Source organism: Pogoniulus pusillus, chromosome 25 (assembly GCF_015220805.1).
Source record: "Pogoniulus pusillus isolate bPogPus1 chromosome 25, bPogPus1.pri, whole genome shotgun sequence".
NCBI lineage: Eukaryota > Metazoa > Chordata > Aves > Piciformes > Lybiidae > Pogoniulus > Pogoniulus pusillus.
This window is the reverse complement of record NC_087288.1, coordinates 20033718-20309233: the sequence shown is the minus strand read 5'-3', so window position 1 is coordinate 20309233 and position 275516 is coordinate 20033718. Positions and strand designations below refer to the sequence as shown.

Here is a 275516-nt window from a genome sequence, read left to right as displayed (position 1 = left end):
ATCCAGGCTTTTCTTGAACACCTCCAGGGATGGTGACTCCACCACCTCCCTGGGCAGCCCATTCCAATGCCAATCACTCTCTCTGCCAACAACTCCCTCCTAACATCCAGCCTAGACCTGCCCTGGCACAACTTGAGACTGTGTCCTCTTCTTCTCTTGCTGGGGCTTCCACCATGCAGGCTCTGGGGTTCAGCCAGAAATCTATGCTGGACTAGGAGCAAGTGGGTGGAGGTGAGTGGAAAAAAAATCAGTGCTTTGATCTGCTCCTGCCCAGCATCCCCCAATAAGCCCCCAGCCCTCCCACATGATAGTCAAAGCTTGAGAAGAGCCCAGTGTCTCCAAAAAAGAGCCCTCCAACCTTCAAATCACCCACCAAGCCCAGATACCAGCCCCACAGCTGCCTTCTGCTGGTCACCAGAAGTTAGCAGCTCCATGCCAGCGTTCTGTTCTGCAGACACACCAGCCCTACCGCTCTGCTCCCCCCTTCTTTCCCCCCCCTCCCCACACCCTTTACTGTTCCCTGAACTGCCAAGGAAGGATAAGCCACTTTTCAAGGGCAGACTGCATGGCCTGGGTGAGGATTCCAAATCTATCCCACTTCCACAAACACTCATCCAGGTCATGTCCTTCCTCAGTTGAGCATGTCCTGGTCTCCCTTCACACCCACGTTCCCCAGAGATGACACAGAGGCTTCTGCTAGAAGAAAACTGTTTTCTTAAACAGAACTATTTCTTTTTTAAACAGAAGCTTTTTCATCCCTTGCTCCTCAGGGTTTTCTTCTTCTCAAAGATAAAGGATTACCTGAACAACCTCTGCAGGTGCATAACTACAGATGCACCTCATAGATGTGTGTCTCTGTGGACAGTGATGCACTTTGAAAGAGTCCTGCTCATGGCAGCCCTTCCTGCTTCACAGCAGAGAGGACAACTCCAATAAAAACAGCAGAAGAAGCTGTCCCTGTCAACTAGAGTAATGCACTGGAACAACACCCATCTGTGGCACCTCACCAGCTCCAGATGGGAGGCTTTGACTTGAGAGTAAACACATCACTAGACACTGTCTAGATGGGAAGGTGCCACCTTTACTCGTGCCCAGTCCTTGGGGAGAACATGCCCAAGGACAGTGCCAGTTCTGTAAGCAGTGGTGAGAAGTGCTTACTTTGCAGCTGGACTGTGACCTTCTAGCTCCATCAGCTAGCTATGGGAAGCAATGGAGACAAGGGAGAAAGGCAAGGAGATGTCTCCCTGAGAGGCAGCCGCAGTAACGCAGCCCAGCAGTCCAGAGCAATGCTGCTGTATACTGAAGGGGTGCCCCCAGAGGGGATGGCTCCATGCTCTGCCTGAGAGCTCCTCACAGTCTTTGAGGAAAGATGCCAATACAAACTGGGCAAGACAGAGTAGAGGCAGAAGTCCAGGCTGGCAGGCTGGGTCACAGCCCAATTCTAGTCATAGGCATCTTCATCATCAAAGTAGGAGTCACAGTCGAGGTTCTCTGACTCAGCATCAAACAGAAAGTTGTCTTCATCAAGGTCGTCGTCATCATCATCGTCATCATCATCATAGTCCTCTTGCCACTGCAGCTCATACTCATCTTCAAGGTCTTTGTTGTCTTCATTTGTGTTGGGGGAGTCACACAGGATGCTACCTTCTGGCCTGTTGAGGAGAACATCCGAGTGGAGTCCTGGCTGTCAGCAGCAACCGCAACCGAGACCCACACCACCCTTGTCCTCCTTATTACCATCACCTCAGCAACCCCATCCAAAACCCTGCCTCAGAGACACAGCAGCCAAGAGAAGGAGACTAAATGGCCTTATCCATGCATGTAGCACAAGGCTGTGTGTGCTAGTTTGAAGCAAGCTGGAATGTTTTGGTAAAAGAACTAGATAACGGGCAGTGAAATGAAAAACAATTGTGTCTACTTCTCTCACAGTCACGCTGAGAACTCTGGGAAGAAGAAAGACTTATTCTCCATTTTGTTTCTCACTCTTGCTTTTGCCTTAGACCTGGTCACATCTCATTAACCCTGCTCCTACTAACCTTGCTCCCTAACCTCTTGGCTGCACCTCTCTTCTTCCTGAGAACTGGAGTAAGGTTGAGAGGGCCGGGGGGAGGTGTTGGGGTGGTTTGAGAGCCCCTCCTGGGGACTCAGGTTTCTGGGAGGGGAGTTGTGCTTTTGTATTGTTTATCCTTTGTATATTTCTGTATATAATTGTATATAACTGTATATATTGTAAATAGCTGCTTGTAAATTCTGCTAGCTGTAAATAAATTGCTTCATCTATATTCCCAGGGTCCGTCTGAGTTAGCTGGGGCAAATACAAAGTGTGGGGGGGGCGGGGTAACCCCCAAACCATCACATTTTTTATTGGCTTTCCCAACGTGGGGCTAGATATTTCAGTGAGTGGAAATTAGCTCTGGGAATTAAGATGAAGCTAATCAAGCAGCTATTGTATTTGGTTGGTGCATTGCTCTGGTCTGGTTTTGTTTACTTGGCATTTAATTGGATAAAAGCTCAAATTGTTGCTTATTTCATTGATCTGGCTTATAATAAGGCTAAAGCTAAGGTTTCAGATATGTTCTGGAGCTGGGGTGATTTTATTCTTGGTTATGCTGGTTTTAATATCTCTGAGAATATTACCAAGGATATTACAGGAGCTCTGGTCAATAATGTGACAATCAATGGAAATTCTGCTTTAAATATGGCTCTAATGAGAGTTATTCAGCCTAAGACAGGAATTCCAACTGTTTGTATAGGCACATGCTCTTGTAAAACTGTTTTTCTTCTCACAGTTTTTAATATTTGCCTCATGATTTTAATATTCATATTAATTTTGGCATTATTGGTAAAAAATTCAAAACCAGCTTCTGTAAGAGCTAGGAAAAATTCTGTGTCTCAGAAGCAGTCTCTTTCACAGCAAAACAAGGGAACACAGTCATCGGCTTCCCCCTTGCCAGCCTCTGCCCCTCCTTCTCCAAGTGCTGGGAACACAGCCAGTGTTCCTGCCACTAATGTAAACAATGATAACGGGCAGAGTTCGGCAGGAGCCCTAGGAGGACAGGCAGGTACCCAAAATCAGAATGTTCCTAGCAAAAATGAAAACAAGTCAGGGTTGGCAGGCATCCCAGGAGGACAGGCAAATAATCCCACTAATGTTAATAATACTACTAGTGCTAGTAACGCTAGCCCAGTCAGTCCAAATCCTAATGACACCAGCTCAGCCAATTCAAACCCCCAGCCAGCAGACCAGAACCAAAATCCTCCTGTTAAAAGCAAGGCAGATTTGAACTCACAAGCTCCAGGTCAGACCCCTAAGGATACAAATGCTCCAAGTCAGACCTCAAATAATTCAAATGCTCCAGGTCAGACTCCTAAGGATTCAAACCCTCCAAGTCAGACTCCTAAAGATTCAAATCCTCCAGCAGACACATCCAAGTCTGTTGCTGCTCAGGCCCTTCTGGCACCTGCTAAGGCAAAAGCTAAGACAAAGAGTGGTTCGCAGGAGGATGTAAGAGAGGGGACCTCTGGTGATCAGCAGCAAGAAGAGGAGGAGGAGGCAGTTAGTCTGCGAGACCTTGTAGATGTGCTGAGACAACAATACTCAAGTGAGAGGAGTGCTGTGAGGTTAGCTGCCAAGAGAGAGGATGGTTCCAATGAGTTTAGGAATGCTATGAGGAAGATTGTGTTAGGCCAGGCACCACCAGAACAACAGGAGGAAGAGGAGGAAGATGACATCCAGGGTTCCAAGGATCCACTTAGAGAGGTCAGGGAAGTTAGGAAGGAATACACAAGAGAATCAGGTGAGCCAATCCTAAGCTGGCTAGTGAGATGCCGTGGCATTGGTGCTAATGCTCTGCAGGTAGGAGACAAGTCTGCCAAGCAGCTGGGACCACTCACTAAGGAGAGTGGAGTGGACAAACACCTAGCAAGTCCTCTTGGTAGGGTTAGCTTGTGGACACGCCTTTTGTTGGCTGTGGCTATGAGATATCCTTCCCGAGATGATTTGCCATGGGCTGCCAAGAAGTGGAACACTGTTGAGCAGGGAATTAAGCTTCTGAAGGAGTTTGCTGTGAAGGAAGTGCTTTATGGAGATCATGGCACTCATGAGCCTGATGATGTTCCTTTGGGAACAGGTCTCATGAAGAAGCTGATTAAGCTTGCTCCTTCATCCTATGCTAACATCTTGGCCAGTAAGTTTCTATCAAGGAGTGATAATGGAAGATCTTTCACTGTTGGTGAATTCACTGATCAGCTCAGGCAGATAGAGGACAGCTTGTCACATTCTGGTATAATCTGTGACATAAAGACTATGACTACAGAGCTTAAAGATGGTATTAGAGATGGCATTAAGGAGAGCATGAAAGAACTGAAGGAGGATCTCAAAAACATTACTAATCTGGTAAAGGATACCATTCCTGCATCATCTGAATGGGTGAATGTTTCTGCAGTCAGGAACAGACTCCCACCTCCTGCAAGGCAATTCCAGCCCAGGAGGAGACAAATTCCACCCAGACAGCAGCAATCACGTGCGTCACTGTGGATACTTCTGCGTGACACATACGGGGAGAACATGAACAAATGGGATGGTAAACCTACTTCAGCTCTTTCAAAGAGAGTCAGGGATCTGCAGAGTGGCAGAAACAGAGGCAGTAATGCCCGAAAAGTAGCTGTCACTTCTTCAGCTCCCGAGAGCAACTGCAGTTGTTCCAACAGTTGCAATTTCTCTCACAACAACACCAATCACTGTGTACACCCCACATGCCATGTTCAGCATTAGGGGTGCCCTGCCTCCAGCCAGGAGGAGGAAAGGGATAGTGGAGAGAACCGAATCTATTGGAATGTATTCATTAGGTGGCCTGGCAGTTCAAGAGTTCAGAAATACAGGGCTTTAGTTGACACAGGTGCTCAATGTACTTTATTGCCATCTAATTGCAAAGGGACAGAGTCCATTTCTATCTTTGGAATCACTGGTGGATCTCAAGAGTTAACTAAGGTACAGGCTGAGATCAGTTTAACTGGTAAAGAGTGGAAGACACATACTATTGTAACTGGTCCTGATGCGCCTTGCATTCTGGGAATTGACTTTTTGAGACAAGGTTGTTTCAAAGATCCTAAGGGTCACAAATGGGCTTTTGGAATAGCATCTGTAGAGATTGAGGATGATAAATTGAAATTGTCCATTAGACCTGAACTTTCTGATGAAGCTGCAGTTGTGGGACATCATGACATAGAGGACCTGGAAGTGCCAATTGCAACTCAAACTGTTCATCATAGGCAGTACAGAACTAACCGTGACTCTTTGTTGCCCATTCATCAGCTGATTCGTCAATTGGAGAGTCAGGCTGTCATCGAGAAAGCTCATTCACCTTTCAACAGTCCCATCTGGCCTGTGCGTAAACCTACAGGCGACTGGAGACTGACAGTTGACTTTCGTGCCCTCAACGAGGTGACTCCACCCATGAGTGCAGCTGTGCCGGACATGCTGGAACTCCAGTACGAGCTGGAATCAAAGGAGGCTAAATGGTATGCAACCATAGACATTGCTAATGCTTTCTTCTCTATTCCCATAGCAAGGGAGTGCAGGCCTCAGTTTGCATTCACCTGGAGAGGAATCCAGTACCAGTTCAACCGTTTGCCTCAGGGGTGGAAACACAGCTCAACCATCTGTCACTCAGTCATCCACAATGCACTGGAGAAAGGTAAAGCTCCAGAGCACATCCAGTACATCGACGACATCATTGTGTGGGGCCAAACTGCTGAGGAAGTCTTCGAGAAAGGTAACAAAATCATTGACATTCTGTTGCAAGCAGGTTTTGCCATTAAGAGAGACAAGGTCAAAGGACCAGCCAAAGAAATTCAGTTTCTGGGAGTGCGGTGGCAGGATGGTCGCCGTTACATTCCTCAGGACGTGATCAACAAAGTCTCTACCATGGCAGTTCCCACCAGTAAGAAGGACACACTTTCTTTTCTTGGTGTGGTGGGATTTTGGAGACTACACATTCCTGGTTTCAGTCAGATTGTCAAACCTCTGCATGATGTGACTCGTAAGAGAAACGATTTTGTGTGGGGACCTGAACAACAAGCAGCCTTTGATCAGATCAAACGAGAAGTAGTCCATGCAGTGGGCTTGGGACCTGTGAGATCTGGTCCGGACATTAAGAACATTCTGTACACGGCTGCCAGTGACAATGTCCAACTTGGAGTCTTTGGCAGAGAGCTCCAAATGAGACACATGGTCGTCCTCTTGGTTTCTGGGGACGTTGTTACAGAGGTTCAGAGACAAATTACACTGCAACTGAGAAAGAGATTCTAGCAGCCTATGAGGGAGTGAAAGCAGCTTCTGAAGTGATTGGAACTGAGTCACAATTGCTTTTAGCTCCTAGACTGCCAGTTCTTAACTGGATGTTCAAGGGCAAAGGTTCATCACCGCATCAAGCCACAGATGCAACCTGGTCTAAATGGATGGCTTTGATAACCCAACGAGCACGAATGGGTAATCTTGACCGACCTGGTCTGGTGGAGGTGATCACCAACTGGCCGGAAGGCACAGACTGTTCCAAACCTCCAGAGGAGAAAATAACTCGTGCTGAGGAAGCTCCTCCCTATGGTGATCTCTCTGACCAGGAAAAGAATTATGCTTTGTTCACAGACGGTTCCTGTCGTCTTGTTGGGAACAAGCGAATATGGAAGTCAGCGGTTTGGAGTCCAACCAGGAGAGTTACCGAAACGAAAGATGGAGAAGGAGAATCCAGTCAGTTCGCTGAGGTAAAAGCTGTTCAACTTGCTCTTGATGTGGCTGAACGTGAGAGCTGGCCTATCCTTTACCTCTACACCGACTCGTGGATGGTAGCCAATGCTCTATGGGGTTGGCTAAAGGACTGGAAGAAGAATGGTTGGCAGAGGAAAGGAAAGCCTATTGGTGTGCTGATCTATGGCAGGACATTGATGCACGGCTGGAGAGAACTCCAGTGAAGGTGCGGCACGTAGATGCACACATGCCTAAGAGCAGAGCCACTGAGGAGCATCAACACAACCAGAAGGCAGATCAAGCTGCTAAGATTGCTCAAGTTGATACCAACTCTGAACTTGACATTGACCTTGATTGGAAACACCGAGGTGAGCTGTTCTTAGCTCGGTGGGCCCATGACTCATCTGGACATCAAGGCAGAGATGGAACATACCGATGGGCTCGTGATAGGTCAATTGACTTGTCCATGGACGCTATCACCCAAGTCATCTATGACTGTGACATTTGTGCTGCTATTAAGCAGGCTAAGCGAATCAAGCCCTTATGGTATGGTGAGAGATGGTCAAAGTACAAGTATGGTGAAGCCTGGCAGATTGACTACATCACTTTACCTAGATCTCGTTCTGGCAAGCAGTATGTGCTGACGATGGTAGAAGCCAGCACTGGATGGTTGGAAACTTATCCAGTTCCACATGCTACTGCACGTAACACCATTGTTGGTTTGGAGAGACAGATCTTGTGGAGACATGGAACTCCAGAGAGAATCGAGTCAGACAATGGTACTCATTTCAAGAACAATCTTGTGAAAAACTGGGCCAAAGAGCATGGTATTGAATGGATCTATCACATACCCTACTATGCACCAGCTTCAGGGAAGATTGAACGCTACAATGGTTTGCTGAAAACCACCCTAAAAGCCATGGGGGGTGGAACTCTGAAAAACTGGGACAAATATTTAGCAGAAGCTACCTGGTTGGTAAATAGTAGAGGTTCAGTAAACAGAGCAGGACCTGCACAATCGGATTTGGTCCAAACAGTAGACGGTGATAAAGTTCCTGTTGTACATGAGAAGAATCTGTTAGGGAAAACTGTTTGGGTATTTTCTCCTTCGGGCGAAGGGAAACCTGTCCGAGGGGTGGTTTCTGCTGAGGGTCCTGGTCATACATACTGGGTAATGCAGGAGAATGGTGAAATCCAGTGTATTCCACAGAGAAATTTAACTTTAGCTGAGAGAGCTTAAATTCAGAGTGTGTAGCATAAGTTGTTAGGAGTTTTCTGTTCTAGGTAACATCGGCGCCCAACACTGAGAGAAATCTACGATAGAATCTACAGTATGTGAGCACGAACCCAATGTCACCTGGGAGTCCCTGTTCTGAGCTTTTGAATCACCTACATCTGATTGAAGTGTGAACTGAACTTGTATATATTGGTTTAGTGTAAATATTGGTTTAGATTAGATTGGATAATTCTCAGCGATACTCTGAGCAAAGTAGACAAGGGGTGGATTGTGCTAGTTTGAAGCAAGCTGGAATGTTTTGGTAGAAGAACTAGATAACGGGCAGTGAAATGAAAAACAATTGTGTCTACTTCTCTCACAGTCACGCTGAGAACTCTGGGAAGAAGAAAGACTTATTCTCCATTTTGTTTCTCACTCTTGCTTTTGCCTTAGACCTGGTCACATCTCATTAACCCTGCTCCTACTAACCTTGCTCCCTAACCTCTTGGCTGCACCTCTCTTCTTCCTGAGAACTGGAGTAAGGTTGAGAGGGCCGGGGGGAGGTGTTGGGGTGGTTTGAGAGCCCCTCCTGGGGACTCAGGTTTCTGGGAGGGGAGTTGTGCTTTTATATTGTTTATCCTTTGTATATTTCTGTATATAACTGTATATAACTGTATATATTGTAAATAGCTGCTTGTAAATTCTGCTAGCTGTAAATAAATTGCTTCATCTATATTCCCAGGGTCCGTCTGAGTTAGCTGGGGCAAATTCAAAAGTGTGGGGGGGCGGGGTAACCCCCAAACCATCACACTGTGTCAGAGAGACACCTGTGACTAGGCCCACAAGCTGCAGTCTGCCACCAGCTGTGGTGTCTCTCAGCCATGTTCCAGAAACCCTGCTCCAAAACACTCTTGTGCAACACTCAGCACTCTGTCCAGCTCCTGGAAATGCAGCAGCTGTCAGACTGGGATAGCAGACACCACTTGTGGTTCTTGATTTAAACCAGCATCTCCTACAGGAATGGAGCTGGTTTGGAACTCACCACCTTCCCATCACATGAACACCTGCCAGCCCAGGACTGCCAGACAGGGATACAACAAATCATCCATTTCACCTCTCAGTGCAGCTTTTTACAGCTGCCACCACCTCTGCTCCATTTCCTTCTTCAGAGAAATGTCAGACCCTTCCCTCTCCCCACACGCTCCTCCCCTCTAGGCACCTCCTAGATCTCTGATAACCTCTGAAGAAAGAGTGTGGGTTTTCCACAGAAACCCAAGAGAGTGCAGGGAGAGGAACCTCCACAATGGGTCTGTAAGTGACAGAGCTTTCTTCACCATAGCTGCACATCAACTACGTCACTTACGCTGTTATGTCAAACCACAGCACAGCAGCAAATAATCAATCCCCGTGATTAACTCTTCCACATGGCAGTGAGCAAAGGGGAAAGCTCAGCTCACCACCTTTTTGTCTGCACTCCCTCATCTCTCCCTGTTACTCTGATAATAAAACTCACCCTGTACAGGCAGGGGCTGAAGTAGGCACATTTGAGAGTTCCACCTTTCTCTGGCTGGAATCTGCCAAAGTCTGGAGTCCAACGTGGAAATCCTGCCAGCATAGAAGAACGGTCAGAAGAGAGAGACAATATGCCCTCTGGAGCGTGCTTTGTGCCCTCTCCCCACATGCACAGGCCCTGGGTCTGTGCCTTCAGCCTTTCTACAGTCACAGATCCACAAATGGTTTGGGTTGGAAGGGACTTTAAAGGTCATCCAGTTCCAGCCCCCTTCCATGGGCAGGGACACCTTTCACTAGGCCAGATTTCTCAAGGCCTCATGCAACCTGGCCTTGAACACCTCCAGGGAGGGGCACCCCCAACGTCCCTGAGGAACACATTCCTTCCCTATGTCGCACCACACGCACAGTAAAGAATTTCTTCCTAATCTCCAGTCTAAATCTACTGTCCTCAAGCTTCAATTCATTACAGCAAGACAAGCCACTAACAGGCATGTAGGCTTCACCTGTGTGGAGTGCCAAAGAATGGCAAAGAGCCGCTCCTTGATCTGGCGTACCACCTCCAAACCAGCACTGAAGTGCTCTGCTTTCAGGAGGCGAAGAGAAGAGGTCAAGTCCTGGTACTGCAGCAGGGTTTCCTCTGCAAATCAAGGCCAACAAAGTCACACTACTGCCCACACTCTTCAAGAGAGAGCAAGTTATGGAATCATAGAAGGCCCCTGAGATCAAGTCGAACCACTGACTTTACTCTGCGAAGTTCACTCCTAAACCATATCCCCAGGCACAACATCTAAATGACCTTTAAACACAGCCAGGGTTGGTGACTCCCTGGGCAGCCTGTTTCAAGGTCTGACCACTCCTTCTGTGAAAAAAAAATCCCAGTCTAAACCTTGGCTCTGATTTTGAAGCCAGGCACAACTATTCAGGTCTCCTGTGAGCACATGTTTTTTGTTTTAGGAGGGACATGTTGAGCCTCACTGCATCAGTCTCCACCAGCAGTCAAACTGCTTCACTGGATTTCCCAGAAATGACAGCAAGAAAACAAAATTTGGCTTGAAAAAGTAAGAGGCAGCAGCTGGGTGCTGGTGTATGCTATCACCCCACTGCAGAGCTGCCACCCTTTGAACCAGACACCTGGGGATGTTGGTTTCTACTTTGGAGAGGCTGTGAGACTTACCCAGAAGGATTTGTAGAGCGTTAGTGTGCAGCTCTAGGATCTCAGTCTGCTGTTCCACAATATCTATGCTCTCAATGTCCTGGTTATAGTAGCTGTACACACAGGAGTAGGCCAGAACCTGCAGCAATAGAGATCATGCTGTAAGCATCCTGCTTCACCTTCAGAGTGGGCAAGAAGAGAGTAGCAGCAAACTCTTTCAGACTTCATTACGTATCAGCAGCTGAGAGAGAGCTGAGAGTGCCTCTGGTCTGTGTCAGCAGACCAGTGAACCATTATCATAGAGCCATAGAATTGTTTTAGTTGGAAAAGACCTCTAAGATCATGAAGTCCAACCACCAACCTAAGGCCACCATGGCCATTAAACCACGTTCCCAAGTGCCATGTCCACACATTTCTTGAGCACCTCCAGGGACAGTGACTCCATCGCCTCTCTGGGCAGCCTGTTCCAATGCCTGACCACACTTTCAGTAGTGAGGTGGGGGTTGGTCTGTTCAACCAAGTAACAAGTGATAGAACAAGTGGAAAGGGCCTCAAGCTGAGCCAAGAAAGGTTCAGGTTGGATATCAGGAAAAATTTCTCTACTGAAAGGGTTCTCAGGCATTGCAAAAGGCTGCCCAGGGAGGTGGTGGAGTCCTCATCCCCGGAGATATTTCATGGTTGTGTAGATGTGGTGCTGAGGAGCGTGGCTTAAGTCAAGGACTTGTCAGTGCTTGACTGGACTCTATGACCTTAAAGGTCTTTTCCAATCCAGGCAATGCTGTGAAATGAAGTTAATAAAAGGAAGTCATAACATGAGCATTAAGAGAGATTTCTTAACAGTAACTCAGCACCAGGAGAGTTTTCAAAAGGTAAGAGTGCCAGTACTGGGGCATTTCAAATTGGAATGGACCAAACCCAGGCTAGGAAAATCCTAACCAGAGATCCTTGCACTGATACCATGGTGTCAGCTTCAGCTAAGTTCTGAATCCTATGGCCTGACTGTGAGGAATACTGCAGACCGAGCCCGACTGAGAGTGAGAGAAGGGAATGGCAACAAGAGCTCTTACTCTGCCTTGATGCTAATCCTCACCCTCAAGCCTTTTCCATCTCCCCATGTTTGGATCAGAGAAAGGCTCACTTTAATAAAGGTATAAAAGACACCAACAGAATCAGGCCTAAACCTCAGCAAACCTCTTAGCCAGCCTCACCTTCCGTGCCTGTTCCAGTACTTTACAGGCATCAAGAACAAAGGTCAAAGAACTAATTTTGGGGCATCTCACAGATGGAAGAAACTCTCTCCTCAGGTTCACAGCAAACTCCTGCAATAAAAAAAGGAAAGAAAGTCAATGTCAAGCTCCACAAGACTAAATTAACAGCACTTTCCAAACAGAAACTGCTACGCATCCTGACAAGCCACCCCAGAAGATGCAGGTGGCGAAGGAGCATTTACTGCGTCCAGCTATGACATCTCCACTGTGCCATCACTTCAACCTCTTACAGCATCTCAGCCCTAGACAGATTTCGGCCTCCACTTGTCCTTGCTTCCACATAAGACATCAGTATGAGCACATCACCACCACAAGTGAGGTTTCCAACTCCCGCAAGACACTTCGCGGAAGAAAGCAGGCCAAGCATCCCTTATGTCACAGCAAGGGTGAATGACCAAGGATCCCCCTACCTGGATCCAAAACTACTTCTCAACTTGAGGTGAAATACATCAAGACACAACAGAAACAGCCCTGCTCACCAGGGCTGAGGCAACAGAAGTCAGCATCTGCAAAGGAAGGAGGTCTTACCCTTGCATGATGATGAAATGTGCATCTCTCATTGTAATCCTGAAAACGTTTCTTCTGCCAAGCTGCTTTACTCACCTGAAAGGAAGGGTAGAAGTAACCTGCAGCAATCTCCCTCTAGTGGCCACCACACGCACCCCCCTTTGGAAATGCTGTAAATTCTAGTGGCAAGTGCACGAAGTCCAGAGTAAAGGGCACAAGAGGAGATTTCCTCACCCTCTCTAATACAGGCTGGGTGCATCCCAACAGAAGCAGGAAGCACTGGGAGACAGCAAACTACTCACCATAGCAGAGCAGTTGTAGTAATCCTTGTGAGTTGGCCTCCAGGGCTTCAGGCAACGCCAGCAGAAGCCATGACTACACTTTGCACACGTCATGCTGCACGGCAGAAGACAAGCAGGTATCACTCAGTGCTGCTAACGCCAACCTGCAGACAGTTACCCCTAGCTCTCCCCTGCATCACAGCTGCTATGCCACTCAGCCACTCCCAGCCACTATGCATTTCACTGCATCTGCCTTAAAGCCTTTGCTGGAAGCAGATGATGCTTAAACCCAGTCATTGTGCTTCCAAAAATGAGCTGGGTAAACTAGTACCAACTTACCAAGTACCTGAAGGGTGAACCATGCACTCCACAGTGTGAAGCAAGATTCACCTCACCTCTAACCTCACTAATGCACTAATTCCTTAGTGAGGAAAGGCACTGCAAAGCTCCAGGGCCACATACAACGTGTGTGTACCAAGCTGGGCACTAAGTGCTGGGCCAGTGCAAGGAAGAAACAAATGGTGACCCCTTAGCCCTGGCTTTAAAGCTGCAGGTTAACTGCCCTATCATGTAAAAAGCTGACAGAGACCCAAGTCAAATCAAAGGAGGCAATTCAAAGAAACTGGTTTAAAGTTCTAGGAATAGGTGAGGATGAAAGAAAAAATGGTGCTGAGCTGCTCCTCTTCTGCAGTGGACAAGAGCAGAGAAGTGAACACTACAAAAAAGTACTGCAGAATGAGTTTTGATTCTACTGCAGAGCCATCAGTGGACTGAACTCTGAATGCTGGGGCACATTCTGCTTTTCCTGGGGACTAAGAGGATTAAAACCCACTCCTTCTAAAGCTGTAAATGAGACCTGCTGCAATTCCCACTGCAAACCAAGACCAAGCACAGCAGACCTAACTGTCATTGCCTTTTCCTGTCTTCAGGAGCAAACAGAAATGGATACTCACTGCAGGCACCCTTCATTTTTCTCTATCTGAGCCTGGCAGCTTGGACAGTGCTTTGAAATGAGCTTAGCCAGGTGTTTGCTTTGGGCTTCACTTGTCATGCCTTCATAGTACCCATCATCATCCACCCACTGAGACATGTGGCTACAGCTGGCAGGATAATGGGCCTGAAAGAGACAGCCAGTCAGACACAGGGGAGCGGAATGCTGCAAGACAGTACACCCAGGATTCAGCCCAGCCTCACCTCTGGGAAATTGCAGTTGATGCAGGATATCCAGGAGCACTTGGAACAGGCTGCTCCATAGCCAAGTCCATCCTTAAGAAGGATCTGATCACAGCCCTGAGGGTTGGTGCACCATGTCAGGTTGGAGCAACACTCAACGTAACCTCTGAGGAGAGCTTTTTCATACTGCAATGAGAAGACAGAAGACTTAAGGCAGAGAAGCTGCATGGTTAGGCCTCACAGCTGGGGTCTGGTGCCTCTGGGTTCTACACACGACACAACAAAACAGCACTAAGACTAAGGCAGTTTACTTCCTGCCTTCCCTTCATGTAAATTCCCCACCCCCAGTGCCCAACCCGGAGGCTGTTTCACATCATCACAGACTAGCTGAATATGGAAGGCTCTCCAGCTCAAAGCAGGGCTGCTCAGGACCACAGCCAGCTGAGTTCTGAGTGCATACAGGAACAGACTACAAACCTTTTGCCTTCCCTGTTCCAATGTCCCATTTCCCTTACTCTACAAAATAAATCTTTTCTGCTGTTTAAATGGAATTTCTTGTACTAAAATTTGTGTCCACTGCCTCTTTTCTTCCTGCTGGGTATCACCAAGAAGCAGCTGGCTCCTTAATCCCATTTGTGTGTTTGCACACATTGATAAGATTCATCTCTAAGCCTTCTCCAAGATACACAAACCCAGCTCTTTCAGCTTCTCCTGCAGATGCTCTGAAGCCTAAATCATCTTTATGGACTTTATGTTGCGTTCTTCTCAGTACATCCACATCTGTCTTGTACTGGGGAGCCCAGAAACAGACATAGCACTCCAGACGTGGTCTCATCAGCACTGGGTTTAGAAGGGAAAGGATCAGCTTCCTCAACCCATTGTCATTGCTCTTCCTAAACCAACCTAAGGTGCCAGTGGGCCACAAGGACACACTGCTGGGTTGTGTTCAACATGTTGTCCACAATGATCTTTGTCTTTTTCTTTTCCTGCAGAGCTGCCTTCCAAATGGTGGGCCCCAGCACACACTATTTCATTGGCCTACTCCGCCCCAGAAGCGGGACTTGGTATCTCATGCTGTTGAATGTAGACCATACTCCTGTTTCCTAAGTTCTCTAACCCACTGATGTCCTTCTGAATAGCAGCACAACCATCAACCAGTCATCACAGCTGTTTATCACCTATAAATCTGCTGAGGGTGTACTTGGTACCACCATCCAGGACATCAATGAAGATGCTGAACATTAATCTTCGTATGAAGCTCTGGGTTACACCACTAGTGATTGGCTTTCTGCCGTGGTGCTTGGCAGGCCATCTCACTCATCCTGCTTCTGCATCCTTTTCTTTTTTCCCACAAGGATGTTGTGGATGTTGGTGTGGAAAGCCTTACTAAAACTGAGATAGACAACATCCTTCCCTACCCACCAAGCCATTTATCACCCCACAGAAAATCACAAAATCATAGAATGGTCTGGGTTGGAAGGGATCTCCAAAGCTCACCCAGTCCAATCCCCTCTGCAGTCAGCAGGAGCATCCTCAACTAGATCAGGCTGCCCAGAGACCTGTCCAGCCTCACCTTGAATATCTCCAGGGATGGGGCCTCAACCACCTCCCACATAGCCTGTTCCAGTGTTCCACCACCCTCATAGTAAAGAACTTGTTCCTAACATCCAATCTAAATCTGCTCCTCTGTAGTTTAAAACCATTGCCTCTCCTCCTGTCATCACAGTACAAACAGTCTCTCTCCATCTTTCTTGTAGGTCCCCTTCAAGGGCTCTTGTAAACTGATTTCAAGTTCCTCAGCAGACTTTTGCTTAGCTACATGAAGTGCAAAGGAGACTCACTTTGTCCACTGCCTCTAGGCATTACTGCAGAGGATAAGACAAGTTGGTTATCAGTAAGGGACTGTCCAGGGATGCAACCATACTGCACACAGTAGCTTAGTTTTCTACACTACACTGCGAGGACTGCAAACGTGCACAAAGCTAAAGGAAATGCTGTAGTCTTCACAGGACTCCTGCAGAGACTTCTGCATACTTGGAGAGCTGCTCTAAAACCACCAGGCACAGACGGGACAACTCAGGTCACAACAAGCACTACATGGATAGGGTGCAAGCTCAGACAGGTCTCTCACTCATCTTTTCTCTCTATCCTTTAGGATGCCAGCTTGTGCCATGGCAAAACGCCTGGTAAAGGCAAAGCCACTTCAACAAAGCCACTTCATTCTTCTCCAGCAGCCAACATCTATGTCTGTTGTCACCCTGCTGATAGGTGATGTGACAATTTCTGCCCAGACACCAGTGCCCAGAGAGATACACAGGTACCTGAGTCAGCACAGTGCCAAATCACAGCCTTCACAGACATTGAATTTTACCAAGTCTGATGTCTGAGCTTTTGCTCCATCCTGTTTTCTGGTGAGGAAGAGACAGAGATGCAACTGCAGAAGCAGACCTATAATTCCTACTGGAATCATAAGAGAAAGAGCTGCTCCAAGGAAGCCAAAAAGGAGAGGGAATGAGTATCCAGCAAAGGGCTGGTGATCACAGTGACCAACAGGTCTTGGAGGAACCTTTGCACATGCTTGAGTTAATCCAGGTACTGAGCCTATGGCATAATTCCCAACAAAGAATCCCTGGGGGAGGAATGGAAGATCTCCTCTAAAGAACAGACTCTCAAGGAACTTGAGGGGTACAAGGCTGAGAATCTCTTTCAGAGCATGACAGGATTTGAGTTTTGCAGAAATAAAAGCTTACAGCTTAAACTCAAACACTCTTGTATTAGCAGAAGTGTGGCCAGCAGGCAAGTGAAGGAATTTTTCACAGCTATTTGGCATGGGTGACACAACTGTATATTGGAGCACTTAGATACTGGGGCACAACTGGACGCTGGGCTCCCAAGTACAAGGAAGATACAAAGAAACTAAAGAAAATATCCATAGGCCACCAAGACATCCAGGGGCTGGAACACAGAATGTGTGAGGTGAGGTTAAGAGAGCTGGGTTTGCTCAGCATGGGGAGGAGGCAGCAGGGGGGTACCATACCACTGCCAAGAGCTTCTGAAATGTAAGGTGCAAAGAAAACGGAGCCTGGAATAACATGTTTGAACTTCAGCCTTAGATCTTCACACAGCTGTCTGCTGATTTTGAGCACAGGTTTGGCTGAACCAGGGATCTCCACATACTCACAGAATGGTGCATTGGAAGAGACCTAAAAGACCATCTAGTTCCAAGCCCCTCTGTCCCCAACCTCAACATAAGGAGAGACCTTTTTACTGTGAGTGTGCTGGAGCACTGGAACAGGCTGCCCAGAGAGGCTGTGGGCTTCCCTTCTCCAGAGACTTTCAAAACCCACCTGGATGCATTCCTGTGTAAGCTGCCCTAGATGATCCTGCTTTGGCAGGGGAGTTGGATGACCTCCAGGGGTCCCTTCCACCTCCTGCCATTCTGTGACTCTATGATTCTACTGACCACAACACTAGGCAGAGCTCTAGTCTGCCTCAATTACCACACTGCCAGTCTCAGTAATAATGGGACAAGCATCAGCATCTTTATCTGCACTAGTGTTGACCAAAATGAAACAGAATTTGACCACTCTCCTACTCACCTTGGCTATAATCTCCTCAGAAGAAACAATGGAACAAATGAAGGCTGTAGTCGGCTGTGCACAGCACTCAGAGATGGGACAGGTGCAGTTGACAATCATGTTCTGTTCAATGCGAGTGGTGAGATACTCATTCCAACAGGGCTGTGAAGGCAGGACAGGAGAGACATCAGAGCTCAACAGCAGCTGCACCACCTGGACCGTGTGACCCTGGAAGCCCACCCACCAGAGGCTGCAGGAAACCACCAAAAACTGGGGATAATTACTCAAAAGCACACAAGTGGCAACAGATTAATCAAGAGCTGGTGGATCACAAAGGAGCTGAGAAAAGAGAACTCATGAGCTCTGTGTAACCACCTGGTGACAGCTCTGAAGAACAGCTGCTCCTACTAGACACCTGCCACTGCCTACCAAGCGAAGGAGCTAAAGACCAAAGACCTTCACCTTGCAGCAGTAGTGCATGCAGCAGAGAGTTGGTGGCTTCTCAGTGGGACACAGCTGGTTCACACAGACTGGGCAGTGGGTTCCTGGGCTTGGTGGAGGTTGGGAATCCCTCACTTGCAGCCCCGAGGAGATGAGCAGGGCCTCAGAGTTCTCAACATAGCACTGGATCAGGAAATCCACATTCCACCTGCAGTGCATGAGGAGGTGCCAAGCAACATCACCCGAAATGCTCAGAGTATCCTGGACCTGCTGTACTGTCTGGTTCATGAGCAGCTTGGCCTCCTCTGGACTAAGTGTCTGCCCCATTGGCACCTGCAGTGTTGCTACGAGAAACTCTTCCAGTCCACTGATGCCAGGGTTCAGCCTGGCAAGGAGAAACATGTCATGTCCACACAGGGTGGAGATGCACACCCCTCCACACCTGCTGACATGCAGCCCTACCAGCACGGGGACTCCATGCTGTCCTCTTTTGGCGATGCCGCTGGTGGTCCACCCTGGAAAACCACCTGCGCCTGCCCCCCAAAGGGCGTCGTAGGCTCAGCAGAGATGTACTCCAGGACGTGAGGCTTCTCCTCCTGGCGCCGGATGTAACCCTGGTGCAGCAGGTGCAGGATACAGGACAGCACATCCACACTGTGGCAGCAGAAGCTCAGGAACTGCAGCCCTGGCCCCAGCTCCCCCTTCCGACAGGCATCGGTCACCTGCAGCAGCCAAGGAGCACCACGTTGCAGGGCGGTGCAGAGCACTCGGGCAGCCCCTCGCTGCCAGCCTCTCTCTGCCCCTCAAGCCCTCCGTACCCTGAACACCAGGTTGTCAATGTGGAGCTGCTTCTCCACCTTGAGGATGCGGGTGATGAGGCAGCAGAGGACGTTCCTCTTCCTTTCCAGGACACTGGTATCTGCCCTCTCTGACTGTAGGTACCTCTGCTGGGGCAGCAGCCTCAGGTGGGGGCCAGAGGCATGGGCCAGAGCCTCCGGCTTCAGCCGCAGCACACCTGGAGCTAGCACCCAGCACAGGGTCAGCCAAGCCCTGAGCTGGGCCCTGAAGGAGCCCCAGGACTCTTGTGGCTCTCGGACCCAATCCTGGGCCTCCCAACTGCTGCCTTCACAGGCGGCAGCCCCATCCCTGTAGCCCCAGGCAACAGCCACACACAACCCTGGCCCCAGTCCTCAAGCCCACGCACACAGCCCAGACCTAACCCTGCCACGCTCACCCACCACAGCCTATGCATGACCCCAAGCCCCTCTGCCACCCTCACACCAACAGATGGCCTCAGGCCTCAACTTTCCCCACACATCTGCACCCTGACCACCCATGGACAGACCCACCCCAGCCCACTCACTTCTCCTACAAGCTCCTGGCCCCAGCGCCCACTCAAGGCTCAGCCCAGCACCTCCCCAGAGCTGCCCCAGCCCAACGCTTACCTCCTGGCGTGCAGCTCCCCACCAGGATGCCATCACTGTGGGTCAGTGGTGCCAGGGCATGGTGCACCAGGTCAGCAGGGAGCCCTGTGGCCTGCAGCAGGGTCTCCACAGCCACCTCCTGCCAGAGGTGGTGCGGGAAGGGAATGGGCAGCCAAGACCCACCAGCCACAGGCCCAGCCAGACAAGGATCTCGTGCCCCAGACGCTGCCAGGAGGGACCCCATGGCCCTGCTGCACTCCAGCACTGGCTGCCCCCCTCCCCACACCGTGCCCCAGCTCTCACCTGGGCACTGTTGAAGCACAGCAGGATGTACATCTGCAGCGTGGACACATGGAGGATGCAGTCTCCAAACTGCACTTCAGCGTGGCCCAGCCACGTCCACTGCAGCCGCCGGGGCTTGGTGCACTCCCAGCCCAGCCAGGCCTGGCCTGCCAGAATCAGCCTCGGTGCCAGGGCTGTGGGCAGCCTGGCCGGGCACCCCCAGCGCACCTGGCACTCTGCCCCTTCTCGCTCAGCTGCCGGGGAGGGCCTGCCCCACGCCAGACACACCCCCCCCCACGGCCACCAGACTCACTGTGCCTGCAGAAGGTGGCAAACTCGTCCAGGGGGGAGCTCAGCGCTGCCGAGAAGAACCTGCCAGGCTCGTCCATGTGGCAGAGCGGGGACACAGGCCAGCAGCGCGGGGACAAGGTCAGCACCTTCACCTCTGGCACGTCTGCCACCGAGCCTGTCCCCGCTGCCTGGGCACACAGACACAAGGGTGCCTCAAGCTGGGCCCCCAGCACTGCTGCGGGGCAGAGGAGTGGCCCCCAGCCTCCCTGCCCCACCGGCATGCTCACCCCATCCAGGCTCGGGGCCAGCTCCAGCAGCTGCTTGTCCTGCTCCTGCAGCCGGAAGAGGCGAAACTGCTGCTGGAGCTCCTCCGACTGGGCCAAGTTGCTCAGCATCTGCTGGGGGAAGCGGCTGGGGAAGCACAGCCCAAGCTGCTCCACGATGGCTCCTTCCAGCCAGGATGCTCCTTGCGCCAGCAGCCTGTCCCCCAGGTAGTGCCTGCCACAGTCCCGCCGCGCGTCAGGGGCTGCTGAGCCACCAGCCCCTCGCCGGCAGGCAGAGCTGCCCCCGGCCCTGGCGCATCCCGAGGGCCCAGCCGCAGCCATCTCCCCTCCCATCACCAGCAGACTGTGCCCCTGCTCCCTGGCAGCGCCCAGGGGCCCTGGCAGCCTTTCCCTCCACACACCACAGCTGGGAGAGGCCCAGTGGGAGCACTGCTGCCACAGCAGGTGGGCTCAGGCCAGCCCAAGCTCCTCGGGCCCGTGGACACAGAGTCCCTCACCGGTAGAAGTGCTCGAAGGTGTGGGCGAGCTCCAGGCCGCCGATGGCGACGAAGGGCTCCAGGATCTGCTGCAGTCGCTGTGGTGGCCCCAGGCTGCCTGCAGCCCCGCAGAGCTCCTGGACGAGCCCATCCAGGTAGCGGGCAAACTGCTCGCTGACCTGCAGGGGCACACGGCTGGCTGCAGCAGGGCCGCACCGGGGCTGGCCGGGGGCAGCATCCCCGAGGGAAGCAGCTGGAAGCCCCTCGGGGCTCGGGCACCGGCCCACAGCAGCAGCACACCGCGGCTGGGGCCGTGCCGTGCCAAGCGCCCTGTGGCCCCAGCTGGGCACCGCCGCGGGGCAGGGCTCGGTGCGGGGAGCCTGCAGCTCACCCGCGGGCCCTTGGCCACGACACCTTCCCCAGCCTGCACCGGTGCCACGCTCCCTCGACTCACGTGCAGGGCAGCGAGGAAGGGCAGCTGCACCAAAGCCCCCGCGAAGCCCTGGCCCAGGGCCAGCAGGAAGGAGGCCTGCTGCCCGAAGAGCTCCTCCGTGGCTCGGCGCAGGCGCTGGTACAGCTGGCAGTAGCGCTCCACCAGGTCTGGCGCCTGCCCTGCCAGCTCCAGGAACCGCTGCACCTGCGGGACACGGCACACGAGGGCTGAGCTCCACGGCAGGGCCTGCCTGTGGCCCCTCCACAGCCCCTGCCTCACCCTGCCAAAGCCAACGGCCTGGCTTCAGTGCTGCCCCGGGCTAAGGAGCTCACGACGGGCTGGGAGTGGAGACCCAAGGGCTGGACAGGGCACAGCAGCTGCCTGGCAGGAAGGCAGGAGCCCAACACCGCACCTGGCTCCGGGCCTGCAGCAACATGGCTGTAGCACCATGCCGACGCCAGAGCACTGCCAGGGTGGTGAGCACAGCAGAGCTGTCCCCACAGAGGCCAGATACAGCCTCGTGCCCTCCCCACACTCCCAGGGCACTGCCAGGCCCCGCTCGCCACTCCCAACTATGCCCACCCAGCGTGGGGTCCCACACAGCCTCCCTGCCCAGCTCCCCAAGCTCTACCTGCTGCTGCACCACCCCATGCCAACACTGTGAGATGCCCCACAGGCTGCCTGACTTCTCCACCGCTGCCCTGGCAGTGCTGGCAGGCACCTCCTTGTCCTTGCCCTCCTTCCCACCTGACAAGAGACAAACCTGGGCTCAGCAGGGCTGGGGGCAGCCCACACACACTGCCCAGCAGCAGCCTCCCCCTCTCGCTAGGCAGCAGACGAGATGCCAGGGGAGCTTGGCCACGGTGGCAGAACGGCCACGAGGCCTCCCCGCAGGGCTCAGGAGCCTCCTGTGCCACGGAGCCATCCCCACAGCTCCCAGCAGGTGCCCACAGCTGCAGCCTGGCACTCGGGCCCCCTGCCCTGCAGCCCCAGGGGGAAGCAGCCCCTCACTCACCAGCTGCTCTGGCCTCCCCCGGGTCCGGGCCGTCCGGGTCCACGTGCACCAGGAGCTGGGTCAGGCGCCGCACGCGGCACCCGAAGGCGGCACCGCGGCTGCTGGCAGGGCCAGGCCACTCCACGCTCTCCAGGTACTCAGTCAGCAGCCAGGCCAGGGGGCTGCTGCCGCTGGGGTCTGCGAGGCCAGACAGGCTCAGAGCACGGAGCCTCTGCCTGGCCCACGGCGCGGACGGGCCCCGGAGAGCGCAGGGTACCTGGGCTGGTGATGCTCTGCACCAAGGGCTTCACCAGGGCCTCCCAGCACGTCCTGCCCAAGGCCTGGGCCACCTCATCCTCAGGAAGGAAGCGCTCAGCGAAGCTCTGCTCGTGCTGCAGCACTCGGTTCAGCCTGCGACAGCCAGCGGGCAGCCAACGGGGCCACAGGCATCTGCTGCCCGCCCCGGAGCCCGACCCAGCGAAGCGGAGCCGGGCGGCGCTCCCTGCCCCGCCCCTGCCAGCTACCACGGCTCTGCAGCCCCACTCACGCCTGTGGCCCCGAGACTCTAACTGTGCCCCACTCACCTGTGCCCGGTCAGCACACGCCAGCCCCTGTGGGGCACCTCTGGTGGGTTAGCTGTGCCCACGTGCCCAGATTAAACCTGGGGGACTCCGCGGTGGCCCTGGCTCTCTGGGACTTCTGGTGGCCAGGCAGGCGCCAGAGCCCTCCCTGCCCAGGGGGACACCTGGCTGCTCCTCTCCTGACCCTGCAGTCCCCTCGCAGGCTGCCCGCACTGTCCCCCCATGCCCTGGGACACCGAGGACTCGGAGGGCACGGCCAGGACACAACTCACTTGCCAAAGAGCTGCAGCAGCTGCCCCCGGTCTCGGCTGATCTCCTGGCACCAGGCATGAGCCAGAGCAGTGCAGGAGAGGAACGTCCGCCGGCACAGCTGCTCCCTGAAGATGGGCCAGAGAGTGGGCTTGGGACCCAGCACCTCGATGCCACGCACACGAGTGTCGATGCCGCCCTGCGGGAGAGGCGACCCTCAGCTCCTCGGGCACGGCCCTCGTGCCCCACGTGCCAGCTCCCCGGCCCCGCCTCGGCTCCCACCTGCTGGCACCGCTTCACTCGGATCTGGATGACAGGCCAGAACTGGGACACGTTCTCCAGCAGGATCACTCTGCTGTCCGAGGGCAGAACTGTCACCTGCAGGCACACAGAGCCCTCAGCGCACCAGGCAGCAAGTGCCAGCCACCCTGCTCCGTGCCCAGGCATGCCATGGCCTCTTAAAGCCTCTGCAGCCCACAGCGGCCCACACAGCCACGGGGCACCCCCGCACAGCACCCCACTCCCAGCTCCACCGCCCCAGCACACCACTCTGCTGCAGACTGCGCTTGCAGGGCTGCCCCTTCCCCGATGCCAACTGACAGAAGGCTCCTGTAGCACAGCTGCTGCCATCCCACCTCCCCTGGGGGCACCTCCCAGGGCCCTGCGCCATCGGGGCCCATCCCACCACTCCCACAGGGCCCCAGGGCTGGAGAGCCCTGCGAGACTCACCGAGTTGAGCTCCGTCCGGACGCTGGCAGGGCTGTCTCCTCCCAGCACCACCACACGCGCCGGCATGTAGCTGGAGTCCTCGCTGGCCACCAGCATGCTCATCTCCCTGCAGCACAGCAGACGTGCTGCTGCCCACAGCCCCCACTCCTGTCCTGCTACAGCCCCGCGCTCTGCTGACCACCCCCAGCAGCCCCCAGGGCACAGCCTGCTGGGGCAGGGCTCACTCGAGTGCCCGGAGCCCTCTCCCCCCCGCACTGCCAGCGGCGCTCTCAGCCCCCAGACCTGCCGGCCCAGCCCCACCTGACCACCACCCCACGCTGCATGTGGACAGTGATGAAGTGGGAGCCTGTGCTGCCGTTGGACTCCCAGTACGTCTTGGGGTTCCTGTCCGTGAGCTTGCTGGCACGGTGAGGGTTGGAGGAGACCTCCACCTTCTCCCAGCACTTCTCCTCCTTCACCTCCACGCTGGAGCCTGTGGGCAGAGCACAGGAAGCCTCCAGCCGCCAGCCCAGCACCCGTCAGGCGCAGGGCTCCAGGGCCCGACACACAGCTCCCTGCTCCCGGCACTCACCTCGGCACAGGCTGCGCAGGAACACGTCGAAGAAGGGGATGCTGATGGGCTGCTGGCTCCGGCGGTGCTCCTCGATCTGCCCCAGGACCAGCTACGGGGCGGGGCCAGGCTCTTACCCGGGGCTCCGGGGCCCCCTCCCCTCAGCACCGCAGGGCTGCGGCAGGCAGGGAGCAGAGGCCGCCCCTGGCTGCCGGCACCGGCACGATGGCCCCAGGAGCCGCGGCCCCAGCGCAGCCCGCCCAGGCCCACCTGCATGCAGCCGGCCAGGATGCTGCTGCTCAGCCTCCTGCAGAGCCTGGCGAGCTTCTCGCAGTCGGTCAGCAGGGCCAGCAGGGCCGGCGCCAGCGGCGGCACCGTGCTGTGCTTGGCCAGGGCTTTGCTCAGGGCCAGGTGGGTGCCCGCACTGCACATCACCACCCGCGCAGTCCCTGCTGCGCTGGCCAGGCCGTGCAGGAAGCCAACCACCTCCTGCAGGACCTGGCCAGCAGGCAGCTGTGAGCGGCCAGGCCTCGGCAGCAGGGAGCTGCAGCTGCGTCCCCTCTGCCCCGACACCAGGGCAGCACCACGGCAGCCGCGCAGCCACCAGCACCGGGCACGCCTGCCACTGGGGCAGGCACACGCCTGGGACGGCTGCTCCCCACCTTCCCCTGCCCTGCCCACAATGGGACAGGGACCCCGGGCACCAGCGCCAGGCCTGCGAGACACACGGCACAGCCAGCAGAGCCTCCGCTGCCTGCCGGCTGTCCCCAGCCCCCCTCACCTCCTGGTCACTGCTGTGGGCACTCAGGGAGGACAAACAGGGCTCCACGCACTCGTGCCACGGCAGCACATCCTCCTGGTAACTGGCCAGCAGCTTGTTCAGGATCCTGAGCGACAGGGGAGCCCGCTCAGGCCAGGGCACGCAGAGCATGCTGCCTCCCTGCCCCGCCCCAAAGACTGGCACCCCGCACAGGACTAGGAGTCCTGGCTCCCCAGGCACCCCCAGCAGCACCTCAGCAGCACCCAGGCATGTGCTGCTCTGTCCCCACACGGCCCTGGGCCCCAGGACACCCCACACAGCACCTACACGAGTGCTGCTGAGGTGCCCCTGCCCCTGCTGAAGCACAGCCCCAGCAGGACCCACCAGCGCGCACCACACCCCCCAGCAGCACCACCGGCTCGGCTCTCACGCCCATGCTGGGGAGGCCCCAGAGCCTCCTCGGATGCCTCTGCACCCACCTGAGGACGCCCAGGCTCACAGCCTTCTCTGCTCCCAGCAGCTCCAGGCTGCGCAGCAGCAGCCTGAAGCTTCTGTGCTCCCGCAGCAGCTGCCACACCTGCCCGGAGGGGACGCTGCCGGCACCGCACAGCTGCCGCTCCAGGGCCACCACCACGTCCTTCGACCAGACACCGTCCCCCAGGCCACCCAGCAGCAGCTGCAGCTCCCCCAGCTCCAGAGGGGCCTCTCTGCCTGCCACGACAGGGACACGTGGGGCCAGCCCAGGCACTCGCTCGACAGGTGCCAGCGCTGTGCTCCGCCCTCAGCCGGGAGGCAGAGGCGCTGCACCCGAGGGCAGGCGGCACGGCGGTGGCCACGCTACCTGCCGTGCCCGGGGGCAGCTGCCGCTCCGCCAGGCGGTTCATCACGCCGAGGGCCAGCGCCGCGTCGGGGCAGTCGCTGCCCTGCCCGTCCCGCCAGCAGCTCTGCAGCACCCCGGGCAGGTCGCAGCCCCACAGCTGCTCCGCCAGGCCCCGGTGCTCCTCCAGCAGCATCTGCACCACCAGCAGCCCGTTCTGGACGCCAGACGAGCCCCTGCAGGAACACAGCCGTGGGGCCACCGCCCTCGCCCGCGCACCGAGCCTGCCCCCACCCCACACAGGGCTCCCCCACCTCCAGCTGCTGTTGGCGCCCAGCCCCTACCCTGGCACCCTCTGCATGGTGCTCATGGCAGCAGGGATGGCGCTCAGCAGGCTCGCCGAGCTCTCGCCGCAGGCAGAGCCGATGCTGGCAAAGATCTCCCGCATCATCTGCGCGTCGCCGTGGCTCAGGGACGAGGGCTTCCCACCAGCGCCTCCCGGGCTGCCGCCCTCGGCGCCAACCAGCACCTTCAGGGCCTGCCGGGGCAGCAGCAGTCCGGAGGGCAGCAGCGGTCAGGAGGGCAGCAGCAGTCAGGAGGGCAGCAGCAGTCAGGAGGGCAGCAGCAGTCCGGAGGGCAGCAGGCATCGCCCCCACGCTGGGCCGGCTGCGCCCTGCCCGCTCGGCTGCAGCCGCCCCCCTGCCACACTCACCGCCAGGCCTGCCTGCTGCACCAGGGCAGAGCAGCTGTGCCGCCGCATGCAGGCCAGCACGGCTCGCACGCCGCCCTCCGTGCCGAACGCCACCCGCCAGTCGTGCTTGGCCAGCAGCATGGCCAGCAGCCGCAGCGTCACCACCACCAGCGCCTTCTCTGCCTCCTCGCTGCTCAGCAGCTCCACTGCCACCTTCACCACCTTCTCCCTGCACGACACACGATGCCCTGGCACCAGCCTCTCGGCACTGCCACCGGCGCGGCACCACCGAGGCCCCTGCCACACACCTTCTCCTTGCCCGCAGCTCTACCGCAGCCGGGACAGCCCCGCCAAGGAGCCCGCCTGGGACAAAGCGGCACAAGAGCCACCGCTCTCCTTCCCGAGCATGCAGCCACCGTCGCCTCCCACGCTCACCGCCAGTCCTGCCCTCACAGCCCTCCACAGCCACCAGCAAGGGTCTGCAGCACCCCACGCCTCACCCAACGCTCCTGGTCACCAGCACATCCTGCACTTCGCCCGCTTGCTGCTCAGGCTCCTCCTCCAGCAACTTCAGCATGTCCTTCAGCCCATCTAAGCACAGCCCTACCTCCGAGCTCCTGCTCTGCACCATGTCCACCAGGGCTACCACCTGGGCCAGCGAGCTCCTCTCGCTCACGCCCTTGCAGCTGCCCAGCACTGGCGGGAGGGAGGCAAAGGCACAGGTGTCAGCGCAGCAGCGACACCTCCAGCATCTCCCGGGCTGCCACGCACCCACAGCCAGGCAGCCTCGGGGCACCTTCCCCTTCCCACCCGTGCCCTGCCCACGCTCTGCCTCCACCGAGGCTGCAGAGCCACCTCTGCCACCCTGCGCGTGCCCCAGCACCCGGCAGCTGATTACCTCTGCTTCGCTCCTCGGTCACCTCTGGCAAGAGCAGCCCTTCCCTCTCCAGGAGCTCGCTGAACAGCTGCGCATCCGACTTGGCCGCTGCAGCAGGGGCTCGGGGTGGCCCCGCGGCTGCAGAAAGGGTCTCCTTTGCTGCAGAGAGGTTCTCTGCTGCCTTGGCCACTGTGGCTTCAGGGACAAAGCTCCCAGAGACGGCACCTTCAGAGGACATTGCGGTGCTCCCTGCACCGTCCTGCTCAGCTCCCCTACCGAGCAAGTATTTGGTGTAGATGTGGGAGCCACGCAGGTCACACCGAGTGCTGCCCTGGCACCGCTTCTCCACCTCCTGCAGCACCTTCTGGGCCAGCTCTGCAGGGACTGACAGCTGGAGCAGACCTTCTTCATCTACCTCCAACAGCTGGACAGATGGGGGCAAGTTAACCCTCATGGACTCGCCATACACCCCTTGGCACAGCTGCTGCCACAACAAACACAAAGCCTGCACCACCAGAGGCCTCCAGGGCCACTCCCCAGTGGCACCCTCCCATCACTGTACCCAACCCAACCACTACCGGCCCGGACCTCCCACCTGCAATCACCAACCACCACAGCCAGCACGATATCCCCACGGGCTTGCATCACCTGCCCAGACCTCGTTGGACTCGCTCACTCTTCCAGGGTCACGGAAGACTCTTTCCCCTCCTCAACCCTTAGCTGTGCTCAGCTCCCCAGGCTTTCCCCATCCCTCCCTCAACCATGTCGGTCCCATTTCTGCCCCTTCAGGCTGGCCCTGCACGCCTCACGCTGACCATCAGCTCCCTCCTCTAGGGCCAGGCCCTCACACCTGCTCTCCCTGCTCCTGCTGGATGAGGCTGATGAGCTCCTTCTGCTCCTCTGCTTCCAGCTTCTTCACAAAGAAGAGCAGCTCCCACCACTCCGCACGGCTCAGCGCCTCTGCAGCCCTGCTGCGCTGCTCCCGCACGGCAGGCAGGGACTGCAGCCCCCCGGAGGCCTCGCACGACAACGGCCGCGCAGCTGAGGGGAGCAGAGCAAGGGCACTGACCGCTCTGCCCCTTCCCCCACCTGCCCAGGGACAGCTGCTGCACACCAGGCGGCCAGAGGAGTCCCCTCTGTCCCACAGCCTGCTCTGGGGCAGCCAGGTGGCAGCAGGGCAGCAAGAGAGCGGAACGTGCTGGCAGGAGACCCCAGAAGCCGCAGAGATGGCGATCGCCGCCTCCACTTGGGCCCCTCTGGGATGCGCCACGCAAAAAGCAGCTGCTCCAAACGGGCACCTCCAGCTCGCTGCTGCCCCAGCAGCTCCCGCTGCGCCTGCCCCGGCTGGGCCGCGGCACCCGGACGCGCAGTGCCAGCAGCACACACAGCCTGGCACAGCAGGGCCGGGGACAGATGCACGCCCAGCTGCCAGGCTGCTCACCTGCTGCCGGTCCGCGGTCGCACGGCACAGCAGACGTCTCCTCCCGCCGCTCGGCGCAGACCATCTCCAGCGTGGGCCAGTGAACACGGCAGGCGGAGCCCAGGCCGCGCCCGTACACCTGAGCAGAGAGCCCGGCGGACGCTCAGCCCGGGCAGCCTGCACCGGGACCGGACCAGCCCACGCCCTGCGGGCAGCCACCCCCCACGGACGCTACCTGCGCGTGCGCCGTGCCCTCGCGGCTCCGACAGAAGGGGCCCTCGTGGCCCGTGTGCGCCCGCACGTGCTCGGCACAGCCGCTGCGGCTCGAGGGGGCCGAGCGCGGCCTGCAGGCGCTGGGCGTCCGTGGTGGGGCGGTGGCGGCCCTGCGCTGGAAAATGCAGTGTGCGGCGACAGGCCGCGGCGGCGGCTCTGGCCGCTGCCCCTGCTCCCAGCCCACCGCATGCGCCAGCTCCAGGATGAGGCTGGCCATGGCCATGTTGAGCTCGAACTCCTGCTTCAGACGGCTCCTCTCCTCCGGGACCGGGCTGGCCACGGCGCCACCCTGCTGCTGCTGCTCCCCACCCTGCTCCGTGCCGCTGCCGAGCTCGTCCAAGAGAGACGTCACACACAGGTAGCGCTTCACCAGGACGAACAGCAGCTTCCCAGGGATCTGCAACCAGCAGGGCGCTCAGCTTCTGGCCTGCAGAGCGACTCCAGCCCTCACCGCTGCCCCGCACAGCACATCCACGCACAGGCTCCCAGCACAGCTCTGGAGCAGCAGGCAGCAGCAGAGATCTCTCAGCCCACCCTCGTCCCCATGCTCAGAGACAAGGGTCTCCGAGTGCCTCTTCACCAGACTCAAGCCAGGCCCCGCATCCTGTGCCAGCACCCAGTTCTGCTCAGCTGCCCACTGCTGACCCCCTCCTGCCCCACACAAGGACACCAGCTTAGCCCACTCCTGACTCTAGAAGCTGCAGGCTGGCAGGGCCAGCTGATACCTGGGGAAGGTGAATCCCCTCAAAGGACATGCAGTGCTCCTCAGAGGATGTTGTCTCCGCAAACAGCTCCAGCAAGGTGTAGCGACTCTCAAAGTCCATGTGCTGCTCAATGCCCTCCTGCTGGCTCAGGGAGAGCAGGACATAGGCCCAGCTCCCTGCAACAGAAACTCTTCAGGTCCCAGAAAGACAACCCTCATGCCACCCTCCTTGTGTGAGACAGACCTGCAGGTGAGGAGTAGCTTTGCTGCTCAGTGCCACCCAGAACCATCCTCTGCCTATCAGTTTGCTCTGCTGCACTTTTTCCACCCCTGAAGCTGTAAGATTCCCCCCCAGCAGCAAACCCAGAGAACTGACTCCAGAACAAGGTTCCAGAGAAGAAAAAAGTGGAGTCTGCCCCTGAACCGGCTGCATCTCTCAGCCTGAGGGACCTCAGATGGCCAGGCTGGGCTCCAGGGGTGGGGCAGGAGAGGTGCAGGGCCTTGCTGGAGGAGACACTCACCCCTAATGGCCCTTAGCACTCCTAATCCTTGCATCCCAGCTCAGGAACCCATCAGGGTGCTACAGCACCCCAGACAACTACAACCCAGAAGCCACTTGGAAGCTCCAGGCTGACTCTTCCCCTTTTGCCAGCAAGCCTCCAGACACGCTGCTTCCTAGGCACCCCACACCTACAAGCCTGGCACCCCCAGCTGCCCAGCAGCACCTTCGTGGCACTGAGCAGCAGCAGCTCCCACCTGCATCGTGTGAAGCCAGGGCCCTCAGCATCTTGCCGGCACTGTGGCGGATCTCCTTCTCCTGGTGGCACAGCATCTTCATCAGCAGGTCAAGGGCCCCTGCCTCCCTGAAGGCCTCTGCCAGCGAGCCGATGCTGGCGTAGGCGCTCAGCACGTGGACGGTGTTGAGGATGGAGGCCTCGGGGGCGCCGGTCTCGGCCATCTGCCGGCCAGCTCGCCGCACCAGGCTCCTGACATCAGCCTTCATCTCCAGCAGCCACTCCTGGTCCCCCGGCACATCTGCAGCCAGCGGGCAGGCCGCCGCCTCCTCCACCCACTGCCCTGCCAGCTTCCTCTTGCCCAGCAACGCCGGGCAGCTGGCACAGACCTCTTCTGCAGACATCCACAGCGAGATCTTCTCTGGCTTGCTCTCTGTGGAGGAGGTGCTGCTTCCTTCTGCTGCTCTCTCTTCCAAGCTGACTACGCTCCACTGGATCAGGTACTCGGGCTGGCCGTCGCGGCCCCGCCGCTGCCGCAGCAGCTCCTGCGGGCAGGCCTGCAGGCTGGGGCCCAGCTGCACAAGCAGGTTGCCATTGTGCCTCTCGTTCACCATGACAGAGGAGCCTGCAGACAGAGGGGAAGCAGAGGAAAGCTCTTATTTCTGAGTTGTGTGCCAGGGAAAATGTAAGCAAATACCTCCACATGAAGAAGAGGAGGTTCAGGAGAGAGCTTATTGCTGTCTACAACTACCTGAAAGCAGGTTGCAGACAGGTGGGGATTGATATCCTCTCCAGGCAACCAGTGACAGAACAAGAGGATATAGTCTCATACTGCTCAGGGCAGGTTTAAGCTGGATGTTAGGAAGTTCTTCACAGAAAGAGTGATGGGCATTAGAATGGGCTGCCCGGGGAGGTGGTGGAACTGGAGATGTTTAAAAGGAGACTGGATGAGGCACTTAGTGCCATAGTTTAGTTAATTAGAAGGGTTAGGTGATAGGTTGGACTCAATGATCCTGAAGGTAGTTTCCAGCCTGTTTAATTCTTTGATTCTGTGATAGCAGAAGTGCAAGAAAAGACCTCAAAAAATGAGCCAGTGTTTCATATACAAAGCCTGTTCCTAGCATTACTGGTACACACAGAGCAAGGATCTCCTCAAAAAGCGTAAGGCAAAACAGGCCCAATCAAATTCTCATAATGACAGAATCACAGAATTGTTTTGGTTGGAAAAGACCTCTAAGATCATCCAGTCCAACCACCAACCTAACACCACCATGGCCACTAAACTACGTCCCAAAGTGCCATGGCCACACATTCCTTGAACCCCTCCAGGGATGGTGACTCCATCACCTCCCTGGGCAGTCTGTTCCAATGCCTGACCACTCCTGCATGAATTTTTTCCTACTATCCAACCTAACCCCACCAGCACTATTTCAGGCCATTTCCTCTCACCTTATCACCTGATACTAGAGAGAAGAGACCTCACTACAACTCAAGCAATGAGGTCTCCCCTCAGCCTCCTCCTCTCCACACTAAACAACCCCAGTTCCCTCAGCTGCTCCTCACCAGACCTGTTCTCTAGACCCTTCACCAGCTTTGTTGCCCTTTTCTGGACACACTCCAGCACCCCAGGTTCTTCCATATAGTGAAGAGCTCATGCAAATTACAAACAACAGCAAATTCTCATAAGATAGCAAATAACAACAGGAGACATGGGTCCTTGTGCTAGTTTGAAGCAGGGTAGAATGTTTTGGTGAGATCATAGGCTGTGAAAGGAAAACAATGGTGATGTCTACTCCCTTCAGAGTCTTGCTGAAGAAGAAAGGAAAACATTTAGATAACCCTCTCGCCATTTTGTCACACACTCTGGCTGGGCTGCATCTGAGCTGCATCTCTCTAACACACTCTCCACTCACCTTTGCTTCTTAACCTCTTGGCTGAACCTCTGTTCTTCCTTGGGACTGGGGTAAGGTTGAGAGGGGCAGGGGGAAGGTGCAGGGGTGGTTGAGAGCCCCTCCTGGGACTCAGGTTTCTGGGAGGGCTGCTGTGTTTCTGTATTACTTTTAACTTGTCTATTTCTGTCTATAACTGTATATACTGTAAATAGCTGCTTGTATATTGTGCTAGCTGTAAATAAATAGCTTCATTTATGTTCCCAGAGCCAGCTGAGACTAGTCTGGGTGATTTCTAAAGTGTGGGGGGGCGGGGAACACCCAAACCATCACAGTCCTGTTCTCATCTTTGCCAGTTTCTATAATATGACTTTGGCTAAGTTGATCATTTTGCATTTCTGTCCTCCCTCTTATTATTTGCCATTTACAGCTGTTTAGACTTCAGGGCACTCTTACTGTGGAGCTTTGCCTAACTTCAGTCACAAGGCTGTGACAAAAATGACCATCTTCCAAATCAAGTTCACACCCATCAAATCAGGTCACTATCTAAAAGCCACTGAGTATTTCCTCCTTGGCCTTATCTCAGACACTCTCTACGTTTACAACATTTACTCTCTGGTGACTGATCGTTCTGCATATCTTGGGGCTGCAAAGAAGCAGTCATGGCACTGCTTTCATCTATGGAAAGAGAAGCATGAAATAATCCGCACTCTGAGTGCCAGCAACCAGATGGCCAGTGGCAGACAACACAACGGACTGACTTCATTGCTACAAAGCATGCCAGATCAGAGTCTGATAAGATTCTCAGAGAATTTGGGGCACATGAGCAGGCACTCTTACTGTCACTTAACAAATACCAGCTTGAGAAGCAGCGAAGCAACAGGCTGTACAGCTGATGGCAACACAAGTCCACCATGAGAGTTAACATGCATAATTGTGATGGTTTGAAGCTGGTACCCTAGCCTAGTTCTTAATGATATATAAGAACAGGAACTTTCTGGAGATCATTGAGTAAATGGTAAATAAAGTATGGGACTGGATACAGAAGAACAATGATAGGTCTCTATCATTCCACTGTATTGCTGATTAGGATAAAGTTTGCTACACAAACTATTCTTTTTCCCTTTTTCTTCTTCCCTCTGCCTGCTGCTGGCTGGTGCTTTTGCTTGGCTTCCCTCACCTTGGCTGAGACTCTTGTTATGGCTAAGGAGTAGCAGGGTTTTCTCTCTGCTTTTTTCTCTTCTCTCTTCTAAAGGGTGTGTGAATCAGTACGGAGGGATCCTTGTATTGTTTCTGCATTGTAAATGTAAGTAAATATACCTTGTATATGTTCAGTGCCTTTTATACCTTTTATATTTAGTTCACCTTTGTAAATATAACCTTCAAATTCTGAGTTTGCTTGGTAATTTACTCTAGGGGTAAATTCCTATTTGTTTGGCTCCAAATCTAACCCACAATAAATAATCAATCCACATACAAACATGTACAATCATGACAGACCAAGCTGGATATGGCTCTGAACAAGCTGGTCTAGTGGAAGGTGTCCTTGCTCATGTTAGGGGGGTTAAAACTAGGTATCTTTAAGGTCCTTTCCAAATCAAGCCATTCTCTGATAGACACATTAAAGATATTTCCCACATGCAGAGAGAAGCAGCCTTGAACTCTCAAGAAATTCGTACCTGCCTTCAGTTGTGCCTTCCTTGGGAGTTTGCAGCAAGGCAGCTGGGAATTTTCTTGCAGTCTGTCTGTAACAAAAAGACCAAGTTAATTTCCCATGCTTTGTAGCAGTGCTTAGATCTCACACCATAAGTCAAACAATTGTTTTCTTTAACTGTGCTTGTACAGTGAACAAAAAAATCCTACTTCAAGAGGCACACATAAAACAGAAATCATAGTAAACCAAAAACCTCTGGGATGCATGATTTTATTTTGGTAGCTTCACCCTATCCCCACATGATGGCACTTAGCACGGAAAAAAACGAGAGCAGAACCATCACAAGGGGGCTCCAAAGGATTTGCAGCTAGGTAGGGGAGAATTTTGCTTCAGGGCACCTGAAGAAGTAGCTGCAACACTACAGCCTACAGCAAACCACAACTAAACTGTTCAACTGCTTGAGCAGAATCAGAGAATGCAGCAGGTTGGAAAGGACCCTCAAAAGCCATCTTGTCCAACCCCTTTGCAGTAAGCAGGGCCACTTCCAAATAGATCAGGCTGCTCTGGACCCATCAAGTTTGACCCTGAATGTCTCCAGGAACAGGGCCTCAACCACGTCTCTGGGCAACCCGTTCCAGTATTTCACCACTGCCTCTGTGAAGAACTTCCTCCTTATGTCCAACCTAAATACACCCTGCTCTACTTTCAAACCATTGCTCCCTCATCCCATCACTACAGGCTTTTCCAAACAATCCTTCCCCAGACTTCCTGTAGGCACCCTTCAGGTACTAGAAAGTACTATTAGGTCTCCCTAGAGCCTTCTCTTCTCCAGACTGAATGGCCCAAACTCTCTCAGTCTGTCCCAATAGGAGAGGTGCTCCAGCCCTGTGATCATCTTTATGGCCCTGGAGGGCCATCTTTGTGGCTCCAGCAGGCCCACATACTTCTTGTGTTGGGGATCTCCAGGTGAGGCCTCACCAGAGCGGCGCAGAGGGGCAGCATCACCTATCTTGATCTGCTGGCCATGCCTCCTTTGGTGCAGCCCAGGATGCAATTTGCCTTCGGGCTGCAAGCACACACTGCTGGCTCATGTCCAGCTTCCTGTGCACCAGTGCCCCCCAAGGCCTTTACTGCAGGGATGCTCTCAATCTCATCATCACCCAACCTCTACTGATACTGAGGATTGCCCCAACCCTGATGCAGGACCTTGCACTTCACCTCACTGAACTTCATGGGGTTCCTCTGAGCTCCCTTCTCTGGCCTGTCCAGGTCCCTCTGGATGGCATCCCACCCTCCAGTCACATCAAGCACACAGCCTGAGCTTGCAAACTTGCTGAGGGTTACTCAGTCTTGTGGTCTGTGCCATTAAGACACTGAGCAGCACCTCTTCCAGGACAGACCCCTGAGGCACACCACTTGTCACCCAATTTCCATCTGGACATTGTGCTGTTGACCACTACTCTTCCCTATCCACCGAAGCGCCACCTGTTCACTGCCTGTCCCGCCAAGGAAAGGAGGGAAGGATGTCGCGGGGACTGTGTCAAAAGCTTTACGAAGTCCTGACAGATGACGCCCACTGATGTCGTGAGAGCGCTGTAGAAATCCACTCACTGCGGTGAGTTTCAGAGCTGTGGCAGCGGATCACGGCAGCTACGAAGCCGAGGCCATGCCGCAGCCGCCTGGGAAGCGCAGCCCGGCAGCGGCGGGGCCGGAGGCCAGGCCCGCACAAGGCAAGCAGCAGGGCCGCGAACGCCGCGACCTGCCTCGGCAATGGCCGCCGCGGGAACGGCGGCTGCTCCCCCGAGCCCCGTCCGACAGCTCCGCCGTGCCCTCCCGCTCCCCCTCCCGCAGCGGCGAGAGGGCCTGACCGCACCGCGCACGGCGGCGGCTCGCCCCCTCGTTCGCCTCGCCCCGCGGGCAGCAGGAGGCGGCCCCAGGGCCTCCCGTCCCACCGGCGAGGCCCGGAGGCGGCGCCGCGGCGCAGGTTCGCCACCTCTACGCCGAGAGCGGGCGAAGCGCAGCGGCCCACCCGCTCCCCCCGCCGCCGGGGGCCGCAGGGCCGGGGCCCGGAGCAGCGCTGCCGCCCGCAACCTACCGCTGCCGCTCCGCGCCGCCGGGCCTCAGCCGCGGGCACCACGCCCGCTGCGGGGCAGGCGGGAGGGGAAGGGGCGGGAGAAGCCGTTCGGTGCCTCACGGCCTGCCGCGGGCCTGAGCGCTCCGCTGCGGCGCGGCGGCACCGGGCGTCCCCCGTGGAGAGCCCACGGGCCGCGCCGGGTCCGGGAGCGGGGAGGGAGCCCGGCTGGAGGGGCACCGGGCAGCCGTGTGCCAGCCTCGCCTGCCGCTGCGTGCTGCCGGGGCGCTGGGCAGTGCCTGGGAGGGACAGGGTGAGGGGAAAGCCGAGTGCCTGCGATGCGCCTGGCCGCTGCTACGGAGAGATTGCGGCCGGGAGCTGCAGCGTCTGCAGGAGCTGGAGGTGCCTGTGTCACATCCTGTGGTGTCTCTGGTGACTGATGGACTTCAGAGAGTCATAGAACTGCTTTGATTGGAAAAAAAACTTCTAGTCCAACCGTTATCTAACCTAACGAGCCTGATCCTTGTGTCTCTGGAACACCTGCAGGGATGGGCATTCAGCCAGTTCCCTGAAGAACCTATTCCAGGCTTTGAGAAGCCTTTGGGTGATGCCATTTCTTCAAACTTCCAACCTAAAATCTCCCACTGTAGAAGCACTGAAGAAGCCTCTCCAGCAACAGTGAGAACAGGGCACTCTTACCACCCAAAGCCTGCTGGAAGTGAGTGCAGTTCTCACTTGAGCCAAACAAGCTGGATGAAGGATGGGTGCAAGGCTGAAATTACCCCAGAACCTCAGGTCTGAAGAAATTGTTGCACTGTAAGTTTGGTTAACATTGAGTTTGAGTAATATTAGTGCTGACAAGACACCACTTCAGCCTTTCTTTCACCCACCCTGTAGCAGTTAAGGGTTAAGTTGGTTAGATTTAGGGTTAGTTAAGATGGTTAGATAAGGTGGAAAAGTGGAACATTACCTGTTGAAGATTACAAGGGCATTGTCAGGGCATATGGAGATGCAGTTAGGAAAGCAAAAGCTCAACTTGAACTTAAATTGGCCAGAGAATCATAGAATCAGTCAGGGCTGGAAGAGACCCCAAGGAGCAGCCAGTTCCAACCTCCCTGCCATGCCCAGGGACACCCTACCCTAGAGCAGGCTGCACACAGCCTCAGCCAGCCTGGCCTCAAACACCTCCAGCCATGGGGCCTCAACCACCTCCCTGGGCAACCCATTCCAGCCTCTCACCACTCTCATGCTCAACAACTTCCTCCTCACCCCCAGCCCGAACCTACCCATCTCTGGCCATCAAAAAACTTCAAGAAAGGGTTCTTCAGCTATGTTAACAAGAAGCAGAAACAGAAGACTATTAGGCCACTATTAAACAGGAGAGGTGAACCAGTCACCAACAGCGCTCAAAAGGCAGAGGTCCTCAACACCTTCCTCACCTCTGTTTTTACAAGTGTTATTGGGCCACAGGCCATGGGACCAAAAATCCAGGTTGTTGCAGACACAGACCCACTGCCAGTGAAGGAAGAGTTGGTGTGTCACGAATTACAGGGGCTTGACTGGATGAGGCACTCAGTGACATGGTCTAGTTGACTGGCTAGGGCTGGGTGATAGGTTGGACTCGATGATCTTGGAGGTCTCTTCCAACCTGGTTGATTCTATGATTCTATGATTCTATGATTCTATGACCTGTACATGCCAACGGGCCTGGGTGCCATCCATCGGAGGGCACTGGGAGCTGGCTGTGTCGTTGTGAGGCTGCTCTCCACAGCCTTTGAGAAGTCATGGAGACTGGGACACAACCCTGAAGACTAGACAAAGGGATTCTAGGAACACCCACCATAGTGATAGCCAAATAATACACTAGCACCAGGATTTACTTATTTAAACCAGTAACTACTACCCTTACCAAATATCTTCCATACTTAGTAGACAGCTTGTGTTAAGTTAACCCCTCATAGACCACTACTCCACTCCTAGAGTAGACTAGAAGGACATACAGTTGTTTTTGTTTCCTTCATTGAAATACTTCAGTCAGTGCAAACATTCCAAAGGAAAAAAAAAACCAACCAAAAAAGAGAGATTTCCTGTTAGACATTTTGAGAGCTCTTAGCAAGTATTTTGGAAAGACTGCTACTGTCTAAACTATTCCTATAGAAGTCTAAGGGAGGATATGGGCTCAGATTGCACTACAGAGACAGGAGAACAGTGAGAAGGTGATTGGGTACAACCAGCATGGCTTCACCAAGGGCAAATCCTGCCTGACAAACCTGGTGGCCTTCTACAAACAGGTCACAACATTCATAGCTGAGGGGTGAGCAACCGATGTCATTTACCTGGCCCTGAGCAAGGCTTTTGACACTGTCCTGCACCACATCCTGGTCTCCAAGCTGGTGAAACATGGGCGTGATGGGTGCACCACTGGATGGATGAAGAACTGGCTTGATGGCTGCACCCAAAGAGTGGCTGTCAGCAGGTACATGTCCTGGGACCAGTCTTGTTCAACATCTTTGTGGGTGCCATGGACAGAGGCATTGAGCACAGCCTCAGCAAGTTTGCTGCCCACACCAAGCTGTGTGGTGCAGCAGCCAGGCTGGAGGGCAGGATCCATCCAGAGGGACCTGGACAGGCTGCAGAGGTGGGCACAAGCCAACCTCAGGAGGCTCAACAAGACCAAGTGCAGGGTCCTGTATCTGGGTCGAGGCAATGCCAAACACAAATCCAGATGGGCAGTGAGTGGCTGGAGAGCAGCCCTGAGGAGAGGGACTTGGGGGTGCTGCTGGAGGAGAAGCTCAACAGGAGCCAGCAGTGTGCACTTGCAGCCCAGAGAGCCAAGCAGAGCCTGGGCTGCAGCAGCAGCAGTGTGGCCAGCAGGGCCAGGGAGGTGATTCTCCCCCTCTGCTCTGCTCTCCTGAGACCCCACCTGGAGTCCTGCATCCAGCTCTGGAGCCCCCATTACAAGAGGGCTGTGGAGATGCTGGAGAGTGTCCAGAGCAGGGCCAGGAGGATGCTCAGAGGCTGCAGCAGCTCTGCTGTGAGCACAGCCTGAAAGAGTTGGGGCTGTGCAGGCTGGAGCAGAGGAGGCTCCCAGGGGACCTTCTTGTGGCCTTTCAGTATCTAAAGGGGACCTACAAAAAAGCTGGGGAGGGACTTCTGAGGCTGTCAGGGAGTGACAGGAGTGAGGGGAATGGAGCAAAGCTGGAGATGGGTAGGCTGAGGCTGCATGTGAGGAGGAAGTTGTTGAGCAGGAGAGTGGTGAGAGGCTGGCAGGGGTTGCCCAGGGAGGTGGTTGAGGCCCCATGGCTGGAGGTGTTTGAGGCCAGGCTGGCTGAGGCTGTGTGCAGCCTGCTCTAGGGTAGGGTGTCCCTGGGCATGGCAGGGAGGTTGGAACCAGCTGCTCCTTGGGGTCTCTTCCAGCCCTGACTGATTCTATGATTCTCTGGCCAATTTAAGTTCAAGTTGAGCTTTTGCTTTCCTAACTGCATCTCCATATGCCCTGACAATGCCCTTGTAATCTTCAACAGGTAATGTTCCACTTTTCCACCTTATCTAACCATCTTAACTAACCCTAAATCTAACCAACTTAACCCTTAACTGCTACAGGGTGGGTGAAAGAAAGGCTGAAGTGGTGTCTTGTCAGCACTAATATTACTCAAACTCAATGTTAACCAAACTTACAGTGCAACAATTTCTTCAGACCTGAGGTTCTGGGGTAATTTCAGCCTTGCACCCATCCTTCATCCAGCTTGTTTGGCTCAAGTGAGAACTGCACTCACTTCCAGCAGGCTTTGGGTGGTAAGAGTGCCCTGTTCTCACTGTTGCTGGAGAGGCAATTGCAGACAGTTGCATGCAAGTCTGGCCTGTTTCCAGTCCCCTTCCTGCTTTGGTGCTACACTGCCCTGTAATGCCCATAACCATAGAATCTAAACCCTTATTCTTTGTCCCTATTTCCTTTCTTTACAAGCTTCACAGCAGCTGCAGGTTTCTATTGATCTGTTAACAGTTTGGGGGTTGGGTTGTTGAGGTTTGTTTTATTATAAACAAGCATTAAAGGCTAAACCAGGTGAGAGTCTGTCCTACTTGATCCTGGAGCAACTTTCTATGTGCGTCCAATCTCATTTCTACCCTTAGCAGTAATGCAACTGATCAGACAATTCCCACGTTTTAAATCATCAATGAATACAAACAATATAAAGCAATTAACTATGGGCTGGACAAACCAGTGCAGTGCTGAATCAGTCTCTGGGGACTGTCCTCTAAAGCTGTGGCACCAACTGTGGACCATAAACATTTAAGTTTCTGAGCCAGCCTCTTGGTTTCTCCATTAGTACATGTAACCTCTGTTACACGCTTTCCTTCCAGCATCCCATGGATGCTTTTGACATCTGTGTTTCCATTAGCATGTCATTTTCCTTCCCCATTAACTCCCAAGTTAAAATTTGGAGGATCAAAACAGTGTTTAGTTATGCTGTGCTTTGCCTTTACGAGCCCTTCATCTCCCCCAGGGATAAGCACAGTGTATCTGCACTAATGAAGAAGAAAACTTCCCAAATGACACACAACTACATAAAAGCTGATATCACAATCAATAGTAGCTGTTTTCCTTTGCTCTTGGCAGCTGCTACTTGCTGCGTGTACTGCACCTGCAACACTGCTCTCACAAACGCGAGGTGGTGATAGCGCTCCGCAGTGGGAGATGCAGCCTGGCCGCTGCCATCATTCCTCTGGCAGTATCCCGCAGCCCAGCTTGTCACCCACAGTGAATGGCAGTGGTCAGATAGCACACAGGCATCTTTTTTTATGAGGCTGAAAGGCTTTTTTTGTGGTATTCATATGCCCTGCTACATCCTAGTTCTGTTGGTCTTGGTACCATACCTAGCCAGCCGTTTGCTGGGCAGGGAGAAATTGAGTGAAGCTCGACAAGGGCAAGTGCAACTTTCTATGCCCACAGCAGCATCACCGAGGGCAGGCCACACAAGAACACATTCAGGCAGGTTTTGAATGTCTGCAGGGAAGAGGCTCCACAACTGCTCTGGGCATCTGTTTTCAGTGCTCTGTCACCCTCTCAGTAAAGAGGTGACTCCTCATGCTGAGGTGGAATCTCCTGTGTTCTAGTTTTTACCCACTGTTCCTTTGTCCTGTGTGCCAGTCTGAAGCTAGCTAGAATGTTTTGGTGAGAAGAACTAGATTACAGGCTGTGAAAAGGGAACAGTGGTGATGTCTGCTGCACTCATAGGCTCGCTGAGATGGATAAGAACAAGAACACAAACATAGATAAGGCAGTTGCTGTCTGGGCTTTGGGCTGAACTTCTCTCTCTAACCTAACCTGCCATCTGTGTGACTAATCCATCTGCTTCCTAACTCCCCTGGCCGACCCTCCAAATTACCTTAAACATAAGGCAAGATCTGGGGTAAGGATGAGGAGGGGGAGAGGGTGGAAGGGTGGTTGGGAGCCCCTCCTGGGGACTCAGGTTTCTGGGAGGGCTGCTGTGTTTCTGTATTACCTTTTACCTTGTCCATCTATAGCTGTATAGATTGTAACTATCTGCTTGTCTGTTGTGCTAAGCTGTAAATACAAAGCTTCACTCCATTTCCAGAGCTGGCTGAGTCTAGTCTGGGTGATTTCCAAAGTGTGGGCCACCGGGGAACACTCAAACCATCACATCCTATCACTGGGCACCACTGAAAAGAGATTGGCACCTACAACTTGACACCCTCCTCCTCCCCCACCCCCCCCACCCCCCCCAGATATTTATATCACAGTATCACCAAGGCTGGAAGAGACCTCACAGCTCATCAAGTCCAACCCTTTACCACAGAACTCAAGGCCAGACCATGGCACCAAGTGCCACGTCCAATCCTGCCTTGAACAGCTCCAGGGACGGCGACTCCACCACCTCCCCGGGCAGCCCATTCCAGTGTCCAATGACTCTCTCAGTGAAGAACTTTCTCCTCACCTCCAGCCTAAATTTCCCCTGATGCAGCCTGAGGCTGTGTCCTCTTGTTCTGGTGCTGGCCACCTGAGAGAAGAGAGCAACCTCCTTCTGGCCACAACCTCCCCTCAGGTAGTTGTAGACAGCAATAAGGTCTCCCCTGAGCCTCCTCTTCTCCAGGCTAACCAATCCCAGCTCCCTCAGCCTCTCCTCGTAGGGCTGTGCTCAAGGCCTCTCCCCAGCCTCGTTGCCCTTCTCTGGACACACTCAAGCATCTCAATGTCCCTCCTAAACTGGGGGGCCCAGAACTGAACACAGCACTCAAGGTGTGGTCTAACCAGTGCAGAGTACAGGGGCAGAATGACCTCCCTGCTCCTGCTGACCACACCATTCCTGATGCAGGAATTAGATAGACGTTTACTAGATCCCCTCTCAGCCTTCTCTTCTCAAGGCTAAACAGTCCCAGCTCCCTCAGCCTTTCCTCATAACAGAGATGTTCCATTTCTTTGATCATCTTTATGGCTCTGCCCTGGACTCTTTCAAGAAGTTTCCTGTCCTTTTTAACTGTGGGGCCCAGAACTGGACACAATATTCCTGATGTGGTCTCACCAGGGCAGCATCTTCGTACAAAAGTTCTATCTATCCTGGAAACATCTCTGGCAACACATACACACAAAACCCCTTTTGTCCTCTTTTGGTCTGTGCTAGCTTATCAATATGGCAATAAGGACAGGGTGGCCTTTGGTTAACAGTTGGACTTGATGATCTTTTTTCAACCCAGTTTCAGATGGGAGAAGAGAAGGCTCTGGGGAGACTTACTAACGACCTTCCAGTACCTGAAGGGGGCCTTACAAGAGGGCTGGAGACAGACTGTTTACAAAAGCCTGCAGTGGTAGGACAAGAGGCAATGGCTTCAAACTAACCAAGAGCAGATTTAGACTGGATGCTTGGAACAAGTTCTTTACCATGGAAGACTGGAGCAGGTTGTCCAGGGAGGTGGTTAAGGCCCCATCCCTGGAGATACTCAAGATAAGGCTGGACAGGGCTCTGGGCAGCCTGATCTACTTGAGGATGCCCCTGCTGACTGCAGGGTGGGTTGGACTGGGTGACTTCTGGAGGTCGCTTCAAACTCAGCCCATTCTACGCTTCTATGAATCCTCTCATGTTGTGTAACCCACCTGAGTCCAGGCCTAGGGACCACATTTTCTTTGATGTTACAATGACAAATATTCTTAGACCTTAGTTATTGCCTAGCTACTCCATAAGCAACGTGGTTTGTTTGGCCTCCGTGTTTTACCTCTTGCTTGAAGTCCTCCTGCTCCTCTGTGCTAGCACTCACGGATCAGAACAACTCTTTTCTTTTGCAAAAGTCTCAGCTCCTCCTCATTCTTCATCCATTCTCTTGTCTCAACACCATGCTCTGATCACCAGCACCATTCTGAAGCTTTCAAAAAGGACGATCCTCACAGCCCTGATGTCTACCACAGGCTCTTTCTGGCCCATCCTCTGGCTCTGGAATTCCCAGAGTAGAAGTCTAGCTGGTCAGGTCTCACCTGTGCAGGAGGCAGAGGGCATGGAGACTTCAGCAAAGAGCTCCTCTTGGCCACATCATGCCAGAGAAAGCACTGCCCGCATGAACAGGCCCAAGAATGGTGGTTGGTGGAGCTGAATCCAGCTGGCAGCCAGGCACAAGTGGTGTTCCTCAGGGCTCACCATTGGGACCAATTCTGTTTAACATCTGTATTGATGACCTTGATGAAGACACAAAGTGCATTGTCGGTAAGCTCACAGATGACACCAAGCTAAGTGGCAAGTGTCGATTATCATGAGGGTAGAGAAGCTCTACAGAGGGACTTGGATGGATGGGCCAATGCTAATGGGATGAGCTTTGGCAAGGCCAAGTGCCAGGTCCTGCACTTGGGCCACAACAACCCCAAGCAACACTACAGGCTTGGGGCAGTGTGGCTGGAAAGCTGTCTGGCAGAAAGGGAGCTGCAGGTTCCAGTGGGCAAGCAGCTGAGTATGAGCCAGCAGTGTGCCCAGGTGGGCAAGAAAGCCAATGGCATCCTGGCTTGTATCAGAAATGCTGTGTCCAGCAGGAGCAGGGAGGTGACTGTGCCCTTGTACTCTGCTCTGGTGAGGCCACACCTCGAGTACTGCATCCAGTTTGGGCACCTCAGTACCAGAGGGACATGGAGGTGCTGGAGAGTGCAGAACAGGGCAAGGAATCCGGAGAAGGGCCTGGAGAATAAATCTTATGAGTGACTGAGGGAGCTGGGGCTGTTAGGTTTCACAAAAGAGGAGGCTGAGGGGAAACCTCATTGCTGCCTACAGCTACTTGAAAGGAGGTTGTGGAGAGGGTGGTGCTGGTCTCTTCTCACAGGTTAATTAGTGACAGAACAAGAGGGAATGGCCTGAAGCTGCAACTGGGTAGGTTTAGACTGGACATTAATTAGGAAGCATTTTTTCCCCAGGAAGAGTGGTCAGGCATTGGAATGGGCTGCTCAAGGAGGTGTCCAAGTCACCAACTCTGGATGTGCTTACAGGCTGTTTGGCTGTGGTGTCTGGGGATATGGTCCCATGCCTTGTGCTGCATAGTCAATGTTCTTCTAAGCCGTCCTAGTGGCCGTACAAAGGCCTGGTGAGGTGATGCCCAGTGCATGCTTGCAATTCTGCCCTTATCCTCTGCAAAGGATTGCTTGAGCTGTTTGCTGAGCACAGAGGGGGAAGGTTGTTGGGATGAGTGCCAGAATGTTACAGAGTAGGGCTCTCAGTTGGACTTGGTGATTCTGAGAGTCTTTTCCAACCCTAAGGCTACTGTGATGGTATCCAGGCAGCCCTCCATGCTCCACAGTACACAAACAGGTGCAGAAACCTACCTCTGATCCCCAACCCCTCAGCCCTAAGGTGTGTGTGTGCTAGTTTGAGCCTAGCTGGAATGTTTTGGTGAGAAGAACTAGATTACAGGCTGTGGAAGGAAAACAAGGCTGATGTCTACCTTGCTCATAGGCTTGCTGAGATGTCTAAGAACAAGAAGTGAAAAACACTTCTGCTGCTGGCGAGCTGGGAACTGCATCTCTTTTCTAACCTCACCCTCTGTTTCTTTAAGTAATCCACTTTGCTTCCTAACCCCCTGGCCCAATCTCCATTCTTCCTTGGGACTGGGGCAAGATTGAGAGGGGTAGGGGGAAGGTGGGAAGGGTGGTTGGGAGCCCCTCCTGGGGACTCAGGTTTCTGGGAGGGCTGCTGTGTGCCTGTATTACCTTTTGCCTTGTCTATGTCTGTCTATCACTGTATATCCTGTAACTATCTGCTTGTCTGTTGTGCCAAGCTGTAAATACAAAGCTTCATTCCATTTCCAGAGCCTCTGAGTCTAGTCTGGGTGATTTCCAAAGTGGGGGGGGGGGGGGGAGCACCCAAACCATCACACAGAGTAGGGCTCTGAGTCGGACTTGGTGATCCTGGGGGTCTTTTCCAACCCGAACACTTCTGTGATGGTATCCAGGCAGCCCTCCACGCTCCACAGTACACAAACAGGTGCAGAAACCTACCTCTGGCCCCCAACCCCTTGGCCCTAAGGTGTGTGCCATCCCCTGCAGCAAAGCACGGCCGAGACCCCAAATCTGTGCACAAAATGATAACATTTATTGAAAGAGTAAAATTTTTTTGTCGTTGTTCTTTTTTTTTTTAATACAAAAGAAAGCTCTGTACATAGTACTGTGATTACTTCCACATCCTTCCAGAAACACAACCCTGGAAACTCGGAGGGAAAAAAAAAATAATAATAATAATAAACTCATCCCCCACACACACACTTGTGCACGCCCAGGCGCGCCCACGCACACACCCCCCCCTCAAACCGCTAAAATGAACTGAAAAAACCAAAGTCACCACACAATAAATGCCATTTCATCCCTGATACACAAGTGTTCTTACAAGTCTGCACTTAAATAAAACAACACCATTAGCGTTTAACCAGCAAATTGCCTCTGGGGAGCCAGGGAAGGAACGCGGTCGAGACACCCGGTAGCAGCAGGGGCACTCCTGCCGGCCCGGCCCGGCAGCTCCGCTGGCGCACAGGCAAAGCGCAACGAAGCCAGGCCGGTGGCAAAGAACAACGCAGATCCCAACCCTGTCCTCCTTCTGCCTGGCTGAACTCCTAGGTATACCCACAGCGTCACTGAGCAGCTGTCATACACCTAGCGATGGGGCACGGCACAGCACTCCCGCATGCGCTGAGCGGCAGGGCACACATCACTCCGAGAGCAAGGATGCTAAAGGGAGGCAGCATGCAATGTCGCTCTCACCAGCTGGGCCACCCCACTCTCCGCAAGGGGGTAACAGGCTGAGGGCTGAAAGACCGTTCCGGGAGTTCTTTGCACAGGGAACGTGGAGGGGATATGTCTGCACCTGTGCTCTAAGGAAGCGCTGAAGAGAGGGAACTACAGCCCAGATCATCGGCTAGCTCGGATGCTACCTGCATGGTGAGCAGGGTTCGGCCAGGGCTGGCCACTCACAACCCAGGGAGGAGTGGGGATGCCCCCGTCCCTTGGGCCGTCACAGGTAACAGCGCTCCACACGGAGAGGGGTGAGGGAACAGCCAGAGGCCCAAGGACCAGAGGTAAACAGGGCAGCCATCAGAAAACGCAGCCCAGCTCTGGCTCCTGGGCACACTGCTCCCGAGGGATGATTTTCGCCACTTCTAGAGACTGCTTCACTTGCCTTCTGCCCACTAAGCCCCAAACAACGGGTATGGAGTTCTCAGTACAGGTAAGCAGGGAACAAGCATCCCACTGGAGTCAGCTTGATCCCTGGCACATGCTGGTGGGTGGAGAGCGCAGCTTAAACGCTAATGCTGAGGAGACATGTCCAAGGTTACAATACAAAGTCAAAAGCAAGGCCCCTTCCTGCCTCCATGCCCACCCACCCCTCTCCCCTCCCCCTGGTACAAAGCCCGTGAAAACTGTACAGGAGCCAAACTTTTATTCCTTAAAGAATTACATAAATACTGAGTTTAACATTTAGAAAAATAAAGTAATTTTCTTTTTTTTTTTTTCTTTTTTTTTTTTTCTCCTTTTTTTTTTTCTCCAAGGCTTCTTTTATCTTTAACTTAAAAAAAAAAAGAAAAAGTTACAGTAGCTGCTTCTTTCCCTAAGGACTCAGCAGCTTCTCTCACTTGCTCACTCTCCCTCCAGGGACAGACCAGGTAGCAGAGCCATTTACAGCAACTCCTATGCAGGACCAGGCACACTCCAGCCCTTCTGCCCTGGCCTCGCTGAGCCCGCACAGGAATTCCAGCTGCTCCTCTGCCCCCCAGGATGGCCTGCAAGCCACTCTGATGCTTAGAGGAAGAGCCTGCCACCTGTGCAGCAGCTCAGTGCTCCATGGGCTCTTCTTCCCTTTGACACTTGGTTACTCCTCACCTCGTGCCTGACAAGTTTAGAAAGCGTTGGCTGGAGCTGCAGGGGACATCAGAAAGACCTGGCCACATTCCCTTGAGCGTATGGAGTCCGCAAGCAGTGTGAGGGCTGAGAGGAGAGTGTGGGGCTGAGCTGGCCACAGAGCCCCCTGGGAGCTCTACAAGGCCATCGCTGTGCCCCTGGGCACCCACCAACCACCTCAGCTGTGCAAGGGCAGCCGCCAGGGCAGAACCAGTCAGGCTGCAAATCTGCCGGGCAGCCCAGCAAGGAGGCACTGAGGGCAGAGGGCTCACTGTAGTGCATACAAGGAGGACAGGGCCACGTGCTGCCAGGCACATGCCACGGGCTGTGCCCTGCCCTCTGGAGGGAGGGTGTGCAGGCCCAGACAGAGATGCACATGCAAGGCGGCCACTCTCCCCTGTCCAGAGCCCAGGGCGAGTTGCTGCAGCCAGGACGTGTCACCCCCCTACAAAGGCACATTGCTGAGGCCAGCAGCACAGCCTTGGCCTGCTCCACTCTGAGTTGCACCCACAGGACGGGCTCTAGGTCTGAGCTGAGCCCCACGCAGAGCAAACACTCATGGGCAAGGTGACTCAGAGAGCCCAGGAGGAGCCAGAGCCTCCAGCTGGGAATGGCCCACAGTATTTATTTACAGCGCAGAGCAATCCTCCCCTCAAGAGACAAGGTTCTTTGGCTGGCGTGAGACGAGCACAGCTATCGCAGCATCCAAACAGCCCCAGAGCCCTGCACGGCCCCAGCACAGTTCTGCTCCAGGTGGGTCCTGCAGCCCCACGCGCGTGCCTGTGTGTGTGTGGGTGCATGTCTGTGTGTGTGTGCATGTGTGGATGAAGGAAACGTGAAAAGGCAACAATAAATAATTGGTGCAGTCTGTACGAGAAGGAATTGCTGCCAGCCCTGGCACTGGCGTGGTAAGCCAGGGACAGCACAAGGCCGGCAGCAGAGGCCTCTCAGTCACTCTTGCCGCTGTGCGAGGTGTCCAAGTTGACCACCTGCAGCTCTGTCAGGCTGCTGCCACTGCTGCTCTGCTGCCCGATGACAGCCATCTAGAGGAAAAAAGGGAGGAGGAAGAACTGGAGGACAGCATTCCTTGAGACCATGCGTGCCAGCAGCCAGGGTGGCAATGTGCTCTCTGGGCACCTGCCCAAGGACCGTAAGATTGCTTCACCCAAGGGCGGGTGGCACCAACAGCTTTCCCAGACCTGGGGACTGACCCTACCCAAGGGCCCAAGTCTGCCCAGACCCACAAAGGATGTGCAGGCAGGGCCAGGGCAAGGACACCAGGAACACCTGAAAATACCACTCTGCACCTACCTGGTGAAGCTGGACAGCTGAGACTGGGATTTGAACTGTGCCTGATGGGGCTGTGAGGAACACTTGGGGAACGCCACCTGCCACAGAGAGAGCACAAATGATGCCTTCCCTTAAATGGTGTTCACCTGTGGGTCATCTTCTCTGAGCCCCATGGAGCTTCCCAAGGATGAAGGTACCTGTTTGCATGCATGGATGCATGGTAGGAGAAAGCCACATGCACTAGTTTTCCCAAATGCTGGAAAACAAGACCACAATCCAAGCCTTGCCTGCATGGCTTCATGCTGCTTTGCCCCCTCACGCAACCACGCAGCCTCTCCAGGGTTTCCTAAGTCACTCCACCGACTGCCCCCATCTACCACTCATCCCAGCAGCCTTCACTCTTTGTGCTCAGCAAACAGCACAGGAAATCCTTTGCACAGGGTAAGGGCAGAATTGAAAAGCATGCACCAAGCATCACCTCGCCAGGCCTTTCTGCAGCCACTAGGACTGCTCAGAAGAACATTCTTTGACTGTGCAGCACAAGTTCACATGAGACAAGAAAAATCAAGGTGTCAGAGTGCTTAAGGGAGCACTGACCCAGACAGCTATCTTACCCTGATCCTGGACCTGGCTGTGGGACACCTGCATCGCTGAGGGTGCCTGTGAGAAAGCGTTGAGGACTGCAAGTCCACTGTCTGCAAGGCCAGATGTGGGCGCGTACATCACCGCATGTGGGCTGGGGTACATCATGTGGCCACCCCCAGTGGTTGGCACAGACGACGTCATGATGGTCGCTGGGAGGGTCACTAGCAGCAGGACAGACTGTGTGTGAGCTACAGGAAAGGACTGTCTACACTCACACACCTGCCTAAGCACCCCTCCCTCAGCCACACTGGGCATGCTTGTCCTGAAGCAGCAGGTACTCAGAGATACCCATTCTGTCCTCCCAAGCAGCTGGGAAAAGTCTCCAGGAAGAGGCAAGAGAGCTCCAACCTCTAATTCACAAGTAAGAGAGGGCAGAATGGCATGGCAGACAAATACCCAGGACTGAATTCAGTCCAAGATACAAGTTTCCTGCTGAAGCTTTTGTAGAGCTGAGTTGCGTTCAGCCTGCATCCAGGCACCTAGGCTCAGACTTGACTGACAAAAGGTCTCAAGTAGATGCAAGTCAATGCCTTGTGTGAGAGGCAATGCTGGCTCACTAAGAGGCCACCTGAGAACTGGGCAACCTGTTCCCAGATCCATGCAGTTCTGCCTCAACACAAGGGAAAACTTCCTTACTGTAAGGGTGACAGTCCACTGTCACAGGCTGCCCACAGAGGTTGTGGAGTCTCCTTCTCTGAAGACTTTCAAGATCCATCTGGATGTGTTCCTGTGTGACCTGCACTAGGGGATCCTTGCTTTGGCAGGGGTGCTGGACTAGATGACCTTCAGAGGTGCCTTTCAACCCCTACCATTCTGTATTTCTATGCATGGGGAAAGGCTCTGAAATCCCTTGTAAGATGCCTTAAGCACAGCAGCATCTACCTAGACAGAGCACAGCACAGAGGCTGGGAATGGGGATAAATACACTCAAGGAACTGTCAGAAAGAATGGGATAGAGTCGATCTGGGGCAGGGAGCAGGCATGAGACCTACAGGTGTGGGTTGTCATCAGCAGTGGTTAGGAAGGCAGACAGAACATGGTTACCATGAAGTCCCAATTACCTGTTCCACTGGAAGAGGTCTGGGTAAGGTCAGTGCTGCTGTCACTAGAGGGAGATGCTTGCTGCGGTGCCTGGTGCACCTGGATAGCCTGGACGGGAACCTGCTGAGCCATGGTACCACCTGGGGAGAGAGAGGAGCCCATGAGCCTGTGGCTCAGCAGCCACCCAGGCCATGTAAAAGCCACCCAGTCCTCTGGCCACGTACAGCTCCACAACGGCTCCGCACTGTGCTGCAAGAAGCCCAGCCAAAAGCCCTGCCCCCAAGTCTACTCTTTCCTGGTACACATGGGCCAAAGAGGAGTAAGGTGGCCTAGAGGGGCTCCAGAGAGGAAGGGAAAGGCCACAGCAGCTTTTGTCCAGCTCCCAAGCATAGTTCAGGAGCGTCTGGGTTCCACCACTCCTGGCTGCACCAAGACTCAGCATGGATGGTGTCAGGAGGAGAACACTGCCCATGTTCAGGCTGGCTGGAGCCCAGCTCCATCCTCCACAGGGCACTTGAAGAAAAGCTCTCTCACCCATCTTGTGATCTCCAGGACACCACAGTGTCCTGCACAGGGTTTAGCAACCACTGGGCCACAGGATATGCATCCCAGACCTGCAGAGGCATGGTGACACAGCCTCTGGCACAGACCACGTGTTGCAAAGCTCTCTGGCTCTAGAGACAGAGCTCAGCAGAGAGAAGTCCTGTTCCTAGAAGGAAGAGCTACGAATGCTGCAGAGAGCAGCAGTCATCAGCCACCTAGCTCAGGCAAGCATCTCCCCTTGCACCACATGGCAGGGGCACACATCCATTGTTCTCTTAGCTCCTCCAGACCACAAGGGAAATCCAGGCCCCTTGCAAGCAATCACACTCTTTGGCAGGGCCCACAGGACCCACGAGGGCTTCGAGAAAGCATGCAGGCTAACAGACCCACCGACTTGAGCTCAGGCAGGCAGGACACAGGAGGTACTGTCTCACTCTCACTGCTGGTTCTCAGATGAGGACAGTCCCCAGAAAGGAGAGCCTAGCCCTGCTCTGAAATTCCAGCCAGGAGTACATCCAGCCCTAGTACAACACCTGGAGAACCTCAACTCAGCACAACAAGAAACTCCAACGAAGGACACTGCACACAAGGCAACACAGCAGCACCAACTTCTTACTCTGCTCTGGGTCTCTCCTAATCTGTCTTCCGCACTGTGGTTCAATGACTGCAGATCCAAACACAAACCCAAAAGGCTGCTAGTCAGAGCCCAGAGACAGCACTCAAAAAACGTTCACTGGGCATCTGAGCCCCTGTGGTCTCTTTCCATCAATCCTCCCAACACCACACTTGAGCCTCAGCACAGCTGCACCAGGGACCCGTCTCCTATGCCTTTGCTAGCCACAGGGCAAACCCTGGGGAAGGAGACTTACAACCTGCTGCTTCCCTTGGTCTGTATCATGCAGGAAGCTGCTCCTGCCTATGCCAAGCATCCTCTGCCCTTTCTTCCTATCTTTCCCTCACAGTCAGTCAGGGTGCCCTGCATTCTGTGCTCCCACCCAAGCTGGGGGTCAGCTCTCTGGCCAGGACACCAGAACCCTCACAGATGCCTCCATCTCTCCCACCTGAAACAAGAGGAGGAGAAGCGAGTGCTGACCTGTCAGAGACACGATCTGCCCTCCAGCTCTGGCAGGGAAGTGGCAGACTTGTCTGTTGTACCTGGTGCAACTGCCCAGCCGTACCCGTGACTGCCTGGCCCTGCTGGCTGGGCAGAGCCAGGGAGCGCAGCTGTAACCGAGGGAGAGGAAGGGTAGGGGTCCCCAGCCCAACCTTTTAGCACCTGCCAAAAGTTGGGAGAAAGGACAGCTTTTGTCCCCACCAGCTCCTTTTGCTCCCTCCAGGCTTCTAGGTGGTGCCCTGGGGTCCTGGCTCGGCTGCCTGCCACTCCAGCCTTCCCGGCAGCAGGGCCAGCTAGCAGCACTCGAAGGAAACTGTCACTACACAACCCTTGTCCAGCCACAGGCCTGGCTGGGCTCAAGCAAGGAACCCCGACCAGGTTCACCCTGCAGCAGCAAACACTCTGCTTTCTCCTGCCACTAGATCTCCTCTGCCCTTGAAAAGACAGCCACACAACGGTGCAGAGACAGATGGACACAGCCCTCAGGTAACGGCACTGACCTGACATGAGGGTGAAGCCTGTGGGTATCGGCATGAGGCCCCCCGACGTCACTGCACTGGCTCCAGTAGTCTTCAGCACGGTCCCGTTGGCACTGGTGACGGCATTGGGGCTGATGCTGGCAGACACTGGCGCCAGGTAATTAGTGATGGGGAATGATGGGCCACTGCTGACCTGCATGGAGGTCGAGGTGGTGGGGGCTGTCTGGATGGTGGACGTTGTCCCCGGCAGGTTGGTGACAGTGAACGCAGGTTTCAGCGTGTCCTGGGGAAGGAGAGATTGTGACAACTCAGACCAGCCCTTGGATGTGGTCAACCTCTGCCCATGAGACCAAAGCAGGCTCCATGGGTCATACCCTTGTGCTAAACCATTCCCCCATTGCCTGCTGCCAGCACACGGAGCAGAGCCAGAGCAGCAGAGAGGAGCTGCTTGTACAAGCACAAGGAGACTGTACCCAATAATGTAGCATGGGAAGAGCTGGAGAGCTCAGCATAAACCTTGGACACAAGCCCAGAGCCACACAGGTCCCTTGAGAGACTTCTCTGCAAGACACCAGGGAATGAGGCAACCCTTTCCCTCCCCAGGAGTCCCCACAGCCCCTAAGAGAGCAGCCTCTCTTTGGCACACAAGAAGCAAAAGCAGCCTTTGCAGGGACAGACACGAAGGTAAACACACTGTCTCCTGTCAGGAACACACACCACTTCCCTTATGGCACGAAACACATGGCCCAGAACAAGCCAGAACTGGCTCTTAAAGGCAGCTGTACACTGAAAGCACCGAGAGGGGAGTGAGACCAAACCCAGACACCAGGGAGGCCCAGACCCAGCTGTGACAGCTCCTTTGTCATCCCTGGGGAACGCCTCCACAAGTTTCCTGGAGCAAAGGGGAGAACCCAGCCAGGGAAAGCACCCATTTGCCAGTCTACCAGCTGGAGACAGGCAGGAGACAAATGCTCCCAAGGGATCCCACATGTTAGCTACAGCCAGCACAGATCAGTCTTGCAAAGAGCACTGGAGCTTTGTGCCTGTCTGAGGACAGCAAAGCATCAGAAGGGTCCTGTGCTGGGCCAAAGGTAGCTTCAGAGGCTGTCTCCTGGGTGTGGGAACAAAGGAGGAACATGGATGCTGGTCTAGAGGGTACCTAACACCCCAGTTTCTGCAGCCACAAAGCATGTAGTGGGACATGGCTTGGACCTGCAGGAACCATCCAAGCCCAGCATGATCCCTATTTCCCCCAGCAGCCATACCTCAACTAATGTGCCTCCTGCTCCCAAACCCCCTTTTAGACACCCACCATCTCCACAGCTCCTCGCCTGCCCTGCTCAGACTGCAAAGACACTGCTCCACAGGAGACCCAAGACGCCTGCTGCCGCACGCCCTGCCAGGGCTGTCAGCACGCCCCGGAAGAGTTAAGGCTGCCACACTCCCACCCCTCCCACTGCAGGCTGGTGGGCCCAGCTCTCCAGTGCTAAGCCTCCTTCCCAGCTTGTCAAGCTGCCAGGAGTGAGGAATTCACAGCTCAACGAACAGCTAAAAAAGGGAAGGCAGCCCATTTTGGACAGGGGTAGCCAATCCCCGGCACTCGGCTGTGCCCCAGGGCCTGGGGAAGGAGGAGAGCAACACCCCTCTGCTTGGCACCACTGTCCCTGAAGTCCAAATTAGAAGAGGCACGTGATGGCAGAGCAGAGCCCAGCAGAGGCACTTTCCATTAGCTCAACCACAAACCTCTGCCATCTCACATGGAGGCTGTGGGTGTCCTCCCCACATGCGTGACAGGGTAGAGCTCCCAACAGCCCACTGGGCTATGGAATCCACAGCAGAGCAGGGCAAGTCCTGCTCCCAGGTGGAAAAGCCAAGCACCCTCGTGCCCAGGTGTAGCCCTGAAACTGTGCACCCCTGAGATACAGACCCCAAGCAGCCAGGGCATTTAGCATCCTTTCACACTCTATACTCTCAGGGCTGAAGGAGGCATCCCAAAAAACTCAGAGCACCTTACTCAGGACACCCAGGAAGCACATGGGCAAACCTCAGGACAATCAGAGCAGAAAAGGTGCTTGGGAAAGATGTTGTGCCACCAGGCTCAGACTGTGCATGGCCTATCTCTTGCCCTCCCTCCTCAGATTCCCACTCTTCCCCCACCCCAAGAAGACAGACCAGATGTCCCATCTCTGCTGCGTTTGTCTCAAGCTGCAGCAACAGCTCCCAGTACAGACAGCTGGAGAGACCTTGGAATTGGACACCTGTTCCCTTCTCCCCATGCCTATCCGAGATGCCTGGGAGCCCCTGGCCACCTTAGCTCCTCCCAGCACCCAGGAGAACCCAGACTACATGCTGGAGGCCAGCTTCCAACAGGAGCTAAGTCACAGGTCACCTTCAGTACAGACTGCCCATGGGACTGTGGACAAGCCCTGAAGACTCTTCCCTTCCTGATCCAGCTGCACATCCATTCCCCATCAAACTTCCTAGATGCTGTAAACTTCTGCTGCTTGCAGGGCAGCATCTGGGCAATCAGTGTGGGGCAGAGAAGTGTAGCACAGCAGCAAGAGATGCTTGCACAGAGCCATACCACTATGCATGTTTGATAAACGCACGATGGGAGCACAGGATATGGCCCAGGTCACCTGATGCGCATCCTGGACCACAGCAGGGCCCTGAGCACAAAGCCAATCCCCCTCCACAGCTTCTCAATGCTGCCTGGGACAATACTGTTCAGTATGACCCAGATCCCTCAAATCAGCAATGCTACTTGGATGTTGCAGGTTACCTGGCCTCACAAAATGGGAAATCCCAACGTGGCCTCCAGCATCTGATCAGTATTCCACACGGGCCAGCAAGTCCCACCCCAAAAAGACATGACCGGATCAGGGCTAATCCCATGCTGTCACCCCAGTCTAGAGCCCTGAGTTCCCTCCAAAAATCCTCTCTCTTGCATAACCACACCCATGAGATTACATGAGGGCAGCGTGTCCTCTGGGGACCACAGAAGACCAGACAGGTCAGTACATGGCACCAAGAGGATACAGCTGCTGCCTTGGAAGTGCAGCTTGCTTCAGTGTTAGCTGCAGGCCAAGCTTAGGCTCCATAGCAGGGAGTTTGGGTTTGGCACAGCAGAAGCATCTCACAGCTGCTGTTGGCTGCTGACCACAGGTAACAGCCTACCTGCTCTGCTCCTCTCTCTGCTGCAGCAGCTCAACACAAACTGGTTTTATCCATACAGAGGCCCAGGAAGCAGAGCTGACAGGAAGGCCAGGCAGCAAATGCCCAGTTCTCTCAGAGCATCCTAGCTTAACTTCATAGAATGATAGAAGGGTTGGAAGAGACCTCTGGAGATCACCCAGTTCCTAATGAGGCACCCCTAACCCAGCCCCGTGTACCACCCACCCTTCAAGGACACCATCCACCTTTCATGGCCCACCCACAGGCTCCCTTCATCCTTGGAGTGCCTCTTTGTCTATCTGAATTTTTGTCAACAGCACCAAACCAAGTTTCCAGCACTGCAGAAAGCACAGCAAGAGTGGGAACAGTCAGGGTAGGACCATGTCCAGTCTCATGCCTTGCCATGACAAGAATCCTTAGGAGGCCAGAAGTGGGTATGGGGGTATGGCACAGCAAGGCAGCCTGCACTAAGTGTTGCCACTTCTCATGCTAGGAAGGAGCTTGCAAAGTTGTATCAGAAAGCAAGCAGAGAGAAGCTGTGTTATGAAGACCTCCTCTGCAGGGTAACTGCACTCCACGAGCACACTTCCTCTGGGGCTACCTAGCAAGGACATGACATAGACTAGCCCCAGGCCAGACACAGGTCAGCTGCCAGGCACAGTGCCTCCCACACCTCCAAGTTACTCCAGCACAGGTAATTTGTCTCATTAAAAATGCCCACAGGACTTGCCTTTTCATCAGGAGAAGCCCGAGAGCCACGTCCTTACAAACACAGGCTGCACGGACAGGAAGCTGCTGGTGACAATGGGCTCCTCTGCCTACTGGAAAGGGCTGGTGTAGCTCACACTAGGAACTGGAGTCACACCAGCCTGAGAGAGACAGGACTACTCTTGGACTTCCCTCAGTGGCAAACCTTCCCAGGAACTCTTCTGGGCTCCACCACAGAGCTCTCCAGCCAGCGACACCTTGGCCTACCAGCTCCTCTGCCTGCAAGGATCTCCGTGACTGATTGCTTCTCAGGGCTCAGCAGCAATAAGGTTCTGCTCAGTGCAGCACTGCACACAGGTGGAGAAGAGGGAATGGAGGAATCGTGGTTGTCACGCCCACAGCTGCACTGAGTTCAGAGCTGCTGGGCTGCCACCAGACACAACGTGCTGGGCATGTGTCTCGGGGCTGCACTCACTGCCTTTGGGATCACAGCAGAGACTTCCAACACCCTTCTCCAGGTCCTCTTTTCCACCAATGCTTAGTGGCTACTGTATAGCAAGGATGCTGCTGTGACCTGCATACAGTTGGCTGGAGCAAGGCCACAGCTCACCTGGAAGGCTGCTTTGGCAGCAAGGCCAGTACCCATGCCACCAGCACAGGTAAAGCAGAGCATGCACCTAATGGCACTCCACACAAGCGCAGGAAGCTGTGGCACAACTCCTAGTCCACCACATGTCCCACAGATTCCCCTGCTTCACATCCCCAAGTGCCCACAAACCTGAGCACCAGCCTGCAAAGGGACCAGCAGGAGTACAGAAGCCAGCTTTCCTGCAACAGCTCTAAGGAACCGTTGTCCCCTCCCTGGAGGTGTTCAAGGCCAGGTAGACCAGGGCCTAGAGCAACCTGGTCTAGTGGGCCTGGCCACAGCAGAGGGTTAGAACTAGATGATCTTTTAGGTCTCTTCCAACCCAAACCATTCTATGACTCTATGAAATGTTCTAGAGGATGCAGGGACAAGACAGAACCCTTCCAGCAGAAAGCAGCCACTGCCTGACTGCATCTGTGGGCAGACCTCCTGGAGCACTCTGGGCAAGTAACACAGGCAGGCAAGGGCTAGTGCCTGCAGGGACACTGGGCAGGGAGCAGAAACAGTCCGTCCAGCCAAGTGTTTCCATTCCCCATGTCCTCCCTGCCCCCCTCCAAAACAGCACCAAAGCAAGAGACAGCTGCAGCTTATAAGGAATGTGAGGGGCCCTGCCAGGGACTCTGGTGAGGGAAACCAGGCCTTATAAGGCCATGGAGGCAGAATCAAATTTTATCAATGAGTGCAAGAGCATGAAGACGCCCAGGGAGAGATAACAGTGCTGAGAGCTGGCTGGGGGGTGGGCTGGGCTGCCAGGGAGCCCCACTGCAAAGGACAGGGCCAGAACACCTGTCGCCCACTGTCCTCCCTCTCTGAATCACCACTACTGCAAGCCAAGTGGAGGAGCCAGCTCCGAGAGGCCACAACACGAGCTTGCTGGAGTCATAGCTAAAGGGGGCTCATTTTCAGCTTCCCAAGCTGCTCCTCAAGCAGGGCTGGGGATGATGGAGGCCCCCAGCACAGCTCCACTGGCACAGCCGTGCCCCGCAGGGTGCCCAGGCTGGTTACCTTGGTCTCCCCACTGCTGTCTGACTCAGACACCTGGTAGGTGAGGTCTGTCTCCTCAAAGCCCGTGGCGCTCATACGCTGGTCAGTGGTGGGATCTGAGCGCGGCGGCGAGTCTGGGGAGTTGAGGCACGTCTGGATCAGCGCCTTCCCCGTCTCACTGGTGATCATGGGCTGCAGCTTCCGCGTGGCAAAGGTGTACACGTGGCCCGTTTCGCTGGCCACCAGCAGCAGGACTTGAGTGCCGGTCAACGTGGAGAGCTCATAGGCCTGCCAGCAGCACAAAGGATGAACAGGGAGTCACGGACGGGAGCAACACACACAGTGCAGGTCAAAAATCCCTAGCGTGTCCTTGCTCTCACAGCACAGTCCTCCTTTTGCTTACACCAGCTCCAGCTCCCTGCCATCTCAGAGGAGCTGTGGCCTCCAAAAACACCTTGAGATTGGGTTCCTCCAGGTTGAAGTGTGCCATGTTGTGCTCCTAGCTCATTTAAACAGCTCTATGGGAAACTGCAAGCCAAGAGGCCACAGAAAAAAAGCAGTGCCCTCAAGAGAGCAGCCTGACTAGATAGGAACACTGGGCTGCCCCCATTCTGGAAATACCACCTGCTTCTCCAGACAGTTCTGGAGGACCTCCTCCCCCCACCCTGCTGAGCTGTGTGAGAGGATGCAACTTGGCCCACATGATTCTGTTACCTCTTTGCCTGAATGGACACCACAGCCAGGGTAGAACCCAGCTTCCCTTCTCGGTCTTCAAAGTCCTGAGCAGACCTACTCCCAAACATCCCTGCAGAGAGGTTACCACCCCTCCGGACTGAAGTGTGGGCTGGGAAGAACACTACTCATATGCCATTTTGGCACACTCAGTGGTCTCACTAAGCTACCACAAGACCAGATGTCCCGATTCTGCATCCCGCACTACTACGATTTTCCTAGTGGTACCCCACAACCATTCCCACCGTCCCAGAGTGCATGAAGTCCAACTCAGCTGGGATGCAGCATTGCCCAATCGCTCAGAGGATGCTGTGAGCACCAATAAGGATGGAGATGAGCCAGCAGCATCCAACGCACGTAACCCACTCCCGCCCAAAGTTTCTCATTTGTCTCTGCGGAGCGACTTCAGTGACCAGGAACCGCGGAGAGCACTCCGGCCCGGGCGCGGCACGGAGCGCTTCCGCGGCCGAGGGAGCCAGCCCTCCTGGGCTCTTGGCAGGGCAGTCCAGCCGTGTCACAGGACTGGCGTGGCACCCAGCGACGGCTCATAGGGAGGGGCCCGTGGGCTCCGGTTAGCTCCGGCCGGAGGCTAAACCAGAATGAGCCGCAACAGCCGACTGGGGCCCGCCGGGCGCACCCAGCATCCGCCGGCGCTGGGGCTGCGTGACCGCCACCGCTCATCCCGCTACCAGTTGCCCCGGTCCCTGTCGGGAGCTTCGTAAAAGCCAGAAGACAGATGTAGGCGACAACCGGCCCCGCCGGAGGCTCCCGCGCAGCCCCCCGGAAGGAGCTGTGGCCGGGCCACCCCCACCCGCCGCACGACCGGGAAGCCGCCACCGTTTCCGGGCACGGCCCTGCCGACCGGCTCCTTGCTCAACCCGGGCGCACACCGCCCAAGACCCAGGGCTCTCGCCGGCAATAGAAAGGTGGGTGCCAGCTGCCACCCGCGGCCGCCCCCCGCCTCCCGCGCCGGCCGGACCTCCGGGGCCCCACCTTCTTCATGATGCCGGTCTTTCTCTTGCTGAAGGTGGTGTAGCGCCGTAGCTTGTTGTCAATGAATTCCATCTTGATCTTCACCCGGCCCCGTGTCTTCTTCCCAGGCTTGGCTCCGCTCACGGCCCCGCTGCCCCCGCCGACGCCGCCGCTGTAGGCAGCCGCCGCCGCTCCTGCCGCGGGCCCCGCCGCCGCTGCCTCGGCAAGGCCCCGCTTCACGCCGCGCCGTTCGCCACCCAGCTCCTCCTCCTCCGCCGACTCCGAGTCGCCCTCGCTGCCGCTGTACAGTGCCTCCCGCTCCAGGCGGCCCCCGGGCGGCCCTGCAGCCGCCCCGCCGCCGTTTGCCCCACGCGGTACCGGCGACCGACCCAGCCCCGAGCCCCGGGCCAGCGCGGCGGCAGCAGCACCGCCGCCGTTCCCGGCCCCGGCCTGGCTCGGCAACATCGCGGCGGCGAGCGCGGGTCGGGTCGGGTCAGGCCGGCCCTGCCATGGCCCCGCCGCCCGCTCCGCGCTCACGGCCCCGCTCCGCCGCCGCCCCCGCCGCGCCGCGCCGCCCCCATATAAAGCGATACAATGTTGCCTTTTATGGCCAGGGAGCTCCTTATATGGGGCGAGCCGGCGCCCCGCCGCCAGCCGCCTCCCCATTGGCTGGCTGCCGCCGAGCGCCGGCGCCCATTGGCCGGTGCCGGCGCTTGTTTTGCATACGCCGGGACGGCGCTGGCGTCACGCCGCGGCTGGGGCGCGCGGGGAGGCCCTTAAAGGCGCCGCGCCCCCAGCTGCGCGGCTCGGTCCCAGCGGCTTCAGGGCGCTGGGGTCCTGTTACAGCGCCCGAGAAACGGGGCTGGGGGCTTTCAGCCGCCGCCTCTCCCGTTCCTGCCGCCGGCTTCGGACACGCTTGTCTTTCTAAGGGGCACACCGCCTGGCTGAGGCGTCCCGCCGTGTCCCCGGCGCCGGCCTCGGGATGCAGGCGGGAGGAGCTCGGCGCCAGCGCCGCCATCCTGCCCGCCCCTTCGCTGTGCCACCAGGTGTAGCTTCAGGCCCCCCTGCCCAGCTGTTCCCACTGCGGGGCCGACGTGCTGACCACTTGTCTCTGGTAGCCGTGGGGTCTGGCCAGGGTCAGGAGGAGGGGCCGCAGAGGGCTGGGGGCCAGAGGGCTGCTGAAGGGTGTGCAGGGCACAGGACGGCACAGATGCAACCAAATGCCCATTACCCGACTACGAGATGACCGCTGGCCAGAAGATAAAAGGTCTCTTTAACGGGCCTCGGCCGAGAAAAGGCTCTCCTACACGCTGTCTACAAACAGCAGCTCCAACTCAGGGCAGGACCTCGCCACTGCCAGCACCAGCCCTGCCACGGACCCATTGGGCCCCCCCGGAGCAGTCAGCAGCCTGCACAAGCCCGTTCCATATCTGCCTCATCACTCAGAGGACACGCACGCTTGCCACCAGCCCTCACAGCTGTCTCCCACTCTAGAGCCAGCCTCCTACACAGCAAGGGAGTAAGTGCAAAACCAAACACCCCCTTGGCCGCCACTGCCTCCCCCTCCTCCCTGCCAGCCATGCTCCTCCAATGAGCACACATGCCATTTATAGCTCCCAGCAGGGCTGCTGGGGCTCACATGCCTCCCATCACATGCCCTGACCACCCTGGCTTTCAGCAGAGTGCAAATGATACCTGGCACAGGTGAGATAAAGACCTTACTGTCTCAAGCCAGGCTGCGGAAGGGCCAGCAGAGCTCTCTGGCATGGCCGGAGGCACCAGTTAGGCTGAGAGCAGCTGGCACATAGATGAGACAGCCAGAGCCAGGCCAGCCTGCCTGCTCAGCACGAGCATGCCACCACTGTAAGCACCAGGCCTGGGCTATCTCTTGTCTATGGGGCTGCTACGTGCCCCTTCCTTCTCTCTGCCCCTGGGCCTTTTGGTGGCAGGGCATCAGAAAATCCTTTTGCTTCCTAGGCTGCAGGAGAGTCTGCACAGGCAAGAGATGAGCACTGGCTCTCTTAGGGCTGGTTCAACCTTTCTACTGTCATCCTCTCCCTCTCTAGCCTCTTCTTGAACATGTATTCCAAGATGTTTGTGCCATCTGTGCTCTGAATGGGACCAGAGTATCAGCCTGCCTCTGAGCTTAGTAGGTTGCTAAGGTCTCACACCAAGATGTGCACTGTAGAGCCATGTCCCCAAGGCACTGTCACCCACAGGACACAAGTTATCAGCAGCACTGGGCATTCCAAACAAACCCAGCACCCAGTAGCAGTTGAAAGAAGCTTAAGGCATGTTTTTGACAGTACCACATTTCACTTTCAAGGCTGTTCTCAATTACACCCCCCTCAAGTCTTAAAATTCATGCTTGTAACCCTCTTCTTACACAGGCCTGGGCACCATGTAGTAATAACTTTTGACATGCTTACTCCCGAGGACACTGGGTTCAGTTTGGGGCCCCTCACTACAGGACAGACACTGAGGAGCTGGAGCATGTCCAGAGAAGGGCAACAAAGCTGCTGAAGGGTCTGGAGAACAGGTGTGGTGAGGAGCAGCTGAGGGAACTGGGGTTGTTTAGCCTGGAGAAGACAAGGCTTAGAGGAGACCTTCCTGCTCTCCACAACTACCTGAATGAAGGTTGGGGTGAGGGATGGAGGTGATTTCTTCTCCCTAGTATCAGGTGGCAGAATGAGAGGAAATAGCCCAAAATCTTGCCAAGGGAGATTTAGTTTGAGTATTAGGAAGCATTTCTGTCCTGCAAGAGTGGTCAGGCACTGGAACAGGCTTCCCAGGCAGGTGGTGGAGTCACTGTCCCTGAAGGTGTTCAAGAAATGTGTGGATGTGGCTTAATGGCCACGTCTGGACTCGATGACTTCAGAGGTCTTTTCCAGCCCCAGCGACTGTGTGATTCCCACCAGACAATGCTCTGCCCGTGCCAGCTCCACTCCAACTCGTGCCCTGCTGCCAGCTGCCCCCAGCATCACCCTGGCCCTCCATGTTCCCCTGGCAGTCCTCCCGTAGGACACTGCAGCAAGCCCTTTCTCCAACTTTTCGGCTCTTCATCCACGTTTCCACTAGGGAAGCTCCTAAACACCCTCTGCATTCAGCGCTCCTCTTGTCGTGGTTTCCATCCCTTCACTCGTCTCACCACGAATACCTCAGCTGCTCTGTTGACTGCTGCTGACTGCAGGTAGCTCTGTTGTTTTAACATCCAGAGCAGCCTGTTCCAACGCTTGAACACTCTTGCAGGAAAGAATTTTTTACTAACCTCCACCCTAAACCTTCTCTGTCACAGCTTGAGGCCATTTGCTCCCATTCTATTGCCAGTTAGTTGGGAGGAGACCAGCATCCACTTCACTCCAGCCTCCTCTGAAGTGGTTGTAGAGAGCAATGAGCTCCCCCTTCAGCCTCCTCTTCTCCAGACCAAAGCACCGCAGTTCCCTCAGCTGCTCCTCACCAGACCTGTTCTCCAGACCCCTCACCAGCTTCTCTGCCCTTCACTGGAGATGCTTCAGCAACTCAGTATGTCCCAAGGGTGCTTTTGCCCTTCATACATGATAGTGTGGCTGCTGCATGAGGGATGATTAGGCAGTATCTAAGGATGAGCCATGCCCTGAGTAACAAGTATGGTCCCACAGTACCTGAGCAGAGCAGAGGTGGGCATTGGTAACAAGGTCCATCCACAGAGCAAGCGATGAGCCAAGTCCAGTATCCACCCAGCCAGGAGATGTGGCCAGAGTAAGGATTGGATAATAAGTCTACAACAAGTGCCTAGAAGACAGAGCTGGAGATAAGAAGAAAAGCACCTACAAGATTGGTCAAATCAAAACTGAAGACCCAGCTTTGAGGCTAAATGCAGCTCAAGTGGATAGGAGGTGCCAAGTGAGGTTGCTTCTGACAACTAAGACCCATTAGTTCCCCCACAGGTGTTTGACACTGTTGCATATGAGCTCCAGGGTGACAGATTAAACCAGAGCAACCCAAAAAGTGCTTCCTCAAGCTGAGCAGTGGCATTTGTGCACTGATTGCCTTGAGTTGCTCAACGCATGCATAGCTTTAAAGGGAGCTCAGATAACTTTCAGACAGAAGAAACCATCAAGAGCTGCTGGAAACACCTATTTTAGGTGTCCTTGTGCTTTGTTACCTGGGACTGTGCTTACCTGACTGCTGTCTTCTTGTGCTGTTCAGTAACTGGTTCTGGTCCAGGTGGTGGCCTTTGCCCTGATGGAGCCATGCTCTTCTTTCTGACCCTAGATATCTCCTTTCCCAAGCTGGTTTTTAGGTTTGTTGGGGGGAGGTAATTTGTTTTGTTTGGGTTTGTTTTGTTTGTTGGTTGCTTTTATTTTGGTTGGTTGATTGGTTTGGGTTTTTTTAATGTTCTTTGGATTTGGGCTTAAGCAATTGGATCCTACCTCTGTCAGACCACCCAAGTGCTCTCATTCTCCTGCAAGGGCTCTGATTTCCTGCTCCCCTCCATTGCATTTACCTAGGACTATACTTACTCAGCTTGCTGTTTCCAATTAGTTTGGCCAACATCTGTCCCATCCCCAAAGATACAGAACTTTTTCATGACATCACTCCTAAAAATACACAATCCCAACCCCCATCTTGCTGCACCCTTTGGGTCTGGAGTTTGTCTTCGCTTTAGTGCATTTCCATTTGGGTTCTTCTCTTAGTCACCAAGTCTCAACTGCGTGGTAAAGATGCACAAGAGCCCCCACGATGTATTGCAATAAAACTGACACTTCTGACAGAACCAGCTCATGATCATAGAATCATAGAAGCAACCAGGTTGGAAGAGACCTCCAAGCTCATCCAGTCCAACCTAGCACCCAGCCCTAGCCAGTCAACCAGACCATGGCACTAAGTGCCTCAGCCAGGCTTGGCTTCAACACCTCCAGGGACAGTGACTCCACCACCTCCCTGGGCAGCCCATTCCAATGCCAATCACTCTCTCTGACAACAACTTCCTCCTCACATCCAGCCTAGACCTGCCCTGGCACAACTTGAGGCTGTGTCCCCTTCTTCTGTTGCTGCTTGCCTGGCAGCAGAGACCAATCCCACCTGGCTACAGCCTCCCTTCAGGGAGTTGTAGACAGCAGTGAGCTCTGCCCTGAGCCTCCTCTTCTGCAGGCTGCACACCCCCAGCTCCCTCAGCCTCTCCTCACAGGGCTGTGCTCCAGGCCCCTTACCAGCCTTGCTGCCCTTCTCTGGACACCTTCCAGCACCTCAACATCTCTCTTGAACTGAGTAGCCCAGAACTGGACTCAGCACTCAAGGTGTGGCCTGAGCAGTGCTGAGCACAGGTTCAGAATCACCTCCCTTGTCCTACTGGCCACACTGCTCCTGAGCCAGCCCAGGATGCCATTGGCTCTCTTGACCACCTGGGCACACTGCTGCCTCAGCTTCAGCTACTCTCTACCAGTATCTCCAGGTCCCTTTCTTGCTGGCTGCTCTCAGCCACTCTGCCCCAGCCTGTAGTGCTGCTTGGGGTTGTTGTGGCCAAAGTGCAGAACCCTGCACTTGGCCTTGTTAAATCTCATCCCATTGTCAAGAGCCCTCCTTGATGGTCTCTCCCAATACACAGATACATGCACGAAGATGGCAGAGCAACATTGCCCCTCCAGAAATCCTTGGCATCTCTGTTCTCTAGCTGTGACACCACAAAGATCCTGCTTGGCTAGGCCACCACAAGTGATGGTGCCTGGCTCCAACTCCAGCTCATCCAGGAGCATTTGGAGTGAGCACAGCAGTAGCCCTGCTACTCTGCTTATCATGTCCAACATGGGGCAGCCAGGTGGGAGCAGAAGGGATCATTCACTGTGCCAAATATGCAAATGGCCTTCACCTGGGAGCAGAGACCCAAAGTCATTCACTGGCCTATCAACTGATGCTGCACAGCTGCCCTTACCGGCCTCTCAGCTCCATGACAGCCTCAAATGAAAAGCACCAATAACCAGCATAGAGGAGGTGAGATGCTGCAGTGTAAGATGCTAGTCTGGCTAGGAGGAGTCAGTGACAGGCTCTGATATCATCTATCCACAGAAGTGCTGGAGTCACTGCACCTGGAGCTGCTCAAAAAACCATGTAGAGATGGCAGTCTGGGACGTGGTTTAATGGCCATGGTGGTCTTAGGTTGATGGTTGGACTTCATGAACTTAAGAGGTCTTTTCCAACCAAAACAATGCCATGATTCTGTGAAGCAGGTGTAGAACCAGCCTGGAGCTTTTCTGGACCAAAAGGTGGTCCCAAGTGAGCATCATGAAGTTCAAGAAGGCCAAGTGCAATGTTCTTCACTTGTGTTGGGGCAATCCCATACACTAGTACAGGCTGGGCAAGGAGTGGCTTGAGAGTAGTTTGGAGAAGGACTTGGGGGTGTCAGTTGATGAAAAACTCAACATGAGCAGGCAATGTGCACTGGCAGCCCAGAAGGAAGCTGCGTGCTGAGCTGCAGCAAAACAAGTGTGACCAGCAGGATGAGGAAGGTGATTCAAAGGATGAGGAAAAGGTAGGGGTGCTTAACACCTTCTTTGCCTCAATCTTCACTAGTGGGACAGGTTGTCTCCAGCACAGCTGGACTCCTGAAGTGGTGGATGGAGTCAGGGACCAGTACAGTCCCCCTCTAATCCATGAGGAAGCAGTAAGGGACCTGCTGTGTCATTTGGGTCCTCACAAGTCCATGGGACCGGATGGGATCCACCCTAGGGTGCTGAGAGAGCTGGCAGCTGAGCTGGCCAAGCCACTCTCATCAGTTATCAGCAGTCCTGGCTCACTGGAGAGGTCCTCACAGACTGGAAGCTGCCAATGTGATCCCATCCACAAGAAGGGTTGTAAGGAGGAGCCAGAAAACTACAGACCTGTGAGCCTGACCTCAGCGCCAGGCAAGGTCATGGAACAGGTCATCTTGGGTGCCATCACACAGCACCTACAGGATAGCCAAGGGATCAGGCCCAGCCAGCATGGGTTTAGGAAGGGCAGGTCCTGCCTCACCAACCTGATCTCCTTTTATGATCAGGTTCCTGCCTGGTGAGTGTGGGGCAGGCTGTGGATGGAGTCTGCCTGGACTGCAGCAAAGCCTTTGACACTGTCTGCCACAAGAAGCTCCTGGCCAAGCTGGCAGCTCATGGCTTGGACAGATTCACTCTGTGCTGGGTCAGGAACTGGCTGGATGGCAGAGCCCAGAGGATGGTGCTGAATGGTGCCACATCCAGCTGGCAGCTGTCACCAGTGGTGTGACCCAAGGATCAGATCTGGGCCCAGTCCTGTTCAATATCTTTATTGATGACCTGGACGAGGGGATTGAGTCCAGCATCAGTAAGTTTGCAGATGACACCAAGCTAGGAGCAGGTGTGGAGCTGTTGGAGGGTAGGAGAGCCCTGCAGAGGGACCTGGCCAGGCTGGATGGGTGGGCAGAGGCCAATGGGATCAGATTGAACAAGGCCAAGTGCAGGGTTCTGCACTTTTGCATGTTTGGCACAGTGAATGATCCCTTCTGCTCCCACCTGGCTGCCCCATGTTGGACATGATAAGCAGAGTAGCAGGGCTACTGCTGTGCTCACTCCAAATGCTCCTGGATGAGCTGGAGTTGGAGCCAGGCACCATCACTTGTGGTGGCCTAGCCAAGCAGGATCTTTGTGGTGTCACAGCTAGAGAACAGAGATGCCAAGGATTTCTGGAGGGGCAATGTTGCTCTGCCATCTTCGTGCATGTATCTGTGTATTGGGAGAGACCATCAAGGAGGGCTCTTGACAATGGGATGAGATTTAACAAGACCAAGTGCAGGGTTCTGCACTTTGGCCACAACAACCCCAAGCAGCACTACAGGCTGGGGCAGAGTGGCTGAGAGCAGCCAGCAAGAAAGGGACCTGGAGATACTGGTAGAGAGTAGCTGAAGCTGAGGCAGCAGTGTGCCCAGGTGGTCAAGAGAGCCAATGGCATCCTGGGCTGGCTCAGGAGCAGTGTGGCCAGCAGGACAAGGGAGGTGATTCTGAACCTGTGCTCAGCACTGCTCAGGCCACACTTTGAGTGCTGAGTCCAGTTCTGGGCTACTCAATTCAAGAGAGATGTTGAGGTGCTGGAAGGTGTCCAGAGAAGGGCAGCAAGGCTGGGGAGGGGCCTGGAACACAAACCCTGTGAGGAGAGGCTGAGGGAGCTGGGGGTGTGCAGCCTGCAGAAGAGGAGGCTCAGGGCAGAGCTCATTGCTGTCTGCAACTCCCTGCAGGGAGGCTGTAGCCAGGTGGGGTTGGGCTCTTCTGCCAGGTAAGCAGCAACAGAAGAAGGGGACACAGCCTCAAGTTGTGCCAGGGCAGGTCTAGGCTGGATGTGAGGAGGAAGTTGTTGTCAGAGAGAGTGATTGGCATTGGAATGGGCTGCCCAGGATGGTGGTGGAGTCACTGTCCCTGGAGGTGTTGAAGCAAAGCCTGGCTGAGGCACTTAGTGCCATGGTCTGGTTGACTGGCTAGGGCTGGGTGCTAGGTTGGACTGGGTGAGCTTGGAGGTCTCTTCCAACCTGCCTGATTCTGTGATTCTATGATTCTATGATTCTGCCCTTCCACTCTGCTCTAGTGAGACCACAACTGGAGTACTGTGTCCAGTTCTGGGGCCCTCAATAAAAGGACACTGAACTGTTGGAGTGGGTCCAGAGGAGGTTATGAAGACGATAGAGGGTTGGAGCACCTCCTCTGTGGGGACAGACTGCAAGAGTTGGGGCTGTTCAACCTGGAGAAGGCTCCAGGGAGACCTCACAGAAGCCTTCCAGTACCTGAAGGGAGCCTGCAAGAAAGATGGGAAGAGACTTTTCTCAAGGGCTTGTAATGACAGGATGAGGGGAAATGGAATGAAGCTGGAAGAGGAGAGATTTAGACTGGAGATTGGGAAGAAATTCTTTGCAGTGAGGGTGGTGAGACACTGGCACAGGTTGCCCAGGGAAGCTGTGGATGCCCCCTCACTGGCAGTGCTCACGGCCAGGTTGGACAGGGCCTTGAGCAACCCCATCTAGTGGAAGGTGTCCCTGCCCATGGCAGGGGGTTGAGATCTTTAAGGTCCCTTCCAACCCAACCCACTCATTAAGATAGGCTCTAGCAGTAAAGACCAGCACAGGGATCCACAGGCAAGACAAGACACATTTATTAGTGACTTGGTTGCAGGAATCCACCCCACGGTGTGCAGCCACGAGGCAGCAGGAACAGGATGGATGGGAGAGATGGAGCAAAAGGGCACAAAGCAACAGCAAGCACATGTGAGATGCCACTTGCAAGCTGGAGAACAAGCATGCAGCAGTGCTTCGACCCTTGGATGTTTCAAAAGGGCTGTGTGCACCCTGGGGAAGGACTAGGAGTGACAAGAGGGACATAGGGCTGGGAGGGCAGGAGAAGGTGCCTCAGAGACCTCTGTCCATAACAGCTCTGCCCAGGGTCCATAATTCCACTGCCCCAGGCCAGATGCAGCAGTTGTGGAAGAAGCAAAATTCAGGCTGTTGGTAAGCTGCTGCCAAAGCAAACACTGTAGGACAGAGCTGCAGGTCCTGCGAGGAGAGAGGAGCCCAACAGCCAGCCACAGCTGTGTCTGCCAGCAGGCCAAGGCTCAGAGCTGTAAGACACATCACAAGTGTTGGGAAAGGGACCATGTTGATTGCTCTACAGGTAGCAAACTTGCTGGCACCCAGATAGGCCTGGCTGACCCTGTTCCCAAGCCTGGAACCAAATCTGAGCTCAGAGCCAGCCAGCACATTCCAAAAATGAGCCCTTGTCACCCTCTAGCATCTCCATAGCCTCTCTGGGTGGCAGAAGTGAGATGATGATCCTGGACATTTCTGGTTCATCCTAGCTTAACACAGAGCCAACTAGGCTGGGTTTGCAGGGCTTATTTGGTCCGAGATTGGGCATCTCTGCTTCCCCTTGGTGGTGGGGAGCATTTCCCCCTAATATCTAGTATGGATTTCCCTTGTGCAGCCTGTGCCCACTGTTTCAAGTCCAGCCTCAGTAGGCCTCCTGGAAGAGCTCAGTTCTTTCTTCTACACCCTGACACCCAGGGCCATAGAGCACCAGCACTGCTGGCGTACAGCAACCAAAACTGCTGCTCTGCAGCTTGGCCAGATGGAGTGTCCCAGTCTGGCTCCAAGGGAAAAGGCCTACCCCTGTGCTGGCTTGGCTCATGTTCATTGGGGGGGGAGGGGGGGCTAGAAAAGGCTCTAGGGAAGCCTTCTAGCAGCCTTTCAGTACCTGAAGGAGGCCTAAAAGGAAGCTGGGGAAGGACTTTTCACAAGGGCTTGAAGAGACACAATGAGAGGGAATGGACGGAGGCTGGAAGAGGGAAGATTTAGACTGGAGCTTAGGGAGACATTCTTTCCAGTGAGGCTGGTGAGGCACTGGGACAGGTTGTTCAGAGAGACTGTGGACATCCCCTCCCTGGAGGAGTTCAGGACCAGGTTGGACAGGCCCTTGAGCAACCTGGGCTAGTGGAAGGTGTCCTTGCCTCTGGTGGAGGGGTTGGAGCTGGATGATCTTAAAGGTCCTTTCCAACCCAACCCATTCTATGGTTGTGTGACTGAGGCTTCTTGTGTAGCCTGCCCTTTCCTCTCCCCAGGAGGCTGTCAGAGCCCTGCCACTGCCCTGGGACACTGGCACAGAGAAGGCTGCAGGAGCCTTCCCAGCATCCAGTGCTGACCCTGCGCGTTCCTCAGTCCTCCGAGAAAGCAGAGCTGAAATCTGCTGTGTGAAAACACAACTTGCTGGCTGCAAAGCTGCCCCAGGGCACAGGGCTGGCAGCACAGCCCCCATTACAAAGGACAAAAGTTGCCCTGGCTACCTAAACCAGAGGGGAAGCTGTCAACACGTCTGCAAGTGGTTGCTTGCAGGGAGTCCAAAAGGGACACCTCTCTCCTGAGACACATGTCCCTCTTGAAGAGCCACCCACGACTGCCCAGAGAGGCAATCAGTGCTGAGGCAAATTGCTCCCTCAGGGCACAACAGGCTGGGAACAGCATCTTGGATCCAGCTGGGAAGGGGGCAAAAGCATTCAGGACAGGAGAGATGACGCCTGAGGAACGAGCCCCCAGCAGTTCCCAGGAGCCATGTGTTTAAAAAAAAAGCCTTCTTTATTGAGAGCAACATATAAAAACTCAACAAAACCCAACCCTTCTTGGCTGCAGTACCCTCCACTCAAGCAAACTAACCCACACTAGGCTGCATTCCAGTAAGAGAAATACTATGGTAGGGAGGAGAGGCAGCGCTTTGGACAGGAGGGAGAGGGGTGCTACCCGGAGTCATCGTACAAAAAAAGGCACGGGGTAGTTGGAACAGGTGGTGAGCTCCTTCCTCTGCCAGGCACTTCGTGTTCTTGCTGGCTGGCCTGTACCCACAGGGTGCAGGGGAGGCAGGCATGCCTAGCACAGAGGAGGGAAGGGGTCCGATATGCATGTGGTGAGTGGAGACGGAGAGCTTGGTGCTGGAGCCCAGCTCCTGCCAGGTGGGTGAGAGCTGCCCTTCATCCACTGCAGCGGCCCAAGAGCGCAGGGCTGGGCAGGCAGAGAGCAAGAGGCAGTATGGGCTGTCTTTTGGGACCTGTGGAGGAGAGGGATGGGGGGGCCTGGGGTACACTGGCTTGTGCTTTGAGTCCAGCAGCTGCTGGTGCCGAGGTGCTTGCTGGCGCATCGGGGTTGGGCTTAGCAAGGGGCCCACAGGACTGCCAGGGAGTCCCCAGGCACCTACAAGACCTCCCTGTCCACCCCGCTGCATCCTTCCCCAGCAAGGGTTGGGATGCTCAGGCTTTGCTGTCAGCTGGGCTGTCCCCGAGGGCGGCGGCAAGCTCGCTGAAGGAGGGGCGGTCCTTAGGGCTGGGCGCCCAGCAGCGCTGCATCAGCTTGGCCAGGCGGGAAGGGCAACCCTCGGGCTGCGGGAGCTTCGTCTTTCCCGACTGCAGACCTGACAAGAAAGCAGAGGCCAAAGGGCCGCTGGGAGGAGGGCGATCCTCTCCGCAGGGTGCCAGGACAGCATCTCTCCACGTGGGCTCGAACAGCTCCCCAGCCAGAGCAGCACCGTGGGAAGAAGGAGGACACGAGCCAGTGTGGAGGGTTGGGAAACTACCCCCCAGAAGAGTGTTGGCTCTTAACCTGCTCCGCCCAGCCTGGCTGGCTGCCACCAGCACACGAAGAGGAAGCGCCTGCAGTGCTAGGGACAGCACGAGGCACTCCACATACCTGCTAGGACCTCATCGTCTGCCATGGAGGTGTAAGGCAGCTCTCCCTGCATGAAGACCTCCCACATGAGCACCCCAAAGGACCAGACGTCTGACTTAGTGGAGAACTCATCCTCCAGCACAGCTTCAGGCGGCATCCAGCGCAGTGGGATCCAGGCTTGGCGGAAGTGGTAGTACTCACTGCAGGCAGGGCGGGCAGGCAGTGAGACTGGTGCCATCCCATCCCCTCCCAGACCCCTGCCAGGCTGCCAGCTGACCTGTTGTACACATCCTTGCTGAGGCTCAGGGATGAGACCTTGACCTGCCGCTGGGCACTGACCAGGCAGTTCCTGGCTGCCAAGTCCCGGTGCACGAACCTGCCATTGGAGAGGTGCTCCATACCCAGGGCCACCTGTGAGCAGAGAGACACCTGACCCCAGAGAGATGTCAGCACTGGCTGCCCTACGCAGGATCCTCAGCCCCACGGCACTTCCAAAGCTGCATTATCACCTTATGTTTGGTTGTGAGGGGCTGGGGCTTCAGAGACTCATCTTTGCTCTTGGAGATCCTCAGGAACTGCTTCAGGTCCCCCTGGGAGACAGAAAGCAAAGCTCAGAGGCAGCACCTCTTCATGCTGCCAGCCACATCAGTCCCTGTGATGCCCAGATGTGGCAAGCCCTCAGATCTTCATCTCCTGGGCCACAGTCCCCCCCTGCTCTCCTGATCCTGCAAGGCAAGCCTGTAGGGCAAACCAGCCCTTCTGGTCACTTCTGGGCCTCAAATGGGTGAGATCAGAGTGAGCATGCCTGATGTTTCCAAGAGTTTTTTCATGCCCCAAGATTTCTCAGCCATGAACTCCAAGCCCTCCATAGCAGCCCTTAGCATTCACAGCCACTCTCCATAGCACAGAGTCCCACAGCCTAGCTCGGCTGAATCATAGAATCATGGTGGTCTTAGGCTGATGGTTGGACTTGATTTTAGAGGTCTTTTCCAACCAAAACAGTTCTACAGAATGCACTGAGTTGGAAGAGATCCTCAAAGGCCATCTTGTCCAGCCTCCTGGTTTATGTCCTGGTCATAAACCAGAAATTAGGAGGATATGGAAGAGGATGAAGTCATTTCAGTCTTACAGGAGAGTCTCATTCCCCCTGAGACTCCTCCACATTTTGGGAGCAGTGCTTATCTCACACTGGTCTCCCTACACCTTGCTTGCCCTGGGTTGCCAGCCTGGACTGTGCTACTCTTGCAGGCTTCATGCCCATCATCTGACCCTCCTCCTCCTCTCTGCAGGCACCGCTGAGAGGGCTCTTACCAAGTCCACATACTCCAGGACCATGTAGTGTGGCTCTGCCTCACGGCACAGCCCCAGCAGCCGCACCACGTTGGAGTGGTTCAGCTTGCCAAACATCTCTGCCTCTCGCCGGAAGTCCAGCTGCAGCTGCTCGTCCCGCGTCTGCAGGCTCTTCACCAGGACCAGGGCTTCCCCCTCACCATCCTCTGCACCTTTTGCTTTAGCCAGGAAAACTTCACCAAACTCCCCCCTGCCTGGAAGCGTAGAGCGGTAGATGGGAAGACATGAGGGCCGTGTGTGGACTGCACAGCCAGTGGCTGCGGGGCGCTCTGTACCCCGGCACCCAGTGTCCCAGCCAGGACAAGCTGGGCTGTCAGGCACAGGCTCCCTGCTGCAGCGGGGTCAGGGGGGCACAGCATACCCAGGGTCGTGATCGTCTGCAGGTTGGAGCGCGGAAAGTGCATCTTGTCCGCAGTGCTGTGCCGCTTGCTGGCCCCGGAGCTGCTGCCCAGGTTGGTCAAGGCCACTTCTTCCTGGATCTCGGCTGTCATCTGCCCGTTCTGCAGCACAGCACCACCTGCGGGGCAGCACAAACGGCTTCAGCATCCTGCCAGGCCACGCGGAGAACATCAGTCCCTTCTGGGGTGGACACTCCCAGGCAGCCAGCTTGATGTCTGCATTTCGGGCAACAGAGTGGCCTTCACAGTTGCCTCCTCTGGGCTCACATCTGATCTGACCTCCAGCAGCCTTGCAGCCACCCCTGAAATCAGACACTGAGCAACACCTTTGGCCTCAGAGCCAACGAGCCTCATCTGGCCTTCTCCATCCCATGCCACTGAGCCACTCAGAGTGGCTACATCCAAACTACCGCTGACAAAAATCCTGCAGGAGAGCAGCAGATCAGGTGTGGGAGACAGAGGCAGAGCAGAAAGGACCCTGCTCACTGTAACGCGGTCTCTTGATGCCCAACGTGCTCTCAAGTCCTTGGCTGCTGCAGTCTGACCCTCCTGCAAGCCAGCAATGCTCGTGTCCTTGGTAATCTTGAACCTGTCAGATCAAATCAGCCTGGAGTTCCCTTTGCTATCTGGGTTAAAGCAGTGCTAGGAAGCACTGTCCTTGCGATCACCTCCAGCGAGCTTTCTGCTCAGGACCTCCATCAGAGATTTCCCAGGCACAAACAGTGCCCAGTGAACAGGGCAAGCCACAGAATCAGAATGGTTTGGGTAGGAAGGCACTTTAGACATCATCTGCTTCCAACCCATCTGCCACAGGCAGGGACATCTTCCACCAGACCAGGCTGCTCAAGACTTTGAACACCTCCAGGAAGAGGGCATCCACAACCTCCCTGGGCAATTCCAGAGGGGACAAAGCATTACTGTCTTAAAAAAGTAGAGAATCCTACAGGCATCTGTTAGGGGAAAGCCATAACGAGAGCCAGCCTTGACTGTGAATACATTTACTGCTTGGATCAAGCTTACCACGAGGAAGAGGCACTTTCCATAAGCTGAAGGCAGGAGTGGGAAGGTAAAGTGGGGCAGAGCACCAAGCTAAGGTGGCTGCTGCACGTGCAGCATCACGCTGTGTTACTGTGCGTGCTCCCACTCCAGCTAGCTCAGGAGAAGGCGTTAATGAATCATCTGGCCATGCAAAAGGACTGAATCACAAAAGTAACACTTGACCCAGTCTGAAGCAGGATCATAAAACTGTGACCTTTGAGATCATCCAGTCCAGCTGCTCACCAGGAGCTCACAATTCCACCACTACTGCTAAGCCACAGCCCTCAGCACCACATCCGCATGTCCTTGAAATACCTCCAGGGATGGTGATTCCACCACCTCCCTGGGCAGCCTGTTCCAATGCCTGAGAACCCTTCCTGGGAAGAAGATGTTCCTAATATCCAGCCTGAACCTCTCCTGGCACAACCTGAGGCAGTTTGCTCTTGTCCTGTCTCTTGTTGCATGCCAGAAGAAACCAACCCCCATCCTGGCTCCAACTTCCTTTGAGGTAGTTGTAGACAGATTTGTTTGACAGGTGTCCAGGAAGCACAGGTACAGGGATAGAGACAGAGAGAGTGAAAGACTTAGGCTTAGGACTACTAAGAGGTATAGAATAAGGACAGGGACAGGGCTAAGGAATGGGACAGAAACAAGCATAGGGACAGGGACAGGGATAGGCACAGGGATACAGATAGAGGTATGGATAGGGATAGTTGTATGTAAAGGCATGGGCAGAGAGATAGAGACCCCCCCACCTCGCTCGAACCTCCTTTCAGGTAGTTGTAGAGGGCAATGAGGTCTTCTGTCAGCCTCTTCTCTAGACTAAACAACCCCAGTTCCCTCAGCTGCTCCTCTTAAGACCTGTGATCAAAGCCCCTCACCAGCTTAGCTGCTCATCCAGCAGGAATCCCACTGCCCCTAATCTCCACCAAGAGGTGCTGTATGGCAGCATGTGCTCTCCAGGCATGCGTACAAGAGAGGCTCCAGCCCACCCTGAGCAGCTCTGACCATGCACACAGAGACAGCAGCTCTGTCACTTGTTGGCTTGGAGGTGTGAAGACTGAGATATGCTGCCTTAAGAATCATGGACTGGATGATCTTGGAGGTCTCTTCCAACCTGGTTGATTCTATGATTCTATGGCTACTGACAGCTGTCCTCTCTCACATGCCAGAGCAACATTCGCAGGAGACCATAGTGAAACACCAGTACCTATCCTACAAATCAAAGCTTGATGCTGCTTCTGCTCTCCCTGGTTTTAAGCTAATTAGTAGCAAGCCTGCTTGACCCTGCACTGTCTGCACTCGTGACTGATAGCGTCTCAAGACTAAGAAGCTTGAAGCCAAGAGGATAACGCAAGACAACCACTGCAGCCGTGCCAAGAAAAGACCAAAGCCTGCAGAACTTGGAGTATGCTGACACTGAGAGATGGCACCAGCAGGCAGCAGTGACAGACACATCTGAAAGCAGACATCTTCATGTTTCACAGAGCTCTGACGAGACAGTTGGCAACCAAAGGACTCCAAAAATGATCAGGAAGCTGAGTTTGAGCATACAGCAGATCAGAAGAGAACCAAGCAGAGAGGAGCTGCCTGCATTGCCCAACTGCCTGCAACACCAAAGTATCTCCTGGAGAAAGAGTCATAGAATTGTTTCAGTTGGAAAAGACCTCCAGGATCACCCAGTCCAACCATCCACCCAAGACCACCACAGCCATTAAACCATGTCCCACAGTGCCACATCCACACACTTCTTGAACGCCTCCAGGGATGGTGACTCCACCACTTCCCTGGGCAGCCTGTTCCAATGCCAGACCAAGAGCCACATGCCAACACAGAAATCAAATGCTCCCCTCAGAGCCCACAGCTGGTAACTTCTCCAAATGCTATTTCTGTATTCACCCCTAAAAACCAGAAGAGTCACACAGAGGGACGCCAAGAGCAGACACCCTTGGCACAGAAGACATGGCACACCAGGGACATGATCTCAGAAGGTGACGGACCTGTTAGGAGTGCATGGATCCATAGGAAGCATCCACTGCAAATCCATAGGAAGGTTAAACCCCTCTGAGGCCACTGGAAAAATCAGCCAGCCAGGGGGTACTTGTCACTTGATGCCGAGGCACTTCAAGTCACACAGCTACAGCAGGACCACATCAAAAGGAGGAAAATGAGCCGGACCTTGAAAGACTATGGTGAAGGAAATGACTCCACTGCAGCTGAGAGCAAGCACAAATCAGCTCTGCACAAAGGCTGTGAAAGCTCCAAAGAGGAGTGCAGACATCTGGGCAGCAGGGCCTGCTTGCAGCAGGGAGGATGCGCCTGACAGCTAAACCGACTCCAAGTGAAGGGGATGAGAAGAGGCAAACTCTGCCAGAATAAAAAGAAGACTATCATAAAGAAAGACCAAAATCAAAATATGAGATCATCTCAAAAAGGATAAACAAAGTAAAAGGACTTGATATCCAGAGCCTCTTGGCACAGGTGAGCTGCCTGCAACTTGTCCAAGGGAAGAGCTCACAGTGACAGCAGCAGCAGAGCACAAAGCTGCAGAGATCTTCCTTCATTCCTACTCCCAGGACGTTCCCCACAGCCAGACTTCTCTTATGGAGTTGTAGCTCCATTCAAAGTACCAATGCAAGGGGAACAACAGGAGACAAAGCCAGCAGTGATGTTTTGCCAGGAGGTCACAGCAAACCCCAGGATCAAGATATGCTGTACGCTGGAGAAGCGAGAGGAGGAAGCATGACATCTGCATGACGCAGGAGAGGAGATGCAGGCAACTGTAAGGGCAGCAAACTCAGCTGCACCCCACCACTTACAAATCCTGGCTGGTATGAGTGGTGCAAGGCCAAGCATGACACCAGGACAAAGAGCTCCAACAGCTTTTGGCAATGAAAATGCCCCAGAAATCTCCTGGATCTCTGAAGGAGTCAGGCACAATAGATACCCAGCTTAGTCTGTCTGCAGGGTCTCATGGGAACAGCTGTTAGAAAGCAGCTCAGCTGCCACAGGACAGGAGGGTAAATCCTCCAGTGGACACACAGAAAGTAGGAACCAGGGTAGTACAATATGCTGCCAACATGGAAAACGTGCTGCTGGCAGCTGTTTGCCAAAGCCACTGACTCAGCTAGCATCAAAAGCACAAGCCAGATGTGGCCAGCTGCAGAGGGCAGCTGTGTACAGGAAGAGATTAGGTCATGGCTGGTCTTTTCCAACCAGGCAAATCTGTGATTCCATGACACTGGGAAATGGAGGTGCAGCCAGAGGTAGGTACAACATTAGGCCTAGGAAAAACACCCTGACCCTGTCTCTCCAGAGCAAGCTCTGTGGACAAGAAACTGAAGCCTGTGGCACAGCTGGAAGCAGGACACAACACAGGTGAGTCACTCTGGATACACTGTTCCTGGTCTCAGGCTCCCCATCTCAGAAAGGTGATAGTGCAACCAGAGAAGGCACTCAGACAAGTGCTCAGACAGAGAAGAGCTCTGTGCTCCAGAGCACAGCTAACAACTTTGAAAAGCAAAGAGAGAGCTTCTAGATACCATTTTATGCTCTGGAAATCCTTCTTGGAGGTTGCTGTAGGTGCTCAAAACTCATGTGGGCTTTCAAGACTACAGGGCGAGCTGACAGCAAGAGTTGAAGGCTGTTGAGTGAAAAGTCTTCCACTCCAGCACCAGGAGCTGCTGAACTGGGATTTGAACACTCCAGTAGAGCACTACTGCTTCGTTACATTGCAGCAGGGACCCCCTGCTCCTCCTGGCACCGGGTGTGTGTGATGCTGTGTATGAAGGCTGCAGAGGAGGATCAACACAGGGCTCAGCAGACAGAGATGGCCATGTGCAGGGCTGGGATGCAGGTTTCACATGAGCCCACTTATTTCACAGAATGCACTGGGTTCGAAGGGACCCTCAAAGGTCATCTTGTCCAATTCCCCTGCCATGACCAGGGACATCTTTAACTAGATCAAGTTGCTCAGGCACCCATCAAGTTTGACCTTGAATATCTTTAGGGATGGGCCCTCCACCACATCTCTGGGCAGCCTGCTCCAGGATTTCACTACACTCATTGTGAAGAACTTCCTGATGTCCAATCTAAATCTTCCCTGCTCCAGTTTCAAACCACTGCCCCTTGTCCTATCACGTCAGGCCCTTTTAAACAGTCCCTCCCCAGCCTTCCTGTAGGTCCACTTCAGATACTGAAATGCAGCTATAAGGTCTCCTTGGAGCCTTCTCTTCTCCAGGCTGAACAACCCCAATTCTCAGCCTGCCGTCCTCATAGGAGAGGAGCTCCAGCTCTCTGATCATCTTTCTGGCTCTCCTGTGGACCTGCTCCAGCAGGCCCATCTGCTTCTTGTGGACACAGTACCCCAGGTTAAGGCCTTACCAGAATGGAAGGGCAGAATCACCTTTCTCTGTCTCCCAGCCAGGCTTCTTTTGATACAGCCCAGGATGCCATTTGCCTTCTGGGCTGCAAGTGCACATTGCTGGTTCATGTCCAGCTTCTCATCCACCATACCCCAAGTCCTCTTCTGCAGGACTGCTCTCAATTTCATCATTCCCCAGCCTGTATTGATGTTGAGGATTGCCCTGACCTAGGATTTCTCATCTGGCAGCAGATCTCTGCCACCAGCTATAGCCAAAAACAAGACCAAGAAACTCCTAGGGTAAGGGTGAGTTTCCTGGGAGCTCCTTGCTTCACAGCCCCTCTAGCTCAGGGCTAAGGGGCTCAAAGTGAAGTTTCCACCCCAAGGAGTGCCAGCCTCACCGTTCAGACACTCCATTTCAGGCTCCTCGCCCTCTGGGTGCTTCTTCAGCCTCTTGGCTTTTCTCCGCTTCTTACAGTAGAACATCAGCCCCAGCACGATGATAATGTAGGCAACAGCTGCCCCTACTGAAAGCCCAATGGTCTGGATCATCTTGTAGGGTGTGTGGCTGCCTGGTCCCTCATCCTCTTCGGCTGCTGGCTTGTCTGTGGGGCAGAGAGCACTAAATCCACAAGGGTCCAGAGGGGTTTCCCAGATCCTGTCCAGGAATGTGCTAAGAGTGAGAAAATCCACTTCCTTCCCCACTCTTCACCCACCCACAGAACGCTGGGCACAGCCCATGGCACACTGTGCTGCATCCCAGTGGAGATCACAGGATGGCAGGAGTTGGAAGGGACCTCTGGGGATCACCCAGTCCAGCCCCCTGCCAGATCAGGATCACCTAGGGCAGACTAGGCAGGAAGGCAAGCAGGAAGGTCTGGAGAGTCTCCGTGAGTGCCCAGCAGGCCATGCAGCAAGGGCCAGAAGCAGAGCCCAGCGCTGGTGGGGACGCCGCGAGGCCGCGTGCCGTGCCCTTACCTACGACGTACAGGAAGGCCTCGCGGTGCTTGATGTTGCAGCTGTTGCCGGCGATGCAGGTGTACTTCCCAGAGTCCTCGCTGGTCACGTCGTAAATCACCAGGGAGCCATTGGGCATGATCTGAATCCTGCCAACCACACATAGCCCTTTGCAAGCACCAGAGGGCAGAGGCAGGCTTGAGACACCTGCAGCCCCATCATCCCCAGGATGCCTCAGCCCTACGTCCCCAGGTGCTGTTACCACAGAACCGAGGAAAGGTAGGGGTTGGAAGGGACCTCTGAAGATCAGAGTCCAACCTCCCTGACAGAGCAGGGTCACCTAAAGCAGATCACACAGGAACACGTCCAGGCAGGCCTTGAAAGTCTCCAGAGTCAGAGACACCATCACCTCTCCAGGCAGCCTGTTCTGCTACCCTTGAAGTTCCTCCTCATGTTTAGATGGAGCTTCCTTGCGTTCAAGTTTATGCTCATCACCTCTTGTCCTGTCACTGGGGAGCACTGAGAAGAGTCTGGCCCCATCTTTCTGACACCCACCTCTCAGATATTTGTAAGCATTAATAAAACCCCACTCAGCCTCTTCTTCTCCAGGCTAAACAGCCCCAGCTTTCTCAGCCTTTCCTCATAGGAAAAGTTCCAGGCCCCTCAGCATCCCAGTGGCCCTGCACTGGACTCTCTCCAGTAGGTCTTTGTCCCTCTTAAGCTGGGGTGCCCAGCTGGGTTGTCATGAATCTCAAGCTGTGCAGTACTCAAGAATAAATAGCTGTTGCCCAACTGCAGCTTAGCAGAAAGAATAACCTTAGGGGCAGGAAAGTCCAGGCTCTGGGACATGGAAACAACTGACTGTGTGTCCCGCAGGCTGGGAACCCAAGACCCACCAGCACCCACACGTTGGGTAGGTTTGGGGAGCATCATGCTGTCCCATGCTGCAGTTTGGAGTGGAGGCTGTGTACCTGGGCAGGAGCTTGCCGGGATCCAAGAGCTTGTCCTTCCCTTTCCATTGGATGTGTGGCACAGGGTCTCCCTCTGCCTGGCACTGGAACATGGCTGTGTGCCCCTGGTACACTGTCATGGGTTCTGGCTCTAGCTTGAAGGTGACGTAAACTGAAGGCAGAGAGCCCAACAAGAACAGTCAGCTCCTGGGCATGGTGTTGAGCTCCCGCAGGGTAGCAGGGCCAGCACATGCCCTCTTGGGCTGTATGTAAAGCACTGACAAACCGAGACACCCAAGTGCCATGGGGCAGACTCGGAGTCCAGCCAGAGAGATGGCAGCGGGATGTCAGCCAGGCAGGACACCCCTCTGCCTGCCGCAGGGCCCTCACCTGCTACCACAAGCTGCACGGTGGCACGGATCTCGCCTTGCGGGCTGTTGGAGGCAATGCAGGTGTAGTTCCCCGAGTCGCTCCTGCTCACCTTGTGGAAGGACAAGATGCCAGCATTGTGGCTGACATGGGATGGCAGGCTGCTCCCATCTGCAGGATGCAAAAGAAGGGATCAAACACACAACCGTAGAGAATGGTTTGGGTTGGAAGGGACCTTAAAGAACACTTAGTTCCAAGCCCCCTGCCACGGGCAGGGACATCTCCCACTAGAGCAGGTTGCTCAAGGACATGTCCAACCTGGCCTTGAATGCTTCCAGGGAGAGACCATCCACAACATCCCCAGGCAACCTGTCCCAGTGTCTCACCACCCTCACTGGAAAGAGCTTCCTCCTAACATCCAGTCTCAATCTCCCCTCTGCCAGTGTAAAGCCACTACCCCTCGTCCTGTCATTACAAGCCCTTGTAAATAGTCCTTCCACATCTTTCTTTTGGGCCCTCTTCCAGTACTGGAAGGCTGCTATAAGGTCTCCCCAGACTCTTCTCTTTTCCATCCTGAACAGCCCCATCTCTTGCAGTCTGTCCCCATAGGGGAGGTGCTCCACGTAGGCTTCCCAGGCAGTTGCAGCACCACTGCCTTGCCCATGTTGGAGGTGAGCCAATACAAAGTTCCTGGGACCCCAGATCAGAAATAAGGCCTATCACACCCAGCTCCCACTCACCCGTTTTAGTCCACTGGATGGTGGGTTTTTCCCGGCCAGTGGCTGAGCAGGACACTGTCACCTCCTTATCAAACTCCATGCACTGCAGCGGTTGGGGCGGTGGAGTGAACTTCAGATTCTCTGCGAAGGGACAAAGATGTGCTGTCAGATCCCCGCAGCTGCAGCAGGCACCAGAGCTGGGGCGTGGATCCGTGCCCACAGCCTGCCAGGCAGAAGAGGAAGCCGGGAGGAGAGGACGCGCGGCGCCGGTCGGCGTACCCAGGACGTGCACCCGCGCGTATCCCTCGATGCTGCCCGCGGGCGTGCTGCTGACGCACTTGTACAGGGTCCCGTCGTACACCTCCACGTTGTTGATGCGCAGCGTCCCGTTCGCAGAGATCTCAAACCTCGAGTCCTGCCCGCAGGGGGGGAAGGGACAGAAACGGCACCGTCACCAGCCTGGTGACACGCCTGGGGCTCCGCCAGCCCACTCACACCTCGGATAGACACAGCCCTGCTTGCACCCACATGGAGCACTGAAACGAGCTGCAGTAACTTGTCACTGCCCCGCAGGTACAGGACTGGCTGCCAGCCAAGTGGCTAAAGACAAGCCAGTTGTGCACCCATACACCAGTAGGAGGGAGATGGTAACAGGGACATGGCCAGAGTGGGAGTGACAGTGATGCTGGACCTAGGAGCAACGTGGGAAGCAGCAGAGGAATAAGCCAAGCAGGTGCCTGGCAGAAGCACCCACGAGTGGCAGGGCCCACCCCATTGCCTCACCTCAGAGATGGAGACACCATTGCGGTACCAGGTGACGGTGGGTTTCAGGGAAGCCTTGCTGAGGCAGTGTAGGTATCCTGGCTTGCTCTCCTCCAGCTGGCTGTCCTTGGGCATCTCCACCCACTTGGGCACCGCTGGGCACAGAGGCAAGGGGTTATGCAGGGCTACTCACCGCCCCTCTGGCCAGCACCAAGGCATCCCAGACAGGCAGTGTGAAGCCACCCAGGTGGCCTTGCAGCCCAGCCATGAGATGTGCCTCTCTATCAGTGAGGTGATGCACATCCCAATTCAGCTCATCCCAGCCCAGCTCATCCCAACTGCCCCTCCTGTAGCCCCACTGTCTCCTCCCAGCCCTTCTCAGAAAGCTGCCTACTCGCCACAATGATGTTCAGCTCCTGTTTCTTTTCTCCAGCCTTGTTGGCAGCATGGCACGTGTAGGTCCCTGCATCCGTCTCGGTGATGCTGGTGAAAATGAGCTGCTCTGCCTCTTGGTACACCCTGCCAGTAGTGGGAACTCGTTCCTGGTTTCTCTCCCACCAGACCTGAGGTGGGGGTATGCCTCGTGGGGCAGTGCAGGCCACTCGGTGCCCTTGGTTCGCCGTCAACACCTTTGGGGTGAAGGGTGCCATTTCTTCTATCTCTAAGAGGTGCAATAGAGAGCAGGGCTCAAACAGAGCAAGAAAGTGTAGCCAACCCACCGGCAGTACCATCTCCACAGAAGGCACCAGCTGAGGGAAGGCCTGCACAAGCTGCATTTGCTCTACTCCTCCAGGTAGCAAGGATGAGCCATTTCACAGATAAACCAAGTACTGACCCACTGCTATATTGTCCCACAGCTCCAGAGTGACACTGCACCTCTAGACCCGCTGCCCACCCTGCCATCAGCCCCAGGATCTCACCTGCCAACCTCAGAGTCGCCTTCAGCACAAGAGCTTTCCCCCTCTGCCCATGGCCAACGCACTTATAGACACCGGTGCTGCGAGCCCTCACCTGGGTGATCAGCAGGGAGCCATTGGCAAAGATGGTGGTCCTGGGCACATGGGGAGAGGCAGGGCTCAGTGGGCATCTCTGCAGGACATAGACCAGAGACACAGCCCTGTGATGTCCTACATGAGCCCTTGGAACCAAGAGGGAGATTTTGTGCTGAGTCAAAGCTTCCCAGTGCAGGGGGAGCAGCACATGTAAACCAGGAGATGGTGGGACAGGTGCTGCAGGGAGGGAATGAGCTAAGAGAAGTCTCCTTCTTGGAGAAGAGCTGACTTTCACCAAAGATGCAGCACCATAATAGGGACAGATCTGAAAGCTGGCACAGCCAGGAAAGGGGACAGGGGGACCAGATGGCACCTGGGAACTGCCAGGCCACAGGGCATCTGGCACCCAGATAGCACCACTTGCCTTGCATAGTCTGGCTGAGAGACATCCTGGGCTCCAGGACCACTATCTGTGGACAGCCTGAACTGGGAGATGTCCCCAGATCTGGGGCTCAGAAATATTCCTAGCTCTAGGGATCACCATGAAGTGGCATCTGAAGGTGCAAGACAGCCATAAGCTGGCCCAGACGTTGGTGCAGATGCTGGAGACTGGGAGGTATCCCCGAGTCTGGGGATCACCACCTGCAGGCATCCTGTACTGAGACATGTGCCTGAATCCAGGAATTGTCCCAAGTAGGTGTCTGGGGCTTGAGCTGTCCCTGGCTCCACAAAATCACCACACATACACATCTGGGGCTGGGAGACATCCCCAACTCTAGGGATCATCATCTGTGGGCATTCAGGACTGACAGCCCCATAGGGCTTGAGGACAAAATGCTTGCTGAGTCCTGTGCAGATACAGGTCATGCACAAGCACCAAGACCCTGCTAACCCCAAGCCAGCCAAGCTCAGAAACCAATCCCAAAGGCCAGCTCGATGTTGAGTGCTTGCCCTTGTGCACAGACAGGGTTTGGTCTCTGACTGTTGTTCCTGGAACACGGTGCCCTTTTCTCCCAGCCCTGCCCACATCACTGGGGTCCCTGTTACTTGGATTTGTTGGTGATGGGGCTGTCTTCAAAGAGCCACTCCTGTGTGGGAGGAGGCACAGCTGCAAACTGGCAGTCAAACATGGCCTCTTCATTCTTGGTCACGATGAGGTCCTGCGGGACGACCACTGCCTGAGGAAAGCTCTTGTCTGCAACGGCAGAGACCACAGGAGGTTGAGACAATCCGAGTGCCTGCGGTGTCCCTTCACCAGAGCTCTGGCTGAAACCTGGAAAAGAGCTGGGGGCATCTTGCAAGCACACTGTGGGCCTGAAGGAGGCAGGCATGCCAGCACGGCTGCAGTTATGCAGTCAGAGCCTCAGATTGCATGGCATGGCTGCTCTGGGGAAGGCCCCTTCTGCTTCCAGCAAGGCTCTGGGCACGCTGGGTACCAAGCAAACCCAGCAAACCCATCACCAGACTGAATATTGCCTTACCTAATTCCAAACACCTCTCTAAGGTCGATGCCTCGGGCTCTCCATGGGCCTTGCATCCAAAGGCCAATGGGATGTTTCATCCATGTGGCACAACAGTGATGCTGGTGTTAGCAAAACCAGCAGCACCTACAGCCTCCAGGGCCCAAACCTTGTTGGAGTAAGGGTACCCTGGTGCACTAGTACCAGAGATGACAGCACAGACCTGCTCCAGAAAGATGCAGGGGAAATCTGACCCCTGTAGACAGGGTAAGGTTCAAACCCAGCCAAGTGTGTCGGGCTTGTCTCTGGCCACAGGCTTTGCAGAGAAAGTCCTACCAGACTGACACTTTTGGGCCCCTCACTACAAGAAAGACATTGAGGTGCTGGAGTGGGTCCAGAGAAGGACAACAATGCTGGTGAAAGGTCTGGAGAACAGGTCTGGTGAGGAGTGGCTGAGAGAAGCTTAGTCTGGAGGAGGCTGAGGGGAGACCTCACTGCTCTCTGCAGCTCCCTGAAAAGAGGTTGGAGTGAGGTGGGGGTTGGTCTCTTCTCCCTAGTGTCAGGTGATAGAATGAAAGGAAACAGCCTGAAATTGTGCCAGGGGAGGTTTAGGTTGGATCCAAGAGTGGTCAGGCACTGGAACAGGCTGCCCAGGGAGGTGCTGGAGTGACCATCCCTGGAGGAGCTCAAGAAACATGTGGACATTGCACTCTGAGACACAGTTTAGCAGCCATGGTAGTGTTCGGCTACGGTTTAGTGGCCATGGTGGTGTTCGGCTACGGTTCAGTGGCCATGGTGGTGTTCGGCTACGGTTTAGTGGCCATGGTGGTGTCAGACTACGGTTTAGTGGCCATGGTGGTGTCAGGCTACGGTTCAGTGGCCATGGTGGTGTTAGGCTACGGTTTAGTGGCCATGGTGGTGTTAGGCTACGGTTCAGTGGCCATGGTGGTGTCAGGCTACGGTTTAGTGGCCATGGTGGTGTTAGGCTACGGTTCAGTGGCCATGGTGGTGTCAGGCTACGGTTCAGTGGCCATGGTGGTGTTCGGCTACGGTTTAGTGGCCATGGTGGTGTCAGGCTACGGTTCAGTGGCCATGGTAGTGTTCGGCTACGGTTTAGTGGCCATGGTGGTGTTCGGCTACGGTTCAGTGGCCATGGTGGTGTTCGGCTACGGTTCAGTGGCCATGGTGGTGTTCGGCTACGGTTCAGTGGCCATGGTGGTGTTAGGCTACGGTTTAGTGGCCATGGTGGTGTTAGGCTACGGTTTAGTGGCCATGGTGGTGTCAGGCTACGGTTTAGTGGCCATGGTGGTATTAGGCTATGGTTTAGCGGCCATGGTGGTGTCAGGCTGATGGTTGGACTCTATGGTCTTTCCCAACCAAAGCAATTCCGTGACTGCCCTGCAGCAGAGCGGAGGCTGCTCGCAGAGCAGTGAAGGAGATGAGCTGCTGGGCCCAGGCAGCCAGGAGAACTCACCGATGATATTCAGCGTGAAGTTGTTGTGGCTGCAGACGAAGCCAGCGGCATTGCGGGCACAGCAGGCGTAGAGGCCGTTGTCGTCGGGCCCGGCGCTCGGCAGCGTCAGCGTCCGCTCCTTGTTGCTGACAGAGTAGCTGCTGCGGCTGTCGGGGAGCGCGGCGCCATCCCGAAACCACTGCCACGTGGGGCTGCAAGACAGCAGCGACAGGGTGACCAGAGGCAGGGCGGCAGCTGGGCTCCCCAGAGAGCATGTATGCAGAGGAGACAGCCCAGAGATGGCCCTTCTGCCCGGCTCTCCAGCCCCGCTGCCACCCCAGCACAGACACCAAGCTATGAGACATGCAGCCAAGTGGATGGGACATGACTGGAAAGCAACGGAGAGTGACTGCAGCACACCAAGCAGCTCAGTGACCGGACTGGGACAGTCTGTCCTTACTGTGCTTCTCGCTACACGGCCCTGAAGAAGCCATTTGCCTTCTCCCCCGGTGGTCAGCCACGGGCTCAATCCTGCCCTTCACCTTCCCTAGACTCTACTGAATCCTCACAGGAGAGAGGAGAGACAGAGAGAAAGGGGAAAAGCACCCAGCAAAAGGTGCAGGGGGGGACCCCTGGCAGGGTCCACTCCGCGGGAGGCAACCCTTACCGTGGGTGGCCGTCGATGTGACACCGCAACACCACCGTGGAGGAGGGCTGGATCTCAGCGACACTGGCCGGCTGCTTCAGCACCACATTGCCTGTCTCAATCCCTGTGGGATCAAGGAATGTCAACACAGCTGCCTCTCCAAACCCACAGATACCAGGCAGATGCTGGCTCAGGAATAACTGGTGCAGGCAGCAAGGGCACAAGTATGCTTAGAGACACATAAGCCTTCAAGCCAGCGTGCAGTAAAGGGACATCCGCTCTGTAAATGTCCTATTTTGCCTTGTGTAGTTTTTTCCTGAGGGACAAGAGGGGCTCTGGAAGGACACACTTGGTGCAGTAAGATCCCCATTTCATATACACAGGCAGAGCAGGCAGCAGGAGAAAGAGCCTCTGACAGCTTTGCAGTCGTCAGAAGATACGCACGAAAAGCATGACAGCTGTAGAGGAATCCTACTTGCACAGTGCATACCATCCCGTCCCCACCTCGCTCATTACAGGCAGCCTAGTAAACCTGGTTCCAGCCCCAAGCCCTCTGACGAGAGCGCCTCCCCCTGCCCAGGGTGGGCAGCGCCCGCTGCGGCGTGTGCCTCGCTGCCCTCTCTGCACACTCACACTTGATGTTGAAGGACGCGTTGGCCGAGCGGCTCTCCTCCCCGCTCAGCAAGTTCCTCGCCACACACTGGAAGTTCCCTGCGTCCCGGTGCCGATCCACCGCGGCGAACTGGAGGTTGCTGCCCTCCTTGAAGCGCTGCTCCGTGTCCTGAATGGGGAGCCCGTTCTGCAGCCACTCGAACTCCACGCCCGCTGGCTCCTTCACCTCACAGCGGAGGATGGCGCTGCGGCCGTGCAGGGCGTCCTGGGAGTACGGCTCCTTGGTGAAGAGGCCTGTGGCCTGAGTGCCCACAGCTGCGGGCACAGAAAGGATGGCACAGTTAGAGCACGGGGAGGGAAGCAAAGGGCAGCATGGGCTGTTCTCAAGGGTCTCCTCCACACAGCCGAGAGCACTGTGCTAGCAGAAACACAGCCCAAAGCACACCTAGAACCATAGAGTCAACCAGGTTGGAAGAGACCTCCAAGCTCACCCAGTCCAACCTAGCACCCAGCCCTGTCCAATCAACCAGACCATGGCACTAAGTGCCTCATCCAGGCTTTGCTTCAACACCTCCAGGGACACTGACTCCACCACCTCCCTGGGCAGCCCATTCCAATGCCAATCACTCTCTCCGCCAACAACTTCCTCCTAACATCCACCCTAGACCTGTCCTGGCACAACTTGAGACTGTGTCCCCTTGCTCTGTTGCTGGTTGCCAGGCAGAAGAGCCCAAACCCACCTGGCTACAGCCTCCCTTCAGGTAGCTGCAGACAGCAATGAGGTCTGCCCTGAGCCTCCTCTTCTCCAAAACTGATCCCCCATGGGGGAGGTCAGGCAGATCTCAGACTCCAACACAGTCACTTTAAGGCTGTCTTCTCCAACACTCACTAGGACAGGGCTGCCTGAGCTTGTTACAAGCCAAGGAGAGCCCTCTACTCTCTGGGGTGTTAGGATGCAGCCCCTGCCACCCATCACTGGCTGCTTCACTTCCAGCCTGCAGAGAGGTGTCCTGAAGTGTAGGAGCCAGGAAGTCAGTCACTGAAACACCGGAGAGCAAGCAGATTCCTGGGATGTGTCTGAGGTGCTCTCGTCCTGATTTCTGGAGCAGGACCTACGTGCCAGCTAGGCATCAAGACTGCCCCACATGGGAAACAAACACAGGCTGCTTCTAGGCATTCCTCAAAGCTTCTCTCCTTTGGACCACAGAATGGTTTGGGTTGGAACAGACCTTAATCATCATCTAGTTTCAATCTCCTTGCCATGGGCAGGGAAACCTTCCACTATATCAGGCTGCTCAAGACCCTCTCCAACACCTACAAGGAGGGGCCATTCACAACCTCCCTGGGCAACCTGTTCCAGTGTCTCAGCACCTTCACTGGAAATAATTTCTTCTAATATCCTGTCTAAATCTCCTCTCTTCCAGCTTAAAGCCATTCCCTGTCACCCCATCCCAAGCTTTCTTGTAGGCCACCTTCAGATACTGGAAGGCCACTATGAGGTCTCCCCAGCACCTTCTCTTCTCCAAGCTGAACAGCTCCAACTCTTGCAGCAGCGCAGGGGAGGCCCTCCACTGGACCAACTCCCACAGGCCATGCTTCCACCTCACCTCCACACCTCAGGAATTACCCAGAGAAAAACCAAACCACCGAGCTCTGAAAGAAAGATTGCCCGTGGGAATAGATGCAGCAGCTTCTGGAGCACAGCACAAGAGGATGCAGCAGTGACACACCTCAAGCTTGTGATGAGAATTCAACCCACCTGTAAACAGGAGGGGAAACAAGAAACTGCAAAGATTTAGCCTAAGGTCTGATAGTAGACGTGGGATGGTTCTGGAAGGCTGGATGCATCTCTCTGCAGTGGCAAAAAAGCTGAAACATCCTTCTCCACACACTAATCCCCATGCAAGAGGGAGGTGGAGCAGCCTGTGTTTCCCTAGGCATTGCCAGACACAGCTGCTGAGGGACCTCGCATGCTCCTAAGCCTGGTTGCTGCCTCGCTGCAGTCAGCCATGCACACACTCTGCTCCAGTTACCAGTTGCCCGTAGAAAAGAAAATAGACAAAGGGCAATTCAAGCACATGTCCATTGCTGTCAGACTCTGTTCCAGCACCCTGCTCTGCAGGGAAATGGGCCAAGGCAGGCAGATTTCACCACTCATGAAGGTGAACAAGAAAGTGGGCAAAGTGGTGCTTTCCCACCATCACATGTAAAATGGCATCAGAAAGTGGTTGCCTGGAGGAGTTACACAAACAAGCCCAGCTGAAGGACAGTTCACAGAATCACACAGAATGCCAGGTTGGAAGAGACCCCAAGGATCATCTGGTCCAACCTTTCCAGGTGATAGTATAGTTTAAATGAGGTGGTCCAGCACCCTGTCAAACTGAGTCTTGAAGCTGCCCAGTGTACCTCTTGGGAGATGATTCCAGTGTCTAACTATTCTAATGTTGAAACAAACTTCTGGAGTCCAATTGGAATCTCTCCAGAAGTAACCTGTACCTGCTACCTCTTGTGTTTTCCGTGGGACTTCTTGTAAAAAGGGAGCCTCCACTCTCCTGGCAGCCACCCTTTAGGTACTGGTACATGGAAATGAGGTCTCCCCTGACCTTTTTCTTCTCAGGGCTGAACACACCCAGTTCTCCCAGCCTTTCTTCTCTCAATGTCTTTCTTCAGTCGTTAAGGTCCCTTCCAACCTAAACCATTCTGTCTGTGATTCTGTTTCAAGAGCCAGCATGCCCAAAGAACTTTCCCTCTCCACTTAACTGAAAGTGTAGGAAACAGCTATGGTCTGTAACAGTTGTCTCATGAAGACCACAAAACGAGATTAACACATCAGATAAACATGTCCCAAGGTAACCCAATGTGAAGGAACATGTGTTCTCACACAGGTACACAAACCTGCTTCCCTGAACATCACAGCTGTCTCACCCAGAGCTCTGCACAGCGGTGGCAACCACCCGACCCCATGCAAACACAGCTACACACTCCCGAGCACAACAGCGGCAGAGCATCGGCAGCTGAGCTCATGACAAAACAGGTTGCTGGGAAAGACAAAAGGGGAACAGGACAGTTGAATCCACCCAAGTTTGCATCTACAACAGCTGGGGCTGTCCTCTTCCACAGATATGCTTCAGGGCAGCACTGCAGGTGTCCATCAAACCACTGTCTGTATGGTACAGAGCGTGTGCAAGGTGGCAGCGTGCGTTAGGAGAGGCCAGGAAGAAGAGGGATGGATCAGTTCTCCTCATGGCATCTCAGCATCCCATATCCTCTCACAGTCATGCTAGTGCTGGAGCTAGCAACAACCACCTCTCTCTGAAGGCGTAGGCCACTAGGGCACTAAGGCATGATAATGTAAATGAATGCTGGTTTAGGTGCTTCCAGCATTAAATTGCCAGCGTTAGAAAAGCAGCAGGACTTGCTTCCACACTATCACTGCCACCACAGCTGCATTTCACCCAGGGCTGGGCAGCTGCGAGCTTCAGCAGCCTCATCACATGCATCCTGCTGCCTCAGAATCCCCCATGCCCAGGCTGGAGGACATGATGAAAGCTTGGCACAATCTCCACACAGGAAGCATGGATTTTACCAGGTGTCAGGAAACACAGGTCCAGCTCCCCACTGGATCAGGAGGAAACTATTTATGTCCTCATCTTGCAACCCTGGGAAAGGGACTATTTCAGCCCTGGAGAGAGCATTGTGATGAACACCTTAGGAGCACAAGTGGTAAAGCAAACTGTGATAAAGAAATGTGAAAGTGTAATAAGAGCCAAAACCTTGTGCTTTGTTTTGACAGTGGTATCCAAGGTGCCATGGACTGGACTGGCTACACAGGCTGCAAACCCATATCCCAAACACATATCAGATCTGAGTTGCAAGAAAAGACTGTTAGCAGCTAGATGTGGTCCAGTCATTTGGGGATGGAAGACACAGAAACCCAGAGCCGGTTGGACAAGGCTTGAGCAACCTGGTCTAGTGGAAGGTGCCACTGCCCTATGGAAGTGGGATGGAACTAGATGATCTTTAAGGTCCCTTCCAACTCAAACCATTCTATGACTCTATGATGATATTCTGGGGGCCTGTAGGTACCACTGTAATTTCCCTACACTTACTCATCACTGATTGCCTTGATGGGAGGATTTTGCATGTCAGTTAAAGATCCTGTGGGTAAAACCTCACTGGGTGCTTTGAAGGGTGCTGCATTTCAAATCTGCCTATCTGCTGTGACAAAAACTTTCCCCCAAAGCTTTCTGTAGCCACAGCTGAAATGGCTTTAGGCTAGAAACATACATTTCCCTACAGCCAGGAGTGACTTGTGTCACATAAATATAGACTCATAGAATGTCTGCAGCTGGAAGGGACATTAAAGATCATCTAGTTCCAATCTCCCTGCCATGGGCAGTGACACCTCCTGCTAGACCAGGTTGCTCAAAGCCTCATCCAGCCTGGTCTTAAACACTTCAGGGGTGAGTTGTCCACAACCTCCCCAGGCAACCTGTTCCAGAATCTCACCACCCTCATAGCAAAGAGCTCCTTAATGTCTAATCTAAGTCTACCCTGCTCTAGTTTAAAACCACTGCCCCTTGTCCTGTCACCACATGTTCTTATAAACAGTCCCTCCCCAGCTTTCCTGTAGCCCCCCTTCAGGTACTAGAAAGCTGCTCTAAGGTCTCTCCAGAGCCTTCTCTTCTCCAGGCTGAACAGCCCCAGCTCCCTCAGCCTGTCCTCGTAGGAGAGGTGCTCCAGCCCTTTGATGATGCAGAGAATGGGTGTTTGCCAGTGTACACATTTGAGACTGCTGCTTGGTACGGGCTTTGTGGGACTGTGGCTGGCCCAGCTGTGTTAGCAGGGGAAAGCTCTGTGCTGGCTTGGGTTCACCAAGCTGCCTTCCAACAAACTCGGTGCTGCTGACTATTTTTGGGGATGGCTGTCGCTAAGGAAAGACAAAGAGGCATTCTGCCTCTTCCCAGCAGTTCCAAGCAATGTGGCCCAGCTCTCAGCTTGTGAGACCACAGCAGAAGCATGCTGCTTTGAAGGTGACCAGTCAGACTGAGCAGTGGGCACCTTTGCTCTCTGCAGATGCTCTGTCATCTGCCAGCTCAGGCAGTTCTGGCAGCCTCCAGTGTCTAAGTCATGCATGACTGTGGCACTGCCACATTGGTGCCAGGAGGTCCTCTAGCTGGATGAGTGGAACAAGCAGAGGTATTTTGTTCTTCCTTCAGTACAGAGGGTGATGTCTTTTGGCTTTATACAGGTCTTACCCAAAGACATCCCACACAGACTCTGCTTGGAAAGATTTCTTGAGCCTCTGTCTTGAAAGTCCAGATGGGATGAAGAGGATGTGTGAACCCTCCTGACTGCAGCCATTTCCTGGACCAGGTTGAACATTTCCAGAGGAGACATCCACAGCCTCCCTGGACAACCTCTTCCAGTGTCCCACCACCCTTACTGGAAAGAATTTCCTAATATCCAGTCTAAACCTCTCCTCCTCCAGCTTCAATCCATTTCCCCTCATCCTATCACAAGCCCTTGTGATAAGTCCCTCCTCAGCTTTCTTGTAGCCCTCTCCAGGTACTGGAAGGCTGCTCTAAAGTCTTCCCAGAGATTCTCTTCTCCAGGCTGAACAGCCCCAAATCCCGCAGCCTGTCCACACAGAGGAGGTGCTCCAACCCTCTGATCATCTCCATCACCATGCTCACCATAAAGCAGATCATCTCCTCTTCTGTTTAGCCTGGAGAAGAGGAGGCTCAGGGGTGACCTTATTGCTGTCTACAACTACCTGAAGGGTGGTTGTGGCCAGGAGGAGGTTGCTCTCTTCTCTCAGGTGGCCAGCTCCAGAACAAGGGGACACAGCCTCAGGCTGCGCCAGGGGAAATTTCGGCTCGAGGTGAGGAGAAAGTTCTTCCCTGAGAGAGTCATTGGGCACTGGAATGGGCTGCCCGGGGAGGTGGTGGAGTCGCCGTCCCTGGGGCAGTTCAAGGCAAGGTTGGATGTGGCACTTGGTGCCATGGTCTAGCCTTGGGCACTGTGGTAAAGGGTTGGACTTGATGATCTGTGAGGTCTCTTCCAACCTTGGTGATACTGTGATACTGTGATACTGTGATCTGCAGGAAAAGGACAGGTGCGAGCAGGACAGACAAGGATGGAGAGAAGGAGGAGGCTCAGATCACATCTCAGCTCTGAAGGCATACATATGGCAAAGATGTGAACGCAACATCCTTCGTGTGGAGCTATCTCCCTGCTCAAAACCAACCTCATTTAAGGAGGCAAAAATCAGCTTCCCAGGAGAAACACTCACACCAATACCTGCACTGCCAGCCTCAATTTCTACCAGGTGTACCTCCATTAACTTTCTGGGCTTGGGTTTGTCCTCTGAAGGCCACAGTGGGCTGAGTATCTGCAGAGCATTGCAGGGTGACAAATAAAGCTTAGCAATGCCACATGCAGGGCAGACTGTAAGCAGCTCTGTGCAGTTAGTTGCCTCTGCCCAAAGCTCTGCAAAGTGAGATTTCAATCCTAGGAGCTTTTGAGGGAGCAAAGGAGACCCAACTCCCTCAAGTGCTGTCACAGCATTACTGCAGAGGTTTGGCAGCAGACTGCAGCATAGCCTGGGAATGGCTTTGGTTCGGGGTTGTTCTCCAGAGCTAGAAACCCAAGAGACGGCAGAGATGCTCTCTTCCTAAGCCAGAACTCGAAGAAAATGCATCAAAAGAGTAAAAAGGGTCAGAGGGAATCATGACAGAGCTGGATGCTAGAACTAGGAAATGGACCTGAAGTTCTGGGGATTCCACATTCCTGCTCCTACCTGGGCAGCACCAGACTGGTATGTCCGGGGCAGAGAGACATCGCAGGGCACTTGGGGAAGGAGGTGGCAGCAAAGCGCCCAGTTGTGTGCCTCAGCACTCACCTCCCGAGGCTGTGCTGTGCCTGCCATGCAGGCAGCCAAGCCTCATGGACTGTGACCCCCATGGGGTGCTAGGCTGTGTAGAGATCCCAGAGACAGTCAGAAACGTGGGGTGGCAGGACTCAGCCCCAGTGGACCAGCCATTTGGAAGGCTGGTGCTGCAGCCAACCAGAGGCCTTGCAACCCTTGAGTAACCTGGCACCCAGACCACTTTCTGCACCATACCACCAAGAGGCCTGAGAACACCATGGGTGCTGCCTGGTGAGTCCCTGCCACGGCAGCAAGCCCAAACCTTCATGTTCACCCTTCAGGCCACAAGAGCACAGGGCAGCATGACAAGCCAGGCCTTGACCCAAGGCAAGTTTCCTATCCACTTCTCAACATGTGCCAGTCCCAGCCTTGCACTCACCTGGGGACACTCCAGTGGTTAGAATCATAGAATCAACCAGGTTGGAAGAGACCTCCAAGCTCATCCAGTCCAACCTAGCACCCAGCCCTGGCCAGTCAACCAGACCATGGCACTAAGTGCCTCAGCCAGGCTTTGCTTCAACACCTCCAGGGACACTGACTCCACCACCTCCCTGGGTAGCCCATTCCAATGCCAGTCACTCTCTCTGTTCAACCCCATCTGGGTGCTGCAGAGTGAGTGTGCACACTGAGGAGACCAGGCAGCACATCTCCTGCCCTGCCTGACAGGCTGAGTTGCCTACATCTTGAAGCAATCAAAAATTCATTGCTCTCCCTGCCTAACAGCATCGCTTGGGAATGCAGCCTTGACCACGAGGCCCCAGCTGCTGCACAGCCCCCAGTCCCTGCTGCCTCTGCAGCCATCTCACTCCTCCACAGCCATGCTGGGGTAGCAATAGGTAAGCTGGCTGGTGGTGGCATCTGCTGCATCATGGCAGCCCACTACCTGCACCCAGTGGCAGCTGTGGAGGCAAGAAAGCTGGCAGAGATGTCAGCAAATGACACTTGCCATGGCTGCAGTGCCAGCAGAGCACTGTAGTGCCCCACATCCCTGGCCCCATGGAAGATATATGCTCACCTCAACCCTGAGCCAGCCACCCTGAGCCAGCTCCTAAGCATCTCCTCACCAAGCTACCATCTGGATAGATGACAGAAAGGGAAAAGGGAAGGATCCACTTCATTTTGTACCCAAAAGAGCCTAGGTTACCAACCTCTTGAGACACTATAGCTGATGCAAGGATATGAGTAATCCCAAAGCTGTTTGTAACCAAACAAGGAATTAAAAGCAGGGGAATGGGATGTTGGAGAGGGCTTTGTGCAGCTTTCTCGGTGTGGGGCTTCTGCAGCTTGTGGGCCAGCTCCACGCTCCAGCCAGGCCTCAGGAACTTTACTCTGCAGACCTGCTTCCAGGGGGCACTTGAGTCGAGTTGATCCTTGGGCAGTTCAGCCCAACACACACGCTCCTTAAATGCTCTGCATCTGGAACAGCAGCACAGAAGAGCTGAAACTCATCTGCACAGCCCAGGACAGCAAAGCCCAGAGTACTCCAACTGCATCCTTCCTTCCCAAAGGGCAATCACCCTCCTTCCTCTTCTCTCCTCTCAGATCTGCCTCAGCTGTGCAGGGGGACAGCTGGCTTACAGGTACCAAACCCCCCCCAAAACCAAACCCAAGATCCACAGGTATCAGGATGGAATGAAAGGAGCAACCCATCACAGCTAGCTCTCCCAAGTTCTTCTGGCAGAGGACGTGGCTGGGCAGCATCTGTTCTGGCCTCTCAAACGCTCCTCCTGTGCCAGAGCAGGGGAGCTCACAGCTGTCCCAGCTCCACTGTGGAGCTGGCTCACCCTAAGACTGCACAATTAGCCTGCAAATCTCAATTCTGAGGTCAGAGCTGGCTTTATTTCCACCACCAGCTCCACACCTAAGTATCCACAGAACTTGGTAGCATACAGCCAAAAGATTTCTTCCCTGCAAGTTTTGATAGCTAGCAGAGATGCTGTGTTCCTCAGGAAGGCACTGCTGCAGCAGCACACAGGCAGGGAGTCTGCTCTCTCTGGCTCCCCAGCCTTGCAGAGGCTGTTGCAGCACCTTCTACCAGGTGAACAACTCTGGATGTGACAGCTAAGTAAACCTCAGCAAAGCAAGGTGGCAGCAACAGCTTTGTGCCAGCTGGGAATCCACTGCTGATGCACCACCAACACTATCATATCCACACTATGACCTTTATACTTCTATTGCTGCCATTCCTCAAACCATTGGGGAAGCAAAGCTTCTGCAATCAATCCAGCAGCAGAGTTGCAGAATGTTAGAGGTTGGAAGGGCCCTCCAGAGATCACTGAGTCCAATCCCCCTGCTCCAGAGAAGGAGACTCCACAGCCTCTCTGAGCAGCCTGTTCAGTGCTCTGTCACCCTCACTGTAAAGAAGCTTCACCTCATGTTGAGGTGAAATCTTTTGTGTTCAAGTTTGTTTGTTCAAGCAGTGCAGGCTATTTCTCTTTGAAGAAGAATCACTAGGTGGAAAGGAAAGTTTGGACATACTCTAGACTCACATCACGCTGTAGCACTTGCTCCTCACCTCAGACCACCTGTAACAAGGCAAGGAAGACACCAGTAGTGCATTGCTTTGAAGCTGCCACTCCATCCCTCAGCTACAAAGACCACCTGGCTCCTTGTAAGCCCAGAAGTAGAGCAAGGGGCCACAAGAAAGCCCTGTAAGGGGAAGAGCATCAACCCTTAGCAGAAGGGAATGAGAATTGCACATTCAGGTCCCATGTCCCAGAGAAGTTCAATATGAGATGGATATGGTGACAGCCCCAGATACAGGACTGATTTATCACCATGTCCTCTGGGAAAGACCTTGGGTCACAGCAGAAGTCTGGAGTCAAAGGCAACCATGAGCCCTAGCCTCCAGACCACGACCTGTGCTCCATGCCAAGGCCACAAAAGGCACAGCAGGGCATCACATTAGGGTTTGGGGTCCTGGACTCCCACAGGTTTCAAGAACATATTCCCAGGAAGCATTATCAAACAGGTTTTGTCCCTAGAGGCAATTTATTAAACATCATAAATCTGCAGGCAGCAAATTCAATCTGTTGACAAGTCCTCGGGAATGGCTCCAGTGCTGGGGCTTTGCTTTTAGCCACTCTTGGATCAAAGAGCAGCAGAGTTTGGGCTCAAGCCCTGGCTTGCTTCTGAAGGCTGAGCAATCAGATCACTGGGCAGGAGCATCCCAAGCCTGCTGGTCAGAGGCAGCATTGAGTCCTCTGGGAGAACACTCACTGCAGGCAGGTTTAACTCTTCATGTGCTGAGTGTGCATTCCTCAGCAGCAGCTTGGCCCCTGCAGGCTTGGCAGCATCTTCTTCAAGAGAGGAACACTCCAGACACTGAAGTGCTGCTAATGCTCAGTACCACATCTCTCACCTGACAGCCTCTCTCCCCTGCTGCAGCCAGGCACAACCCCACTGTCCCTGTGACCTCTGAACCACAGCATCACAGAATGTTAGGGGTTGGAAGTGACCTCTGGAGATTATCTAGTCCAGCTCCCCTGCTAGAGCAGGATCACCTAGAGTAGGTCACACAGAAACACATCCAGATCTTGAAAGTCTCCAGGGAAGAGTCCACAACCTCTCTGAGCAGCCTGTTGCAGTGCTCTGTCATTGTCACAATGAAGAAGTTTCCCCTTACGTTCACATGGAACCTCCTATACTCCAGTGCACCCCCACTGCCCCTTGTCCTGTCACTGAGCAGAGCCTGGCTCTGTGCTTCTGATGCTGCCCTTCACATCTTTATAAACATGGATGAAGTCACCTCTCTGTCTTCTCTTCTGCAAGATGAAGAAACCCATGGGGTTCCCACAGCCTTTCCTCAACAGGGAGAGGACCACTCTGTGCCCCAAGAGACTCCACACATCCTTTTCTCTCTCTTCCTCATTCACACTCACCACCCCGAGCTGTCAGCAGCACTTCTTTGCTTGCTGCAGCACTGAGACTCCTTCCAACCTTGCTTCAGTACAGCCACATCTGCAGAGAAGTGAGCCAGCCCTCCCCAGGCCAGGGAAGCCACAAAGAGCTGGATGCAGCAAAGCCATTTGCCTGGCCTCTTGTCCTGTCCTCTATGCCATTCACTGGACCAGCCAAGCACTTAGCACCTTGGTCCCTGCTCCCCCCACCACTGCAACCCAGAGGACAGAGGCTGCCACAGAGCAAGTGATGCAGGCCAGCATCTGCTCTTTGTCCTCGTGAAGCTCTCAGGGAGCAGAGGGCCCCATACAGACCCTGCATTCACGGCTCAAGCAAGCCATGTGTTTCCTGGCACAGCTCATTACGAGCAGGCTTCTATAAACGCAGATTTTTTTGGCATGCCAGGACTGGGAACTGTTAACACATGGGCCAGCTTTTCCTCCTCTCTTGGTCACAAACCCAGAGCCAGTTGGCTCATTTGCACCAGCTGAAGCTGTGGAAGCAGGCAAGGAAAATCATGAATGCTTAGGAATACAGTAAACTCCCCCTGCATTGTAGGTCAGCCCCTGTAGCTGCATACAGCAGCTGCTTGGAGCACACCTGCTCTGCACACAGCCTGCTCCACTGCTCAACAGATACTGCACAAACAGTAGCCAAGCCAAACACCCAGAGAGATTTGCATCTCCAAATCATTGCCAGCCAGCCATGCTCCTCTCTGCAAGAGGTTCCAGTAGGGGAAGCCTCTCAGGCAGGTAGAGTTGCAATTATAGCACTCAGTCCCACCAGGACCAGACAGAAGTGGTTTGGTGCAGCCAAGGAGCTCTGTCCCCTACAGGCTGGGGACACAGTGGCTGGAGAGCAGCCAGGAAGAAAGGGACCTGGGGGCACTGGTAGAGAGTAGCTGAAGATGAGCCAGCAGTGTGCCCAGGTGGGCAAGAGAGCCAATGGCATCCTGACAGGGGAGGTTATTCTGCCCCCGTGCTCAACACTGGTCAGGCCACACCTTGAGTGCTGTGTCCAGTTCTGGGCTCCTCAGTTCAAGAGAGATGTTGAGGTGCTGGAAGGTGTCCAGAGAAGGGCAACAAAGCTGGTGAGGGGCCTGGAACATAAACCCTGTGAGGAGAGGCTGAGGGAGCTGGGGGTGTGCAGCCTGCAGCAGAGGAGGCTCAGGGCAGAGCTCATTGCTGTCTACAACTCCCTGAAGGGAGGCTGTAGCCAGGTGAGGTTGGGCTCTGCTGCCAGGCAGCCAGCACCAGAACAAGGGGACACAGCCTCAAGTTGTGCCAGGACAGGTCTAGGCTGGATGTTAGGAGGAAGTTGTTGGCAGAGAGTGATTGGCATTGGAATGGGCTGCCCAGGGAGGTGGTGGAGTCGGTGTCCCTGAGGGTGTTGAAGCAAAGCCTGGATGAGGCACTTAGTGCCATGGTCTGGTTGATTGGACAGGGCTGGGTGCTAGGTTGGACTGGATGATCTTGGAGGTCTCTTCCAACCTGGTTGATTCTATGATTCTAAACATGACAGGCTTGGTCTGACCAGGCCCAAGACCCAGAAGGTCTTTGGGTATCCATCACATATGCCTTTTAACATTGCATTGTTTCCCATTCCAGCTAAAGAAAAGTCTCCTCTCGGTTTGCATGGAGGAGAAAATCACTGCTGCCCCCAGCCCACAGATGGGTATGAGACAGCACTTCCAAGAAATGCTCATCTGGAGTGGCTTTGCCTTCAGGAGCCAGGAATAACTGCATCCACATCCAAGATAAACACAGGGTGGTTGTACTGGGACCAATCACGATGATGAGGAACTTGGGCATACATCTCCTTGCCCCTACAGTTGTACCACACACTTGGCTGTAGGCAGCCCTGCTCTGAGAGTGAGGGTCTCATGGACTTCACAGAGTTGTCACGATGAGGCACTGTGAGAAACAAAGGGGAATCTGGATGGGTTTGGGGGAGTCTTGGGGGCTGTTTTTGTCTTCTTTGGATTTGTTGGAATGCATCCAAATAAGGCCCGTGAAGATGATGAGGAGCTGGAGATCAGGTCTGGTGAGGAGCAGCTGAAGGAACTGGAGTTTAGTCTGGCGAAAAAGAGGTTGAGGAGAGACCTTCTGGCTCTACAATTCCCTGAGAGGAGGCTGGAGCCTGGTGGTTGTTGGTCTTTTCTCCCAAGAAACAGGTGACATGAGAAGAGGAAATGGCCTCCTGTTGCACCAGGGGGGTTTAGGTTGGACACGAGGAAAACATTTCTTCCCCCAGGGAGTTGTCACAGCCGTGCCCAGGCTGCCCAGGGCAGGGGTGGAGTCCCCACTCCTGGAGGGGATCCAAAGCTGTGGAGATGTGGTGCTGAGGGACAGGGTTTAGTGTGGAACTGATGATGCTGGGTTAAGGGCTGGACTGGGTGATCTCGCAGGGCTTTTCCAACCTCAGTGATTGTACAGCTCTCTGAATAGGTGGAGCCCTCAGGTGAGCACCAAGCCTCTCCCTTTCACAGCAGTTTGCCAGACTCACTGAAGGCACAATTCCTGCACACCAGTTACCACTGTGCAGGCCCTGCTCTCCACTGCGTGCTCCACACCAGCCCAAACCAGCCTGCAGCACAGCCACCGCCGTCTGCCAGCAAAGTTTCCACTGCAGAGCACCCACTCATGCAGCCTTCCAGGTGGGGGTTACAGACTGAGGAGCAAGCCAGGATTAAAGGAGGCATTGAGACATCACCATCCTGTAACAGCCTCGGGCACCTGCTCATCCCAAAGTACTTGGCTGTTTCACTGGGGTCCCAAATGGAAACTGCAGAACTGGTCCTCTCTTTCATAGGCTGACAGAATGGCAGGGCTCAGAAGGGACCTCCAAAGTCCAACCCCTGTGCCAAAGCAGGAACACATAGGGCAGGTCACACAGGAACACGTCCAGATAGGTCTTGAAAGCCTCCAGAGAAAGTAACTCCATGACCTGTGCCAGTGCTTTGCCACTCTCACAGTAAAGAAGCTTTTCCCCCATGGTGAGGTGGAAGCTCTGTGCTCCACTTTGTGTCCAGTGCCCCTCTGTGCTACCACAGGACACCACTGGAAAGAGACTCCTTTCTCACTTCCATTCCTCTGTGCCAATGCAAGACGACATCTCCCCAGACCCTGGCCACCCTCACAGTCCCCACTGGAAGCCCTGTGACACACAGCAGATGTAAGGCCCTGTTTGGGAACATCTTGGCAGCTGGCCTGCTGCTGAGTGACAGCTGCTCTGCAATGGGACTGCAGCCTGAACTGGCCCAGAGTGGCTCACAGCGGCTCTCCTCACTGCCCCCTCTGCAGAGGGCTGCTTTTAAACACAGACTCCATGCAACCACTAGGAAGCCCTTCAAACAAAGCTTCAGAACCACAAAACACAGCCATAACCACTTAGTACCACCCCAATTAGCCTCCCCAGAACTCTTTAGAGAGGCTGCAAGCTGCAGGAGGATTTTCTCCCCCCGCTGTGGTTAGCAACCTTCTCTGCTCCTCCAGTCCCAAGATGCCATACTTGGGAATCAGGGAATGGTAGAGGTTGAAAAGGAGCTATGAAGATCATTGACTCCAATCCCCTGCCAATTTCTGAGCAGTTATCAGAGGAAACCAGAACAAAGGCACTGGGGTGTGAACCCTGTAAATCAAGTGCTGGAGCAGACACAGAGGCAGTGCTTGCAGGAATGTGCTGGGGTGCAGCTGGCCAGGGGAAGAGCTTGGTGCTACACACAGCTGGGAGGTGACACAGCCTCCACTGCACACAGCCCTAGTCCCAAAGCCAGAAGGAGCTGTTCAGGCAGACACCACAGGAGAAAAGAGCAGTGTAATAGCCACTGAGGTGCTGGAGCACATTCAGGCAAGGGCAGCAGAGCTGGGGAAGAGTCTGGAGAACAGGTCTGGTGAGGAGCAGCTGAGGGAGCTGGGGTTGTTTAGTCTGGAGAAGAGGAGGCTGAAGGGAGACCTCATTGCTCTTTACAGGTCCCTGGAAGGAGGCTGGAATTAATCTCTTCTCCCTAGTATCAGGACATAGATTGAGAGGAAATGGCCTGAAATTGTGCCAGGGAAGGTTAGGTTGGGATTGGGAAGATTCATTCACTGCAAGAGCAGTCAGGCACTGGAACAGGCTGCTGAGGGAGGTGGTGGAGTCACCATCCCTGGAGCTGCTCAAGAAACGTGTGGACGTGGCACTGTGGGACGTGGTTTAGTGGCCATGGTGATATTGATGTCTTGACTTGATGATCTTAGAGGTCTTTTTCAACTGAAACAGTTCTGTGATTCTGTATCTGAGAAGAAGGCTCAGCACAAGGACAGAGCCCAGATCCCAGCTACGACTTCCAGCTGCTGCTGGCACATGCCAGGACAGGCAGGCTTTCCTGGCACTGACCTCTTTCACTTACCCAGTTCAAGTGAGTTTGGGCCTTCTGTGCTTCCAGTTCTCACACTGCCCATCCTGCGTTCTCAGCACAGACCCTGCAGACCCCAGGCCCCTCCACAGCCACACACACCCCTCAGGCTTGCTTCCTCCAAGCCCAAGCTCAGCTTCATTAACTCAGCCATAAGAGCTGTGCAGCCTCTACCCTCAATAGCTCCCTGCCTCCATCTGATTGCAAGCAGATATAGAATCAATCAGATTGGAAGGGACTCTTGAAGGTCATCTTGTCCAACCACCCCTGCAGTCAGAGACATCTCCAACTAGATCAAGTTGCTCAGGGTCTCATCAAGTTCGACCTTGAATGTCTCCAGGGATGAGGCCTCCAGCACATCTCTGAGCAACCTGTTCCAGTATTCATCACCCTCATTGTGAAGAATTTCCTCCTAATGTCCAACCTTAATCTACCCTGCCCTAATTTAAACCTATCACCACAAGCCCTTCTAAACAGTCCCTCCCCAGGCTCCCTGCAGGTTCTCTTCAGATATTGGAATGTAGCTCCAAGGTCTCCCCAGATCCTTCTCTTCTCCAGGCTGAACAGCCCCAACTCTCACAGCCTGTCCTGGTAGGAGAGGTGTTCCAGCCCTCATCTTCATGGTCCTCCTCTAGACTAACTCCAATTCTTGTGCTGGGGGCCCCAGAACTGGATGCAGTACTCCAGGTGGGATCTCATGAAAGCAGAGTAGAGGAGAGTCACCTCCCTCATCCTGCTGGCCATGCTCCTTTGGGTGCAGCCCAGATGCAACTGTCCTCCTGGGTTGCAAATGTGCATTGCTGGCTCGTGTCCATCTACCACTACCCCGAAATCCTTTTCTGCAGGGCTGCTTTCCTGTGTGCTCAAAGCCATCCAGCAGGGTAAGAGAAGAGCCACTGCAAAGCAACGTGACAGGATAACCTCTGCAGTCAGGGACAGGGCAGTGGTGGGGAGCAAGGTCCAGGGCATTCCCCACCGCACAGGCTAGCTGCTCTTCTGACAATGAGCAACAACAGTGCTGTCCCAGAGTGCCATGGACACGTGTTTCTTGAGCACCTCCAGGGATGGTGACTCCACCACCTCCCTGGGCAGCCTGTGCCAATGCCTGACCACTCCTGCAGATCCTATCCGACCTAACCCTCCCCTGGCACAACTTCAGGCCACTTCCTCTCATTCTATCACTCGATACTAAGGAGAAGAGATGACAGTGCACAGTTTGTCTCCAAAAGTGAGAGATTCACTTATGGATTCCTGTCAGATCACTGAGGCAATCAGGTGGCCCCAGGCCCATAAGAGAAGCCCAGATACCCAGAGAACCAGCTCAAGGCATGAGTGCAGTGCCCGGTGGTGCAGGTAGGAGAGGGATAGGACAGAATTTGTAGCTAGATCACAGCTTCTCCTGCCCAAACGCTCAGGGCACATGCTGACAGCTGTCTGCACCACTTGGCCTCTGGCTGTGGAGAAGAAAGCTTGCTTTGGACAGGCAGCAGTAGCCATGAGACCTCCAGGAAGGCCAGAACACTGATCGTGGTGGCAGAGAGACAGAGGAACAAGAGAGAAAGGAAGTCCACAAGTCCAGTGCCAGAGCATGAAACCCTGCTGACTCAATGAATCACAGGAGGTTAGAGGCTGGAAGGGACCTTGGAAGCTCATCCAGTCCAACCCCCCAGGCCAGAGCAGGATCACCTCTGCCAGATCACAGAGGAATGCATCCAGGCAGGTCTTGAATATCTCCAGAGGGGGAGACTCCACAACCCCCCTGGGCAGCCTGTGCCAGGGCTCTGTCACCCTCACGGGGAAAAAAAACCAAAACGAAACTCTTTCTCATGTTTACCCAGATCTTCCTGTGCCTCAGCTTCCACCCAGTGCCCCTTGTCCTGTCACTGGGCATCACCCAGCAGAGCCTGGCTCCAGCCTCCTGGCACTCACTTTTTACATATTCATAAACACTGATGAGGTCACCTCTCAGTCTCTTCTCCTAAAGAAGATGAAACCATCCTTAGTGGTGCACCAGCCGAAGGCTCTGGAGCAGGCATCACCGGCTGTGCTGCTGAGCCCCCAGCAGGAGAACGAGAGTTTCAAGGGTGACTCAGCAGCAGCGACAGGCTTGCTGCCTCCACTGCTCCTGCCAACTGATTCTGCCAGTTACTCAGAGCCCTTAAGCAACCCTCTGGCTCTCTCAGAAAACACTTACTTATAGCTGACTTGTGCTACCAGCAGGACATGGCAGGCTGAAGATGTGGCTGATCTGGAGGCCAAGCTCTTTGACCAGAACAGCCAAGATTCTCCCACCAAAGCAAACGTGGCAGACAGGCAGCCACAGCAGCCAGGAACTTGCATGCTCCTTCTGCGGCGACTCTGAAGAGTGCTGCTTCCCCCACAGTTTGTGCAGGGCCATGTGATGAGAACACAAAGATCTTGTGAGAATCAAGCAAAACCCCTCTGGTGTAAGAAGGGAGCCCAAGAGCTCTGGAGGAGCCAGGTAGGTCCTGCCTGCACAGAAGAGCTGTGAGAGAGCTGGCTCAGGGCTCAGCACTCCTTACCCCGGGGCCAGACGAGAGACCCTGCAGCAGTGAGGCTGCACTGTTCCACCCACGAGATCCATGTGGCCGAGACCCCATCCCACGGCAGCCTCAGTCATCATCTCCAGGTATTAGAGCAGTGCTCACCACTACATCCTCACACCCAAAGGCTGGCACTTCCCCTGCTATCCCAAGCCCAGCCAAGAGGAATTCCTCCACAGCACCGCTGTGTGTGCAGAGGGAGCCCCTGGCCAGCGCTTCACGCTTTTCCTGTTCCATCCAAAACGCCGCTCCAGGAGATGATAGGAAAAACCAGAGCAAGCTCCATAAAGCTCCCTGGCACTTCCCTTCAGCAAAGAGGAGCCCCAGCCAGCCCAGAGAATGGAAACTCGGAGACAAAAGAGGGAGGGGAGGTGGGGAGGGGGAGGAGGAGGAGGCCAGGGCAAGGGAAGCAGCGAGGAGAAGCACACGCAGGGACTGCAAGCACGGGCGGCCGCTTCACCAAGAGACTGTCGGAGAAGCCAAGGCTGCCACACAGAGCCAGCTGCTCTCAGTGCACTGAGGCTTTGGGTCAGCATCCAAACCGAAGCTGTGCCGGGCATGGCACACCCCTGCAACCAAGTCCTCCCTGCCTTCCCAGCGCTGCTTGGTGAAGAAGGAAGCAGTTCTGGCACAAACTGCCCGAGTGAACTGCTCCCCTGCACGCTGCCCCCAAACCCACTGGAAGGAGGAAAGCCTCCCCACTGCCCCCCCAGCCGTGGCCAGGAGCTCCTGCAGACCCTGCTTTCTGGGGAGAGGGCAGGTGTGAGGGCTGCAGCCGTATCCAGCAGACCCTAAGCCAGACACAGGTCACCAGCACGCTCCACAAACGCTCTGCAAGCAAGAGAGCAGAGACAGCAGCTGGGAGGGCCAAGAGGGGAAGAGAAGGTGCAGACCGAAGCTCACATCCACACCGGAGCAAGCGGCACCCGTCCAAACCGCTACGTGCTCGCAGCATCTGCGGGAGCTCCGAGCGCACCCTAAGGCGCAGGGAGCAGAGGCTCAGAGCTGGGGACAAGGAGCAGCTGCAGCCCAGAGCCTCGCATGCGAGCAGGCAGCAGTGACCTCACCAGCCCTGCTCCCAGATAAATATTTTAAACCTCTCTCCAGCTCACAGCAGTGTATTTACAGTTACGTGTCCCTTGGTTATCTGTCTGCAGAGACTCAGATGGATTTGCCACGAAGCCAGGGACTGGCCAACTGCTCTGAACAGTTCAGAGCTCCTGGGACAAATGGTTTGTCCAGCGCCAGAGTCTTGGAAACGGCACCAAGGCCATGGCACCCGCTGCAGAGATTGGGCTGTGCGCTCCTGTGTGCGGCCGCCTCTGCACGGCCTACCCACAGGGATCACTCAGCCACTCTGCCCTGCCAGGAGCCAGGGGGGGGCACAGAGCCTTGGGGATGCCCCACACAGCACTACGTGGGAGACAAACCTGCAGTCCTACTCTCCACCTTCTCTCATTCTATCTTCTGCTACAAGGACAGGCTGAAGGAGCTGAGGTTGTTCAGCCTGGAGAAGAGGAGGCTCCAGGAAGACCCAATAGCAGCCTTCCAGTACCTAAAGGGGACCCACAATAAGGCTGGAGAGAGGCTGCTTGCAAAGGCCTGCAGTGATAGGACAAGGGGTAATGGCTCCAATCTAGAGAAGAACAGATTTAGATTGAACAGCAGGAATAAGTTCTTTATGAGGGTACTGGAACACTGGAACAAGTTGCCCAGGGAGGTGGCTGAAGTCCCATCCTTGGAGATAATCAAGGTGAGGCTGGACAGGGCTCTGGGCAATCTGATCTAGTTGAGGATGTCCCTGACGAGTGCAGAGGGGGTTGGACTAGATGACTTTGGAGGTGCTTTCCAGCCCAGACCACTCTGTGATTCTACTCTCCACAGAGCAAGGCTGCAGGTAAAGCAGTCTCTGGAGCCTCCTGCTTCACCACCGCCACTTGGTTGACTGCAGATTCGACCCATTTGCTCCTCTCCCACAGGAAGGGAAGAAAACACTGCTCAGGCCACACCTTGAGTGCTGTGTCCAGTTCTGGGCCCCTCAAGTCAAGAGAGATGTTGAGGTGCTGGAAGGTGTCCAGAGAAGGGCAACAAAACTGGTGAGGGGCCTGGAGCACAGCCCTGTGAGGAGAGGCTGAGGGAGCTGGGGGTGTGCAGCCTGGAGAAGAGGAGGCTCAGGGCAGAGCTCATTGCTGTCTACAACTCCCTGAAGGGAGGCTGTAGCCAGGTGGGGTTGGTCTCTTCTGCCAAGCACCCAGCAACAGAACAAGGAGACACAGCCTCAAGTTGTGCAGGGGGAGGTCTAGGCTGGATGTTAGGAGGAAGTTGTTGTCAGAGAGAGTGACTGGCATTGGAATGGGCTGCCCAGAGAGGTGGTGGAGTCACTGTGCCTGGAGGTGTTCAAGCAAAGCCTGGCTGAGGCACTTAGTGCCATGGTCTGGTTGACTGGCTAGGGCTGGGTGCTAGGTTGGACTGGCTGAGCTTGGAGCTCTCTTCCACCCTGGCTGGTTCTATGAAAAGGTGGTCCCAGCAGTACATGCCAGCTTTTCCTGGCAGCCACTGTGGTGCTGCAAGCTAAACACTGAACCACACCCCAAGTAGCACTGGAGACAAGTGGAGCCACCAGAATGTAATGAGAAGACACCTGAAATAGGCCTCACTCCACCACTGCTGCCTCTCCTATTTAAATGGGCTCTACACCCTCTGGTTTTGACCTCTGGGGCTGCTTGCCCCAGGGCTTCTCTCTGGTTTCACGTTACTTCTGTGTCACACCCCATGAGTGATTTAGGGACACTAATTAATGCTGCCCGTGGGGTACTGCACATCCATATTCAAGTCCATGTGGCATTGTCTTCCTCCTGGTTCCAACCTATCCCCCACAGCCCCCCGTGTCTGCCTCCAGCTCTGTGGATTTCAGCCAGCTCCTTTCCTCTTCATTGCTGCGCTTCACAGTCGCCACTTAGGGTCGCACAGGGCAGCACTGCTGTCCAGCTGGGGTCTAGGATGTGCCTCCCTGGGGAAACATCACCAGGGAGCCTGGCCCTGCAGATCACCTCTGAAAGCAGAGGGCTAAGAAAAGAACAGTTCCGTGTTTATATTCATTAAAGCCATTTATAAATCTATACTGAAGCCCATCGAAAAGGCGACAGAGAAGCTAATCTTTCCCCTGCTCATTCAATATTAATTAAAAGTTAGCTTCTCTCCCAGACACTGGTACATTAGCTCAGCTAAAAATGGAGAGAAGCCACAGGGTGGGAAGAACAGGCCAGCAGGGAACTTTCTAGAATCCCTTCACAAATCAATAAGCAGGCAGAATGCTTGCTAGAGGCAGGCTAATGCAGAGCTCAGTGACAAATTAAAGACAGAAAGTTGTACTAATCAAGTTGCCTTGAAAAGCAAAGTGCTTCCCTCACAGTGGTAGGACAGCTGATCCCCAGTGCTCCTGCAGAACAAACAACTCTCACTTCAGCATCTGAAGGGGGCTACAAAAAAGCTGGGGAGGGACTTTTCAGGCTGCCAGGCAGCGACAGGACTGGGGGGAATGGAGCAAAGCTGAAGGTGAGGAGAGTGAGGCTGGAGGTGAGGAGGAAGTTGTTGAACAGGGGAGTGGTGAGAGACTGGAATGGGTTGCCCAGGGAGGTGGTTGAGGCCCCATGGCTGGAGGTGTTTGAGGCCAGGCTGGCTGAGGCTGTGTGCAGCCTGCTCTAGGGTAGGGTGTCCCTGCCCATGGCAGGGGGTTGGAACTGGCTTATCCCTGTGGTCCCTTCCAGCCCTGACTGATTGTATGATGGGATAAGGGAGCCACAGCTACCCTTGGTGGAACAGCAGCGCTCAGGGCCAGGCATCAAAGGGAAGCTGAGAAACAGGAAAGCCTGAGAAAGGGATATGTGGAATGTCGTTAGGGAGTATGGATTTAGAAGAGGAACCAGGAAGAGGAGAGGCAGGAAACACGACTGGAAACAGTTGCACCTGGGCCAGAGCCACAAAGCAGCAAGACCAAAGCAGGAGCAAGGCAGAAGGGGCACTGTTGCTGTGCCAGGTGAGGCTCCAGCAAGCAGCTCCCCCACTTCATGCATGTGAAGGCTGCAAGCACATGCAACGTGCAGGGAGAGCCATCAGAAGATATCTCAGTAGAGAAAAATCCCACACTGCTTTCCTGCCTTGGCTCTTGCCAAGCATCTGTTCACTCTCTCCCTCAGCCAGGTTTGATCTCAGGACAGGCAGCTGACAGCCAGCCGTCTCACTGCTATAGAAAGAGGCTCAGACCAGGAGCTGGCCACTGCCATAGCACCTGCCAGGTGCTCTCAGATGTCTCCACGCCCCCGTGGTCACAGCAGGCAGCATAGAGGGACAGCAACAAAGCAGAATGCCAAGCAACTCACGGGAAGCTCGGCTGTCTGGTCCAGGATAACCTGCACTCTGCTTCAGCTGCTGCAAGAGACCTTCACTGCTAGCTGCTCTCCACAGCAGCTGCAGGGGCAACTGAACAACTCGTTCTCAGCAGCACAAACCCATCTGTGCTCCCACGAATGGTCTGGGAGAGCTGGGTGCACTGCTCTGAATGACCTCCTACAAGAACCACTGGCTTGATCTCCTCTGATCTTGCCTTAGCTGACAAAGACAAAAACCATAGCCTTTCCTGCCGTGAAACTTCCCCCCCAGACAAGCACTGACACTGACTTCAGTCACAGAATGGTAAGGGCTGGAAGGGACCTCTGGAGATCAGCCCAACTGCCCTGCCTCAGCAGGATCACCTAGGGCAGGTCACATAGGAGTCCATCCACACTGCTTTTGAAAGTCTCCAGAGGAGACTCCACAGCCTCTGTGGGCTCCAGCGTCTCTGGCATCCTTACAGTAAAGAAGTTTCTGCTCACATCTAGGTGGAACTTCCGTGATCCAGCTTACACCTTGTTCCTTGTCCTGTTACTGGGAACAGGCAATAAGAGACTGGCACCTTCACCCTGACAGCCACCCTCAGATAGTCATAGGCACTGGCAATAAGAGACTGGCACCTTCACCCTGACAGCCACCCTCAGATAGTCACAGGCACTGGCAATAAGAGACTGGCACCTTCACCCTGACAGCCACCCTCAGATAGTCATAGGCACTGGCAAAAAGAGACTGGCACCTTCACCCTGACAGCCACCCTCAGTCACAGGCACTGGCAAAAAGAGACTGGCACCTTCACCCTGACAGCCACCCTCAGTCACAGGCACTGGCAAAAAGAGACTGGCACCTTCACCCTGACAGCCACCCTCAGATAGTCATAGGCACTGGCAAAAAGAGACTGGCACCTTCACCCTGACAGCCACCCTCAGATAGTCATAGGCACTGGCAAAAAGAGACTGGCACCTTCACCCTGACAGCCACCCTCAGATAGTCACAGGCACTGGCAAAAAGAGACTGGCACCTTCACCCTGACAGCCACCCTCAGTCACAGGCACTGGCAAAAAGAGACTGGCACCTTCACCCTGACAGCCACCCTCAGTCACAGGCACTGGCAAAAAGAGACTGGCACCTTCACCCTGACAGCCACCCTCAGTCACAGGCACTGGCAAAAAGAGACTGGCACCTTCACCCTGACAGCCACCCTCAGATAGTCATAGGCACTGGCAAAAAGAGACTGGCACCTTCACCCTGACAGCCACCCTCAGATAGTCATAGGCACTCCTGAGCTCCCCTCTCAGCCTTCCCTTCTCCAGACTAACCAGCCCCAGGTCTCTCAGCCTTTCTTCACAGGAGATATGTTCCAGTCCCTTAATCATCCTCACAGCTCTCCGTTGGACTCTTTCCAGTAGATTCCTGTCTCTCTTGAACTGGGGAGCCCAAAACTGGCTACAGTATTCCAGGTGTGGTCTCACCAGGGCTGAGCAGAGGAGGAGGAGAATCTCCCTGGGCTTGCTGGACACACTTCTCTTGACGCAGCCCAGAAGCAGGGAGCAGCTCTGTGGCTGCACAAGTGATGGTCCTCCCCAACCAAGGCCAACACACACCAAAGCACGCCGTGTGGGGAGCAATAGAGCCACTTGCAAGCTGCAGCTTGTCCTGCTTTAACCATTTGGAGAGTTCCTGCATGTTTTGGAATCAAAGGCTTCCTTTGTGCTCCTAAAGAGGCCAAGAGCAGCCATAACGAGGAGTGTTTATAGTTGGTCTGAAGCAATATCATGCCAACCTTGTGCCAGCATCACACTCAGCAGCAAGGACAACCCTGCACAGAGCTGCCCAGAGGCACAGAAGCCTCTTCTCTGCAGCCAGAATGGGGCTCAGCTTCCCTGTGCCATGGCTCTGGGGACAGAGCCCTCTGCCTTGGGCTGACAGAGGATGGAGTCAGCTTACCAGGATGCCTCTACCAAGAGCAGTAGGGCACTCTCTTGGCTGCTTCCCAGGGTGGCCCGAGCTACACCCAGGTGTCAAGAGCCCTGATTCTGGGACAAACTCCACCTCACAACAGCACTGCAGGAGATGAAACGTTCTGAAGCCTGCCACTTTCCCGTCACCCTTAGAGGTAACTCTATCTGTCGTTAGCACTGAGATCCCAGTGCAAAGCACTCAAGAAAGCTCCTGTCCTTCAGGAGAAAAGCCATCCTGGAACTGAATGTATGTGCACCAGGGACTGAAATACAAGCTGACTCCCAATACCCACTCACTCAAACCCAAGCCCTTTCCCACACCAGCTGCAAGTACAGGCAGCAACCCTGTGTGTGCCACTGCTTTCTCCCAGCCTGCAACATCTTGCTTTCCAGAGCAGTAGTGGGTTCAGTTCTGGGCCCCTTGCTACCAGGAGGACATCAAGGTGCTTGCAAAGGGTCGAGAGAAGGGCAACATAGCTGGTGAAGGGTCTAGAGAACAAGTCTTAGGAGGAGAAGCTGAGGGAACTGGGGCATTTTAGTCTGGAGAAGAGGAGGCTGAGGGGAGATGTTCTCACTCTGTACAAATCCCTGAAAGGAGGTTGCAGTGAGGTGGGGATCCATCTTTTCTCCCAAACAACAAGTGATAGGACGAGAGCAAAACACCTCAAGTTGTGCCAGGGAACGTTTATGCTGGACATGAAGAACAACTCTTCCCCAAAAGCACTGTCAAGGCCTGGGACAGGCTGCCCTGGGAAGCGGTGGTGTCGGCATCCCTGGAAGGTCCAAAAAGCTGTGCCAACCTGGTGCTGAGGGACATGGTTCAGTGCTGGGGTAACAATTGGACTGGATAATCCCCAAGGTGTTTTCTAACCTTAACCATTCCAAAATTCTGTACAAATCAAGCCTGTCACTCTCTTTTCCAGATGGGAGTCTGCTAGGATCAGTCTTCCTCATCCATCACCCTGCACAACACCCTGCACCTCCTCCTCTAAACAACCCCAGTTCCCTCAGCTGCTCTGCACCAGACCTGTTCTCTAGACCCTTCACCAGCTTCATTGCCCTTCCCTGGACATGCTCCAACACCTCAATGTCTTCCTTGGAGTGAGGGCCCAAACCTGACCCCCATATTCAAGGTGTGGCCTCACCAGTGCTAAGTGCAAAAGGACAATCACTTCCTGCTGGCCACACTATTCCTGATCCAGGCCAGGGTGCTCTTGGCCTTCTTGGCCACCTGAGCCTGGGCCAGCACACCAAAATGCCTCATTCCAGGTACACAGACCAGGCTTTCAGAAGCCTGCAAACCACCATGAAGTCCCTGTCACCTCTCTCTCTGCTGATCAGACAGCATGGACTAGTTATCTCTCCGAGGGAAGAGCAGCCTGTTCCAGGCACAGAGAGACTGCTTCCCCCCTAGAAAGGCCAGGCTTAAATTAAGACTAGAAGTACTGTATGGCTCAGCCTCTTAAACTCAGGAAAAACATTTTTGTATTAGATTTTTTTTCTCTTCCCCAAAAAGCTGGCAGGAGCAAGTAATGGAGCTGGAGCAGCAGTCAATGAAAAGCACATGCGCTGCAGATCTGGCTGCCAACACAAATTGATGCTTTGAAACAAAGACCACTTGTGTTTGCCTTGAAGATCTTCCACAGTTATTCAGTAGGGGCTGCAGAGATTAAAAAGGAGACACAGGTAAACACAAGAGACCAGCACTTGCTGCCAAGTATTTCCCCAGAACAAAGGAATGACCCAAAACGTGGTCCCTGCTCTGACAGGGTGGCACGGGTCCATCCCCACTCTGCTGCAATGTGCCAGAACAGGCAGAGGCATGAGGAAACTGGACAAACCATTGGACCTGTCTCCACTCAACCTCAATTCAAGCAGCATCCAGACCCACAGGCACAACCTGGACCCAGAGAGCTGTTTAACACGCTGAATGCGCCTCCAACCTCAAGAGCCTGCCGTAGAGAAGCTTCTGCTTCACTACAACCAGCCTGTGCCCATCTCCCATGAGGAATAACCAGAAGAAACCTAAGACAGCTGTTCCTCCTCTGCTGAACTCCTTGAGACTGCAGACAACTGCCCGTACCCTGCAGAGCTTCTGTTGCACTCTGGTCTAGCTCCCAAACCAGCCTACAATCATCTATAAAGACATGCTTTGCAGGTCTCTCCTCCTTCTCACCGCCTGCACAGAGGAAGGCTCCGAAGGCAGAGAAGCATGAAACAGAAGAGAGTCTTCCTCACCATGATCCTGCAGGTTGGCCTTTTATTTTCTGGTTAGGGGCACCAGCTGCCTGGTCTAAGCCAAACAGCAGCAGCAACAGTTCCCATCACAATGCAAGGCGGATATGCTGGCACCATGCAACGTTTGTCCCCCACACAGCGCCCAAGAGCAATCAAGAATGCAGTACCTGGATCAGATCCCCCAGCAACAGGAGAGGAAGAAGCTGACAGCTCCTTAACACAACCAGTGCAGGACCCTGCCCAGGTCACATCCTCCAAAATCAAAAAGCTATGGGTGTGTTTTCCCATGCTGTGCTTCAAGAGCTTTGGCATTAGAAAGTGAGCAAACTGCTTCTGGAAGACTCCAGGGTCCCCCTACCTTACTCATATTCCCTTTGAACAGTCTCCCTAACAGGCAAGAGATGCACAACAGATCTGGACTGCTTAAAGCTCACAGGGACATCAAGAACAAGAAATGAGCCTCTGAACCAGGACAAAGCCCAGGAAAGCAGGCTACCACATGAAAAGCCTGCAACAGCATCATTACCTACTCCAGGCCAGTTCTTGGAGAACAAATCCCTCCATGCCCAGCAGTGGGAGGGCTTCCAGACAAGCTGACACAGAAGGAATGCTATGTTCACAGCACAACGCTTCAGCCCCACTGCACAATACTGATGTCTGCTTTTGTAACAGACTAAAGGCATTTACAAGCAGCTCTTGGATGCCACCTCCCAACACCTTCCATTCAAGGAGCAGGACATGGAAAGAGACCACACAGTGTGGCACCTCTGCCATGCTGAAACGAACGCTGGTACCCAAGAGCCAACGTGTTACAACTTCTCCCTTCCTTGAGATCTGGACAGACTGGATCAATGGGCTGAGGGTAGTTGTGTAAGGTTTAACAAAGTCAACTGCTGTGTCCTGCACCTGGGTGACAACAATTCCAGGCAATGCTACAGGTCTGGGGCACAGTGGCTGGAAAGCTGCCCAGCAGAAAAGGACCTGGGGATGCTGGCTGGCAGCCATCAGAATACGAGCCAGCAGTGTGCTCAGGTGGCCAAAAAGGACAACAGTGTCCCGAACTGGATCAGAAATAATGTGGCCAGCAGTAGGGAAGCGATTGTCCCTTTGTACCCAGAGTGGTGAGGCCACATCTTGAATACTGTGTTCAGTTTCAGGCCCCTCACTTCAAGAAGGACACTGAGGTGTTGCAGGAAGTCCAGATAAGGACAACAAAGGTAGTAAAGGGTCTAGAGGACAGGTCTGTGTGGAGCAGCTGAGGGAACTGTGGTTGTTTAGTTTGGAGAAGAGGAGGCTGAGAGGAGACCTCATTGCTCCCTACAACTCCCTGGAAGGAGACTGGAGTGAGGTGGGGATTGGTCTCTTTTTTCCAGAGGGAGAATGGCCTGAAATTGTGCCAGGGGAGGTTTAGATTAGAAAAAAATTATTCACTGCAGAGTGGTCAGACATTGGAACAGGCTGCCCAGGGAAGCAGTAGAGTCACCATCCCTGGAGGTGTTAAAGAAGCATGTGGACATGGCACTTTGGTACATGATTTAATGGCCACGGTGGTCTTTGGTTGACTGTTGGACCTGATGATCTTAGAGGTCTTTCCCAACCAAAACAACTCTGTGATTCCTTCTCACCTCCAAAACAGGTAATGGACACTACACATGCCTTTCTCCCACCTCAGGCACATCCAGCCTTCTCCAGAAGGTATGACCACGCCAAAGGCCCCCACTCTGGGGAGCTAGGGACTTGAACTGGTACAGCTGCCTCCTTCACTTAAGCAGCAAACTCCACTCTGCTCCTCTACAGCTTTTGCAACTCAGCCCCAATGCTGTCAGCCCACGCAACCTTAATCCTCGTAAAGAAGAACGTTCTTGTGCATCTGCCTCCTCACCCCCCAGACCTCCAAAGAGCTGCCTGTCCCTGCTCATGAGACCATCATTCACATGAGGAGTACCAGATCCGTGTCCTTGGGGTCTGGACAAACAATTGCATGTCTCCTGGTCTCGGGGGATCTCCCTGCTAACATGGCAGCAGCAGCAGCAGCAGCTCACAAAGAGCACGTTTGTACCCAAGCCCCTCTGCTGCCAAATAAGCATTTGTTCCAAGTACCCAAACATCGAAAGCAGTGGAAACACCCACTGCTAATGTGAAATATTTTGCATTCCAGGCTTGAGAGGTAGGCTTCAAAACCTTCAGAGAGGAAAGAGTGTTTATTCACTGGAGAGGTGTAGGACTAGCTATTTGCTCAAGTCCACGTGTGCCTGCTAGAAGACAGCTTTGATCTTCGCAGCTCAAATAGCAGATAAATTGCAACGGAGGGAAGAAAAATATTGGTGTAAAGTTCCCCTAGTGAGAGGGACCTGCAACCAGGCCTCACAACCTTCAGATCTTTTATAAGTGCCTTATCGCTTACAGCCCTGTGTCCTTGCCTGCTGCCCCAAAGCCATGCTTCTCCTGTTCCTTTCCTACCTGCTTTCTCCCACTGCCCTTGTCTCCACAGCCTTTGGAGAAAGCACCGCCTGCCGCTCTAGGGTCTGTGGCTGCCTGCCTGGATACAACACGAACCAAGGCAAGCCCTGTCGATCTGAGGAGCAGACAGATCTGTGGTGCCATCCACCCACTTCTTTTTGAGCAAAGGAGCTTCCATGGACTGGCAGCAGAGTCCCACCAGCAAAAGTATTCATCATAGAATCAACCAGGTTGGGAGAGACCTCCAAGATCATCCAGTCCAACCTATCACCCAGCCCTATCCAGTTACCTAGACCATGGCACTAAGTGCCAGGGACCTTAAAGATCAGCTAGCTCCCCCCCCGCCATGGGCAAAGGACACCTTCCACTTAGGTGTCCACTAGGATGCTTCAGGCACTTGTGCAATCTGCCCTTGAACGCTTCCAGGGAGAGAGCATGCACAACTTCCCTGGGCAACTTGTTCCAGTGTCTCACCACCCTCACTGGAAATCACGCAGTGTGCAACTAAACACGGGTTCTTGCTGCAGTTTAAACATCTGCCTTCAGAAGAAGGTCTCATTCCTATCAATTAAGAGATCAGAGGACATCTTTAAAGAATGCAGAACCCACAGCTCTCTGGTCTGTACCAGTTCTCAGTTGGCCAGGACCCACTGTGCAGACAAAGAAGTTGCCTGCGGACATGACTGTGGAGCTGCTGTGCATTTGAAGCTCCTGCTTACAGCCTGAGTGGAGCCCTGCCTGAGCACAGCCAAGTACCAAGGGGTATCCCGTGCTTTTTGAAAGAAGAATGATATTGGCTTGTCTCTGCTTTGCCCAAAACAGCCCAGAAATGCGCTGAGCAGCACAATTTGTCAGCTGCTGAAGAGATGCTCACTCAGATTAACTACCATAGTGCTTGGACCTCCTGGAAAAAAGACAGACAGCAGCTCCAGAAAGAGCAGCTTCAAAGAGCAAAAGTCACTCAAGTGGTACTGCTGGAAATTTATTTTGAACCCTTTAAACTTGGGAGAAATTCTGTTTATTCATGTTTTCAGAGCTTTTCTTCTTCAGGAACAGAAAAGCACCACTATACAGAAAACAACACAGGACACTGAGGCACTTCCAGAACAAAACAGACCTTCTGGGTTTGGGGTTTTCTTTAAGCTTTAAAAAGAAAAGTTGACTCAGCAAATATTTCCTCCACTAGCATTTCAACCACATATTCAAGCAGAAGCCAGAGCACATCTGGCACATTGCAGTGTCACGGCCACGAAGATCACAGCAGTGCTGAACAATGGAAACAGTGGAACAGGGACCTTCGGTCCAAGAACCAAACACTGCTGAAGCACCTACACGGCAAAGGAGGACCACAAGAAGGACTCAGGTGAGCCACAGATACCACACCCTTCACAGGTCTTTCCCTAGCCCTTCCTCCAAACAGCATCTAGGGAGACACTGCCCTGCAACCCCACAAAACTTATTGCTGGGCATAAAACCCAAACATCAAACTGTATGTTCTGGGCACTCTGCTGGCATCTGGGACTTCTGACAGCGTCTGTAAGCCCAGGGCAGCGGTGCTGAGCAAAAGAACCAAGGAAAAAAGGATGTGCTTGAAGCAGCACAGAAATTCCAGCCACCAGAGAGGAGTGTGGCAGCAGGAAAGGCAGCCCTCACAGGCAGCCCTGCACACCCCAGCTGCTGCTGGTGGCACGCTGACATGTAGACGGACGCTGCCTAAGGTCCACAGCCCCACACGGGAGCCCAAGCAAAACATGTCACATCCCCTCCAGAAACAGCCTCCACCGAAGTCTGCCGAGGCAATCAGCAACCAGGGTACTGGCCAGCTAAGTGCTGCAGTAGACTCACAGAACTGTTGAGGCTGGAAGAGACCTCTAAGATCATCAAGTCCAACCGCTCACCAAAAGCTCACAGTCCCACCACTACTACTAAACCACAGCCCTCAGCACCACATCCACAGTCTTTTACATGCCTCCAGGGATGGTGACTGCACCACCTCTCAGGGCAGCCTGCTCCTATGCCTAAGAAACCTTTCTGGGAAGAAATTTTTCCTAATATCCAACCTGAACCTCCTTTAGCACAACTTGAGCCCATTTCCTCTTATGCTGCCGCTTGCTGCCTATGAGATCAGCCCCCACCTCCCTACAACCTGCTTCCAGGGAGTTGCAGAGGGCAGTGAGGTCTCCCTTCAGCCTTCTCTTCTCCAGACTAAACAGCCTCGGTTCCTTCAGCTTCATCATAAGACTTGTTTCATGCTTATCAGCTGTACACTGGACATTACTGGCAGTCTGGCAGGAGGACTCTGCTACAGCTCCCAGTTATGCAAAGAGCAGCAGCAGCAGAGCTATAAATACCTCTCCCTCGGAGGCAATATCCTCCTCAGGTGCTAGACTAAGATTACTCTTGATTTTGAAGCAGAAACTACAAAGCAAACTGTAGTTGTGCACCGTGACATAGAAGCACCATAACTGGGTACTGGTGACATGCAGGAACCTGTTTGTGGGGCTCCCAAATGAAGTAAAACAAGGCAGCAGCATGTGGGGCAGATCATGAAATGGTTTGGGTTGGAAGGGACCTAAAAATCATCCAGTTACAACCCCAGCCATGGGCAGGGATGCCTTCCACTAGACCAGGCTGCTTAAGGCCTTGCCCAGCCTGGCCTGGAACACCGCCAGGGAGGGGGCATCCACAGCCTCCCCGGGCAGCCTGTGCCAGTGTCTCACCACCCTCACTGCAAAGAATTTTGTCTTAATCTCCAATCTAAATCTCTCCTCTCCCACTTCAAAGCCATCCCCTCTTGTCCTGTCACTAACCCTTGTAAAAAGCCCCTCCCCAGCTTTCTTGCAGGCCCCTTCAGGTACTGGGAAGCCACTATAAGGTCACCCTGGAGCCTTTTCTTCTCCAGGCTGAACAGCCCCAACTCTCGCAGCCTGTGCCCATAAGGGAAGAGCTCCAGCCCCCTGATCATCTTCGTGGCCCTGCTCTGGACCTGCTCCAACAGTTCCAGGTCTTTCTCGTGTTGGGGGCCCCAGAACTGGGCAGAGTACTCCAGATGGGGTCTCATGAGAGCAGACCTGGGGGCAGATTCAGCGGCCCCGTCCTGCTGGCCACGCTTCTTCTGAAGCAGCCCAGCACGCAGCTGGCCACCTGGGCTGCCAGCGCACACTGCCTGCCCCTGCTCAGTTTTTCACCATCCTTCTCCTCCAGACTGCTCTCAGGCCACTCCTCACCCAGTCTGTACTTGTGCAGGACCCCTCAAAGCCAGGCTGGTGGTGAACTCGCACCTCTGTGGCTTTCACACCATAACCAAACCCCCAGGCGAGGAAGATGGCGCTAGGAGGCCAGCAAGGAGAAACCCAAGGAGCAGAGCGAGAGAAGGCACCTTGGAGTCCCGCAGCTGAGGCCGAGCTGAAAGGACCCTGTGCCACCGAGGAGGGCAGGGCCGTGAGGAGGCGAGGAGGCTGGCTCACAGCACCCCGTGCAGAAGGAGGCGAGGAGGCTGGCTCACAGCACCCCGTGCAGAAGGCAGGCTACGGACGGGGGTGGGGGCGGGTGGCTCCTCCGGACGTGCTCGGCAAGGGACACAGCCCCGGGGCGGCCGGGAGGCAGATTTCTGCGGGCGAAAGCCCACCGCCCGCCCAGGTTTGCTTGGGCTTTTTCACCTTCGAGTTCTGACCTGCTCAGATTTCACGGGAAAACCACCCACTGCTGCACACGAACAGCCCTCCTGGCCTCAGCCCCTCTCCAGGGGCCCGGCCGGGCTGCGAGCAGGGGCCGAGCCCCAGCGAGAGGGGGGCTTCGGGCACCGCCTCCGCCCGTCACGCCCGCTGCTCCGGGAGCGCCCGTTCGGCGGCCTGCAGGCGGCAAACGCCGGTGCGTTTGCATCCCAGCGCAGCACAGCACGACGCTCCCCAGAGCAGCGGGCAGCGCCAGCCGGCCAGGGAGGGAGAACCGTGTTGAGACACACCGGCAGCTCCCGCCCCGCAACCGGGCTTTGCTGGGCGGGGGCGCGGACCACCTCGGGACGGCAGGCCCCATCACCGCCAGGCTCCCGGGAACCCAAGGGGCCCGGACCACCCGAAGCTCGATCCAGGATCCCCTCCGGCACCGCCCCTCCGGCGCCGCCACGCCGCGGTACCGAGAGGCGCGAAGCCGCGGGCTGGGGGCCAGCAAGAGCCGCATCGGCAGGGCAGCGGGAATCGCAGCGCCGGGCCCGGCCCGCACTCACCCAGCAGCAGCAGCAGCGCCCGCACCGCCGCCATCCTCCGCGCCGCTCCCCGCCGCGCCGGTCAGTGCGCGCCCCAGCCCCTGGCCATGCCGCCGTGGCCACGCCTGCCGCCGCCGGGAGGGGCTTCCGGGGGGCGGGGCGGCCACCGGAACCCAGGTGGGGCCCGGGCGGTGGCGGGTGGGGGACGGAGGTGGTCTCTGCCACCAGCGGCTCGCTGAGCCCCCCCAGCGCCGGGCCGGCCGGGCTAGGACCCTGCCCCCGCTTCCTGTCGGCAGCGGCGAGGTGGCAGCAGCTCCCTCCCGCCCAGGGGCTCCTCGGGACGCTGCCGGTAGCATCGCGGAACGGCACGGGGTGGAAGGGACCACTGGAGATCGTCGAGGCCGACTGCCCTACCGGAGCAGGATAACCTAAAGCAGGTCACACAGGCACACGTCCAGGTGGGTTCTGAATGTCTCCAGGGTCTCGAACACCTCTCCGGGCAGCCCGTTCCCTCACCCTCACAGTAAAGCAGCGCCTTCTCATGCTTGGGTGGAACTTCGTATGTTAAGGTTTATTCCCGTTACTTCTTGTCGTCACTGGGGACCACCGAGATGACTCTGGCCCCATCTTCCTGACACCCATCCCTTAGAAGCTCATCTGTAATCTGGAAAAACACAGGGCTCCCTGGGAGCATCCTGCTGCAGGCAGAGGGCTGGGGTCACTGCTCTGGCTGCACAAGGCAGTGCCTGCTTCTCGTTGCTCCTCGTCACCCACAGCTGGGGCACAGCAGTGCAAGCTCGCCTGGCCACCTGCGTAGGGAGGCTGGGGGCCTCCCTACCTGGCTGAGCAACTCGCATGGAACCTGCCGCAGTTCTGTGCCGCCACAGCTCTGGACACCAGCTTTACAGCTGGTTTTCGAGCCTCCAAAATGCTGGCTGATGAAGACCCACCATCAGACACTGCCATAGTTGCAACCTGGAATATCTTGAGGAGAACAAGGCTCTTCATGAGCCAGCCTGGGCATGCCACATTCCCTCCAACAGTCATCTGCAGCTGCAGTGGTTCAACATGGGTTTATTTACTGTTGGCACTGCCAGCTTCCCCCAGGAAAGAAGATGGATGTGAAGCTCATTGATCAATTTGGAATGCAACACACAGCGGTGCCATCAGTGCTGCTGCTAAGACCTTTCACTCTCAGCTTGCAGCAGGTCTGCAAAACAGCACCCGCAACTGATGGACAAAAGCTGCCAGCACTCCACTCCTGGCTGAGGGAGGGTGGGTGACAGCCAGGGAGGCACCCAGCAGTCCAAAAAGAGCTACCTTAGCAGGGAATGTTCAGGATCTACCTTTTGCTTGTGGTGAGCCCTTTCCCCTTTTTGAGCCCCACTGTTCCTGCAGCAGCATTTCAGTGGCTCCATTTGGGACAGGCAAGCTTTCTCAGAAGCCAGACAGAGCTCCATGCCTTGTACACAAGTCATTTGCCTTCTAGCCACCACCAGCTCATGACTCTGCAAACACAAGGCCCAAAAGCATGCCTAGCACATGTCTGGGCCATTGCAAGGCAGAGTGCAAACCCACCCCCGCAGCCTCCTGGTCTGTCATTCTGTGGGTTAATGGTAGGTCAAGATGTGCATTTGCCTTCTTCGGGTCAGAGGAGCAGGTCCAGGTAGGGGAGGGTTTGTGGTCAGAGCGGAGATTCACTCTGCTCGGCAGATGAACCAGATCTCGTTGCGGCGCCGAGGGACACTGGGGTTTTCATAAGCAGCCACAATGTATGTTCCCTGGAGCACAGTGTCTGTGGAGCCCAAGAGCTCCCAGAAGAGACTGATCTCTCGCAGAATTGTCTCCTCAGTGGTCCTCCCGTAGAAAACCCTGCAGCAAAGAGTGCAAGGTAAGCAACTGAGCCAGCACGTTCCCTTTTCCCACAGCCAGGGCTCCCATCCCTCTGCCCAAGGAACCGCCTCAGCCGTGCAGAGTTCACACAACTCTGCTGAGCCAAGAAAACACTTCTGATGCTGGGGTCACCTGGTTATAACCCGGAGTGGTGACCTCTCGGTGATGTGGATTTCAGGGTCTGTGGGAACAGGAGGGTTTTGCTGGAACCGTCCCGGAAGGTAATAGGCAGTTATGACCTCACGCTCCAGCCCAGTCCCTTCCTTGGTCAAGTGGATTTCGTTGAGCACTGGGACTGTCATGCCCAGATAGCAACCTGGAAGGAGGTGGGAAGGCAGTGGGCACAGTGAGATGGCTGGGTCAGTGGCAGCAGCCCTCCTGCCTGCTCCAGATGAACAGGGGCAGGGCCCTCCCTCTGTGAAGCCTGCCGGCCCCCTCCAGTTCCTGCCTGCACACACCTACAGAGTTGTCCTTGCAGATGTAGCGCATGAGCTTCATGAAGCTCATGGAGATGCTCTGCTCATACATGGGCTCCCCCTTGGTGACACATGCCCACTTCCCAGCTGGATACTGCCGCTCCTCGTAGGCTGCTTCCTCACACTGAAACAGGCCAAGTCAGAGTTAAGCACACTGGCAACACTGCAGCACTTGGGTGGCACAACCAAGGTAGACAGGCAGGAAGTGGGGAGACAGGACCCTGCCAAAATGAGACCCACTGCTAGTCAGTGCTTGGCAGAAGCCAGAGAGGGCAAGAACTGGCATCACATGCATCTCAGACACAGACACGTAACAGCACTGGGTGAAAGTCAGTGAAAGGAAAAGCAGAGAGGGGGGACAGGGTGCAGGAAGGCTTGGAGACTCCTGGCATGCACAAGGAATGCAGCACATCCTCAGCAGGGGACACCAGAGTGTCTGCTCCTCTCCACTTGTCCTGCCTACTCAGAAGGACATTCATGCTTCTGGGCACTCAAAGGCCTCCTGTAAGGTTGATGTTACTCTCAAGTGGAAGACCTTGTCACTGCAGCACCGTGTTCACAGCAGCTAACAAGCAAAACACCTTCTACCCAGTACAAGCCAAAGCCTGGCAGAAGAGCTCTAGCACCCACAAAGGCCATGAAGGTTGGAACAGAACTCTCAGATCCTTTTCCCACACCAAGAAGTGAGAGCAGGAAAAAGACATGAACTCAGCTGGTGGAAAGGGAACAGCTTTGTGGGATGGGTCAAAAAATCTCTTATTTCCAGCACTGATGCTCAGTCTTCTGGACAAACACAAGACAGGGGAGAGAGTAAGTGGGGAAACTGCGTCTGGATCTGCTCATAGTTCAGCTCGTGGCATAGTTATAACCACAAGTACCACACAAAGAGAGCCTGTGAAGTTGTGGCTAGCACCTATCTTCCTGCTCTTGGCTTCTTCAGACAGACTGAAGTGATCGCGAAGCAACCTTATTTCAGAGCTCAGGGCATCTGTCCTCACCAGTGGTGAGTGAGCCGGGAAGTCGTGAGCAGCCTCGACAGTGAACATAGCATCCCTGTGCCTCCATCCAAATTAGGTCTCCACTCAGCCAAACCAAAGGCAAAAGGAAGGCACCTGGGCTGCTTGTGTGTGTCAGCAGGGTGTCAAGAAGAGCGCTCCAAAACTGTGCAGGACAGTATTTGCCTTCTAGATGAGGCCATGCCTGCTACTATTGCACCAAGCAAAGCAGAGGAGCAAATGTTTACCAAGCAAGGAAACTGCCAGCCCCTCTAGATGATATGAAACTCTTATCTGCCACACTACCTGTGAATAAACCTATCAACCCAGCAAGGCATAGTGTCTGGTCTCGTCACAGCATGACCCTCACATGAAGCATCACCACTCTGGAAGATGAGACCTGACCAAGAGAAAGAGTGTGCATGCTTCACAAAGACCCGGTGGCAACAGGCCCCTGCAATGGGAGCTGGGGAATACACCTGAGCAAAGCTCTACAAGTAGAATAATAATTCACTTGCTCCCAAGAAGATGAGAGCTTGTAGCAGCAGCAGCTCAGGAGGAGCAACCAAATGCTACTGACCTGCCCAAGCCTAGGAAATGTGTCCTTAAGGGCCCTAGCTCCTGAGTCCCCTCAGCACTAAAGCCATTAAGTGATTCCCATCTCCTCACCCAGTCCTAGAGCCCAACTTCATAACTCCTCTGCAGGCACAGAGGAGATACCAGTGAAAAGATCTCCAGGCCCCACAAAGTCTTGGCACCCCATTCCTTCCTGGGACCAACGTAAGTAGAGAAGAGCCCAGACTAAGCCTCTGGGACCCAGAGGAGGGCAAGTCCCAGTTCAGAGCTGTACAACCCACATGCTCAGACATGCTTTAGAGGCAGGAGTGCTGGACCTCAGCCCAGAAGAAATTAGTTAAGCTCTCTTCATATAGACGACAACTGACAGACATCTTCTTGGTAGGAAGCCCGAGCAGGCCTGTAGAGGAACAGGAACCAGTCTGACAAGCGCTTCTTCGCAGTCGTTCGTGAAAGCTCAGAAGCACCCTTTTGTGTGGGAGATGAGAGGTGTGCCACGTAGCAAGATTAGGAGATCTTCAGACAGAAGCTACTAGGTTTGGATTGGCAGCTGTGACACTCGCCACTACAGGCTTGGGTCTGGCAGCCAGGGCCACAGGCTCTATGCTTCCCACAGAAGCATTCTTATCTTGTGCCAGCTGAGATCTCCACCTCGGCCAGTAGCCACATAACTAACACAAAAACCCAGCTAGGCAACAAGGTGTTTTGATCAAGGCAGGGAGAATACTCTGAATTGAAAATTCCCTCTCTTGGATGTGCTCACTCCTGCAGAGGATTGATTGGCAAAGAAGGCAGCTGCAAGCCACGAGACCAGAGACAGTAGCAAAATCAGTCAATTCTAAAGGCTGGTGTTTGAGCATGGCCACTACTCAACACAGCATCCCAGCATGGTAGGGGCTGGAAGTGACCACATAGTCCAACCCCCCTGCTGGAGCAATAGCACCCAGAGTAAATCACACAAGAGAATGTTCAGGTGGGTTTGGCGTGCTTCCAGAGACAGAGGCACTGTAGATTCTCTGGGCAGTCTGCTCCAGTGCTCTGCCACCCTGAAAGCAAAGAATGTTTTCCTTATGTTTATATGGAACCTCCTCTTGTTCCAGTGTGTGTCCATTGCCCCTTGTCCTATCACTGGACACCACTAAGAAGCATCTGATTCCATCCTCCTGGCACTTGAACTTTAGATACTGATTAGCATTGGTGAGGTCTCCCCTCATTCTCCTCTTCTTGAGGCTAAACAGCCTCTGCTCTCTCAGCCTTTCCTCATAAGGCAGACGATCCTGTTCTCTCAGCATCTCAGTGGCTCTCCCATGGACTTTCTCCAGTCGTTCCTTGTCCTCTTGAAACGGGGAGGCCATAACTGGATGCAGCATTCCAGATGATGCATCCCCAAGGCAATGCAGAGAGGGAGAACCTCCCTCGACCTGCTGGCCGCACTCTTCTGAACGCACCTCAGGATGCCATTGGCCTTCTTGGCCAGTGCAGGGGTGGCAGAAGGCCACACCAACCTAGAGCTGCCATCCCGGCTTCTGCAGGAGCCTGTGTCAGCAAGCCGGCGTGCGGCTGCGTTCTGAGCAAGGACAGCGCTGCCGTCCTGCCGCCCGAGCCGGCGGTGCCCGAGCCGGCGGTGCCCGAGCCGGCGGAGCCCGAGCCGGCGGTGCCCGAGCCGGCAGCGGCAGGCAAGCTGGACACGCGGAGCGGAGCAGGCCTCACCTTCAGCTGCTGCGAGAGGGTGGCGCAGGGCACGGGCTCGGGAGCCTGTCTGTGCCGGGTCATCTGCAGGATCGGACCGGCCATGTCTGCAAGGCAAAGAGAGGAGCGGGGAGGCTGGCCCGGGCTGGCAGCAGACACCCACAGCGCACCGAGCCAGGCTGCTCACAGGGCGCCGACAGCATCCAGAGCCCCCCATCGCCCCCATCCACCGCAGCCGCCACGGCCCGGCTCAGACTCCTCCATCGCCTCGGGCTGACCCGGCAGCGGCGAAGCCCTCCCCGGCAGAGGAGGGCGAAGCCCTCCCCGACGTGGCTCAGCGCTCACCTGGGGGCAAGCTCACTCGGTGCGTGCTGGCTACGGCCTCCCAGTGGGCGAACCACCGAGCGCGCTCCCGCTCCTCGTCGTCATCCTCCCCGCCGGCAGCTGTAGGCTCCTCGCCCAGCGCCTCCAGGTCCCCCAGCCCGATCCGCGCCATGGCAGCGCCGCCCGCCCCGGGCCCCTCCGACCCGGAAGAGAGCGCTCCGCCCCTAGCGACGTCACAGGTCCCGGCACCACACCGCCCCCTGGCGGGCGAGCCGCCACCGCGCACCCCCGCCCGCAGCCGGCCGCCACCGCGCACCCCCGCCCGCAGCCAGCCGCCACTGCGCACCCCCGCCCGCAGCCGGCCGCAAACGGGCCCCCCCCCGCCCGCAGCCGGCCGCAAACGGGCCCCCCCCGCCCGCAGCCGGCCGCCACCGCGCACCCCCGCCCGCAGCCGGCAGCCAACGGGGAGCCCCGCCCGCAGCCGGCCGCCACCGCGCACCCCCGCCCGCAGCCGGCCACAAACGGGCCCCCCCCGCCCGCAGCCGGCCGCCACCGCGCACCCCCGCCCGCAGCCGGCCGCAAACGGGCCCCCCCCGGCCCGGAGCCGGCCGCCACCGCGCACCCCCGCCCGCAGCCAGCCGCCGTCGCTTCTACCGGTGCCTTTTATTCAGTAAAACGCGGTACAGCAAAACCCGCCGCTGCAGCGCCGCCCGGCCGCGTGGCCGCGACCTAGGGCACTTCCCGCCACCCCCGGCATACGAGGCCGCCTGGCTCCCACCGGACTTGGCATTTCTACCTGGCTAGCGTGTGCGACTGGGTGCCGAGCGTGCTGCCAACCCAAGCTGCCCGGCCCTGGGTGTGCAGCAGAGGAGCATGCGTGCGGGCTGCGGTTCCCAAACTATCTAGGGCCACCCGGTGCCCGCGGACCCCGGGGTGGCTGGGCAGACAGCAGCACGAGTCAGTGATGGAGGGGGGAAACAGCGGTTGAGGTGGGGAGGGTGCTGGGCGCTGCCCCGTGCAGCGCAAAGCTGTGCCACGCTGGCGCAGCGCGGCCAGATGCAGGGGGCACCTGCCGGCAGGTCAGTTGGAGGAGAGCAGGGAGCTGTGGGAGGACAGGTCCATGCTGCTGGCGCTGAGGCCTCTACTCTCTGCACGGAGGCCTTGGGTGCCCTGGAAAACACATCACCTGTGAGGACCGGTACCTGCAAATCCACACCCACATCCTAAAGCTGCCAGCCCACCTCCTACACCCCTTGCCTCGAAAGCCAGGACCTTCCCAGTGACATCAAATGTATTAGGTGCCCCTCTACCCTCTCTGCTCCCATTCTGTGGCTGGAGGGGGTATGCTGAGCTCAGCAGGCAGGAAGGGGGCTACTTAGCAGCAGCACGTTAGTTTTGGAGCCATGATCTCAGAAGAGTGGCTGTAGTGAGGACACTGGCCACCCTGGCAGAGTAGCTTCAACCTTGTGCATGGTCGGATGCCTTTTGTGGGACTTCAGGCACCCCATGCAGCCTCTCTCCACCTGTGTTGCTGGCCATGGCCCCCACAGGCAGCTGCGGCCACACAGCCTCCACCCCAGTGTTTATTCTTACACCAGTCCCACCACCCACCCAGTGCTTACCTCAAACGTAGCATCACTAGACTTGTGCAGGTAGTTTAATGATGCAGCTCGTTTCATGCTACAAGAAAGCAGAGGAGAGCAAGTGTCATCTCCTTATGCCTGGCCAGACCCCAAACCCCAGGGCAGCAGGGCCCATACCTGCCCTGCACCCAGTCTGCCCCTTATAGCCCTGGTCCATACCTGGTGTTCCTGGGCTCCAGGGCACCATTGCCCTGCAGTTTCTTGACCAACATTTCACTGCTTCTCCGTATCACATCCCGGATTTTCCCAAAGGAGCTGCTGCGCTGGAGGGTGCCACTGCCATCCTGGACAGAGAGACACAAGCTGGGGCCATGGCTGAGAGGCACCGACCAGACTTTGGCATGCTGCGTATGAGTGGCAGGAACTGGGCTTGGCTCCCAACACCTTCTTGCCCACTCGCACTGAGGATTCGGCCCTGGCCCAGAGCAGGCTTACTGCTTGCTACATGGCTCCACTTCACACATGCCATGATGACCATGCAGTCAGGGACCCCTACTACCATGCCCTACTCAAACATGGCACCTTCATCACCTCTGACAGCTCAGGCAGGAGCTACCAAGGAGGTCTCAGTGGCCAGGGAAGCACCAAGCCCTAATGGGAACCCCAAGCTTGTGGGTACCTGTGTCAGATCAGGACATGCTGCCGGGACATTAAGTTCAGTGACTCCCTCCTCATTGGCTAACTGGAGGCCATCTTCACCCTTCCCCTCCAAGCTACTGCTGTTTTTCTCCTCCATCCAGAGTTCATCCTGATTCACATCCTGGTCTTGCACACTCACTCATGTCAGATAAGACCAGTCCACATGCACACTCAGCCTTGTCCCACCTCTAACACCCCAGGACAATTAGCTTTCACCCTGGTGAGCAATTCAGGCAGTTCCCTCAGGGATGCCTTAACCTGGCTGCACCAACACTTTATTGGCAAGCAGGCACCGCTCTCCTTGGTCCACCAGAATTTAGCTGCACTTTGGCTGCCAGCAGGTCCAAGGTGGCACTTGCAGGAGTTTCTTTATGACTACCTGCTTTTTCCAAAGACCAAAACCAGCCCTAAATATTGTTCCTCATTCTGTTTCCCTCTCACAGGCCCTCAAAAGTTCCCAGTAGCTCAAGCACTTGACAGGTTCTGGCCCATCTCCTGCATCTAGCTCCACATGCCAGCTACTGTGCCTAAATGGCACCAAGCTCTTCTCTGTGCCCAGGCATGCTCATTACACAAGGTTGTGGACCACTGATGATGTGGAATTACTTTTGCTCCAAAGGCATGGTAACAGCAATCCTCCCTGCTCCTGATCCCAATGGCCCCTGGCACATCAGGGCAGAACAAATGGAGATAAAGCAACTCCAAGCTGCCAAGAGCTTTTGCAAGGACATGTGGGAGCCCCTTCGTACCACTCAAAATGACCAGAATGCTCTATGTCTCAGGCTGGCAGAAGCAATACTGGATCAGGCTGCTCAGGGATGTTGTTGAGGCCCCATCCCTGGAGATATCCAGGATCAATCTTCACACAGCCCTGATCTAGTTGGAGGTGTCCCTGTTGACTGCAGGAGTGTTGGACAAGATGACCTTTGGGGGTCCCTTCCAACCCAATGCAATCTGTGAATCTGTGAATTGCCCCTGATCTGCCCACAGAGCCCTACTGGTCATCCCCTCACTCTGACCCCTATAGATTGTGGCCCTGGGGAGAGCTGTTCCAACACTTCCCCACTCCAAGACATGAATGTGACTTTTCCTACCAGCAAACCTTTCTCCTGGTATTCATCACATCCCTCCTCGGATAAGCCAAGTGCATTAAACATCTTAACTTCCTCGTTAGGACGAGGCGTTTCCAAGCTGGGAGCCACCTGCTGTTGCAAGGGACCCACTCACTCAGAAATGCAGAGAGCACTGCAGGTACCAGGAAGGCAGCAACTCAACCTCTGCACCAGGCATGCTGGCCAGATTTCGGAGGAGCTGGCCACCGGTATGTGGCACTTGCAGAGATAGAGTGGGGTGTTTTTTACCGCCCCAGCAGACTGGTACTGAGTCACCACCTTCCCTGCAGGGCACTGCCATGTCAGGCACTGCTCCTTCTGCCAGGGCACGCAAGCCAGGCGTGGAGAAAGGAACACATGGTACAAGGGCAGCAGGATCTGACCAGGAAATATGCTCTGGGGTCAGGGATGGAGGATGGAGCCACGTTTCCCCAGCTGCAGTGGTGCAAACTGACTGCAGACCAACACCAGAACCAAATGCTGCTGCATGCTGTGTTAAAAATAGCCTCCCTCCTCTCCCCACTCCCTCTTCTGCAGGGTTATTTTTAACCCAGAATGCTTTGGGGGCTTGGCTTACTGTAAAGCCCCCATCCCACTGCTCCCACCAGGATGAGAACACTCAAAGAAAAATCAGCAACTCCATCACTGAGCTGCTTTTCACTGCACACTCTCACCCTGCCTGCTGCATGAAGGCAGAGGACTTGGGCAGGAATTGGCAGCGTGTGCAGCTCAGCACTGAAGGACACAACTGGGTACTGCTCTGGCAAGGGAAACACTGGTTGGGGAAGGCCCAAGCTCTGATACCCTGGGGCAGCCTTGCCACACATGGCTGCAGAGCTGAGTTAGTAGCAACCCCAACTTCGAGCTTAGAGGGAGAGGCAGTGGAGCTGGGTCCCTCACCTCCAGTGCTCAGCCTGCCTAGGAGAGGCGCCCTGGGAGGCAGCATGTCCCCTTCCACACACACGAATCACCGAGCACCCCCACACCTGCTCCAGCAAGCATGTGCACCCACCACCACCAGGCCCTGCAGAGCATGGAAAGAAGCACAGGGCAGCAGTTCGGGTCTGTCTACCTTTAATCAGAGGTACGGTTGTTACAGCACCAGGTCCAGGACACGGCAAAGCAGAGGGGCACTGGGGCCTGAACGCAGCCTGCGCTAGGGACTTGCCACTCGCCCAGAGCACCGAGCAGTGCTGGCAGGGAAGGCACAGCCCTACCGCACTCCACGCTCCACGGCCTGGGGACAAACCTTTCAGCCAAGCACAAGCTCCCAGGAGAGCAGCATGCATGTGCCCCAAGGCCTCTGCACCACCAGAGCAAAGCCAGGCCCAGGCAGACAGAAGCACAGAAGTACTCTGAGTATCACCACCTGCCAGGTGACTAAGCATGAAAGAAACTACCTGACTAAATAAATAAGGGTCGGGAGGGAGAGCTGATGTCCTGCACTGGTCCCTATCCTGCTGGCTGCAGCCTGCCTGGTTTTCTTTCCCTGGTAGGAGGGCCAGGGAAATTTGCTTCTTACAGGAGGTGGAATGAAAATGTGCACCCAAGAGTGTGAGGGTTAAGGCAGCAGTGGTCTGGCCCTGGGAAATGTCCCTTTTCTCAGTAGTGACTCAGAGCACTAGACCCTGTGCAGACCTGGAATCCCATCAGAGGCACTGAGCCATCCTGGAGCATGCAGAGAGCCAGTACTGCCTCCCTAGAAGTAACAGGGTTACAGGTTTCCCAGCCACTTGATGGGGGACAGCCAGACAGCAACAGCCCCAGGCATGATGCATGGCAAGCCAGGTCAAGAGTCAATCTGTTCTGTGAGCAACCTGATCCCTTCTCTTCCCGTGGAAACCTCCTTCACAGAACAATACAAAGGTTTGGGTTGGAAAGGACCTTGAAGATCTAGTTCCAAAGTCCTCTGCCATGGGCAGCGACACCTTCCACTAGATTAGGCTGCTCAAGGCCCTGTCCAACCTGGCCCTGAACACCTACAGGAAGGGGACAACCACAGCCTCTCTGGGCAACCTGTTCCAGCGTCTCACCACCCTCACTGGAAAGACTCTCTTCCTAATATTCAGTCTGTATCTCCCCTCTTCCAGCTCAAAGCCATTCCCCTTCATCCTATCACTACAAGCCCTTGTAAAAAGTCCCTCCCCAGCTTTCTTGTAGGCACCTTTCAGGTACTGGAAGGATGCTATAAGGTCTCTCCAAAGCCTTCTCTTCTCTAGCCTGCACAGCCTCATCCCATCTGCCTCTACATGCTTAGAGCACCCCAAACCCCAGATCCTCTTTTTCTCCTACCTTTCTTTGCACCTCCTCTTACTCCCAACCACTCTGCTCTGAACCAGTCCATCGCCTGTCTCACTCACTACTAATGGTCTAGTGCTTGGCCCTTACAGAAAAGTTCTGCTTTCCTCCTACTCTTCCTTTTCCTCCAAAACCCGTTAAAAGCTTCACCCCCATCCCTCTCTCCCAGCAGCCATGCCTGGGGACCTTGGAGCAATGGGGAGCTGATTCACCTCTCAATGCCACCAGGTCAGGAACTCAGCCACAGCATCACGTCAGGAGGCTGCAACCCAACATGCTTGTCCTAGCCAGTCCCTGTTCCATGTGTGGCCCTTGGCTGTCACCTCCTCATCTTGTTTTGTATGTACAGTAGATGTGGGCTGTCCTACATCCCTGTGCCCCTGCAGAGAGGCCTACATGCTGCCCCTGGGTTGCAGAGCACATCTGGGGCAAGGACAGCAAGACAGAGACTTCAGCATGCCGCAGGGAGAGCCCAGCTTGCTGGTGGCCAGCACAGGTTTGCTTTAGGGTGCTAACATCAGCTAAGCCTACAAGGAAGAAAGCAACTAGGAGCAGGACAGCTCTGCCAAGGCCAGGCCTCCGCCCCAGAACAGTCCTGCATCTTCATGCCTCTGTCCTGGCCTTGCAGAGATGAAGGGAACAAGCTAGGAGGGTTGAGGACAGCTAATGACAGTAGAGTTGGTATGCCTGGAGTGAAGGCAGTGCCCCGCAGGCCTGGCCCCAGGGCATGTGCAAGGGCAGGATAGGGGGAGGAGCAGGCAAGGGAACAGTGGCTGGCTGCCCTGGCTGGGGGAGCAGGCAGCTCCTCGCAGATTCTTCCTGCTCCTGCTGGCCACGGGGACTGGAGCTGGACCACATGGCCAGGAACTCCTCTGCAGGCGTCGCGGTGCCCTCGCTCGCGCGCCCGGAGGGTTGGGGGACTGGTGTGGAGTTCTCGCCGAGGAAGGAGGGATGGTGTGGAGGAAAAGTCGGAGGACAACACAAGCATCCAGGTGATTGCAGTGGAGGGGAAAGAGGGAGTCTCGGGAGGCATTTAAGCCTAGTGCACAGAGAGGAGAGAGACACAATTTACAAGGCTTGTGGGTCACCCAGGGAGGCAGGGGGGCAGGGTCCAGGCTGCGGGCAGAGACGGCTGGGCAGGAAGAGCTGTGGGGCCGTACAAGCAGGTTCACATCTCTGCCAGCAGGCTCCAGCAGCCTGGCAGGGGCAGCCAGCTCAGGGAGGAACAGCATGGACCTTCTGCTCTGAGGACTCCCAGCTCCAGGGCTTTGGGGATGGGGCACCCTTCAAGGCCTCAGCAGCACTGGGCTGGTGCCATCCTTGCTCTCACAGCGCAGATCCTGCCTCTCCCAGCTCAACTGCCAGTTCCAGGCCCTGGGGTACTTCCAGAACAGCACCTGGTAGTGGGGCACAGAAGTTGCTGGCACCCTGGGTGCTGCCATGGCCCTGCCTGCAGCAGCTAATAGCTATGGGATGGCTGCAGAGAGAGCCTGCCCTAAGACAGCACATAGGAGGTCTCCAGAACAGGGAGCAACTGGCCATGACAGACAGAAGCAGCAGGAGCTGCATTCTTCTGGGGGAGCTGCAGCCCAGTGCAGGGCTGCTGGCTGGCAGAGGAGGCTGCCTATGCGTGCAGCAGGCTGGCAAAGGCACTGAGCATAGTGTGGCAGCAGCCATGTGCCCCAGGCTGTGGGATAGCCCTAGAGCCCTCTATTTACAGCTGGGGAAGGGTCATATGAGCAGGGACTATCCCCCTTGGCTGGAGGACAGGGTGGTATTGCTTGCTTGCCTTGGGATGATCAGCTCAGAGACTGCCAGAAGGGTCTCCCAGACCATCACCAATGCAAAGGCATTATCCAACACCAACCACAGTCAGGAGGAACTACAGAGGTACATCAGCAAGGGCAGGGGTCAGGTGATCCTAATCTAAACCTACAACCCTCCCTTGGTGTGTCTCTAGCTTCTTCTACTGCTCAGGAGGAAAAGGTTCCAGGGTTGGTGTCTTGCCAGGGCTAGGACCCTTTTCAACTCCTGATGCGAAGAGCTGAGACAGAGGATAGTCTGTCTGGCAGAGCTGCTGGATCCCCTTAATGCTTTGCTCCCCAGGTCCCTTTCCAGCCATCTCCTGGGTACAATCCACGATCAAGAGAGCCAGCAGGCTTCAGGCTTGAGTGTTGGGGGGGCTGTCATGGCAACAGAGAAGAGGCAGGAGGAAGACAGGGAGCTCATGCGGGTAGGGATAGAGCAGAGCCAGGTGGGGAAGGGTTAGTGACAGCAGATGTGAGGGGGAAGCAAAGGACTCTGTGTGCTCAGTGTGTTGCCTGTGCCAGGCTGCAGCAGCCCCCGGGTACCCAGCTACACTGCAGTCTCAGCTAGAACCTGCAGGAGGAATGGTGTTAACAGCTCTAGCAGCTCCCAAGCCAAGCACCCCAGCACCATGCTCACTTGCTGCCTCATCTCCATCCTCCTCCCTGCAGAAGACACAAGGCACCTGCTCCAGACCTGGACCACTACCTTCCTCCAAACTCAGCACAAGTGACCAAAGTACCCTTCAGCCTCACAGCAAATCCACTCGGGCTCAGGTCACCTCATCTGTGCCTCAGCTAACATCAGCTTCATTTGCCACCACTGGTCAGGTCAGCATCCACTGGTGGATGCCAGCATGGCCTGGCATCCTGCAAAGATCTGCCCCTTACCACCTCTGCTTGGCCAGAGCCCACATAGGGCAGGAGACAGGAAATGGGGGGAGCAAAGATGCTGGCTGCAGTCTATTCCTGTGCCCTGCAGACACTCGGTCACAGCCACACCAGACACACACCCCCCCCCTCCCCAGGCTCAGCACCACCTGTGGCACAGCGCAGAACCAGCCAAGTTGCTCACAGAGGCTGCGTGGGCCTGAGATGGGGCTGATGCTCTCAGCCAGGGCCCTCAAGAGGGGAGCAGCAGGGAGAGATGTTAATAAGGTTGCAAGGCTAAGATTAAGGGCAGACCAGGACTGTCTCATGCTGTGCACTGCCAGGGCCTGGCAGCCACATGGAAGCAGAAGCCCTCAGTTGAGGATGTTTGGCCTGCACACCAGGAGCCAGGCCCAGCCACGCACCTTTGCAGACTGGCTGGCTTGTGCCAGGAAAGAGGGGAAGGAGGTGTGCGGGGAGCAAACGGAGGCAGACAAGGATGCCACGACAGGCCGCGCGGGGACAGCCCTGAGCCAGGCTGTCCCTTCCCTCTGGCAGCCAGCTGAGGCCATTCTTGATGGTGTCTTGTACTTACCCCGCTCCATTCCACGCCCATACTCACTTCCTCGCTACCGTCTGTGGCACTCTCGTACTTGACACTGCCCCCCAGGCTCCGTCGTCTCTCTGAGCCATCGCCCTCCTTCAGGATCTCCACCACCTTCGTCTGGTTGATGGGGTCGATGCCCTGCCAGTAGAAAAGGAGAAGCACAACGTTTTACCTTTCTTTCCTTCCCTCGAGTGATCTGCTGTGCCATTGCTGTGCTTGGTCCCAGCTCCTCACTTGGTCATTGCCCCCACCACAGCCAGAAGTCTCCAGAGCAAAGGCCAATGCCATATTGCATTCAGCAGTCCCTGTTTGGGTTCACAGCTCACTGAGCCCCCATCAAACCAGAGACCACACTGGAGAGCATGGGCTTCCCACCCTAAAGCTGACAGCAGCCCAGGGAGGTGGTGGAGTCACCATCCCTGGAGGTGTTGAAGCAAAGCCTGGCTGAGGCACTTAGTGCCATGGTCTGGTTGACTGGCTAGGGCTGGGTGCTAGGTTGGACTGGATGAGCTTGGAGGTCTCTTCCAACCTGCTTGATTCTATGATTCACGTTTCAGTGTGTGAAGGTTTCTGCTGTCCTTCAGTCTCTGTGCTAGGGACTTACAGATCCTGCTTTATTATTTGAGGATTGGGAGGAGTTCAGAATCATTGCATTATTTTGGTTGGAAAAGACCTCTGAGATCAAGCCCAACCATCAACCTAACACCACCATGGCCATTAAACCAAGTCCCAAAGTGTCATGTCCACATTAAAGACCTCCAGAGAAGGTGACTCCACCACCTCCCTGGGCAGCCTGTTCCAACGCCTGACCACTCTCACAGGAATCAAATCTTTCCTCATATCCAACCTAAACCTCCCCTGGCACAATTTCAGGCCATTTCCTCTCCTTCTATCACCTGATACTAGGGAGAAGAGACCAACTCCCACCTCACTCCAACCTCCTTTCAGGGAGCTGTAGAGAGCAGTGAGGTCTCCCCTAAGCTTCCCTTTTCTCCAGATTAAACACATTAGGGTGAGAAGTACTCTGAGAAGCCTAAACTGTGTTCTCCAGGCAAACAAAATAATGTACTTCTGCCCTCAAAAATCCACATCTTCCTCCCACGTAACATCCACCCTCACGTGCGCACACACACCTCTACACGTGTGTGCCCTTGCACAAACACAACCCAACCACCAGGGCGCATCTGCTGTTGTGGGAACATAAACTGAGGAGATCAGAAGTCCCAGGACAGACCCTTCCCACACCCCAAGCCAAAAGCTGTGCCATGACCTGCTCCCCACTCCACCCAGGACGGTGCCGCTGTGGTTACCTGCCGCCGAGAGCGAACCGCACACTCCTCCAAGGTCTCAGCTGCCTCTAGCTTGCCCTGGCGCCGGTACAGAGCACCCAGGTTCCGCAGAGTGGTGTTCACAGTTGGGCTACAGTCAAAGATTGAAGGTGAGCAGAAGCCCTGAGGCAGGCCACCCCCTCCAGAGCTCTCAGCTGCCCACAAACCACCTCTTACCTGCTAACCTTACAGGCCTTGTACCAGCCGCCGTACTCAGCATAGGGAGCACTGTCTCTGTGCTTGCTCTGCAAGGTAAGCAGAGAAGAGAGCTGTAAACTTCATGACTACTCCCATTCTCTGGCCTGTGCTCTCCCACTGGGTGCTAGGGTCAGGCCCCAGGCTGCGCTGTTGTACCAGCCCTGCCCTTCAGAACACAACGTGCACATACGGTGATGAATCCCAGCAAGTTCCCGGAGGGAGAGTGGAATTTGCTGCCACAGACCTGGACCACAAGCAGAAGTGATAACCCTACCTCGGAAAGCAACACAATCCCTTCCCCATGCCCCTTCCATGGCACCAAAGGCAGCAGGGACAGCACAGCCCATCCTGGGAAGAGGGCGACACCCTACCTCTGCCAGCATGCAAAAACATGCCCCACTGACTAAAACCCCACAGGCATGCCAGGCAGTATGGACACCAAAGCCCATGGCCATGGCCAGCAATCAGCCAGCCACATCCACACCTTCTGCATGTAAGGTCAGGCCTGCCCCACAGCACTTCAGCTCAGGTAATTGTTTCCTCTCCATGCCCATCCTTTGCACCCCAAAGCTGACTGCCTGGCCCTGCCACAGTAGCAAAGCAGCTGCTGGCCAGAGCCAAGGGAGAGGGAGCAGAGCTCAATGCTCAAGGAGAAGGATCTATGGCCAGTACAATCCACTCTGAAGGGTGCAGCACCCAGCACTGCCCTGGGTCAGCAGGGACCATGGCACCTGCAGGAGCAGTGCCGCTGGTCCACACATTGTGCACCTTGCTGGATGGTGAGCACCTGGGGGCAAGCCATGCCCCTGGTTCTACATCCAGAGGACACATAGGCTGGCCAAGAAGCATCTAGCTCAGACCCAAGAAGCATCTAGCTCAGCCCCAGGCCCAGAAGGGTCACTCTCATTCACAGGTGCAGGGAGCTGCTGCTCCACAGGAGGAGTTTTCCTCTGGCAAGGGCTGCAGCCAGAAGAAACTTGTCTTCACAGAGACCATTATTCTTACTCAATCCCACAGCAGTTCTCAGATCTTTACCCCATATGCTAGACCCTCCCTGAGCCACAAGGCCAGAGCCTACATAGCCTATGCACACTCCAGGGATGTAAGAGCTCAAGACTCAAAACATCTCTCAAGCTTGCTTAGAGGCAGCCTTAAGAAGGTGGCTGAACTGAAGAGGAAAGGTAACCAATGCTCTGGGTCAGAAGGAGCCTTGCAGGTCAGGGTGCCAAAGCTTTGCTGCTGGCACAGGCTGGCCTCCTGCTGCTGCCAGTGAGAGCAGAGGGAAAGAGGGGTCTGAGGGAAAGAAGTGAAGCTCTGCAAGACAGGTTTGATGCTTTTAATAGGAGAAACACAGCACAAAGCAGAGCACAGCTGTTACCGTCCCTGGGCCAGCTGTATAAGCAGGTCTGTGGCTCCTGCTGCCTAGCTAGGAAGCCCATGCCAGCCATGGGGCATGGGCACAGCTGCTGCCTTGAGGTCAGAAGCCCTAGTGGCAGAGAAAGAGGCTCAGCCCTTGCCTCAGTCTGTAAAACAAATCTTACTCCAGCTGTAGGTGCCTGAGTGTGTTCCCTTGCAACACAGCAAGGCTTGCATTATCTGGAGCACTGCTGCTTACAACTGTCTGCTTTTGATCTCTTCATTCTCCAGATACCATCAGAAGTGTCTCAGTGCCAGAGAAGGCAAGGGGAGCCTGGTCTCTGCTTTGACTTCTGCACAGGATAGTGCTGCAGCAGGTGTGATTTCCTTGCAGCAGGGCCTTTGCAGGGAAGGAACTGGAACAGTGCAAGGTGGAGCTGCATGCTGGTGAGAGGTAGCTGCCTGCTGTTAGGCCTTGCAGGCTGGGACTGGCAAGTCACTAAGCCGAGCCTGCCAGCCTGCTGTCTGAGTGCACACAGGGGTGGGGCTTGCTGAGGTCAAAGGACCAGCAGAGAGGCAGTGTTTGCTCCCACTGCAGCTAGAGGACTAGCCTGGAGCCCTTCATTCTGCTGCTACATGCACCTGCCAAAGAGGTGGCAGGTCACAGGCTTGGGAAAAGCAGAGACAGGCCCTGTTGTGTTTATCAGCTGAGCACAGAGCAGGGTCTGGGCCACAGCTTCTGCCTCTCATCCTAGTCCAAGGCAAGCAGAGCTCATGGCTATCCTCTTTCAGAGGCCAGCTAGGACATAGAACAGGAAGGGCCTGCCCTGCATGCAGATCTTTTTCAGGAGATTTGGTCCCATTGCTAAAGTAAGGTGACAGCAGCAGTTTCTTCTTTATCTCCATTTTGACCCAGGCAGCCTTAGGCCTGCTTCAGAAGCATGCTGTGCTGCAGGTACCAGCAGCTCTTTGGAAGAGAGTGCCAAGTCCCTGCAGCACAACCTCCTGCTATCCGCCATCGTCCGTCATCCGTGCGGCTAGAAGGACCACTAGGGCAAAAAGAGAGGGCATGCAGCCACGGCTGAGAGGATGAACAACTCTCTGCCCCAGCAAAAGGATCGAGGGCTCTGTTGGGTTGCCTGAAGGAGCAGTCATGCCCTTTCCCTACTCTTCAGACCCCTCCTGGCCTTCATCAGTGGCCATGGCAGTTCTTTGGACTGCTGGGAAGAGGGTCTGGCCGTTGTAAGAGAAGATCAAAACCCCTGCACCTTGCTCCCCTCCCAGGGCTCTTGCTGCCACCAACAGGCAGCACCCGCAGCTCAGACTCACCTTGCTCATCTCCTCTCTCTCCTCTGCGTGCATCCAGATGGGCTTGTGTTCATCTGTGCCGGGAAGAACACAAGTTAGCTCAGCTCACCACCTCACCCTGCTGGTCTGCCTTTCACTGGAGCTCTGCCTCCTGCACAGCCCAGCACTTTGTCCCCAGAGGGAAAGGACAAGACTTCCAGATTTCCCTGGGACACAGCCCCAAGAAAGGCAACCGACATTGCAAGGGCAGGACAGGGGCAGGAAGGAACAAGTCCTCCCACAGGAAATGCCAAGTGTACAGCAGAAACTTCAGCCTATGCTGGGGAATGACTGTGCCACTTGCTGTTCCAATTCCAGCCACGCCTCATCCCAACCCACCAAAGACTGACAGCCAGAGCTCTCCAAGAGTCCTTCAGAGGGGAGTGGAGCAGCCTAACACATTAGAGTGGCAGTGTCTCAAGGGCTGCCTAAAATGGGGTCTCTGCAAGGCCTCACATCCCTCTGCCAGAGGATACCAGACCCAGCCAAGCTTAGGCTGAGAGCCAGGAGACCAAACTGCTCACCCTTCCCCAGCCCCAAGAGCTTCTGCTGTACAAACCATCCACAGAGCCAAACTCCTTCACATGAGCACGGGTAAGGATCTCCTTATACAGCACCTCTGCATCTTTATATTTGCCTTGCTTCAGGTAACAGGAGGCCTGCAACCAAAAAAACAGCTCCAGCTCCACTGGGCAAGAGAGATTAACCCTGCCCCCCATCCTTGTGGCTACATCTCTACCTCTTCCAAGCAGCAGGCAATGCTCACCTTTCCCATGGCACCACCCCCCATCCCCACACAGCCTCTCCCCAGGGTCTCACCAGGTTGTTCTTGGTCTTGGCCACATTGGGGTCATCAGGACCTAGGCAGCTCTCGTAGATCTCCAGGGCCCGGCAGTAGTAGTACTCCACCTCATCGTATTTGCCTTGGTTCTGGCACAGCAGGGCTAGATTGTTCAGCTGCTTGGCCACGTCAGGATGGTCTTTGCCTAGCACCTGGGTAAACAGAAGAAGAGAAGCCACAGAAAGTCAACACTTAAAGACTGCAGAGGACTCCTGGAGTTAGTAGACATTGCAGTCCCTCCAGGACATGCCTATGTAGATAGGAGCCAAGGAAAAAAAGAATTCCAGCTTCCACCTCCTGGCAGACCTCTTATGGCTGGAAACACTGGAGAGATAGTGAAGGTGATGGCAGAATGGCAGCTGAAGAGCCTAGGTAGGTCCTGGATCTTCCAGGTGCAGTGATGTGGAAAACTGTCAGGGAGCAGAGTGTGGGACACCAGTACCTTCTCACGGATCTCCAGCGCTCGCTTGCACAGTGGCTCTGCCTCTTTGTACTTCCCTCTCTTGCCATAGAGAACTGCCAGGTTGTTCAAAGTTGCTGCCACCTGCAGAGACAAAAGCTTCTCCATCAAACAACGCAGAACCCAGCGGGACCAAAGAAGGGGTGCAAGCAGCAGTCACAGCAGGTGTCCTATTCCCTTCATGCCTGCAGCACAGCTGCTCCTGACAAGAGGACAGCCCAGGAGCCCCACTGCAGGGTCTAGGAGAAGCCAGCATCTGATGGACTAGACTGAAGAAGACAGGAGGACATACTGCAGCAGTAAGCAGAGCCCCACCCCACATGAAAAGCTGCCCTCGGATCAGAGTACGTCGCTGTCCTTGGCAGTCTGGCTGCAGAGCCACCGTAGAACACTCCTCCAGCCTCAGCAGTGCCCACAGGTCAAGGGGGGTGACAAAGAGGAGGGAGACACTCACTGCTGGGTGGTCTTTGCCCAGAGTCTTCTCGCGGATGGAAAGAGCATCATTCAAGAGATGTGCTGCCTCTTTGTACTTATTCTGATCCCTGCAGTGCAAAGACAGACAGGTATTTGAGATCTGGCCACCACAGCCCATGGCAAGCAGGACTGCAAACCACAGTCCTCCTTCCACACAGATCCAGCTCCCACAGCCCTTTCTCTTCTCCATTCCCCCACATCTTAGCCAGTCCTTAGAGCAGGAAGTTGGGTGGTTCAAATAACTTCTCTCTACCAAAACCCTTTTGAAAGGAGAACCACTGGAAGCTGGGGGAGCTCCCTGTCACCAGAATGTGCTGTCCTGGTAAATGGGAGAGGCAGAAAGCTCTCCTGGTCCAGTCTTGCCCTCCCCACCATGCTCACCTGTACACTAGTGCCAGGATGTTGAGCATAGTGGCCACATCAGGGTGATCGTGGCCTGATGTCTTCTCCAGGTCCTCCAGAGCCTGCTTGCAGAGTGGCACAGCCACCTCATAGCGTCCCTGTGAGGCATACTGGATGACGAGATTGTGGAGGGTTCGCAGGCGGGCAGGGATCTCATAGCCTCCTTGCTGGGCAGCTGCCACTGCACTGCTGTGCTGGTGGGGCACTGCAGGCAGAGAGGAATACACGGGCACAGTTGGCACGGCACGCCTGAGCAGAGCCAGCCAGCAACCACGCGTGAGCAAACACTTACAGCCAGGACCATGCTCCTCCTCTTCATTTGGGAACAGATCATCCAGAGAGTCCTTAGTGGAGTCACCCTCCTTCTCCTCCTAGGAGGAAGGGAATCACAAAATGGGCGATTCCCAGAGCAGACAGCAGCAGCCTGGGCTGAGTCAGCTGCAAAAACCTCCGCCCCACTGCAGCCCACTGACACCTGCAACCTCCCCTGTTGTCTCTGCCACCATAATCTCTCCCACACCAAAATTAATAAAGCCAAATTTCCCCAGCATGCCCTGGCAAGCTACTCTATGTTCTTCTAGAGACTCTGCCCCAGGCAGGCTCCCTTTATTTCCAGGCGTTGCTGTGCACGGTAGCCAGGAGGGAGTGAATTCCGGGGCAATGCCATCACACCTCGGCGATCCTGCTGCTCCAACCTCCCTCACCCCCACAGGTGGCAGCACGACAGGACTAGGGCATACCGAAGGTGACACATCCTCATCATACTTCTTCAGCTGGTTCATGAACTCGAGGTGTTTCTTCTCCTCCTCCAGCTGAGCCACGGTTTGCTCGCTGCGCTGCAGCTTCTGCTGGGTGTTGGCAAGTTCATCACGCAGCCACTGGTTCTCCTGGCACAGCCTGCGCACCTGAGCGCGCAGCTTCTGCTTCTCTGACTCCACAGCATTGAGGTGGTTGGACAATGCCATCATCACCTGGTCCAGAGGCACAGTCTGTTAGTTGCCACAACCTGGTATCTCCCTCAGACGCATGCTTAGGAGCCAGCCTCAGGGTCACGCTGCCCTTCTGTACTCAGCCCCTTGCTGCCCCTGCAGCTTATGGGGAACGGCCACGTAGCCACCTTCCCCTGTCAGCCCCAGAGAACACCCAGGGGGTCACCCACCGCTCTCACCTGAGCTTCTCCAAGCCCCAGCTCAATCATTTCCACCGACTTGCGGAGCAGGTTGGATTTCTCGTGCACGAGGTTGGCTTCTTCATCTTTCTTCAGGCACTTGATGGTCTCCAGCAAGCTGTGCAGGATGGAGTTGTGTTCATTCTTGAGCGCCTCCAGCCCTTGCATCACCAGCTTGGTGTTGGAAATTATCTCCTCTTGGCTCAGCTTGTCCAGTTTCTCCTCCCTTGGGTACACCATGGTGGACATAGTCCTGCTCCTGCAGCCCTGCACAGAGAGACAAAACCTGAGCACCTCCCTGCTGATTCAGACAGCCACAACCAGATACAGCCTACAGCCAGTCACAGCCTACCTCAAGCAGCCAGAGCCAGCGTTGAACTGATTGCCTACTCTAAGCCTTTACCCTCTGTCTTCCCCTCTCCCTTTGGCAGCAGGGAGCTGTCAGGGCACGTGTATCTGCTTTTGTGGCAGGGAGTTCTGGCAAGCAGTGCAGGTGGTACACGTGGACAGGAGACAAAAAGGCTAGAATCAGTGCTGACCTCCAACACCCCCACACTCCCAGCAGCGAGGAAAGCTGATTTAGCTTCCATTTGTGAGCAGAGACTTATAGCTGGCATCTGAGGTTGCAATGCGTACACCTCCTGCCCACAGACCACTGAGGCAAGAAGGCTGTCAGAGCCCAACACCTCTGCCAACTGCAGAAGAAAGGGAGTAGAAAGTGGAGGGATGCCAGCTCACAGCTTTCTGCTTCCTCCATAGGAAAATCTCCTGTAAGAGCATCTCTCAGCAAGGGAGGTACTAGTGACCTTCCAGGGCCAAACAAAAAGTACCCTGACCAGAAGAGCACAGCCTCACCATCTCAGCCCCAGCACAGAATGGCTACTATGGGTAAGGAGTGCTGAAGATGTGCCAGCAGTGTGCCCAGGTGGCCAGGATCAGGAATGATGTGGCCAGCAGGAGTAGGGAAGTGATTGTGTCCCTGTACTCAGCACTGCTGAGACCACACTTCAAATACTGAGTTCAGTTTGGGGCTCCTCACAAGAAGGAGGACATTTTGGTGCTGGAGCATGTCCAGAGAAGGGCAACAGAACTGACAAAGGGTCTGGAGAACAGGTCTGGTGAGGAGCAGCTGAGGGAGCTGGGGTTGTTTGGTCTGGAGAAGAGGAGGCTGAGGGGAGAGCTCATTGCTCTCAACAACTCCCTGAAAACAGGTTGGCGTGAGGTGGGGGTCGGCCTCTTCTCCCTCATATCAGGTGAGGAAATGGCCTGAAATTGTGGCTGGGGAGGTTTAAGTTGGAGGTGAGGAAAAATGTCTTTGCTGCAAGAGTGGTCAGGCATTGGAACAGGCTGCCCAGGGAGGTGCTGGAGTCACTGTCCCTGGAGGTGCTCAAGAAACCTGTGGGCATGGCACTTTAGGACATGGTTTAATGGCAGCCATGGTGGTGTTGGGTTGATGGTTGGACTCAGTGACCTTGGAGGTCTTTTCCAGCTGAAACAATTCTATGACTCGATAACAATTCTGTAACACTCACAGCATGAACAGAATCTTGCCTGTATGGGAAAGCTTACACACAGCCTGCCCAGCAGCAGGAGATGGCATGAGGCTCTGCAACCTGAGCACCCATGGGCCTTGCTGGCAGGAAGGCGGCAAACTGCCAGGGCGCTACTCGGAGGAGGTGGGGAAGGAGCTGCCAACAGATTTGTCTTTGTCCTCTTGCAGGACCCACCTCTGCATGGCCTTTGCTCAGAGGCAGCCTTCTGCCTGCTTGACTGAACAAGCAGAAATGCTGCCCCAGGTACAGGACAGAGAGCAGAGCTCCACTTGGCAGGGTTCCTCTCCCCACAGCTGTGCACTCTACTCAGGGGGGCTCAGGGCAAGTGACCCAGCTCAGCTAACACTACTGCCCAGGAGCAGGCCCTGAGCAATGGAGGGGTCAGTTTCTTCCTCACTGGAAGTGAAGATGGAGAACAGTCCTGGGGCAGTTGCCCTAAGCAGACACATCTCATTATATACCTACCTATTCCCTCCTCTTAAGCCTCACTCTTTCAAGAGTTCCTCGAGTTAGTTGTTCTATAGGCCTGAGCTCTCCTCTCCGTTCCAAATGGCCTTCTGTTCCACTGATGCACATCCATCCCTCAGGAGGAGCAGCAAAGCCTCTGCACACGGCTGAGACCTCAGGGAACCTCAGCAGGGCACCAACACGTCACATCTCTTGAAGATTAGGTTCCTTTTCATACCTTTGAGCAAGGGCTGAGCCCTGCTCACCTACGGCAGAGTCAGCGCTGACTTCACACTCACTTCTCCATCGCTGAGTCACACAATCAGCAAGGTGTGAAAGACCTCTGAGATCCCAGCTCTGACTTCCCACCCAACACCTCCATCACCACTATGCCCTGAAATGTCTCATCTACTTGATTTCTGAACACCTCCAAGGTCGGAGACTCCACCACCTCCCTGGGCAGCCTGCTCCGGTGCCTGACCACTCTTGCAGTCAGTAAATTCTTCCTCCTATCCAACCCAAACCTCCCCTGGTGCAGCTTGAGGCCATTACCTCTTGTCCTCTCATTAGTTACTCTGGAGAAAAGGCCAACGCTGGCCTCACTCCAACTTCCTTTCAGGTAGCTGTAGAGAGCAAATATCAGCACAAACTCTGAGCCAAGCTTCACTGTATTCTTCAAATTGGGCTATCTGCTATGCTCCACATGCACTCGGTAAGGAGGATCCTCATCTGGACTATGACAGTTCACAGTGTGCTCTACAGAAGACCAAATTATAAGAGTAGCATGAAAACCCTCACTAAGGTCAAGACAGAGGACACAGAGTAGTGCCTCACATTCCTGTCTTCCAAACTGATTATCTAGGAACTGGCAGCTAAGAATTCTGGAGAGCCCTGCAGAGGGACCTGGCCAGGCTGCATGGGTAGGCAGAGGCCAAGGGGATGAGACTGAACAAGGCCAAGTGCAGGGTTCTACAACACAACAACCCCAAGCAGCACTACAGGCTGGGGACAGAGTGGCTGAGAGCAGGCAGGCAGAGAGGGAGCTGGGGGTGCTGGGAGAGAGTAGCTGAAGATGAGCCAGCAGTGTGCCCAGGTGGGCAAGAGAGCCAATGGCATCCTGGGCTGCATCAGGAGCAGTGTGGCCAGCAGGATGAGGGAGGTGATTCTGAACCTGTGCTCAGCACTGCTCAGGCCACACCTTGAGTGCTGTGTCCAGTTCTGGGCCCCTCAAGTCAAGAGAGATGTTGAGGTGCTGGAAGGTGTCCAGAGAAGGGCAACAAAACTGGGGAGGGGCCTGGAGCACAAACCCTGTGAGGAGAGGCTGAGGGAGCTGGGGGTGTGCAGCCTGCAGAAGAGGAGGCTCAGGGCAGAGCTCATTGCTGTCTACAACTACCTGAAGGGAGGCTGTAGCCAGGTGGGGTTGGGCTCTGCTGCCAGGAAACCACCAACAGCAGAACAAGGGCACAGAGTCTCAAGCTGTGCCAGAGGAGGTTCAGGCTGGATGTTAGGAGGAAGTTGTTGGCAGAGAGTGATTGGCATTGGAATGGGCTGCCCAGGGAGGTGCTGGAGTCGCCGTCCCTGGAGGTCTTCAAGCAAAGCCTGGCTGAGGCACTTAGTGCCATGGTCTGGTTGACTGGCTAGGGCTGGGTGCTAGGTTGGACTGGATGAGCTTGGAGGCCTCTTCCAAGCTGGTTGATTCTATGATTCTATACCCTACACCTACATCCTCAGCTCCTCAAGACCTACCAACACAGGCTCCTCCTCTCTCACTGGCTGTGCAAACACCCCCAGGCAAACCCAGTCTCTCTGCTCTAGGATGACGTCCTAGAGGCACAGCTCAACTAGGTGCCCAGATGCTTCCAGTGCTCAAGGGTGGACAGGGCACCACCCAGGCTGGACAGAGGGTGTAAAACCTGAGAACAAGAGCACATGGGATGTTCACTTCCCAGTGCCAACAAGAAAACCAAGAGAAGAACACAGAAAAGTCACTGCTGCTACCTCTTGCACAGCAAAGAAAACCAACACAGGCAGGAACTGACTTCTTGTCCCTCCAAAGTGACAGTTCTTCCCTACAGAGCCTTATTTCTTTCTCTCCCCACTTCTGGCAGATCTCCACTCTGTTCCCAGCCCTCTAGAGAGGATGAGTGTTCTATGGCAACCAACACCAAGGTCAGGCAGGCTGAGGCTAGCGTGTAAGCACTTGTCCTACACCCACACGCTCAGAAAAGGGCACCAAGTGTCCTTTATTCAGACAGAAACTGCACTCAGAGGTTCCTGCAGAGCGGAGGGGAGACATCTTCCTTTGCTTTTGGCAGTAAGGAAACGATTCCCAGCGAGCTCCTAGTTTACCCTGCTGCCTTTCTCCCAGCTCTGCAGGTGTCACAGCCCAGGTCTCCAGCAGCACATTTCTGCTCTAGTTGCTATGTCTTCCCTATTTACAGTCAGCTGCTAGAACAGCCTGGCTTTCCAGCAACACCCATCTCCACCTCCCCTCCTCCCCTGCTCCCGCTCGGAGTGCTGCAGGAGGCAGGGAAGGAACATGCGTGCACCGAGCTCTGTGGCAGCTGCAGCAGTCAGCTGGGAAGCCATCAGCGAGCACATCCTGCCAGGCAGAAACCTTCCTCCTGGATTCGAGTGCATAACCGGGAAAGCACTGAGCATTAGCAGTTTCAGCAGCCCACTTCTCTGCCTCGAAAAGCTGCTCCCACATGCAAGGGCTTGAAGAGAAAAGAGCTGGAAGCTTCACTGCCATCTTAAACACACAACAGCTGCCGCAGCAGGAACAAGGACACCAGACTAAATGGGTCAAAGAGAATCTTAAAGCTTAGATTATGGTGTCTAAAGCTAGGCAACTATAAAGGAAAAACAAAACACACCAGGGAAATCAGAAGTCAGCTACAATAGGACAGAAACCGGATTCAGGTTTACACAAGCCTCAACAAATTCATTTCACTTTGCTGTCTTGGCTCCCTCCTTGCATGTCCCTGGACCAAACAGTGGTACAGTCACTATCCCTGGAGGTAGTTAAAAAGACATGGATGTGGTGCTGAGGGATGTGGTTTAGTGGCACTGTTTTAGCTGTAGTGGTGGCATCAGTCTCTTCTCCCTAGTATCAGGTGATAAACCAAGAAGAAATACCCTGAAATTGTGCCAGGAGAAGTTCAGGTCAGATATTGTGCTAGTTAGAGCCTAGCTAGAATGTTTTGGTGAGAACTAGATTACAGGCTGTGAAAGGAAAACAAGGCTGATGTCTACCTCACTCATAGGCTTGCTGAGATGTATAAGAATCAAAACACAGATTAAGCACTTCTGTGGCTGGCAAGCTCCGAGGTGCATCTCTCTCTCTAACCTCAGCCTCCGTCTCTCTGACTGATCCACTTTGCTTCCTAACCCTAACCCAAACCTCCATTCTTCCTTGGGACTGGTCTAAGGTTGAGAGGGGTAGGGGGAAGATGAAGGGGTGGTTGGGAGCCCCTCCTGGGGACTCAGGTTTCTGGGAGGGCTGCTGTGTGTCTGTGTTACCTTTTCCCTTGTCTATGTCTGTCTATCACTGTATATCCTGTAACTATCTGCTTGTCTGTTGTGCTAAGCTGTAAATACAAAGCTTCATTCCATTTCCAGAGCCAGCTGAGTCTATCCTGGGTGATTTCCAAAGTGGGGGTAGGGGTGGGGAACACCCAAACCATCACAGATATGAGGGAAAAATTCTTTCCTGCAAGAGAAAGGTCAGGTGTTGGCACAGGCTGCCCAGGGAGCTGGTGCCATCACCATCCCTGGAGGTGTTCAAGAACCATGTGGACATGGCACTTTAGGACATGGTTTAATGGCTGTGGTGGTGTTAGTTTGAAGGTTGGACTCAATGATCTTAGAGGTGTTTCCCAACCAAAACAATTCTATGATTCTATGACTGTGTGCTCTAGGCAAGCAGTTGGATTAGATGATCTCAAAGGTCTCTTCCAAGCCCACCAGCTCCACCGTTCTATGTGCAAGACATGGGGCACCATCACAATGTCACACAAGCAATGCTGGCAAGACAGTAACTGCAGCTTGCTTCAAGTGGCATCTGACCTGCCAGCACTTCTGCACAGACGTGGGCACAGCTTTGTATCAGTGCACTCTTCTGTAAAGAAGGGGACCGAAGGATACAGTGGTTGCAGAAAAAAGAGTTGTGTTCTGGTAAAAAGCCTCCCGTGGAGAAGATGAAGTCTGACCCACAGCAAAAATGAGTGACTCTGTTTGGGAGACAGATAGCAATGGCAGCATTTAGACAGAGAGACACTGGGCTTCAAGTCCCCCCAGTAACATTAAAGGTTGGACCAGATGATCCTTGTGGGTCCCTTCCAACCTGACGTTCCATGATTCTGCAATCACACTGTGAGAGATGCTTTTCCTGCCTGGAGAAACAGCAAGGTTATGTATCTGGAAAGCAAAATAACTTGCAAGGAGGGAGCTTGATGGGGTTTGGGTTTTGTTTGGTTATGGTGGGGTTGTTTGTTTCTGTTGGTTTGGGTTGGGTTTGGGCTTTTGTTGTTGTTGTTGTTTGGTTTTGTTTTTCTGTTTGATTGCTTTTTGTTTGGGTTTGATGGCTTGCTTGGTTGGTGTTTTTGGGGGAGGGGTGTCAGGCTTTCTTTGTTTTGTTTTGTTTTTTCCTCTTTGGATCTCTGCCAGCTCATTACTGTTAAACAGAATAAAGGCTCTCTGGAAAGACAGGTTGACCTCCAAAGCCAGAAGTGAGATTGATGATACACAGCTGAGCTCACTCCTAAGGGATACTGCAACAGAATCCAGACCTAATAAATACCTTGGATGCTGAAAAAACAACAACGACCAAGCAAGCAGAGTGCCAAGGTTGCAAGCACTGCAAAGGCTGTGCCACAAACAGAAGTTTTCTCCTCATTTTGATACCATAGTGTCAGAAAGCAGACTGTAGGAGACTACTTAGAAGGAATGGTGCTCTGTGATGCTTGGTACCACTGCCAGAAATGCCTGGGTACAGCTTCTGCTCCCTTAGAGCCACTGGCAACGCACAAAGAGATCAGTCAGGGGATAGCATCTTGGGAATTCAGAGCCAGCACATCTCCGAGCTACAACTCCAAAGCCAAATGATGTCATTCAAACTCTGACGTGCAGGAGGTCCTCTGCCACCATGGGTCTCTGTGTCATAAATTTCTCCATCCTACTGCCAAAAAAAAGCAGGCAGTAGGATGGAGCATCAAAATTCTTTCTCAACTCCAGCCTCCAGCCTGGACCTTACTTGCATTGCAGACAGTCTACAGAGTCAAAGCAACACACAGATGACTCTAAGGACCATAGAGAGGCTGCCTTGTTACAGCTTCCTCCCCAGTAAGACTCTGGCTGTTGTGCTAAGCAGAGGGGATGTCCAGAGGTCTCTTAGAGATCTCTGGTTCATCCCTTCATCCAAAGCAGGGCTGTGTGACACAGGTATCTGTGTCAGTCAAGGGTTGAGTATCACCCAAAGCAGATGACAAAAGCTCTTCAGGCCCCTGTCCCATGCCCTAAGCATCCTCATGTGGGATTGAAAGAAAAAAATAAATAGAAACTCCTCATCTGAATTCCTCAGATAAACTGTAACATTTGCTCTTCCTGAACACCACTTCAGGACAAGGGCCCAGGCACCACAGCACCAGCAAGTGACTCTAGGCAGGGAATGCAGCACATGCCTCTTTTCACTAGGGTCCCACAGGGACAGGGTCCCATGTCTCAGAGCAAGACAGCTGATGCAGTCCACCTGCCATAGCAGAGCAGGGAATGGAGGCAAGGAGAGGTTTTGCTCACATTCCCCCACGCCCCAAGCTCAGGACACTCTCTGTCATATCAGGCAATGGAACGAGAGGAGATGGCCTGAAATTGTGCCAGGGAGGTTTAGGCTGGGCATGAGGAAAATCTTCTTCGTGCAAGAGTGGTCAAGCATTGGAACAGGCTGCCCAGGGAGGTGAGGGAGTCACTGTACCTGGAGGTGTTCAAGAAATGTGTGGACACAGCACTTTGGGACGTGCCTTAATGGCCACGGTGAGGTTAGGTTGACAGTTGGACCCAACGATCTCAGAGCTCCTTTGCAACCAAAACAACTCTGTGATTCTATGATCCAGGCAGCCCTTTGCCTGGTGTTGAAGCCAATCTCCATGCCCAGAAAGGCTTCACCCAACCAGCTTTCCCTTTTCAGCTTTACAGTCATGTGTAACTTGGTACAAATTGAATGTGCTGTTGGAAACAGCCCAGCTGTCACCATCCCATGGACAGACATCAAGGCCAGGATTGCTTCTTTCAGCAGCAGCTGACACATGCCAGCTCAAGCTGAGTGTAAAGCTCCACTGTAAAGCTTCTAGATACCAGAAGGCCTGTGTTGGGAAAGTTTGTGCTAACCAGCAGGCTGCAAGAGCCCCAAGGGCTCTTACCTAGAACTAAGAAACCAGAATTGCAGATCAAGTGGAAGGCCTCTCCCACAAGGAGGTAGGAGGCTCCTTCCCTTCATGCTCTTTCCCTTCAGCACCCTCAGAAGCTTAAGCTCCCCACCACGTACCATCTCTAACAGAAAACGCACCACATCATAACCTTCCTGAAACCTAAAGCAAGCCAGGTTTACAGGAACACAGTGCCTCAGGTTCACACCACTACACAAAGGACCTGGGAGCTTCCCATTTGCCTCCTGCTTTGCAGTCCACACCTGGAAATCACAAGCCAAATGCTTGTGATTGACCAAAACAACCAATTCTAGTGACACCAAAGCATGATTCAATTCCAATAAGCATTTGTACTCTGAGGAGGACAGAGGAGATGCTCTGGTTGGCTTTGTATCAGACCACTCATTCCTCTCAAGATCAGAAAGGTCTTTTTCCTTTCATTCATTAACAAAGAACAGAGACATTGGAGGCAACAAGGATTAAAAAACAACTGAAAAAAAACCGAGCAACCAACCAAAAAAACCCCAAGCCAAACCATCACCACGATGTGCCATCAGCAGAGGGCCATTTTGCTCCTTAAGGCAGGTTATGCTGTTTACAGCCCCAGCAGGCCACTGGAAGCAGACGAGCAGTCATCGCCACCTTCACTCACCAGAAAGCTTGTGCTGGCACCTCCAGATCAGCTGATCAGACCTTGCTTTTAAAATCCTTCTCCTGTCTGCAGCAGCTCATCAAATCGATTCTACACCTGCTGTGCCTGCGACTACAGAGGAACGTCACTAAAACTTGTTTCCAGGCTAGCAGAGACAAGAGCCAAGCAGCTGGAGCAAAGCCAGGACAAGCATCCCCTTCTGCCTTCAGAATCTGATTGTGAGTCTTGCTCTGTAACAGACTAAATGAGAGCCACTACCTCGCCCTGACAGGATGAAGTGGTATCAAAGCAAGCAGAGTAATTCCCACGGGCCACTGCCTCTGCAGGCATCTGCCTAATGTGAGGGCAGAGTACTGGATATGCCTCAGGAGTACAGGAGACGGCTAGGATGCCTCTGGGACCAGCAAACACCCTGAAGCCACTCTGTGTGCCCTGAAGGGCTCTGAAGAGTCCACATCCCCTCTGCCTAATGTGAGGGCAGAGTACTGGATATGCCTCAGGAGTACAGGAGATGGCTAGGATGCCTCTGGGACCAGCAAACACCCTGAAGCCACTCTGTGTGCCCTGAAGGGCTCTGAAGAGTCCACATTCCCTCAGTAGGGTACCTGGGGCAGCTGCAAGGACCAGCTGACTGCAGGCTGCAAGACTCAGCTATCATTTCCAGAAGCAAACGGGTCTGGTAAACCATAACACAGCAGCCAACAAACCCACAGAGACAAAGCTGCACCTGCACAGTAAGCAAGGGGTCTGTTTTACCTCTGTCTCCCCGGATCAGCTGGAGTTCTCTGAGGAGCTTTTTGGCTCTTTCCTCACACACCAGACCTCCATCCAGCACCCCTGCAGAGCTCAAAATCTTGCCACGTTTCCTCTGTGCCCTGAGAGCCATTTTGGTGTTTAGAGTTAACGCTCTTCCTACCTGGCTATGCCTCCAAAGCAGCGAAGGAACGAGCATGCGCTCCCTGCTCCTTCTACCAATTGCAGCGAAGCTCTGCCATGTTTATTTACCCTCCGCCTCAGCCAGCCAGTTCTGTGACCAGATGCTGCTGAACAACACCCTCCTTCCCCTCGCACAGAGCGAGGGCGGCTGCTTCCCAAGTCTCCGAGCTGGCACAGGAGACAGGGGACCAAGGGCACTAGAGGAGACCCCAGCGTGGAGCCACAAGAGAGTGTCAGATGGCAGCTACAGGAGGAGACACAAGAAAGCCTGCGGTTGCTGGTAATTGTGCTGCTGCCTGCCACCATTGTGCAGACCTCTCCCGGCTGCCTGGCCACAGCATTCTGCTGCAACACCATCCCCCAGCCCTTCTTCAGACAGCTCCTCCCAGTCGCATCCTCTCCCTCTCAGAAGCTTACCAACAATCGCTTCCCCGGTCCCCCCAACCTTTGCTGTGGTGTGTGTGTGCGTGGGCTACATCTCTGCGTTGGAGCAGCTTCGGAAGCAGGTTATTAATGGGAGGAAGGTTAGGGAAGAAACAATGCTCTGGAAGTTTTGAGAGCCACTGCTGCATGCTAGGAGCTGCCTCCATCACCGTAGCTCCGGCTTTGTCTGGCAGCAGGAGGCACGCCCGCTGCATACCCTCGGGACAAGCGAGCCAGAGCAACCCCTTCACCCCTCCTCAGCAGCACCACAGAGAAATTCTGTGCCCACCTGGCTAACTGTAAGCTTCCCAAGGAGAAAAGTTTTCCTCAGCGCTGCCCGAAATCGCGCTTCCTTTTGTTCCCGGACAGCTGGGCACCCTGCCCGTCTCAGTCAGCGGATGAGAATCCTCCCCCACCCCGCACTGCAGAGGAGCAGCAGTACCTGGCTGCCTGCAGCGGCTTGTCCAGCGCTGGCACTCCCGCACGCCCCAGCCGTGCAAGACTCCCGCTCTGCCCTCTGCTCTGCCCTCCGAATCTAACAGAAGCTCAGGCACCAGGCAGCCAAACCACACTGCAGCAGGGGGAGGGGAGGAGATGCAGCCAGACTCCAGAGACAGGACGGTCCGAAGCTCTCCAGGGAATGCAGAAAGTGCCACGAACACCAAACCCAGGGCTCCCTCCCTGAGGCCCGCTGGGAGCAGCAAGCAGCAAGGCAAAGCTTCCATGCTGTCCCCACACACTGCCCAAAGCACTCTGCCCCACTATCAAGTTGTTCCTGCTCAGCCATTTGGCCAGTGTCCCAGGCCACATATCCATCTAGATCTTGCTCCAACCTACACTCTTCCACATTCATAGAATGGTTTGAGTTGGAAGGCTCCTTAGAGATCACCTAGTTCCAAACCCCCTGCCTGGGACAGGGACACCTTCCACTAGATCAGGCTGCTCTGTCCAACCTGGCCTTGAGCGCTTCCAGGGAGGGATGTGTTTGCACTTCTCGGGGGTGAAAGGTTTGACATTCTTCTTGGTATCACCTTCACCCGTGTTCCCACTGCTGACCTCAGCCCACCCCCTAAAGCCAAGCAGGTGCAGCCGCAGAGAACCTCCAAGCCGTGCAATCACTATGGCTGTGCCTACAGCAATGCCCGCGTACAGGACAAGCTCGCTGAGTCCTGCCGTGTCCGCACTGCACAGTGCAGAGCCGGACCAGGCGCTGCCTGGAAGCGCTCATTCGACCTCTAGATGTTTTACATAGAGAGAGGGCAAACGCCGCAGCATCTAACGCAGCTTGCTGCAACCACCTCATCCACAGTAACATGCAGCCCTCACAGAGCTCTCTTCAGTGTTTTCTGAGCCCCTGCTGCATGCCATCCCCAACCCACCTATTCCACCCAAGTCAGCGCTTCAGTGGGATTGCCGTCCCAGGCTTCCCCAGAGGACTAAGGGTCCCAGGAGGGAACCCCAGCCATTTTGACACACAGACTCTCTCTTGCCTCATCTCACAACACACTCTTCTTCCCTAAAGCTGTTCTCCCCTTCCTCGTTCTGGAGGGCATACTGGGCGGGCTATGGGCGTACACACAGCTACAACACCATTAAGTAAAGGTAAATAAAAAAGCAATCACACGAGTTGTCTAGCAGGAGAGCAAACACGTACTATTTTCCTTAGGCTGAAAGCCATTCCTGGCAGTGAAGACACAGCCTAATTATAGAGCACTGAATCCCCCAGTCTGTGCCCACAGCACCCGGGACACAGCCATGACTAGGACTTCAGGCTGGCTCACCCCGCGGGGCTCCCGGTCTTTGCCTGCTGCCCCTGGCACAGGCAGCGAGGCAGCTGGCCCTGTCCGCAGGGAGGCCGAGAGCACAGCACCTCGGGGACCCGGTGCCGTCTAAAGAGGGCGGCAGCCGATGGTGACCGCCGAGCTAAGCAGCTCGCTCTAGCGCCGGCTCTGGGGGCTGGGTCCAGCAGGCCGAAGGGCACACCCCGGCGGCTCCAAAGTCCGCAGTACCGCCGCCCTTACCGCCGATCTCGCCTGCAGCATTACTGCAGACCGCCGGCTCTGGGCACGGCGCGCCTAGGGCGGGCGCTGCTACCCGCACCCGCTCCCCAGGCCACCAGGGCGCGGGGGACTGCACCGTGGGGGCCCCGCTCCTCTCCCGCCGCCTCCGGGAGGCCGCGTCGCCCCTGCCCGCCGGGGCCACCGCATCTCTCCTCTCGCTATCCGCCAAGCCGAGGCCACGTACCCCGCGGTCGTGCGGGGCTGCCCGCACCGATGAGGACGGCCACCCTCCCACCCACGGGCCTCCGCTGAGGCGGCGATCGGACAGCCGATCGGTCGGCGGCCCGACAGGAGTCCCAAAGGCAAGGAGATCGGCCGAGAACCGCACCCCAGAACCCTACCCGGCAAACCGTGTCCGCCCAAGCCGCTCGAGGCGAGGTCTCGATGGCCACCGCGTCGCAATCGCTGCCGCCGTCCCCGTCCCCGTCGCGGTGCGAGGGTGGGGCGGGGCGAGAGCCAGTCCGGCCCCGCCCCGCAGCGGCGCCGCCCCTGACGCCCGCGCGGCCCGGCCCGCCCCGCGCCGCTTCCGGCGCAGCCCCCGCCCGGCACCGCAGCCCCGCCCAGCACCGCAGCCCCGCCCAGCACCGCAGCCCCGCCCGGCACCGCAGCCCCGCCCAGCACCGCAGCCCCGCCCAGCACCGCAGCCCCCGCCCGGCACCGCAGCCCCGCCCAGCACCGCAGCCCCGCCCGGCACCGCAGCCCCGCCCGGCACCGCAGCCCCCGCCCAGCACCGCAGCCCCGCCCGGCGCCGCAGCCCCGCCCGGCACCGCAGCCCCGCCCGGCACCGCAGCCCCCGCCCAGCACCGCAGCCCCGCCCGGCGCCGCAGCCCCGCCCAGCGCCGCAGCCCCGCCCGGCGCCGCAGCCATGGCGGCCTCGCTGTGCCGCGCCTTCGGGGCGCTGCTGCTGTCCGCCCGGCTCCCTGCTTTGCCCCGCGTCCCAACACCCGTTCCCCTGCCCTGCCTACCCGGAGGAGCGCTGGCGGCTGCTCGCCGCGGGCTGAACGTCTCGGCGCCGCGCTGCACCACCGACCCCATGTGGAAGTGCCGCGTCAAGTACACGGTGCGGCCCGTGGGCATGAAAAAGACAGGCGGCCGCGATCACACAGGTGGGCGGACGAGTGTCCGGGGACGGGCAGAGCCCCGGGGCCGGTGTGGCTTGGACGAACCCGCATAGCAGCTGTCCCTTTGTCCCGTAGGACGCATCCGTGTGCGGGGGATCGGCGGGGGACACAAACGGAGGTACCGCATGATCGACTTCCATCGGCTGCGCTACGAGAAGGGGGCCCCGCCAGAGCCCTTCACTGAGAAGGTCATCAACGTCCGATACGACCCTTGCAGGCGAGTGCAGGGTACGGGCTCTGTCTCAGCTCCTGGAGGTTGTGTCTCATTCTGAGCCACCCACCCGCTGTGGGCTCTCCGTGCAGGTCGGCTGACATCGCCCTGGTGGCCGGCGGCAATCGGAAGCGCTGGATCATTGCCACGGAGAACATGCAGCCAGGGGACATCATCAAGAACTCCTCTCACATTGGCAGGATGGCAGGTGCACGACAGGCCAGGGGCAGATGTTGCCAGCATGGCTAGGGTGGCCGTGCTGGCACAGCCAGGGACTCATTGCCTGCTCCTTGCCCAACTCATCAGCTTCTGTCTTCCAGTGTCAGCCAACGAAGGGGATGCCTACCCACTAGGTGCCCTCCCCGTGGGCACGCTGATCTGCAACCTGGAAAGCCACCCGGGGAAGGGGGCACAGTACATCCGGGCAGCTGGTGTGTCTCTGGGCAGTCCACTCACCGTCTGTAGCTGGGTTGGGCTTAGCACAGGTAGAAAGGAGGGCAGGAGGACAGTGCTCTGGAAGTTGCTGTCCTTTCTTCCCTGACTGGGGTGTAAGGCAGCCCGCCAAAGAGGCAGAGGCAGCTCTGCCTCCATGACTTACTAGTGACGCCTTGAGGTCTTCTCTTCAGGAGGGAGTGCTGCCTGAAGGGCAATGGCAGGGTGTTTGGGGAGTTCCTAGTGTGGGGACTGTGCTCACCAGAGGGTGAGATACACTGTACTGCTGCTTGAGGTAGCTGTCTTCTCTCCCCTTGCCTGCTGCAGGCACCTGTGGAGTGCTGCTGAGGAAAGTGAACGGGACGGCCATCGTGCAGCTGCCATCAAAGAGGCACATGCAGGTAGAGAAGCCATGCTGTCCCTGAACCGACTGCCTGGGCACACAGCTGTGTGTGCTCAGGGAGGCCAGCAGCTCTTACCTGTCCACTAGGTGCTGGAGACCTGTGTGGCCACGGTGGGTCGTGTCTCCAACGTTGACCACAACAAGCGGGTGATCGGGAAGGCAGGCCGAAACCGCTGGCTGGGCAAGCGCCCGCACACCGGCTTGTGGCATCGCAAAGGTGGCTGGGCCGGGCGCAAGATCAAGCCTCTCCCACCCATGAAGAGCTATGTCAACCTGCCACGGGTTGCAGTACAGGAGTGATGCCAGGGACTAATAAATCATTCTTCATGCTACTGCTGTTCTGTTGCTGCTGTCTTTTCTGCATGAGGTCTTGGGTACTGCTTCCCCCGTGAGATGCATTTGACTGTGTTCAGCTTCTGGCAGGAGTTGGGCAACCAGGAGCGGTGAGTGCGGGCCTGTGGTCTGCCTAGGCTTGAAGTTGAGGTGGGTGGGGTCAAACAGGGCTCTGCCTAATGATGCCAAGCCTGACTGTGGGTCAGCTGGGTTCTTCCAGCACTTTCAGGTTCTAGAGAGGTGAAGGCAGGTGGAGAGCCGTGCAGTTGAGGCAAGAAGGTACCTGCTAGTGAGGGTGACCTGCTGTACAGACGAGGAGCACTGACCCCGGGAGTTCCCAGCCCCAGTAGGGCGCTTGCTGTTCCCCAACTCTTGCCAATGCTAAGGACTTGCCGCTGCCTGGTGTCCTTCCCGTCCTCCTCTGTCCTACTCCACTCCTACCCAAGTGCTGTCCTGCGACGCCTCGGTGCCACACATAACTCAGTCTGTATCCCGGTGCCTAAGTGTCTCCGCTGCACGCTGCCCGGAGGCGCGGTACGGCGGCGGCGCAGCGGCTGCGGGCGAAGCTTGGCCCCGCGCGGCTGCCGTCCTCCCTCGCCCCCGCCCAGCAGCGCCCCGGAAGTGACGCAGAGCGATGCCGGAGGTTGTGCGGCCCGGCCCGGCCCCGCCGGGAGTGGCTCTGTCCGGGCCTGGGGTGCCCTGCGAGGGCCTCCAGCCTGGGGTGGTCCCGGGCCTCTTTTTGAGCAGCCCTGCAGGAAGCCTCTGTACCGGACCGCGAGGTGAGGGCGCCTGGCTCGCCTGCGGCTCTGGGAGGGACTGCGGCAGCCAGGCCAGGCCGGGCATTTACGTGCTCCTCTCGGCGCACTTGAGGCTCTGCCTTGGTCCGTGCGTAGAAGGAGCTTCATTGCTGCTGCCAGCGGGACGTGTCCGCACAGGCCCTCCCCCCAGTAACTGCTCTGCCCTTCCACCTGCCTTCGTAGTGCCTGTCCGTGCACCAGGGGGGTCGGAGCACATGAGACCGCTCCTGGAATGTGTTTGCAGTCCCAGCTGGGTGATGCTCAGCGGAGCCCTCCGGCGCAGAGCTGACGCTGGTGCAGGGGGCCACTGTGCATATTGTCTGCCTTAGAGAGCTCTGCCAGCACCCGCCCGGGTTATACAGATGAGCTTCCCGAGAAAACCTGCCTTTCGTGGGCGCTGCTGTTTCTGTTCCTGCCATGACCACAGCCCGTTTAGCAGAATCGCTGTGTCCTGCTCTGTTATCTGCCTGCCACACGTGCGGTGTCTTCTGAGGGAGGAGTGAGTTGAACCTCATCCTTTAGGCGTTTTCCTGTGTTAGGGGCTTAAAAGCACTGACCTTTAGTACAGCCAGTACAGCAGCACATTTCGTTACACTGCCTTGACACAAGCCCTGCTTCCCCACAGGACAGTAGATTCCTAGCCATAGCAAAGCTTGTGCCTCAGCCAGCTCCTCCGAGCTCCTGATTCCTTCTGTCTGCAGGCTCCTCTGTCATGGTGAACGAGAGGCACAATGGCAACCTGCTTGTGCAGCTGGGCCCCAGCCTGCAGGCCTGCCCGCAGGAGCTGCTGCGGCAGCGGCGGGGCCGCGACGGCCAGCCCGAGTACCTGATCCAGTGGAGCGTAGTCAGCTTGGAAGAGAGAGCAGCAGAAGGAAGCAGCACCTCCTCCACAGAGAGCAAGCCAGAGAAGATCTCGCTGTGGATGTCTGCAGAAGAGGTCTGTGCCAGCTGCCCGGCGTTGCTGGGCAAGAGGAAGCTGGCAGGGCAGTGGGTGGAGGAGGCGGCGGCCTGCCCGCTGGCTGCAGATGTGCCGGGGGACCAGGAGTGGCTGCTGGAGATGAAGGCTGATGTCAGGAGCCTGGTGCGGCGAGCTGGCCGGCAGATGGCCGAGACCGGCGCCCCCGAGGCCTCCATCCTCAACACCGTCCACGTGCTGAGCGCCTACGCCAGCATCGGCTCGCTGGCAGAGGCCTTCAGGGAGGCAGGGGCCCTTGACCTGCTGATGAAGATGCTGTGCCACCAGGAGAAGGAGATCCGCCACAGTGCCGGCAAGATGCTGAGGGCCCTGGCTTCACACGATGCAGGTGGGAGCTGCTGCTGCTCAGTGCCACGAAGATGCTGCTGGGCAGCTGGGGGTGCCAGGCTTGTAGGTGTGGGGTGCCTAGGAAGCAGCGTGTCTGGAGGCTTGCTGGCAAAAGGGGAAGAGTCAGCCTGGAGCTTCCAAGTGGCTTCTGGGTTGTAGTTGTCTGGGGTGCTGTAGCACCCTGATGGGTTCCTGAGCTGGGATGCAAGGATTAGGAGTGCTAAGGGCCATTAGGGGTGAGTGTCTCCTCCAGCAAGGCCCTGCACCTCTCCTGCCCCACCCCTGGAGCCCAGCCTGGCCATCTGAGGTCCCTCAGGCTGAGAGATGCAGCCGGTTCAGGGGCAGACTCCACTTTTTTCTTCTCTGGAACCTTGTTCTGGAGTCAGTTCTCTGGGTTTGCTGCTGGGGGGGAATCTTACAGCTTCAGGGGTGGAAAAAGTGCAGCAGAGCAAACTGATAGGCAGAGGATGGTTCTGGGTGGCACTGAGCAGCAAAGCTACTCCTCACCTGCAGGTCTATCTCGCACAAGGAGGGTGGCATGAGGGTTGTCTTTCTGGGACCTGAAGAGTTTCTGTTGCAGGGAGCTGGGCCTATGTCCTGCTCTCCCTGAGCCAGCAGGAGGGCATTGAGCAGCACATGGACTTTGAGAGTCGCTACACCTTGCTGGAGCTGTTTGCGGAGACAACATCCTCTGAGGAGCACTGCATGTCCTTTGAGGGGATTCACCTTCCCCAGGTATCAGCTGGCCCTGCCAGCCTGCAGCTTCTAGAGTCAGGAGTGGGCTAAGCTGGTGTCCTTGTGTGGGGCAGGCGGGGGTCAGCAGCGGGCAGCTGAGCAGAACTGGGTGCTGGCACAGGATGCGGGGCCTGGCTTGAGTCTGGTGAAGAGGCACTCGGAGACCCTTGTCTCTGAGCATGGGGACGAGGGTGGGCTGAGAGATCTCTGCTGCTGCCTGCTGCTCCAGAGCTGTGCTGGGAGCCTGTGCGTGGATGTGCTGTGCGGGGCAGCGGTGAGGGCTGGAGTCGCTCTGCAGGCCAGAAGCTGAGCGCCCTGCTGGTTGCAGATCCCTGGGAAGCTGCTGTTCGTCCTGGTGAAGCGCTACCTGTGTGTGACGTCTCTCTTGGACGAGCTCGGCAGCGGCACGGAGCAGGGTGGGGAGCAGCAGCAGCAGGGTGGCGCCGTGGCCAGCCCGGTCCCGGAGGAGAGGAGCCGTCTGAAGCAGGAGTTCGAGCTCAACATGGCCATGGCCAGCCTCATCCTGGAGCTGGCGCATGCGGTGGGCCGGGAGCAGGGGCAGCGGCCAGAGCCGCCGCCGCGGCCTGTCGCCGCACACTGCATTTTCCAGCGCGGGGCCGCCACCGCCCCACCACGGACGCCCAGCGCCTGCAGGCCACGCTCGGCCCCCTCGAGCCGCAGCGGCTGTGCCGAGCACGTGCGGGCGCACACGGGCCACGAGGGCCCCTTCTGTCGGAGCCGCGAGGGCACGGCGCACGCGCAGGTAGCGTCCGTGGGGGGTGGCTGCCCGCAGGGCGTGGGCCGGTCCGGTCCCGGTGCAGGCTGCCCGGGCTGAGCGTCCGCCGGGCTCTCTGCTCAGGTGTACGGGCGCGGCCTGGGCTCCGCCTGCCGTGTTCACTGGCCCACGCTGGAGATGGTCTGCGCCGAGCGGCGGGAGGAGACGTCTGCTGTGCCGTGCGACCGCGGACCGGCAGCAGGTGAGCAGCCTGGCAGCTGGGCGTACATCTGTCCCCGGCCCTGCTGTGCCAGGCTGTGTGTGCTGCTGGCACTGGGCGTCCGGGTGCCGCGGCCCAGCCGGGGCAGGCGCAGCGGGAGCTGCTGGGGCAGCAGCGAGCTGGAGGTGCCCGTTTGGAGCAGCTGCTTTTTGCGTGGCGCATCCCAGAGGGGCCCAAGTGGAGGCGGCGATCGCCATCTCTGCGGCTTCTGGGGTCTCCTGCCAGCACGTTCCGCTCTCTTGCTGCCCTGCTGCCACCTGGCTGCCCCAGAGCAGGCTGTGGGACAGAGGGGACTCCTCTGGCCGCCTGGTGTGCAGCAGCTGTCCCTGGGCAGGTGGGGGAAGGGGCAGAGCGGTCAGTGCCCTTGCTCTGCTCCCCTCAGCTGCGCGGCCGTTGTCGTGCGAGGCCTCCGGGGGGCTGCAGTCCCTGCCTGCCGTGCGGGAGCAGCGCAGCAGGGCTGCAGAGGCGCTGAGCCGTGCGGAGTGGTGGGAGCTGCTCTTCTTTGTGAAGAAGCTGGAAGCAGAGGAGCAGAAGGAGCTCATCAGCCTCATCCAGCAGGAGCAGGGAGAGCAGGTGTGAGGGCCTGGCCCTAGAGGAGGGAGCTGATGGTCAGCGTGAGGCGTGCAGGGCCAGCCTGAAGGGGCAGAAATGGGACCGACATGGGTGAGGGAGGGATGGGGAAAGCCTGGGGAGCTGAGCACAGCTAAGGGTTGAGGAGGGGAAAGAGTCTTCCGTGACCCTGGAAGAGTGAGCGAGTCCAACGAGGTCTGGGCAGGTGATGCAAGCCCGTGGGGATATCGTGCTGGCTGTGGTGGTTGGTGATTGCAGGTGGGAGGTCCGGGCCGGTAGTGGTTGGGTTGGGTACAGTGATGGGAGGGTGGCACTGGGGAGTGGCCCTGGAGGCCTCTGGTGGTGCAGGCTTTGTGTTTGTTGTGGCAGCAGCTGTGCCAAGGGGTGTATGGCGAGTCCATGAGGGTTAACTTGCCCCCATCTGTCCAGCTGTTGGAGGTAGATGAAGAAGGTCTGCTCCAGCTGTCAGTCCCTGCAGAGCTGGCCCAGAAGGTGCTGCAGGAGGTGGAGAAGCGGTGCCAGGGCAGCACTCGGTGTGACCTGCGTGGCTCCCACATCTACACCAAATACTTGCTCGGTAGGGGAGCTGAGCAGGACGGTGCAGGGAGCACCGCGATGTCCTCCGAAGGCGCCGTCTCTGGGAGCCTTGTCCCTGAAGCCACAGTGGCCAAGGCAGCAGAGAACCTCTCTGCAGCAAAGGAGACCCTTTCTGCAGCCGCGGGGCCACCCCGAGCCCCTGCTGCAGCGGCCAAGTCGGATGCGCAGCTGTTCAGCGAGCTCCTGGAGAGGGAAGGGCTGCTCTTGCCAGAGGTGACCGAGGAGCGAAGCAGAGGTAATCAGCTGCCGGGTGCTGGGGCACGCGCAGGGTGGCAGAGGTGGCTCTGCAGCCTCGGTGGAGGCAGAGCGTGGGCAGGGCACGGGTGGGAAGGGGAAGGTGCCCCGAGGCTGCCTGGCTGTGGGTGCGTGGCAGCCCGGGAGATGCTGGAGGTGTCGCTGCTGCGCTGACACCTGTGCCTTTGCCTCCCTCCCGCCAGTGCTGGGCAGCTGCAAGGGCGTGAGCGAGAGGAGCTCGCTGGCCCAGGTGGCAGCCCTGGTGGACATGGTGCAGAGCAGGAGCTCGGAGGTAGGGCTGTGCTTAGATGGGCTGAAGGACATGCTGAAGTTGCTGGAGGAGGAGCCTGAGCAGCAAGCGGGCGAAGTGCAGGATGTGCTGGTGACCAGGAGCGTTGGGTGAGGCGTGGGGTGCTGCAGACCCTTGCTGGTGGCTGTGGAGGGCTGTGAGGGCAGGACTGGCGGTGAGCGTGGGAGGCGACGGTGGCTGCATGCTCGGGAAGGAGAGCGGTGGCTCTTGTGCCGCTTTGTCCCAGGCGGGCTCCTTGGCGGGGCTGTCCCGGCTGCGGTAGAGCTGCGGGCAAGGAGAAGGTGTGTGGCAGGGGCCTCGGTGGTGCCGCGCCGGTGGCAGTGCCGAGAGGCTGGTGCCAGGGCATCGTGTGTCGTGCAGGGGGAAGGTGGTGAAGGTGGCAGTGGAGCTGCTGAGCAGCGAGGAGGCAGAGAAGGCGCTGGTGGTGGTGACGCTGCGGCTGCTGGCCATGCTGCTGGCCAAGCACGACTGGCGGGTGGCGTTCGGCACGGAGGGCGGCGTGCGAGCCGTGCTGGCCTGCATGCGGCGGCACAGCTGCTCTGCCCTGGTGCAGCAGGCAGGCCTGGCGGTGAGTGTGGCAGGGGGGCGGCTGCAGCCGAGCGGGCAGGGCGCAGCCGGCCCAGCGTGGGGGCGATGCCTGCTGCCCTCCGGACCGCTGCTGCCCTCCTGACCGCTGCTGCCCTCCTGACCGCTGCTGCCCTCCTGACCGCTGCTGCCCTCTGGACCCCTGCTGCCCTCCGGACTGCTGCTGCCCTCCGGACTGCTGCTGCCCTCCGGACTGCTGCTGCCCTCCGGACTCTTGCTGCCCCGGCAGGCCCTGAAGGTGCTGGTTGGCGCCGAGGGCGGCAGCCCGGGAGGCGCTGGTGGGAAGCCCTCGTCCCTGAGCCACGGCGACGCGCAGATGATGAGGGAGATCTTTGCCAGCATCGGCTCTGCCTGCGGCGAGAGCTCGGCGAGCCTGCTGAGCGCCATCCCTGCTGCCATGAGCACCATGCAGAGGGTGCCAGGGTAGGGGCTGGGCGCCAACAGCAGCTGGAGGTGGGGGAGCCCTGTGTGGGGTGGGGGCAGGCTCGGTGCGCGGGCGAGGGCGGTGGCCCCACGGCTGTGTTCCTGCAGGGGCTCGTCTGGCGTCCAGAACGGGCTGCTGGTGGTGCAGATGCTGCTGGAGGAGCACCGGGGCCTGGCGGAGCAGCTGTGGGGCTGCGACCTGCCCGGGGTGCTGCAGAGCTGCTGGCGGGACGGGCAGGGCAGCGACTGCCCCGACGCGGCGCTGGCCCTCGGCGTGATGAACCGCCTGGCGGAGCGGCAGCTGCCCCCGGGCACGGCAGGTAGCGTGGCCACCGCCGTGCCGCCTGCCCTCGGGTGCAGCGCCTCTGCCTCCCGGCTGAGGGCGGAGCACGGCGCTGGCACCTGTCGAGCGAGTGCCTGGGCTGGCCCCACGTGTCCCTGTCGTGGCAGGCAGAGAGGCCCCTCTGGAGCTGGGGGAGCTGCAGCTGCTGCTGGGTGGCCTGGGGGACGGTGTCTGGTCGAAGGACGTGGTGGTGGCCCTGGAGCGGCAGCTGTGCGGTGCCGGCAGCGTCCCCTCCGGGCAGGTGTGGCAGCTGCTGCGGGAGCACAGAAGCTTCAGGCTGCTGCTGCGCAGCCTGGAGCTGCTGGGAGCAGAGAAGGCTGTGAGCCTGGGCGTCCTCAGGTGGGTGCAGAGGCATCCGAGGAGGCTCTGGGGCCTCCCCAGCATGGGCGTGAGAGCCGAGCCGGTGGTGCTGCTGGGGGGTGTGGTGCGCGCTGGTGGGTCCTGCTGGGGCTGTGCTTCAGCAGGGGCAGGGGCACCTCAGCAGCACTCGTGTAGGTGCTGTGTGGGGTGTCCTGGGGCCCAGGGCCGTGTGGGGACAGAGCAGCACATGCCTGGGTGCTGCTGAGGTGCTGCTGGGGGTGCCTGGGGAGCCAGGACTCCTAGTCCTGTGCGGGGTGCCAGTCTTTGGGGCGGGGCAGGGAGGCAGCATGCTCTGCGTGCCCTGGCCTGAGCGGGCTCCCCTGTCGCTCAGGATCCTGAACAAGCTGCTGGCCAGTTACCAGGAGGATGTGCTGCCGTGGCACGAGTGCGTGGAGCCCTGTTTGTCCTCCCTGAGTGCCCACAGCAGTGACCAGGAGGTGAGGGGGGCTGGGGACAGCCGGCAGGCAGCGGAGGCTCTGCTGGCTGTGCCGTGTGTCGCGCAGGCCTGGCGCTGGTGCCCGGGGTCCCTGTCCCATTGTGGGCAGGGCAGGGGAAGGTGGGGAGCAGCCGTCCCAGGCGTGTGCCTGCCCCAGTGGCAGGCGTGCCCGGTGCTGGTGGCTGCGCGGCTGCCGTGGTGCTGCCCTGGTGTCGGGGCAGAGGGGACGCAGCTGCAGCTCCCTGCTGCCGAGGCCTGGCCGCTCACAGCTGCCTGCTGGCCAGGTCCTGCAGGAGGTGGTTGGCTTCCTGCACGGCCTGGCCAGCGCCAGCAGGGACTGCGCGGTGGTGATGTGCAGTGCGGGCACCCACCTGGCCCTGAGCAAAGCCCTGGCCAAGCACAGCACGGTGCCGCCGCTGGCGCCGGCCCTGCTGGCCCTGCTGACCGACTGCGAGAAGCTCGCCAGGCTCTGCAGGAGGCTGAGCAGCAGCATCCTGGCCGGCTGCATGCAGGTGGGCCTGGGCGGGCTGCGCTGGGGCCGCGGCTCCTGGGGCCATCGTGCCGGTGCCGGCAGCCAGGGGCGGCCTCTGCTCCCTGCCTGCCGCAGCCCTGCGGTGCTGAGGGGAGGGGGCCCCGGAGCCCCGGGTAAGAGCCTGGCCCCGCCCCGTAGCTGGTCCTGGGGCAGATCGAGGAGCACCGCCGGAGCCAGCAGCCCATCAGCATCCCCTTCTTCGACGTGTTCCTGCGCAGCCTGTGCCGAGGTGAGTGCCGGGAGCAGGGAGCTGTGTGTCGGGCCCTGGAGCCCTGCGCCTGACGGGTGCTGGGCTGGCGGCTGGAGGCTTCCTGTGCTCTGCCCACAGGCTCCAGCGTGGAGGTGAAGGAGGAGAAGTGCTGGGAGAAGGTGGAGGTCTCCTCCAACCCTCACCGTGCCAGCAAGCTCACGGACAGGAACCCCAAGACGTACTGGGAGTCCAACGGCAGCACAGGCTCCCACTTCATCACTGTCCACATGCAGCGTGGGGTGGTGGTCAGGTGGGGCTGGGCCGGCAGGTCTGGGGGCTGAGAGCGCCGCTGGCAGTGCGGGGGGGAGAGGGCTCCGGGCACTCGAGTGAGCCCTGCCCCAGCAGGCTGTGCCCTGGGGGCTGCTGGGGGTGGTCAGCAGAGCGCGGGGCTGTAGCAGGACAGGAGTGGGGGCTGTGGGCAGCAGCACGTCTGCTGTGCTGCAGGGAGATGAGCATGCTGGTGGCCAGCGAGGACTCCAGCTACATGCCGGCGCGTGTGGTGGTGCTGGGAGGAGACAGCCCTGCCAGCGTCCGGACGGAGCTCAACTCGGTGAGTCTCGCAGGGCTCTCCAGCCCTGGGGCCCTGTGGGAGTGGTGGGATGGGCCCCGATGGCGCAGGGCCCTGGGAGGTGCCCCCAGGGGAGGTGGGATGGCAGCAGCTGTGCTACAGGAGCCTTCTGGCAGTTGGCATCGGGGAAGGGGCAGCCCTGCCAGCGCAGTCTGCAGCAGAGTGGTGTGCTGGGGCGGTGGAGCTGGGAGTGGGGTGCTGTGCGGGGGTGCCCCGTGGCTGTGTGGGCCGCTGTGGGCTGCAGAGGCTTTAAGAGGCCATGGCATGCCTGGGCACGGAGCAGGGTGGCTGGCACTTGCTGCCTGGTGCGCTGAGGGCTCTGTGTGCCTGCAGGTGACAGTTCTGCCCTCGGACAGCAGAGTGATCCTGCTGGAGAACGTGTCCCAGTTCTGGCCTGTCATCCAGATCCGAGTGAAGCGGTGCCAGCAGGTGGGAGCCGAGGCGGGGCCGGGGAGCTGGCACGTGGGGCACGAGGGCCGTGCCCGAGGAGCTGAGGGTTGCCTCTCCCGCAGGGCGGCATCGACACTCGTGTGCGTGGCATCGAGGTGCTGGGTCCCAAGCCCACTCTCTGGCCCATCTTCAGGGAGCAGCTGTGCCGGCGGACGTTCCTCTCCTGCACTGCTCTGGCACATGCCTGGTGCCAGGAGATCAGCCGAGACCGGGGGCAGCTGCTGCAGCTCTTTGGCAAGTGAGTTGTGTCCTGGCCGTGCCCTCCGAGTCCTCGGTGTCCCAGGGCATGGGGGGACAGTGCGGGCAGCCTGCGAGGGGACTGCAGGGTCAGGAGAGGAGCAGCCAGGTGTGCCCCTGGGCAGGGAGGGCTCTGGCGCCTCCCTGGCCACCAGAAGTCCCAGAGAGCCAGGGCCACCGCGGAGTCCCCCAGGTTTAATCTGGGCACGTGGGCACAGCTAACCCACCAGAGGTGCCCCACAGGGGCTGGCGTGTGCTGACCGGGCACAGGTGAGTGGGGCACAGTTAGAGTCTCGGGGCCACAGGCGTGAGTGGGGCTGCAGAGCCGTGGTAGCTGGCAGGGGCGGGGCAGGGAGCGCCGCCCGGCTCCGCTTCGCTGGGTCGGGCTCCGGGGCGGGCAGCAGATGCCTGTGGCCCCGTTGGCTGCCCGCTGGCTGTCGCAGGCTGAACCGAGTGCTGCAGCACGAGCAGAGCTTCGCCGAGCGCTTCCTTCCTGAGGATGAGGTGGCCCAGGCCTTGGGCAGGACGTGCTGGGAGGCCCTGGTGAAGCCCTTGGTGCAGAGCATCACCAGCCCAGGTACCCTGCGCTCTCCGGGGCCCGTCCGCGCCGTGGGCCAGGCAGAGGCTCCGTGCTCTGAGCCTGTCTGGCCTCGCAGACCCCAGCGGCAGCAGCCCCCTGGCCTGGCTGCTGACTGAGTACCTGGAGAGCGTGGAGTGGCCTGGCCCTGCCAGCAGCCGCGGTGCCGCCTTCGGGTGCCGCGTGCGGCGCCTGACCCAGCTCCTGGTGCACGTGGACCCGGACGGCCCGGACCCGGGGGAGGCCAGAGCAGCTGGTGAGTGAGGGGCTGCTTCCCCCTGGGGCTGCAGGGCAGGGGGCCCGAGTGCCAGGCTGCAGCTGTGGGCACCTGCTGGGAGCTGTGGGGATGGCTCTGCGGCACAGGAGGCTCCTGAGCCCTGCGGGGAGGCCTCGTGGCCGTTCTGCCACCGTGGCCAAGCTCCCCTGGCATCTCGTCTGCTGCCTAGCGAGAGGGGGAGGCTGCTGCTGGGCAGTGTGTGTGGGCTGCCCCCAGCCCTGCTGAGCCCAGGTTTGTCTCTTGTCAGGTGGGAAGGAGGGCAAGGACAAGGAGGTGCCTGCCAGCACTGCCAGGGCAGCGGTGGAGAAGTCAGGCAGCCTGTGGGGCATCTCACAGTGTTGGCATGGGGTGGTGCAGCAGCAGGTAGAGCTTGGGGAGCTGGGCAGGGAGGCTGTGTGGGACCCCACGCTGGGTGGGCATAGTTGGGAGTGGCGAGCGGGGCCTGGCAGTGCCCTGGGAGTGTGGGGAGGGCACGAGGCTGTATCTGGCCTCTGTGGGGACAGCCCTGCTGTGCTCACCACCCTGGCAGTGCTCTGGCGTCGGCATGGTGCTACAGCCATGTTGCTGCAGGCCCGGAGCCAGGTGCGGTGTTGGGCTCCTGCCTTCCTGCCAGGCAGCTGCTGTGCCCTGTCCAGCCCTTGGGTCTCCACTCCCAGCCCGTCGTGAGCTCCTTAGCCCGGGGCAGCACTGGAGCCAGGCCGTTGGCTTTGGCAGGGTGAGGCAGGGGCTGTGGAGGGGCCACAGGCAGGCCCTGCCGTGGAGCTCAGCCCTCGTGTGCCGTGTCCCGCAGGTGCAGCGGTTCCTGGAGCTGGCAGGGCAGGCGCCAGACCTGGTGGAGCGCTACTGCCAGCTGTACCAGCGCCTGCGCCGAGCCACGGAGGAGCTCTTCGGGCAGCAGGCCTCCTTCCTGCTGGCCCTGGGCCAGGGCTTCGCGGGGGCTTTGGTGCAGCTGCCCTTCCTCGCTGCCCTGCACGTGAGTCGAGGGAGCGTGGCACCGGTGCAGGCTGGGGAAGGTGTCGTGGCCAAGGGCCCGCGGGTGAGCTGCAGGCTCCCCGCACCGAGCCCTGCCCCGCGGCGGTGCCCAGCTGGGGCCACAGGGCGCTTGGCACGGCACGGCCCCAGCCGCGGTGTGCTGCTGCTGTGGGCCGGTGCCCGAGCCCCGAGGGGCTTCCAGCTGCTTCCCTCGGGGATGCTGCCCCCGGCCAGCCCCGGTGCGGCCCTGCTGCAGCCAGCCGTGTGCCCCTGCAGGTCAGCGAGCAGTTTGCCCGCTACCTGGATGGGCTCGTCCAGGAGCTCTGCGGGGCTGCAGGCAGCCTGGGGCCACCACAGCGACTGCAGCAGATCCTGGAGCCCTTCGTCGCCATCGGCGGCCTGGAGCTTGCCCACACCTTCGAGCACTTCTACCGGTGAGGGACTCTGTGTCCACGGGCCCGAGGAGCTTGGGCTGGCCTGAGCCCACCTGCTGTGGCAGCAGTGCTCCCACTGGGCCTCTCCCAGCTGTGGCGTGTGGAGGGAAAGGCTGCCAGGGCCCCTGGGCGCTGCCAGGGAGCAGGGGCACAGTCTGCTGGTGATGGGAGGGGAGATGGCTGCGGCTGGGCCCTCGGGATGCGCCAGGGCCGGGGGCAGCTCTGCCTGCCGGCGAGGGGCTGGTGGCTCAGCAGCCCCTGACGCGCGGCGGGACTGTGGCAGGCACTACCTGGAGGACAGGCTGCTGGCGCAAGGAGCATCCTGGCTGGAAGGAGCCATCGTGGAGCAGCTTGGGCTGTGCTTCCCCAGCCGCTTCCCCCAGCAGATGCTGAGCAACTTGGCCCAGTCGGAGGAGCTCCAGCAGCAGTTTCGCCTCTTCCGGCTGCAGGAGCAGGACAAGCAGCTGCTGGAGCTGGCCCCGAGCCTGGATGGGGTGAGCATGCCGGTGGGGCAGGGAGGCTGGGGGCCACTCCTCTGCCCCGCAGCAGTGCTGGGGGCCCAGCTTGAGGCACCCTTGTGTCTGTGTGCCCAGGCAGCGGGGACAGGCTCGGTGGCAGACGTGCCAGAGGTGAAGGTGCTGACCTTGTCCCCGCGCTGCTGGCCTGTGTCCCCGCTCTGCCACATGGACGAGCCTGGCAGGTTCTTCTCGGCAGCGCTGAGCTCCCCCCTGGACGAGTTTGCCACCTTCTGCAGGCACAGTGAGTCTGGTGGCCGTGGGGGGGGGTGTGTCTGGCGTGGGGCAGGCCCTCCCCGGCAGCTGAGCGAGAAGGGGCAGAGTGCCAGGTGCGCTGGGGGTGCCCGGCCAGGCTGCCCACAGCCCTGGCACCGAGGCTGTCTCTGGCAGGCCAGGCCTGGCTGGGCTGGGAGTGCACCAAGCCCCGGCGGCTGCAGTGGACGTGGCTGGGCCACGCTGAAGTGCAATTTGGAGACTGCATCCTCCATGTGTCCACGCTGCAGATGTACATCCTGCTGTGCTTCAACAGTGCCCAGGTGAGAGCTGGGGCACGGTGTGGGGAGGGGGGCAGCCAGTGCTGGAGTGCAGCAGGGCCATGGGGTCCCTCCTGGCAGCGTCTGGGGCACGAGATCCTTGTCTGGCTGGGCCTGTGGCTGGTGGGTCTTGGCTGCCCATTCCCTTCCCGCACCACCTCTGGCAGGAGGTGGCTGTGGAGACCCTGCTGCAGGCCACAGGGCTCCCTGCTGACCTGGTGCACCATGCCCTGGCACCACTGACCCACAGTGATGGCATCCTGGTGGGGAGCTGCACGCCAGGAGGTGAGCGTTGGGCTGGGGCAGCTCTGGGGAGGTGCTGGGCTGAGCCCTGAGTGGGCGCTGGGGCCAGGAGCTTGTAGGAGAAGTGAGTGGGCTGGGGTGGGTCTGTCCATGGGTGGTCAGGGTGCAGATGTGTGGGGAAAGTTGAGGCCTGAGGCCATCTGTTGGTGTGAGGGTGGCAGAGGGGCTTGGGGTCATGCATAGGCTGTGGTGGGTGAGTGTGGCAGGGTTAGGTCTGGGCTGTGTGCGTGGGCTTGAGGACTGGGGCCAGGGTTGTGTGTGGCTGTTGCCTGGGGCTACAGGGATGGGGCTGCCGCCTGTGAAGGCAGCAGTTGGGAGGCCCAGGATTGGGTCTGAGAGCCACAAGAGTCCTGGGGCTCCTTCAGGGCCCAGCTCAGGGCTTGGCTGACCCTGTGCTGGGTGCTAGCTCCAGGTGTGCTGCGGCTGAAGCCGGAGGCTCTGGCCCATGCCTCTGGCCCCCACCTGAGGCTGCTGCCCCAGCAGAGGTACCTACAGTCAGAGAGGGCTGATACCAGTGTCCTGGAAAGGAAGAGGAACGTCCTCTGCTGCCTCATCACCCGCATCCTCAAGGTGGAGAAGCAGCTCCACATTGACAACCTGGTGTTCAGGGTACGGAGGGCTTGAGGGGCAGAGAGAGGCTGGCAGCGAGGGGCTGCCCGAGTGCTCTGCACCGCCCTGCAACGTGGTGCTCCTTGGCTGCTGCAGGTGACCGATGCCTGTCGGAAGGGGGAGCTGGGGCCAGGGCTGCAGTTCCTGAGCTTCTGCTGCCACAGTGTGGATGTGCTGTCCTGTATCCTGCACCTGCTGCACCAGGGTTACATCCGGCGCCAGGAGGAGAAGCCTCACGTCCTGGAGTACATCTCTGCTGAGCCTACAACACCCCCAACTTCCCAGGTCCAGCCTCAGCTTGCCTTCCAGACGGTAGAGATAAAGACAGCAGCAAGCCTGGCCTGTGCTGAAAGGAGAGAGACTTTTTCCACCTTCAGGTAGATCAGGCCCTGGCTGGGCTAGGAGGACACAGGCTGAGTCCTCTCCAGTCTGTCTCTTCTGAGTGCTTGTGGCTGTTGGGTTAAACGAGTCCCCATTTGTGCCTGCTGCAGAGATGAGCTGGCCCCTGGCTAAGAGATTGCCTGGCCGGAGGCCGGCCGTGGTTTGCCCGGGGCCGTGCCCTGGGGCAGGGCTGGACAGACAGACTGCAGCCAGGTCTGAGCTCTACTGGTACCAGCATTAATTTATTAAAATTAAGCCTGAAAAGTAACCGTACAATAAAGTTAAAAAAAATAGAATCTTGTAAAAAAAAAACCAACAGAAAACAACAAACCCCCCAGGTGCCCCCCAGGGCACACCTCCACCTGGCAGCGCCGGGGGTAGGGCTCTTCGGGGAGAGGAGGGGGGCTGGCCCAAGCAGAGCTATGCCAGCCTCAGCAGCAGCGCTGCGGCAAGGACTAGAAAAGCTGCCAAGGCTCAGCCGGGCAGGACAGGGCCAGGCACAGCAGCAGGAGGCTGGCAGTGGAGCTGGCGTGGGGTGGCACAGAACTGGTGGGCCCTGCACAACACCTGCCTCCCCCCACAAGGAATCCTGTTGGCTCCAGCGCTGGGGAACCTGCCCGGGCCCAGCCCAGCTGGGGCCACCCTGCTGGCTGGGGAGCTGGCCTGGTAGCCCAGAGCTGGTGCCAACCCTTGTCCCAGGCTGCTGTTGGGGGTCAGGGGAGGCAAATGGCATGGTACCCTGGCTGATGCTGGAGGGTGCACGGACCCAGTCTCACTGGCCTCACCTTCACGGGTCTTGGCCCACAGGGAGCAGTGCAGGTGATACCTCCCTCTGCAGAGCAGGCATGGGCTGGGCCGCAGAAGAGAGGGGATGAGCAAGTCCTTCTCCACCTCCCCACCTCCTCCTGCAACGCTCTGCAGCTGCTCCTGCATCTCACACACTCTTGGAGTAGCCAAAGATGCCCACGGGGAGGTACTTGACATGCGTTGGCCACTGTGCTGCCAGCTGGAAAAACTTCACATCGTTCCACTCCACCCCATCTATGGAGACTGAGAGGAGAGGGCACAGTGAAGTGCAGCCCTGACACAGGCAGCCTGTGCTCTGCCCGCCCCGTGTGGCCCGGGCCTCTGCTCACCTCGCAGCATGGTGTTCTGGTGCTTGGCAGTGCAGATGAGGCGTGTGATCCCTTCAATGACTTGGCTTTTGGGCTCGATGTCCTTCTCTTTTGGTTTCTTGCTCAGAAACATCACTGGGGCCCAAAGACAGACAAGACCAACATTAGGATGCTCTCACCTGGGCCTGGGTAGGAGCCCTTGCCCCAGGGCTGGCTGCACTGCCTGGTCTCTGCTGGACCAGGTCTCAGCCATGCCCTCTTTGCATGTATCCCCAGGGCCAGAGAGAAGCCCAGGGTGGGCCTGGTTACCTTTCTTGTTTTTCTCCTTGGTGACTACAGTCATGGCCATGGTGTTAGGGGACACCAGCTCCCCCGTGCCAGGGATGCGGCTGACCTGCAGCGAGCGGAAGTTGCTCTTCAGCGTGTTCTTGATGCCCGTCTCCCGCTTCTCGCCCTCCTTCTTCCTGTCTGGCCCTTGTGCTGTCCAGTAGTCCACCTGCAGGCCCATCACCTCCACACCAGGGCTCAGAGACCTGAGCAAGACAGGCAGCACCATGCAGCACACAGATACTGCCCTTGCTCCTCTTCCTCCCTGCAGCCCAACTGCAGCCTGCCCTAGGAGCACACTGGCCCAGTAAGCCCAGCATGTCACGTCAGGCCCTCCCAGTGCAGGCCCGATGCCATAGGGTGAGTGAGGCTTCCTTACCCAACGCCCGAGAGGCCGCTGCTGACGGACGGGGAGGGTGGTGGCGTGCTCACAGTCTCCTTGCCGTACGGGGTGGCGCCACCGGTGGCGGGCACTGAGCTCAGCAGGGACGGGGTGCAGACCGTTGCATCATCGGAATCCACTGAGGAGAAAGAGCGTGGGTTGGTGGGGACTGCGAACACCAGCAAGGGCCTCCTCACTGTGGAGAAGGTAGCTGGGCACTGTGGGCGCCCAAGAACCCACCTGAGGCACTGAAGGATTGTTCCACCAGGCCCACCTTCACCACCTGTGAAGACAGGCACGTGGGATCAGCCGCAGCAAGAGCAGGACCCTGCACTGCCCCTCTCCCCATAGCCCTAACCGCCCACTGGTCCCACACCACACTCACCCCCACGAAGGGTACAAACTTCTGGCAGGAGTCCTCGTCAGGGCTGCACAAGGGAAAGAGACTGGTCAAGGTCATTGGCAGGGGCCAGTACTGGCTCATGACCACCAGAACCATCTCCTCTGCCCTCCCTTCCCATGGGACCTCTTGTCCCCAACATGGCAGCACAGGGCACACTACACAAGGAGGCAAGGGGTCGGCCCCTCCAGTGCTGGGAGAGGGCTTGCATGCGGGAGGGCAGCCCTGCCCCACTTTGGGGGTCACAGCTCCTCTGCACGGCAAGAGGGAGAGATGGACGCACATGGAGGGGAAGGGGGGGGCACCAGGCAGCGGCACAGCAAGCACAAGCCAATACCTGATATAAAAATCAAAATAGAGACTTCTCTTCCTTGGGTGCCAGAAACCAAGAGAAGGGAGAGGTGAGAGTGCAGCTGGAACACGAGCGCCAACCCGCGGGGTGGCTCGCGGCCCCCAGCCCGGCCCTGGCGGTTTGTCCCTAGCGCTGGGGATGTGGCAGCCCACGGCTGCTGGAGTGGAGTAGCAGGGGACGGTGCCATGGGCCTCTCGCTGCAGACCCCCAGCTCCCCTCAGCACCACACTGCTCAGAGCACAGCGTGAGGCCTCGCTCGCTTGTCCCCCATCTCCCACAGCCCAGACTGGGGCCACACGAGGCAGGACAGGCTCGGCAGTGCCACACTCACCTCTTCTGCTTGTAGGTCAGCATGGCCTCAGAGATGGGGAGCTGGTGAGAGAGGCTGGCTCCAGCAATGAACTGGGCAACTCGGCCTGCAATGTCCACAGTGTCTGCAGGCACAAAGAGCAGTGAGGGCCAGGTGGCAGCTGGGCTCCCTCCCCAGTTCAGGGCACTGTTGGCTCCTCACCTGCAACGGGAGGTTCAGCCCTGCTGAACAGTTCCCGCCACGCCGTGTCCAGGAAGAGGGTGCTGTACTTGTTATCCACCGAGGCCAGGTACTTGGCCAGGGGGTGGGAGCCTGCAGGTGAGAAGGGTGACATTAAGGGTAGGAAGGCCCTGCAAAGGCATCAGGGCAGGCTGGATCAATGGGCTGAGGTCAGCTCTGTGAGGTTTAACAAAGCCGAGTGCTGGGTCCTGCACCTGGATCACAACAACCCCAGGCAATGGCCCAGGCTTCAGGAAAAGTGGCTGGAAAGCTGCTCAGCAGAAAAGGAACCAGCAGTGTGCTCAGGTGGCCAAGACCAACAGCCTGGATCAGGAATAGTGTGGCCAGCAGGAGAAGGGAAGTGACTGTCCACCCCTACTCAGAACCTTGAATACTGGGGTCAGTTTTGGGCCTCTCACTAGAGGAAGGACACTGAGGTGCTGGAGCATGTCCAGGGAAGGGCAACAGAATTGGTGAAGGGTCTGGAGAACAGGTCTTAGGGAACTGGTGTTTAGTCTGGAGGAGGCTGAGGGGAGGCCTCATTGCGCTCCCTGACAGGAGTGAGGTGGGGGTTGGTCTCTTCTCCCTAGTATCAGGTAACAGAACAAGAAGAAACATCCTGAGATTGTGCCAGGGGAGGTTTAGGTTGGCTATGAGGAAAAATGTCTTTGCCGCAGGAGTGGTCAGGCACTGGAACAGGCTGCCCAGGGAGGTGCTGGAGTCGCCATTCCTGTGGTGTTGAAGAAACATGTGGCCATGGCACATAATTTAATGGCCACAGTGGTCTTAGGTTGATGGTTGGTCTTGATGATCTTAGAGGTCTTTTTGAACCAAACCAATTCTGATTCTGTAACTCTATTGGCTCCAGGCAGGGGAGCCCAGGGTGGTGGGAGAGGACCCCCCTGTGTCCCGGCTGCTCCCAGCTCACCCAGCGGCACGAGCAGGAAGCGAAGGTAGTTGAGCCAATCGGGGGTCTTGCTGGCGAGCTGCTCCACGAAGAAACGGAGGACAACGCTCAGGTAGCTCTGGTCCCCTGCCACCACCACCTTCACCGGGGGAGGCATGTGGGAGTTACAGTTACAGCTGCCAACAGGAGAGCAAAGGAGACTGTGAGGGACGTGCAGGGGCTCAGCAGGAGGGCCAGCAGGGCAGGCGACTTGCCCTGCCAGGGCCAACCGACCTAGCATTAGAAACCCTCTGCTGACAATTGCCAGCTTGCTGAGGACTGTCTTGGGCACAATCAGTGCTGGGATGCTACTGTCCCCAGGGTCTACACCAGCTTCTACCGCAGTGCCCTTCGGGACCACGGACACAAGCGAGGAGCTGCGGGGGGAAGCAGGGCCCAGGCTCTACTCACTATCGCTGGATGCGGGAGACAGTGGTGTTGAAGGCTGCCTGGATGTCTGCCACGGAGCAGGTGGACACCACCAACTGCTTGTGCGCCTGGAGCTGCTCACTCACATACTGTCAACACAGAGAGCCTCGGTTAAGGCAACCTGGGGGGCATGTGTCTGTGCTGGCCAGCACCAGCCCATGCCTGCCCTGCCCCTGTGCCCCCTGGGATACAGCCATGCTGTGTGGGGATGCTGAAGCCATCAGGTCACCCTGGCTGCACACTTGAGCATGCCCACTCCTCCCAGCTCTTGCCAGGGGCTCTCAAGTTTTGAGCACTGCAGTCACCACCCTGGCATGGCAAGGGCAAAACTGTGCCAGTGGCCAGGCTCCTTGAGATGAAGGTTTGGTCCAGGATCCCTCTGATTTAAATTCTACCATCCCCCAGCAGGGCCCAGCTGTAGGATATGTCCCCAACCCTCCTCGCTCCCTTCTCTCCTTGTCACACTCCAGAGTCCTTTTGAGCCTCTTCAGGTGTTTGTGGGCAGCTGAACAGTGGTAAAACAAGTAGTTGAGATACACAAGGGGGTTTAGAAGATGCCATGGCATGGTCTGGGAATGGGCTTTGCTCATATGCTCCCCATCAGGACAACAGTTAAGAGCAGGAATAAGCCAAGGATGCACAGCTTGGGTCAAAACTCCACTTCCTCTCACTGAAAAGCCCTTTCTTCTGCCACAAACCTTTCTATGACTTTCCAGTGACCAGCACGAGGCAAAAAGGCCCTCATACTCCTCTCTGTCCAGGGACCACAGCTCTGACGATGCCCTTAATGCTCCCTGGAAACAATACCTCTGCTGCTTCCCAGGGCCTGGTGCCAGCAGAGAAGAGTCTGGCACCTATGTCTCAGCATCCAACAAGGCTCTGAGCAGCATGGGCTCAGGAGCCAGGATCAAGCAGTTAGTGTCCAAGGGATACTCCATCACCCAGACCTTGTGGTGCCACTCAGGGTGCCATGCTTTGGGCATCCAGCGGTGCTGGTGTGTGGCATGTGACAGAGCAGGCTCCCTAGGCTCTTGAGTCTACAGCTCAGCACTGTACAAGATGCGGTCCCCTCAAAGACAGGAGGACACAGTTGGTGCCAGTTCCCCAAGCACACCCTGCAATGGTTGGGAGAATCCTCTGGGACCCTGCTTATAGCTACCTTCATGCACCAAGCTCCCAGCACACCTACTCACCTGCCCCTGCCACTCAGCAACGTTCACCAGCACGATGCTCTCGGGGAGCTGCTCATCTGACACCAGGATCTGGTTCAGCTGGTCGTAAACAGACTTGCGGGGCACCTGTGGCAGCATCACCGTGAAGGTTAAGCCCAGCTGGCTGCCCTGGCCACTCTGTTCATGACTGAAGGTCTGGCTGGACCCTCAGGTGAGAAGCCTCCAGCTAAGGCAGCTTCCAGGGCCTCACCTGGGTGCTCTGCCATGAGTCTGGAGAGCTCTCACTGTCCAGGCTGCTGGCACGGCCGCCCTGTCCCTTTGAGCTCTGCCGGTCCTTCACGGAGGTGCTGCGGGGGCGCCACAGCTGCTTGCTCTCCGACTTGCTGCGAGCGAGAAGCAGGAGAGGCAACACTGTTGAGGAAACCTCATCTCCACCAAACACCACTGACTCCAGGGAGCCAGCAGGAGCCTTCTCAGCCCTGGCACGGGACGTGGACACGCCTTACCTGGGGGACACAGCACTGGGGAGCTCGGCTTTGGTCCCAGGTCCCAGCTGGGCCAGCCTGTCTGCGCTACCCTCCCTGGTGGCAGCCTCTGTGGGGTTAAGCCGTGAGGATGGCTCCTCTGCGGGCAGCTCCTGAGGGCCACACACAGTCAGGTCACACAGAGCAATCTCCCTGCACGCCTCAGTGCCCTTATCCAGGAGGAGCCTGCTGGGGGCCCAAGGCTGCAAGGCCTGGAGGGAGCTGAGCTGCATCTCCTGCAGACCCCAACTCTCCTTCCACTCTTACTGCTCTCCACCCCAATCTCCTCGTCCCCACAGCCCTGGTTCCAGGCTGGTGGGCACCCCCCCGTAACTCCAGAAAGCAAGGTAGGGCCCGAGGGTGCTCCAGCCCCATTCCACACCCTGTAGCCTAGACTCACCACTGCAGGGACCTCCACTCCTGGCTCTTCCTGTGGTCGAAGTGCTCCTGGCTTCCTCTTGTCTGCCTCACCCTGGGGGACAGGGAGTGTGGTCAGGGCAGGACGGAGCGCCCCAAGCAGGGCTGCTGCCAGTGACCCATGCCTGGCCTCACAGGACACATGCTCTCACAGGGCAGGCTGGCATCCCCCGGGATAGCCCCAGAGGACACCTCCCACTGCTACCTGTTTGCCTGCACTGGGAAAAAGAAGAGGAAAAGAAGGGAAGGAGCAGCCCCGGGAAGGTGCTGCCAGGACCTGTGGTCTCAGAGGGAGCTGCAGGCAGTGTGGGGGTGCTAGGCTGGCTGAGGAGGGGAGGGTACAGGAGGTGGTGGTGGTGATGGTGGTGGTGTAACTCACAGGGCTGCCCGACTCTTGATCCTGCCCTTTCTGGCTGTGCAGACTGCCGATCTCAGTCTGGGAACCAGAATGAGAGACTCCCTCAAAGAAACGCCTGCAGAGAAACAGACAGACGGACGGACAGACAGACAGAGGGGAGAGAAAAAGGCAGGAATAAGAGAGGAACAAAGTCATCGTGGCTCCAGCACGCCCCCACTGGCCTGCCTCAAGCACAAAGCACTGTGGAGAGGTCCCATTCGGGACACGGGACCAGACACTGTGTCTGCACAACGTGCCACGGTCTGCTGCAACAGTGCAGATGCAGGGACAGGATGGGGCCATCCCAGAGCAGCAGGCTAAGCCCGGGACCCCAGTGATCTGGAGGCAGGCTTCCTGTCTTCCAGCCAGCACTGACTTCTCTCTCAGGTGATCCCCTACCTTGTCCCATCTCGCTGGTGTCTGTCAGCATCACAACTCCAATTTGTTGCCAAACCTCTCTGCAACACCACAGCTTCCACAGATCTCTGCTGCCTTCCCTTTTGCTCTCCGTTTCCCAGAGAGAGCTCCCTGCTGCACACTTCAAGCAGCAGCTTCCAAAACCCCCTTCTGCTTTCTGGGAGCTCTGAAGATCAGAGCACATTGGAGGTAGAGCAGCAGCACAGCAGTGCCTTGTTTTGTTCCCTAAAACCAAAATGTGCCTTTTTTATAGGGCTCTGAAGTTTTGGTAGAGCTGAACAGTGCAGCTCCAGGGTCCTGTCCCCAGGCTGAAATGGTGAAAAGAGGAACTTCCTTGGGACAGGTTTGTCCACCACTGCAGTGTGAGCTTCTACCTCTGTTTCCTCTTTTCACATCCATTGTAACAGAGTCATGGAATTGCTTGGGTTGGAAAAGAGCTCTAAGGTCACCGAGCCCAAACATCAACCTAAGACCACCACGGCCATTAAACCATGTCCCAGAGTGCCATAGTCACACATTTCTTGAACACCTCCAGAGACACCAGGTGATGGCATCAGCACCCTGGGCAGTCTGTTCCAATGCCTGACTACTCCTGCAGCAAAAAAAACCTCCTCATATCCAACCTAAACCTCCCCTGACACAATCTCAGGCCATTTCCTCTCCTTCTATCACCTGATGCTAGGGAGAAGAGACCAACCCCCACCTCAGTCCAACCTCCTTTCAGGGAGCTGTAGAGAGCAATGAGGTCTCCCTTCAGCCTCCTTCAGACTGTTTATAAACAATCCCAGCTCCCTCAGCTGCTCCTCACCAGACCTGTTCTCCACACCCTTCACCAGCTTTGTGGCCCTTCCCTGGACATGCTCCAGCACCTCACTGTTATTCCTGTAGGAAAGGCCTCAAAACTGAACCCAGTTTTCAAGGTGCAGCCTCACCAGTGCCAACTACAGGGGTACATCTGCTGGCCACACCATTTCTGATCCAAGCCAGGATGCTGCTGGCCTTCTTGGCCACCTAACCACACTGCTGGCCAACATTCAGATGGCTACTGATCAGTACCACCAGTTCTTTTTCTGCTGAGCATCTTTTCAGCCACTCTGCCTCAAGCCTGGCGCATTGCCTGGGGTTGTTGTGATACAAGTGCAGGACCCAGCACTTGGCTTTGTTAAACCTCATACAACTGACCTCAGCCCACCAATCCAGCCTGTGCAGGTTATTTATCTACCAAGAACCCTCTCTACAGCTAAAAGGTCTGTTTTCAGGGGGAAACAAAAGCAGACTGCATCACTGGATCCAGATCTCACCTCTCAGCTGTCCTAGGACCCTTGCAGCAACTGCAGCCCTCCTGCAACCTGCTATAGTGGAAGGTGGCCCTGCCCACGTGGGGTTGGAAGTAGATGATCTTTAAGGCTGCTTCCAAACCAAACCATTCCATGATTTCAGGAATTCCCTGCTAGCTTCCCTCAAAGCTGTACCAACTCCCAGGAAAGGCTTTGCCTGATTCTCCAGGTGGGCAGACAGGGAATAGCAGGCTGCAGGCTTTCAGGGATGGCCAGAGAGGCGCAGGATAGAGAGCAGCTCTTCTGTTAGAATGCTACCAGAGTCTGCATTGTCTTCTACTGTCCTCATCTGGCTACACCTGCCGTTTTCTGTAGGAGACCAGGGCTGCTCTCTTTCCTTTTAACACACTACCTCACGTGCTGTGCTGCCAGGGACAACAACATTGGTCAGGTTCTTTCTTCTTTCTGCTCTTACAAGGACATTTCACCTCAGGAAATGATGGCCCCCACCACACAGCAGCTCCTGAGCAGCAGAAGGCAAGGCTCACTGTCCCTGTGACCAGCTGATGCACAACAATATGGTTTAGGGTGAACCTTGTAGAGCAGGGATATTGGTTGGACTCGGTGATCCTGAGGGGCTTTTGCAACCTGAATGATTCTGTGATGTTCATTTACCAAAGGTCCAGGTTTAGAGTTGTAATTGTGTCCTGGTAGGACATTTTCTCTGGGTACCACAGAGACAAATGATGTCCCTGCTATTAATGTACTCCTGCTCTCTTCAGTCTCTGCTACAGGACATTGTTGCTACCCTGTGCAGTCCTTACTCCTACCAGTAACTCCAACCCATACAGATTGCTGTAATAACTGAGGAGTCAAAGCAGAGAAATAAGCACATTTTCCAGTAATTCACCCCCACAAACAGCCTCTCTCCCACACTCCTCTGCACTGTCCTGTCCCACCACTCCCGCTGGAATGTGACAGACCTCTGGTACCACTAGCACCTTGGAAAGGTATCCTCATTCCCTCCTTTTTCATAGACATTGGATGTGTCTACATTGTATGCACCTGCTCTCATGTTCAACACCCCATTTAAACAGGGCTTTGTCTCTAGCTGCCTTTGCTCACTTGTGGTTCAGAGGTTTTCATCTGCTGATGATGTACCCTCTGAGCACAAAGCTCTTCTGCACTTCTCAGCATCCATTGTTCTGCACTTTAAAGCTCTCCTACAGCTATGAACAAGTCTGAGTCTCAGCAGGTTGAGATTTAGGCAGTTTCCAGCCTTTCTGCACAGCTTCCTTCGGCTTTCAATTATTTTGCCTCCTCTCCCTCATCCCTTTTCCCAGTCACCTATGGAGATGTTCGCTCCCTCAGCTCTGATCTTCAACCAAATGCTCTGACTGTTGAGGTCCTACCTAACAGCCTAAGGTCTAGTTCCATTTTCACCCCAATGCAGGCACAGCCTGCAGCTGCATGACCTCCCTGGCTGATCAAAAGGACAGCTATCTGTTTCCAAGAGCACTAACCCAATCCATGGCACCAGCCACTGCTTATCCTTAAGCACTACCTTAATGCCTGTGCTCCACAAAGGCCTTCACAGTGTCTAACAAAGGCTGCCTATGACAATAAATAAACCCAGCACTGAGTATCACATCTTGAATTTACAGTCTGGGTTGGAAGGTCACCACCAACTGAGGTGGCTATGAAGGGCTTTGGAACCACACTAAAGACCCTGGCAGTCAGCTTCCATGGCTCCTTAGCACAGACCCAGTAATGTGAATTCAAGGGGGTACAGCCTCAGCACTGCTAGGAACTGAGGCACCAGAGAGCAAATCAAGTGAAGGACACTTTGTGAGCAGCCCAGGGCCCAACAAGCTGTTCCACCAGAGACAGTAGCAAGCACCCAAGGAAGAGGTGGGTACAAGCACAAAGCACCACTTACTCTAGGATATTCTCCTGGGGCCCAGATGTTTGCAAGTAGGCACTCAGAGAACCAGGGGGAGGTTTTACATTTCAGTACTCTCAACAGACTGTCTTTACAGTTTACAGCAGAAACTGCTGACCACAAACAGACCTTCCTCTTCCTACCACATCACCTTTGTTTCTTTGGATGAGAGACCATGTGAAACTCTTCTGGGGTCCAAGCAGACCACCTAAGCAGCTCCCCCTTGCCCACATGCCCACTGTCTCCTCCACAACGACCTGTGAGTTCGTTGAGATGTGACTTCCATCACGTTTCTGGTTTTTCCCATGGACCTCTGAATGCAGCAGATTTAATTTCAGTTTTCAAGCCTGCTAGCCCTGCTAAATACCTTCAGCAGGAATTCCAACTAATCCAAACTCTATTTAAATACCTAACTATAGAAACAATGACAAGTAAGCTTGGTTTGGCTAGAAGAGACTCAGTGCACTGTGAGGCAGCCAAGTAGAAAGACAATAAAAGGCAACTTTCTCATGAGAGAAGAGCATGGAAACAGAACAGCCATGAGCAGGGAGGCCAGACCACAGGGGAGCAAAGCCTAGGTTTACTGCATGGTCCACTGGAGAGCTCTGTTCCAAGTCAGCAGTGCTTGGCACAGCAGGTCAAGCCTGGGGAACAGGGTGAGAAACACTGCTGATGGTTGCTAGTCGCACGTCCTCACAAAGGGTGGGAATGCAGCACACAGGTCACACAGGGAGGGACGCAAGGACCCGTCAAAGCAGTCACAAAGTGCTCCAAAAGACAAGCATGCTTCAGTGTGGAGAGCTCTGAGAACTGAGGACTGTCAGCAGAAAGACAGGAGAGCTGGGATCAGCAGGGACTTAGATCAGACGTAGCGAGCAGTCTTTCAGCACACCAGGAGCGTCACAGGTGCTGAGCTGGCAGGAAATGAGACTAAATGTGAAAGAAGCCAGGTCTAATGGGCAGCTCTGAGTTTATTAAGCAGGGTGTGCAAGTGAGAAGTTCAGTCATGCCAAATGAAGATGGCAAGAACAGTGGAGACAAGACAACAAGCAACAGAGAAGGGGCAGAGGGCATTTCTCCAGGTCCCCTAGACTGTGCTATTGGCCTGTGACTTCCTGCAACTCTTACCTCAGTGTGGGCTTCGGTGTGCTGTGCACACTCTCATTGTCCTCAATCTCTGGGCCACTGTCACTGTTGTTGCACTCCTCCAGGCTGTCATAGAGCAAGCCCAGGTCTTCTTCCACCTCCTGGGTCTGGTCAACTGGGTCAGAGTCCAGGACCTGTGGGGCCAAGCCCAGAGAGCAATGAAGAGATATATGGAGTCACCTATATCCCAGACCAGGCACATACAAGCTCCCTCCCAGACATGTGGCCCCCATGGCACTCTTCCACCTCAGGGAGCCAAATCCAGGCAGTGGAAGAAGCAAGTGACACTGTCATTAGGCCAAATGACTATGTCATGAGCAAGGCATCTAAAGGAGTCTCATACGCTCATCACACCTACTGAGAGTTAAAGAGTCCTGGGAGGACCTCCACTGGCTGCACTGCACACTCAGTACAGGTGCCCAGCCAAGCCCAGCCATCCCCAGGCTCATGTTAGCCTGCTCTTAGCCACAAACAGGACTGCTTCTGGGGCAGAGCCAGCATGTGACAGCAGCTTTCTCTGTGGCTCCTCTCCCCAGGAGTGAAGGTATTTTTTTATTTGAGCATGAGACTCAGAGCTGCCTTGGAAAAGCCAAGGCCTAGGCTGTGCCATATGTCACACCACCTTTGGTAACCCCCCTGAGTATCTGCAGGCCATGCCTAGGGTTCCCAGTAACTGAGAACAAGCACTCTGATACCTCTGCAGGAGACTGCCAGGTGGGGCACCCTTCCCAATTCTTACCTCCTCTGTCACTTTAAACCTCTTCAGCAAAGCCACAAATTTCTGCTTGAAGTTTGGTTGCTAAAACAAAAACAAGAGGGAAAAATTAAAAAATAAATCTGGGAAATGATCAAACTACATCCTGAGATGACAAAAAATGTGCTGTTGGCTCCTTTAGGGGTCTACAGGCCCAAGCTCATCTCCCTTGCTCTTTCCATTTGCTGCAGGATTTGGACTAAATGTGGGCTCTGCAAGAAGTGGCTGTATGAGGGAGGGTGGGAGGACTCAGACTCTCCTACAGCACTTCCTCTCCTTTTAGTTCCCCTTTCTCCACAGACCATCTGGTTGGAGAATGCTGCCTTCAAGTAAGAGAAGATGGGGAACAAGCTCAGAAAGGTGTCCAGGGACCTTCAGGGTTGAAGCGGATGGGGATAAGGAGATGCTCAGAGAGCAGTGGGCTGGGCTGGCAAGGCAGCTCTTCCCTTCTGCCGAGAGGCAGAGCTGCTAGCAGGTCACTCTTCCCTGCACCAACCTTATCCTTCCTTAGTGAGGGGAAGAGAAGATATCATGCCACAGCAGCAACTCAAAACTGTGCTGCCCACAGATGACCAGTGATACAAAGCCAGACTAAACCCAGTGCAGACCACGAGCTGGGGTACAGCTTTGAGCAGCAAGCTAATTCATTAACGGCAAGAAGCTGGTCCCTTCTCAGAGCCAAGAACTCTCTCCTCTGTTCTGCAGCAGTGCCAGCACCCCCACTTCCAACCTCCCTCCCTCCACGCAGGAAGGGGAGAAAGTGGATCCCTTCCATCCCTTTGAGCATGTAGTAAATGTTGATGTTACTCTGGTCATCGACGTGGTTCGGATCATTTTCCGCCTCGCCTTCTTGGTTTTCCTCAAGTCATCCTCTTCATCAAACAGATCCTGCAGGCAAAAAGTCACAGCACATCAGAGCAACACCTCCTCCAAGTTCCCTGGCCTACACTTGCCCCTCATTTGGTAAAGTGTTGGTCCACTCTGTTCCCAGAGTCTTGCTTCTCACGCCCCTCTCTGTGCAGCTTTCTCTCTCCTTAGCAGTGTCCTCCCCTAGACCTTTCCCAGTGCCTTTGCCCACAGGTGCCTCCAGAGGGACAAGAACCAGCAAGATTCAGAGGAGAGACAGCAGCTTTCTGAAGCAGCCCTTCTGACAACCCAGAGCTCTTCTCTCCGCACTCACCAGCCTCCCTGTGACCTGTGTGCTGTTCTGCTGCTCTCTCCTGTCCAGGGCCAGGTCAGAGGGCACAGCACCTGGGCTCACAAGAAGTGCTCCTCCAGGGACCAGCCTCAACAACACAGCAGGTCCTAGGCGCACGGGGCCCAGCATGGTGGGGCAGGTAATATGGAGGGCCCTGAACAGAGGTTTGTCCCTGTGCTTGCCCAGCATGCTACCACCAGTCTTTTTTGGCCTCCAGTGTAAGCAGCACACAAGAGAACGACAAAGAGCAGTGGCACAGCTCATCACGGGCCTGGGCTGGCTCTGCCACCTCTAATCATTTTCTGACTCAGACTGTACTTACCCCTAAAATCTTTTGTCTGCCAGAAGGAGGGCAGCCTCTGGCCTCTCCTCACAGGGAGATGGGAGAGAATCACAGTGGGAGATGGAGAGGACTCAGCAGGAGTTTTATGCAGCAGGCTAGACAGCCTCCTCTTCTCCAGACAATCCCAGCTCCCTCAGCCACTCCTCATCAGAGCTGCTCTCTAGACATGCTCCAGCACCTCGATGCCCTTCTTGTGGTGAAGGGCCCAAAACTGACCCCAGTATTGGAGGTGTGGCTTCACCAGCACTGAGTACAGGGGCACGATCACTTTCCTAGGCCTAGTGGCCACACCATTTCTGGTCCAGGCCAGCATGCTGGTGGCCTTCGCCACCTGAGCACACTGTTGGCTCACGTACAGCCAGCTGTCAACCGGCACCCCCCGGGCCTTTTCTGCAGGGCAACTTTCAGCCACTCAGCCACACAAGCCACCTCGTCAGGCCTCCCTTACCTGGCCCTGCACAGCATCATCGCTGGCCTCCTGCTCTGAGGAGAAGCTGTCATCCTCTTCCTCAGAGTAGTTATCAATGTCTGGGGAGCGATCTGAAAGCAGACAGTGCAGATGCCACAGCTAAGCACGGCGCCTGGCATGGCCCCACTGACACGACTGGCACTGCTGGCAGGCACCTGGGGGCGCAGGCTGTCACCCCTGCCCTGTAGCAGATGCCAGCCCTCAGCTCTGTGAGGAGACTCAACGCACCTGAAGCTTTGATTTTAGGGCCCGAGGGGACGTTCCCGTCCTCGTGGTCGATGGGCTGACTGGACAGGGAGTAGATGCTGATTTCAGCCACACGGATGTTCACATCCTTCATGTTGCTGTGGAGACCCAGGAGCTGCCCACCGTCTGTTGGGTGCTGCATCACCTAGGCAGACAGACAGGCCTCCTAACAGGGCGGCACCCTGACAGCTGGCAGTCTGCCCCCTGTCTCACAGGCAGCCAGCGAGCCAGAGCGCCCAGTGCCTGCCAGCTGGCCCAGCTTCCTCCCAGCACTGGCACAGGGTCAGGCAGAGCTCCCCTCTGTTCCCAACACCCTGTACCTCAGCCATGTTAATGATGCCCACTGCGAGGGTCTTGTAGCCCAGGATGGTGCGGTTCTTGTACCTCTTCCTCCGCTGCAGCATGATCTGGAGCTTGTTGCCATCTCTCTTGAGGAAGTGTGGGTACTGGGAAAGGAAAGCACAGGAGAGATGGCAGAGGGCTAAACGTGACACACAGGTAGAAAACTCTTCCTAAGTGCTGAAGAAGAGCAGGATTTGACATGCTGAGTTTTGAGGTGCCGCTCAAAGGCCACCTACATTCTGCATCACCCTTCAAACCCCCATGCCCAGCAAAACAACCCCTGGAGCAAGGGAGCAGCTAGCCAGCAGCAGGAACCTATGCTGTTATGATCTGAGCACGGGCAAGCAGAGGGGTCCCTCCTCAGAGGCTGAGCCCCAAAGCCGTGCTTGCTGAGAAATGCCAGGTGGGGGAGCGCCAGGGAGCCCAGGGCACCGGGCAGCACGAGGTACCTGCAGCGAGAAGGTCAGCTCCAGCTCAGTCTCCATGAGGCCGCCGGGTGGGAGGATGTACTCATTCGATCTCAGGACTCGCTTTGAACCCTACAACAAGATTGGTAGATGCACACAGCTAAGCTGAAGCATCTTGGCTCTCTTGGTTGCAGGGTGGCACAACTCTCACACCTCCCCAGAGGCCCATGCCCACAGGACTGTGAGATCAGCTCCAAGTATAAAATAGCCTATGGTGGCTGCTCAGTGTTGCCCACCTCCCTGTGAATGGCCCAGGAAGCTGAGACACTGATTATGGGAGACAAGAAGATAGGAACAGCTATTCTGGCCTACCAATCACTTTTCACAGCTTTTGTGCATGCTCCTTAATTTAAACTGTGAGCCACTGAGCAGATGCATCAAAGCTTAACCAAGTAGGTGCAGAAGTCCACAGGAACTGAGTCCCATCTTATATATGTTACCCCTTCTCAGGACCTCCCTGCATCCTTACTCCTTTCCCTTGGATCCTGTCAGATGCTGTGAACAGCAGGATCCTAACTTGGCTGTGGCCAGAGACCCTTCAGCAACTTAGACAAAGCCCAGATTTGACTAGTTACGTGAGGTTAGAGCCTTGGTGTGGTTAGAGACCCCAGCTCTTCATCTCCACTGCAAATGGGACAGCAGCCCCAGGCATTGTGACAGAAGTATGCTGGTGGCATCATAAAAGGACCAGAGCTGCATCTGCTCTGCAATCACAGGATGGCTATGGGCACAGGGATGTTTCAGCACCCAGAGAACACCAAAGAAGCTTGCTGATGGGACCCTCAGCAGGTTCCTCAACCCTGGCTGGTGCTGTTTCAAGGTTTTTTTCTTGCACCTGTGGCTGCTGTTACCTATGCTAGCAAGGAAAAAAACCAACCAACCTATGGAAGGGAGGCAAGAGAGGCTCCTCATTTTGCAGTCATGCAGCATTACAGCTCTCACCAGTACCCAAGCAAAGGCAAACTCTAGCAAAACCCTCCCTTGTGTCTCCAAGAGGCCCAGTCTGAGCTGCCTGCAACACATTTCCAGTAACTGTGCCAGCAGTGAGGCTTTCCTGTGAAAGGTCTTCCTAAAGAAGAAAACAAGCAGAGGCGGAGGCTCATCCCCTTCACCATCTGTGAGCTTCCCTGGCCAAGAACATGCTGACTCTTCCTTCCTGAGCACTTCTCTAATGAGAAACTAGAGGTGGTCAAGATAACAGTGGCCATTCACTTGAGCACATTTGAGGTTATCCACCAAAGATCCTTCCTTTCATCAAAAAGACACCTTCTGGTGCAATTATTCTTCTTAAAGATGCTATTTCTGGGGACAGTTTCAACAAAGGAAAGATGAGGACAGCCTGGGTGGGGTGTCCAATGAGAGACTGATTCATAAACATTGCTGTCCCGCTCTTGTTACTGTCCTCGCTGTGGAAGCTACACAACCAGCACCAACTCTAGGCTGTGGCCCTCCGTGAAACCCCAGTGCATGCCCACATGGCACTGTAAGGACTAGGACAAAGGCTGCTTCCTTATCATAGAATGGTAGGGGTTGGAAGGGGCCCAACTCCCCCACCAGAGCAGGATCACCTAGGGCAGGTCACATAGGAAAACATTCAGATGAGTCTTCAAAGTGTCTAGAGAAGGAGACTCCAGAACCTCTCTGGGCAGCCTGCTCAGTGCTCCAGCAAAGAAGTTTTTCTTCATGTTGAGGTGGAATTCCCTTGTGCTCCAGTTTGTCGACTGCCCTTTGTCCTATCACAGAACACCACTGAACATTGGCCTCTTCCTGACAGCACTCTTCAGATATTAATAAACATTAATACGATTCCTCCTCAGTCTTCTCTTCCCCAGGCTAAACAGCCCCAGGTCTCTCAGCCTTTCCTCATAACAGAGATATTCCAAAGACATTCCCGAGCCAGGCTGAAAGGAGCAGCAGCAGTGCTCAGAGACACCTGAGCAGCAACACGTTTTAGGTCTGGGACAGTTCTTTATGGGTGCAATGATCCAGCAGGCTGCACCCTGGCTGAACTCAAGCCCTAGGAGAGATCTAGGGCTCACGTGAAAAGAGAAAGATCACTGCCTAAGCTTAGCCAGAGGATCAGCTCCCAGGGCACCACGGAGCATAACACTTAGGGCATGGGATAGAAAAAGGCCTAGACACTGCACCGCTAATACATCACAGGACTGCCAGGTTGGAAGGGACTCCAAGGACCACCTGGTCCAACCTTTCTAGGTAATAGCATAGCTGAAATGAGATGGCCCAGAACCCTGTCTTAAAGTCTTAAAGCTGTGCATTGTAGGGGAATCATAGAAACAGAACCAACCAGGTTGGAAGAGATCTCCAAGATCATCCAGGCCAACCTAGCACCCAGCCCTGTCCAGTCAACCAGACCATGGCACTAAGTGCCTCAGCCAGGCTTTGCTTCAACACCTCCAGGGATGGTGACTCCACCACCTCACCTGGGCAGCCCATTCCAATGCCAATCACTCTCTCTGCCAACAACTTCCTCCTAACATCCAGCCTAGACCTGCCCTGGCACAACTTGAGACTGTGTCCTCTTGTTCTGTTGCTGCTTGCCTGGGAGAAGAGACCAAACCCCCACCTGGCTACAGCCTCCCTGCAGGTAGTTGTAGACAGCAATGAGCTCTGCCCTGAGCCTCCTCTGCTGCAGGCTGCACACCCCCAGCTCCCTCAGCCTCTCCTCACAGGGCTGTGCTCCAGGCCCCTCACCAGCTTTGTTGCCCTTCTCTGGACACCTTCCAGCACCTCAACATCTCTCTTGAACTGATGAGCCCAGAACTGGACACAGCACTCAAGGTGTGGCCTGACCAGTGCTGAGTACAGGGGCAGAAGAACCTCCCTTGTCCTGCTGCCCACACCGCTCCTGAGCCAGCCCAGGATGCCATTGGTTCTGCTGCCCACCTGGGCACACTGCAGCCTCATCTTCAGCTACTCTCTCCCAGCACCCCCAGCTCCCTCTCTGCCTGGCTGCTCTCAGCCACTCTGTCCCCAGCCTGTAGCTGCTTGGGGTTGTTGAGGCCAAAGTGCAGAACCCTGCACTTGGCCTTGTTCAGTCTCATCCCCTTGGCCTCTGCCCACCCATGCAGCCTGGCCAGGTCCCTCTGCAGGGCTCTGCTACCCTCCAACAGCTCCACAGCTGCTCCTAGCTTGGTGTCATCTGCAAACTTACTGATGCTGGATTGAATCCATACATGAGGTGCAGTCCCCTCAGCAAGGTAACTACCTAAAGCTCAAATTCAGCCTGCTAGGTATGCCAGGTTCCATGAAATGGGTAGCACTCAGCATAGCCAGCAGGAAACACTGATCACCTTCAGGAGCAAACCACAACCCACCAAAAACTATCACTGCTCCAATGAATCAGTTGAGCAAGTGGCATCTGGGAAGTTTTTATTTGCTGATCAGCTACAGGCAGTTAAGATTTGGGATTTCTCGTAAGGGCAACACAAACCTCATGAGATTCTTAAAGGCAAAAATCAAACTTCTTCTTTCCTAGGACCTGCAACAAGTTATCTGCCAAGGAAGAACCCCAGACAGCAAGTCAGGCTCTGCAGAAAGGGACAAGGATGCTGAGAGGACTTTAAGATGCCCCTACATCAGCAGCATGTCCTGTTGCAGCAATTACAACCATCTCAGCCTCAGCAAATGTGAAGGCAGAGAAGAGGGATTCCTTCCCTCTGTGCAGCACTAGAGACACCACTAGTGTGGGCTCCCTAGTACAAGACATTGACAGACTGGAGGAAGTCCAAGAGATGATATCAGGATGGTCAGAGGCTGGTGTACAGGACATACAAGGAGGGCCCAACTGGGTTTGTTCAGCTGGAAGAGGAGAGGGTGAAGGGATACTTTACTGATGCCTACAGACATATAGCAGGAGTGTAGAGATGACAGAAGTGAACTCTCAGGTGCACAGGGACATTGCAAAGGGCCACAAGAATGGGCCAAACCATAGGAAACTACCAGTAGATGCTGGGAGTTTTCTTTTTCTTCCTCTGAGTGTGGTCAAACCTTGGACACAGAACAGAGTTCTCCATCTTTGAGAAATTAAAACTTTAAGTGGACACGGCCTTGAGCACCTGATGTAGCTCAGCTGATCTGCAATTGGAGTCATGCCAAGGAAGCCAAATCTCTCCAGAGAACAGTGGAGCATCACCAGCAGGAAGATGTAGCATCAGCCTGTAACAGTGAAGATCACAGCTGACAAAGACTTTCAAGGAAGTGAAAAGCAGCAAGGAGAGGTGGTGGTCATAAATCTTCACTGCATAATAGACTGAAAACAGACAGGAGCTCTCACTCCTATACAGAGTGCATGGTCTGTAAAGAAATGGAATACCAGGTTGGAAGTAATCTCAAGGATCATCTGATCCAAACCTTTTGGGCAAAAACATGGTCTAGATAAGATGGTTCAGCATTCCATTTTGCTCTTGGGGATTTGAACACTTCCCAGGGGAGATAATTCCAATGGCTGATGCACAGGTCTAGTTTGCAAGGTAAAACTCCCTCAATTTCAGGTACAAATCTGTCTGGATGGTTCTGGTTAAAATGCAGAAGTGAGGTTAGAAGAGGATACAAAACCTGGAAAAGAAGAGCACTAACATAGTTTAGAAGACCAGGCCAAGGGAGATAGCAAAGCACCACACAGCTAAAAGTGCATGAATCACACAAGATCACCTGGTTGAAAAAGACCTTAAGGTGACTGAGTCCAACCATAATCTAACACCTCCCTGCACACATCTGTTAGGTCATGTCCCTAAGCTCCTCACCCAAACACCTCCAGGGTGACTCTACCACTTTCCTGAGCAGCCTGTTCCAGCACCCAATGACCCTTTTGGTGAAGAATTTTTTCCTAATCTACAAACTAAACCTCCTGGAGTGCAACTTGAGGCCACTTGGGGAGAGAACAGCCCATTAAGTACCATCAGCACATTCAGGGGATGACTGAGATTGCTCAGGCAGGACAGGAAAATCCTACACCTAGCTGCAAAAAGATCAGACACAAGGCACGAGTGAGGTGCAGACAGAAACCCACCTGTACCTTCCATGCCTCTCAAGAAGGAGCAAAAAGTCCAAGTGTCTGCAGCAGGCAGGCCGGGCAGAGGCAATGCAGCTGCTCAGCCTGGCCTGATCTGTAGCCTGCACTCTGGTTCACTATGTAGGGGCCTCCAGCATCATCCCTCTAGAGCAGCACCAAGAGTTGACCCCGAGTCACGAGCCACATCCTGCAAGCCCTGGCAGGAGGATCTGCATACCTCCCACAGCACCTGTCACAGCAGCTGAAAGCTCTGCCAGTGCTGAAGCTTGTTTTCTTCTTTCTTCGACCATTCCCTCTGCTCACAGCTCCAGACTGGGTGTTTCTGAGACAGGAACTCTCTCTGCTGAGGGAGAGCAACATCTTTCCATCACACCACCTTCAGCTACCACGCCTCGGCAGGTGGCTGCCTATGGATCTAATGCCATGCTGAACAGTACACTGAAGGAAACACTCTAACACACCCAGGCTGTTAAACTACAAAGGGATAAAAGCTTAAACCCATTGGTAGCATGAGAGTAAGTTCCCTTTTTCACACTAGTCCAGATTTCATCTCACTGCAATCACAGAATGATAGAGGTTGGAAGGGACCTCTGAAGATCACTGAGTCCAACCCCTCTGCCAAGGCAGGTTCACCCAAGGAAGATCATGCAGGAACACATCCAGGAGGGTTATGAATGTCTCCAGATATGGAGACTCCATCACCTCTGTGGGCAGCCTGTTTCAGTGCTCTGTCACCTTTAAATTAAGGAAGTTTCCCCCTCATGTTCAGAGGGAACTTCCTATGTTCAAGCTTGTGTCTGTTACCCCTTGTCCTGTCAACTGGGCACCACTGGAAAAGCCTGGTCCCATCCTCCTGACACCCACCTTTTCAGTATTTCTAAGCATTGATGAGATCCTCTCTCAGTCTGCTCATTTCCAGACTAAAAAGACCCAGCTCCCTCAGTCTTTCCTCACAAAGAGATGTTCCAGTGCCCTCAGCCCTTGTAGCCCTTTTCTATACCCTCTCCAGCGAGCCCTTCTTGAACTGGGGAGCCCAGAACTGGACACAGTGTTGCAGGTGTGGTCTCCCCAGGGCACACTCCTCACTTGGAAGCTCCCTTTTAAGACCAGAAGGGCATTGTGACTGTGAGATCGGACATTCTAGACAGGTTTACACCACCCTTTAGGTCACATACACTCACTGAGCAGGTTGTCCTGCCAGCACTGGGGCTGCTGTCTTGGCACCAGCCCCACTCAGACAGGGTCAGAACTTTGTTTGCATGTGGTCTGTCCTTCAGAGCAGCAACTTCCTGATAGGAAAACCTGCTGAACCCAACAGAGGCACTACTGAAATGAGAGAAAACAGAGCTCCTCTTTCCACTAGTCCTCAGCTCCCCCCTTGGGAACTTAGAGCTCCTCCACAAATTACACGCGTCAGCTGTTCCCATCCAAAAGATGGAGATGGCAGCACTCACTGGGCAGCCTTCAAACAGCTTCTTGCTAGCATGACTCATCTGTTACCTAGGAGAGGAGCAGGAGGGATGGATCCATTTGAGACCACTCTGTGGGCAGGTTGTGCTGAAGCTGCCTTCAGCTGCCATCTGCCTTCCATCCAGAGAGGCTCAGCAGTTTAGAAGCCTGCCAAGGTGGCTGGTCAGGGAGGTGGAAGCAACCTGAGGAGGTTCACAAATCCACCCAAGTCTTACAACGAGTGTCAAGCCACAGGGTAATGTGGGCAGAAGGATCATCCTCCAGCTTTCTTCAGCTCTGCAGGGAGCCTATGCCAGCATACAGCCACAGGGACGTGGCCACGCAGAGTGGAGGGGACCATGGTTAAATTAAGACCCTGAATGAAGCCTCTGTTCCTTCTACAGTCCCTGTGGCCTCAAACAGTCACTGCTAAAGCCTGGCAATTTCTTTTGCAAACACAGTGCAAGGCTGTGATGTGGCCAGGATGGAAGTGGCCTGTTAGAGCTGGAGTTCCCCTGCACAGCCTCCCATTTGCAATGCCTGGGAGAGAAGGCAGCTGAGGACAGACGGACTCAGAACATGGCAGACCCACAGTAAAAAGGGCTGCACAGGAGCTCAACGTTTCCCAGTTCAGAGAAGCACAGATATGTTAGGCTGACAGTGCAGGAAGCACAAGGAGCCAGGGATCAGTTTGGCCATCCCAGTCATACAGGACTGATGGCCTCTAGCTGGTTCCCATCCCCCCAGTCCTGTGCTGCTGTCACCTGTGGCCCAGCACAGATGACTCAGGCATTTCCAGGAGCCACGTTGTTCCCCTGCTAAAGCCTGCACCAAGGGGACACAGGTCTGGGGCCAGAAGCTGAGTGCTTCCAGCTCTCCTGACAGACAGACACCGACGGGAAGGCCAGCAAAGGCGGGCACTGAGCAGGAGCGCATGAACCGCAGCCTGCTCCTGGCCATGCCCTTCACACCTCTTGCTCTCAGTCTCTTTGAGGTGAGCGTATCAGGTCTGCCATGAAGGCAAACCCTGGCTCCCAGAGCTTCACTAATACTGCAGCTTCCAGCACTAATCCAGGATTTAGATCCTAATGTGTGTGTGGCATAAAGAAGAGCTCCGTGAGAGCACAAAGCCGCTGAGCTCCCGCCCCCATGATGCTTTCAAAGGGATCAGCAGCTTGTCTGCCAGCTGACAAGAACGAAGGAAGGACACCAGCATCCCAGCTGGGCTAAGGGCAGCTGTGGTGAGGACAGCACACTCAAGGGGCATCTTGCTTCCATGCTGTCCTTTGACAAGCAGAAAGGATGTGCCTGCACCCAGAGAGATCCATCTCTTCATCACCAGCTCCACAGAGGAAAGGAGGGAGGATCATACGTACCAGGATGTGTGCAAACTCCCTATCCTCCTGCTGGCAAAGATCCTCCTTTCTCCCCTCTGCCTGACTCACAGTAGAGGCACCAGGCCTAGCTGGGATGCACAGAGCAAGGGAGGGGACAGCAGATGCAGCAGTGAGCTCACACAAGGTGCAAATGTCAGCCGAAGTCATGCAAGGAGCAGCTGAGCCCTTGCCCTCCTTCCCCACCCTCCACTCTCCTGGGAAGAGGAGATGGAGGACACCAACATAAACCACCCAGCCCTGAGCTTGTCCAAAAGGTGAGGAATGGTGGGGCAGGGAATGCCAAACTCCCAAGATTGAGAGGAGGGCCTTGGCTGAGACAGGCAGGGATGCAAGGCACACACACACTGCCCCGGTACAGAGGCCTCACTGGTGTCTCAGCACCAGCCAGCTTGCTGCTATCTCCAGGGAATCATTTCCCCCTGCCTGAGAGCCAACACCTCCCCAGGACTGCTAACCATGACAGAAGCAAGGGGCTGGCACAAAGCGAGGGACATGCAGACCAGCACTTCACAGCACAAGGATGGGCTTGCTGCCATGAGGCAGCAGCAAGGAGAGGAGCCTACCTGAATCTTCACAGCGATGAGCACAGAGCTCAGCTCTTTGTCCAGCTCTTTCAGCACTGTGAGCTTCTTCAGGCGCAGACTGCAGAGCCTGTAAGACAGAGAGAATTGGACACATTCAGGTACCACCATCCCTGGGGCCCTGCCACATGGTACCTGGTGCTCGGAAGGCAGCCTGGATTCTTGGCCCAGCTGCAGGCACAAGCTTGGCCAAGGAGCACTGGCATTCACGTGCCACTGAGACAGCCCATCGGGGAAAAAAGGAAAGAAGGAAAATTAACAGAGCCAAAGCAGGCTTAAGGGATTAGCATGCAACAGGAAGTCCAATAGCAGCCCATGTGGTAAGGACATCCCTTCACCAGCAGGACTGTTGCCAGCTCTGCTTAAATCTACCTTGGCCACAGTGCTGTTTATTTATAAACCAAAGCACTTCAATCCACTCTTGCCCTGGACACACAGCTAAGGCAAAGGTTCCCAGGCAGACACCACAGCTCAGCGCTTCCCTGGCACAGCACCACACAGAACTGACTGGGGAAGCTGGGAGACAGCGGGAAGCCTCGTACAGCACTGACAGCCTCAAATCCTGGGCACTCAGTACCAGGAGCCTGGGGCTGAACGAGAAGAGGTACTTGTGCTGCTCCGAGGATCAGCCAGCGCCTGCGAGGCAGCCACCCCAGCCTCCTGCCTTGCTTACAGCAGCAATCCCATCGAGACACCACTGTGTCAGGGAGCACAGGCCAGACACTTTTTACTAGCAACACTGGCAGGCTCCTGATTTTAATGTGCCCCACACTCACTGTCTGCACTGCTGCAGCCAGTGGCACCCAACTTCTGTGAGTAGCAGTGCGCTGTACCTCAGATTTAGGCCACCTCTCCTGGAGAACAGATGGGATGCTCCCAAACACTTTTCTGTCTGACAAACTGTGTGCTCTCTGTGCCAAATCTATTCTCCCCCTGCTTTTTCTGCAGTTGTTAAGGAGGAGAGAACCTGCTCTTGCCATGCTAACGTAGACAAGGCTGCAGAACAGCCCAGAGGTGGAATGATACCAGAAAGGGAAGGACAGACAGCCATACTGCAAGGCTGGTTTAGGGCTTAGAAAGCACTCACACCTCCTACCACGTTCCCACCGTGCCAGCTAAAATGATTTTAGCCTGTGAAGAAGGTTTGCTGGACTGTGATGGAGCCCTGCTGCTCAGTTCTTTGCATTGGGATAGCAGGGCAGGTTGGAAATCAGAAGTCAGAGGGGAGTACAGGCAATCTCTACCCACCTCTTTGCTAGGTGGTCTGGATTCCTTCAGCCAAAGCCCAGGGCTACAGCACTCCAAAGCTCCTATATCCTCTGCTCCCCAGCACTGCAATCAGTGACCCTTTCTCTGTTCACCCCTCCCCTCTGAGACTCTGCTTGTGGGAAGGGTGACTTTTTATCCCCTGAGGTAAGCTTCTCACTTCCCAGAAAGGCAAGGTTAGGTGTGAGACAAGGAGAGACAGCAGAGGACAGGACAGAGTGCTAGCAGAAGGATGTGGCTCTGCAGCTACACCAGGTGTAGTAAGGAAAAGCTGGCTAAGAGTCTAACACCATCACTAACCAGTGCTGTCTTTTACTGTTCCTAGACAAGCCTCAGAAAGAGCAAGGCTTGAACATGTACCATGAAGACAGAACATCATCTCGAACTTTCCCTGCAGCACTGAGCTAGTCACAAGTTACCTGCACAGCAAAGTCACCCCCGAAAGAGTCAAACTTCCAGAAGAACATCCAGTCTTACTCTGAGGATACTGAACTCTGAAAACTCCAAGTGGTAGTTGTTCAGGCTGTTAAAAACACACTCCTTAGCCAAATGAATTCATTCGTTAGCTCAGGGGAGGACCCTGAGGCACTCAGGAGCACCCACAGTACCTGCATACAGATCTGCGCTGCCCGCTCAGGCAGCTTTTCATCTCTGACAGGCACTTTAAAACATCTTCCCTTTTTTTCCTACCCTTCTACAGTTCTCAAGATCTCTTTTACATAGTGGGAGATTCTGTACTCTGGGCCTGGTTTCAGAGACTCATCAAACAGTTTGGGTTGAAAGGGACCTTGAAGATTACTTAGGTCCAACTCTGCTGTCAGTGGCAGGGACACCTTCCACCAGACCCAACTCCTCAAGGCTTCATTCAACCTGGCCTTGAACACCTCCAGGGAGGGGACATCCACAACCTCCCTGAGCAACCTGTTCCAGTGTCTCAGCACCCTCACTAGAAAGAATTTCTTCTTAACATCCAGGCTAAATTCACCTTCTTCTAGCTGAAAGCCATTCCCCCTCATTCTATCACCCTTGTTAAAAGTCTCTTCCTGGCTTTCTTGTAGGCTCTCTTCAGGTACTGGAAAGCTGCTATAAGGTCTCCCCAGAGCATTCTCTTCTCCAGGCTTAACAGCCCCAACTCTTTGCAGCCTGTCCCCATAAGGGAAGTGTTTCAGCCCTCTGATCATCTTTGTGGCCCTCCTCTGAACCTGCTTCAACAGCTCCACGCCCTTCTTGTGTTGGGGACCCCTGAGATGGATGCAGCACTCCAGGTAGGGTCTCACAAGAGCAGAGCAGAGGGAGCCAATCACTTCCCCTCCCTCCTCTTTTCACACTGCAGCACTCAATGACCTCATTAGCTCAGGTATAGCCAGAACTCCAATCCCTGCTCAAAACAGTGCTTTCTCAACCACCACTGCCCTTCCCCTCGGGATCAGCAGGCACACTCTGGATTCTAAGTGTATTTATTTGCAACACAAGAACAAGAGTTTTTCAGAGGGTGCAGCCTAGACTCGGCTGTCCCTGATGACCCTCTTCTGATCTGTTACTTAACCAATCCCTCCACCCCCCACATCTGTGTCACGGGCAGCTGCTCAGCTCTGGTACCGGACAGTGATGGGTCTCAATAATCCCTGCAGATCTCTGCAGAACAGGATCCACCCACGGTGATCAGAACGGTTTGGCTCTTTCAACACTTCAGCCAAAACCTCACAGCAACTACCTGTGCTGGTTTGAGGCCAATATTTACTGAGGGAAATTAAATCCTCAGCTGTGAGAAGAAAGGAAAAAACCAACAGTAATCTGCCATGATGGGGAGACAGGGAGAGCAGCTTGATGCAAGCTAAGTTCCATTTACTGTACCTTCAGCACTTGGTTATACACCTTAACACACAAGCTAAAAGATCGTGCCAAATCCTAACTGGTGATTAAGACAGACCTCAGTACAGGTCTCATTAAGACAGACCTCAGTACAGACCTCATTAAGACAGACCTCGTTCGTTAGCAGCTAGATAAGCAAAGGTTAACAAGCCGCAGGCTCCTATTCCACATAACTCTGTCTGCTACAATATTCCTTAAGGTCATTTCGACCCTTAACTCAGTGCTTGTCCCCTTTATACACTCTGAACCCATGGCTTATGCTCCAATATGCCAAGATCAAGCAACTATACAGCACTACAAGTCCTACCATTGCCAACAGTACTCTGTCCCTCAGTTTTCTGCTGAGGAACACAACCGGTCACTTCTCACACACTGCTCAGCTCCCACTTCTGGCTGTGCCTTCTTGCTGGCAGTCTGCTCTCTGTGGCTGCCTCTGCCCTTAACTCTCTCATCCACCTAACCCCTTTTTCCTCTAACCTCCTCGTGGTCTTTTTTTTGACATCTCACCTCAGATCTCCTGATTTATCACATGAGATACACACAGGTTGATCCGGTTATTTGCCTCAGGGAAAGAGGGAGAGAGAAGAGGGGTTTGGGTCAGGAGCGCTCCTGGGGACTCTGATTGTTTCTGGGAGGGGTATGGTGTTTCTGTGTTACTTTTAATTTGTATATAGGATCATAGAATCAACCAGGTTGGAAGAGACCTCCAAGCTCAGCCAGGCCAACCTAGCACCCAGCCCTAGCCAGTCAACCAGACCGTGGCACTAAGTGCCTCAGACAGGCTTTGCTTCAACACCTCCAGGGACAGCAACTCCACCACCTCCCTGGGCAGCCCATTCCAATGCCAATCACTCTCTCTGACAACAACTTCCTCCTAACATCCAGCCTAGATCTGCCCTGGCACAACTTGAGACTGTGTCCCCTTGTTCTGTTGCTGGGTGCCTGGCAGAAGAGACCAACCCCACCTGGCTACAGCCTCCCTGCAGGTAGCTGTAGACAGCAATGAGCTCTGCCCTGAGCCTCCTCTTCTGCAGGCTGCACACCCCCAGCTCCCTCAGCCTCTCCTCACAGGGTTTGTGTTACAGGCCCCTCCCCAGCTTTGTTGGTCTTCTCTGGACACCTTCCAGCACCTCAACATCTCTCTTGAATTGAGGGGCCCAGAACTGGACACAGTACTCAAGGTGTGGCCTGAGCAGTGCTGAGCACAGGGGCAGAATAACCTCCCTTGTCCTGCTGGCCACACTGCTCCTGAGCCAGCCCAGGATGCCATTGGCTCTGCTGCCCACCTGGGCACACTGCTGCCTCATCTTCAGCTACTCTCTACCAGCACCCCCATGTCCCTTTCTTGCTGGCTGCTCTCAGCCACTCTGTCCCCAGTCTGTAGTACTGCCTGGGGTTGCTGTGGCCAAAGTGCAGAGCCCTGCAGCTGCACAGCTGTATGTATTTGTGTCTATCTGCCTGTACCTTGTGCTAAGCTGTAAATACAGCTTCGCTCTTAATTCCCGGCTCTGCTGAGTCTAGGCTGGGCAGAGGGGTGTGTAGTACCCAAACCATCACACTACTCCATCATCTTGCCCACAACTGATCACTCTGTGATTCCCTCTCCCTTCCCCCCTGCAGTCACTGACTTTTTTGGTAGGCAAGTCATAAATTTGGACCTGCTTGCAGACATAACAAAAGAGTGCAAAGCAACTGGTTTTAAGCTGTGGAACTACTGCAAGGACTTCTTCTATGTGATGAGCACCTGACCTACACTTCATGGCTCTCTACAACTACCTGAAGGGAGGTTGAAGCAAGGAAGGGGGCAGCCTCTTCTCCTTGGTGTCAAGTGACAGGACCAGAGGAAACGGTCTCAAGTTGTGCCAGGGGATGTTCAGACTGGATGCTAGGAAGTATTTTTTCACTGAAAGAGTTCTCAAACATTGGAATGGTCTGCCCAGGGCAGTGGTGGAGTCACCATCCCTGGAGGTGTTCAAGCAACCTGTTCCTTAGGGACATGGTTTATTGTCAGCCTTTCAGTGCTGGATTGAGGGTTGGACTGGATGATCTTTGAGGTCTCTTGCAATTGCAAATGTTCTGTGATATTCTGATAGCCAACAATGCCTGACACCAGCAAGGAAAATGAGCTCCAACAGGACAGTTTGACAGCCCACTGGAACTTCAGGATTTCTACATTCCACCAGTGAAAGGTACTCACCACTTCACAGACTCATTGAATTGCTTAGCTTGGAAAAGACCTCCAAGATCATCAAGTCCAACCATCAAACTAACACCACCATAGCCATTAAAACATGTCCCCAAGTGTCACATCAACACATTTCTTGAACACCTTCAGGGACAGTGACTCCATCACCTCCCTAGGCAGCCTGTTCCAATGCCTGACCACTCTTGCAGCAGAGAGCAATGAGGTCTCCCCTCAGCCACCTCCTCTCCAGACTAAACAACCTCAGTTCCCTCAGCCTCTCCTCACCAGACCTGTTCTCCAGACCCTCCACAAGCTTTGCTGCCCTTCTCTGGACATGCCCCAGCACCTCAGGAAGGACATTAGAGTGAAGCACCCAAACCTGAACCCAGTATTTGAGGTGTCACCTCACCTGCACTGAGTTCAGGGGCACAATCACTTCCCTGCTCCTGCTGGCCACACCATTCCTGATCCAGGCCAGGATGCTGATGGGCTTCTTGGCCACCCGGGCACACTGCTGGCCATGTTCAGATTGCTGTCAGCCAGCACCCCCAGGTCCTGCTACTACCTTAAAAAATGCTGCCTTCTTTCCATCACTAACTGCAGTAGTCACCCAAAACTCTCCTTCCCCTTTCATTTTTCAACACACAACAAAACAAAGCAGAGCTCCTACTTTTCACTCCTTCTGCTCTACCTCCTTATTCAACCTGGTACAAAGCAGGAGTACATCTCCCACCACTGCTGCTGGCTGAGGGGGTAAGGAAATGGAATACCCATGCACATCCTCACATTCACACCCTGCTCACTGTCACATCCCCCCACTGAGGTCATCACGGAATCACAGAATGGTAGGGGTTAGAAGGTACCTCCAGAGATCATCGGATCCAACCTCCCTGCCAAAGCAGGACTATCTAGGGCAGGCCACACAGGAACATGCCAGGCTGGCTTTGAAGGTCTCCAGAGAAGGAGAGTCCACAGCCTCTCTGGGCAGCCTGTTCCAGTGTTTCATCATGCTCACACTCCTCGTGTTGAGGTGGAACTTCTGTGTTCTAGCTTATATCCATTGGTCCAGTCCTGTTACCAGGTGATGGTAACACCAAGAGTAAGACATGGGCATGCACACAAACACAGGCACCCCAACAGCACCAGCCCTGGCCAAAGGGCATGACAGGTACAGTCACTCAGCTTAGCTAAGCAAGCACTAACTTCTGATGCTGAACTGCAAGCAATTTCATCAAAGCTTGGGTTGGGGTGAGGAGGCAAAGGATCAAACTCAGGAACTCACTGAGTCAACTGATAGCAGGAGAACCTCCAAAGTGAAGTATTCAACAGTATGTTCTTAGACACTGAAGTCATACTTTGAAAACCTAGAATCACAGAATGGTAGGGGTTGGAAGAGACCTCTGGAGATCAAGTCCAACCCCTCTGCCAAAGCTGTGACCTGCCCTAGGTGATCCTGCTTTGGCAGGGAGGTTGGACTTGATTTCCAGAGGTCCCTTCCAACTCCTACTGTTCTATGACTCCGTGATTCAGTTACACAGTGGTGGAGCAGTAGCCTTAGAAGAATCCTGCCAGAGAAGCAGTTTGAGCTCTGTGCAAACAAGGAACCTGCTTTTGCAGAAGACACAGGCACTGAGGAAGCAGAGGTGTTACGGAGCACATCTACTGGGTTCAAACGTGGAAGACGAAGGCTAGAGGGAGAAGCAGGTCAGCAACAAGGGCTCTTTGAACAGCCTACCTGCTCAGTAATGGGGTTTAAAACCTCAGCAGCAGTCTCACACTTCTTTTGAAGAGACATGTTAGCATTCTTCTGCTGGCACCCTGGGCCAAGAGAAGAAATGGGTGCTTGGATTACTGACCGCAGGTGAGTGGTGCCTCACTCTGGGCAGGATCCTTCTCCTGAACGTTTGCACCAATTCCTTCAGGTGGCAGCAGCCAGGATCACAGAGGCAAGAATGGTAGGGATTGGAAGGGACCTCTGGAAATCCTTGAATCCAACTCTCTGCCAAGGCAGATCACCTAGAGAAGGTCACACAGGAACACGTCCAGGTGGGTTTTGAATGTCCCCAGAGACAGAGGTTCCACCACCTCTCCGGGCAGCCTGTTCTGTCACCCTTAAACAAACTCCTCCTCATGTTTATCCAGAACTTCCTATGCTCAAGTTTGTGCCTGTTACCCCTTGCCCTGTCACTGGGCACCACTGGAAAGAGCCTGGTCTCATCCCCCTGACACCCACCCTGTGTTTTGCCTGCAGCTCCCGTGCCACCTACAAACGTCTGAGCACATCCACCTATCCTGGCACTGGCCCTCCATGCATCCTTGTCAACACCACCATCAGATGCACAATCAGCAGCTATGTTTTCAGTAGCACAAGCATGCAGGGAACAGAACAGAACTGCAATCTCGGCAGGGTATACACCAGCAAGAGCAAGATGCCAACCTCAGTCAGGTCAAACAGGAAGCAAAGGGAAGAAAACAGTGACCAGCAGGTAGATACATTGATCTTTCCTTGTCTTCTGGCTGCCTGCAGCTGCCCAGAGTCCTCCTCACAGCCTTGTGCTATTCCAGACAGACTGCAGCCTCTACTCAGAGGCCAGTGCAAGCCCTGGCAGTGCAGCACATGCAGCAGGACCCCAGCACGGCTGTGCTGAACTGCAGCACCTTTCTGATTTCCTTTCTTCTCTCCTCACAGGACAGCCAGCCCACCCCAGCAGCCCTCACCGCGCTCGTCTGGCCGAGCAGCCCACGCTGACCGCTGCAAGCAGCACCATCTCACTGTGCACGCCGCACCAGGCATGCCGCGCTCCCGCGGCGCCCCTGCAAGCGAGCCTCGCTCCTGACCTCCGGGGCAGACCAGCTCAGAACAGCCTGAGCTCGGCGAGCAACCTGCCCCCGCGCTTGCTGCAGCCAGCTGCTCCGCTAAACACAGGCGAAAGCAGCTCTCATGGCAAGGACCGGCTCTGCCCAGAAGCTCCGACTGCCACCCAGAGGCTTCCCAGGAGCAGCTTGCTCTCCATCACGAGCTCTTGGCACTCCTCCGGGCTCAGATGTGTGCTTCATAGCATTGCACTCAACAGATGCACAGGAAAGAGCAGGTCACACACCCCACAAAGATAAAACAGCCAGGAAGAGGCACTAGGGTGGGTTAAATGCACCTACAAGATAAGGAGGTTCAGAGAAAGGACAAGACCATGAGCATCTCAGCCAGCAAAGGCAACTACTGGTGACCACCAGCAGCAGTTATCAGAGCTACTTAGCACCTGTATGTGAGAGCAGTCAGGTGTGAGGGAGGATCAAGCACTGTCAGGTCATGGATCATAGAATCACAGACCTTGGAGTCCTGGTGGACATTAAGTTATCCATGGGACAGCAATGAGCTCTTGAAGTCAAGGAGGCCAATGCTGTCCTGGGGTGCACTAAGAAGAGCATGTCCAGCAGGTCAAGGGATGTTCTCCTCCCCTTCTACTCTGTCCTAGTGGGACCACATGTGGAGTATTGTGTCCAGTTCATGGCTCTCCAGTTCAAGAGGGACAGGGGTACACTAGAGAGTGCCCAAGGGGCTGGAACTTCTGTGTTATGAGAAAAGGCTGAGAGACCTGGGGCTGTTTAGTCTGGAGGAATGGAGGCTGAGGAGGGGAATCTTCTACATTCCATGATTTGGGGTTACACTGTACTCAGTGGTGGAGCAGTAGCTTTAGAAGGACCCTGCAAAACTACCCAAAATTTCTCCTCAAACTGACAAATGTGCTGCCAGAGAAGCAGTTTGAGCTCTGTGTAAACAAGGAACCTCTTTTTGCACAAACACTGAAGAAGCAGAGGCTCCTTCCAAGCCCTACCAGTCTATGACTCTGTGATGAATGGATTCACTGATTTTGGCTGGAAGACATCACAGAACTCATCATACAGCAGAGACTTGTTGCATTTACCTAGGAGAGTATAAATATATATATATTAAAAAGTATCTTTCTAAATAACTCAGACGATGTGTAAAATCCTCCTCTTCCTCGAGCTTTCAGAGCTGGCATTCTGATAGCTACAGCCAAACTGCAGCCAAAACTGCACTTGGCCAAACCACTGCTTCCTTCACAAGGGTCTAACAGGTTGTACTTTTGAAACACCCTCGTTAAAAGAGATCAGCCAAGGTGCATTACTGGCAAGGTGCATACACTAGCCAGCAGCATCCTGTGCTCAGGGTGCAAAGTCCTTTTCTGCTACATCTACTGCAGGCTTTCAGCTGCTCTTGTGCTGCTAAAATGTTAACATATAGCAAGTGTACAAGAGAAAAGATCTGAACTCCTCCTAATGCTGCGTTTCTGATGAAAGGATGGCTGCAGAGACCTTATGGCAGCCTTCCAGGTCCTGAACGGGTGTACAAGAGAGCTGGGGAGGGGCTTTCTGTAAGGGCTTGTAGTGACAGGACAAGGGGGAATGGATGGATCCTGGAAGAGGGGATATTCACACTGGGTGTCAGGAAAAAAATCTTTCCAGTGAGGGTAGTGAGACACTGGAATGGGATGCCCAGGACACCTCATACCTAAAAGAACTTAAGACCAGGATGGACAAGGCCTTGAGCAACCTGGTCTAGTAGTAGCAGCAGTCCCTACTCATGGCAGGCAGGTTGGAACTAGATTTTGTTGAAGGTCCCTTCCAACTGAAACTATTGTATGATCCCTGCTATGGATTGAGAGCTCCCTCATACTCTGCCAGCCTGGAAAGAGGATCACACACACGAAGCATCCTTCCCACTTTGATCTCAGGATTCATTCGTGCCAGTGTGGCTGGTCTAGCTGAGAGCAGAGAGCAGCAGCTACCATAGTGCCAATGTGGCTGGTCTAGCTGAGAGCAGAGAGCAGCAGCTACCATAGTGCCAGTGTGGCTGGTCTAGCTGAGAGCAGAGAGCAGCAGCTACCATAGTGCCAATGTGGCTGGTCTAGCTGACAGCAGAGAGCAGCTGCTACCATGGTGCCAATGTGGCTGGTCTAGCTGAGAGCAGAGAGCAGCAGCTACCATAGTGCCAATGTGGCTGGTCTAACTGAGAGCAGAGAGCAGCTGCTACCATAGTGCCAGTGTGGCTGGTCTAGCTGAGAGCACAGAGCAGCTGCTACCATAGTGCCAATGTGGCTGGTCTAGCTGAGAGCAGAGAGCAGCAGCTACCATAGTGCCAATGTCGCTGGTCTAGCTGAGAGCAGAGAGCAGCAGCTACCATAGTGCCAATGTGGCTGGTCTAACTGAGAGCAGAGAGCAGCTGCTACCATAGTGCCAGTGTGGCTGGTCTGAGAGCAGAGAGCAGCTGCTACCATAGTGCCAATGTGGCTGGTCTGAGAGCAGAGAGCAGCTGCTACCATAGTGCCAATGTGGCTGGTCTGAGAGCACAGAGCAGCTGCTACCATGGTGCCAGTGTGGCTGGTCTAACTGAGAGCAGAGAGCAGCTGCTACCATAGTGCCAGTGTGGCTGGTCTAACTGAGAGCAGAGAGCAGCTGCTACCATAGTGCCAATGTGGCTGGTCTAGCTGAGAGCAGAGAGCAGCTGCTACCATAGTGCCAATGTGGCTGGTCTGAGAGCACAGAGCAGCTGCTACCATAGTGCCAATGTGGCTGGTCTGAGAGCACAGAGCAGCTGCTACCATAGTGCCAGTGTGGCTGGTCTAGCTGAGAGCAGAGAGCAGCTGCTACCATAGTGCCAATGTGGCTGGTCTGAGAGCAGAGAGCAGCTGCTACCATAGTGCCAATGTGGCTGGTCTGAGAGCACAGAGCAGCTGCTACCATAGTGCCAATGTGGCTGGTCTAGCTGAGAGCAGAGAGCAGCTGCTACCATAGTGCCAATGTGGCTGGTCTAGCTGAGAGCAGAGAGCAGCTGCTACCATGGTGCCAATGTGGCTGGTCTAGCTGAGAGCAGAGAGCAGCTGCTACCATGGTGCCAGTGTGGCTGGTCTAACTGAGAGCAGAGAGCAGCTGCTACCATAGTGCCAATGTGGCTGGTCTAGCTGAGAGCAGAGAGCAGCTGATCCCATAGTGCCAATGTGGCTGGTCTGAGAGCAGAGAGCAGCTGCTACCATAGTGCCAATGTGGCTGGTCTAACTGAGAGCAGAGAGCAGCTGCTACCATAGTGCCAATGTGGCTGGTCTGAGAGCAGAGAGCAGCTGCTACCATAGTGCCAATGTGGCTGGTCTAACTGAGAGCAGAGAGCAGCTGCTACCATAGTGCCAATGTGGCTGGTCTAACTGAGAGCACAGAGCAGCTGCTACCATAGTGCCAATGTGGCTGGTCTAACTGAGAGCAGAGAGCAGCTGCTACCATAGTGCCAATGTGGCTGGTCTAACTGAGAGCACAGAGCAGCTGCTACCATAGTGCCAATGTGGCTGGTCTAGCTGAGAGCAGAGAGCAGCTGCTACCATAGTGCCAATGTGGCTGGTCTAGCTGAGAGCAGAGAGCAGCTGCTACCATAGTGCCAATGTGGCTGATCTAGCTGAGAGCAGAGAGCAGCTGCTACCATAGTGCCAATATGGCTGATCTAGCTGAGAGCAGAGAGCAGCTGCTACCATGGTGCCAATGTGGCTGGTCTAGCTGAGAGCACAGAGCAGCTGCTACCATGGTGCCAATGTGGCTGATCTAGCTGAGAGCAGAGAGCAGCTGCTACCATAGTGCCAATATGGCTGATCTAGCTGAGAGCAGAGAGCAGCTGCTACCATGGTGCCAATGTGGCTGGTCTAGCTGAGAGCACAGAGCAGCTGCTACCATGGTGCCAATGTGGCTGGTCTAGCTGAGAGCAGAGAGCAGCTGCTACCATAGTGCCAATGTGGCTGGTCTGAGAGCACAGAGCAGCTGCTACCATAGTGCCAGTGTGGCTGGTCTAGCTGAGAGCAGAGAGCAGCTGCTACCATAGTGCCAATGTGGCTGGTCTGAGAGCAGAGAGCAGCTGCTACCATAGTGCCAATGTGGCTGGCCTGAGAGCAGAGAGCAGCTGCTACCATAGTGCCAATGTGGCTGGTCTAGCTGAGAGCAGAGAGCAGCTGATCCCATAGTGCCAATGTGGCTGGTCTAGCTGAGAGCAGAGAGCAGCTGCTACCATAGTGCCAATGTGGCTGGTCTAACTGAGAGCAGAGAGCAGCTGCTACCATGGTGCCAATGTGGCTGGTCTGAGAGCAGAGAGCAGCTGATCCCATAGTGCCAATGTGGCTGGTCTAACTGAGAGCACAGAGCAGCTGCTACCATAGTGCCAATGTGGCTGGTCTAACTGAGAGCAGAGAGCAGCTGCTACCATAGTGCCAATGTGGCTGGTCTAGCTGAGAGCAGAGAGCAGCTGCTACCATGGTGCCAATGTGGCTGGTCTGAGAGCAGAGAGCAGCTGCTACCATAGTGCCAATGTGGCTGGTCTGAGAGCACAGAGCAGCTGCTACCATAGTGCCAATGTGGCTGGCCTGAGAGCAGAGAGCAGCTGCTACCATAGTGCCAGTGTGGCTGGTCTGAGAGCAGAGAGCAGCTGCTACCATAGTGCCAATGTGGTTGGTCTAGCTGAGAGCAGAGAGCAGCAGCTACCATAGTGCCAATGTGGCTGGCCTGAGAGCAGAGAGCAGCTGATCCCATAGTGCCAATGTGGCTGGTCTGAGAGCACAGAGCAGCTGCTACTATAGTGCCAATGTGGCTGGTCTAGCTGAGAGCAGAGAGCAGCTGCTACCATGGTGCCAATGTGGCTGGTCTGAGAGCAGAGAGCAGCAGCTACCATAGTGCCAATGTGGCTGGTCTAGCTGAGAGCAGAGAGCAGCTGCTACCATAGTGCCAATGTGGCTGGTCTGAGAGCAGAGAGCAGCTGCTACCATAGTGCCAATGTGGCTGGTCTAAGTGAGAGCACAGAGCAGCAGCTACCATAGTGCCAGTGTGGCTGGTCTAACTGAAAGCAGAGAGCAGCTGCTACCATAGTGCCAATGTGGCTGGTCTAGCTGAGAGCAGAGAGCAGCAGCTACCATAGTGCCAATGTGGCTGGTCTAGCTGAGAGCAGAGAGCAGCAGCTACCATAGTGCCAATGTGGCTGGTCTAGCTGAGAGCAGAGAGCAGCTGCTACCATAGTGCCAATGTGGCTGGTCTAGCTGAGAGCACAGAGCAGCTGCTACCATAGTGCCAATGTGGCTGGTCTAGCTGAGAGCACAGAGCAGCTGCTACCATAGTGCCAATGTGGCTGGTCTAGCTGAGAGCAGAGAGCAGCTGCTACCATAGTGCCAATGTGGCTGGTCTAGCTGAGAGCAGAGAGCAGCTGCTACCATAGTGCCAGTGTGGCTGGTCTGAGAGCAGAGAGCAGCTGCTACCATAGTGCCAATGTGGCTGGTCTGAGAGCAGAGAGCAGCTGCTACCATAGTGCCAGTGTGGCTGGTCTGAGAGCAGAGAGCAGCTGCTACCATGGTGCCAGTGTGGCTGGTCTAGCTGACAGCAGAGAGCAGCTGCTACCATAGTGCCAATGTGGCTGGTCTGAGAGCAGAGAGCAGCTGCTACCATAGTGCCAGTGTGGCTGGTCTAGCTGAGAGCAGAGAGCAGCTGCTACCATAGTGCCAATGTGGCTGGTCTAACTGAGAGCAGAGAGCAGCTGCTACCATAGTGCCAGTGTGGCTGGTCTAGCTGACAGCAGAGAGCAGCTGCTACCATAGTGCCAATGTGGCTGGTCTAACTGAGAGCAGAGAGCAGCTGCTACCATAGTGCCAATGTGGCTGGTCTAGCTGAGAGCAGAGAGCAGCTGCTACCATAGTGCCAATGTGGCTGGTCTAACTGAGAGCAGAGAGCAGCTGCTACCATGGTGCCAGGCATTCACAGCACCACAAACTCCCAAGGAGGTTTAGTGCTGTCTGAACTGACCAATTCTGATGCTCGCAAGGCTTCCCCGCACCCTCCCTGAACCCAGCAGTACAGGTTTTTGTTTGATTTCACTCTTCCATTCTTCCATAAATACTGAAAGAAGCTGCCCAGCAGGTTGAAAAGCTAGAAGAAAAGACTAAACTGCTCTTGGGAACTACATGTTTTCCAACAACATTCTTTTCCTGCCAACATTTAATCTGAGTCAAGCCAGATGCAAAGCTGGCACCTCATAATGTCATTCTACAGTCTGCCTGTGCTGCTTTGTGCTAAGAAAAGTCAGCCACAGGAAAGTGCCCCACCAAAACATGATGACAGTATTCTCACCTCCAGGATCTGCACAGCCTGGGCCATGGCTATTTTCATGAAGCTGCTATGCTGTCTTCCCAGATGCATTCAGTATCTGGTAATGGCTTTCCCCACTAGTTTTAATTCTCCCCCTTTTCATCACTTTGTAATTTGGTACTTTATGCTGCAGCACTGCTTCTCACCCACCACCTCTGGAGCTCTGTAGACAACTTCCCAGGCAAAAGCAAAAGCTATCCAGGCAGCCTGAAAATGAGATTCCATTTTAGAACTAAATTTCCCAAGGGGTTTTTAATCTCTCTGATTCACAGGTCTCCAACTCCCTAATCGAGCCAACTGAGGCCACTGTGCAAACCACAAACAGCACAAGGACCCTTGCCCAAAAAGCTATGAAAGGGTAGTAGTTAAAATCACAACAAAATCATGGGATGCTATGGCTTGGAAGGGATCTCCAGAGATCATCTACTCCAACCCCTCTGCTAAGGCAGGAACACAGCCAGGCAGGTCTTGAAAGTCTCTAAAGGACACTCCACAACCTCCCAGGGCAGCCTGGTCCAGTGCTCTGCCACTCTCACAGGAAAGAAGTTTCTCTTCATGTTGAGGTGGAACTTCCTCTGTTCCAGTTTGGGTGCATACCCATTGTTCCTTGCCCTATTAGTGGGCACCACCAAAAAGAGACTGGCCCCTTATCTTGACACCCACCCCTCAGATATTTATAAACAGTCATCAAGATCTCGCAGCCTTCCCTTCTCAAGGCTGAACAGCCCCAGGTCTCTCAGTCCTCCTTTGCAGGAGAGATGTCCACATCCCTTACTCATCCAATACTCTCTGCTGGAAATATCATTCTGTGCATCCAATGCAGAGGATGAAATGGGAACCCTGAGATCTGCCTAGAAGAGTCTTGACAGCCAGTCCAACTTGTCACTGCCACAGACATAGCAGAGCTATCTCACATACACCATGGCAAGGAGCTGCAGCTTCCCTACTACTATAGAGCAGCTTTCCTTTGGGCACAGTGATGGCCGCAAGCGCTATAGCGTGCACTGCTTCTCCTCATCAGTCATAGCCTGAGGTAGGCCCTCCTGGAAGGAATGTCCAGCTTGCCACCAATCCAAAGTTGCTGGGCTGTGTCTACCTAACCATGCATGCTCTGCTGTATCAGAGATGCCACTCAACATGCACAGTGGAGAAGGCTGTACATGGTGCTATGGATCGTAGAATGGATCCAGCTGGAAAAGACCTTTAATGCTTGGATTTGATGACCTTATCTAACACTACCAAGTCTGGGACCAAACCATGTCCATCAGCACCACACCTCTGCATCTTTGAAACACCTCTAGGGACAGGACTTGTGGTGGTTATAAAGGTAACACTCTCGTTTGGCTCAGAATTTTACATGAAGAGCTGTATGGGATGCAGAAGAAAACAGTAAGATGCATCTATGCAATGCCATTTGTGTGCCAGGTTAGCATGTCATCTCCTCTGTAAACAGTTTGCTCCCCTTTGTCTTTCTGCCTCTTCCCTCCTCCATGCTGACTGACTTCTGCACTAACTTTGGCTGAGGAGGTAACAGTTGGGGCCTCTTTGCTTTTCTCACTGAGGGGAGAAGTAAGTGGCTATTAACTCCTTCTGGGCTTCATCCAAAGGAGCTGAGGAACAATTCAGGAGGATCTCTGTGAGGGTCCTTCTGTTATTTCTAAACTGTAAATATGTATTTTGTACATATGCATTGTGTTCTATGCTTTAGTTTGCTGTAAATAGAGAGATTCCTTTGCTTCTAAGCCATCTGAGCTGGTCTGGTCATTTTATTTGGGGGGAATTTTCAACCCACCACAGGGATTCAACAACCTTCCTTAGAAGCCTTGCAGTGGAGAGGTTTCTTCTAATCTCCAACCTAAACCTCCCCTGGTAAAACCTAAGGCAATTTCCTCTCATCCTCTTGCTTGTTACTGGGGAGAAGAGACCAACACTTCACTCCAACCTCCTTTCAGGGACTTGTAGACAGCAATGAAGTCTCCACTCAGCCTCCTCCTTCTCCAAACTAAACAACTCCAGCCCCTTCAGATGTTCTCTCTATCTCCAGACCCTTATAATATTATAGAAGACCTCCAAGCTCATCCAGTCCAACCTAGCACCCAGCCCTAGCCAACCAACCAGACCATGGCACTAAGTGCCTCATCCAGGCTTTGCTTGAACACCTCCAGGGACGGCAACTCCACCACCGCCCTGGGCAGCCCATTCCAATGCCAACCACTCACCAGCCTCATTGCCCTTCTCTGGACCTGCTCCAGCACCTCAATGTCTTTCTTGTAGCAAGGGCCCCAAAATTCAACAGAGTACTTAAGATGACACCTCAACACTGGTCAGGCCACACCTTGAGTGCTGTGTCCAGTTCTGGGCTCCTCCATTCAAGAGAGATGTTGAGGTGCTGGAAGGTGTCCAGAGAAGGGCAACAAAACTGGGGAGGGGCCTGGAGCACAAACCCTGTGAGGAGAGGCTGAGGGAGCTGGGGGTGTGCAGCCTGCAGCAGAGGAGGCTCAGGGCAGAGCTCATTGCTGTCTGCAGCTGCCTGCAGGGAGGCTGTAGCCAGGTGGGGTTGGGCTCTTCTGCCAGGCAACCAGCAACAGAACAAGGGGACACAGTCTCAAGCTGTGCCAGGGCAGGTCTAGGCTGGATGTTAGGAGGAAGTTGTTGTCAGAGAGAGTGATTGGCATTGGAATTATAAACAGTCTGGCTGAGGCACTTAGTGCCATGGTCTGGTTGAATGGCTAGGGCTGGGTGCTAGGTTGGACTGGATGAGCTTGGAGGTCTCTTCCAATCTGGCTGGTTCTATGATTCTATGAATAGTCCTAAATACACAGGGACAGTCACTTCCCTGGTCCTAACAGCCACACTATCCCTGATCCAGGCCAGGATGCTGTTTAGGGAAACCATGGAGCCAAGACCTGAGAAGTCTTTTGGAGCAGGCTCTCACTGCTTTTCCCCAGTAGCTGGAACAATAATTCTTCTCTGCTCTTGCTTATTTCCTCCTCATTACCCACAGCCTATGAGCTACCACTGCCAGGTTCTTAAGACGAGAGAGCAGATCTGGCTGGCAGAGCTTCTGCATAAACATGGCTGAAGAGTCAAGGCACAGGGGACATGAGCAGACACAGAGAACACAGTGCTTGTTGCTGCACTGCTCTGTATGACACAAGGAGGAAAAAAGCCCCACAGAGGTCATCAGCATCGGCAGCTGGTTCAGACCATTGCCACAGTAAGCTTAGTCAACTGTCTCCAGCTGCCACAGTCCTCCCACAATGACTTCTGCCAGAGTCAGATCAGAATGTACTCCTTAAACCATGCTGGATGGACTCCTTGGGATTCAAAATCCACCTTCTGCTTTCTAAAGGAATGGGAAGAAGTCTCATAGAATCACAGAATCAGCCAGCTTGGAAGAGACCTCCAAGCTCAGCCAGCCCAACCTAGCACCCAGCCCTGTCCAGTCAACCAGACCATGGCACTAAGTGCCTCAGCCAGGCTTTGCTTCAACACCTCCAGGCACAGTGACTCCACCACCTCCCTGGGCAGCCCATTCCAATGCCAATCACTCTCTGCCAACAACTTCCTCCTAACATCCAGCCTAGACCTGCCCCAGCACAACTTGAGACTGTGTCCCCTTGCTCTGTTGCTGGGTGCCTGGCAGCAGAGCCCAACCCCACCTGGCTACAGCCTCCCTGCAGGTAGCTGTAGACAGCAATGAGCTCTGCCCTGAGCCTCCTCTGCTGCAGGCTGCTCACCCCCAGCTCCCTCAGCCTCTCCTCACAGGGTTTGTGTTCCAGGCCCCTCACCAGCTTTGTCACCCTTTTCTGGACACCTTCCAGTACCTCAACATCTCTCTTGAACTGAGGAGCCCAGAACACAGTACTCAAGGTATGGCCTGACCAGTGTTGAATAACCTCCCCCATCCTACTGGCCACACTCTTCCTGATCCAGGCCAGGATGCCATTGGCTCTCTTGGCCACCTGAGCACACAGCACTTCATAAGAAGAATCTGCTGATCTCTGGGAAGCATTTTGCCAAGAAGAGACAGATCAGATTCTTAAGAGTCTCAAATACAAAGAATAAAAACATCAGATCTGAGCCTGAGCAGTTTCTCTTACACTCCTGAAACACAGATCTAAGCTACACTGGGGAAGAGTGGCTGGAAAATTGCCAGGCAGAGAAGGCCCTGGGGGTGCTGTTTGACAGCCAGCTGAACATCAGCCAGCAGTGAGCTCACGTGGCCAAGAAAGCATCCTGCTCTGGATCTGGAACAGCATGGCCAACAGGAGCAGGGAAGCGATGGGGTCTCTGCATTGCACCTACAATACTGGGGTCACTTTGGGCTTCCTCACCACAGCAAAGACATTGAGGTGCTGGAGCATGTCCAGAGAAGGATAGAAAGCTGGTGAAGGGTCTGGAGAACAGGTCTGGCGAGGAGCAGCTGAGGGAATTGTTCAGTCTGGAGATGAGGAGGCTGAGGGGAGACCTCATTGCTCCCTACAACTCCCTGAAAGGAGGTTGGTGTGAGGCGGGGGTTGGTCTCTTCTCCCTAGTATCAAGTGATAGAATGGCCTTAAACTGTGCTGGAGCAGGGTGGAGGTCAGGAAAAATTTATTTCCCTAGGTTGACAGTTGGACTCAATGGTCTCTGAGGTTTTTTTCCAACTGAACCAATTCTGTGACTCTCTGATCCAAGTCTTTAGCACAGTATCACAAACTCTCCCTTAAAACCAGAGCCAGCCAGAGCTTTGCTGGAAGTGTGTGTGTGTGCATGTATCACAAGGTGGTCCCTCAGCAGATGCTCCCTAGGCTGAAGTTCTTCAGAGCTACAGCAAACTGCTCCAGCAGAAAACCAGATTGCTGGTTAAGATTATACTGAACAGGTACCTGAGCGCTGATCCCTCCAGGTCTCCACTGGCGACCTTTAAGCACGAGCATTATGGATGCCAGATATTTAAACAACTATTTATCCATGTCAGGACTTTTCTCTTTGGTTGGTAGCCTTGACTTTTTAGGAGCCATCATCATCACTGGAGGTACTCAGAAGATGTGTGAATGTGGTGCTTAGGAACATGGTTTAGTGGTAGTGGCTTAGCAGTAGTGGTGGGACTGTGAGCTCTTAGTGAGTGGTTGGCTTGATGATTTCAAAGGTCTGCTCCAACCTCAATGGTTCTGATTCTACAGCACTGCACAGCAAGATACCCAGATTATCTTTCCCCTGTTTTGTCAAAGACTCTGCAGTCTCCAACTGCATTAAAATGTTCACTGATTCCAACTGTCAAGGCCAAGAAAGCAGCACAACCAAAGCAAGGCTTACAGGAGTATCTTTAACGTTTCTAACTGTTCTGCAAGTGTTTATGTAAGTCCTTTCTTGTATTCAAACACCCCAACCCTTTTGCTGGAGGAACTTTATCTTCTAAATCAAGAAATATCAAAGCATATATAGAACAGAATCCTCCATTCTTGGAGCAGTGTTTTTTAGTAAACAGCCACTGTCACAGCTCCAGCTGTGTGGCACTGCCCATGCAGTGCCTATCACTCCTGCTGAGGCTGAGCTGTCAGCACCACCTTGTGCAACAGAACGAAGACAGCAAAGCCACCAGGCCTTGCAACCAGGAGGTGAGGAGGAGTGGCAAAACAGTTTTGATTTGTCCCAGGGATTCTCCAGGTTATTCACCTCAGACAGAAAATTCTTCACTGAAAAATAAACAACCACAGTATCACAGAGCCACCGAATGGTTTCAGCTGGAAATCACCCTTGAGATCGAGGTCAACCTAAGAGCACTATGGCCAATAAACCATGCCCCAGAGTGCCATGTCCACACATTTCTTGGACACCTCCAGGGATGGTGACTCCACCACCTTCCTGAGCAACGTATTGCAGTGCCTGACAGCATGACTGCTTGGCCTGTTTTCCCACGGTAGACATGTCCCCAGCGAGCTGTCTGAGCAGGAATGGCCTGCAGATTCACCCCTGGAGGCGACCTTAGCAAAGAACACACAGAACAAACAACGGCTCAGAATGACCAGGTGATGCTCCAGGGAGATCCTGCTCCAAAAGACTTCTCAGGTCTTGGCTCCTCGGCTTTCCCAAACAGCATCCTGGAATAGTGTGACAGTTAGGACCAGGGAAGTGACTGTCCCTATGTATTTAGCACTATTGAGGTGATATCTTAAGTACTGTGTTCAGTTTTGGGGCCCTTGCTACAAGAAAGACATTGAGGTGCTGGAGCAGGTCCAGAGAAGGGCAATGAGGCTGGTGAAGGGTCTGGAGAATAGGTCTTAGAACAGAGCATCTGAAGGGACTGGGGTTGTTGTACTGGGGAGTTGTACTGGGGAGAAGAGGAGGCTGAAGGGAGACTTCATTGTTGTCTGCAACTCCCTGAAAGGAGGCTGGAGTGAAGTGTTGGTCTCTTCTCCCCAGTAACATCCAATAGGATGAGAGGAAATTGCCTTACATTGTACTAGGAGAGGCTTAGGTTGGAGATTAGAATAAACTTCACTGAAAAGCTTTGCAACACTGGGAGAGACTTCCCAAGGAAGGCAGTTGAAGCCCCACTGCTGAAGGTGTCTCAAAGATGCAGAGATATAGTGCTGAGGGACATGGTTTAGCCCCAGATTTGGTTGAGTTAGAAAAGTGGCTGGACTTGATGATCTTAAAGGTCTTTCCCAGGTAAAATGATTTTATGGTTCTCAGTCAGTAGCAAGCTGCTCAGCCAGGAGGATATCCTTCCCAGTACAAACCACAGAAGCCAGCCAGATCCTAGGGAAGGTTCTCCCCAGACCTCTTAGCATCACAGTACGACCAACGGCTCTCTCATGCTTGGTTAAAGCACACAGAACCTCTTCACACTGACATCTGCAACATTTATGGTCAAAAGGTGATGTATTACTGTGAGATGCTGACCAAGCACATCTCTGTTGTAAAAGCATTTGCAGCTCTTACCATGGACCACTGCAGCTGCTCCTCCTCAGAGTAATCTGTTGTGCACCTCCATGTACACAGAGTAAAGGCAGAGTCAGTGAATGGGCTCCTGGAAAAAGGGCAGAGAGGCAGAGCAGAGACAGCCAGCTGAGCTCAGCAGAAAGTGATGCACTTCTAAGAGCTGCTTCCAATACCCTCTCAAAGCACTGCAGCCAGCCTGAAATCTCACGATGCTCAGACACCTTCAAAGCTGATGGACAAAGACCCAAAGCATCAGAAAACACATGAGAGACACAGCTGCACCTCAGCATGTGCATGACCAGGAAGCTTCATGCACTTGCATTCATATTTTACCCTCAAACAAAACAAAACAAAATCTTCAGCAGCTGTGAAATGCAGCCACTGTTTCCTTAGTGACAAAGGTGCTGCTCTTCAGAGTCCTCCCTGGACAGCCACAGCCAGGACAATGTCCTAAGGGCACCCTTGGATCTGTAGTTGCTACTCAGAGAGCACCCACAGCACCCATTTTCAGTCAGGAGCACAAAATCACTGGCCTCACATAACCCTCAGCAGCTCTAATCCAGGTATTACCTGAAGCTCAAGAACACTAGCAAGGTCTTAACATGCTCCTGAGCATGTAGAAGACTTTCAAGGTCTGCATCCAAAGGGTAACCAGTGATAAATAAAAACAGCAGGTAAGACCTGCAGACGTTTAAAGAACACACATTAGACAAATTAGGAACCACTGCTCTTAAAATTAGATACAGATACTTGCTCCAACTGGAACACTACATCCACTGCAGAAGCAGCCTCTGCAGCCCTAGTGTAGGTGCTGATGGGCAGAGGGATTCCAGCAGAACAGTTGTTTTTAAGACTCAGATCTTTAAGTTAAGCTTTTCATTAGGCTGCATGGATATCTTGGGCACAGTGCAGCCACAAACAGATAACTGTTCCAGGAGAGGAGAGTATCTATGGAAGAAACTGACTTTAGAGCAGCCACCACCAGCTACTCTCAACACTGCCAGCCAGCCTCCCCCCGATCCTAGCAGCCACACCACCCCAACACTTCCCACTCAGGATCTGCCACCAAGCTGGTTAGCAAACAAGTGCTGGCCCCCAGGGGCTTGCCTTAGATACCCTACGACTGCTCCAGCTTCAGCTCAGGCTTCCATGCTCCAGGAAGGAAGCACCCAGCAACATTCACGTTGCTGAAGGGCTTGTTTGCAGTTGCAAGAGGGCAACAGGAATGCAGCTCTGTTAGGGTAGTGCTGTCAGAAGGATTTCAGGATGTGTCAGGCAGAAAGGGAGAACAGACTGCTGGCACGAGTCACACACATGCATGATATTTGTTCACAGAAGTTGATTTCAGAAACAGCTGAGAAGGTTATTACCATTATTTCTACCTTTGTCTGCTCAATCTTGTTGTCCTAGTTACCAAAGCCCTGGTGACTAAGGCAACCAGTCTTGGCAAGTAAGAGGCAGAACACAGTGAGATGTGGCACAAATATTTAAGATGACTCTGAAATAGCAAAAGCAGAAACATGTAACCCAAGTTCTGCTCCCTCACCATCATTTCCTGCCATTTCCTCAAGAGTTTGAGAACGGACACCCAGGTGTGTTTGTGCTATCCCCAGGAGACACAAAATGGACTGCAAATCCAACCCAACCACGCAAGAGCTCCCCCTGCACGCTCCCTCTTCACACACAGAGTCAACTGTAGACACTGGTGTGTGCCCAAGCCTTGTGCCCACACTGAAGATCAGACCTTGTGCTGCCTGAAACGGTGCCAGAGGAGGTTTAGGTTGGGTATGAGGAAAATGTTCTTTCCTGACAGAGTGGCCAGGCACCCAAACAGGCTGCCCAGGGAGGCAGTGGAGTTGCTGTCCCCTGAGGTGTTCAAGGCATATGTAGGCATGGCACTTTGCCACATGGTTTAATAGCCATGGTAGTGCTGGGTTGATGGTTGGACTTGATGATCTCAGAGGTCTTTTCCAGCTGAAACAATTCTCTGCTTCTATACCATTAAATAAACATGCCTGTGTGGTCTCTGCAGCATCCAGGCTCCATGCTGTGTGCTGGAACATTTCACCCAGGCACTATCAGGCATCTCCATCTGGAAAGTGAGTAACAGCACACTCCGTGGTTCCAGAGATCACTACAGGCTCTGCAAGTACCCCAGCCCTGAGCACGCATTTGCTTCTCTGTTCTTTTTATAACCACATGCACAATACCCAGCACATCTCCAGGCTCAAGGCTGTACAAAACTAAGTCAAAAGGTACTTCTAGTGAACTCTGTGGCCTGGATGGCACAAGGAGAACAACTACTGCAGTGACTACGTGCCACAAAACTAGCAGAAACACATGTGCACCTGGCAGCAACCTAGTCTCAGAGAAATCTCTTTATTATCAGAAAGCACCATTTACTGGCACTCTTCAAACAGCCGAGGGGAGAGGTGATACAGCACAAATCATGAGATGGAATGGTAGGGATTGGAAGGGCCCTCTGAAGATCATCAGATGCAATCCCCTCCCAAAGCAGGATAACCGAGGGCAGGTCTCACAGGGACACATCCAGATGAGTGCTGAAAGTCTCTAGAGGAGACTCCACAACCTCCCTGAGAAGCCTGGTCCAGGGCTCCATCATCCTCACGGTAAAAGTTTTCCCCTGTGCTGAGGTGGCAGTTCCTGTGTCCCACTTTGTATCCACTGCCTCTTGCCCTATCACACAACACCACTGAGAAGAGACTGGCTCCTTCTTCTGGACATCCAGCCTTTAGTAAGACCTCCTCTCAGCCTTCTCTTTTCCAGAAGAAGCAGACCCAGGACTCTCAGCCTTTCCTCAGAAGGGAGATGTTTCAGTCTCCAAATCATCTTTCTAGCCCTTTACTGTACCCCCTCCAGCAAGTTCTTGCCCTTCTCAAACCAGAAGCCCAGAACTTGGACACAATATTCCAGAGGAGGCCTCCCCAGGGCAGAGTAGAGAGGAAAGACCCTTGACCTGGCCACACTTTTCTTAAGGCACCCCAGGATGCCACTGGCCTTCTGGCCACAGGGCACATTTCTAGCTCTTGGTCAGTCTGTGGTCCAGCAGCACTCACAGGTCCTTTTCCCCAGAGCTGCTGTTTGGTCAGGCCCCTACCTGTACTGATCCATGGGACTGCTCTTCCCCAGCTGCAGGACTTTCTGCCTGCCCTTGCAGAATTTCACTGGGTTTCTCCCCACCCACCTAGCAGGCACACTGCCCTAAGGCTCAGCCCCCACTCCTCCTCTCACAAGCAGGATGAATAGAGAAGCCATTTGGAAGCCAGGAACCAGGCTGTGACTTCGGGCAACCTATGCAAGTTGCCACAGCAACTGTACAAACTCCTATCACCTGAGACCACCACCTTCAGAAAATTCAGACAGCCCTTCTAGCACCTGGGTGGCAGCCAGTTGTCCTGCTTTCTGCCAACAGCATTGCAAGCTTAAGGAAAAGCAACCTGGCTCAATATTACACATGGAAGATCTCCAAGAGACACCAGAGCACCTGGGACATGTGGCCAGGCTGAGAGGGTACCATGTAAGAGATCCTTGTACTGCCACCACAACTGATCCCTCAAGTTTCTCAATCTGAAGAAATGATACACAGGAGATCTCTGAAGACTCCATGCATGCATGGAGCAGCAGGCACCTTCTGGGCAACACAAACAGCTCCCCTGTGCTCAGCACTGCTCAGGCCACACCTTGAGTGCTGTGTCCAGTTCTGGGCTCCTCAGTTCAAGAGAGATGTTGAGGTGCTGGAAGGTGACCAGAGAAGGGCAACAAAGCTGGTGAGGGGCCTGGAACACAAACCCTGTGAGGAGAGGCTGAGGGAGCTGGGGGTGTGCAGCCTGCAGCAGAGGAGGCTCAGGGCAGAGCTCATTGCTGTCTGCAACTACCTGAAGGGAGGCTGTAGCCAGGTGGGGTTGGGCTCTGCTGCCAGGCAAGCAGCAACAGAACAGGGGGACACAGTCTCAAGTTGTGCCAGAGGAGGTCTAGGCTGGATGTTAGGAGGAAGTTGTTGGCAGAGAGAGTGATTGGCATTGGAATGGGCTGCCCAGGGAGGTGGTGGAGGCACCATCCCTGGAGGTGTTGAAGCCAAGCCTGGCTGAGGCACTTAGTGCCATGGTCTGGTTGACTGGACAGAGCTGGGTGCTAGGTTGGACTGGATGAGCTTGGAGGTCTCTTCCAAGCTGGTTGATTCTATGATTCTATGAGACATCTTCCCATTCCTTTAGAAAGCAGAAGGTGGATTTTGAATCCCAAGGAGTCCATCCAGCATGGTTTAAGGAGTACATTCTGATCAGAGTTTGCTGGAGTGAATGCCAAGACTCCATAGGCATTAGGTAGAATTTTTCCTGTTCTCACATTATTATTTTCCAAGTTCTGGTTGATGAAACTGTTTAATTCTATGTAATTGCTTCTTGTCAACTGAAAATCCAAAGAACCTTAGGGATTTTTCCCCCTATTTTTGAATATTAATAATATAAATAATATTTATACAGAAATTAACAGTCATAATTCATAACAGATTATTAATTTCTGGTACAAGTGGAAATGTAAAACAGACACCTTAACTCTTCTTGCAAGAAAACAGAATTAACCAAACAATGTGAAGTGATATGAAACATGAAAGAGAAATTATGACTCAGAATGGTCTGGCTTGGAAAGGACCTTAAAGATCATCTAGTTCCAACACCCCTGCCATGGGCAGGGATACCTTCCACTAGTCCAGGTTGCTCAAGGCCTTATTCAACCTGGCCTTGAACACTTACATGGAGAGGGCATCTACAACCTCCCTGGGCAACCTGTTGCAATGTCTCCCCATCCTCACTGGAAAGAATTTCTCCTGAATATCCAGTCTGAAGTTACCCTCCTCATGCATGAATCCATTCCCTCTTGCCCAGACGATGTGCAGAAGCTACAGGAGACATCCAAGCTGTAGGACACAGACCAAGCAAGTGACTGTGAAAGGTGCCAGGTTTGGTAGCTAGGTAAGGCACACGGTAGCTCTCCATGAATAAGCTCTGTGTGCCACACCTCGCGCAGGAAGCAACACCCTGTGCCTCCAGAGTAATGCTGCTTGCTTCACAAAAGGCAGGTTGAGACAGTCTCCCCCCAGCTGCTTTTATCCGAGGATCCTACACAAAGAAGAGCTGCTCACAGACACTGAAGTGCTGCGTTTCACACTCACTTTGCCCACTGGCAGAAGAAAAGCTTAAAGGAAAGACTCTTCAGTCATAGAACAAAGAACTGCAGGGGTTGTTAGCTGTTTCTAGGAGGGTTTGGGGTTTTATTTGCACTGCTTCAGCTGGTATCTGAATACCATGAAGCTGTTCAGCAGACACCTGACTGTGAGTTGCACTGCTGACTGAACTGCCTCTAGCATAAGATCTCAAAGTCCTGTGAATATTCCTGCCATTCACTTGCTGAACGATGTTTGATTGCAGCCCCAGCTCCACCACATCACTTTTTGCTTAAAACACCTCTGTGCCCAGAAAATTCTGAGCACTGTGAAACCTAACAAGAAAAGATGAGTTCTTACCTGTGCTGAACTGGGAAGCCTGACGCTTCAGAGCAGCTATGCTTTGGCACTTTGGGAAGACATTGTTTCATCTCTGCAGAGAAATGTATTCAAGTAGTCACCTGAAGAAGGGGATATCAGTTCCAAAGGGCTGCATGGCCTGACCCCCAATGCCTGTACACAAACACCAAGGTGGCCATGCACCAAACCCCACAGAAAACTAGTTCATCATTTCTCAGTGAGTAATGAAACAATTGGGATTAGTGTCAAGCCTTGCCTGAAATTTATTGCCCATTTTGTGAGGTATGTCAAGAGAATAAAAGGCTAAGGATGCTGGAAAAGTGTCACACCTCATCAGATACTGGGCTCAGCTCCTTTTGAAGGGCAAACCAGCAGCCTGATTCCAGTGGGAGTCACACTCCTTTCTCTCTTAACACAGTCTTTGATACTCGTTCCGCAGGAGCTGAATTTACCATTTGCAAACCCAACTTCAAAGTCACTGTTGCACTAAAAAGCACCAAAATCTTTACACCTAAAAGCAAAGCTAAAGTCTTTGAAAAGCTCTGATTCCCATTCTGAACTGCTCTGCCTGGATCCAGAGATGAGTCATTGTTGTATTAAACAGCATCAAAGTCTTTACACCTACAAGCAAAGCTGAAGGTTTTGAAGAGCTCTGACTCCTGAGCTGCTCTGCCTGGATGCAGAGATGGTTCCTCAAGTTGTTCTCTATCCTGAGCTGCTCTGCCTGGATGCAGAGATGGTTCCTCAAGTTGTTCTCTATCCTGAGCTGCTCTGCCTGGATGCAGAGATGGTTCTTCAAGTTGTTCCCTAGAACTCATTTGCTTTCCCCAAAGAAAGTACTAATCAGAAGGAGAAAGGTTCCCTTCCCCATTGTACAACCCTGGCCTGCAGGTCTCCAGCAGAGATTTACAGATAGCACTGGACTGGAAGGGAGCCTCAAAGGTCAATTTGTCCAGCCCCCATGCTGTGAGCAGGGACACCTCCAATGAGCAAGCTGCCCAGGGCCAGGCATCTAAAAGATGTTCTTCAGAAATGAGGACAATTATCAGCACCCACCCTCACAACCTCACAACACCCAGAGTACAACATGCCTGTCTGTTCTGCCGCCTCTCCAGTGGACAGCAGAGCTGAACTGCACACAAGCATCTGCACAAGCTGCTTATGAGCAGATCCCATGTCGAGTGCTTGGTGGGTTGGTCATCTGGTGGGCATCACCACTCCCTAACTTGTCCTCAGCATTGGCCCCACCACTCTGTTACCTGAGCCCACAGACAGCCAAGGTTTGGGAGCAGGCATTTCCATCTAAGTCAAGACTTTCAGGTTACCTTGTATGGAACCTGAAGTTGGACTTGATGATCCTCATGGTTCTCTTCCAACTCTGGAGATTCTGATTCTAGGATATTTGAACTGCAAATGTCTCTTCTATCTGAACTCAGTTCCCTAACAAGTGAAGCATGTGAACTAGCAACCCTGCAAAGGACATCAGAGCAGCTGTAGAATTTGGTTCATGCCGTGGACAGCCAAACTTTCAGGCAGCTTCCAGAAAGGCAGCAGACAGCTCCTCTTTTCTCCATGTGCCCAGGGAGAAGGGAGAGGAAATGGTGAGACCCTGCTTGAGAAAAGCTTCATTTTCTTCTCTTTTCTAAAAATAAGAACATTAATTACTCTGCCCCCTGCTTTGCCTAAAAGCAGGGCAACCAATCAATATCTCTAGTAGATGATGCTTTGTGTGTTCCTTCCCATCTCTTCTGAAAATTAAAGAGAGGGCAGGGTTTCAAGTACACCAGAAGAGAAGGCTTCTCAGCAGGGAAGCATGAAGGTCAGGAGTGTTCATCCCTAGCAGTGCCGCTGCCTGAAGAGTTGGCATTTCTCCCCTCAAACCTCCTCAGAGAAGCAGGCAGATTGTCTTCTCCCTACCAAAGCCAGGCTGGCTAATCCCACACAGGTCCATACAGGAGAAGACAGAAGTTAGCTACCAGGAATGAAGAACCAAATACAAAATGGTAACCATGCATCAGCCATGTTCCAGAGGGAATTTTCATCAGACCCTCTTTTTGCCCTCCAGCACAGCTGCTGCTAGCTCTAGTCTCACCAGGCAATGCTGTTCTGAGGAGGGACAGCTTAGAATCACAAAGTCACAGAACTGTTTCAGTGTTCTACCACCTGACACTGAGACTGACCCCCACCTCACTGCTCTCTGCTTCTCCAGACTAAAGAGCTACAGTTCCCTCAGCTGCTTTTCACCAGACCTTTTCTCTAGACTCTTGACCATTGTGATGGTTTGGGTGTTCCCTGTCCCCCCCCGCTTTGTAAAATCACCCAGACTAGACTCAGGGGCTCTGGAAATGGAATGAAGCTTTGTATTTACAGCTTAGCACAACAGACAAGCAGATAGTTACAGGATATACAGTGATAGACAGACATAGACAAGGGAAAAGGTAACACAGAAGCACAGCAGCCCTCCCAGAAACCTGAGTCCCCAGGAGGGGCTCCCAACCACCCTTCCACCTTCTCCCACCCCTCAACCTCACACAAGATCTTGCCTTATGTTTAAGGTAGTATGGAGGGTCGGCCAGGGGGGTCAGGAAGCAGGTGGATTAGTCACAAAGACAGCAGGTTAGGTTAGAGAGAGAGAGAAGTTCAGAGAGCCCAGAGAGCAACTCTGTTATCTATGTGTGTGTTCTCGCTCTTAGCCATCTCAGCAAGCCTGTCAGGGCAGGAGCCATCGCCACTGTTTTCCTTTCACAGCCTTTAACCCAGTTCTTCTCACCAGAACATTCTAGTTAGCTTCAAACTAGCACAACCATCTTTGTTGCCCTTCTCTGGACATACTCCAGGAACTCAAAGTAGTACTCAGGGGCTACCTTCTTACCACATTACTGCATCCTCCTTTAGGTTGGTGATAAAACTAGCTCAAAAAGGAGAAAACAACTCCTACCAGTTTGCTGCTGCCCCATGCCCTGCTACAGCTGTCAGCAGCTTCTGGCTGTTAGTGCTAGATTTGCATTCAAATTCCTCCTAACCAGTCAGCCCAGCTACCACTTCCAGGCAGGCTTTTCCATCTGTGCTCCCAGGGCTCAGCGGTGTCTCTCGTGAACTGCGGTCACACTGCCTTATGCTCGCTGGAATTCCCATGTGTTACTGAACTACTCTACAGGTGATTTAGTGAGGCAGCAAGAGGCTGGAAGTCTGCCAGCAGCCATTGAGAAACAGCTTGAATGCATCCCAAAGGACAAGGGAAAAAACTCAACCACACATCTCATAGCCCAGCTTTCTCATCTGCAGCAAAGCAGGTGCCTGAAGAACAACTTAACACTAGGAGCAGCTGTGGAGCTGTTGGAGGGTAGCAGAGCCCTGCAGAGGGACCTGGCCAGGCTGCATGGGTGGGCAGAGGCCAAGGGGATGAGACTGGACAAGGCCAAGGGCAGGGTTCTGCACTTTGGCCACAACAACCCCAAGCAGCACTACAGGCTGGCGACAGAGTGGCTGAGAGCAGCCAGCAAGAAAGGGACCTGGAGGTACTGGTAGAGAGTAGCTGAAGATGAGGCAGCAGTGTGCCCAGGTGGGCAGTAGAGCCAATGGCATCCTGGGCTGGCTCAGGAGCAGTGTGGCCAGCAGGACAAGGGAGGTGATTCTGCTCCCCTGTGCTCAGCACTGCTCAGGCCACACCTTGAGTGCTGTGTCCAGTTCTGGGCTCCTCCATTCAAGAGAGATGTTGAGGTGCTGGAAGGTGTCCAGAGCAGGGCAGCAAGGCTGGGGAGGGGCCTGGAGCACAGCCCTGTGAGGAGAGGCTGAGGGAGCTGGGGGTGTGCAGCCTGGACAAAAGGAGGCTCAGGGCAGAGCTCATTGCTGTCTGCAGCTGCCTGAAGGGAGGCTGTAGCCAGGTGGGGTTGGGCTCTGCTGCCAGGCAACCAGCAACAGAACAAGGGGACACAGCCTCAAGCTGTGGCAGGGCAGGTCTAGGCTGGATGTTAGGAGGAAGTTGTTGTCAGAGAGAGTGATTGGCATTGGAATGGGCTGCCCAGGGAGGTGGTGGAGTCGCTGTGCCTGGAGGTGTTGAAGCAAAGCCTGGCTGGGGCACTTAGTGCCATGGTCTGGTTGACTGGACAGGGCTGGGTGCTAGGTTGGACTGGATGAGCTTGGAGGCCTCTTCCAAGCTGGTTGATTCTATGATTCTGTGATGCTCAAGCTGCAGCTTCAGGAGCTGCCTGCAGCCTGGAGCATGATTTTACATTCACTTTTATACCTGGGTGTAGCTCAATAATTCACAGCATAGACACAGACCTGATTATAAAACATATGCTTGAGGAAAATCTTCACCCATTTCTGGAGCCACCAAGAAACACACCACTTGTCTTGGTGGGAAAATGACTTATTTTCCACACTGGCTTGGATCCAGAATAGTGTGTCCAGCAAGAGTAAGAAGTGATCGTGCCCCTGTGCCCTGCATCTTGAAAACTGGGTTCAGTTTTGTGCCCCTCGCTCCAAGGACATTCAGGTGCTGAAGTGTGTCCAGAGGAGGACAACACAACTGGTGAAGGGTTCTAGAGAACAGGTCTGGTGAGGAGTGCCTGAGAGAACTGGGGGTGATTAGTCTGAAGAAGAAGAGGCTGAGGGGAGACCTCATTGCTCTCCACAACTCCCAGAAAGGAGGTGGGAGTGAGGTGGGGGTTGGTCTTTTCTCCCTAGTATCAGGATGGAATGAGAAGAAATGACCTGAAACTGTGCCAGGGGGGGTTTAGGCTGGATATGAGGAAAATTTCTTTATGGAAAGAGTGGTCAGGCACTGGCACAGGCTGCCCAGAGGGGTGGTGGGATCGCCGTCCCTAGAAGTGTTCCAGAAATCTGTGGACGTGGCACTCTGGGACATGGTTTAATGGCCAGGGTGGTCTCAGGCTGATGGTTGGACTCAATGACCTCAAAGGTCTTTTCCAACCAAAACAGTTCTACAGTTTTATCAGATACCTTCCTTGAAAGCCAAATCTGTTAAGGGCTTCAAAACAAGATCTTCATCCCTAGGGAAAGGAAAGCTGCCAGCCTTGATATTCAAAGGGTAACAGCTCCTACAAGCTTCATCTGCAACAGACAAAGTAAAAGGAAACTAAAACCTAATTTATGAATCACAGAGCTATACAGGAGCCATCCAACTACCAATGAAACAAAAAGTACCTGCCAAATTCTGTGAGGGTAGCAAAGAAAAACAGGCAAGAAATAAATACCCCAGATACTCAAGAACAAAACTGTTTGAAGTTGTTTCCACATGGAAAAGCAGTGTGTTTACCCTCAGAGGAGCATTCAGCTCAGGTGAAAGTGCTCTGTGTTAGTCCTCCATCAGGGAACTGAATGGTAGTTGAAGGAGTGGTGCGAGCTGTCCCAGCCACGTCTCTGTACAGCATCACAGAACATTAGGGGTTGGAAGGGCCCTCCAGAGATCATTGAGTCCTACCTCCCTGCCAAAAGCAGGATCCCCTAGGGTAGCCTGCACAGGAATGCACCCAAGCAGGTTTTGAAAGCCTCCGGAGAAGGAGACTCCACAATCATTCTGGGCAGCCTGTTCCAGGGCTCTGTCATCCTGATTGTAAAGAGGCTTCTCCTGATGTTGAGGTGAGAACTTCTATATTCCAGTTTGTGTGGTGAAACTCAGCACCAGCAAGAAATCCCTGTGCTTCAGGCTGTGAATCTTAAGACAGGAAGTCAAAACCAGAAAACATTCAGTCAAACCCACAGAATCATTTGTGTTGGAAGGGACCTTAAAGATTACCTAGTTCCAACCCCCTGCTATGGGCAGGGGCACCTTCCTCTACACCAGGTTGCTCAAAGCCCTGTCCAACCCTAAGCATGGCCTTAAACACACCCACGACCTCCCTGAGCAACCTGTTCCAGTGTCTCACCACCCTCACTGGGCAGAATTTCCTCCTAATCTCCAGTCTAAATCTCCCTTCTTCCAGCTCAAAGCCATTCCCCCTCATCCTATCACCACAAACCCTTGTGAAAAGCCCCTCCCCAGCTTTCTTGTAAGCCTCCTTCAGGTACTGGAAGGCAGTTATAAGGTCTCCCTGAGACCCCAAACTCCTGCAGCTTGTCCACATAGGGAAGGTGCTCCAGCCCCCTGATCCTCTTCATGGCCCTCCTCTGGACCCACTCCAACAGCTCAATGTCCTTGTTTTGGGGACCCCAGAACTGGACACTCAAAAGGTACTTCTAGAAATTCCAGACTTGGCTGTAACCACTCTGGAAGAGATTTACACTGAACCACTCTAAGCTCAACAGAAAGTTTGGCTTATAACCACAACACTCTGAAGGCAGAGACCACACAGCTCCTCTCACACAAAGCTACCCTGAATTTTAAACCTTGATCTACTTAATCTTGCCTTCTTCCCAAAGAGACTCCTGACATCCTGCACATCTCACAGCCAGTTCTCCTTGAAAAGTCATTTTCTCTCAGAGTATTAGGAAAAAAAATAGGTTGTAATTAAGCAAAGTTATTAATCTTTTGTCACCTGGGACCCTAAATCTATTCATGTCAACAGAAACGTCTTCCATGACAACCAGGGGTAGACACAAGTGCCTCATCACTTTTCAGAACATAACACAAGATCTTCTGGAGACAAGTAACAGCTCTGCCTTTTGTTCACAGCAGTGCTCAGCTGGGGTGTGGACCACTTCTGCTATCCCAGCACTCACTGTTTTTCTTGCCTGCATCTCCCCCAAGAAGACCATTCCCCTAGCACAGGCACAAACTGGCACAGCCTGTGGGCTGGTTTCACACACATCTCAGAGCACTGTTAGCCACCCAGAGGAGAAATCCACAGCCACAGGTCTTCAGAATGTTCTTCAAGATTCTTCTCAAGAGGAAGGAACTATCAGGATCTGCAAAAAGCTTAAAGCATCCTCTCAAAGAAGACATTTAGATACATGAAGTGTCCAGGTCACGTAAAAAGAGAGGCTGGAGAACCCAGCAGCAGACAGGCAGTCACTCCTCACCTGGACAGAGAGGACTCAAATTTTGGAGCCAGCTGTGCTCACACTCCTTGGACAAACTCCAAGTGGCTAGTGTGAAGTTTCATCACAGCTTCTTCTGGTAATGGTCAAGGCACAGAGAGGTTTGGTGATTTCCTTCACACATCACATCCCTGCCTGCAGGGCTATGAAACCAAAACTCCTCTGGTCTAATTTGGGTCCAGTGGTGTCAGGATTAAAGGATAATGGTAACTGCATTGCTTACTGTAGTTAAGAAACCATAATAAGGTTAAGAGATTTCCTTTCCCTCCCCTTGATTAGGCAGTGAGTAGGCAGAAGCTATAAGGCAAGGGGGTGGCTGTTAAACCCTTCCTCCTCCCAGGTGTGTTTAGAGTTGTTAATCTTACCTCCTTACTCATGTCAGACACTTCTTACCTCACTGGTTTCAAGGCACATTTACCTCTGCATGTATGGAGTGAGCACAGCTTCCCAAACAAAGAATGGAGCAGGCTCCTTGAAACCAATCCCATACCACCCTGCTTGCATTCACATTAAATACTCTCAAAGATGCATCACTGGAAGGATCTCTGCTCACATGTTGCTCAAACTAATGCTAGTCACAGAACAGCTTAGCCTGAGAATACATCGTTCATTCTCTCCCGCCTCCTCTTCTGTGCTTATATCATCTCTTCCCAGGCTGTCTCCTATTTGTTTCCCCTCTCAACACTCAGTGCCACCCCTGTGGAGAAAGACAGCAAACCCTGAAGACAGCTGAGAGTTATCTCTGCCACATACCCAGGCGTATCAACCTGCAAACAGGGGTTTAGAAGTGTGTCGAGTTCTCCATCACAGGGGATCCACCAAGACCCTTTTTACAAGGATCCCATGGAAAAGACAAGAGGCAATGAGTACAAGATACTCCTGAGGAGATCTTGATTGGACTTCCTCATGAAAACAGATAGACACTGGAATCATCTGCCAAGGGAACCACTGGATTCCCCTACATGGGACAGTTCTCAGTATCTGAAGGGCACTCCAGGAAGGCTGGGGAGGGACTATTGACAAGGTCTTGTAACGACAGGACGAGGGGGAATGGGTTTGAACTGACAGAGGGGAGATTCAAATTGGATGTTAGGAAGTTCTTTCCAGTGAGGGTGGTGAGACACTGGCACAGGTTGCCCAGAGAGGTTGTGGCTGCTCCCTCCCTGGAGGTGTTCAAGGCCAGGTTGGATGAGGCCTTGAGCGACCTGTTCTAGTGGGAGGTGTCCCTGCCTATGGTGGGGGGCTGGAACTGGATGAGCTTTGAGGTTCCTTCCAACCTAAACCACTCTATGACTCTAAGACTCAGCTTGACAGGGAGATGGACAATCTCATTTCAACTACAATTTCACCTAGAAAGGTTGGACCTACACTCCTCGGGGTCCCTTCCATTCTGGCATGCTGTGACCTCTAACTACTGACTCCTGTGGAATATGGCTCCCTGAAACAGTGGCCCTTGACAAGTCAGAACTCAATTGGGCAAACAATTGAGGAGTTGAGACACTGTGTCTTTTCTTAGCAGTTTCCTGTGTGAGGCTACTGCGCTTTTGCTGTGTCACTTGCAATACCCAAACATTTGGGGGGGTGGGGAGGGTAGAATCACAGAATGGTAGGGGTTGGAAGGGACCTTCAGAGACCATGAGGTCCAACCTCCCTGCCAAAGCAGCACCACCTAGGGCAGGTGACACAGGAACATATCCAGATGGGTCTTTAAAGTCTCCAGCAAAGGAGACTCCACAGCCTCTCTAGGCAGAAAGTTAACTGAGGACAAACCACACCAAACAAGTGCTGCTGTTTCACCATGTGCACAGGAGAGCTGCACTGACATAATCTCATTCCCAGGCAATGCTCCAGTGAGGCTTCACTGCTTTTACAGAAAGAGTTTGGAATCCAGATCTGGTTCCAGGCAGAGAGGTGAGATTCAATCCATCCCTGCCACTTTTTAACTGTTGGATGGATCCCTTTGCCTCCACTTCCCTCTCACCCCTGTCTACCCAACCCATAGAGTCAAAACTCCCACAGAACAGCCACATTTCAGAACAGCACATCACACAGCATCAGTTAACCATAACAGGATGTGAGACACTGCCATAGCCTCTTGGTACCTCCTGTCACACAAGCTGATTTCCAGATAATAAGCACATTGCCAAGAAGCCTCTGCAGAGGAAGCATCTGCCCAGACAGCCTGCCCCAGTATGCTGTGCACGCTGATCACTCACACGGCCATGAGTCCCCCTCATGCTCCACTGCAAGCCATGCAGATATTAACTGCCCCTTCCAGGAGCAAAGCCTTTCTCCTGCACAAAGAGCCCTTAACCTCTCATCAGAAAGGCAAAAATTCCCAGCTGACTCCTACATACTGCTCCCCAACCTTCTTCCAGACCCAGTTAGTAACCATGGTCCTCTCAGCCTATTCCAGGGATTCCCACTTGGCAGAATCCAGATGAGACAGCAAGGAAAATTCTGCTGCTGCTCTGGCTCCCAGTGGTTTCTCTCTAGTTTCAGGAAGGCCTCTGGCTTCCCAGCCCAGCTTCTCCAGCCTGTAGAAGCCTCAGCCATTTCCTCTAATTCAGCTTTGCCTTCCCATCTCAGGAAACACACCAGCGCCTATGGGCAGGTCTGTAAGGCTCTATTTCTCCCAAGAAGGGCAGATTTCTTCCTTGCTGAGTACTGGCACGGTGGTGTAGGACACTGGCTTTGGGAGGAACCCTGCCACACCTCAGAATCGTTTCTGCAATACAATGCACCTTCACAGCCCTGCTAGCACACACCAGGCAACAGCCAGACTGCATGCAGCAAGGAAACAAGCAGCTGGCAACAAAGTGGGGAGAAGAGGAGCAAGGGGTCACAGGTAGGGTCTCAAGCAGGGAGAAGGGGTTATTTCAGCCAGAAGAAGAGCAGGTAACTTCAGTTCCTGGATCTGAATCTACATCTTGCTTCAGCATTCAAGCCCAAGCCTCCTGTCAAAGCAGGACCACCTAGGGCCGGTCACAGGGGAATGCATCCAGATGGGTCTTGAACGTCTCCGGAGAAGGAGGCTCCACAAACTCTCTGGGCAGCCTGTTACAGTGCTCCAGCACCTTCACAGGAAAGAGGTGGAACTTCCTGTGTTCCAGTTTGTGTATTGCCCCATGTCCTGTCACAGGACACCACTGAAAAGAGCCTGGCCCCTTCTAACCACCCACCCGTCAGATATTTATAACCATTGATAAGATCTCCTCTGGGTCTTCTCCAGAGTTCTAGCGACTGCCATCTTTTGAAAGTTATTTTCTACAGGCAGCAGAAAGGGAGAAACATCTTCCCAGTTACTGGAGACATATCACATCCAATTACCAATTACTGGAGAAACAGCACATCTTTAACTGGTCACAGCTTCACAGCGTGTTAGGGCTTGAAAGGGACCTCCACAGATCACCAAGTCCAACCCCCCTGCAAGAGAAGGACCATAGGATCTAGCACAGGACATACAGGACCCCATCCGGACAGGTCTTCAGTCTCCAGAGAAGGAGACTCCACAGCCTCTCTGCGGAGCCTGTGCCAGTGCTCTGTGACCCTCACAGGAAAGAAGTTCTTCCTCATGTTGAGCTGGAACCTCCTGTGCTGTAGTTTATATCCATTACTCCCTGCCACAGAAGCAACCAGGTTGGAAGAGACCTCCAAGATCATCCAGTCCAACCTACCCTATCATAGGGCATGACTGAGAAGAGTCTGTCCCCTCCCTCTTGACACCCAGCTCACAGATACTTACAAACAGCAATCAGATCTTCTCTAAGTCTTCTCTTCACCAGACCAAATAGCCCAAAGTCCCTCAGCCTCTGCCACAGGGCAGTGCTCCAGCCCTTTAATCATCTTTGTAGTCCTTCACTGGACTCTTTCCAGCAGATCCCTGTCCTCCTGAACTGGGGAGCCCAAAACTGAATGCAACATTCCAGGTGAGGTCTCAGCAGGGCAGAGTAGAGGGGGAGGAGAACCTCCCTCGACTTGCTGGACACACTCCTCTTAACACACCCCAGGATCCCATTGGCCTTCTTGGCCACAAGGGCACATTGCTGTGCCATGAATAGCTTCTTGCCCATGAAGACTCCCAAGTCCCTCTCCACAGGGCTGCTCTCCAGCAGATCACCTCACAGCCTCTACTGATGCAGTTTATTACTCCTCCCCAGGTGCAGGACTCTGCACTTGTCCTTGTTGAACCTCATTAGGTTCCTTTTTGCCCAGCTCTCCAGTCTGTCCAAGCCTCACTGGTCATTGCTGTACTTATGAACGTTGTGCTTGGAATTCCAGCTGTTTACTTGGAGTCTGCCCAAAAGCAACCTCAGGGCAGACAGAAGAAAAGTGGAAACCTGCAGCAGCACCTCAATCTTTCTGTCATTTTTGCCATGCTGGAATTAGGCATCATAAAATCAACTTGAGGCTATTTGCTCTTGTCCTGATCAGCATTAGCCCTGCTAACATCACAGAACTTTCCTGACAAACAGGACAGATTTTAAACTTCTCTATCTACCTACACGGAATTGCTGCACCAAAAATTGTTGCCCCCAACCCCAGGCCTGCTTTAACAAAAGCTGCTGCAGAGCCAGCTTAGCTCAAAGCAGCAGTCAGTGGCACAGCAAGGTGCTAACACACCACAGCTCCGCAGAGCCACAGCAACAGCAGTCTGTCACCATACCTGTTGCTAAACAGCTTTCTCTCGGTGTCTCCAGGCTAAAACAAAATGTGTTAGGGAATTAACCACCACAAAGCAGAGAGTGATTACAAGAACACCACTCACAGCCTTCTCTTCTCCGCAGGAGGAAAAAACAAGTACTTAAGAGGGAGTGACAAATACCTTTCAACCAAGTTTGAAAGCGCTAATGGGGGTGCTGGACAGGCTACATCCTAACACTCACCACCCGGCAGAGCTTGCTGGAGCACACTTCCAAGTCTGCTGGAGACGTGCCAGGACAGCCAAGAGGGGGAAAGCAGTGAAGTGAGGTCAGGGTTAGTTCACTGATCCACACCAACTTCCTCCAGTTCTCTACTGCAGGCATTTGTTTAAGTGTCAATAGACACTGTCTGGCAAACCCTGCTAGAGACTTAAAACACAGGGAGGGCATCCTCAGTGGTCCAGACTGTCCTGGCAGAGAGCTCCATGCACACTAACTAAAAAGAGACCATGTGCTGCACAGCAACTTCTGCAACGCACAGTCTAACAACTTCCCTGAGAGCAGAGTTTGGCTTTCATTACAGCTTGCTACTTGTGAAGAAGTAAAGCCACCAAACATCCTGTTTCCTTGAGCTGGCAAGCACCTTAGATATAACTACCTGCAGGCTCAGGAACAGAGTTCATAGACTCACAGAATGGGCTGGGATGAAAGGGACCCTGAAGATGGTCTAGTTCCAGCTGCCCTGATGCTGACAAGGACACTCTCCACTACACCTGACTGCTCAAGGCCTTATCCAACCTGGCCTTGAATGCCTCCAGGCAAGGGACATCCAGAACCTCCCTAGGCAACCCGTTCCAGCGTCTCAGCATGCTAATACCATGATGGAAAGAGTGGCAGAGGGGAGGGACTGAAGTGATACAGGTCTGTGGAAGTGACAGCATGGACATCAACTTCTATTTTTGAGGCTACTTCACAACTGTCAGGGAAAAACAAAAAGTTTAAAAAGGATGTTTAACTCTAAAGAGTTGTCCAGTCAGGATTTTTCAATGAAAAGAAGCATTCTCACCTGCAACACAACCTGCCAATAAGCAGAGCCTGGAAAATACACTTCTCTGCTCAGATTCTTGTGGCTGAAGGTCGCTGAAATAAGGGTGACTTTTCCATGCATCCACAAACCAGTATAAACAGATGAAAGTTAATGCCAAATCAGTGCCCTGGGTTTGGCTAGGACAGAGTTCATTTCTTTACAAGAAGCTGAGAGGGGCCAGATACCTGAACCAGCTACTGGGGTACTTTACACCATACTGGGGAGGGACTTTTCACTAGGACTTGTAGTGAAAGGTCAGGGAGAATGGATTGAAGCTGGAAAAGGGTAGATTCAGACTGGATATTAGAAGAAACTGTTTCCAGTGAGGGTGGTGAGACACTGGAATAAGTTGTCCAGGGAGGCTGAGGATGCCCCATCCGGGAGGTGTTCAAGACCAGACTGGGAGAAGCCTTGAGCGACGTAGGCTAAGTGGAAGGTGTCCCTGCCCATGGCAGAGGAGTATGACAACCAGATGACCTTTAAGATCCCTTCCAATACAAACCATTCTATGAGTCTATGCTGACATCATGCCTGGTATATAGAGGAGGGAAGGTGAGAAGTATTTTGGCCAGTGTCATAGTGGGGTGCCACACCTCATTTCACTCACATTCATTAGTATAATAATACTACTTCTATAATAATTAATATAATAATGCTATTTCTGTTGCTGCTTCTCTCTTTGTATTGTTCTATTAAACTTTCCTTATTTCAACCCAAAGGACTTTGCCTTTTCTTCCTGATTTTTCTTCCCATCCCAGCAGGATAAGAGGAAGTGGCAGTGTGTGTGTGAGGCTCAGGTGCCAACTGGATGCAAACCAAGGCAATAAATATGGACATTTCATCAGTGGACAGGTTGGATGAACAAAGTGTAAAGGCAGAGTTATGGGAATGTTGGTCTTTTGCCTGACCAGAGATTAAGGAATATGACATAGAGAGAAAAACCTTATGAAGTCGAGGGGCTTTACAGACAACAAGGGGAAAAATGAGTCAATTATTCATGTAGTAAATTATTCATACATACAGGATACTGTGAAATCCAAAGGACATCCTGAGCCTGCTTCTGACAAAGGAGCACACAAGAAAGGAAGAAATACTTGGAGCACGCAGCCTCAATCATAAGGTATGAGAGGACTGAATGAAATGTCAACTGCTGAGACGATTTCAGGGATGCACATATGAGAACTGGGCTTGTTTAGTCTGGAGAAGAGGAGGCAGAGGGGAAACAGCATTGCTCTGTATGGCTACCTGAAAGGAGGTTGCAGTGAGGTGGGGGTTGGTCTCTTCTCCCTACTATCAGGTGATAGAACAAGAGCAAGTGGCCTGAAATTGTGCCAGAGGAGGTTTAGGTTGCAGATTAGGAAAAATGTCTTTCCTGCAAGAGTGGAACAGGCTGCCCAGGGAGGTGGTGGAGTCACCACCCCTGGAGGTGTCCAGAAAATGTGTGGTCATGGCACTTTGGGACATGGTTTAGTGGCCATAGGTTGACAGTTGGACTCAATGCTGTTAGAAATCTTTTCCAACCAGAACAATTACATGTTTCTATTTAAAAAAAAAAAATCAGAAAAGTCCAATTTGATTTAAAAAAAACCATTACATCAAGTACCAGTGAGGAGAAAAAAGGCCCCTAAAGAGACATTTCAAACAAATCAAGAACATAGTCCAACTGAAAAACACAGCCCATACAAGAAAGTGTGGCCACTGCAGCTTCACAAATAATAGTCTCTAAATGCTGAGAACTACTTTGAAAAGAGAAACATTAATTGAGGAATTTTTAGTTCTGAACCTTAGAGGTGTTCAAGGCAAGGAAAAAAGTGTGACAACGGTGCCAAAACTATCAGCAAGCATGTGAAGGGCTTTTGAGGGAAAGGAGCAAGGAGAAGAAAGTGGATATGTTGAGAAAGTAATAGAAGTAATAGAATCAACCAGGTTGGAAGAGACCTCCAAGATCATCCAGTCCAACCTAGCACCCAGCCCCATCCAGTCAACCAGACCATGGCACTAAGTGCCTCATCCAGACTTTTCTTGAACACCTCCAGGGTTGATGCCTCCACCACCTCCCTGGGCAGCCCATTCCAATGCCAATCACTCTCTCTGTGAAGAACTTCCTCCTAACATCCAGCCTGTACTTCCCCCAGCACAACTTGAGACTGTGTCCCCTTGTTCTATAAGACAGCTGAAGGAACAAATACATAGGAGGCTGTTGCAGATACCTGTTAGCTGCTGCGGGAGATGTGGTCGAGGCCCTCACAGCTCAGTGTGATCAAAAGCAATGCCACATGGAGTCCAGACCAATTCAATGTGAATTATGCCAGAGACTCTTTATTGATTGTTCTGACTCTCATTCTATAGTCTTTGAGCATAGAGCACACACCTACACATTATCATAACCAGGCAAGGACAACCTCTGCATGAAGTCCACCTTCTTTTTTCTCATTAACAAGATGTCCACTATCTATCCTTTCTGAGATAAGGTAGCCAGCAGCTGGTGGGAACCAAGGCCAGCATCCACCTGTCACTATCCTTCTTCACTTTGCATTCCCACAGGGGCCTCTTTTAAACATATATAAATAATGTAAAGCTAAAAAACTCTGATCAAAGTAATATGGATTCAGAGATGCAAAGGAAAAATCAGACAGCAGAAGAATCAGTAAGAAGCTTTGAATGAATGTGATCTTCTTCCCTGGTAGAAACAAGGTATTAAAGAACAGGATACAAAGAGCAGTAGAAGCCCATGACAAGGAGTTACTCAGTCTAAGGCACTGTAACAGCACAACAGCTATTCTTAGCGGCTTTTGGTTTTAGAAGATGAAACCAAAGAGAGAGTTCTGCCCATCACCCCAAACTGCCTATGCTGACAAGAATTTAGTTACAAGCACAGACAAAAAATTACACAGCTGAGTTGTGGAACTGGGATAGTGTTTTGCTCAGGAGATGGCCCCACGCGCACTGGCTTGGGAGCTCATGCTACTGAAGATACGCTCGTGCTGAAGAGAAAGAGGCAGGAGAAGAAGGAAGTGCAAAACTCAGCACCAGTACCAAACTAAGGTGAGTCTAGAACAAGCAGAATAGCATCCAAAATACAGCAGGAGGTTTTATTTACCAAACAGAATCCCTCAATGGGTTGGACTACACAAGACAGGAGAAACACAAAGAGCACAAGAGATAACAACGGACAGTAAATGTATAAAGGAGGTAGCATTGCAAGAGGTCTGCAGATAATGCAAGTGTCATTTTCATCTGTGTGCACAGAGGCAGAGTGTGGAGTGCTCTCTGTAACCACAGTTCAAATGTGTGAAAGTACCTCAAATAACCCATTTCCTTTTCCAGGCCACTGCAAGGAGTGCATCGAGGCATCCGAACAAAGCTCCTAATCTAAGAGACTTCTAACTACAAGAGCAATGTCACTTAAGCTGTCTGCTTGCCCAGAGGCAGGCACAGGTTCCTGCTGCCACATCTCACACAGAACAGTAAGATACTCTCACTACTTGCTTTCCTAAGCGGTATCCACTAGCTTTGATGTCCTTAAAACAAACCAACCAACCAACCACAACCACCACACAACACAAGAAACCTAAACAGAAGCACAGCTTCTTCATCAGCTAGGATGCTGAAATCTTTGACCTGATAAGAACACAAGGTACAGTAGCCTTGCCCAGATACTCATCTGGCATGCTATCAAATGCAGTGTTTCTCACCTCTGCCTCTTTCTTTGGAAGTAACTTCTTATGAAGTTGACTGGAAACTCAGTCTAGAATTGTAGAATGGTTTAATTGGAAGATCATCTAATTCCAATCCCACCACCATGGGCAGGGACACCTCCCACTAGACCAGGTTGCTAAGTCCTCATCCAACATGGTTTTGAACACTTCCAGGGAGGGGACATCCATGAATTCCTTGGGCAACTTGTTTCAGCATCTCACAACCCTCACTGCAATGGATTCTTCCTAATATCCAGTTAAAACTCCCTCTCCCAGCTTAAAGCCACACTCCAAAGTACCACACAAAAGAATCAGCGTAGATTTCATCGGATCTGCTGCAGGAGCTCCGTAAGATGCTGGTGCTCAGCAATTCATCCTTTTGACAGCATGAAGGTCAAAAGATCTCCATCCCTGAGGAGGGTGTACTGTGCACATACTATGTGGCTGTTAGTAATGAATCACAAGTCACTGAACACACCAGAGGAAGCAGAATGAGCCCTCGCAGTGTTCTAGCGCAATCAGAGCAACGCGATGCTTCTGATAAGCCATCAGACAACTGAGCTAACAGCTCATGAATGAAACATGGGAGAGCAAGGCCAGGAGGCAGCGTGACAGGCACTCCAAAGAAAATTAAGTCTTCAGGGAAGTCAACTATTAATATTCTGAAAGGAGCACATCCCCCCATCAATCATGCTGGCAGGTGATACTTGTCCTGAGTTCCACTAATGAGCAGAAAGAAGGAATAACAGACACCAAGTCAATGATTGTGCGCTGAGGAGGGAAACCAAACACTGCCTGAGGAGAAATCCCAAGCACTCCTCTCTGACAGGCCTGAAACTCTGCCAGGGGAGGTTTAGGTTGGATATGAAGAAAAATTTTTTTCCTGCAGAAGTGGTCAGGCATCAGAACAGGCTGTCCAGTGAGGTGGTGGAGTCACCATCCCTAGAGGTGTTCAAAGAATGTGTGGACATGGCACTTGGGGACATGGTTTAATGGCAATGGTGTTCTTAGGTTGATGGTTGGACTCAGTGAGGTCTTTCCAACTGAAACAACTCTATGATTCTACAACAGACAAGCCACAGAGGGTGACAGAGAGTGGACAACACATCAGATGTAGCCAAGCACACAATACAATATGAAGATCAGTAAGCAATCCAATGGCTGCTGACAACATTTTGGCTTCTACGTAGGATTCACTGCGATTCAAACACGGCAAATACCAGCAGTTATAAGAGGCCACTTCCTTACAAGAAACTGGACTCTCTCCCAAACACTCCCTGTCTGGATCTACACCATTTAACATTCCTAGAGGTGTGACTCTGTAGCTTACCCAAAGAGAGCAGAGCTTTACTGAGGTTGGAAGTTTGCCATGAAAATGCCCTATTCACCCAGTAAACCACTCAAGAACATCTCAGGCATATAAATACACATTATTCCAGCTGGAATAAGTGTTACTCAAAGGAACATCCAATCAGAAGCTCTTCATCAACAAATCTCCCAGGGAGGCTGTGGACATCCTCTCTCTGGGGGTGTTTTAAGACCAGGTTGGACAAGTCCTTGATCAATATGGTCTAGGAGAAGATGTCCCTGCTGATGGCAGGAGGGTTGGAACTAGATGATCTTTAAAGGTCCCTTCCAACCCAAACCATTCTATGAAATCAGCCTCAGAAAAGGAAACTCTGAAGTGCTATAGGGAAAAAAACAGGCAACTCCTTGCCAAGGGGAAGTAGGCCATGAATCCAGAGCACACTTCACAGGGCTGTGGGATGCTGCTAGCCTGGTTGAATGCAGCTCTGCCAAAGCTCCATGCTGCTCCATATTACTCCATGCTGCAGATCATGTATTGGCCACTGCAAGACCTGCCCCGTCTCAAATGAAAGCATTCAGCCAGCTGCACAAAGGAAGCCTTACCCTTGCCTCCACGAGCTGTCAAATCATAGATCCTGGCTGCCAAATAAGACAACAGGGTTGCAGAGCCAGAACATTCAACTCACAGCACTTCAAAGGATCATCATGTGGTGCATAACATAGATCACCCATGAGTTATCTCCAGTTGTACTTGCAAGAGCTGCTCTCTTTCCACAAAAGCATTCATTAGGCTTTCCAACAAATGAAGTTCTCCAACTTTTCAAAGCACAGATTTGGGAGTTTTACCAAAAAAGAATTCAGAGCACCTTCTGAAACAATGTCCTGAACATGCACATACTTGGTGAGGCATTGGAATAGGTTGCCCAGGGAGGTGGTGGAGTCACCATCCCTTCAGGTGTTCAAGAAACGTGTGGACATGGAACTTTGGGACATGATTTAATGGCCATGGAGGTCTGAGGTTGGTGGTTGGATTCAATGACCTTCGAGGTCTTTTCCAAATGAAACAGTTCTGTGATTCTGTACACAGTCTCACAATGTGAGCCCAAATCACATGCGTCTCTCCAAGTCAAAGCTGCTCTATCATAAGCATGAGACATTGTGTTCAAGCACACTGTGTGGTTGGCAGCAGGACTTGGAATGTATTTGAGCTCATGCATCATGCTGAGATATGAGGTCCTTTGGATGAAACAACACAGTGTTTGAATCCCTGCAGTGCCACTCACAGCCTAACTTGTACAGGTAGAATCTGCCTTTACAGTCTGAGCTCAACAAAGGTCTTAGGTAGATGGTTGGACTCCGTGATCCTAGCGGTCTCTTCCAGCTGAAACAATTCCATGGTTCTGATACTGGCACATTAGCCAAAATACAACTTGTACCTCTCGCCTTCAAGTAGAAATGTGATGACTTACTGAAACAGTGTCCACAGAGCACCAAATACAACAGCTGGGAAAAGAGTAAGAATGAACCCAGTCATTGAATGCATTGGGCTGGAAGGGACCCTCAAAGGTCATACTGTCCAACTCCCCCTGCAGGACGCAGAGACTTCTCCAACTGGATCAGGCTGCTCAGAGCCCCAACAAGCTTTACCTTGAATGCCTCCTGGAACGGAGCCTCCACCATCTCCCTGGGCAACCTGTTTCAGTGTTCCTCACAGTAAAGAACTTCTTCCTAATGTCCAATCTAAATCTGCCCTTCTCTAGTTTAAAACCATTGGCCCTCATCCTTTCACTAGAGGCCCTTCTAAACAATCCCTCCCCAGCCTTCCTATAGCCCTCTTCAGATATTGATATGCAGCTATAAGGTCTCCCCAGACCCTTGTCTTCTCCAGGATGAACAGACTCAACTCTCAGCCTGCATTTGTAGGAGAATTGTTCCAGCCCTCTGATCACCCTCATGGCCCTCCTCTGGACACACTCCAACAGGTCCATGTCCTTCTTGTGTTGAGGACTGCAGAGCTGGACATAGTAGCCCAGTGAGGTCTCATCAGAGTTCCAATTCATTCCTTGCAGTCTCCATAAAGAGAAAAGTTGCTACAACCCCTAAGGGTCCTTATTTGCACAGTATCACAATAAAGACACTTTTTCCTGCCTCAGAACTCTGCTGTGAAATTTTTTACTAAGGTAACTATGAGTGGATGTTAAGGCTGATAGACTCATTTAGTGCAAGCATTCTTCCCAGCCTGCAGCATGAATCAACCAGGATTACTTTCCTCCTCAGGCATCGTGGTGGGAAGTCAACAGTCCCTATCCCAGTGGGTAGTCTAACTGAAGATGTGAAGAACACTCTGCTTGGTTTCCAGGAATTTATTTCCTTCTGTCTCTCTGTACAATAGTCCACTGCTCAGAAAATGCAACTCTGCCTCCCCTGAGAGCCACCCGAGCCAAAGCCAGATGGGGTCTAGGCTATGCTCACTTGATTCATATGAAGGGCATAATGAATTCACAGATGGCCTTCAACTTGGCCCTGAAGAGAGAAAGAAGGGAAGATACAGAATCACAGAATATTAGGGGTTGGAAGTGACCTCTGGAGATCAGCAAGTACAATTCCCCTGCCAAGGGGAGCCTAAAGAAGGACAAACTGGAACACATCCAGGCAGGTTCTGAATGCCTCCAGAGGTGGAAACTTCACAACCTCTGTGGGTAGCCTGTCACCCTTAAATTGAAGAATTTCCTCCTTGTGTTTAGATGTAACTTCTGTTCAAGTTTGTGCCTGTTACCCCATGTCCACTGAAAAAAGCCTGGTCCCATCCTCCTGACACCCACCCTTTCAGTATTTCTAAGCATTAAGTTCATTCTGAGAACAAGTGTGATGGTTTGGGAGTTACCCCCCCTTATGAAATCACCCAGACTAGACTCAGCAACTCCCAAAATTAAACATGGACTAAGAGCAGTGGCACATTCCTATTTCAGCAGGAAGGACAAAATGATGTGCAACATTTCAGCTCAGAAAGCCAAGATCCTCCTTCAAGGCACCGGAACTCTTACAGTCATCCTACTGAACTGTTCAGTGCCTTGGTTGTACTTCACAGCATCTATTTCCAATCACCCTGTCGTGGGCAGGGGACACCTTCCACTAAGCTATGTTGCTCAAGATCCTGTCCAGCCTGGCCCTGAACACCTCCCGGACCGTGAAACACCTAAGAAGCAGTACAAGGATAGGGAAATACTGATGATACAGAACCTAGTAAAAGAAAGCATGTTCTACAGCATCAAAATCAGTGCAGAGCTCTCATTTCCCTACGTATGCAGAGAGCTGGAAGAGCTGAAGCTTCACACACATAAGAGACAGACTGACACAGGGGAGAATAATTACTGCCCTTGAGTGGGTATTATTTTGGCACCACCCCCAAAGCACAGTAAGGCCAGAGCCCACCTGTGCTGGCACTGGGGCAGTGCAGCAGAGTTTCTACCTTGAAGGACATAAAAGACTAAACCATTACACAAATAGATCAGTAGATGAAGAGCACAGGCATGTCAAGCACAATGCACAGATGGATCATTAACCCAGTTCACATCTGGCACTTCACTTGCCTTTAGTTTCAGTGAAGACAAATACCTGTCTAACAGGTGCCCACCTGCAACCTGCTCACTCAGGAAAGCTTGAGGCAGCTGAAGAGCAGATAACTCAGAAGCACTGGTCCCACGCTGGTCACTGTGGCCTGACAAGACTTCTCTAAACACCTGCTGACCTAACAGCCACAGCAGCACACCATGTCTGAGCCATGGCCTCTGAAGGAAGAAGCAGGTTGCACCTGCTTCTTCCCATCCTGACTAATGTTCAATTTGAAGACATCCAGAGAGGATACCTCAGAATAATTTCACCAGAGTTTCCTCCAAGGTGGTGTGTCACGCTACTGCCTCCCATGGCTGCCAACATGCAAAGAGGCTCATGCATTAGAACCAGCATCTACCTAATGCCAATGGAAGCCACTCTTGTGAAAAGGCACAGGACTCATGGGCTAAAGAGTAGTTCTTCAGGCACACAAGTTTCAAACTAATGACACACCATTTCTGTTCACCCACTGGCATCCCACCACTTACAAACTCAGTCACACCACTCCTAGTCATTCCCTTCGGTTTGCCCAAAGCTGTTCCTACTCTCCCTAGTCCTTGCAGCACTTCCATTTGTGAAGACTAAGTACCTACCATGCTTATCACCACTGAGTTCTGTGCTCTAACCACTGCAGGAAGTCAACCTGTTAACGAAGTTCTGCTCTTCAAATTCCAGACGGGGAGTAACCTACCCACAAATAAACAATACCTCATCAAGTCACTTTAAAGCTATAGAAGGATCACTGCTTCCTGCTCAGCATGTGTCATCAAAAGGTGCCTGTGAAAAGCCAGTGTACATGTTGCAAACTCTTCCCCATGTGCTGCCTGCTCAGCCCAGGACCTCCCTGGGCACTGCAATCACACAGGCTCCTGCTACTAGCTCAGAGTGGTTTGGAACATTTCTATTCCTACCTATGTGACCACTCAATCACCAAGTTTCTCCCTACAAACACATCAACCTTCTGAAGCCTTTTCACAAAGGCAGGTGCTCTCCTGCCCAACAGGAACAACTGTTTTTCTCCTCTTGAAATCAGCTTCTCTAGCTTTTGTGCAGCACTTGAGTACACCACTTGCAGGCAAGGCACCACAAGCCCAGAGATATATGGATCCAGACTGACTTCCTCACAAGAGGGCCTCCTGATCAACATCTGATGAGTGGGCCAAAAGGCACTTTGCTCATTAAAGCATCCAGCACCTTCCGGCTCTTCACATTCTTCCCACAAGCACCACAAACCTGGGAGATAGCCCTAACCACGCCATCAGCACCGACACTGGCACCGTTCAGCTTGTCCTCCTACTCTGTGCATTCAGCTGGCAGCAGAGCGAACCCTTTTTGCTGTTAGCTACGGCCGGCAGTACAGGTGTCCCAGGGAGCCCACAGGTGCAAGGCGGCCACCACCTGGCCTCAAGCGACCGGCCGCACAGCCATCAGAGGCCAAGTGGCACCTTCCGGCAGCGGTAGAGGCGCAGTGATCCATCTGGAGACCTTCCATGGCCACCACAGCACGCGGCTACTCCGAGGCTGCAACATGGAGACAACGCAGCCGTGGTCCGGGGCTGGCACACCCAGCCCCGCCGGGCCCCGGCGCTGCCGGCAGCCCCCTGGGGGGCACTGTGCAGGGACGGTGGCAGGGGTTGCTGTTCGCCGCTCCTCCAGCCTCTGGCTGGGGCAAGGCCCAGCCGCCACAGAAGGGGCGCGGCCCCCGGCCCGGCGGGACAGAGATGCTGCAGGGGCCGCTGATACAAGAGGCGCTGGGAGGCCGGCAGCGGACCGCCTCTCTCACCCCCGCGCCCATGCCATTCTCGGCCTCGAACGGCTCACCGAGGCCACACGGCGAAGGGAGGCGGCCCCTCAGCGAGGCCCCGGGAGACGCGGCTCACCTGGGTACGCAGCTCGGCGCCGAACGGTCGATCTCCCACGTCGCGAATAGGTTCATAGGCACCGGGACCGGCCCAGGCGGGCCAGCCACAGCCATCGCCGCCGCTGGCGTCCCGCCGGCCATCGCCGGGGGCCCCGCGGTGGATCCCGAGCCCAACGCGCCAGCTGCAGCCGCTGTCGCCGCCGTCGCCGCCATCCCGCCGCCGTCGCCGCCACTGGCGATGGGGGGCGGCCAGAGCCCCTCAGCCTCAGCGCCGGCCTCCGCCTCGGCGGACGCGCGCGCTCGCTCGCGCGGCGGGGCGGGGCGGGGCGGGCCCGCTCCTCCCGAGGCTGCCAACCGAAGCGTGGCAGGGCGCGGCGGAGGGGAGGGGCTGCAGGCTCCTGACCAATCAGAGAGCGGCTAGGGTGCGGCCTGCGGCGGGAGACGGAGCCAATCGGAGCCGGGGAGAGCGCGAGGACTGGAGAATTCGGTCACCCAGCCAATAGAAACCGAGAGGGATGGTAGCCGCAGGGGCCAGTGAGCCAATCGCAGAGGCCGCCGGGGAGGGCTCCAGCCAATGGGAAGAAAGCTGCTGCCCGGCCGGCGCGGGGAGGGGGCGCGTGGCGGAGAGCCTTTTGAAGCGCCGCCGCCGCCGCGGCACGCGCGAGCTCGCGGAGGGGTGCGGTCGCGCGCGCGCCCGCCTGCCCGCCCGCTGGAGCTCGCGGCCTGGCTCGCGAGGTTGCCGTGGCAACGGGGACCGAGCCGCGCGGCCTGCCCCGCCCTGTCCTGCCGCCACCGCCCCGGGGCGGGGCTGTGCCGTGGGGGCGGCGGGGGCGTGAGGAGCTGCCGCGGACAGCTCTGCCGGAGCTCCCCTCGGAGGCTGCGCCGCGCCCTCTGGAGCCGGCGGCGATGGCTTAACGGTAACGGCAGAGCCGGTCAGAAGATGGACAGAAGGAGGAAGCGATCTTCAAGATGCCGGAGCGGGGAACCCGTGGGCTCGACAAGTTGAAGCTAAAAGTAAGACAAGGCCTGCAAAGGGAAGCTGGGAGCTAAAAGCGGCTCCTTGCTCGAAAGCCCTGGACAGGGCAAGGACACCCCCCAGCACCTGTGGAGCTAACGGTGTGCAGGGACAGAGCCTGTGGCACAGCAGCCATTCATCTGAACCCTTATCGAATGCTCCTACCTTGCTCTCTGACCCCTTTCCTAGCCTGTTTCTGCATCGATGCATCGAAAGGCATGGATCCCAGCACAGAGCTGCCTGGTCCTCCCGTCTTGGCTGCTGCTTCAATGTGTTTTCTTCGTTTAATAAACGCCACCAAAAGCATTGCTGTGGTGCTGTTCTAGAAGAAAGTAGGGAGAATCCCCTAGCAGACCTCACCTTCAGCAGAGAGTCCTTCAGAAATGGCACTGCCTCTGAAAAATGCAAAGGGAACAGCACTAAATCGTCAGAGTGGGGTGATGCTGGCTGAGGTATCCTGAAAGTAGGCAACAATGAACTGGGAGCTGAGGTGCTCCCGATTTTGAACTACAAGAAAGAAGTGGATGAGTCAGTGATGGCCAAGGCATGGAACAGATGGAAATCCTCCAGCTTCTGCATCCTCATAGCATTCTGCAGGTGAATGTGAAGACCTTGTTTTGCAGGACACTCACGTGGTGGTCATGCTGGCCTGGTGTTATCTCAGCACGTCCACCCATCATGTTTTCATCTCTGCTGGGTATCGTTACTGCCTCTCCCTGAAAGCAGATGACTGCTTCATAGGACCCTGCTAGGTCCAGAGGTTTGATTTGCCTGTAGAAAACCCATCACAGTGCCTCCCTTACCACTTGGTTTCATCTGTTTGCCTTCAGACTTAGTCAACATACCCAACTATTTCTGTGGTACTCCAACAGCACTGAGTGGTCCAGGCTGTCAGGGATGTCCTTTCACATCCAGGAGGCTAGAAGCACCTTTCTGCTCAGCCCAAGGCAGCCTGGTGAAGTGACTCAGTGTCCTGTCCAAGTGCAATGTCCTGCATCTGGGTCAGGGCAATGCCAATCACAAATCCAGGCTGGGCAGTGAGTGGCTGGAGAGCAGCCCTGAGGAGAGGGATTTGGGGATGCTGCTGAACAGAAGCTCAACAGGAGCCAGCAGTGTGCACTTGCAGCCCAGAAAGCCAAGCAGAGCCTGGGCTGCATCAGAAGTGTGGCCAGCAGGGCCAGGGAGGGGATTCTCCCCCTCTGCTGTGCTCTGCTGAGACCCCACCTGGAGTACTGCATCCAGTTCTGGAGCCCCCATTGCAAGAAGGATGTGGAGATGCTGGAGAGTGTCCAGAGCAGGGCCAGGAGGATGCTCAGAGGCTGCAGCAGCTCTGCTGTGAGCACAGACTGAAAGAGCTGGGGCTGTGCAGGCTGGAGCAGAGGAGGCTCCCAGGGGACCTTCTTGTGGCCTTTCAGTATCTAAAGGGGACCTACAAAAAAGCTGGGGAGGGACTTTTGAGGCTGTCAGAGAGTGACAGGAGTGGGGGGAATGGAGCAAAGCTGGAGATGGGTAGGCTGAGGCTGGCCATGAGGAGGAAGTTGTTGATCCTGAGAGTGGTGAGAGCCTGGCAGGGGTTGCCCAGGGAGGTGGCTGGAGGTGTTTGAGGCCAGGCTGGCTGAGGCTGTGGGCAGCCTGCTCTAGGGTAGGGTGTCCCTGCCCATGGCAGGGGGGCAGGAGGGTTGGAACTGGCTGATCCTTGTGGTCCCTTCCAACCCTGACTGATGCTATGATTCTATAAATCAGACAGGGCAACCTGCCTCAGAAAAGGAAAGGAGACCTTGCAGCTCAGGCTGAGTGGAGAGCACAGTGAGGTATGTCAAGGGAAGCCAGCAGGGAAACAAAACCCATCTCTTTCCCAAGGGATGCAGAAGCACCAAGCCTCGCTGCATCAGGGCAGTCTCTTGCAGGCTGCAGGGGGGAGCAATGGGGCTCTGCAGGCACCCAGGAGGTGGTGCCAGAGATACTGTGGCAGGGAGGTTGGAACTGGATGATCCTTGCGGTCCCTTCCAACCCTGACTAATCAGTCATGGCCCATACAGGGCCAGGAGTCCTGCACCTCTCTCAGACCACCTCTCTGTCCACAAAGACTGCTTCTCCACTGTTCTTAAAGGATGTTCCACCTCTTCCACACACCTCTGCTCCGTGGCTGTGCTACACTCTATGAGTTGTAATGCATTCCCAGAGCTGTCAAAGCTCTCAGCATAGATCCCAGGTCCATGCCTTTTCCCCACTGCAGTCATCACTTGCAGCTTCTTGCTGAGGGCTTTCTCCCTGTTCCCTGGAGGGATATTCAGTATGACTGAGGTGGATTTCCCTGGCTGTCTCCTTGCAGCCTTTTCCCTGAGTACCTCTCACCTCAGTGCAGCTCACCTACTTGTCTCAGCCTTCTGGATTTTCTGCAGATGACTTCTTTTCTCCTTTCCTTTTCCTTTTCCTTTTCCTTTCCCTTTTCCCTTTTCCCTTTTCCCTTTTCCCTTTTCCCTTTTCCCTTTTCCCTTTTCCCCTTTCCCCTTTCCCCTTTCCCATTTTCCTTTCCTTTTCCCTTTCCTTTCCTTTCCTGTTATTTTATTTTATTTGTTTTCCCTCAGGCTGCTTCAATGTGCCTTGTTCATTTGGGGGCTTGGCTGCACAGCCTGCTCTTCATGTTTTTCTACCTTCATGTTACACTGTGGCCAAGAAGGCAAACCGTTTTCTGGCCTGGATCAGCAATAGAGTGGCCAGCTGGATCAGGGAAGTGATCATGCCCCTGTCCTCAGCACTGGTGAGGGACACACCTTGAATACTGGGTTCAGTTTTGGGCTCCTCACTACAAAAGGGCACTGAGGTGCTGGAGCATGTCCAGAGAACGGCAGCAAAGCTGGTGAAGGGTCTGGAGAACAGCTCTGGTGAGGAGCAGATGAGGGAACTGGGGTTGTGTAGTCTGGAGAAGAGCAGTCTGAGGAAAGACCTCATTGCTCTCCACAACTCCCTGAAAGGAGGTTGGAGTGAGGTGGGGGTTGGTCTCTTCTCTTTAGTGTCAGGTGATAGAAGGAGAGGAAATAGCCTGAAATTGTGCCAGGGGAGGCTTAGGTTGGGTATTACAAAAAAAATATTTCCTGAAAGGTGCTCAGGCTGTGCAGGGAGGTGGTGGAGCCACTGTGCTCAGAGGTGTTCAAGAAGTGTGTTGATGTGGCACTCTGGGACATGGTTTAAGGGCCATGGTGACCTTAGGTTGACAGTTGGACTTGATGATCTTAAAGGCCTTCTCCAACCAAAACAATTCTATGAGTCTGTGAAGTCGTTTGTGTGGGACTGGATGGGACAGCCAGATGCTGCTGGTCACACACATCCCCTGGTGACAAAGAGCCAGCGGTGGCTTTATCCTGAGCAGGCTGCACAGGTCTGCACTGCCCCCCCTGGCTGTGGCACAAACAGCCATTCTGCCCAGCCACCCCTGCTTGCAGCCCAGGGAAACGCCACATCACCCCTGCCTGGGTCCCTGCTCTGGTACCTCACCTTGTGAAGAGCTGGGCTGGCTTCCTGCCCTGCAGATCCTGCAGGATTTGCGTGTTCCAGATCCAGTGCCTCAGGCCTCCACTTTTCCGAGCCGAGGCTGCCAGGAGCATTGTGGCTGGGTGCATCCAGGCGGCCCAGCGTGTGTGCTGGCACAGCTTTGCTCCACGTGCCCCGTGCCAAGCGGTTTGCCACTGTGGGCCTTCCATGCCTCCCCTGAGCAGCTGTCAGAAGCGTCAGCACCTGCTCTCTGTCCCATCAGGCACATGGTGCTGTGCGGAGCTGCGATGGAAATTCAGGGTTTCGTCGCCTCAGAGGCACACCTCTGGACTGCCACACCGCATGGGACTGTCACCAGCGCCTCCAGCGCCTTGCTCCCGCCTGCCTGCCTGCCACAGTATCTCTGGCACCACCTCCTGGGTGCCTGCAGAGCCCCATTGCTCCCCCCTGCAGCCTGCAAGAGACTGCCCTGATGCAGCGAGGCTTGGTGCTTCTGCATCCCTTGGGAAAGAGATGGGTTTTGTTTCCCTGCTGGCTTCCCTTGACATACCTCACTGTGCTCTCCACTCAGCCTGAGCTGCAAGGTCTCCTTTCCTTTTCTGAGGCAGGTTGCCCTGTCTGATTTATAGAATCATAGCATCAGTCAGGGTTGGAAGGGACCACAAGGATCAGCCAGTTCCAACCCTCCTGCCCCCCTGCCATGGGCAGGGACACCCTACCCTAGAGCAGGCTGCCCACAGCCTCAGCCAGCCTGGCCTCAAACACCTCCAGCCATGGGGCCTCAACCACCTCCCTGGGCAACCCCTGCCAGGCTCTCACCACTCTCAGGATCAACAACTTCCTCCTCACATGCAGCCTCAGCCTACCCATCTCCAGCTTTGCTCTATTCCCCCCACTCCTGTCACTCCCTGACAGCCTCAGAAGTCCCTCCCCAGCTTTTTTGTAGGTCCCCTTTAGATACTGAAAGGCCACAAGAAGGTCCCCTGGGAGCCTCCTCTGCTCCAGCCTGCACAGCCCCAACTCTTTCAGGCTGTGCTCACAGCAGAGCTGCTGCAGCCTCTGAGCATCCTCCTGGCCCTGCTCTGGACACTCTCCAGCATCTCCACATCCTTCTTGTAATGGGGGCTCCAGAACTGGATGCAGTACTCCAGGTGGGGTCTCAGCAGAGCAGAGTAGAGGGGGAGAATCACCTCCCTGGCCCTGCTGGCCACACTGCTGCTGCTGCAGCCCAGGCTCTGGTTGTCCCTCCAGTGCACACTGCTGGCTTATTTTCATCCTCTTTCAGCCCTTCTGGAGAATGTTGTTCTTTCTTGGATGAAAATAATGATATCAAAGCCAAATTCTTTACCTGGCTGCACCTCTCCAGCCCAGAGTCCTTCTCCCTCATGGGCCCTCCACGAAGCAGGTCATGTTCACTGTGGGACCCGTGAGCTGAGAGTGGATTCTGGGTCAATGTTTCCATTTGCCATGGGCACTACAGGTGGGATTTACGTGTTCCTGGTGCCACCAAAGACCTTTCAGGGCACGAGATACAACAAAGACTTATGGACAGCCACCCTGTGAGCAGCTGGAGGTGAGGAGGACTGCACTTCTGGCACTCAGTGACTGTGACTGACACTGATGCCCTCACTCGGGTCTATGCCTGCCTAGTTTTGCTCTTCTCCCATCTCCAGTGGCCTCCCCATCTTCCAAAACGCCTCACAGTGGACATACACTGGAAAACTTTCCCTGCGTAGCTAAGGAACAAACTCCCTGAGCTGCTGATGGTGATAGAAGAGCATTTGCAGAGGGATGCCCACCAGGATGAGGGAGACCTTGCGCCTTCACCGGCCTGCTTTATCCACACAAACCCCTGGCTGTGGCCAGACCACTTCCACCGGGGTCCCGAGGAGCTAGAGCTGCCCAGGACCCCGCAGACTGGCGTGCTTGGGTGCCAGCAGGCAGGGCCCTTGCCCGGCCAGGCTTCCCCACGCACCCCAGGTCTTCCCGGGGCGTCTCCTGGCCTGCGGCAGGGAACAGCCATGGCCTCGGGGCGGGCGGGGGGCCGGAGGCTGGCTGCAGAGCCGTGTGTGTGCCGCAGGACACGGCCCCGGGGCAGGAGGCTGGCTGCAGAGCCGTGTGTGTGCCGCAGGATGCAGTCCCGGGGCAGCAGGCTGGCTGCAGAGCCGTGTGTGTGCCGCAGGATGCAGTCCCGGGGCAGCAGGCTGGCTGCAGAGCCGTGTGTGTGCCGCAGGACACGGCCCCGGGGCAGGAGGCTGGCTGCAGAGCCGTGTGTGTGCCGCAGGACACGGCCCCGGGGCAGCAGGCTGGCTGCAGAGCCGTGTGTGTGCCGCAGGACACGGCCCCGGGGCAGGAGGCTGGCTGCAGAGCCGTGTGTGTGCCGCAGGATGCAGTCCCGGGGCAGGAGGCTGGCTGCAGAGCCGTGTGTGTGCCGCAGGATGCAGTCCCGGGGCAGCAGGCTGGCTGCAGAGCCGTGTGTGTGCCGCAGGACACGGCCCCGGGGCAGCAGGCTGGCTGCAGAGCCGTGTGTGTGCCGCAGGACACAGTCCCGGGGCAGGAGGCTGGCTGCAGAGCCGTGTGTGTGCCGCAGGACACGGCCCCGGGGCAGCAGGCTGGCTGCAGAGCCGTGTGTGTGCCGCAGGACACGGCCCCGGGGCAGGAGGCTGGCTGCAGAGCCGTGTGTGTGCCGCAGGATGCAGACCCGGGGCAGGAGGCTGGCTGCAGAGCCGTGTGTGTGCCGCAGGATGCAGTCCCGGGGCAGCAGGCTGGCTGCAGAGCCGTGTGTGTGCCGCAGGACACGGCCCCGGGGCAGCAGGCTGGCTGCAGAGCCGTGTGTGTGCCGCAGGACACGGCCCCGGGGCAGCAGGCTGGCTGCAGAGCCGTGTGTGTGCCGCAGGACACGGCCCCGGGGCAGCAGGCTGGCTGCAGAGCCGTGTGTGTGCCGCAGGACACGGCCCCGGGGCAGCAGGCTGGCTGCAGAGCCGTGTGTGTGCCGCAGGACACGGCCCCGGGGCAGGAGGCTGGCTGCAGAGCCGTGTGTGTGCCGCAGGACACGGCCCCGGGGCAGCAGGCTGGCTGCAGAGCCGTGTGTGTGCCGCAGGACACAGTCCCGGGGCAGGAGGCTGGCTGCAGAGCCGTGTGTGTGCCGCAGGACGCGGCCCCGGGGCAGCAGGCTGGCTGCAGAGCCGTGTGTGTGCCGCAGGACACGGCCCCGGGGCAGGAGGCTGGCTGCAGAGCCGTGTGTGTGCCGCAGGACACGGCCCCGGGGCAGGAGGCTGGCTGCAGAGCCGTGTGTGTGCCGCAGGACGCAGTCCCGGGGCAGGAGGCTGGCTGCAGAGCCGTGTGTGTGCCGCAGGACGCGGCCCCGGGGCAGGAGGCTGGCTGCAGAGCCGTGTGTGTGCCGCAGGACACGGCCCCGGGGCAGCAGGCTGGCTGCAGAGCCGTGTGTGTGCCGCAGGACACGGCCCCGGGGCAGCAGGCTGGCTGCAGAGCCGTGTGTGTGCCGCAGGACACAGTCCCGGGGCAGGAGGCTGGCTGCAGAGCCGTGTGTGTGCCGCAGGACGCGGCCCCGGGGCAGCAGGCTGGCTGCAGAGCCGTGTGTGTGCCGCAGGACACGGCCCCGGGGCAGGAGGCTGGCTGCAGAGCCGTGTGTGTGCCGCAGGACACGGCCCCGGGGCAGGAGGCTGGCTGCAGAGCCGTGTGTGTGCCGCAGGACGCAGTCCCGGGGCAGGAGGCTGGCTGCAGAGCCGTGTGTGTGCCGCAGGACGCGGCCCCGGGGCAGGAGGCTGGCTGCAGAGCCGTGTGTGTGCCGCAGGACACGGCCCCGGGGCAGCAGGCTGGCTGCAGAGCCGTGTGTGTGCCGCAGGACACGGCCCCGGGGCAGCAGGCTGGCTGCAGAGCCGTGTGTGTGCCGCAGGACACGGCCCCGGGGCAGCAGGCTGGCTGCAGAGCCGTGTGTGTGCCGCAGGATGCAGCCCCGGGGCAGCAGGCTGGCTGCAGAGCCGTGTGTGTGCCGCAGGATGCAGTCCCGGGGCAGCAGGCTGGCTGCAGAGCCGTGTGTGTGCCGCAGGACACAGCCCCGGGGCGGGCGCCGATGGGTGCGAACGGGGAGCGGGGGGGGCCGGCAGGAGACTCCGGGGCTGCCCAGGGAAGGCGGGCGGGGACGCAGGGCGCAGGCGGGCACGGCGGGCACCGCCGGGCGCTCGGCTGAGGCGGAGGCAGCGCAGTCTCCGCCCGCCCGCCGGGAGGGGCTAGCCGCCGTCGCAGCAGAGGCGCTGCCGGGGCTCGCCGGGCGATGTCGCGCCGGGCCCGGGGTCGCCACCGGGGCCCCGCTGTCGCCTCTGCCGCCGCCGCCCTGCCGCGGCGCCCACGGGAGCCGGCCGAGGTAAGCGGGAGCCGGGCGGGGACGGCGGCCGCGCTGCGCCCGTGCCTTGGGCCTGCCTGCTGCTCTCTGCCGGCGCCCCGGGCCGGTGCGGGCCTGCCGCGGGCTCCACTCTCTCGCCGGGCAGGGGCGGGGGTCTCTGTGTCGGCATGCCGAGGGCGTTGCGCTTGGCCGTGGCTAGCGGCAGCGTGCGGGGCCGGTCGGCTCCGGCTCCGTGGCGGCTGCCAGGCCCCGTTCTCCAGGCGGGGCAGCTGCTGAGCTGGGCCTGGGCTGCCCACGGCTCCTCCATCCGTAGGCGTGACGGTGCCGTGCGGCGAAACGCGGCAGAGCCCCCGGCCGGGCCGTGCAGCACCCCCGAGATGTGCCACAGCCACCAGTGTGCCCCTGCTCGCCAGCCGCAGAGCTCTCCCTCGCAGCGGCACCGCGGCTGGCAGGCTGCAGGCTTTGCTGCCGCCCTGAGCGCACCGGAGCCGCTCTGTGCCCGAGGCTGTGCCACTGCAGGGCTCCTGCTCCCTGTGCCGAGAAGCAGGAGGTCAGGCAGCATGTGCCGGGGCCCCGAGCTGTCCTGGCAGCGCCGAGGTGCGCAGGGGTGAGCATTATCCGCGTGGTCTCCATCCTGCTGCCAAGCTCTGTGGAGCACACAGGTGCCCGCGGCAGAAGCAGGATGGTGTCCCAGGGCCCCTGAACGTTCTGTGTGTGGGCAGCCATTGCACAGCGCTGTGCCACACTGTTAGGAGCCCAGATTCAGTCTCCATCTCAGTGAGGGACCTGGCTCCGCTCCAGAGCAGCTGCCAAGCTGTGCCCAGTGAGGGCTCTGCTCCATCCTCGCTCTGTCTCTGGCAGCAGCTGCTCACAGCTGTGCTTGGCCAGCAGGAGAGCCCGACGGTCCTGCTGCAATCCAAGGCAGGCAGGATGCTTCTGGGGACACTGTTTTGCTTTACCCCAGCCTGGGCAAGCTGAGCATTCAGCTGAAATTAGAATCGGAGAATGTTAGGGGTTGGAAGAGACCTCCAGAGATCATCCAGTCCACCCTCCCTGTCAAAACAGGATCATCTAGGGCAGGTCATAGAGGAACACATCCAGGAGGGACCTGGAAGTCTCTAGAGAAGGAGACTCCACAACCTCTCTGGGCAGCCTGGTTCAGTGCTCTGCTACTGTCACAGGAAAGAAGCTTCTCTTCATGTTGAAATGGAGCTTTGTGTGTTCCATCTTCTACTCATTGTTCATTGACCTATTACTGGGCACCACCAGCAAGATTGTCACCTTCACCTTGACACCCACCCTTCAGATATTTATAGACATTAAGAAGACCCTCTCTCAGCCTTCTCAAGACTAAACAGCCTCAAGTCCCCTAATTGTTCTCCTAGCTCTCCATTGGGCTCTCTCAAGTAGATCCTGGCCTCTCTTGAATTGGGAGACAGAAACAGGCGGCCTGCTGCAGAGCTCCTAGTAGTCTCGAGTTGTGTGCTGTTACCTTGCTATTGGTTGGTCTGGCTGGGACAGGGTGGGGGCAAGCAGCTGTAGGCAGGGTGCTTTGGAAGTGTGAGGCTGAAAGAGTTGGACTTAGTTGCTTGCCTCCCACCCCACAGGGCAGACAGGCTAAAGATAATCCTTCATCTCAACCCATGCATGAAAATAAAGAGACTGAGAGCAGTCCTGAATCATACCAGTCAAGGACCTGCTTGTATTAAAAGCCTAGATATGGTCTTGCATGCCTTGGTGAGTAGGTAAGAACCAGTGCCACTGGCTGGGAAATCAGGCATGTGCCCTTCACTGTGGCAGAGACTGACCAGTGCAGTGAGCTGTCCAGTCTGCACCAGCCTGCGCCTATGCACAGCCTGGGAGGTGGATTTCAGCCAGCATATGTCACCAGGATGGCCTGCTGTGGCCCCAGGAGTCTTAGAAGTACTTTGGGTAGGAGTTTGTGAACTTGGAACAAACCAGGCACATCAGATGGGAGAAGAGTCTATGAGCCTTCTTTACCTTCTTTCAGCCATCCACAGTTGTTGGGGAGAGAGGGGTAGAAGAGGGCCCAAGGTTGGGTAATCCCAGCAACTCCCTGATGGCCCTGCTTGTTTCTCCATACAGGATGGTTCCCCCACCACCTGTCAACAAGCCCCACGTGTGCCTCTCCACCGTGCTCATCATGACCAGCCTCGTCCTCATGGACGCCTACCTGGTGGAGCAGAGCCAGGGCTCCAGGAAGCTGGGCATCTGTGTCATGGTGGCAGTGGGTGATGTGTGCTTCTTGCTGGTGCTCCGCTACATGGCCATCTGGGTCGGGGCAGAGGTAAAGACAGCTAAACGTGGCTATGCCATGATCCTCTGGTTCCTATATGTCTTTGTTCTGGAGATCAAAGTCTACTTTGTCTACCAGAACTACAAAGCTGACCGGAAAAGCCTGGATCTCATAGCCCGCAAAGCGCTGACCTTGTTGCTCTCCATCTGCATCCCAGCCCTCTACATGCTGCTGGTGGCCACGGAGCACATGGAGTACGTCAGGACATTCAAGAAGAAGGAGGACCTCCGCAACCGCCTCTTCTGGGTCATTGTGGATGTGCTGGATGTGCTGGACATCCAGGCCAACCTGTGGGAGCCCCAGAAGAAGGGACTGCCGCTTTGGGCTGAGGGCATCATGTTCTTCTACTGCTACATCTTGCTTCTGGTCCTCCCTTGCGTGTCCCTCTGTGAGATCAGCATGCAAGGGATTGGCATCATGCCACACCGGATGATGCTGTACCCCATGCTGAGCATGCTCACTGTCAACATCACTACTATCTTCATCCGAGGCAGCAACATGATCTTCTTCAGGGACGCCCGGGTCTCCAGCATCTTCATGAGCAAGAACATGCTGGCCATCGGGCTGAAGATCTGCACGTTTGTGCAGTACCAGCGGCACCGGCAGCACATGGCACTGGGGCCAGACACAGCCCCACAGCACAGCGCCCTGGCCCAGCCCTCCCCAGCACTGCACAGTGCCCGGGACCAGCCTGTCTGCCCCGAGGAGCTGACCCAGGGCAACACGTGACAAGCCCACAGGAGGCATGGCCTGGGCACGACTATGCCAGGAGCATACCTGCCAACCCAAGACGGGCTGCTGAGCTTCCCGCCTGGACAAAGGGCACTGACTTTGCTCCTTCCCTCCCTGGGTGAAGCTGATCCCATCCCCACGTGGCAAGGAGCCCCTCAGAGCAGCTTCTGTAAGGCCTCAGAACAGTCTGGGACCTCAGCACCCACCAAGTGAGACAGGCACCAGAGCAGAGGAAGAGGCCAGGTTTGCCCAGCATGCTGTGTCTGGCTGGGGCTGAGCCAGCCTTACCCTGATGCCAGTGCTTCCCCCACACCCTCTGGCCAGCCAGGGCTCAGGCCAGGGGGCTGCACAGGGTCACCCACCACACTGTTGTGGTTGGACCTGGCCACTGGAGGTGACCACCCTTTTTCTTATCTCCCTCTTTGCAATAAAAGACCTGAGCCCTGCAGCCTCTTCATATCTGTGTCCCTGCCAGCAGGCAGCTGAGTCCTCCCAGCCCCCACGGGTGCCTGGATGCCCTGCTGCAGAGCATGTCTGGGCTGGGGAATGCAGTGACTGCTCAGGTCTGGGGAAAGCATCCCAGATACCATTCCTCCTAGTCAGCAGTTGGAAAGAAACAGGCAGATCCTTCAGAGAGCCTGGTAGGCTCTGATGGTGTCACCTGGGGAGTATGTGACAGCTCTGTCAGCCACCACTGCCTGAGCAACCAGCTGCGGTTACATCATCTGGTGCCACTCCACTTGGAGAAACACCAGATCTGGCAGACACACACTGTGGGAACAGCATTAGAAACAGAATCACAGGATTGCTTTTGGATGGAAAAGACCTCTAAGATCATAAAGTTCAACCATCAACCTAAGGCCACCATGGCCACAGGTTTCTTGAACACCCCCAGGGATGATGACTCCACCACCTCCCTGGGCAGCCTGTTCCACTGCCTGACCACTCTTGCAGGGAAGACATTTTAAATCATATCCAAAATAAACCTCCTCAGCACAATCTCAGGCCATTTCTGCTCATTCCATCACCTGATACTGGGGAGAAGAGACCAATTCCCACCTCACTCCAACCTCTTTTCAGGGAGTTGTAGAGAACAATGAGGTTCGTCAGCTACTCCTTAGAACATCTGTTCTCCAGACCCTTCACCAGCTGTTGCCCTTCTCTGGACATGCTTTAGCATACCAACGTTTTTCCTGTAGGAAGTGGCCCAAAAACTGAACCCAGCACTCAAGGTGTAGCCTCAGCAACACTGAGTACAGGGGCAAGATCACTTCCCTGCTCCTGCTGGCCATACCATTCCTGATCCAGGCCAGGATGCTGTTGGCTTTCTTGGCCACCTGAGCACAGTTGGCTCGTGTTCAGCTGGCTGTTAACCAGCACTTCCAAGTCCTTTGAGCAGCTTTCCACCCACTCTGCCCCAGTCCTGTAGACTAACATAAGTGACTCGAGGCAAGGAGGCGAGAGGGACGAACAGCTCCCACCAGTATAAAGGTCTCTGGAGATGTTGGCCACACCTGCAGCTGGTGTTGTCGTGCTGGCAAGGAGACCTCCATCTGCTTGCTCCTCACTACTGAACATCCCAGCAAGGAAGTCCTCCTTGCTTGCAGGCCTCAGCAGGAAGGACTCCTTTGGCTTCAGAGGGACAGGAGGGAAAAGAGGACCACTTTGGGACTTGTTCCCTGCTAGGTAAGACCCACTAGCATCTGGGGAGGGTAAAGTGACTTAGGAATGCAGCTCCCATGCAGCCTCTTTGCAAGTGCCACATCTGAGCTATCTCCAGCCTCTCCAGTCCCCAGTCTTCTTCCCTTGCAGTAAAGTACAGGTGGGAGGTTCGTTGAGCTCTAGAGCATAAAATAAGCAGACCAAAGCCACAGGAAGGGTCAGGAGAGTCTCAGCCTTTGGTGCTGCTGTGATGCTCCCCAGATAACTCTGAAGGCATAAGAAGGTGGCAGGTTCTCCAGCCCATGTGGAGGTAAGAGGAGGAGGAAGCAACAGCAACAGTGCAAAGCAATAAGCCACACACAGCTTAAAGACCCATGAGAGTTTCAATGTGGCCTCCAGCCAAATTGGCACATCCCCTTCCCCCAGTGACACTCAGATCTGTCACCAAAGCTGAACTCACTTCTGTGAGTGATCTGGAGGTAGATGCTTCAGGAACACCCTTAGGTACTCATCAATCCATTTCTTACTCATCACAAGGCCTTTTGCAGACCCTGCACAGCAGCTGCTCACCTACAGCGCCCAGGAAGTCCTCTGTCCTGCAGAGCTGAGCCACAATCGCAGCACGTGCTCCAACCTGCCACATAGCATCTGGGTCACATCCATATCACCTTGTCCATACAGCCAGAGGGGACAGAGGTGACCAGAAGCAAGGAGGAATGAGAGCTGGTGGCCAAACATGTAGGAGAGAGGCATTCATTCTCCTAAGCTCCAACACCTTTGACTGTAACAGCACCAGCACTGGGGATAGAGGAAAACGGAGGGGTTTTATTTCACTCAGTTCCTAGAAGCACAAATAGCCCTGTAACAGACCACCTTGAGAAGCCAAGAGAGATGGTATCCCTACTGCAGAGACTAGGCAGCAGCACCTGAGCAGCCAGCCAAGGAAGGCCTGCATCACCAGCCCATGCACAGGAGTATCCTCATCTCTCATTTACTCAAGCACCAAGGCTACATCCACATGCTGTATGCAGGCTGGGCCACCAGAAGACAGCTGTTGATCATTTGAACTAACTCCATTTGAGGAAGTGAAAGTTCTGTGGCTGGAGCACTCGAAGAGAAGGCTGAGAGAACAGGGTTTGTTCACCTTCTGCAAGAGAAGGCTCAAGAGAGTCCTAACAGCACCCCTTTTCCACCCACTTCTCAAACTTAGGATGAGGCTACTGGGAAGATGAAGTCAGGCACTTCACTGAGGACAAGGCGATTGTTATGGACTAAACCAGGCAAGTTTCATCTTGAGAACCTGAAGCAGAGGCCAAAAGGGATCATGACATTTGTCCTTGGGCATTCTCAGACCAAACAAAGCAGCCCTGGGCAACCAGGCCTGAAGTTAGTGCTAGCTCTGCTCTAAGCAGGCATTGTACCAGAGCCCTCCCATCTGATGTCCTTTCTCACTTCAGCTGGTGTCTCCTAAGAGCTGAGCAGAGCAAGCGATGCAGTGCTTGCCCTCTCCTGGAGGAAGAGATGTGCTTCAAGGACAGTCAGCCAGTACACCATGCAGATGCATGACAGACCTGTGGCTTGCACCATGCCTGGGTCATGACAGGCAGAGAGGACATTTCAGCTACAAAATGCACTCCTGCAGTTCAGCCTCTGCTCCGCAGCCCAGAGGCTGTTCAGTGAATGGCAGGTATTGAGAAGAGGGATACCAGAGTCACTTCCCAGAGCCAGACAACGGCTCTGTCACAGATCCTTCTGTGAGGGCAGGCGGCGCTTGTCTTTGATGGCATTCCTCTTCCTCTTCTTGGTCAGGAAGCTTTCCAGCTTTCCACTCCTCTTCAGCTCTGTATACTTCTCAGCTAGCTCCAATTTCCTCTTCTCAGCTGCAGAGAAGGGAGCAAAAGGTGTTAAACCAAAGCACAGATCATCACTATAGAATAGCCTCAGCTCACCTCTCCTTCCTGGCTCCACACCTCACTTTTCCTTGAGTAGAACAACAGAATCACAGACTGGTTTTTGTTGGAAGAGATCTCTAAGATCGACCTCAGCCATCAACCTAACATTACCATGTCCATTAAACCATGTCCCAAAGCTCCATGGCCACACATTCCCTGAACACCTCCAGAGACAGTGACTCCAGCACCTCCCTGGGCAGCCTGTTCCAGTGTCTGACCACTCTTGCAGCAAAGAAATTTTTCCTAACATCCAACCTAAACCTCCCCTGGCACAATCTCAAACCATTTCCTCTTGTTCTATCAACTGATACCAGGGAGAAGAAACCAAACCCCACCTCACTCCAACCTCCTTTTAGGTAGTTGTAGAGAGCAATGAGGTCTTCCCTCAGCCTCCTCTTCTCCAGGTTAAACAATCCCACTTCCCTCAGCTGCTCCTCCCCAGAGCTCTTCTCTAGACCCTTCACCACCTTTGTTGTCCTTCTCTGGACACACTCCAGCTCCTTAATGTCCTTTTTGTAGTGAGGGGCCTGAAACTGAACCCAGTATTTGAGGTGCAGTCTCACCAGGGCCACAAATCTCTGTAATATTATGGACAACCCACTTCCAGTGCCTGCACTCCTGTTTGTTAGCAGCACTCCCTCTAGGCCAGTGCCTGGACTCCTGTTAGCAGCACTCCCTCTAGGCCAGTGCCTGGACTCCTGTTAGCAGCACTCCCTCTAGGCCAGTGCCTGGACTCCTGTTAGCAGCACTCCCTCTAGGCCCTACTGCAGTGCCTTCAGACTGTGTACTTACACTTCTTTAGGAAGAAGGGTTTCTTTCCCTGCTTGGCGAGCTCCCTCTGTTGTCTTTTCAAAGACAGCTCCCTCTCTCTCAATTTCTGTTGCTTCTTCTGTGCCTGTTCCTGCTGTGTCTGTACAGAAAGGATGGCACATGTCAGCAAATGTCTAAGGAGACCTTGGGTCACAGGTCCTGTCTTCTGGTGCTTTGCCCCACAGGAGAGGAGAGGCTGCACTGAACTCACCATGCGGTTCAGGAGCTGCTGGAGTTTCTCCTTCTGCTCTGCGTCCTGACACTTTTTCAGCTGCTTCTGAACCATCTGAAGAAGAGAGCAGAAAGCTGTCTGCCTGCCTGCCTGCCACCTTCACTCTGAAAAGCCTTTGAGGAAGCTATCCCTGCCAAGAAAGCTGCTTTTGGCCAAGGGCAGGCAGGCAGCATCACCTCTTTTTCCCGCTTCTTGATGTCATCCAGAAAGCTGTATGTCTTCATGAATATTTCAGGCTTATACTCTCCAGACAGGTCATCAAATCTTGGGTCCCTGTAGACCTGAAGGCAGGGAAAGCCAAGGTTAGAGCTGGATGACACAGTTAATAGCCTGCTTACTCTCCTGACAGGGATCAGACTCTGCTTTGGCTTTTCTTTTTTTTAAACCACAGAGTAGTTTGGGTTGGAAGGAACCTCAAAGATCACCCAGCTGAATCCCACCACCATAGACACACCAACTGTCAGCAGTATTATGTACCCACTAATGAAAACATCTACATCTGGCAAGGACTGAGTCCAATAAAGAAGGTGGCAGCCTCACCACACCTGCATCCAGTCTACCAAGCACCAGTCATTGCCATATGCAACCTACTGCCTGGGAGGAGCCAGTTCAAGTATGAGTGGTGCCTCCTGGAACTCCCAGACCAAGAGCTAGCTGAACATGTGTGGCCAAAGGGATGGATCTGGGAATTCAAACCTATCTAGATTTTCAAAAATTAGCTGGGTCAGGTCATACAAAAATAAAAGAGAGACAAAAAAACTATAACTAAATATACTGAGGTGATGCAGCAATAATTCCAAGTTATATCCAGATTGGAAACTAGGTGGACATGTGGACTTCCAAAGCAGGGAGGGATGACCACAGCTTGCAGTGCACTTGCCATTGGTGGCAACTCTTACATCTTCTGGAAACACTGGGTCTCAAAGTCGTGCATGATACACTCAGCAGCTTCTACAGGCAGCAGCTACTCCTGCACCAATGTCATCTTCTCTCCAGAGTAACACCTAGCCTCACCAGACAGTGGCCCAAGCCTTGTTCTCCAAACCCTTCAGCAGCTCCATTACCACCACAGCTGTGCCCTCTAACATTGCTAAGGATGCCAGCTGCTGACCTAGAGATGGTGGAACTCAGAACTCACCTGCTTTCTAACAGAGACCACTTGGCGCAGGAAAGGTACAGGCTTCTTAGCAGACATCTCCAGTGGCCTGAAGAAGAGAAGAGATGTACTCAAGAGGAGCAGAGGACACAAGGAGGTGGAGGCTAGGCTCATGCTGTGATTTAACGAGCAGACTGCTGTTATTCCAAAAGGGACAGAAGAATAATGCTCACACAGTGGGCAGGAGAGTACTGGGAAGTTCAAATGGAGAAGCAATTCACAAGCTGCAGTGTTACAGTTCTACCTAGTGGTGAGCACAGCAAAGCATATCCAATACAAAGAAATCCATAATCTGGGCTTAACACAGAAGCTTATTAAGCCAAAGCTTCACACTAAACTCCCAAAAAATCAGACCAAAACTCCTCCTGGGGTTTACCATAAACCTCAGTGCTTTCTTCTCCCGTCCCCATTGCTATGCTGGCCAGGCCCAAACTGCACCCGCCTTGTTTCTCCTTCCAGAGGCCCATCAGAGCCACACTACACCCCCCCACCTCCTGGGCCATAGCTGCACAGTAAAAATGCCAGGAGATGAGAGAGGTGCCTCTCACAGCAGCAGAAAGAGAAAGAAAGTAACTTTGCAGCCAGATTTATAGGGATGCAGGATTTATGGGAAGAGATACACTATTTCCTGTACCCACCCACCAGGCTGGACACCCTGCAGGTCTCAACTCTTGTGGTGTTTCTTTCCAGAGGCACCCAGCCTAAAGTACCACAGCTCAACAGAATACTACTGCACAGTGCTGAAACAGCAAAAATATTCCCACCCAGTCCTCACCATGAGCATGTGGAGAACAGAGAGGTTGACTATAAACCAGATAAGGCTACCACAGTGAAAGTGTCTGCAAGTGCATGGTTCAAACAATCCTGCACTGACCTTGATCACAGAATCAACCAGGTTGGAAGAGACCTCCAAGATCATCCAGTCCAACCTAGCACCCAGCCCTAGCCAGTCAACCAGACCATGGCACTAAGTGCCTCAGCCAGGCTTGGCTTCAACACCTCCAGGGATGGTGACTCCACCACCTCCCTGGGCAGCCCATTCCAATGCCAATCACTCTCTGCCAACAACTTCCTCCTAACATCCAGCCTAGACCTCCTCTGGCACAGCTTGAGACTGTGTCCCCCTGTTCTGATGCTGCTTGCCTGGGAGAAGAGACCAACCCCACCTGGCTACAGCCTCCTGATGCAGCCCTACTCACCAGTGCAGAGTGCAGGGGCATAATCACTGCACTGGTCATGCTGGCCACACTATTGCTGACACAGGCCAGGATGCTGTTGGCTGCCTTGGCTGCCAGCATCTTATTCAACACAACAAAACCTATCAGATCTTCTTCCAGTCTTCTGCTGGCCCCCACTGGTCTCTTCTCACAAGTCACATAAGACAAGAGGAAATGGCATCAACTTAACACCATGGGAGATTTAGGTTAGACATTAGGAAAAGGGTTATCAGAGGCTGGAACAGGCTTCCCAGGGAAGTGGTTGAATTCTCATCCCTGGATGTACCTGAAAGCTGTCTAGACATAGTACTCCAGGATATGGTGTGGCAGTGACCCTGGTATAGTGGAGTAAGATTATGGTTGGAGTTGATCTTAATGCTCTTTTCTAACTATGGTGAGTCAGTGTGATTCTGTGTGAATACACTTTACAGTCACAGAATGCACTGGTTTGGAAGGGATCCTCAAAGGTCATCTTGTCCAACTCCCCTGCAGTGAGCAGGGACATCCCCAACTAGATCAGGTTGCTCATGGCCCTGTCTAACCTGGCCTTGAACGCCTCCAGCAAGGAGATATCCAAAGCCTCCCGGGGCAACCTGTTCCAGAGTCTCACTACCTTCACTGGACAAAAAAGTCTTTCTCCTATCCAGACTAAACCTCCCCTCTTCCAGCTTAAAGTCATTCCCCCACATCCTAGCACTACAGGCCCTTGTGAAAAGCCCCTCCCCAGCTTTCTTTCAGGTACTGGAAGGCTGCTGTAAGGTGTCCCTGAAGCCTTCTCTTCTCCAGCCTGAACAACCCTTACTTTTCCAGCCTGTCTTCATAGTAGAGTCAACCAGACACAGCAGCTAGGAGTGTATGCCAATAGGACACATGGACACCACTGATGACAGAGAAGTCTGTGGCCATAAGTACTGTAAAAGGGAGAAAATGGGAAATTCACACAGGCCACAGGTCAGACAACATCAGGATGAATGAAATTCCAGAACTGTTTGCCACTGCAACCCCAGCCAGGTAGAAGAGGTGAGCTGGAAGGGCTTTGTAAAACAGTAGGGTTTGAGAGCCCAAGGGACACAGCTGAAAAGAGAAGCCTACCAGACCGTGGATCAGAAGTGCCTTACTCCAGAGAGTGCAAGGAAACTGAACACTGAATTAACCAATGGGTACTGCTGGGGAGTTTAACAGGACAAGGCATGGAGAACTCTGAAACAGCAACAGGCTACTCTCAGATGAAACACTACAGAATCAAAAGCTGGTTTGGTTGGGAAAGACCTCCAAGATTATTGAGTCCAACTGTCAACCCAACACCACCATGGCCACGAAACCATGTCCCAGAGTGCCATGGCCATACATTTCTTGAACACCTCCAGGGATGGTGACTCCACCATCTCCCTGGGCAGCCTGTCCCAATGCCTGACCACTCACTACAGTGAAAGGCATTGTTACGTAGTACATCAAGTGAAGATCTACACAAGTTCTAAGGCAATGGCAACACTATGAGGAGCTCCCAGCACAATTTCTGGAGCATAGAGTGCACACCTGCAGAGTTTTCTGATCACAAAAAAACTGCTTTACCCTTTTTTGCCTTGCTGGTGCTTCACCATCGCTGTGGCAGGCTTTGTGGTTTTCTTCCCACTGGTCACCTGCTTGCACACTTTCGTTCTCACATCACTCTGTAGCTTCAGAAGTTCTTCAAAAGACATGTGAGAAGGGTCTGGAAGAAAGCACAGAACCAATCAGCTTCCCAGGACACTTCCCACCCCCAAATCTCACCAAGAGGGATGTCTCAGAGCCTGAGATAGTGACACAAGCACAGTGGTGCCATTACACAACTGCATGGCAGAAAAAGCCATTGTGTCTCTCACCATTTTGTTTCTCTCTCATTAATCACTGCAGACCTTAACATTATAATAGTTTCTCCATCTCCCCAACATGAATCTGGTGAAGGGTGTGGAGAACAGGTCTGGTGAGGAGCAGCTGAAGGAACTGGGGTTGTTTAGTCTGGAGGAGGCTGAGGGGACACTTCACTGCTCTCTGCAGCTCCCTGAAAGGAGGTCATAACCAGGTGGGTATCAGTCTCTTCTCCCTAGGAACAAGTGACTGGTCAAGAAGAAACAGCCTCAAGATGCACCAGGGGCAGTTTAAATGGGACATTAGGAGAAACTTCTTCACTGAAAGGGTTCTTAAAAGACTGGAACAGGCTCCCAGGCAGGTGGTTGAATCCCTGTCCCTGGAGGTGTTTAAAAGATGCAGAGAGGCAGTGCTGAGGGGCATGGTTTCACACCAGCATTGGCAGAGCTGGCTAAGTGGTGGATTTGATGATCTTAAAGGCCTTCTCCAAGCAAAGCAATTCTGTGGTTCTAGGTCTTTGCTTCTCTCTGCTCAGCAGGCACACAAGACCTGGTCCAAAGGATGATACAAGCTCTGCAATGGGCTATACTTTGGCCACATTGCAAGCTCCAAGGGCTCACCTTTCAGTCCTGACCTTTCACTCTAACAGACTGTTCTTGTCCCATGGCCTCTACACAGACCACATCTCCCATGCCCTGAGAGCCTGTCAGAAGGTGTAAGAAAATCACATGCCTTAAGACTCAGAGACAGTCTCTTCCCACTGCACATCTAACAGCTCTGCTCAGTCTGCAAGGAAGCAATTCCCATGGCAGAGCTTCCTCAGCTCTCCAAAGCCTGTAAACTGCTGACATTCAGACACCCAACCTTATCTCACTACCAACAGGAACTGCTTATAGCTTGATTCACTGAGGGAAGAAAAGCTCTGATACAAAACAACCCAATTTTGCATTCCAGCCCTATCACGAGCTCCCCAGTTACCTGCACATAGTACTTCACAAAACATTCCTTCTTTCCTGACTGCTGACTAGAAAATCAGAGGCACCACAAGAAACAGCAAAACCAAAATCACCTTCTAATCAACTAAAACATGGCACCAAATGCCATGTCCAAATTCCTTTTAAACATCTCTAGGGATGGTGACTCCAGCACCTCCCTGAGCAGCCCATTCCAATGCCAATCACTCTCTCTGACAACAACTTTCTCCTAACATCCAGCCTAGACCTGCCCTGGCACAGCTTGAGACTGTGTCCCCTTGTTCTGTTGCTGCTTGCCTGGCAGAAGAGCCCAACCCCACCTGGCTACAGCCTCCCTGCAGGCAGCTGCAGACAGCAATGAGCTCCGCCCTGAGCCTCCTCTCCTGCAGGCTGCACACCCCCAGCTCCCTCAGCCTCTCCTCACAGGGCTGTGCTCCAGGCCCCTCACCAGCTTTGCTGCCCTGCTCTGGACACCTTCCAGCACCTCAACATCTTTCTTAAATTGAGGTGCCCAGAACTGGACACAGCACTCAAGGTGTGGCCTAAGAGTACAGGGGCAGAAGAACCTCCCTCGTCCTCCTGGCCACACCATTCCTGATACAGGCCAGGATGCCATGTGCCCTCTTCACCACCTGGGCACAATGCTGGCACATGTTCAGCTGCTGTCAACCAGTACCCCCAGGTTCCTCTCTGCCTGGCTGCTCTCAGCCACTCTGTCCCCAGCCTGTAGCTTTGCATGGTGTTGTTGTAGCCAAAGTGCAGAGCCTGGCACTTAGCATTGTTAAAACTCATGGCACTGGACTGTGCCCATCTATCCAGCCTGTCCAGAGCCCTCCTGCCCTCTAACAGATCCACACATGCTCCCAACTTGGTGCTGTCTGCAAACCTACTGGTGGAGGACTCAATCCCCTCATCCAGATCCTCAGTGAAGATATTAAACAGGACTGGGCCCAGCACTCATCCCTGGGGCACACCACTGGTGACAGCTGCCAACTGGATGTGGCTCCATTCAGCACCACTCTCTGTGCCCAGCTCTCCAGCCAGTTCTGAACCCAGCACAGAGTGTCCCTGTCCAAGCCAAGGGCTGCCAGCTTGGCCAGGAGTTTGCTGTGGCAAACAGTGTCAAAGGCCTTGCTGGAGTCCAGGCAGGCTACCTCCACAGGACACCCAGGAATGCACAAGATATTCTTCTGGACTGTTCTACTGCTATGGGTTTTAGTACTCCTCAGAGGCAGCAGCTTTGAACACTTCTTACAAGAGCAATGTAAGCAAACTATGATCAACAATGCTTTCTAGATTTACACTTCTGAGTGCTCAGGCTTAGCAAGCAGAAATTACTGCTTCAAGAAGCACCTGGATATGCTCATTCTATTCCAGGATGGCAGTAAGGGCAAGAAAGAACAAAAACGCTTCCCTTGGCTTCCTTTGGAAGCAAAAGGTCTTGGCTTTGCCTGCTCAACATCCCCCAGCAGCGACAGGGACATAGTCTCTGCACTGCTCTGCACACAGCACAAAACACTTCAAGTATGGCCTATCAAAACCAAACGGATCCTGACTGTGGTGGCTGAGCCAGACTGGAATCCAAGGGCCCACTACAGCCACTTTATCATCTCCTCAGCTGAACAGGGGGTAGAAAAAACAACAAAAGCCTCACAGGTTGAGACAAGGACAGGGAGATCGCTCACCACTCACAGTTAATGGCTCTGGATGCCTATTAGCATTACACAGACCAACAACTTCACTGGAAGAACACTGCAAACCCCTCAAACTGCTCCAACTGCATCTCTGCTCATCCTCTGAGCTTATGATGGTTTGGGGGTTACATGCCCCCCCCTTATGAAATCACCCAGATTAGACTCAGCCAGGTAGAAGTTAAGGAATGAGGCTTTATATTTACAGCTTAGCACCATACACAAGCAGGTATTTACAATCGATTCAAATGCATACAGCTGCAGACAAGGGAAAAGGTAACACAGCAGCCTCCCAGAAACCTGAGTCTCCAGGAGGGGCTCCCAACCACCCTCCCACCTTCTTTCCACCCCTCTACCTTATCTCGGAGTCTGCCTTACGTGCAAGGGGGGCTTGGAGGGTCGGTAAGGGGGGGGTTAGAAGCAGAATTAGTTGGTTACACAGCTGCAAATAAACGGGGAAAACGCAGGCGCCGACTCGGACAGAGCCTCTATCTCATCTGTGTTTGTGTCCTTGTTCTTACACATCTCAGCGAGCCCAGGAGAGAAGCAGACATCACTACTATTTCCTTTTCACAGCCTATAATCTAATTTCTCTCATAAGATATCGCAGTTTGCCTCGGGCAGAGCGAAGCACACGGGAGGAGAGAAGCAGGAGCATAAAGAACCTGGAATGCGGAGGGGACAGTCGCTTGCCCATGCGTTTCCCACCGAACGGGTGACGGCGTCGCCCCGGCCGATGCTGAGGTTGCACAGGCTGCAGCAACTGGCTTGGCCTTCACCCCTCCGACCGCGGCCCCGTGCAGCGGCGACCGGCCGCGGCCCAAGGGCCAGCGCCGCTCCTGGAGGCCATTCCCGCCTCGCAGCGCCCCCTGAGCCGGGCAGCCCTTACCGCTACCGCCGTCCTTCGCCAGCTCCGCTTCCTCATCCCAACCGCTGCAGACCTCGGCTCCCAGGCGGCTCCCGCCGTCGTCACTGCTGTCGCCGCTCTCGCCGCTGCCGCCGGTGCGCTCACCCTCCGCGGCCACCTGCGCGCTGCGGCTCGGCCGCCGCCGCCCCGCCGCGTTCTCCCGCTCTGCGGCAGCAGCAGCTCTGTTCCGCCCTGCCGCCCGGGCCCGCCTTGCCCTGCCGCCCGCGCTGCCCTGCCGCGGCCGCATCGCCTCCCGCCGGCCCGGGGCCGCCCCCGCCCGCACCGCTGCGCACCGCCACAGGGCCCCGCGAGGACACCGGAAGTGACGTACCCAACGGCGCGCGAGAGCCCAGAGCGCGAGGCGGTTGGGGGCGGGGGAGGACGTTTATTGGCGGAGGCAGGGCGCGTGCGCGGCCGCGGGACACGCCCCTTCCGGGGCGTGGCCGAGGAGGCAGGCCAAGATGGCGTCTGGCGGCGCTGCAGGCAGCGCTGCGGCCTCGGGCCCGGGCTGGGCGGCGGGCGGCGAGAGGCTGTCGGCCAGGGCCCGCAGCTGCGCGGCCAGCAGGCTGAGCTCCGGGGCCAGCAGGCTGAGCTCCGGCAGCGGCGGCGAAGCTGTGGCGGGCGCGGGCGGGGGCGCCGCCGGGCGGGGCGCAGGGCGGTGCTGGCGGGCGCGCAGATAGGTCGCCTCCTCCTCCCTGCGGTGGACGTGGCAGTGAGGGCACGCTCGGGGCACAGCCTGGCGCTGCCTCTCCCCGCTCGGGGCCTCACCTGAGGCAGTGGCTGGTGCAGGTGATGGCGTGGTCCCCGTCCCGCCGTGCGCACACGCGGAGCCAGGCCCAGCTCCAGTCCCTGCGCAGCACTCGGAGCGCCGCAGCTTCTGCTCCGGCCCCGGCCCCGAGCACTGCGGGCAAGGCGCTGCGTTAGCCTGCGGCCGGGCACGGCCGCCCCGGGTGCCAGGGCAGAGCGGCGGACTGCCCGCAGAGCCCCCCAGCTGCTCCGGCGGGAGATGCAGTCGGTTTGCTGCTGCGGCCCCGCTGGGCTCAGAAGGCAGAGGTGGTGGAGCCAGGTCCGTAACGGCCCTGCCCGCTTAAAGCTCTGGGGCTGAGCAACCTCAGTGTGCCAAGGCAGTGGCCGTGTTCCCAAGCCCTGCTCTCTGCAGTGTGCCAAGGCAGTGCCCGTGTTCCCAAGCCCTGCTCTCTGCAGTGTGCCAAGGCAGTGCCCGTGTTCCCAAGCCCTGCTCTCTGCAGTGTGCCAAGGCAGTGGCCATGTGCCCGAGCCCTGCTCTCTGCAGTGTGCCAAGGCAGTGCCCGTGTTCCCAAGCCCTGCTCTCTGCAGTGTGCCAAGGCAGTGGCCATGTTCCCAAGCTTGAAACTTAGAGATGCTGCATGTGGCATGCAATGGAGTCTCTGCTTTGACCCTTTGCAGAGTAGGGGAGCCACAGTGAGATGGACTAAGACATCTTTGTTCCTCTTGCTCTGGAGAGGCAGATTTCAGTTGTAGCTAGACACAAAACACACATGGGCCCAGGTCTGACACTCACCCATGGCCCTGTGCTGGGCAGCTGCTAGGTTGGCATCCTCCGGGTGCAGGAGGTTGTACCATGACTGACCGATCAGCTCCTCCCTGCGGTAGCCGAGGTGGTAGGTGACGCTGGGGAAGACAAAGCGGGGTGGGGACTGGAATGCTTTGCTGTGTCTGTACCACATCAGCAGGGAGCAGCTTTTGCATGATGGAGAGGAGAATAAAAAGAAGGGCACAGCTCTGTTGCCCCTAGAAAGAGGAGGAGGACATCGCAGTGCGGGAGCGGGTCTGGAGTGCCACAGAAGTCACAGGGCGAGCGAGGGCTGTTCAGCCTGGAGAAGAGAAGGCTTCCAGGGACCCCTGAGAGCAGCCTTCCAGGGACCCCTGAGAGCAGCCTTCCAGGGACCCCTGAGAGCAGCCTTCCAGGACCTGAACGTGGCCTACAAAAAAGCTGGGAGCACCTTTTGACGAGAGCATGTCGTGCTAGGATGAGGGGGGAGGGCTTTCAGCTGGTAGGGGGAGATTTAGGTGTTAGGTGGAATTAGTTGCAGGGAGAGCAGTGAGACCCTGGCACAGGCTGCCCGGGGAGGTTGTGGATGCCCCCTCCCTGGAGATGGTCAAGGCCAGGCTGGACAGGGCGTGGAGCAACCTGGGCTAGTGGAAGTGTCCCCGCTCATGGCAGAGGGTGGTGGAACCAGATGACCCTTTAAAGCCCCTTCTAACCCAAACTGTTCTGTGGTTCCATGGAACGAATTGCAAAACAAGGAGGGAAGGAAGAGACTTGGGAAGTGCCCGGGGGAGTCTCACAGCCAATGCAGGGTCCAGCCTGGGTCCCACACGCAGGCCTGGTTAAGGGAAGCCACCTTGCTGGGCCTGCCCTCACCTTTCCGTGACGTCAGCAAACGTCATGTCTAGCAGGTGGGTGCTCTGGAACAGCTCATCCCGGGCAGCGGCGGCGCCGTCTGCAGGCAGCCGCGCAAGGGGCGTGCAGAGGGCCAGGAAGGCTGCGGCGGAGGCGGCGGCGGGAGCCGTGAAGCGGCCGCGCACCGCCACGGCCCGGTTCCCGCCGTGCTGCAGCCGGAGCGCCTTGGACGTCCGCATCTCGCTGACAAAAGTGACTTCTGCGGGCAGACAGAGCGCCCGCGGCGGGTCAGGGCTGCCCCGCTCGGCTGCCAGCAGAGCCCTGCCCGGAAGGGCCGGGGCAGGATGGCAGCAGAATGCCAGCCGAGCCCTTCCTTACCGCTGCCGGGAGCCTCCTGGGCGAGGAGCAGCTTCTTGTGCACATCGTGGTGCGTTCGCTCGTCCAGAAGGTCAAAGACTGTGTCCCCCTGGGCGAGCAGCTCCACCTGCCAAAGAGTAGGCTGCCATCAGGGAGTGTGGCCCCGCAGCGCGCCGAATGCTGTCCCGCCAGAGCCACAGGCCGGGTGTGTGCCAGGGCACCAAGCCGGGCAGGGGCAGAGGCACCAGGACAGTGACTGCGCACGCCCCGTGGGCAGCCCTTACCACGGAGAGACCCAGGACCTGAGCCACGTTCTCCGAGATGTAGGCCAGCTTGCCGCCGGCAGAGCACACGAGCAGGAAGCCGGGCAGCAGGGACAGCAGCTCTGCGGCGGGGGCCGGCGGAGCGCGGTCCGTGTGGGGCGGCAGCGGTGCCCTCTGCAGAGCGGAGCTGCCGGCGTCTGCCGCAGCGCCGTGGGTGCCTGCAGGGAACAGCTGAGCCCCCCGCAGCTGGAGGCACACCAGGGCCATGGTGTGCAGATAGGAGAGCCGCTCCTTTTCCCGGGCGGAGATGGGCAGCAGGGAGCGCAGCGCCTGCAGCTCCACGTTGATCTGGTCCCGGCGAGCCTTGGAGGCGCTCTTGGTTGACCTGTAAAGCCAGCGGTCTGGGCAGCCGCGTCCAGAAACGCAGCGCTGGCGCTCCCCACCCCGCACTGTGGGGAGAACTGCACGCTTGAGGATACGGAACGGAGATGCTCCCCAAGCTTGGGGAGATGGAGTGAAGATGCTCCCCCAGAACCTCAGTGCCCATGCCAGCCGTCTGTCGGGCAGCAACCCTTTGGTGGCTGTTTAGGTGCAGTGGGTGCAAGCAGAGGTGCTTGCCCAAGGGGGAACACTGCTGGCACGGCTGGCACCCTCTTACTGGGAGGCAGGTTGGACAATGACCTGTGTTTTAGGGGGAGACCCAGGTGGTGTGACCTCCCCAGCAAACCCCACAAGGACAGAAACTGCATCCAGTGCCAGAGTGTGAGTCCCAGCCCACTCCATCTGCCTTCACACTTCGACCATCCAAAATCCCGCTCTGCCCCCCCAGCTCCTGCACCTCCTCCCCATGCACTGGTGCCAGCCCCTGCAAAGGCTGTTGGGTGCTCTGTGAGCTGGCCCAGGGGTCTCCCAAGCTAGGAGCCAGCACAGCTCTGTGGGTGGGTTGGAGCTCACCTGAATGGCTTCGAGGCACTAGGCACTTGTGCCCCTCTCTTGGGCAGGCAGCTCATCTCTGCCTGCAGTGGCCTGTGGCAGTGGCTGCAGAAG

General features: G+C 55.0%; 10 protein-coding genes across 21 annotated transcripts; 3 read left to right on the top strand and 7 right to left on the bottom strand.

Annotated features, from left to right (window-relative positions):
* Nucleotides 1–697: 697 nt before the first annotated feature.
* Nucleotides 698–36458, bottom strand: CUL9 (cullin 9). Of its 4 annotated transcripts, XM_064164689.1 has the most exons (43): nucleotides 36081–36458; nucleotides 34011–34076; nucleotides 30465–31067; nucleotides 29731–29885; nucleotides 28968–29402; nucleotides 28754–28871; nucleotides 28163–28353; nucleotides 27589–27736; nucleotides 27334–27471; nucleotides 26936–27131; nucleotides 26457–26664; nucleotides 26089–26282; nucleotides 25769–25980; nucleotides 25407–25638; nucleotides 24949–25054; nucleotides 24438–24665; nucleotides 24189–24279; nucleotides 23918–24089; nucleotides 23618–23723; nucleotides 23171–23266; nucleotides 22912–23087; nucleotides 22336–22469; nucleotides 22080–22256; nucleotides 21696–21811; nucleotides 21086–21268; nucleotides 20653–20810; nucleotides 20159–20369; nucleotides 19894–20059; nucleotides 19602–19747; nucleotides 19320–19437; nucleotides 18693–18895; nucleotides 18337–18596; nucleotides 17896–18259; nucleotides 17455–17595; nucleotides 13877–14041; nucleotides 13636–13799; nucleotides 12704–12797; nucleotides 12423–12497; nucleotides 11835–11945; nucleotides 10648–10765; nucleotides 9977–10110; nucleotides 9475–9566; nucleotides 698–1652 (listed from the first exon to the last, which is right to left on the bottom strand). In XM_064164689.1, the coding sequence occupies exons 3-43, from the start codon at nucleotides 31054–31056 to the stop codon at nucleotides 1442–1444; spliced, it is 7335 nt and encodes a 2444-aa protein (XP_064020759.1). In that variant the 5' UTR covers nucleotides 31057–31067; nucleotides 34011–34076; nucleotides 36081–36458; the 3' UTR covers nucleotides 698–1441. The 4 variants fall into 4 exon arrangements, with proteins under 4 accessions (XP_064020759.1, XP_064020758.1, XP_064020761.1 ...); XM_064164688.1 differs by having other exon boundaries at nucleotides 27334–27736; XM_064164691.1 differs by having other exon boundaries at nucleotides 27334–27736; nucleotides 34011–34072; nucleotides 36081–36149.
* Nucleotides 36459–45611: 9153 nt separating this feature from the next.
* On the bottom strand, nucleotides 45612–60301 carry SRF (serum response factor). 2 transcript variants are annotated; one of them, XM_064164686.1, is made up of 7 exons: nucleotides 59780–60301; nucleotides 58076–58342; nucleotides 52564–52825; nucleotides 50427–50546; nucleotides 49335–49526; nucleotides 48742–48818; nucleotides 45612–48473 (listed from the first exon to the last, which is right to left on the bottom strand). In XM_064164686.1, exons 1-7 carry the CDS (start codon nucleotides 60221–60223, stop codon nucleotides 48378–48380), a joined length of 1458 nt encoding a protein of 485 aa, XP_064020756.1. In that variant the 5' UTR covers nucleotides 60224–60301; the 3' UTR covers nucleotides 45612–48377. The 2 variants fall into 2 exon arrangements, with proteins under 2 accessions (XP_064020756.1, XP_064020757.1); XM_064164687.1 differs by lacking the exon at nucleotides 49335–49526.
* A 10533-nt stretch (nucleotides 60302–70834) lies between these two features.
* PTK7 (protein tyrosine kinase 7 (inactive)) lies at nucleotides 70835–116395 on the bottom strand. The gene is made up of 20 exons (XM_064164058.1): nucleotides 116324–116395; nucleotides 88024–88420; nucleotides 87412–87514; nucleotides 86766–86956; nucleotides 84879–85026; nucleotides 83760–83890; nucleotides 83234–83500; nucleotides 82861–82994; nucleotides 82357–82492; nucleotides 82099–82218; nucleotides 81380–81529; nucleotides 81011–81161; nucleotides 80061–80188; nucleotides 79484–79687; nucleotides 73645–73800; nucleotides 73245–73477; nucleotides 72443–72523; nucleotides 72211–72362; nucleotides 71955–72133; nucleotides 70835–71679 (listed from the first exon to the last, which is right to left on the bottom strand). The coding sequence occupies exons 1-20, from the start codon at nucleotides 116393–116395 to the stop codon at nucleotides 71519–71521; spliced, it is 3294 nt and encodes a 1097-aa protein (XP_064020128.1). The 3' UTR covers nucleotides 70835–71518.
* Nucleotides 116396–122100: 5705 nt separating this feature from the next.
* Nucleotides 122101–127230, bottom strand: LOC135186711 (heme-binding protein 1-like). Its single transcript, XM_064164685.1, has 5 exons — nucleotides 127017–127230; nucleotides 126693–126778; nucleotides 123394–123535; nucleotides 123068–123251; nucleotides 122101–122914 (listed from the first exon to the last, which is right to left on the bottom strand). The coding sequence occupies exons 1-5, from the start codon at nucleotides 127165–127167 to the stop codon at nucleotides 122740–122742; spliced, it is 738 nt and encodes a 245-aa protein (XP_064020755.1). The 5' UTR covers nucleotides 127168–127230; the 3' UTR covers nucleotides 122101–122739.
* A 409-nt stretch (nucleotides 127231–127639) lies between these two features.
* KLC4 (kinesin light chain 4) lies at nucleotides 127640–156520 on the bottom strand. Of its 4 annotated transcripts, none has more exons than XM_064164681.1 (16): nucleotides 156378–156519; nucleotides 143544–143810; nucleotides 143116–143346; nucleotides 142668–142746; nucleotides 142355–142580; nucleotides 141954–142041; nucleotides 141482–141583; nucleotides 141018–141191; nucleotides 140758–140857; nucleotides 140181–140233; nucleotides 137475–137542; nucleotides 137280–137388; nucleotides 135985–136107; nucleotides 128798–128922; nucleotides 128618–128675; nucleotides 127640–128165 (listed from the first exon to the last, which is right to left on the bottom strand). In XM_064164681.1, exons 2-16 carry the CDS (start codon nucleotides 143790–143792, stop codon nucleotides 128076–128078), a joined length of 1875 nt encoding a protein of 624 aa, XP_064020751.1. In that variant the 5' UTR covers nucleotides 143793–143810; nucleotides 156378–156519; the 3' UTR covers nucleotides 127640–128075. The 4 variants fall into 4 exon arrangements, with proteins under 4 accessions (XP_064020751.1, XP_064020750.1, XP_064020752.1 ...); XM_064164680.1 differs by having other exon boundaries at nucleotides 135958–136107; nucleotides 156378–156518; XM_064164682.1 differs by lacking the exons at nucleotides 127640–128165; nucleotides 128618–128675; nucleotides 128798–128922 and adding an exon at nucleotides 131447–133726 and having other exon boundaries at nucleotides 135958–136107; nucleotides 156378–156520.
* A 348-nt stretch (nucleotides 156521–156868) lies between these two features.
* MRPL2 (mitochondrial ribosomal protein L2) lies at nucleotides 156869–158535 on the top strand. Its single transcript, XM_064164679.1, has 6 exons — nucleotides 156869–157142; nucleotides 157233–157374; nucleotides 157461–157576; nucleotides 157689–157799; nucleotides 158128–158201; nucleotides 158291–158535. The coding sequence occupies exons 1-6, from the start codon at nucleotides 156902–156904 to the stop codon at nucleotides 158501–158503; spliced, it is 897 nt and encodes a 298-aa protein (XP_064020749.1). The 5' UTR covers nucleotides 156869–156901; the 3' UTR covers nucleotides 158504–158535.
* Nucleotides 158536–159201: 666 nt separating this feature from the next.
* LOC135186707 (cullin-9-like) lies at nucleotides 159202–173158 on the top strand. Of its 2 annotated transcripts, XM_064164676.1 has the most exons (30): nucleotides 159202–159315; nucleotides 160035–160637; nucleotides 161217–161371; nucleotides 161700–162134; nucleotides 162231–162348; nucleotides 162749–162939; nucleotides 163366–163768; nucleotides 163971–164166; nucleotides 164438–164645; nucleotides 164892–165085; nucleotides 165194–165405; nucleotides 165536–165767; nucleotides 166120–166225; nucleotides 166494–166736; nucleotides 166895–166985; nucleotides 167085–167256; nucleotides 167451–167556; nucleotides 167908–168003; nucleotides 168087–168262; nucleotides 168705–168838; nucleotides 168918–169094; nucleotides 169363–169478; nucleotides 169906–170088; nucleotides 170364–170521; nucleotides 170805–171015; nucleotides 171115–171280; nucleotides 171427–171572; nucleotides 171737–171854; nucleotides 172279–172481; nucleotides 172578–173158. In XM_064164676.1, exons 2-30 carry the CDS (start codon nucleotides 160046–160048, stop codon nucleotides 172860–172862), a joined length of 5823 nt encoding a protein of 1940 aa, XP_064020746.1. In that variant the 5' UTR covers nucleotides 159202–159315; nucleotides 160035–160045; the 3' UTR covers nucleotides 172863–173158. The 2 variants fall into 2 exon arrangements, with proteins under 2 accessions (XP_064020746.1, XP_064020745.1); XM_064164675.1 differs by lacking the exons at nucleotides 170805–171015; nucleotides 171115–171280; nucleotides 171427–171572; ... (1 more) ...; nucleotides 172279–172481; nucleotides 172578–173158 and having other exon boundaries at nucleotides 159234–159315; nucleotides 166509–166736; nucleotides 170364–170789.
* LOC135186708 (phosphofurin acidic cluster sorting protein 2-like) lies at nucleotides 173079–247389 on the bottom strand. Of its 2 annotated transcripts, XM_064164677.1 has the most exons (25): nucleotides 247118–247389; nucleotides 196895–196982; nucleotides 188436–188525; nucleotides 187965–188090; nucleotides 187627–187789; nucleotides 187378–187469; nucleotides 186196–186276; nucleotides 185374–185433; nucleotides 184617–184768; nucleotides 179835–179928; nucleotides 179439–179510; nucleotides 179021–179151; nucleotides 178765–178897; nucleotides 178536–178640; nucleotides 177325–177431; nucleotides 176896–177050; nucleotides 175950–176060; nucleotides 175770–175872; nucleotides 175424–175456; nucleotides 175072–175114; nucleotides 174927–174969; nucleotides 174684–174825; nucleotides 174287–174510; nucleotides 173999–174112; nucleotides 173079–173912 (listed from the first exon to the last, which is right to left on the bottom strand). In XM_064164677.1, the coding sequence occupies exons 1-25, from the start codon at nucleotides 247309–247311 to the stop codon at nucleotides 173797–173799; spliced, it is 2772 nt and encodes a 923-aa protein (XP_064020747.1). In that variant the 5' UTR covers nucleotides 247312–247389; the 3' UTR covers nucleotides 173079–173796. The 2 variants fall into 2 exon arrangements, with proteins under 2 accessions (XP_064020747.1, XP_064020748.1); XM_064164678.1 differs by lacking the exon at nucleotides 175424–175456 and having other exon boundaries at nucleotides 247118–247388.
* A 532-nt stretch (nucleotides 247390–247921) lies between these two features.
* LOC135186705 (transmembrane protein 121-like) lies at nucleotides 247922–259465 on the top strand. Of its 3 annotated transcripts, none has more exons than XM_064164670.1 (2): nucleotides 247922–248710; nucleotides 258075–259465. In XM_064164670.1, exons 1-2 carry the CDS (start codon nucleotides 248649–248651, stop codon nucleotides 259012–259014), a joined length of 1002 nt encoding a protein of 333 aa, XP_064020740.1. In that variant the 5' UTR covers nucleotides 247922–248648; the 3' UTR covers nucleotides 259015–259465. The 3 variants fall into 3 exon arrangements, with proteins under 3 accessions (XP_064020740.1, XP_064020742.1, XP_064020741.1); XM_064164672.1 differs by lacking the exon at nucleotides 247922–248710 and adding an exon at nucleotides 255848–255989; XM_064164671.1 differs by lacking the exon at nucleotides 247922–248710 and adding an exon at nucleotides 257501–257705.
* Nucleotides 259466–261484: 2019 nt separating this feature from the next.
* On the bottom strand, nucleotides 261485–271838 carry RRP36 (ribosomal RNA processing 36). The gene is made up of 7 exons (XM_064164673.1): nucleotides 271449–271838; nucleotides 267619–267757; nucleotides 264812–264878; nucleotides 263850–263954; nucleotides 263653–263727; nucleotides 263424–263541; nucleotides 261485–262559 (listed from the first exon to the last, which is right to left on the bottom strand). Exons 1-7 carry the CDS (start codon nucleotides 271711–271713, stop codon nucleotides 262420–262422), a joined length of 909 nt encoding a protein of 302 aa, XP_064020743.1. The 5' UTR covers nucleotides 271714–271838; the 3' UTR covers nucleotides 261485–262419.
* Between the last annotated feature and the right edge of the window lie 3678 nt (nucleotides 271839–275516).

What these genes read in the sequence shown, in the direction of transcription:
- LOC135186705 (XM_064164670.1), top strand. Translation starts at nt 248,649, where the DNA reads ATGGCCAAGGCATGGAACAGATGGAAATCCTCCAGCTTCTGCATCCTC. An exon ending in ATCCTCATAGCATTCTGCAG is followed by an intron (nt 248,711 to 258,074) that starts GTGAATGTGAAG and finishes TTCTCCATACAG; the next exon opens with GATGGTTCCCCCACCACCTG.
- KLC4 (XM_064164680.1), bottom strand. Translation starts at nt 143,792, where the DNA reads ATGTCCACCATGGTGTACCCAAGGGAGGAGAAACTGGACAAGCTGAGC. An exon ending in GGAGTTTGGCTCTGTGGATG is followed by an intron (nt 140,234 to 140,757) that starts GTTTGTACAGCA and finishes TTCCCGGCACAG; the next exon opens with ATGAACACAAGCCCATCTGG. An exon ending in TGGGCGTGGAATGGAGCGGG is followed by an intron (nt 128,923 to 135,957) that starts GTAAGTACAAGA and finishes CTCTCTGTCCAG; the next exon opens with GATGGCAGTGGCACCCTCCA.
- PTK7 (XM_064164058.1), bottom strand. Translation starts at nt 116,395, where the DNA reads ATGTTAGCAGGGAGATCCCCCGAGACCAGGAGACATGCAATTGTTTGT. An exon ending in CACATCGACGGCCACCCACG is followed by an intron (nt 86,957 to 87,411) that starts GTAAGGGTTGCC and finishes GCTGTCTTGCAG; the next exon opens with CCCCACGTGGCAGTGGTTTC. An exon ending in GCTGAACATCATTGTGGCGA is followed by an intron (nt 82,995 to 83,233) that starts GTAGGCAGCTTT and finishes CTCTGTGCCCAG; the next exon opens with CGGTGCCCAAGTGGGTGGAG.
- LOC135186708 (XM_064164677.1), bottom strand. Translation starts at nt 247,311, where the DNA reads ATGGCGGCGACGGCGGCGACAGCGGCTGCAGCTGGCGCGTTGGGCTCG. An exon ending in AGCTGACCTTCTCGCTGCAG is followed by an intron (nt 188,091 to 188,435) that starts GTACCTCGTGCT and finishes TTCCTTTCCCAG; the next exon opens with TACCCACACTTCCTCAAGAG. An exon ending in ATGATGCTGTGCAGGGCCAG is followed by an intron (nt 186,277 to 187,377) that starts GTAAGGGAGGCC and finishes TTTTGCCTGCAG; the next exon opens with GATCTGTTTGATGAAGAGGA.
- SRF (XM_064164686.1), bottom strand. Translation starts at nt 60,223, where the DNA reads ATGTTGCCGAGCCAGGCCGGGGCCGGGAACGGCGGCGGTGCTGCTGCC. An exon ending in AGACCGGCATCATGAAGAAG is followed by an intron (nt 58,343 to 59,779) that starts GTGGGGCCCCGG and finishes TGCTGCTGGCAG; the next exon opens with GCCTATGAGCTCTCCACGTT. An exon ending in ACAGCAGTGGGGAGACCAAG is followed by an intron (nt 52,826 to 58,075) that starts GTAACCAGCCTG and finishes CTCCTTCCCCAG; the next exon opens with GACACGCTGAAACCTGCGTT.
- CUL9 (XM_064164688.1), bottom strand. Translation starts at nt 31,056, where the DNA reads ATGGTGAACGAGAGGCACAATGGCAACCTGCTTGTGCAGCTGGGCCCC. An exon ending in TTGACAACCTGGTGTTCAGG is followed by an intron (nt 18,597 to 18,692) that starts GTACGGAGGGCT and finishes TGGCTGCTGCAG; the next exon opens with GTGACCGATGCCTGTCGGAA. An exon ending in TTCTTTGGCACTCCACACAG is followed by an intron (nt 9,567 to 9,976) that starts GTGAAGCCTACA and finishes CTATGCTGGCAG; the next exon opens with GATTTCCACGTTGGACTCCA.
- RRP36 (XM_064164673.1), bottom strand. Translation starts at nt 271,713, where the DNA reads ATGCGGCCGCGGCAGGGCAGCGCGGGCGGCAGGGCAAGGCGGGCCCGG. An exon ending in CACCAGCAAGGCAAAAAAGG is followed by an intron (nt 264,879 to 267,618) that starts GTAAAGCAGTTT and finishes TCTCTTCTTCAG; the next exon opens with GCCACTGGAGATGTCTGCTA. An exon ending in AGCAGCTCCTGAACCGCATG is followed by an intron (nt 263,542 to 263,652) that starts GTGAGTTCAGTG and finishes CTTTCTGTACAG; the next exon opens with ACACAGCAGGAACAGGCACA.
- MRPL2 (XM_064164679.1), top strand. Translation starts at nt 156,902, where the DNA reads ATGGCGGCCTCGCTGTGCCGCGCCTTCGGGGCGCTGCTGCTGTCCGCC. An exon ending in GTCCGATACGACCCTTGCAG is followed by an intron (nt 157,375 to 157,460) that starts GCGAGTGCAGGG and finishes CTCTCCGTGCAG; the next exon opens with GTCGGCTGACATCGCCCTGG. An exon ending in CATCAAAGAGGCACATGCAG is followed by an intron (nt 158,202 to 158,290) that starts GTAGAGAAGCCA and finishes CCTGTCCACTAG; the next exon opens with GTGCTGGAGACCTGTGTGGC.
- LOC135186707 (XM_064164676.1), top strand. Translation starts at nt 160,046, where the DNA reads ATGGTGAACGAGAGGCACAATGGCAACCTGCTTGTGCAGCTGGGCCCC. An exon ending in ACCATGCAGAGGGTGCCAGG is followed by an intron (nt 165,086 to 165,193) that starts GTAGGGGCTGGG and finishes GTGTTCCTGCAG; the next exon opens with GGGCTCGTCTGGCGTCCAGA. An exon ending in GCTGCCCCCGGGCACGGCAG is followed by an intron (nt 165,406 to 165,535) that starts GTAGCGTGGCCA and finishes CTGTCGTGGCAG; the next exon opens with GCAGAGAGGCCCCTCTGGAG.
- LOC135186711 (XM_064164685.1), bottom strand. Translation starts at nt 127,167, where the DNA reads ATGGCGCGGATCGGGCTGGGGGACCTGGAGGCGCTGGGCGAGGAGCCT. An exon ending in CCGAGTGAGCTTGCCCCCAG is followed by an intron (nt 126,779 to 127,016) that starts GTGAGCGCTGAG and finishes TTTGCCTTGCAG; the next exon opens with ACATGGCCGGTCCGATCCTG. An exon ending in CTGCAAGGACAACTCTGTAG is followed by an intron (nt 123,252 to 123,393) that starts GTGTGTGCAGGC and finishes ACCTCCTTCCAG; the next exon opens with GTTGCTATCTGGGCATGACA.